The 262,377-nt window shown below is 43.7% G+C and overlaps 15 protein-coding genes across 20 annotated transcripts; 6 read left to right on the top strand and 9 right to left on the bottom strand.

Annotated features, from left to right (window-relative positions):
* Positions 1-9,617: 9,617 nt before the first annotated feature.
* LOC128299513 (general odorant-binding protein 56d-like) lies at positions 9,618-10,238 on the bottom strand. The gene is made up of 3 exons (XM_053035507.1): positions 10,161-10,238; positions 9,953-10,090; positions 9,618-9,878 (listed from the first exon to the last, which is right to left on the bottom strand). Exons 1-3 carry the CDS (start codon positions 10,230-10,232, stop codon positions 9,618-9,620), a joined length of 471 nt encoding a protein of 156 aa, XP_052891467.1. The 5' UTR covers positions 10,233-10,238.
* A 2,902-nt stretch (positions 10,239-13,140) lies between these two features.
* Positions 13,141-13,637, top strand: LOC128297388 (general odorant-binding protein 69a-like). The gene is made up of 2 exons (XM_053033019.1): positions 13,141-13,197; positions 13,296-13,637. The coding sequence occupies exons 1-2, from the start codon at positions 13,141-13,143 to the stop codon at positions 13,635-13,637; spliced, it is 399 nt and encodes a 132-aa protein (XP_052888979.1).
* Positions 13,638-21,480: 7,843 nt separating this feature from the next.
* On the top strand, positions 21,481-23,149 carry LOC128297446 (leucine-rich repeat neuronal protein 3). Its single transcript, XM_053033083.1, has one exon. It carries the CDS (start codon positions 21,500-21,502, stop codon positions 22,925-22,927), a length of 1,428 nt encoding a protein of 475 aa, XP_052889043.1. The 5' UTR covers positions 21,481-21,499; the 3' UTR covers positions 22,928-23,149.
* Positions 23,150-26,943: 3,794 nt separating this feature from the next.
* LOC128298581 (uncharacterized) lies at positions 26,944-40,259 on the top strand. The gene is made up of 3 exons (XM_053034350.1): positions 26,944-27,136; positions 39,656-40,014; positions 40,119-40,259. The coding sequence occupies exons 1-3, from the start codon at positions 27,043-27,045 to the stop codon at positions 40,257-40,259; spliced, it is 594 nt and encodes a 197-aa protein (XP_052890310.1). The 5' UTR covers positions 26,944-27,042.
* Positions 40,260-41,012: 753 nt separating this feature from the next.
* LOC128299523 (chymotrypsin-1-like) lies at positions 41,013-41,896 on the bottom strand. Its single transcript, XM_053035519.1, has 2 exons — positions 41,821-41,896; positions 41,013-41,746 (listed from the first exon to the last, which is right to left on the bottom strand). Exons 1-2 carry the CDS (start codon positions 41,894-41,896, stop codon positions 41,013-41,015), a joined length of 810 nt encoding a protein of 269 aa, XP_052891479.1.
* Positions 41,897-43,063: 1,167 nt separating this feature from the next.
* LOC128299737 (uncharacterized) lies at positions 43,064-111,212 on the bottom strand. Its single transcript, XM_053035782.1, has 7 exons — positions 110,668-111,212; positions 71,824-72,647; positions 69,629-69,821; positions 49,810-50,011; positions 47,618-47,982; positions 46,947-47,547; positions 43,064-46,873 (listed from the first exon to the last, which is right to left on the bottom strand). The coding sequence occupies exons 1-7, from the start codon at positions 110,677-110,679 to the stop codon at positions 43,674-43,676; spliced, it is 5,397 nt and encodes a 1,798-aa protein (XP_052891742.1). The 5' UTR covers positions 110,680-111,212; the 3' UTR covers positions 43,064-43,673.
* LOC128299739 (uncharacterized) lies at positions 48,930-49,816 on the top strand. The gene is made up of 2 exons (XM_053035783.1): positions 48,930-49,302; positions 49,637-49,816. The coding sequence occupies exons 1-2, from the start codon at positions 49,010-49,012 to the stop codon at positions 49,749-49,751; spliced, it is 408 nt and encodes a 135-aa protein (XP_052891743.1). The 5' UTR covers positions 48,930-49,009; the 3' UTR covers positions 49,752-49,816.
* Positions 111,213-114,808: 3,596 nt separating the features above from the next.
* Positions 114,809-125,192, top strand: LOC128309952 (uncharacterized). The gene is made up of 8 exons (XM_053046468.1): positions 114,809-114,949; positions 115,235-115,427; positions 116,078-116,712; positions 117,360-119,714; positions 119,788-120,746; positions 121,526-122,560; positions 123,120-124,899; positions 124,964-125,192. The coding sequence occupies exons 1-8, from the start codon at positions 114,809-114,811 to the stop codon at positions 124,985-124,987; spliced, it is 7,122 nt and encodes a 2,373-aa protein (XP_052902428.1). The 3' UTR covers positions 124,988-125,192.
* A 493-nt stretch (positions 125,193-125,685) lies between these two features.
* Positions 125,686-129,123, bottom strand: LOC128310372 (uncharacterized). 2 transcript variants are annotated; one of them, XM_053046996.1, is made up of 4 exons: positions 127,698-129,123; positions 126,911-127,075; positions 126,233-126,431; positions 125,686-126,163 (listed from the first exon to the last, which is right to left on the bottom strand). In XM_053046996.1, exons 1-4 carry the CDS (start codon positions 128,644-128,646, stop codon positions 126,154-126,156), a joined length of 1,323 nt encoding a protein of 440 aa, XP_052902956.1. In that variant the 5' UTR covers positions 128,647-129,123; the 3' UTR covers positions 125,686-126,153. The 2 variants fall into 2 exon arrangements, with proteins under 2 accessions (XP_052902956.1, XP_052902957.1); XM_053046997.1 differs by lacking the exon at positions 125,686-126,163 and having other exon boundaries at positions 126,253-126,426.
* A 367-nt stretch (positions 129,124-129,490) lies between these two features.
* On the top strand, positions 129,491-134,700 carry LOC128297651 (translation initiation factor IF-3). 2 transcript variants are annotated; one of them, XR_008287246.1, is made up of 3 exons: positions 129,491-129,856; positions 129,923-130,511; positions 134,612-134,700. XR_008287246.1 is itself a non-coding variant. In XM_053033331.1 (2 exons), exons 1-2 carry the CDS (start codon positions 129,528-129,530, stop codon positions 130,368-130,370), a joined length of 777 nt encoding a protein of 258 aa, XP_052889291.1. In that variant the 5' UTR covers positions 129,491-129,527; the 3' UTR covers positions 130,371-130,541. The 2 variants fall into 2 exon arrangements, 1 of the variants encoding a protein (XP_052889291.1); XM_053033331.1 differs by lacking the exon at positions 134,612-134,700 and having other exon boundaries at positions 129,923-130,541.
* Positions 134,701-136,649: 1,949 nt separating this feature from the next.
* LOC128298238 (ornithine decarboxylase 2-like) lies at positions 136,650-138,988 on the bottom strand. The gene is made up of 2 exons (XM_053033985.1): positions 137,751-138,988; positions 136,650-136,773 (listed from the first exon to the last, which is right to left on the bottom strand). The coding sequence occupies exons 1-2, from the start codon at positions 138,986-138,988 to the stop codon at positions 136,662-136,664; spliced, it is 1,350 nt and encodes a 449-aa protein (XP_052889945.1). The 3' UTR covers positions 136,650-136,661.
* Positions 138,989-172,779: 33,791 nt separating this feature from the next.
* On the bottom strand, positions 172,780-180,206 carry LOC128305559 (spondin-1). The gene is made up of 7 exons (XM_053043067.1): positions 179,966-180,206; positions 177,665-178,284; positions 176,042-176,908; positions 175,659-175,980; positions 174,354-174,518; positions 174,113-174,282; positions 172,780-174,024 (listed from the first exon to the last, which is right to left on the bottom strand). Exons 1-7 carry the CDS (start codon positions 180,192-180,194, stop codon positions 173,716-173,718), a joined length of 2,682 nt encoding a protein of 893 aa, XP_052899027.1. The 5' UTR covers positions 180,195-180,206; the 3' UTR covers positions 172,780-173,715.
* Positions 180,207-193,032: 12,826 nt separating this feature from the next.
* On the bottom strand, positions 193,033-196,833 carry LOC128299532 (uncharacterized). The gene has a single exon (XM_053035530.1). It carries the CDS (start codon positions 196,831-196,833, stop codon positions 193,033-193,035), a length of 3,801 nt encoding a protein of 1,266 aa, XP_052891490.1.
* A 37,402-nt stretch (positions 196,834-234,235) lies between these two features.
* Positions 234,236-235,579, bottom strand: LOC128297597 (splicing factor YJU2). Its single transcript, XM_053033272.1, has 3 exons — positions 235,503-235,579; positions 234,869-235,437; positions 234,236-234,744 (listed from the first exon to the last, which is right to left on the bottom strand). Exons 1-3 carry the CDS (start codon positions 235,524-235,526, stop codon positions 234,309-234,311), a joined length of 1,029 nt encoding a protein of 342 aa, XP_052889232.1. The 5' UTR covers positions 235,527-235,579; the 3' UTR covers positions 234,236-234,308.
* Positions 235,580-236,541: 962 nt separating this feature from the next.
* LOC128299535 (muscle LIM protein 1-like) lies at positions 236,542-250,083 on the bottom strand. Of its 4 annotated transcripts, XM_053035529.1 has the most exons (10): positions 249,960-250,083; positions 246,670-246,913; positions 244,910-245,072; positions 240,274-240,385; positions 239,442-239,538; positions 239,238-239,325; positions 238,910-238,993; positions 238,396-238,692; positions 238,013-238,333; positions 236,542-237,940 (listed from the first exon to the last, which is right to left on the bottom strand). In XM_053035529.1, exons 2-10 carry the CDS (start codon positions 246,782-246,784, stop codon positions 237,664-237,666), a joined length of 1,554 nt encoding a protein of 517 aa, XP_052891489.1. In that variant the 5' UTR covers positions 246,785-246,913; positions 249,960-250,083; the 3' UTR covers positions 236,542-237,663. The 4 variants fall into 4 exon arrangements, with proteins under 4 accessions (XP_052891489.1, XP_052891491.1, XP_052891492.1 ...); XM_053035531.1 differs by lacking the exon at positions 238,910-238,993; XM_053035532.1 differs by lacking the exons at positions 236,542-237,940; positions 238,013-238,333; positions 238,396-238,692; positions 239,238-239,325; positions 239,442-239,538 and having other exon boundaries at positions 238,745-239,006.
* Between the last annotated feature and the right edge of the window lie 12,294 nt (positions 250,084-262,377).

A 262,377-nucleotide genomic window follows, 5' to 3' on the forward strand; every position in this document is an offset into this window, starting at 1 on the left:
TCTTTCAATACAAACAAATCCCACCAGCAGCGTCTCGTTCCTTGGTTTGTGTCGTCAAGTTTTATAATAACTTTCCAAGTGACTTTTTTCTTCTTATATTTTCCACACCTTTTAAAGTCCACGACGCCTGCTAGACGCTCCCCACTGTCCGTGAAGATCCACGCTAGTTCATAAATTTGACTCTCGACAGGGAGCTTTCAGCGAGGGTTTGCTTTTACGTGTACACTTTTCCTCCGTGAGTCCATTCCTAAGCAATGGGAAACAGTGAAGCGTTTGCGGTGAGTAAATATTAAAACAGTCCACTGACGAGCAGCAGCGTTGCGACCAACTTCCATTCCGGTCACGTAAGATTTTTCCATTACCGATCCAGAATGTTGGCGCTGCTGCCGGGTGAGTTTATGGCCGTGCGCTGCCAGTAACGTACGAGAGTAGGTTTATATGGATCTCGAAGTAAACGCATGAGGCTGGAGTTTGTTTTTTTGTACAACGCATTTGGTACAGTTTTATTTGTCTCCGTTCCGTAGCGCGTCTTCGATTGGAAGGTGGGAAAAGTGTAAGCGTAAATTCCATCAACCCATCTGACGTTTGCCCATCTGTAGGCAGGGAAGAGTAGGCCATGACGACGGATAGAATAGATTCATGGGGCGCTAGCGTATTGCGTACAAATATTGGAAAATATTTGTGACGTTGAAACAGTTTTTGGAACTGTAAAATTTTGGAAGTAGAACATATCACTTATATAAATTCATTACCAATCGGTAATGATTAATATATAACGAATTAATATGAAATCAATACTTTTGTTAAACGGATTGCATACTTGCAGGAATTATATATAAAAGAAGGGCTTATGCTATGGTCTAATTACTGTTTGAGGTTATTAAAATTAGCACCATATGCTGTACAACTATTTATAATAAATATTCAATTAAAATAATCAGCGAAGTGGTTGAAACATGTATTTTCAACTGAATATCTATTACTTGAATGATTTATTTTAGATTATTTTTTATTGAAATAATGATTATAAGTTATTGATCGAATACCAAAAGCAAGCTCATGAATAATTATTGTTTTACACACAAACAAAATTAGCTTCACAGTTGTAAAAATATCGGAAGGCTTCTGTAGCGGCTGAAACAGCGATTTGATCCTAGCATATTTTATACGCCTACAAGTATGCAACCATGGAACATGCCTAATGTACGTTGTAATTTTCTTACCGCTAAGTGAAAAATGTATAAGCATATGTTATTTTGATTCTAAATTGCTATTTATTATTATACTTTTGCAAAAATAAAAAATAATTAACTCCATCATATACTGTCCTACTTATTCGTACCCTAACGCTCCCGTGCCTGCCCGTTGGCGTTTGATTGAAAATAATGCCCTTTCACCATACACGAAATAGGTGCTACCCACCTTATTGCTGACCATTACAAAGCAACGTCACTTCATCCATATCAATTGTATGTCCATTGCAACTCGTGCAACTTTTTCCCCATTACAAAAGAAAAAAAAATGCAACAACTGCAAGTACCACGGTAGTAGTATCTCTCCCGCCACACATTGCCTACCTTCGGGGGGAGGTCGGTGAAAAAGATCCCAATCCCATGGCAACTCCTCTCCCACCTTATTTATGGCAAAGTTTATGGTCGAAAACACACGAAAACCAATCGCCGAACGTGCAGAACCGGACATGACAATCATCTCGCCAAACGATGCACTAGCCAAAGGTTTTCTCATCCATTCTTGCTGCTGCTTATCGCAGCAGGACGAAACATAATAACGACCGTGATCATGACTACGTTGGCGCCAAAAAGGGTGACGAACGATGCACAGAGACGACGACGATGGTTATGATTTCGATTGCGAATACCAAGCATCTTGCCGCGCTGTGCCCGGAATACGTGAGCAGCGAGGAGTTGGGTTTCGAAACACGAGATTGCCGTACCCGGGCACCCTCGTTATGATGGACAATTTCCATTTTAATCGACTGCAAAAGAATGCGTTTAGAAGTGACCGCCGGAGACAGGGGACTTGTCTATGGGTGAATGCAGAAAGGATAATCAAAATTCTACCAGCATATGTCGCTGGAGTAGTTTAACACCCAGTGCCTAATAGTTGCTGCTTGCAATAGAACTATGTTTATGTGTTCAATAACAGTTCTCGTATTGATGTTGATTGTTTCGACGCTTACATTCAGAAGCACACACATCCTACATCATTCAACCTCAACGAGGCTCTGTTGTTGGATATAATACATTTGTTGCTGCAGTCGGAATAATCCCTTCTCGATACACATACTCCAGTCAACTCCAGATCGACTAAGGAGTATTTAGTTAACTGGGGAAGTTACATCCACGCGCTACTGCAGTCCTTTAAAACCCATGGAAAACATCACATGCCAACAACTCATAGCACTGACGACAAAGGAGATATTACTGATAAACAACAATACTGATAAACTGTAAAAAACGTTATGGACACTTAGGAAAACAATAAAGAAATAGACGAAATTACTCATGGAAAACTTTGAAAACTGTGGGAATTACAAGAAAAATCCGATATCAAAACAGGTGTTGACGTCATCGTTTGATTGTATTATCGATACCGGAGTAAATCTAGAGTCAAATTAGGGAATCCTAAGTCGACCGCGGTATTGGAGTCAGCACCTGAATAATCTGTAGTCGAGTCCGCAGCCATCTTCAGAGTCCAAATCCGTCTTCAAATCCAAAATCAACTCCGGTGTAAGATTGGGAATCAAAGCTGAAAATTCGGAGTTGACTCCAGTGTTGATACCAGTGTTAACACTGGAATATTCTGGAGTAGAAAATGAAGTCAACTCCATAGTCAACATCCGGGGTCAATCCTGAATTCAACTCCCGAATCAGATTTGGAATGAAGTCCGAAGTCACACCTGAAAATCCGGAGTCAACTCCAGTGCTAATATCAGTGTCAATCACGAGGTATTCTGGAGTCAAAAATTAAGTTAACTCCAGAGTCAAGAACCGGGGTCAAACCCGAAGACAACTCCAGAGCAAGATTCGGAGTCAAGTCCGATATCAACTTCGGAATTAAATCTCTATTCAAATACGGCGTCCAAACAGAAGTCATCTCCAGAGTCAACTCCGGAGTTCACTTCAGAATCAATTACAGATTCAACTCCGGAGTAATCCTTTATCAACTCCGTAGTAATCCAGAGTCAAATCCGGTATCGTCTTCGAAGTAATCCGGAGCAGGGACGGATCATATTGAAGATCCTGCCGTTACTGTCAAACCCTAAGGTACTTCTACTAGGCATACGCAAAGGTAGTTATAATAATAGTAGCAATTGAATTTTGAAGAAATAATATCACTTACTAAACCGACTAAACAGCCCACCATGACACCGCCTGTCACGCTTCTGTCAAGGATGAGTATTTAATCGTTTCTTTCTTCTCCCTCCCACTGTCCATCGTTATGTGATGTGGGCTGTAAGGAGCAGTAAATAACCCCACCATGGCAAGCGCAATGAAAACAACATACGTTGGCCCATAAAACTTTCAATGCGCAATTTGAACAAACTCCCGCCTGTGGACCGCCAGCAGCACCGCACACCGTACGACCTACTGCTACGTGACGTTTTGACTCCGCGCGTGTAAGAGCGTGTGGGCATATGGTTTTTTTTTATGTTTCCGTAGCCCTCCCGCTGATCCATTTTGTTATTTTTGGGGAAAATATTTAGAAAAATATACATACACAACCATGGGGGCAAATAAATAAATAGAAAAAACCCGTACAGAGGGAGAGAGAGAGCAGCGTTGATTTCGGGGAGGTTCGTTCGGAAAAAAGCTCCCATACCCCCGTTTTTTTTTGTTGCTTCCACTTGACAGTACTTTGTAGGAGCGAATAGAAGGGGAAGAAAGAAAACATTACCGAAAACAAAACAAAAAAAAGCAGACGAAAAAAACCTCAAAACATCAAAATCAAACCGAAAGAGTAACACGGTGCACGGAGATGGGTAAAGGAAAATAATAATAAAAAAACACATGTACACACACATACACGCCTACATGCCACAGCCGGAAAACTCACAACCGGTCGTGTAGAATGATATACACAAAAGGCCAAAACCAAGCCCAGTGCCCGATCTGGCCCCGCACCACTCTGGGAAAGCCGGCCCGGCAAAAGTAAAACAAGCAGCCCCGAGGAAACACGTCCCAACCGCACCGGGGAAAAACTCGGGAAAGCTAATACGCGGCACAAAAAACATTTGGGATGGGGTGGAAAGGAAAGGGAAGGGGTGAGTGTGGGGGTACGATGCCTTTTTTTCTACTATTATTTTGGCAGTATTTTAAGAAAGAACGAGGGAGGGAATCCTGGTGGCGATGGTGGTACGGTAACCCTGCAGGAAGCAGGGTTGGCAATAAAATTTGAATAAATTGCAGATGTTCATGGCGCTTCCTGTCATCGAGCTTTCCGCTTTTCATTTCAACTTTCATTTCCTGTCTGGACGGATGCTTCTCGTTTCGGGTTTCGTCAGTGCCACCGCCAGTCTCGCGGCGGCTGTCCCTTTCCTTGTAGATGCACACACACACACACATACACACACAGATACATTCACGCGAACAAGCATTTGTTTCGGTGGGGAGGCCATATTGTTTTTTTTTCATTCGTTTTCGAATTTTCGTTGTTTTTTCCTCCTTAGCTTTTTCTTTCCCCCCACTGCAAGGATTGGCGTGGCAAGGATCCGAATAGCCTACCGAATATTGCCCGGCCACCGGCAGCAGCTCTTGGTTCAATTTCCGGAAAAGCTGTTCCATGTTGCCGGAAAACCGGTGCAGGTTTGCTTTGCACCCTTCGGCACTGCTAACAGCAAGCCTTCGGTTGGCAGCAGTCGACGGATTCCTTTCATACTTTCCACACTGCCAAGGTACTTGCCGGCTGCTTGAGTCAAATGGAGGCCCCTTTTTAAACCGACAGGTGTTTTACGGATTAATAGCAGCCTGACATAAACTTTCCCTATCGATATGTGTGTCCTTTCTAATCGATCATTCGCTGGATCTGCTCCAACTTATTTGCCTATGTCGCATTTAACAATAAGTTGTCAAGATTGATACTAGCCTGAAAGTCCATTAGGTGAAGGGCCACGAGAGCTGACAAAATGCTGACAAATTTGTCAAACTTCATTTTGTAGAAAATCCACGACAAAAAGTTAACAAAACCCTGACAAAAAGGCTGACAAAATTTTGCACAGCTTGCTAATTGTTTGCTATTATTTTTTATCGGAAAATTATATTTTATGCAATGCAAACATTTAAAGTACATAAGCTTGATTTTTCAATGAACTATAACTTATATTTCTTCATTTTTCCTCAAATGTCTTCATATTTACACAAAAAATAAAAATATGAAATGAGTTATTTTTTTGGTAGCAACTGTCGAAAGCTGCTTCGATCATGTGGATATTCTTATCAATTTACTTTGTCAAAGAACGCGAAACGAAATAGGAGATAAAACATTAAAATTCATTTAACATATTGTTGTAATGTAAGTATCATGAAAGGATCAAATTCAATTAATTATAAACAATAATGCATTTGTAAAGTATTTTTGATAATTATTCATTTCATTACTCTAATCATAAACAGCAAAACATAACAGTATTCACATTTTTAAAATATTTAGTTAAGTAGCTGTTCATTCCTAAAATAAAAAAAAACTAATTTAGATTACTTGGACCTTGAGGCGCAAAATATTGCACATTTGTTTAATCAATTTTGCATGCGTTACTTTCAGAAATTATTTTAGTTTTAAAACGGTACACAAATAAAACTCTTTCGGTAGGTCATTCTAGTGTCAAAACGCCGCTCAAAGAGCGATTTGATCCTAACATATTTTTCCACCCCTAAAGGTATGCAACCGTCAGGACGGCACGTAATGGACACTTTCAACGGTTTATTCAATAATTAAAAATGATAATGTGAACTTTTATAAACCGCATTTAAACAAACTATTCACCAAAAAATTAAAAGTGTTGCAACTACATTCCTATTTTGTTGCACATACTTCTCCGGGAGCACAAAATCAATAACACATTTCACAATGTACATTGTTTTGACAGCTGTCACTTTGACATCTAGTGCAGCGCACTAAAACGACAAAACTTTTAGTACGGCATGCTTCGCTTGCAGCACGAAATCACTCTACCAGTAAGCGGGTGATCGTGTTCAGGCACGAATGAAGTTTAAATGCAGTTGCTAGTTGCCGCGTCCCTTTTTTTCTTTTTTCTTTTCTGTTATCTTCCACGTTCCCACAGCAGGTCGACAGGAAGTCACGTTTTACCGAAACTATTCATTTTTCTCCCCTTGTTTGATGCTAGACTTCTTGCACAATACGGTTTCCATCGTTTAGTTGTTTTTTTTTTTCTCTCTTTTTACTTCACATGCCTGATGACTGTCATCTTGCACGATGTTTGTCTTGGTTGAAGAAGTTTTTAGCCTCCACACACACGGGAACCGCTTGGCTGATGGAGACGCCTTGCCTGCTTTACTGCCGTCTTGCGTCTTCTGGAGCTCACTCCTTTCGGTAGCCAATTTTCACATCCCGATCGCATTCGTATGCGAAAAATAGACAGTTAGTGTCGTATTGTGACTGCATTTGCATATGCTTTACGTTTCGTTCGTACGGGTGTCACGGACCCGGGGCTGGGGGATAAAAACACGACACAACTGCAAACAATGCAGCATTTCTACGAGGTTGAAATAGTTTCAGTTTTTACTTCTGCTGAGTATCTTTTCCCGAGCCCAATGCTGTGAGTGCTGGTGTGAAGTTGCACACAATGACTCATACCAGCAAATGAGCAAACCTCAACTGCACTGGTTCGAGTGACACACACAGGTCGGGCAAAAAGGTGGTGGTCGGTGGTTGTGTGCATCCCTTTCAGGGCAAATAACAAACCCCTACATATCTGCATCGGGCCCACCGCAAGCACTGCAAACCAATATGGCTAATGTCTCTGGGTTTTTTGTGTGTTATTATCAGTCTATTTTCTCACTTCCCGGTGTTTGTTTGTGCCACCCCGAGAAAAAAGAAGCTTATCGAACCGGCAAGCTGTCCCGTATGATTTCCCACGCCCATCCAAGTAGGTGTGAACATTTGATCAATTTTCCCAAAAACGACCGGAAACGATGCGAAATGCGAGAGAATGAATTTCCCCAAACAAACATACAAAAAAAAAACCACCAGGAGACACCTTTTTGTGCTTTTGATTCCGTATCATGATATTTAATAGTAGAGTGGAAAAAAATAAGCTCCTTTTTCGACGATAGCACACGGCAAACGGATTTAGAATGCAATAGTTGTCATTTCGGTTCAATAGCGCGAACCATCGCCCATTGCATTCGATGCCAATTTTGTTGCACCTCTTCGATTGCACCGGAACAAGCGTGCAACCAGTCAGGTAACACTTCCGGATGATAACTGCCACTGCTTACTACCCTAGCCCGGCAAGCAGGGGACGGGAAAAAAGCTTAAAAGTTCACCGAATTGGATGTTGCAGTGGAAATGAAGTTTTGCTACATTTTTATCGTGCCCATTTCCACCTGAACGCGACGGCCAGTTGCATAATGTTGGTGTCGAAATGCATTCGAACCGATGCTGATGGAACGATTGCTGCCGTATGGATTAGGAATCCATTTTTGCAGAGAAGATTACTGCTTTTTGTTGGTAGCTACGAAGCATTGGCTTGGATTTGATTACGAAACTTCTATCGAGGCCAATCGAAATTGGTGATTCAAAAATCCAACCATCATGCTATTAGAAATAGACACTTTTTGTGGGAGATCGATGGTTATTGCTGGATATTTACTTCGGAACATACTATTGAATAATGTATAATTCAATTTGGCGTTATTAATATGGTGAAATAAGTCTAGCAAGCCATGAAATGGCAGGGGTTGTTACGCCAAGAACAAGAAGACGCCTCTTCCTATCGTAGTTTAAACAACCCTGTAGAGTGCAAATCTTGAGCAGGAAGTTCAAGAGGAAGCTGCTTTGAGAGGTTTTTGGACCCCATATGTGTGGAAGAATAATGCAGAAGCCGCTACAATGGCGACCTCTATGAGCTTTGCGGCGAACTCACTGTCGTGTCTCACTCTGGATTAGAATCGTCAGACTCGTGACGATCATGGTTGATCATGACATGAGAATGACACCGGAAGACCTAGCCGGTAAAGTCCTTTTAGGTCGTCCAGATAGACAGAGGAGGCGAGGTAGACCCAAGTTCGACCGTGAACGGATTAGATGTCATTCGGCCCGATAGAAAAATTTTGAAAGACCTTACAAACAACACATGATCTCTTCACCACGATACAAACATTGTGCACATGTGATTGATCATTAACATCAACTATGTATTTTTTGTCTACATTTTTAAATAAAATTTCTTTGGTCATCTTTTCCTAACCAATTAATTCTTGGTCATTCAGAAAGCTTACTAAAGTTGCTGCAAGTGTTCTAAGTATTTTGAGACAAGTAATATTGAAACGAAATGTCACAAAGGATTACTAAAAAGTATGCAAACAGTAAGTTGTTTCACCTACTTTATATGTCTAAATCTCGTTGGAAATGTCTGGGCCGCAGCTTCTAAGTTGTTTCTACTATCCGGTGTTATTCGTGAAAGGTGTGCCGACCCCTGATTTAAAGGATTCTTTCAGCAGGTCAAGACTGCGAAGTAGTTTATTAATTTACAGACTTACAGACAGACTTTAACAGTAGCTCTCCTATCGAAAAACTGCTGAATGATAACAACACTCAGTATCAATCTAATAACAGGACAATTTGTCGATTGGGATAGCAATTTAATCATGTACAGTAAGTCCCCGAGATACGCTGTTCGAAAATGACCTATTTCGCCGAATAAATTAAGTTCAAAGAAGGAAGTCAACTCCGTACCTTTAAAGTATAAACGAAATTGCACCAGAATTCGACTTACGCGGATTTTTCCCGGGTTATAGCGATCCGCTATAATAGAGTATCTCGGACACTGCCTGTATTTAACTTTTCTATAGAAATCTTCTTAGAAGTCCCTTTTCTGCTAGTTATTTAACCATTTCCTCTGGTTATTCAAAATGCCCGAAACTATCGGTTTTTGCACGTGTCACATGATTACATCATATTTTCTCACAAGGCCTTTTCGATAGTTTCCAAATAATGCAGAAATTGCCAATTACGGAGTCATGCCAGCAATTTCGAAAATGTTCAATCTGGCTGCCTCATGCTCGAAAGGGTAAGCTTTGCCTTAGGAGTGAGCCAACAAATTGAAGGACATATTACTGACATCTTTTAATATCGGACGCTATTTCAGGGAGTCTTTAAAGTATGCAATTACTTTTCCAAGAACCTCTTTTTAACATTGTAAGAGTCATAACGCACTGAGAATTGCATACGTGCAGGAGTAACTTTTCGTAATTCATTTAAGCTTTCAGTATAACACTCCAATGCGTTTTTAGTCGTTTTTTACTTCGTTTTATTTCTCTTACCACTCAATTATAGTATTCTTACTATATTATTCTTATTTATAAGATTACAATCAGTCTTAAACTGCTCTTTAATCTCCCCCTTTCCAACCCTCGTCAATGTTGCATGTTCCTCCGTCCGATGCCCTTACGCATCTGGAACAGTTCCTTCGGCAGCTTGTGATTGCTGAAGAAACACTTGTACATTTGGTAGGCCGTGTCACACTCGTCCGTCCCTTCCACGGTGCACTTCTTGATCAGATCGTTCACCTTGCCCGTTTCCAGACCAACCGCCAGCTTCTCCCGAATCACATCCTGCTGGATCACACCGTCCTCATCGATGAATCCGGCCCTGTCCAGGAAACACTTCACGAAGCACTAAACATGGAGAGTGAAGAATAAATTACCATGCACCCGATGGACGGTGGAAACCCATGCCTCCCCCAACGAACCTTCGCCTTCATGGTGTCGACGGAAAAGTCTCCGCTCAGCACGCGGAATGCGTTCTTGGGCAGAATTCCCGTCTCCTTCACGCACTCGCGTGCATTCTGATGGATGCGCCGAACCTGATCCGCCTCCATCCGGGCACCCTGAGCGGGGTAGGAAAGGAAAAACCATTATCTCGATCACTGATTATTTCAACCCCATCTTCACGCTCACCTTTACGGCGGTCACGGTGCACGCAAGTACCACCAGCAGCGCAAAGGTTACGATCGATTCGTTGCAACTCATTGTGATCGTGGCTGTGTGTATTTCCCACCCGGTGTGGTATATGCTCGCACTTTAACTGAATTTAATTGCCTCCAGTCAGTCCAGGCACTCACTCACAGCGCGCGGTCAACGGTACTTATAGCTCCGCCGTGTAGGTCACACCGTGTCGTCTGAAGATGGAGTGCCCTCGCCGCCCTTCTGGTAGCGGGTGGCGTGGCCGTGGCGCGGCAGGGCGTGGAGGTTTACAGTAAACAATTCAATTTTCATGCTGATTCATTGAGTTCTTCCGCCGGCCCTCGGAGGCGTACCCTTGGCGGTCGAGAACGCGTGCAAGTAGCAAGGTAAGTGAAATGTTCCACCTTTAACCACCCGTGGGATGGTCGCTTCTCCCCGCATCATAATTTTGCATGCCTGGTCGAGGTTATCCCCCGGGGGCTTTTACCTTCTAGTTTTCTTCGATTTAAACCTTTGAGGTAAAAGCGGGAGTTTTTAGTCTAAACGATTATCGGAATTTACTTTTTCACTTGTGTTTTACGATTGGCGAATAAAAATTATGAACTCCGTCAAATAGCATCTTAAAATTGGAATCTATTATTAAGTCTAATGACATTGACATAGTAATATGTAACTGCGTCTGATTACTTTTTATAAATAGTGTTTATTTAAATTAATCCTTAAGCCAAATGAAGGACTCAAAATCTCTGTTATTTGTTCTATTTATTGTTTGAGTGAAGAGGAATCACCTAAAATTCAAATAAAGTACAGAATACACCAAAATCTCCAATGATTCCCCTTAATTTATGTTGAAATTATTCGATTGTTGAACTTTCATTTTGCTGTAATACTTCTAACTGCCCCGGGATAAGGTTTCCTTACACTTATCGCGGAAGAAAATGTCTTCAAACTAATGTTAATTGTACTTTAGATGACCCAAGCCCCCGGATAGCAAGAACTGACTATAGCAATACAGCCTAATTATTCATCGTTCATTCCCATAAAACTCCCCATTACACATTGTACTCAACGTTCGCAATGAATTACTCTTCGTTTGACGGTTTGCAGCTCTGAAAATGATTCCGATCCCTGGTGATTGTGGCGCCCTCTTCCGTTAAAGCGATTGAAGCTTCATTTCTAATAGAGCTGAGGAATGTGTTAACTACTTTGACAGTTATGGTAATGATTTATTTTGTTGTTTTTGCTATATAACTGCTAGAAGAGGAAATTGCAGCTTATATAGTCTATGCAAACAATGGCTAACAATATTGGAGATATTTCATAATTCTAATTGAAGAAATAAAAAAAAATGCGTAAGATCTTCACTACTTAAAGTTTCATGAACCATACACAACTCAATGGAGATTATTAAATAATTGGATTGACTCTTCAGTGAAAATTTGGCTAGGGGCTTGTCTAAAGATGTACTAATCACGACCCTTGATCTGTTTGATTCCTTTTGTAACTCAAATTGCATACTTTTAGGCGAAATCGTAACGAAAGATGACAGCAGCACATTATTGAACGCAAACACACATTAACTGTAATCAAACCCATTGAAGGGTTAAATGAAACCCTCCATAATTTTCACCGCCCGAGAATAACTTCATCGCAAACAAGGGTAAATGGTAAAGTTTTTGCAACCTGTCTCTCTCTCTCTCTTTCTCTTCCTGCCGGTAACACCGCAAGAAAAAGTTCCTCTAATAAGCGTAACGCAACCGTACCCATGCCCTTGGACACAATGAACCACAACAATAATATTATGCCACAAACACACATGGTGAATGTGTTGCAGAAGAGAACCGGGCACACAAAATGGCAAGCATTAGGCAAACTGCACCGGTCCCAAATCGGCAAGCAACCAAACCCCTGCTGCACCTGCTACAGACACACGTTCGATTTTGATCGTTACGTTACGTGCGAAATGTAAACTAGTCACATGTGGCTGTGTCACGTGATGAGCATCCCGACCGGATGGAAATCCTTCACAATCTCCCACACACACACACACACACACGCAAACTAAAGGAAAAACTTTCCTTTCCCCAGCCGGTGAAAACGTGATGGAAAGTTTGCAATAGGAAAACATAACTACGAAAAACGAACTCCCAAATGCAAATAAACATCTTCCAGCTAGTGAAATGCTCTTACAGACAAAGTGAAAAACAAAACTATTGTGATTCATTCGCTGCATACGTGTGCAGTATGTAAACATGATTAAAGCCATAAATTGAAGGGCTAACAGACAGGGTTAGCCCCATCAGGGAACCCATCAGCTCCCGGTTCCGAGTGGTTGTTAAATTTTGAATGCAATTTGCACCACTTCTGCGGGACAAATTATTGAACTGCGGGTTCAAAACTGCATCCATCGTAGGAGGCGAACCTGCAGCCATGATAGTCGTTACACCAATCCATACCACCGTTCAATTATGTATCGCCAGTTTGCTACGCTCACGGCCAGGGCCGGAGCTTTAAAAGGGCTTTCACTTGAACTCTGGTGAAGCTGCATAGGAAATTATTCGTTCGTACCTTTTGGCTGCTAGAAATTTGCTGCATTCACCCGCGCGCGCACGTGTGTGTTTACATTCTTGCTTTGTGCGCTTGAGATCTTGGGGAGCGATGGCAATGCATTTGGACGAGCTGCTCGTAATTAATGATTCCGAGATAGCATGTACGGAATGGAAACGAACCCGGCGAGTAGAAGCAACATGAACTTGAACTGTTAAAAGCTTGCTAAACACATGTACCTGTGTGCTGGATTAAGGTACGAATGTATCACTATCTCAGTGCTGGGTTTTCTGGGGAGATCTCGCACTAGAAAAGGGTGGGATTTACCAGTATATAATGCATTGGATTAGGTCAGTGGGCTATCAGAACATCGCCGAGTTTCAGCACCAATCGTCGAAAGGCCTCTGCAGTACATCCCCTTTCCACAATGAAGCCATCCGTATCCATCCTCACCGTTTCATTCCTGCTCGTGGCATCAGTAAATGTAAGTATACACACTCTTGGTCGAAATATTTCACCACCTCAGTAATCTCGTATCACAAACACTTCAATTAACGAATGTTTTCCCCCCCAAAACCGTAGGCATTCACCCTGCGCCAGCAGAAGATGGTAAGCATTTTCGCGCTCGAATGCATGGCCGAGACGGGCATCGGTGCGGATTCGCTGACCAAGCTGCGCGACGGTGATCTATCCACGAACGATCGGGCGGCGAAATGTTTCATGAAATGTTTCTTCGAGAAGGAAAACTTTATCGATGCACAGGGCCAGCTGCAGCTGGAAGCGATTGCGACGGCACTGGAGAAGGATTACGAGCGGGCCAAGATCGACGAGATGCTTGTGCAGTGTGGCGTGCAAAAGGAGGATGCGTGCGAGACGGCATTCCATGCGTACGAGTGCTATCACAATCACTACCAGAATCTGTAGACATTGGGTCATTTTTGATGGCCTTTGTAGTCGTTCTTGTTTTGAGCTCCTCATAGCAAATAAAATTAACCAATTGAAAAAAAAACTGTATTTGGGCAGAAGATTTTTCTTCAGGAATGACAGGTGACAATACCTGTAGAAAAAAGGTATTCTTCTACTTTACATAATCATAACATTACATAATACAAGTGCCTCAACGAACAACATCATTAGACTGACAGCACTGTGAAGTGCCATGCGTCAAAAAGTTTCATCTCAAAATAAGATGTATTCAGCACCAGTCACCGCATAAAGCTTGCTCGTTCATCAGCTTCACTGCTGCAGCGTGCAAGATTGTCGGAGATGCCGGCGTAATGCACAACTGCTAGAAGTCAACTGCTGCTGGTCGACCGTCTCTGATTATGCGGCAGGGATTATGAGCTGCAGCTGCTATGACTTTTCCCCGTTTTGTGCCGAGCCGTGGTGGAAAAGGTCACTAAGGAAGTATGCAGCCATTGCAGTGAACCATTTATCACCTGCATATGCGAACATTAAACTCTACCGTTTCTCTCTTTCCCTCTCTCTCTCTACATTTACTTTATGGTATGCAGATGTAGATGCTAAGAATTTTTACTACACCAGCAGTAAGGGCTCTGTAGTGTAGTGGTTGCATGCTTTTTTTCTAGAAATGGAATATATTACGCCTAAATTTAGGCAATTAGGTTGTTGTTTGTAAACATTTTTGCAATCATTATTAAATATACTTTCCATATCAAAAAAACATTTCTTCTGCTTTTTTTTAATTCTTAGTGTACTGATGACACATTAAGAAGCTCCCATCCAATGTTCGTCCAATGGATTGCATACATCTAGGCGTATAAATGGTGCTAGAATCATGTCGCTGTTTGATTCGCTCTTATATCGCTCTCTTACGTTTCGTATTTGATATTATTGTAAAAAAAGGATATAATGATAACTTCTTTTTCTAACAAATAATTAAACGGATACAAGACGTTTTCAATATAAAATCCTAACATAACTGGTTACTCTAGTAAATTAACGGTGAAACAGTTTAAGCGCCTGTGTGTATGCAACCATATGTCTTACTTCGCTAGTTATTGTTTTACTGTTCTATATAGTGTTTTATCTACTGTTACTTTCTTTCTCTCTTCCTCTCTCTCTCTCTCTCTCTCTCTCTCGCTCTCTCTCTCTCTCCCTCTCTCTCTCTCGTTTATTTTACTTTCTCAACAATTTAAGGCCTTAAATTCAACTGAAATCGTACTTATCGTCTGCTTAACATTCAGTTTTCCATTCTCTCGCGATGCTTCCGTCTGTCGCTGTATATCTGTTTGTACTAACAAGTGTACTAATTAAATTTTCAAGCACATCCGTTTCACTCGCAAAACGCCAAACTTCTATCTTCTCTTCGTATACCACTCATCCGTCTGTCTGTGTTCACTTTCTTTGCATAATCAACAACATCAGTACCAAACAGTACCAAACAAAAGTGGAAGCAATATTGCCCTCCAAAATGCCCTCGAGCTGCTGCATCTCTATGCATTCCGCGTTTCCTGTACCGCGCAGGGTTTAAAGCTTCCAACTTTCGCCCCTTCACAAATTCGGTAACGAACCATTTTCGACAAACGGGAATGTCCATTGTTCCGGCACGGTGACGGACGGTTTTCCCGATCCCGCTGGAAAAGAAAAGACACGGATTCCACCTCCTTGTTTCCCGTGCGCCTCTCAGCCAATTTTGCGGAACTCGCCTGGTGTTGTGAAGCCGTAGATCCTTTCTCGTGCAGCCCGAGCTGCACTATTTGCATTGTGTTTCGCCTGGCTGCACATCTTCAAAAGGCTGTCAAAATTACCCCCCGCGTCAAAGAAAGGGCATCGTTCGGTCGGGATCTGGGAAGCTGTCTAACACCGACCGACCCCGGTTCGGGCTCATCCCGGCGAAGAAAGCAGATGCTCGGTATTGTCGTAGAAGACCGGAGCATCACGTGAAGACACTCTCGTTTCGGATGTTATTGTTGTTTTCACGGCAGGATGATGGAGCGTTGCAGGAATTTGCAAAAATCCTGCTTCATAGGGTTCTCTCTGGCCGACCATTTTCTCGCCATCGCGCCAGCCAGGAAAAAGGGAATGGAAAGTTTTCCATGACGAAGCATTTGCCATGATGAATAGCCCGGTTGTGAAGTGCTGCAGTGAGCATTACAAATGACATACTTGGAAAAACAAACTGACATCAGCGTTCTTTCGGAAAATGATGAAAGCATGAACAACTCACGAGAAACTTCGAACATCATTACGAACAATTATTAATCGAAACCGAATAACGCAAAATTATCACAATCTCCCATATGTCCCGCTTATGTGAAAATAAGTGAAATCGAACACGAATCAATTAAAGAGCATTTAAACCACTCGGGACTATTCCTCGATATCACCAGTTCTAGTCCAGTCCAAAGAGCTTCATTTCACATCGATTTAAGTTTATCGCAACGATTCCTCTTTGGTCTTCTCGAAACGAGCAAAACGTATTCCCATTACGCATGTACATAATTAATAATTGGATTCTAACCCCAAGATCTGCAACCCCCATCTGGAACCAGGCCAATTCAACCAGGCCCAGATACAATATCATGCCGCTTTGCTGTGGATCCCCCGGCCTTGTCGCAGACAAAAGGCAATTGCAGCACCTGCACGAACATGCCGGCGTGGAAACAATGATGACACCTTTCGGCCAATATGGCCGTAACCAACGTTGATGGAATTTCCATCAATCCATCCCAGGGTTGATTGAGCGGTGGGTGAAGCAAAAAACCGGAACCTCAGCACCGCCCGATCCACATCTTCCATCAACGCAGAAGCTGGGAAACGAAGCAACTTACCACTGGCTGCGTGTCTCATCTTACACGCCAGTGTGTTACAATGTAACCGTAACAAATGACATGTTTTCCCGTGCTCCGTGACCATTTCCATGCCACACAAACCCAACGCCACCCCCAGATAAGACGGTGGTAGAACTCACTCTTCGGTCTTATTTATGTAACCTATTAAAACCCATCTAACACGGAGAACATTTTCCGACGCTCCCTCCTTTTCCGAGGAAAAGGCTCCGAATGGGGCGAAACAAAAGCCGAGAGCTTGAGACTGAATGAATCCATTTTTGCCGGAACAGACAATATTCACATCAATCGCATCAGGATCACACCGGCGACCTCCGATGTGCGACACAACGCACAACGCTGTGATAACATGCGTCACGTTTTTGTGCGCCACAGATTGACAGCTTTTGTCTTCCGGCTTCAATGGCCGGGATGTATATACATTGTACACGTGTCTTCCGTGGCCGTTCCGATTGTTCCTGTCGTAGCGTCAGCAAAAGGATGTGTTGCAATTGTTAGGACAGGAATTAATTATCCCCCGATTGGGTTTTTCGATTGTAGCCAGTTCGTCGAAGCAAGATAATCTTTTCAACGTTTATTGTTATGTAATATGTAACTTTTGCTGAAGAGAATTGAAAATTGTTACGTAATTATGTCGCAATTAGAAAAATAATCGTTACGATGTTTGAGAGTGTGAAACATTTCAATCTCTCGTTCTACTCGGTGAAATTTGCGACTAATATCTTCCAAAACTGCTTGTTACAGATCAGAACTTAGGGTCAAGATAAGATACGAAAAAAAATGATAAAGTGATGATAGTTTTATAAAGTCTGATAAAAGAAATTTTCCCACCATGTCCAATATTTCGTTCAACTATTATTTTGGAAACCCTAACTCAACGAACATTTAAGGGCTAAACATTTTAAGAGATATAATAGAACGTCGCTTATTCATGGTTTGAGTAACCGTCGAGCGGATAATACATTAGCCTAAGTCTAACTAACTTACTCACTGTTCGGATATAGGTGGTCTTGGCCTGCTGCAGGAGTTTAATGGTCTATGACGGTCGCATCAACACCATCACTTGCAGCTTGGGATAAATTTACCTATCACTATTGCATCGCATACTATCAAACCCGTGAGAGCGTTCACTAGTTTAAGGAAGATGGATGATACGGAGAGCATCCTTCATTCCGCTAAAACTTTCCATCGGCTGGTACGAAATTCCATACAAAAACAGCTGTTTTCAGATTTCCGATACCAGGAAAGCATCCACGGAAGAGGTAGCTCCTAGTACAGCAATTTTGCTCGAAAACTACCGGAAAAAACTGCTTTGAAAACTACCAGTTTCCAAATGTATAGTACCAGGAAAGCATCCACGGAAGAGGTGGCACCTTGTACAGCAATTTTGCTCGAAAACCGCCGAAAGGTATGCAATGTTTAAACACAAATTTTCCCGTTGGTCGAGAAAAATTTCTTCGAAAACTACCAGTTTCCGAATGTATAGTACCAGGAGAGCATCCACGGAAGAGGTAGCTCCTGGTACTGCGCCGTAAGGTATGCAATGTTTGTACACTAACTTTGCAACCAACTTGCAATGCAATGCGCCGTAAGGTATGCAATGTTTAAACACAAACTTTCCATACAAACCAGCTGTTTTGAGATTTCCGATACCAGGAGAGCATGTCTCTCAAGAGGTGACCCTCAGACACTCAGGCACTCAGTCACTCATGAGTGCCAGTCACTCATGAGTGCCGGTCACTCATGAGTGCCGGTAACTCATGAGTGCCAGTCACTCATGAGTGCCAGTCACTCATGAGTGCCAGTCACTCATGAGTGCCGGTCACTCATGAGTGCCGGTCACTCATGAGTGCCGGTCACTCATGAGTGCCGGTCACTCATGAGTGACTGAGTGACTGAGTGCCTGAGTGTCTGAGGGTCACCTCTTGAGAGACATGCTCTCCTGGTATCGGAAATCTCAAAACAGCTGGTTTGTATGGAAAAATAGTGTATAAACATTGCATACCTTACGGCGCATTGCATTGCAAGTTGGTTGCATAGTTAGTGTATAAACATTGCATACCTTACGGCGCAGTACCAGGAGCTACCTCTTCCGTGGATGCTCTCCTGGTATTATACATTCGGAAACTTGTAGTTTTCGAAGAAATATTTCACGACCAACGGGAAAGATAGTGTTTAAACATTGCATAACTTTCGGCGGTTTTTGAACAAAATTGCTGCAAAATTTTACTCGACCAACGGGAAAGTTAGTGTTTAAATATTGCATACCTTTCGGCGCTTTTCGACCAAAATTGCTGTACAAGGTGATCTCTTCCGTGGATGCTTTCCTGGTATCGGAAATCGAAAAACAACTGGTTTAGAATGGAATTTCGTACCAACCGACGGAAAGTTTGAGCGAGATGAAGGATGCTTTCTGTTTTATTGATTTTATTGATTTTATTAGCGATCGTTCTCACGTGTTTGATAGTATGCAATAGCAATATTAATGTGAATTTCGATCGTTCGCTTGATTTCGCGTATTTCGCGTATTAAGTTTGATGCTCCAATTTTAGGTCGGTTGTCCGTGCGTCAAGAAATCCAAGAATTTCTGGGCCGATCTCTTCGCTCATTGTGAAGACACTTGCGATCATTTCGTCACATTTACATCAGTATGAAACACACTATGTGCTCCTCAGGCACAATTTGATAGTCAGTAGCCAATTATAGGGATACAACACCACAAAGCACTCACTAATTTTTCTCAAACAAACTGAGTTTTCAATGCAAAAAAAAAAATGATACAATACTAAACACAATACTCCACCACAATACTGTTCCGAAACACGCAGGTAGGACATTTTCACGGTTCAATCGGTGAGAGAAAACAATACCACACCACGAGTATCGCAATGGCAATAGCTGGCGAATATTGCGGAAGCGAAAATTTAATTTCCAATTAATTTCCAAAAATCACACAATCGGCACAAATTGTTTGGGCCCCCAACACGGCGAGGCCCTAGGCCTCCGCCTACTCCGCCTACTGTTTGATCCGCCGCTGGGAATTGGTCGTACAGCACATAGAACTCGTAATTGTAGCGACTTCTCCATAGCTCCCTACCAGACATACGGAACCTAAACTCCTTGTGACATATGGCAAGTTCTATATAACAGCTTCAACTTCGTTATTCACCACTGGGGGCTTAAGTAGAGAAGTTTCCCTAATCTGTAAAGAGACCCGTTGAAATTCAGCGCCTAGCTGAACGTATCTCAACGTCAACGTTGTTGTCGGTGATGACCTTTGATCCAAGATATTTGAAATTTTGGACGACTTCGAAGGTGTGGTCGCTTATCTACGACCAAACTTTGCAAAGGTGTAGTGAAGCCAACTCCTCAACAGAAGTGTGGTGAGGTTAGTGAGCTACCTCAACGTCGAGGGTGATGACTAGAAGCCAATCCATGCTATCACGAAACCCTCCAGAGGTACTTAGGGGCTTGAGCGCAAGGCCAGTTTCAAATATTTCTCCAGACTATAACAGAAAGTAGAAGGAGTTCTTTTACAGATATTTGGTCATCCGAAAGGTGATTGAAAATATTCTTATAAAGCTCAGTTCGTGTCAAACAACACAATTAGTTAAAATTAACTAGATTTTATTTGTAATAGGAATCATAGAGCATGTCCACTGCTGAATCTACCGAAGTGTTCAACCAATGGAAAGTATATTAATTGATAAGAAGGAAACTTCGACAATCAAACCTTGGAGCTACATTGTTCGGGATAATTGTGTTGCATATCCACAAATCCACAACTTACCAATCTGCAACATTTCACAAGTAACAGTAGTTCCAAAAAAAATAACCGTTAGCGTTTGAACTTTATTTTAAAATACACTTTAGACGACGGCAAATCGATCTTCAAACACGTTATACACAATCAATCATCATAAGTTATAACTACCAAACAGAAGCCTGCCTGTATACGTGGTATTAATGCATACAGTACATAATTCAGAGACGTGCAGCTGCTTCCAAAAATCCACAACGGAACGTCCAAAAATATGGCCCCCAACTGCCGATAAGAAACTGCGTCGCGAAAAGGTGAGCGCCTTCCCAAACAAACGATTGCCCTGTGCCACATATCTCGGTGGCCATATTGACCATCGAACTTTACCCAACCGGATTAGACACCGGCGTGCAATGGTTGGGGCACTATCCGTCATCGTGCTCGATTGCCATCTTCTCGGAACGCACCTCCGGATGTCCGCATGAATCAGTTGCATTCTCCAAAATGCCGCACATCGCTTGGGGCATTGTGTGCGTGTTGTGATTGTTGCTACGAACACTACGAAGAGCACTGATAAGAAACCGACCGCTGATAAAACCGCTTCGGACGAAGAAACCCCTTGAATAATCAGTTGCCGATATCACACCCGAGGTCGTTGCAACACACTCGCCAGTTTCGCATAGACATTTTGTGATGTATTATCGTTCGAAAGATAACACGAAACACACAACGGGGCCAGTGTTTCTTCCATCGTGCGCATTATAAGACCCACCAGTTGCGGGTAGAACTGGAAACCGAAACCTTGCCGAAATCGTGCCGGAATCAGTGCGTGGTTGACGTTAGTGAACTTTGGGCTGTGTTTTTATCAGACGTTCATCAGCGTGGTATCGAACTTTTCCCGCCAGATGGACTCACACCAAAGCGTGAAAAATCAATACCTTTGAATGAGTCGGTGGGAAGAAAGTGCCTTCAAAAGGGAACTGGGACAACAAAAAAAAAAACCCTGCGGGTGAATTAATATTTCTGTGTGTACGCTGTGGAAAGTAATTATTCGCCTTGCGCCAAGTGTCGCGGTCACGTAGTGCCAGTGGATGAAGCATCCCCTCCTATTCGGTGGTCAAATATTTGATTTGTGCTGTGATAATTTTTAATGAAAAGCAACCATCGCCCGGCACGATTCCAGACCTAGTGAATCTGAGTGAGTCTTAGTGAAAATGAACCGCTGCGTGTTGGTGGTCGTTCTTGTCGTCTACGTGCAAGTGTTGCGTGCACAGGAGGAAGATTCAGTCGCACCGGAAGTGTCCCGTCTTTGCCACTTTAAAAAACCGCTGCAGGACCCGACCGATGTTGATGGTGATCAGTACTGTGATTGCGATGTCCACAACTCGGATGCGGGTCTTCCGGGGATAAAGATCGACTGCAGGAAGCATCAGCTGGGGGACGTCTTACAGCAGCATTATGAACAGTTGCCCCAGGGTACAACCCATCTGGACCTATCCCGTAACGGTCTAACGCTCGTACCGCACCTTATCGGGAAGGAGCTTATCTATCTAAACATCGGCCACAATCAGATAGCGGCAATCCCCGATAAGGTGTTCACCAATGTGTCACTGCTGGAGGAGCTGGATGCAAGCAGCAATCGCATCGAAACGCTTACCACCGATGCGTTGGCCGGACTGTCCAACCTGAAGAAGCTCGATCTGAGCGGAAATCGGATCGGTTCGATCGAGGTGAACGCCTTCTCGGTCGCACTCCATCTGAACGTGCTGATCCTCTCGAACAACTCGCTCGGTACGTTCTTCAATCGCACCGAGTCGGACCTGTACCTTCGACTCGGGGTCACCAACAGGCTGGCCGTGCTGGAGATGGAACGCTGTAACCTCACCGACATCAACCTCGCCAGTGGGGTTGGTCTCGAACGGGCCCTGCTCGGGTACAACCAGCTGCAGCAGCTCACCAAGCTGCCCAAACAGCTCGCCCACCTGGACCTCAGCGGCACACCGATCCGAAGCATTCCCGCCAAGTTCCTGCCCCATCTGCTCCATCTCGCAACGCTCATCCTGCAGGACATGCCCATCCTCTACACGCTGGACCAGTACGCGCTGTACGGGTTGCCCCGCCTGACCCTGCTAAACCTGCAGGGTTCGCGCAACCTTTCCACCATCCATCCGCACGTCTTCGGCCAGAACGTGGTGCGCAACGAAACGGACACCGTGCTCGAACGGCTCATCCTGAAGGGCACCAACATCCGCACGCTCAACTCCACGCTCCAGTTTGCGTTCGAGAATCTGCGGCTGCTGGACATCCGCGGCGCTCCGTTGCGGTGCGACTGCGAGCTGCGCTGGTTGCGGGAACTTCCGAACCTGGTGACGATCGGGAGCTGTGCCAAACCGAACGCACTGCGCGCGACCGTCTTCGGTAAGGTGCAACCGCACCAGTTCCAGTGCCGTGCGGAACAGTTCTGGATCTACACCGTGTTTAACGTGCTGCTGGCTATTCTGCTGATTGTGCTGGTGTCGATCGGTATCTTCCTGATTGTGAGGGCCATCCGGCCGAAGCCACACGTGCAGTTGCGGATGGTCGGTGCAGCGAGTCCGTATGCGCGCGTTACGATCGAACCGAACCGGGCTGAGGTGTTGTAGAACAGTGCTTGAGGAAGTTCGGCTGCAGGATACTCCCAGTCGATTTGTACATAGTAACGACATAGGTTAATAGTTTCGTGCTAATTGTGTGGAAATGAATGAATGCAACGAATGAATGATTGTGGCAACTGGAATTTACTAAATGTTACGTAAGCATAGAATGTAAATGTAGATTACGTAGCTAGATGGAAGAAATTCGATCCCAATAAAATGTATCTAATTTTTTTAAAATAAAAATCGTTTTCCCTTCTCTAATTTACTTGTGTTGTTTTGGGGTTTTTTCTTCGAATTAAAGTTGTAATAGTTTAAAAATCGCGCGTAATAAATTAAGCAAAACATGTAGCCAATTATTCAAATGATGCATTGAACATGATCGTTAAAATCCCCTAGTAACACTATCCTTATGACTGTTGTTAAACTCCTATATTCATTCTCGAAGACTAGATAAGTTTTGGATGACAATAGTAGCTTGAAGTTCTGGCAGTTATGGCTTCATCGAAGGAATTCTGAGCGAGATTTTTCAGGGCACATCAAACAACTCCTTTTGAACTTTTTTTGAACAACAACTTTTGTAGCGATTCACTTATTTTTTTAGGTTAAGGTGTAGATCCAGGAATCAAATTCAGGTGGGAACTTGATCAATGATCAAAGTAGCTCTTTTCGTTTCAACTGTGTAGCTTACTCTATTCTACTCGTTAAACTCGCTCTAAAGCCTATACCTCTAATGATTTACCGATAAATCTGACTAGTGTGACCTCGGCTAGGTTTTTGGTTAGTGTGAGACTCAGATTGCAATTATGTCCTTCATAGTTTTATTGATGATATGTTCTTTATTCTTCCAGCAAGAAATCTCTTACGCGAAATACTTGAAATTGTTGGTGCCTAATTACAGGCCTTGTTGAAAGGGTAAAGTAGTTGATATAAAGGTAATCATCAGACTTCTTTCTAGGAAAAGTCTTTACAGCTGAATTCATCCCCATCACATAGATAACCTGTGTACGTATGGCTTACCGTCGCATGTATTATCTTATCTTTCTTTCTGATGTCCCCTTTTTTGTATCGATGTATCTTTGAAATATCAGCAGAACTCTTGATTTGATTTGATCAAATATCAAAATCAACAATTGACTATTGATTCTATACTTCCAGCGAATATCTGAGCAGGGGTGGCAGCATCTGAATTCCAGGGTAGGATTTCCATCCGTTCACTGCAATGATGATATAGACATCTTCGGACGAATATCTGCGGAGGTGTGCGAAGCGTCCACCAATCGAATCTAATCGGAGGATTAGATTGGGGATCAAGGCGATGAAGACAAAGAATCTTCTTGCCAGAGGCTCTGACCGTGATAGGACTCACCTATCGCCAGCTAAAAGTGACGATCTCCAAGAAGTAGAGGCGTTCTGCTCGGAACTCTAGATAACAACCTCTGCAAGTAAGAAAGTAAAGTGTAAGTAATCGGGCTATAATATGCCCGAATAGTAATCGTATAATATATATTATATATTATATATAAAGTGTAAGTATCGGGCAGATGTCAACAAGACAGGTAATGCAGCCTACATTGTATCCTAATACTTCCGGTAGTTATCTTTGGCCAGGTGTTCTGGAATGAGCTCGTTTCCAGGATCAAATCGAGCTTAACCTGACGGAGATTGGATGTAGCTGGGAGTGAAGGAAAATAGTCCTCCAGACAGAGATTACTAAAAACAACAGCGAATTGATTACTTGGCCAACTTGAGGAAAAAAAGGAAGACATTCTCAATGTTTGCATTTCCATACCTAAACTAATAACGCTTCCACGACTATACTTATCAGCATCAATGACCTCACAACACGTTCACTGGAAATCAAACTCCTCCAGATAAGGAAGGAGTTCCAACATGCTAAAGATGTTGTAAAGGCATTTGTTAAGACATTAAAAACAATCAATAGTTTCTTATTTCAATCCGTTACTTTGAAACGCAAATGGATGAAGTTTGAACTCCCTCCAACTTCCTTTTGTCGTATTTTATTTTTAATTTTTATGTCTTCTTTTCTTTGAGCTAAATGAAAGTTACGTCCAAAAATCGATGTGACAGTGGGTAACCTTTACTTCCGCCGGTCGTAAAAGCTTCATACTAAAACGAAAGGGAAATAAAATGCCAACCAAAAAACAATTCGCACCGGTCTTTAAACCCCGGCGCGTTACGTGGCACCGGTGGCAGTGACGAGGGGAAAAACAAACTCAAAAAAAATGGTGGGAACTTTATTAGACGCACACAGTGGTGAGCCATTTAATTGGTTGTTAAAAGGAAAGTACATGCAATCATGCACCACCGGCGCCGGTTATCTGTTGCTTTTCCACTGCAATTATAACCTCGGGCAAACGCTTCCAAATCCCACTGTGCCGCCGCTTGGGGGTCTACCGGATCGAAGCTTTCGCGTGGCACCTGCACTAAGCATTCCGAAACGGTGGAGTTTGCTGCTTTTGCTTTCCCAGTCGCCTTGACCCTCGTTGGGCCGGTGGCTAGCCGTAGCGGCTTCGAATTTCGTCTATCAACCCCTTTTTTCACCTACATTGTGAGCTGTGGGGCTTGACCGGGTTGTTTTCTTTTTTTTCTCTTCCACAGCCCACCAGAAAGGGGAACACACCTGTCCCCGAGCCCTTCGGTGGCCCACTTTTGGGGTTTGTTTTTTATTCTGGTTGTGGAATTTGCCCACGTCAACAACTCAACGGTCCCAACCCCTCGGCTCAGAATAGACAAAAACTCACACAAACACACACGCGTAAGCTAAGCTTTCGACGGAACGAGAGCTGCGCGAGAGCTCATTTGCTTGTCAGCTGTTAGATCGTGAAGATCTCGATAGCTTCGCAAGGGATGCTACGCTCACGCTCAGCCCGTCATCTTGCGAGAGACCTCACCCCTAAAGAAGGGTGCGCCAGTCTGCGGAGTGCTGTGTGATGCCAGTACGGTGTCTTCTCGCGACAGCCCGTGATCTTGCGCTCTTGAATGCGCTCGCGAAACCCCGCGCAAGGGCAATTATCTAACGCCACGAGGAGAACTCCGAACTCCCCGAAAGGCGACCGTTGCGCGCTCGAGACTTTCCACAGTTTTGCTCGGTGGCTTGAAACCGTACGATCGCAGTCGTTCCCGTGTCCGGCCGATCGCGGTTTTATTATTATTCGGCGTTGTTTACGCACAAGTACGGTGGTTGTTTACATGGACGTGTGTCCCGGCCCCCGGGAGGGTGCTCAGGCTACTGCAACAGTGGCCCACATTTACACGCCGTTTCGCAGGAGGTCGTGATTGAACGCACAAAACTACCCCTTAACTAGAGACCGCACGCTGGTTGGCTTTTAATTTCGGCCACGAGATCTCATTTCAACCCCGCTCGGAAACAACCGTTACCGAAACCGTCGTCGAGAAGGCGTCAGCTAGCTTTTGGGGGTGTTTTTTTTTTGTTTTCGTCCCATGCCTACGTTCGATCGCACACCAACACACGCGCGCCGCTTGTTTTGCCTTTCTTGCAAGGTTCTGTGTGCGTTTGTGCAACGTTCCTAAATCCAGGCTTTAGAGACCTTCTCTTCGTTGGTCGCGGCACTGCGTTTGGGAAGTCATCATTCGGTTGGGGAAACGATTCCCCAAGTGTGCCGGTTTGTGTGTCACCATGGTGACGGCAATGTGACAGCAATGTCAGTACACCGCCGGCTACTGCGACCCGCACACATCCGAACAGTGACAGACGAGTGATAATTGGTGGACCACCCTGTGTTTGAAGTACCTCCAGGAAGATCTCCCATTTGTGCGTGTTCGGTGTAAACGTGTGCACGCGACTAATTGGTACTTCCCGAATAGTCGATGCGAGTGTGAAGTTTGGAAAGTGATTTCTCCTAGAAGCAAAACGAGACTCAAACCATCGTCACCGAGAATAGTTGGCGGGAACCGGACTCGAATTGCGGGAGACATAATGCGCTTGGCGCATCTAATTGTGAACAGCAGCAGCGCCATCTACCAACAACCACCAAGGGAGCCGTTACGCCACCGGAGCAGAAGATAGATCTCAACGTTCCTACGTCGAGGTTCGTGCCAACAGCGTACCAATTACCAACCGAACGGGAACCATTCACAAAATGCCCTGTCCGGTGTCCTGTTGTTCCTTTGCCGGGCGAGCGGACCACGGAAGCGGAAGTTCCACCGGACCGGACAGCAATACCCACGTAACAGGTAAGAGAATGTCAAATAATCGAACCAGTGTTGGCCGAGTTGTCGCCGAGGCAACCGGGCGTTGGGGACATGTGCACCAAACACAGTGCGATTTGCGAACGCTCATCGATTACTTCGATGAATGAGCCGGTGCGCTTTCGCTGGACGATGGACGACTTGGATGGATGCAAAGATTATCGCTTTCCGCTGGCACAGCAAATTGTTGCACCGCCGTGTTGTCGCAATTCGTTTGGACAGCGTAGTTGATATCTCCGCTTCTTTGTATCCCGTATTGAGGAGAAGGTTTTTTTTCGTTTTGGAGGTTAGTAAAACGTGACGAACGGTGAAAATATTGCCCCCTCCCCACCCATCCAGTTGCAAAAACCTGATCGGAGCACGAAGAATGTGTTACACAACCGTGTCAATTGCTCGACAGGTACGCAAGGCTGAGTGACTCCGGACATTAATTTAACCTTCGCTTTTTTTTGTATTGCTACAACATCTTACCGGCAGCGCCTGTCTTACTGTGCCCAATGACAGCTCCAACTCAATATTAAGCTTTGATGTTAAATAATTCCACGAAATAAAACACTCCCGATGCGCCTTCAGGGTGGATCGTGGAATAGATATCGAATGTTCGAGCGATTCGTGCATCGAGTGTAATGGCCGAGTGTCGGAACTGGCCTCTGGTACCAATAAAAAGCCATCCCACCACGGGATCGGGACTGATTAGAAACTTGTTAAACCTAACCTCACCAAACATCAGTCTACCTAACCGCGGCTAAACCGATACTCGTTATCCAATAAATTCCATCTCGCACCGTACCGACCGTACGGTCCGAGAATTGGGTGAACCACTCAAACAAACACACCCAACTCCCATTAGCGGACATCTCCCTCCGACTGCTCAATATCACCGCACGGTGACACTATTCCGGCGAGTTCATGTTCCCGCATGTACAAGTACCCCGGATGGATGTCCGGAAACTGGGGAGCCTCCGGGCCCGATGTAAGGTCGTGGCAAAACTACTACTACAAGACGACATTTCACTCTCTCATTCGGTACCCCTTCTCCCAACCATCTTTACACCATTACGAACATGTGTTGCCGTGCTGTGCACCGAAATTAATGCCGATGCACCATCAACAAGCGCGGCAAAACGGTTTTGCCTTCTGCCCTCGGTCGTACGTCCAAGTAAGTCGGTCACCTAGCAGCCGGGGGACCCCGAGTGATGGTGACTGTTGCTTTTATGATGACGCTTTTCTCCAAACGCTGCGACGTCTACACGTTTGGGAGCAAAAAGCGATCCGGGAACCCGGCGCGAGGCCGGAACGGTGGGAATGCAAATTCGCGACATTGCACCATTCGTTTGCCTCGGCGGCCCGAGGGCAAGCGAGCGTTAAATCGAAATTTCGCTACCCGACCGGTGGCGTTGTCCGGCGAAACATTCGCTCAGGGATGTTCAGGGATGTTTAGGGACGTTTACAGGACAGGTTGGTTATGTTTCTTAATTAGCCAAACGCCGACTCGCGACCGTTCTCAATCGTGTTTAGAATGGATCGATCGAGTTTAGCATGCATGTTGGCTGGTTGAACAATAGCATTATTATTTGTGAGTTTTTTTTTATACTAAAAATGTTGTAAAATTTTTTAAAATATTTAAAATGTAGCATCTTACAGCAATTGTTACAAAAAGTGTTGAAATCATTATCGTCTCAAAAATTATCGTTACAAATCATCAACTGGACTCTAAATAAGACCACTAAGTAGGTCTCGCCTGTTTGTTTTTGTTTACCATATTTATTTGCTGGGATTTGGAAGAATCAACCACCTTAGAGTTTAAACCAGTGGAGGATCTATCCTTTTGGAGGCCCAGGGCGAAATTTTTAAAGGGGGGCCTATAATTTTGTTACGACATTTTCGGTGTAAGGGAGGTGTACTTCAAACATGATTTAACAACACCAGCAAAGTCTCGGAAAGAAAGCTCCCTACATCTCAGAGTTCTGTTGCGTAGCCCTGTAAACGGGCTAGTAAGCTAGTCTATATATAAACGTTTGTATGCGCTAAGGAGAACCTTAACGCCACTACTTATATCACATTTTCTAGAATTTACGTACATTTACGAATCCTGAGTAGTCCAACGCCTTCTACGATTTTTCGCCCAAGGTACAGTTTTCAATAGGTGCAGGGCCACGAGAGCTGACAAAAATGTGACAAATTTGACAAATGACAAAAACAGCTTGTCAACTGCGCAAAACTACATCTACCGTGGCCGCGCGCACAATTTTACTCGTTGACAAAATAAAGTGACAGAAATATACATATGGTCGAAAGAGCTTTCGACAGTCGCTACCAAAAAAATAAATAAATGTTTTCTCAGTTTTTTTTCTGAAAATGTAAAGAGATTTGAAAAATAATGTTTAGTTGAAAGTTATAATCCGCTTAAAAATGATGGTTATGTAATTTAATTGCAAAATAAAAAATATTTTTCGTTACAAATTACGAAAAACTGCAGAAAAATAATATTAACCTAATGCCTTAATTAGCAAGCGGTGCTACATTTATGTCTTGTATTGTACCTGTTTGTTTACATTTGGTAGCACTTGTCGTTGTGAGCAAACGTCAAAATTTTGTCAACATTTTGTCATGTATTTGTCAACTTTTTTTCGTGGATTTTCTACAAACCAAAATTTGACAAAAGCTCACAAAAAGTGACAAAAGCTCCGTTTTGTCAGATTTGTCACATTTTTGTCAGCTCTCGTGGCCCTGCACCTAATCGGTTTACTTTTACGGTAACAATCAGAGAAATTTCTTAGAAACCTGTTTTGCTCATTTTGATGTTTAAGACCATGAACAACACAATTGTTTTAAGATTTACGAAACCAGGAAAGCATGTTTTTTCAAGAGGTGACACCTGCAGTGTGGAATAAATTTGACCATCACTATTGCATTGCATACTATCAAATCCGTGAGAGCGATCGCTAGTGTAAGGAAGATGGATGAAACGGAAAGCATCCTTCATTTCGCTCAAACTTTCCGTCGGTTGGTACGAAATTCCATTCTAAACCAGCTGTTTTCCGATTTCCGATACCAGGAGAACATCCACGGCGGAGGTAGCATCTAGTACAGCAATTTTGTTCAAAAACCGCCGAAAGGTATGCAATATTTAAACACTAACTTTCCCTTTGGTCGTGAAAAATTTCTTCGAAAACTACCAGTTTTCGAATGTATAGTACCAGGAAAGCATCCACGGAAGAGGTAGCACCTAGTATAGCAATTTTGGTCGGAAACCGCCGAAAAGTATGCAATATTTAAACACTAACTTTCCCGTTTTTCGTGAAAAATTTCTTCGAAAACTACCAGTTTCCGAATTTAAAGTACCAGGAGAGCATGCACGGAAGAGGTAGTTCCTGGTACTGCGCCGTAAGGTATGCAATGTTTATACACTAACTTTGCAACCAACTTGCAACGCAATGCGCCGTAAGGTATGCAATGTTTATACACTAACCTTGCAACCAACTTGCAATGCAAGTTTGGTGCATGCAAGAAACTTGCAAGATGGCGCCCAACTTTCTACTTGCATGCAACACACTTGCATGCAATCTTGCATGCAAGTTTTCGCATGCAATTTCTTGCATGCAAACTTGCATGCAAGTTTGCATGCAAGTTTGTATGCAAGTTTGCATGCAAGTTTGTATGCAAGTTTGCATGCAAGATTGCATGCAAGTTTGTATGCAAGTTTGCATGCAAGTTTGTATGCAAGTTTGCATGCAAGTTTGTATGCAAGTTTGCATGCAAGTTTGCATGCAATTTTGCATGCAAGATTGCATGCAAGTTTGTATGCAAGTTTGCATGCAAGTTTGTATGCAAGTTTGCATGCAAGTTTGTATGCAAGTTTGTATGCAAGTTCTTGCATGCAAGTTTGCATGCAAGTTTGCATGCAAGCTTGCATGCAAGTTTGTATGCAAGTTTGTATGCAAGTTTGCATGCAAGTTTGCATGCAAGTTTGCATGCAAGCTTGCATGCAAGTTTGTATGCAAGTTTGTATGCAAGTTTGCATGCAAGTTGCATGCAAGAAATTGCATGCGAAAACTTGTATACAAGATTGCATGCAAGTTTGTTGCATGCAAGTTTGTTGCATGCAAGTAGAAAGTTGGGCGCCATCTTGCAAGTTTCTTGCATGCACCAAACTTGCATTGCAAGTTGGTTGCAAAGTTAGTGTATAAACATTGCATACCTTACGGCGCATTGCATTGCAAGTTGGTTGCAAAGTTAGTGTATAAACATTGCATACCTTACGGCGTAGTACCAGGAGCTACCTCTTCCGTGGATGCTCTCCTGGTACTATACATTCGAAAACTGGTAATTTTCGAAGAAATTTTTCTCCACCAACGGGAAAGTTAGTGTTTAAATATTGCATACTTTTCGGCGGTTTTGGACCAAAATTGCTATACTAGGTGCTACCTCACCCGTGGATGCTTTCCTGGAACTATACATTCGAAATCTGGTAGTTTTCAAAGAAATTTTTCTCGATTAACGGGAAAATTAGTGCCCCTGTCCTGGTGTAATTTGGTTTATACTTTAAATTCGCAAAGTCGATTTTCTTCTTTGCATTTAATTAATTACATAGAAACAAATGTTTTGTATAACCAAAGAAGATATCTTTTATCAATTTTTTACCTTTTCAATTAATTTTTTTGCTATAAATTAACTCTGCTGTTAAATTCCCAAAACTCGCACAATTGGCACAAATTGTTTGGGGCCCCCAACACAACGAGGCCCTAGGCGACCGCCTACTCCGCCTACCGTTTGATCCGCCGCTGGTTTAAACTGAGCGCTTTTAGTATAAATTAGTGTAGTAAATTAGTATGAATAAATTAGTCTATCATAGCGCTATGTGACTACTTTAAAAATGTGTTCAATTAAAGGGTGCCCCCGAAAGTATAATCACGATTTAAAAATTAGACAATCGGAAATCTCCTTGTATCGGAAATCTGAAAACCGCTGGTTTGAATGGAAAGCTAGTGTTGCATTGCATTCTACATTGCATACCTTTTGGCGGTTTTCGAGCAAATTTGCTGTACAAGGTGCTACCTCTTTCGTGGATGCTTTCCTGGTATCAGCAATCTGAAAATAGCTGGTTTTGTATGGAATTTCGTACCAGCCGACGGAAAGTTTGAGCGAAATGAAGGATGCTCTCCAATTCATCCATCTTCCTTACACTAGCGATCGCTCTCACGGGTTTGATAGTAGGCAATGCAATACAGATGGGCAAATTTATTCCACGCTGCAAGTTATTTCACCTGCAGCGCAAATTAATTCCACCTCTTGAAAAACATGCTCTCCTGGTATCGGAAATCTGAAAACAATTGTGTGCGCGGCAACGGTATAGTGGTTTTTCGCAGTTGATCAGCTGATTTGGTCACTTGAAAAATTTGTCAGCATTTTGTCAACTCTCGTGGCCCTGCACGTAATGGATCAAAGAATGCTATAAAACATTATCAATTGTTGAAAAAGTTTAGTAAGTAGAAGCTCACCACAGAAATCAACCGTTTATTTTTGTTCATCGCCTAAAACATCGACACGGAAAAAAGCATCCTCCTGCATTGGATGCTCTCCTGGTATCAGGAGCTTGACAAACTGGTCATTTTTAGCGCGTTTTCTGGCTCAATCGACACGGAAAAAGCATCCTCCTGCATTGGATGCTCTCCTGGTATCAGAGCTTGACAAACTGGTCATACGCAGTATAAACGCACGATGAATAGGATTTTGACAACCAAACGGCGTTTGGTTTGATCCGAAAAAAATTTTACTGCTTTTATCGACTTCAATATGCATTAATTCATGAAAAATACAGTAAATGCTGCTTTGTGTTTACTTCTCTTTGCTAACTTTAAACCTTCTTAAATAGCTCTCAACCTAATCTAAGTTGTAGATTCGGTGGGATTAGCTAGAGATTGTGTATTATGATCTAACTCTAGATCGCAAACCAACGTACTCTTGTGCCACTTTTGAGCAAACATTTCCTATTTTTCTATGCTAACAACCTTCTATCTTATTGATTTTATTGTGTTTTAGTAACCAGATCGAAATTTTATGAACACCTTTCGTTCCCCGTCACCCAAATGTGGGTGACGCTGAGTGACGCTGTGTCTCAATAGAATCTAGCTGGTTTGTTTGTAAATTATGAACGAGCTTTTGCATGCTGAATAATTCACAATGCGACTGTCTGGATCGGTTTAGTACATTGATATTCTAGTTTTGATGAGAGTTATAATCATCATTTCTACCTTCTGTTTTCAATATTCGTTTTTGCTTCATCTGACAACCAATTTGCTGCATATAAAAACAATCTTTATGTAGTTTTGTGCATTCTAAAAGTTGTTCAATTTCAGTTTACCGTTCTCCCGTTTTGTCACGCTGTTTAACAGCAATCAATGCAATGTTCTCGCCCGTCGACACTAATTAATCCATCCAGTCGGTGGTGGATGATGAGAGCCACACCGTGTGCCATCCGTTTGCAGCAGTGGCAAAAAAAAAAGAATCCACATAACCCTTGTGACATATCTACCAGTTGCCGCCAGTACCAACATTGCTTTTCTTTTGTGGCCATTTGTCCCCCCAAAAAAAAAAAAACATAAAATTGTGTCCCGCTTTGTGAGCCGTATGATAAGTTGTGTACGTTCGCAACGACGCTTGACGAGCCAATTCCATTCCACGGTGGGCAAACCAGACGGGACAAGAAAATTGATGAGAAAATGGACGGAAAAGCGACCAAAGGAAAATGACCAAACCGGTACCGGCAGGCAGATTCGGGACTGGACACTCCTGGTCCTGTGTGTGTGTGGGTGTGTGGGTGTTTTTTTTTGTTCGTCTTCTTCTCGCAAATTAACCTCCCACTTATCCTTTGACTTTGGGACAACGACAGCAGCGCATGTCGTCTTCAAAGTACAGCCACCACCACCAACGAACCCAAAAAGCGTGACACAGACTGGCCGCCGACAATAGCGCTCTGCTTTGCTCGCATCCAAACCATCCGGGGGGGCGTGCCACGTGTCTGCCTATCTGCCAGCTTTTCCGGTGTTCTTTGAATCCTCCTCCTTCCATCGCAGGCAGGATTGTAATTAAAAGTTCGTCCCGTTGTCCACGTGATGTCGTCGTCGGCGGCGGCGCAAAAAAAAAAACCGACCCTTTAAGGTACAACCCGAAATGCCCGATGGCCTCCCAAACTGGCGAACTTTAACCTTCTTCTGGGGGTGGGGCCGGTGGGGGATGTCTTTTTTTTTTTTGCTTTCCATCAACTCAACCAGACCACCGTCCTCGTCGACATCCGCTTTCCATGAACGTGTGGCGCGGAACATTTGTCGAAACATGTTACAAAATCGTTCCGAAATGAATGTCCATCCTCGGTGTCCACCGGAGGAGGTTTGTTGAGGTGTTCCTGTTTTTTTTTTGCTGTCCTGTCCTGATGATATTGAAAAGAATAAATTTCGTGTGCCCGGGGACACCGTGTGCGTCCCTGCACCGGATGTCACCCGGGCGCACGAAGATAACGCCGGAAACTCAATGGCAAGAGAGTGTGGTGGTACAAATTGGAAGCGTGGCGTAGAAGCGACGAGTCCTGTAATTTAGTTCTTCCCCAATCCCAACCCTAAAGTAGAGAAGCTGGTAGCTTTTTATTCTACTGATTACAGGATGGAACGCCACGTTCGGATCGGCTGAATTCGGTCAGCAGAAAATATAGGTTTTAATTAGTCCAGGGTGTGTGTGTGAGTGTGTGACTACCCCCCTCCCCCCTCTCCCTTCCCCGGACTGACCCGGACGACGACTGTTGCTATATGTCCCAGTATAAACGGAACAGGATGCCTTCCGTTAACATTCGAAAGCCGGACCGGAGGCCGAGCGGATGAAAATTGGACGACCATTCGATAAAATGGGCGAGTTTCAGGAACACAAAGACCCATTCAATGCATTGCCATACCGCACAGCGTGAGTGCAGCATTCGGGTTTTAATTAATGTAACGTGCATCTTTTCAATGTGGCCCTATTCGATGTTGCATGATCGAAAGTTAGAACAGTTAGTCTATTATCTAGGCTACCAAGAATCTGTAATCACTCGGTTGGTGAGTACCCAGAATTGAGGAAGAACAAAACAACTTGTCCTTGGTAGGCTCTGAAAGGCTTTATTATTCAAGCAGTAATAGCAGAACGCGGGGAAAACCGAATATACGCGGGTACTCTTCTTGAGGTACTCCACGCGCCAACGAGAAAACGAGTTTTGGTTAAAAAGAAAGGCGTGTACCTCTGCTGAACGTTTAAGAATATTTTGCTAGACAATATTTACCCTGCACAAAATACACCCTCCTGCTGCCGGGTCTGGACATCTTCCAGACAGAGACAGTCCTATACAGATATCGGCCCACCCGGTTCCCATCGGCCACTTAAGTTCGGCGTATAAATGTAGGCTCCTAACTATACATTTGCTTTAGTTCGTTGTCAAGCGTCGTTCACATGATGAAGCTTTTTACCGTCGTGCTCTGGTGCTTGTGTGCCGCATCCAGTGCCAAAGGATACGTCGTGCTGTCGCGCCCGAAACGGGAAGTGCTCATACAACCGATCGATCCCAGTGAGGTTGAGGATGTACGTAGCGCGTGGTACGAAGTGACCTCGGACGATGAAGATGCAGCAAGAACGTTCACGCGAAAACGAGAGGAAAGAAAGGTGCTGCTCGAGCTGTATTACCTCGGGAAGGTTATCCGCGCTTACCGACGTCCGTGGGCTTTCGGAAGTCCCGTGTTTAAGAGTGCCCTCGAGCGAATTACCAACCAGGAACTGCTCGAACAGCTGGAACGGAAGCTGCGCAGAGAGAATGGATTCGAAGAGCTGTCGCGCATCGGAGCGGATGGAACTGTACCGGATCGGATGCATGTCCAGCTGGCGAACGATTATCGACTGCTGGCCCCCATTGTGGTGCGAACGTTACGTAAAATATTGGCCCTAAAGCACCGCACCGGCGGGTTGGACATTAGCGACAAGGAAGACGTGATTGGGGAGCTGCTGCTCGATCAGCAACGGGAGTGGCAGCAATTGCAGCAGGCGGTGAAAAGCTTAAAAGGTGACGGTGTTGTAGCGGTGATCGTGCCGGAAAAGCCCAAAGATCCGGTGGTATATTACGAGAACAACGAGGTTAATCAGGCAGCACCGATTGAACCGGTGGATGCGGGTGAGAATGACGTTGATCAAGGATATCAGTGGGCTGATGTGAAGGAACCGGCATGGGAACCGCACACCATCCAGTGGGGACCTCGCCCGCAAGCGTTCGATTCCGAAACGTACTACGGCTTATTCCCGGGCTATAAACCTTCATCGTCGCTGTGGGCCAGTGTTTATGGTCCCGCGGGTGCAGGCGATGTCACCGAGCCGGAGGACGCTGCGGAGGGCACCGTGCTGGACGAGCATGAGCCGGTAAATTTAATTGATGATCAGGATGAGATACTGCTGGAGGAGCTGGAACCGGAGCATATTCCCGAGGATGTGGTGTTTGAATCGTTGAGTGAAACACACGAAGAACCGGAGTCTGCTTCCGTCCAGGAAGTGGACGTTGATGTTGGTGAGGAAGTCACACTTGATCCGTTAGTCAATTTGGAACTACCGGAGGAATCTGACGCCGATGATGCTGAGGGAGATATGATTCCGGAAGATATGGTTGTGGGACAGTTTGTGAGTGGAGATCTCGAGGAGGAGAATGAAGATCTTTCCTCCATCGATACGGAACTACCGTTGGAGACAGATTCGGAAGACATCCCAGAAGATATGGTGTTTGGAGCACTCATAGACAACAGCGAGGATGGCGTTGACGCTGAAACGGAAACGCCTTGGGACAAGGTGGACGACGAAACGGCATCGGACGTTCCGGAAGACATCCCAGAGGATATGGTGCTTGGAGCGCTTGTCGCCACAACGGAAACACCTTTCTACGACTTCAGCGCCCAACAGTACGCAAATGCTCCCGACGCTGCTGACGACGACGAGGGTCGTCGCAATACCAACCGCAGAAGGCAGCAACAGCACAATCAGCAGCAGCAGCAGCAGCAACCGCAAGTTCCGGTGGTAATTATACAACAAACGACGACGGTGTCCGAGGTGCCACCACCGTCCGCAACGGTACTGAACGAGCAGATCGAACAAGCTGCCCGCGAGCTGATCGCCATCGAGCTGGATAAGTTCCTGCTGCTGGTGGAGGAAGTCTCCGGCTTGGATGGCATCTCGGAGGAGTTCGATCGTGCCGACCGGACGCGTATGATCGGTTGGGTGAACCAGGGCTTCTCGCCCACGATCGGGCTCGATCAGCGGGATCTCGTAAAGGCGATGTTCAAGCTGCTCAACGTCAAGGAACTTAGTCGCGGCCGGTTCGATCTGCTCGCCGCCCTTGAGTTCCTGCAGTCGCAGCTGGAGAGTGAAGCACGAGGGGAGAAGCTAGCGGCACCGCAGGAAGCGACCCCCAACAAGGAGGATGATTATTTCGCACGCCACTACGGTGTGAACGGTGCAGTTCCGGAGGACGCGCTCAGAAGCGGAGTACCACAGGAGGAGGACGTCACGATCGAAGCGGAAGACGTCACACTGCCAGCGGCCGAAGTGAACGAGGATTTAAAAAGCGAAAGTAAAGCCGACTCCGAACGCTAACGATGAGACGACGGTAAGCCGGGTGCCGCGTGTGGACGGTTTTCCGGATGTGAAACGAAATTTCTGGAAGTGGGTTGGGACGCTAGTGGGCAAGGTGTTTGTGTCCTAACGTTCATGAGTCATGTATATAGTCATGTAAGAGAGAAGTTCAATCTTGTAAGCGAAACTAAGGTACCAATAAAGAAACATACAGCAGCAATGTCTCTCTGTAACGACTTTTTAGGTAGAGACAGCAAAGATTTGCAAGGTAAGATCGCGCACAAGGGTAGTTTTCATTTTATGAGCACTTTAACTGCTCTACCTGGGGTGGGTTATGAGTCTGCGGTTAGCCCAAGTCCAGCAGATGCATTAGTTTTCTCAAGATCGTCAAAATGAGAACATCTTACCTCTTGCTGTGCTTCGTTTTTACGCACCCCGTAATAGAAGGATACCTATTTTCACGCCAAAAGCGAGATGTGATCGACGCCAGCGGTGCTGATGTTCAAAACTCGAGGTACGAAGGGACATCACGGGATGAAGCAAGGACACTCACGCGAAAACGAGACGAAAGGAAGGTTCTGCTCGAGCTGTATTACCTCGGGAAGGTTGTCCGCGCTTATCGACGTCCGACGGCTTTCGGGAGTCCCGTGTTTAAGAGTGCCCTCGAGCGAATTACCAACAAGGAGCTCCTTGATCGTTTGGAACGGAAACTTCACAAAGAGAATGGGTTTGAAGAGCTGTCGCACATTGGAACCGATGGAACTATCCCCGACGAACGGCAGGTACAACTTGCGAATGATTATCGATTGCTGGCACCCGTTCTAATTCGCACATTACGCCGGCTCTGGAGGTTAAAGAAGTCTCCTGATGCCGGTGATGAGAGCAACGAATTCATCGAAGATCTCGAACGAGACATGAGGAGAGAGTGGAAAAATAGCCAAGCGATTGAGGTTGAGGTGAAATCTTTTGAGGTACTTCCAGAGAGTGTTTGGAGAACAGGCGAGAAACAGGACGACTCCTCGCAGCCAATTCTGGACGTTTCTGAGCCATCCAAGGAAGATCATACGGCAGTGGACAACAAACATTCTAACAAAATCGAAGAAAGAGCAGAGGATCTCGGTATAGCTCGCACTGAAAATGAACATCTTCAAGCATTAAACATTGCTGATGATGAAGATTCGGCTAGAAGCATTGCATTGCTATCTACCGCTGGTGATCATGTCGACTCGATCAGCACCACTGTAGCCGATGTCGCGATCTTGAACCTGATTGCAAGCGAGTTGGACCAGTTTCTTCTCGTCATCGAAGAGTTGTCCGGTGTGGCCGGCCTCGCCGCTGAATTTGATGCCGCCGATAGATCCCGCATGATCGCCGACGTAAGGCAACGCTACGACCCCGCGGTTGGGCTTGATCAGCGATACTTCATTGAGGCAGTTCGCACGCTGCTGGCGGTGAAACAATTCTACGAAGGGCGGTTCGAGCTGCTCGAGACACTCGATTACATCCAGACGCAGCTAGACATATTGGAGCGGACCGAGAAGCAAGAGTATGATTACCCGTAAAAACGCCCACAATTAGATTAGATTAATGAAGAATAAAGCTTGGAAATAAACGTATTCTTTGTCTGTGTAAGAACCATATTCATTGCTCAATCAAAAATGCACCTTTGGTCACGTTCTTCCACTGCTCTGGTCAAGCTGTTCGTGACAACCGTCAGTTGCAAAGCTGCACAAAGCAATAAAACCATTACACACCACCATCGTGGACCATATCGTCTGCGTTGTGCTAATTCTCACCCGGCACCGAGATCTACTCCTCTTTCCGCCCTTTAATTGTGACCTAATTTTCCACCTTATCCGACCTTATTCTTCGCAGAGAAACGCTACGGTTGCTACAAGGCCGGCATCTTCTTCGCGCTGGCCATTATATTGCTGCTGCTCGTCGGTTGTCTGCCCGTCTTTATGCTCACCACCAACAACAGCCTGATCCTGCTGATCCTGCTCGTGACGCTCCTGTTCATCGGGCTTGCCACCTTCATCTACTTCCGCTGGCAGCGCAATCGGGCACTCGCGATGCGGCGCACGTACGAGCAGCAAAAGTTTGCCCTGACACGCGTCCATCATTCTTCCGGTCCTGCCGCACCACCGGCCACCACCGACCCGATGGCGAAGGATAATGGCGTGGTGGGAAGGTCGAAAAATAACATCCCAACCACAGCGTACGCGTCGCCGCCGGTATGTTTTGCGAGTGGTGTGTGTGGTGATAAATTGTATTCCAAATAATTAACCTAATTAACGTGGACAATTCCGGGGCAATTTCTTGCCTTCCCTCCCAACAGCATACAGCAGCCAAATTAAATGAGCCACCCAGGATGGGAACAATGCAATCGGGGGGAACCGGTATCAAACCCGACCCGACGATAGCGGAAGGGACGGTGCAACGATCCACGAAAAGTCCACCACGATATTCATTCATCTGAATCGCGGAACAGTTGCGTGTGTGGACGTACAAAACAGAGCAACAAAAACAAGAAACGAACGGTGTGCTATAATGTTGATAAATAATGTGCACAACCGTTCTGTGGTTACCAACGACGCTCTCTCTTCCTCTCCTCTATCTGTTTGCATTTCTTTTTTGCATTTCAAACACGGTTGAACATTAATTGTAAACTTTCGCTTGGGGACGAAACATTGTCGCCCCATTGGTCCCTGATCCACAACATGTTATAATACCGCAAACGGTAATCAACCTCAAACAAACATAAATCGGTAATCGAACCATTTAGCGACCTAGTTAGGCGTGTTAATAGAGGGACAACAAAAAAAAAAAACAAACGGGAAACAAATTCCAAAATTCTGTTTGAAGTTGATCAAGCGCCGCTTGATGTTCGTTTTTTTTGTGTTTGTCCTCTCCCAAAACGATGCTGTCGTGCATTGCTTTATTTAATTTATATCCTTGCTCGGTGAAGCGTTCCGCCATTGCGGTTAATTACGTTAGTGGTGTGTGTTTACAACAGGGCCGTGTTCAATGTGTTGCATTCCATTTAAATTCAATTCTGTCGAGAATGGCTTTTTTTTGTTTACAATTAACAACCACAAAAGGCCACAATACCGGTTATTGACGAAACAAATGAACAATCCGCGATTGTTTGTGTAATTTACACACACCTATGAATACAATTGTTACAATAAATTTATATGTAAAAGCTGTTTTTTTTTTTAAAACCACTTCATTATTCTGTGCTTTCACTGACGAAAGTAAAATTGTGTACGGCTTCCCGTATCCATTCGCCATAAAAGTTAACATCCGTACAAACGATTGGTCCCGTGCCGCACACCGGCGTGCCGTGGGAAACCAACCCAACCAACCAATCGACACCGTCGATCGTACCCACGACGGGACCACCGGAATCACCCTGACAGGCGGTCGCACCCGGGCTTCCCACGCAGAACGCACCCACCGCATCGTGCGCATCACGTTCGCATTCGTGCGGCGGATGAAGGCTACACTGCACCACGCGCAACCGATCCGGAAGCGTATCGTCGTGATCGATCTTACCGAAACCCATCACATCCGCACGCTGCGGCTGTTCGTAATACGCTGGTAGCAGTGGAATGATAGCCACACTCAAGCCGTCCACTTGGAACGGTTCCTCTACCATGGCCAGCCCAATATCGTACGGTCCCGTGGTACCATCCTGTACGTAACGGCCGTGTGCCACCATACGCACAACGTTTCTGCGTTGACCTTCCGCAGCATTTGCATTACGCCACACCGTACCGGCTTGAGCCTGCAGCTCTAGGGACACTGTGGCACAGTGGGCTGCCGTAAGAATGTAGCTTGCCGTAAGCAGCGAACCACCGCAATGGTGCACGTAGCTCACAACCATAAACTGTTGCAGCTGCACCATGTAAGGGTACCGATTCACCGGCGCATCTCCACCGATGGCCACTTCCGGATCAAGGTCTGCAAAGAAAAGGAAACGAGAAGAAAGAGATTAATAAACCATTTAAAAATTAAAGTACACTAAATGTATCTACATATACACCTGACCAGGGCGAGATCACTCAACAACGCAAGCGCAAAAACGGCCCCAAACATACTGAAGTGCGACATTCGAAACCGACGAACATCTTTGCTGCTTTATAGAAGAAAAAAACTATGAAAGAATCCAATCTAAAAAAAAGCATCTAATTGAACGTTTGTTGTTCTCAACATTTCTTAATAACCACTTAATTATTAATTAACACTTTTTCTTCGCATGTTTGTTATACGTTTGCTTATTACTGTGTGTGTTTGTTTTTTTGTTGTTCTTCTTTATTTACCCCCGGTTTGGTTCGCGGCTACGCTTGATTTTGGGGAAGGGTTTTTTATCCGCCCCCTTCCCAACATTAGCACAAAACGAGCTTTGCGCTGCCGATTGGCCGGTATTGGTAGTTAGCCGTCGTGTACCGCCGAATCTGTTAACAATATCCGTTATCTATCTTGCATTATCATGTTAGCTTTCTGTTATTGTAACGCCACACACACACCCACACGCACGTACGCACACCGAGTGTTTTTTTTGTTTGTTGTTTGTATTCTGTTTTGTCTCTTATGCGTTTTCTACACACCGAATGAATTCGCATTTGCCCGCTCTACAGGCTCTTTCCCGTACGTACCTTTCTGTGTTATGTTATGGGGGGGGGGACTAAAGAGAAGAGAAAGATTACTATATTGCATTAGTTTATATGGCTTTTGACATATCGTAGTAGCCTGGATATCCCATTCGTACAATGTGACAAACGGATACGCTACAAACGACCCCACCCACCCACCACACACGGGCGCGTCTTTTGGCTCAATTATGCTTTTTCTTTTTTCTCTCTGTCTAGTAGGCTGTGTTTTTTGTTTGTGGGGAGCAGTACAGTTTAAAGCAAGTTCGCATTCAACGTGTCCTTTTTCGTACTACCATAAATACTCGAACACAAAAGGAAAAACTATTTCCGTATCGTTATGGTGTGTTATGGTGGTGGTGAGTGTGGTTTTTTTTCTTGTTCACTAACGTACTTGCTTAATCACCATTTTACAATTTCCATTTCTAGTACTATTTAATTGGCGACCCTAGCAGCAGCTTGTCTCCGGCACGGCGAGCAAGCGTGTATTCATCCTTATCCCCCTTACTTACACGAACGTAATTATTACCGTATTTTTATCAGATTTCACTACTACATTAATGCAATATTGTTCTTCGCTACCAGCTTCATTTGTTACACTGTATACACAAAAACGGGCATTCTGCCATTTCTTCTCCACGTATCAAGAGCAAACGGAATGACGAATCCTCTGTCACCCCATTCCCTTCGCGTATTGCATTTATATTGCAATTGCACCTTTCCTCTATACTATTCAGAAGACGATAATAAAACAAAACCAACTAAATAACCGCTTGCCTTACTAAACTTTTACCTAAATAACAAATAACTCAAACGAACCCTCATGACCTCAGTCTCCCCATTGTGGGGAGAGGAGTGGGGTGGGTGACAAACTTTAAAACATAAACGGAAAAAAAGAAAACAAAATCATTACACACCAATCCCGCGGAACCAGGGGGGGATTAGTGAATCGTGGAGGAACCCACACAAACACACATACACACACAAAACATCTACACATATGAAAACAATCATCACATCCGGGAGAATCGCCCGGGTTTTGTTTTACGCCGGCCACGTTCACCCTTTTTCGTATAAGGAACACAAAATGGTCAGAACAGAAATGAGGACGAATGGATAGCACACAACAGGCTTGTTCCGCCGCCGCTTCCTCTTGCTACAGTTCACACCACCAGCATGAATCGCGGGGGACTCCCCTTCGATCGCTACTGCCCGACGTGGAGGACGCCCGGGGCCGACTAGCTCTTGGTGATTGGAATGCCCTGCGGGAGATTTTTGTACAGCTGCAGCAACTGTTCCGGTGGCAGGCTTTGCAGGTAAAGGCCCGGATTGGCGTACAGCGGCAGGTAGATGGGATCGAACGGGGGTGGAGGAAAAGCGGCCCCCGCACCGGGCGGAAGCCCGGGCAGCACACCGGCCCCGGGTGCCGGAATACGCGGTACCGCCACGGGGGATGGTGGCATGGCGAGGGGCGGTGTGCCCGGCAGCGGTGACCCAGTGCCGACGGTCGAAACCGGTGACACGGGCGAACCCTGGCCCGGGGAGGGCTGCTGTTGCTTCTGCGCGTAATGCTGGTGGTACATTTGCAGCTTCTGCTGCTGCTCTTCGGAGGCCTTCTGCTGGAAGAATTTTTGCTGCTGCTGCAGCTGCACCTGCTGGAGCAGCTTGATCTGCTGGCTGAGCGGATGGTTGGCGGACGTGGGCGAATCGGCCTGCGGTGGATGATGTTGGGGGGATGGCGAGTTGGATTGCAGCATGCCCGGTGGCATTATGCCCAAATTGCCCGGCGACATCGGGAACGGTGGCAGCGCAGGGACGTTCGGGGGTGGAACACCCGCCGTACCGGGCGGTGGAACGTTGGGTGGTGGTGCGCTTGGGACGGAACTGGACGCTGCTGCTGCCGCCTGTGAGTTGGACCGTCTCCGTTGCGTCTTTTTTGCGGTAGGTGGCGCTAGCGGCGATTGATCGGCAAGCGTACCGAGTAGCTGCGTTAGGCCCGGTATGGATGACTTCGAGATGCCGGACGAGGACAGTATGCTGGCCATCAGGACCGGGTTCACCTTCTGCAGGTTGGCAAGCGTTTCGAGCAGATTGTTTGGCGATGCGGCAGCCGCACCCATCAGCCCCAGCTGGCTGGCGGACGGTGGCGGAGGTGGCGGAATGATGGTACCGTTCGTGGAGCTGGACGACGAGGACGACGAGGACGACGGGCCGATCGTTACCTTGGGGCTCGGTTCCTTCATTGGGGTCGTAACACCGCCAACACCGTCTCGTAATGGCACAATTTCATACGCTTTCGATTTCTTGTGTCCCATGGTGGAGGAGGAGGATGACGCTGCCGTCTGCTGGCTTGGCACCGGTACGGGAATATTAAGCGGGGTCATCATTGGCGGTCCAGGAAGACCAGGAACACCGCCGGCGTTGGTGTGATTGTTAGAAGGCCCTGGAACCAACGTAATCTGCAGGCTCGGTGCCGTCCGGGATGCGGGTCCGGTGCGAGCATTCTGACGCCCATTACCGCCGGCGGAGAAATCCATACCACCGGGCAGCGATGGTGGTTGGCTTTTGCTCGATAGGTTGGCAATGCCATCCATGCCCACCATACCCATACCCATGCGCCCGGTCAAATCGAGCAGGTCCGGTGCGGGTACGGGTGCCCGCGGTGGTACCAACTCCTTCGGATCGCCGAATATCTTCTCGGTGCGCGTGTACATACAGTGCGTCTGGAACTCGAGCGGTGTCGGAATGCATTTGCGTGGCTGATCGGTTCGTTTCGCTACCTCCGGCCGGGGTGGGGTCGTGTTCAGCTCAGCAGTGATGTTGATACGCATCGGATTTGGCGGTCCCGTACCTTTGCCGAGACTCGAGAAGATGCTGGCCCCGTTAGAGATCGGCGTTACCTCGAGACCACCCTCGCGCAAAATATCCAGCTTGCGCTTCTTCATCGGCGGCAGCAGCGAGGGTATGGGACGCATCGCCTGGCCTGCCTGCTTACGGTTGGCGGACGATTCCGGTCCTCCCGGCGGTAAACTATCGTTTTCGTTATCACTATCAACCAGATCGATCACTTCCGTTGCGGCCGGAGTTTGCTGCTGCTTGCCCGGATGCTCCAGATCCATCGAAGTGCGGCCACCCGAACCTCCAACAGCGCCATGGCCAAGGAACGCACCGGCCATCATCATGTTAGCCGGAATCGGGGTGATGGTGGTCAGACTCTGGCCACCGAACAAACTCGCCGATCCAACACCACCACCGAGCAGTGGAATGTTTTCCTTCTGACTAGCACCCATAAATCCGCCGGCATCCATGAGCATCCCACCGGAACCGCCCTTGCGATCATTCTTCATTCGCACATGCCGCAGTGAGCTCGTCTTGGAGGGTGTGGTTGGCACGCACGCACTGGACGTGATCGAGAGGGTTCCACTGGTCGGACACACCGAAACTTCCTTTATCGTTAGATCCGGATCAGTGCCCTGTCGGTTCAGTGGGAACAGGCTCAGTGATGATGCACCCTCGGACGGAGATCCCGCTCCGGAAGCGATTGTGGTCGAGCTTGATTTCGGTGTCGTTGCGGCCGGTTCGATGTTCAGCTCCTGACCCGATTTGTCCTGCTTGAAGCTATACTTGAACTGTCCCGCCGATTCATTCGGACTTCCGGCGCCGGCTCCCGTTAAACTTCCAGGCCCATTCTTGTCATTCGACTGTACCGTGATCTGCTGGATCTGGATCTGGTTGGTGATCTGTATCTGGTTCGTGATGTGCTGCGGACTCTGCCCACTCAGCGCACCGTGCTGATGATGATGGTTGCTATTTGGCTGGCCGGTGTGATGATGGTGGTTGGCATTGTGCGGATGGATCGTCGTCTGGTGTACCGTGATCGTCGTGTGCGGTTGCTTGATCTGTATCTGCGATGACTTTTGATCCTTTTCGTCGAGATTTGGACGAACGATCACCGTCAGCGGTACCGATACCGGGGACATTCCCAGATGTACGCCACCATTCGGACTACCACCACCACCGGATCCATTGCTGTCCTCTTTAAGCCCACACTTCCCGTACAGTCCATCCTTCTCCACCAGCTCCCGCTTCACCGTGTAATCCAACCCCGCGTTACCGTTGTTCTCCATCAGCGCCACTGATTTGCTGTCCGGATCACGCTTCTCCAGCTTCACATCGCGCAGCAATCGAAGCTTACTGTCTAACTCGTCCACGTCCAGCAGCAGTAGCGTCGTTTTCCGCTTCAAATCCGAATCCTGATCGGCGATCAGCTCGCGCAAATGTTTCTCGAACGGCAGCACTATCTTCTCGTACTTCCGCCGGCTAAGCACTCCGTTGTCGGCACCCGTTCCCTGCAGCAGCTGGTTCCACACCTCCTTGTCCGTCACCGCACTGTAGCCACCGATCTTTTGCACCTTCGCATACACCGCGTACAGGCTCACTGTGTGTTTGGTGGGGAAGACAGAGAACAAGGTTAGTATAAGCTGTATAAGTATAAGTATAAGTTAACATACCATTCTTCAGCGAAGCGGCCTGGCTGTCCGCATACTGTAACGCCCGTGGATCGAGGAATTCTTGCAACCGCTGCAGGAACTCCCGCTCGGACGAACTCATCCGTTCGTTCACCCGGAACAGATTATCGTCCTCCTCCTCCTCGTCCTCCTCGTAGTCCATCTCTTCCTCGTCTTCGTCCGCCTCATCCTCCCGGTCGCGATCCTTCGATACGCCGCGCGCAGACGACGACCCACCATCCTCACCGTCCTCACCGTCCTCCTCTTCGTCCTCCTCCGATTCGCCAGCACCACCACCAGCAGCGGCCAGCGATGAGTTGGAGGACGAGGAGGACGATTTCTTGCCGCTCCCGGGGCGACCCACCTTGCGTGCCACCTTCGTGGCCGATTTCGATTTCTTCGAGCTTTTCGTCGACTTGGAGGTGGATTTGGACCGATTGCGCTGGGACAGATGGTTTGATCCGGTGCTCGGTTTGACTGTACCGGCGGACGCAGAAATAACCACACTGATCGGTTCCTGCTTCGTCTGGGAGGAACCGCGCGATGGCCGTGGGTTGTAGCGCGGGGTAGGATGGAGATCGATAACCTTCTTGCCGGGAGACACCTAAAACGAAAGGAGAAACATTAGTAAGCATGTTCCTAACCCGGGTGAGAAGAGCTGTCAGAGGCCGTACCTTGCTGTAGGAATAGTCCGAAATGTCCGATTCGTTTGATTCGCTCTCGTCCGTACAGCCTTCCTTCTTCGTGTACTGCGACGAGTCGGACAGTGTTTTCTTTCGCTTGCCGCGTGGCCTTCCCTTTAGCTTTGGCGCTAGATGGTTGCACAGCAGCTCGTGCGTTTCCAGCTCGGGATAGTCGAACGTTTCCTTGCAGAACATAATGCGCATGTTGGGCACTGGCGCAACAAACCCACCAAGCGTTTCCACGAGCGCATTCCGCAGCCACGCATGCTGGACACCTTCCAAGCGTTTCAGCAGTGCCCGGTAACGGCAGTACCTTGAAAAGCTTAACACTGCCACCTTCGAGACGATGTTTTCACCTGTCGGGAATAAAAGAGAATTACACAACCAGATCAAGATTAGCAATCGTCCAAAAGGATGAGATCTTTCCCGCACGCAAATGTTGTCGATAAATTTGTCAGATCTCGACTTCATATCGTCCCTTCTGTACCCGTTGCGGGGTTTACATTTACCAACAGAGCTCAGCTATCTCATCATCATCATCATCATCAACAGCACCACTTCACGCCAGTAGTAAAGTAAAATAAACACCCCGTGTGTCCCGTACACATCCCCTCGAAACCCATTTGCCGGCAGGTTTTTCGCTGATCAAGCATTAGGTCAACCGCATTAGCACACACGCACACAAACCGGCACACGCCCCGCGCGTACGCTTGGAGATCCATTCCAAGGGTTGTTTTTTCGGTATCAGCACAGTTATTGCGCTGATTGCTTTTACGACCGGTCGTGTTTCGCAAAGATGACGCGCGCAATGAAATCATATGCCTGTGTGGATTGTTTGTGAGCTGTGAAAGAGTGAGCTGCAAGGGAAAACGGAATTCCACAAAAAAAACCGCGAATACGCTCCCGGAGACGGTGCTGCGCTGCTGTGTCGATTTCTTCACCAACATAGCTTAAAGTGGTACATACGAGAGTGCTATCGAGTGTGAGATCGAGTGTGTGGGACAGTGTATTCTAGAGCTTGGACGTTTTGTTTGCCACAACATACAACGGTTACAACGGCCTTTCCTCCACAACCATACACAAACCCCCAAAAATCGGTGCAAAACATTACGTAGCACCCCGGCACGTCCGGCACACGTTTTGGCAGAACCTATAACGACCACAGCTACGTTGGCGGTGTTGAGGAATGCGCGAGCAGCGTTAGCGTTGGCGTTTGTTCGGCAAACGCACACACGTCCCATGCATCGCGTGTGTAAAAGGCTGTCGTCGCGCGGTACCGCTGGATACGCAAAAAAACGATCGCGCCAGTAAGGGTGTACGCGTCCAATAAACAGGACCGTTTTCCGGTGTGTTCTCTCGCAAACAAACGTGCATCTGTAGGGGATGGCTTCCATACTTGCCATCCTGGTGGGGTGGTTCTCGATCGTCGTCCTGCTCGGTGGTGACAATCAACCGAACTATCGGGCCGGAGTGGACGCTAGCATGATCTACACCGGCATAAAGCTACCATTCCCGCGGCATCGCACGTTCTACAAATCGGTCGGCGAGCACAAGATCGGCCCGAACCTGTACGAGGTCAGCACGATCATCCAGGAGGACATACTGTTGCGCAAACGGTGCGAATGCATGCCGCGCTACCGGTGTCGCGTACCGCGCAACATCTTCTACCTATCGAAGTGAGTGAGTGTGTATGGAACGCTTCCTGCCCTGTGAATCGCCAAAATGAAATCATCCATGCAAGTGAAACGTGCCACAGTATTTATAGCCACAGGGCCCGTCTTCGTCGTCGTCACAACAACGACAACAAATACTGGTGTGTGCGGGGTGTGCGCGTTTGTTGTCGCCTGGCAGTGAAATTCTTTCGCGATACACGGTTTCGATGCCTCCTATCTTTCCGGCACACACAGACGTGCGCGATCGGCTAATTGATTCGTGCTACAACATTTACGCACTTCTACCTCTCGCGCCCCCCGCTTGATGAATTCTTTTCTGTTTTCGTTTGTTTTGTAGCCGCGATTGCCATCATCGGGAAAAAGTGTGCTGCGAACTGCTGGAGAATGCGTTCGAGTCGAGCAACGATACTGCGTTCGAGCAGTTGGGTTTCGCGAACGATAATGAGATCTAAGCCGTGCGCGTGCGGTGGATGGATTACTGAGCCTGATGCTGTCGATCGATCAACTAACCCGAATGCTTGTCCTTATCCACATCGCCAAAGTCCAGCGACGAGTTCTTGCTGAGATGTCGCGTCATCCCGAGACAATCCTTGGCACTGTGCTCGTCGAACAGCGTTAGTAGACCCCAGCTCCATTCCTGCTCGGTGTCGATCCAGTTGAGGAGGTCCTCTGCCCGCAGTATCACCTTGTCGGAGATCGCAAGTACTTCGTCCTGGAGAAAAGAAAAAAACAATAGAAGGAGATAAAGGATTCATTAGTTTACATTCATGTAAGCACAAGTTGTAACAGTAGATTTAGACATTATAACAACAACAAAAAAAAAGGAAAAACTAGCATTTATTACACGTGACTTAATTTTTTTCCCCCAAAACGATTTTAACATTTTTAATCAGAGATTTTAAAAACAAGTTAATGTAATTTTAAAAGCTAATAAACTTACACTTTAAACGATAAATAGCTTCATTTAATATTCTTTGAATAGATTTCCAAATGAAATTATAAAATTGATGTGAAGAAATGATTAAAAAAATTAATCAAAACCGTGTTTATTCACAAGAGTAGCTCACATTTTGTTCCTATTTCAAAAAATGAACCGAACGCTATGCGCGCCCTCTAGCGGAGAGTAGCGGAACATGGTAGCGCGCTTCACCCAAGACACAGTTTCCATAGTGAGCGCTGTGCTGAGTGAGCTACACCACATATTGGTCGATAAAAAAGCATATTAATTCCACCAATTTTTTAAATTACTCATTTCTTCAAATATGTTTTGAGTTTGTAAACTATTTGAGACACATTTATTAAATAATTAGTATTTTAACGATGCCATCCCATGCAAGTAAATGAGTTATCAATGAGTCGCTAATGATATTTGTTTTGTATTTATATTTACAAAACTATTTTATGCTACCAATGGTAATAGAAGAGGAATAAAAAAAACAACCGAGAGGGGAAAAAACGATAACGATGCTCCAAAAACGGAATTCACTCCAATGAACAATCAAAATTAATTGAGAAAAACTCAACGGGAAAGGGCACCCGGAGCGCAGCAATTGATCGAAACGCGTCCGATTTGCATCGTTACGCTGCATGGACTCTAACAACGGGCTCTCCTCCTATGTGTATATGTGTCCGTCGGGGGAACCATTCTGCTCGCAAGCCGTTCAGTGTGTTAAATAAAAATAAATTTATCTAATTTTAGACATTAGTGCACACTACTAAATGCTTGGCCACCCCAACCGAACGCGCAATCAATGCAAATCGCTAATAGGCAACTTATACAAGATAGGCAACATATTTTGGCCGTATTTTTGGCCAACACGCAAACATGGTGGAAATGGATGCGTTTTGCGTGAAAAGAAAAGAAACTTTGCCGGTGATACACACGCATGCTATAAGGATGTTGAATGGAATATCTTTTAAAGGAATACATGTATGTAAGGAATGTATCCATTAATTCCGAAATGCAATATACAGATGACAATAACACTTTGATGAATCAAATTAATTTTCTATTCGATTACCATCATTCGCGCGTCCTTTACAAAAAACTGTTTCCACTTGGAGCCGACGAAAACGAAGGCATACATAAAAGTAAATAAAAGATGACACAAACTGCGAAAATCCGCATCAATTAGCATACACACGCACACACACACATAAAAACCATGGTACCCTTCTCCCTTCGTTTGAGTTCACTGACTCCTTGCTGTACCGGAATGGAATGGACCAGTTCGACGTGCGCACGCAATATTTCCTTCTCCCCGCCCGCCCCAAGCTGTCAATGGGTTAGGGGCTCTCGGGGTAGCAGCCAGCCGTCGATTCGATCGTTTGCGGTGTGTGTTAAAATGTTAGGCAAACACAGCGCACAACAATTCGAAGAGGGCCCCCCCCCCCTCCGCAGACCAAAAAAGCCAGTTGATTTTGACACACTTTTTGTCCAAAAACAAAATACCATTCGCAGAGTGAGAACAAGAAATTCGGTGGGAATGTAGGAGGGGGACGATTGAGAGAGCACAGGGGGAAAAGGGTGCAAGGAATATAGCAAAAAGACAAAGAACAATGCGTAGGCGGCCGTAGTTGGCGAACGCAATGCCAAAAATGTTGAAGCAAGAACACAAAAAAGGCGAAACGGTCTTCGGCACACTGCAAACGAAACCTCACACATGATAACAAGGGTTGGGAATATAAAACTATTAAAGTGATAAATTGAGTAATAAGTAAGAAAAAATAATAAAAAGTAGAGAAGGATAGGAGTGAAATAGAAAGCCAAATGCAAACAGTAATAAATAATAACTAATAATTAGCAAATCAAGCGTCCAAACAATTTTGTGAAGAAAACTTGAAAGAGGTACTTGAAAAACAAACAAAAAATATTAAAAACAATGAAAACAAACAAAAAAACAAAAAATAAAGAAAAAAATACAAAAAATATGAAAATTGAACAATGAAAAACAACACAATGTAAATATTGTAAACAATATTTGAAACCTTACTTATATTGTTTGCATTAGTTGCTTATTTAACAACAAATAGCATTCGCTTACATTGTACTATTTATTGTACTCTTTATTATGTACTTCTCATGTGCGTTTGTTCACTCTCAGCTATTTTGTTTTATTATTTCACACATCTTCAATCAATCCCTGCGCCGAATATGGAGTTTGGTGTGCCAAACTTTGCTCTCATTAAAATGTTTAATTTGCTTTGTGTTTTTTGCTTGTTTGCCGAAATTCAATAACTCACTACCGGAGAGAGCACGATATCACACAGAAACCATCTGATCCACCTTCCGAAAGAAAGCAAAGAGCGTCATAAACCAGCAAGAAAAACACACACACACACCCCGCGCCGAAAAGCCATAAAATTCTCGCAACCGGTCCTTAATCTACTGCGGGGAGTTTTTACTGGTTTACGCGCGGGATAAGGGATGAAGCCACGCAAGGAAGGCGAGACCAGCTACAGTAGCAACAAACAAACGTCTCGATTTCACGAACTATTCACCTTCAGCTTCTACGGAACTGCAACTCAATTGCAAACCCCTCACACACACACACAAACACGCAGCAGCGGGGGCGCCACACTTTTCCCGACTCTTCTTCAACTGTTTTGCACTTCATTCCGTAGGAAAAATAGACACTAGGGTCAGTCGAAGGGAATGCATGCCCTGGAACAAGCGAGAAGTCTCTCCAATGCGCGAAAGGAAATAATGGCCACACAGTAAACATGCAAAAGGCACGGAAGGTGGGAGGAGAGTGAAATGTACTGAAAATAGAACAAACTGGCCATCATGTTGAGGGGATGATCGGTTCCGCAGTGTGTGTGTGTGTGTGTGGGGGGGGGGGGGGGACATGAAAAAAAAATGCTCCGAAACAAAGTGGGGAAATCGAGATTTTCCTCTGTCGCAGTTGTTCCCAAAAGGCCTCCCCCCGTAGCACTTGAGGAGGGACGAAAAATCGAACCATTCGCAAACAAATTTCGATCGATATTTGAATCCAATCATGAGGGTTACAGGTGACTTGAAGTGCTGTAAGTTATTGTGCTCTATCACGGAAGAGGGGTAGTAAATGCATAATGTTTGAGCTGGAAAACCAGCTTACGAATATTCTAACGTCTCTTATCAAACTCATAAAAGGGTAAATAATAAACTCGAACCCGTTCGCGTACTGTGCCTTTCCATCCAGGCCTGCATTCGTAGCACTTTATTGGCCCCGATGTTTTGACTAAACAACCCGCAGCACCGTGCCTTCTTATCGATGCCCTCTCTTATCGCCACATAGCGGTGGCCTTATCAGTGAGCACGTGATTTAAGATTATGGCAGCGCAACTTTTGTCTTTCCGTTACGCTGTTTTTTTGTTGTTGTTTCAAAAGGTGTGCGCGCCATTGCTGAAGAGACTGATTGCAATTAGGCAAAAACGAAATCATAACACTGATAAGCGATTACTTCATCTAATTATGTTGATAGTAAAGTGAAAGAAAGGAGAAAAAACCGACATCCATCAACTGCACTATCACAACATACAAGAACATCGAACAGCCGCATATCACAAAAAGAGATAAAAGATAAAGGAGATAAAAGAGAAAATAGCAAATCATCACCAGGGTTGGGGCGTAAGGGTAGAAAAAGCACCGGGGCAAACACATTTCGGTCGGGCCTCACCCAACGCACGGTCAGAGAGAGGAGACGGCACCATGGTTGGCAAGCATGGTGGTGGAATGCAGCACGAATGTCTGCATCCGTGGAACCGGTTATCGACCTCCGGGCGGCACCCAACATCTCTCGTGATGCTCCGCGGAGCCCAGCCTTTTAAAGGACGACATCTGTTTCTGCAGGAAGAAGTGATGGAAGGAAGGGGAAAGGGAGAGAGAGAAGAAGGGGGGGCGGTAAAAATGGTAAGAGACAAAAAAAGGCCAAGTTTTTGTCGATCGAAAGTGCAGCAAAAAGTGCACACATCTGCGGCGGTGGTGACGGCGACGAGAGAAAAGCATAAAAAAAGTAAGGTAAAGCAACATTTATATGCAAAATGTCCTTTAAGAGGAACAACTCTCACCGGTGTGTGTGTGTTTCTTTTTCTAAACGTGCGATGTTGTTTTTTTCTATGCAAAAGCAGGTATTTTCTGTTATACAACGTTTTTTATTTTAGTAGAACATAAGAACGTGTTAATTAATACAAAAAAAAGCCATTATAACAGGTGCTCCATTTGATATGACAAATTAAGCAGTAATGTGAGAAAAACAAAGAAGTGAAGCTTTGTGAAACGCATGTGGTTTTTCTTGTTTTTTAATTAGTAGTTTAAAATTATAGCCTTGATAAAATTTAACAGCTGTGCATGCAGCTACCAAAACTTTAGTGCAAACAAGGAATTATAGCACTATAAGCCGAAGATTAAGCTGAAATTTATGTAAATATTTCCTTCTTTCTCTTCTTCTTCTTTTTCTTCTTCACCTTCGTCTACTTCTTCTTCTTCTTCTTCTTCTTCTTCTTCTTCTTCTTCTTCGTTATGCATTATGGCCTACTAGATCATGTTTTTATTTATTTTTATTTAATTTATATTATGACGGCAATGCCGTATTTTAGATCATGTTTTTGTCATTTCAAGTTTTTTTTCACTGAACGACTAACGAAGAGGGAACGCTCCGGGTGGGATTTTATCTCATTTCTGTCGTGCGGGAACGGTCCCTAATTTAGAGTTTTGTTTTAATATCCTTAAATACCATTTAGAATTCAGTACTAATTATGTTTTTGTTTTGTTTTTGTTTAAATTAAATTATTTAAATAAAAGACATAAGGTAACTTCCGATGTTCAAACAACAGCATACAAACAGTGTGTCATTTGATATGACAAACTAAGCAGTAGTTAGGACAAACGAAAAAGTGAGGCATTTTTTCTCATTTACAAAGTTATTCATATAGTTCTATAAAATTGCTCAGCTCAATTTCAATTGAATTACAAAATTTGTATTTTTTGCTTCCACAATATAAACATTAAAGTAAATAATAGAATAATATTTCTATATTTAATAAACATGTATTAAATGCACCTCTGAAACTAGGTGAAGAAGTACATCTGTCACATCATTTTATTATTGCGTCTTGTTATTTGATAACAGAAGCGAATAACTTATGACATCACGCACCTGATAAGATTGCCATATCATCTGCGTCTGTTGGATAAAATACTGGTTACGATCATAACATTCATTAGAACCTTGTGACGTATGCAAAACATATGACATTTAGATATAATTAACAAATATCCTTACTCGTCTATAACTTTAAGCACTAGTCTAGAGCTACCTTCATCAAATTAAAACGCGAATCGAAAACGGGACATGGTGAGAAGAACGACACAAATTATGTGTGCGGGACACACAAAGAAATAGCATTTCGCGTTGCATCCGGGGCGGGGTATCAATTGCAACCGGTGGCGCGCGCGTTTGTGTTGTTTTATTTTTACACCCCGTTTCGGCTCGTTGCCGTGTTGGTGGTTGTTATTGTCCATCGCACACACCACCACCCCAATGCTGCTCCCACATACTGTCCACCGAAAAAAAAGGGAAGAAAGTGACGCTACTGCACACAGCGCAACACACATTGGGGGTGTAGAGACAGATAAATACCGACTCAAAGAAAAAAAAGCAAAAATCTCACGCGCATAAGTCAATCGTGAAAATGTGTGCTGCTGCGTACACTCATGCCGAGCGCGCGTATACAAGTGAGCTACACAGGTGAACTATTTACGGGAGCGCCGCGGGGGTTGGAAAAGCGTTGGAAAAGGGTGAGTAGTGGTAATCATATTTGCAACCACCACCACCACCACACCCGAGCCAGGCCAGCACCGCACCCGGGGAGCTTCGTCACGCTGTAGGGATAATGGGGCAGCAGAATGCGAAGAGCGCGAGATAATGATCAAATCATTCATCAAACATCCGTTTGCTATTTTTACTGTCAGTGGTGCTTGTAGGTTCCCTTCTTCTTTTATTACTTTAAAGCCTTATCGGAGCGTTTAACATCGCAGATCGTCTTATTTTAAGGTCGTATTGTTAAGTAGCACTAATTGAGTATGAAATAAATGTGGACAAGGCGTGCGCAATGAACCCCCGTTGCGCTCGTAAATATAACCGAATGATGCCGAGAAGAAAATAACCAAATATGATGGAAATAAAGTAAATAATTAACAACTATTAAAACAAAGAAACATTAACGAAAAAGTAGCAAAAAAAATAACAAACAAACATGATAATATAAACCAACAAAACAATCTTGATTTTGGTACCGTTTTATCATCCCTTTTTTCCCTTTAATCGACACAAAGTGGGGTACATAAATAACAATGCATCCCCCCCCCAACACACAACACTTGCCTGTCATCGGAAATATCAAACATCAATCAAAATGTCATTGGCCATTTGCTTTTATGCGGATGCAGCCACCCCTCCCCTCCTTTTAATGTTACGCGGAACAAAATGCGAGGGCAAAGGTTAAACAAAATTTAAAGTTAAAGTTGCAAAAATAAAAACAAAAAAGCGCAAATGCATTCCCATCCCCCACAAATGTGTCTATGGGAATAATTATTTGCTACGTGTGAGTGAGCTATTTTCAGCACGTTGCAAAATGTTCTGTAAGATGCCATAGAGTTCTGTGAAGGAATAGCGGGGTAACGCTAGCAACCTTAAAAAAGAATTCGCTTCTATTACAAATCAATCAAACGAAATTAATTATCATAGCGTGCTCTGATCCTGCATCGAGCTTGCACCGGCACTTGACGTTTATCGATGACGCTATAATGGCAGGAGAAAAGTCTCTGCAAACTAGATGTGATGTACGTGCTAAATAAAATTTACTCAAAATCGGACGCGAATCAAATCGAAGAAGGCGTTTCACCATCGAAATAAAACGAAAGATCACAACCAAAAACAAAATAAAAATCGCAAACTACTGTTCGCTTGCTGCTGCTTGCTGCTCTGATTGCACCATACATACAATTAAAAAAAACACACATACACACACACACAAAACCAGTTCCGATGGAAAGCGAAAAGGCTGTACACACACACGACAGATCCGCATATGAGACGAACGGACACAGCAGCAGTTAGCAGAGTGAGAAAAAGTTTTTCTTTTCATTTTCTGGCTTCACCTTGCGACCGTTTGCGACGGAGCGGAGAAGAACAGTGGTTGGGAAAAGGGCACAAACGGGGTGTAGCGCTGCTGCTTGCTTGCGTCTTGGGTTTCAACGCGACAGGCCGACCCGACGGATACGCGGGCACGCAACCCGTAACAAGTGAAACCGTACAAAAGCAATAAAGCCAAAAGGGAAGCGCAGAATGCTGCGTAACACGCGTAACGGTAAGAGTAACGTCTTTGTAACATCACATCATCACAATATGTAACATACTTTTGGGTTTTGGTGCTTAAACTTTCTTCCACTGAAATGCGTTTATAACTATTCTAAAAATAAGTTCCATTATATTTACGCCGTTGTTTACAAAATAAAATAAAACACAAACCGTCTTACGTCTTTTGCGTTACCACTTTAAGCATAATTAATAATGCAAATAAATTGATGAAACGTTCCGCGTACGGTTCGAAGCGCAAGGGAAAACACACACACAGGGGGGAGGGAGGGAAATTTATGCGCCTTGACCTATTTCAATAACCGCCGGGGTGGTGTCGTGGACTTTTCCCCAGCGCTGGAGGAACACGCCACGGCCATTGGCGAAAAAAAAGGGTCACAAACAAACGGACGCGACAACGACGACGATGACGACGTTCAACAAAACCGAGCAAAATATTTCTTCTCCATTTACGTCGTTTTGGTTAATATTTGTGCAGAACCGGGGAGAGGGGAAAAATGAGACCCCTTTTTGGCGTTTTTTATCCAGCTACCCCCCCTTACTATATGGTTTGAGTTTACACTATTTAAGTTCATTTGATGGCATTTAAGCGATGTTAAATTCAGTAAGAATTCAATGTTTAATGTTCCCATTACATTTTAACGATTGATTTGAAAGTGTTTTTCCCATATCATGAATAAGTTATTTCAAGGATCATGGGGTTGAATTGAGAATCATTTTGAATATAAAAACACTTTTCATAACAATAAAATAAATAAGCAGCTCGAACACTTCCTGAACACGTCTGTTCCATTTTTCATAGAAGAGGTATTAACATTAAAGCGATTTAAATATAATTTTAAATGTTTTCTAACTAAGATGATCTTCGTCCCAAACTATAAAACCCATTTCAGACATCCCTGTTCGGCTACTGAACTATGACTTAAATGAATCAGATTAAACCTGATAACATGCAACAGTGTAGAATGAGTGCCCTATGGCATCGTGCTTTAACCTGCGTTGTGATACTCAACGGGGTTGCGGTTCGAGACTCATCTGGACCCTCTCTCTTTGTGTAAGCAACAATCTTTATCAATCAACATCAATGCTTTAGGGCGACATCTACATTTATAATATAGCAGTTTGTATGATCTCATATAAAAAAATCATAAATTGTAGAACATAAACAAACAGGTGGTTGTGGTGAATAAAGCAAATGTTGTAGTATTCCGAAACTCTCAATTATTACAGATATTTACAAATACTCCCAATAATATTTTTCAGTAATCTGTCCACGTCGTCACACATGTTTACAGTCTTTGTTTATCATTGATTTGACGCACATAAGAGCTGTCAAACCGCGATGTCAATTAAGTGGGTTACAGCAAAACAAAAAAGCAACCAAATAAAGCCCACATTTGACATTGAACACTAATTATTAAAAAAAAAAAAACAAAATAATACTTAACAACAAAGGCCATCGATTAGATTTAATTATTCTTAACGTTCTGATTATTGATTACAAATTATTTAGTAATGCAAATATGACGACGGGTTTTCCGCTTTTTAACATTTAAAATAAAATCTATCATCACTTGCTTCGCAGTTATTTCTATCACCCCGTAAAGAAAGGTCCAATCGATCATGCATAGGGGTGTATAAGGCAATAACGAGCAGTGCAGCGAATGGGAGCGGGTTATGTTTTTGTTTGCGTTGTAGCTTTTTTGCGTAGCATTTCCTGTTTTCAATAGTTTCCCCCCTTGCTTCTGCGAATGGTGCAGCACTAGCACAAAGGAATTATTTTTACATATCTGCTGAGCTGAGTTACGTTCCTGGCTCTTAAATAGCCAAAAGAGCAACGAATTATCTGAACAATGGACAATTTTGTGTAACAATTCTATCGCAATTATTTCTACAAATGTGTGTGGGGGTTTACGCAAACAACAAACATATTCATTATTTCGGAACAACTTTCTTCTCTCGCCCGTTACCGTTGGCAATAAAAGTTGATAAAAACCAGATTTCAAACCAAGTGTTCCCATTTTCAACGAACGCAAACCAAACCAAAAAAAAACAACTTAAAATCACGTTCCACGGAAATGGAAATTTTGTATTTACAACACATAAACACACACAAAAAAAACCACATCATCTCCACTGTCACAAGGTTTAATGTCGTCTTATGAAGGGCTTTGCTTTTGGTTTTTTGCTCTCCGATGGAATGCAACACACATTTTGAGCCACGCGGGAAACACAGAGAAACCAGATAGAAAAATGATTCCACTCCAACAAGCGCACCGAGTGACCCAAGTGGCCTGGCCCTGCGAGCGAAGAAGAGGGAAAGAACGCAATAAATTAGTTTTCTTGGCTTCCCCCTTCGTTGCGCCGCACCGCAACTCTACTCCGTGTACTCTACCCCGCTGTCCCTGACCCCGTTTCCCGTCCCACCTCCTTCCCCCCCAACAAACCCGCGGCGAAGAAGACGAGAACACATATTTCGGAACACCCGAACATCCAAACTCCGCCGCACGGTGCAACGATGGGCCCCTTACTGCTGTATACTTGTGGCTCGCTCTCGTACACTGTGGCCCGTGTGGCCTTCAATCGAAACGAAAGACCAGCGGGCCCCTGTGTAGGAAATCAAACGCTAGACCTTCTGGCCGTGGTGCACAAGTGGGCACGGTGCATTTGTGTGTGTGCCTATCTTGTCTATCTCTCGGTCCGTCGGAATACCTCGGCCCATATCTTCCTCCAATGCCTTGCCCATCGAATGTCCGGGGTCTTACGGATCTATGTTGGTTTTTTTTCTTCTTCAGTACTGTTGGTCTCTAGTCGCATGTTTAGCTTCAGTGCCTCCTCTTCGTTACATGCCATGGCCATATCGTTTCTACCATTATACCAAAATACCATTTCCGACTCTGAGTAGAAGAAAAAATAAAATAAAATAAAAAAAACCAGTACAAGCTTTACATTTTATTATTCATCGATGTTGCTTCTCGCTCCATTCTTCTGCGCCTCATCATATCGGTATGCACGCGCGCGCATGGAACGAACGCCGCGCAAAAAAGCAAAAGCCTCACGGAAAAGAAAAAGGTAAAGGAAAAAAACGGAAACCCAACGGAGTGATTAGGAAAAGCGAGATGGGCACCCACCACCAAAACTCAACGAGCATTTCGCTTTTGGCAGTTCAAAACACCGTTCCACCGGGCGGGCGCGGGGTAAAAAAGTAAAATCAAACCCCCCCCCCCCCACCCCCCTACACCGGTCGCCCCAAACGACGACCCCACCGCGGAAGGCAAGTACGTTTATTTTCTAGCCTCGCGCAAGTCAGCGAAAACTTTACCGTCTTATCGCTTCCATTTCCCACCGGAGGGAGGCTTAGGCCAACCGCCGCCCGCTGATGGCAAAAGTGGAACACGAAGCAACACGTACGAAAATGTCTTGCTTGATGGCGGCATAAAGCGCTTATCGTATCAGTTCAGTTTGGAACAGTGATAAACTAGTTGGAACGGTAAAGGAATAATTAAAAACATTACTTGATTTGTGTTTATGCGCGAAAGAAAAAGGGAAAGTTGGTAAACATGTCACCAAATCACAGTCTTCAATCACGTAATATAAACTCAAACTATGTGATCATTCCGATATAGAGTTTTTGCAAAAGATAAGATAAGATAAGATAAGCTTTACTGATTCTGGTTGCACTTGATATGGAATCGCGTGCACAATTTAGTGAATGTCAAAACCGGTCAAGCTGTTTACGTATGGGCGAGTTCAAGAGTTGAGATATAAAATGATATTTTTGAAGATTAAATTTAATGCAAATCAAGTAGTAATTGGTTATTATTATTATTAATGTTTGAGTTGATGAAGAGTTGAAGAGTTGATATATAAAACATACAAAATTTTCAGAAATTTTAAACAAGTGATGTACAGCCTTTTCACGTGTTATCGTGCAAATAGACATGCAGCGATTTTTCTCAGTGCGAAATTTCGCAATGCTATTCGATGAAATGCGATGATAAGTTCATATATAAAAAACGGCTTGTCGATGTAATTATTTGACAGCCTCAGTAGGCGCTAACTTGTCTCCAATGAGAAATGGGTTTTTTGCAAGATTGAGCTACTTTGCAAAACTTCGCACTGAGAAAAATCGCTGCATGTCTATTTGCACGGTTAAGCGACTCTCGAGATACGCGAATCTCAAAATTCTCGCGAATTTGTCAAAATCTCAATTGTTCTCAAAAGACGTAACATTTCAGTATTAAAAACAATATTTTTTTAAAAAATTTACTCTAAGCAAAAATAACAAATATAAATGTACTTAGTAACGTGAAAACAAGTAATCGAATGCTTAATATAAACGATATTGTAAAGGGAATTCGAGTTTCGAAAAATTACTGTACAAAATCATCTGTTTTTTCTTTATTAGCACAAAAAAATCCAAAATGTTCCAATTTCTGGCGCAGGGTAGATCCGGATGGGATTTTGGAGCAGTCCTGCCATAAGAAGACGGACGTCACTACCAAATACACCACCAAGCGCGCCGTATCCTCTTATCTATTGTACAACCCGATATATCCCATAAACAATTCTCGATCGCTCTTGAACAACACACCTGACAAGGGCAAGACCTTCAACGGGGCGCGTTATTTCAATTATGAAAATTTTATCAACTTCCCTTTCTTTTTGCTGACCTCATGCGGACTCACCAAACGACACTCGCTGCGTTCAGTAGACAAATAAGGCAAACACCACCGGACGGACATATTTTTTTTGTGACCGTATGACTGACAACCACCGTCAACTTCATCATCCGGACCCGGTGAGAAAAGCAGGGGTTGAAGAGATGAACGAAATCGCAACCTCATTAATCGCCAGCAGGTGAGAAATTGCCGCGGCCCATTTGAGGGTGCTGCTTCAGGTGGTGGTGAGTTTGTTTTTCCTTTCCTGCCTTCTGGACGTACAGAGGGGAGGGAAAAACAGGAGATTGTGTGCGTGTTTTTTTTTGCTTCTCATTTCTTATTCTGTCTACTTAATGCTTCGGAATGGAAGCATACGGCGGCGTGTGTGCTGTTATGCGTTCGAGAAAGTGGGTTGCAGGGTTGCAGCCCCTATAGTGGCGTGGGTCCGCGTAGTGCGATCTTTATCGAACTCATCAATGAGCGGTTCGGTGTTGAGATGATGATCTGCATCCTGCTTCGCTCTCACTTTCACTCGCTGGCGCGCAATCGCTCTCACTAGAGCGGCGGCTCTCACTAGATGAGAATAAATTAATGTCAGTGCTTAGCAACCCCCGACGGACACACGACGGTGGAATTTGTTTTGCAAACGTTATCGGCGCAGATAAATGTAATAAATGAAACATTTATTTAAAATAAAACACTATTTCCATAAACCACAAATATAAACAATTAAGCGCAGTAAAACCACATCATCTTTCACGACGAGTTGGTGTCCACTGCAACCGTAACTTATCACGTGCGCGGGGCAGATTGTATCGTGGCTGGTTTTAATTGTAACTGGGCGTACGGTAAATTTCAACATTCAATGTTATTGGAAAGCAAACCAAAGCAAGTGAAAACGATCTGTGCGCGCAAAGGAGACATACACGTTAAACGTAAGGTTACAGGGAAAAAAAAACATAACTACGCCACATACCACACATCATGCAAGGTGGCGCGCGTGTAACACCGAGGAGGGCATAGGAAGGGCAAACCGCGCTGATCCATTTTTCATCATTTCTCAGGGTGAGAAACATACGCTTTTATGCCCCGTGCTCTATAAACTATATCTAAATAGAGCGTTGTTGTTTTTTTTATTTCTGTTGCTTGTTTGTTTGGCCGTTTCTTCCATCGGAGACACAAATAAATGCATAAAGTAATATTTATTGCTTTTGGAAGTGGTTTAACGCCGAGTGTTGAGAGAATGAATGAAATAGGTTGTTTTATTTTATTTTTTTTATATTGTAATAAATACGATAAGTTTTTGATTCAACGATCTACTGCCGTGAATAAATGTCCAATTACGAAGGACCAACCCAAATAAGATTACATTCACAACTATTCATCCAGTAGATCGTACAGTAATGCATTAAAAGTCCATAAACTTTACCTTTTTTTGTAGTATAAAAAAAAGGAACTTTGTGTTGTTCATGAACAAAAATAATTTACCAAATTATGATGCCCAAGCCAAGCCACTTCAGGTTAATGCAATAAATGCACCAGAATTTGTGCTTCCACAATCAAAACATAGTTAACGCAACATATTTTCTCCATCACTCTACCAAAGTGAACAATTTTATTAAAGCATGCTTAGCCAATGATCCGATAACTGATTGGAAGTGTGCCACTCCACAGTCCCCCCCCCCCCCCCATTCGTCCGTCCAAGAGATATCACATTCCTTTCGTCGCATCTCTGGCCCTCCCCCAGGCGTCTCCATCTTTGCCACTTCAAACACACCCCTTCCCCCACCCTCCGGGCCAAAGCACTTGTATCAAAAAACGGTTCGCCATTCATCTGCCCACGATATGCGCTCCCTTTACAAATAAAGCACAATTCACAGCATAACATTGCACAGTTGTGTTGTGTCTGTTGCGTGTGCGCAAGAGTGAGAGAAATGTAGAGAGCGAGCGGGAGAGAGAAACCCGATGCGTTTCTTCCGTTCCTTCGCTTCTCACTTCACACTCTCGCACTCCTTTACAACCCCTGGGACGGTTTTATGCTTTATTCGCCGCACTAGGTTAAAGCATTATTCTCTCTCCGGGGTTTTCACTCTCTTCGGATGCGCGCACGCTCTCTCTCTCTCATACTCGATGTAGTAATCATATACAACCCCATGAACAGCCACAGCAGGTTTTACTTTTTTTTCACCGTGAACGAACAACCCCCCGGCGGGTTGCACTTCTCTTCCTGTACAACCCCTCACACCCCAAAAACAACCCCTTTACTGGTGCGTTTATCGAACGATCTGCTCCTCATCCAACATCGACCAATTCAACCGGATGATGTGGCTCCTGACGACAACGACAACGACGACGGGGACACATAGCATAATGTGCGATAGGGTGGTGGTGGTGTAATGGTGACGTGAAGTATGTGTTTTTTTTTCGCTGTTGTATCGTCTAATGCCCACAGTTAAGCAATAACAGCACTGAAAAGAACGTACTGACTTGGCTGGTTGGCTGGCTTGTGAAGGTGGACAAAAACAGAAAAGCAGTTGAGAATAAACAATCAATTTTCAGCTTGCTGAGGTTCAGCTACATTTGCTTCACATGCAACAAAGTAATACAAAATGTTGCACAAAGGCAGATAAGGTTGACATTGTTTGTTTGAAATGGTAATTACAGTTGATTTGAAAAACAGTTTGTAAGAATATATGGTTTTCAAAAGTTACATAAAAACAGCCAAGCATTTTAAGCGTTTTCCGATAATTTATAGAAAATTTCCAACATTTTAAATATGTTTTAATATTTTTAAAAGTACATACTATAGAAAATATATATAAAAGTACACAGACTAGGATATAATTGCATAACCCTAACTATTAATTTGATGAAAATTAAGTGTCCCACCAATGACAGTTGTGTTAAGGTTAAAAATAAAACAATGAATATAACATAACAAAAAAAAATACACAATCAGCATCATTCATGCTGACAATAATTTATATTCTGAGGAAAGCATAAGCAAAGAAATTAATACGGAATAAATAAACAAACTTAAATAAACATTATTATCGAAGTTAGTTGTCGATCCCTGGATGTCACTAAATCCCTGGATGACAACCAAGCAGCAATAAATTTGAACGTAATTACTCTAAGTAATTTGTTCACAAAAAAATCTACTTTCCAAATAATCCTTCAATCGTTATAGAACTTATAAAAGAAAGTGGACTGTGCGTTGGCATTGTAAACGTGTCGGAATTAATGATCTTTCTGTTGATATTCACACCTGCCCATTATTATGGCCCACATTACGGCCACTTTTTGGAGATTTACATACATTTTCGAGCAGATCTTACACAAACTCACAAAGAAAAAACACACGCACTCTTCTACCCTATCGGAACCATTTCACGTGGCTCTTTAGGCGTTAGGATCCGCGCTATCAATTTGTGCCGTCGTTCCACTGATAAGGGGGGGGGGGGGGGGGGGGGGGGGGGGGCGGAGAAAGGAAAGGGAAGGCGTCAGCTTAACAAAAAAAAAGGCATCCATAGAACGGAACGTCACACTCGCGTGGAAACGCTAGAGGAACAGAACAACGAGAGAGATTAGAACGGAATGACATCATTTGCGTCACCAAGCGCCTCCATCACTCAGCAACCCCCAACGAAACCCACCCTTTCTAAGATCTCCAGCTGGCTGGTTGGTGAGGGTTTTGGGACGGGTTCAGTTCTTTGCTATGCGCACGGACGTTTTTGTACGTTTCGTTGCTTCAACAAGCGATATTTCCGCTTCTCGTTTTCGAACGGTCGCGCCGCCCTGTGTGTTCTGGCGCTTCTCGGTCGTCAGTGGCGTTAACTTTGCCTTTCGCTCACGTACCCACCAATAGGGCACGTACCGAGCTATCGGAGCAACTAGAAGAACGATCAGCGCTACAGCAGAAAGCGGTCTGCCAGGGGGGGGAGATGTGCGAATGGCAGCCTCTTTCAATAAAGAAGCAGCAACACAGCAGCGATGGAAAAATATGCACAGCTTTTCTACAAAAAAAAACACTGCCACTGTATTGAACTGAGAGCAAACAAAGAAAAACGTTCCCGGCCCAACAACCTTCGGAGAAGATTAGCAAAATTAGAGCACAATTTTTAGGAATTCTCAGTCGGGAGCTTAAACATGAATTGAAAAATGAAACAAGCAAACCGATTTAATTGAAAAAGATTTGCCCAAACATGTTCCAAATTCATTTAAATTTAAATAATCTTCAATTGAATTCTGTAACTACAGCAAATAACTCTTATAACACTAGAACTCGCAAGCGCTTGGAGAGTTATATTATTGATTATTTAATAAACCATTTCGAAAAGCTGAAATATCTTTTAAATATTCTTTCTTTTTTTTGTTTTAAAATAGAGATATAAAAGTATTTATGCAACCACCACGGTAAAATTGGTTCAGTAAATCATTAAATTAAGCGTTCCAGACAAAATCACAGGTTCAGTAATACTTCAGGCAAAACATGCTTATTATACAGTTCATAACTTAAGTATACGGTCTCTTGTTTTTTTTGAGAATTAAAAAAAAACAAAATCGATGAGACCAATGTTATTATGAATAAAAACTACATGATTTTAAAAAAATGGCAATGATGGCAGCGCTTATTCGAAGTAAGATTTTCTAAAAATATTTTATTCTTTTACACTCTGAAACAGACGATATTTTTACCTTTGGTTTTCGTTTACACATGGCAAGAAATGCACGAAATGAGTATAGGAAAATTATCCTACCATTATATAATATTATTCCAGTTCCGCCTTTTAGGTATAGGAATACCGATTTATTAAAATAGTATAGGAACATTGTTTAAAAGATTCATATAAAACAATAGGAACCAAAATATGAAATCAAAACAAATCCAAAACTCATTATTAAACAAAGGTAACAAACAAAGACAACGAGAATATGTTAATTTAGTGGCAGAAATCAGCAAAATTTGAAAAAAAACTACGTTTAAAATAAAAAAAAGTGTTAAAAAAAGTTAAAAGTGTTTTGTTATTAAAAACACAAACTAAATAAATTAATTATACGTAACGTAAAAAGAGTAAATGATGATCACTTGTGTAAAAAATTTATGGAATATTTAAAAAAACTCTTCACAAAACTATTTATTTGTTTTTAATACAACTTTTTTTTCAATCATTCACATAAAAAAGTACCCTTCTAGTTATGTTACTCACTGTACTATGCAAATTATTTCCATCTTTAAAAAAGATTTCCATGAACTGACAATTTGGAGACACTTTCACAAAATATAAGTGCAATAAATATATACACACACACACACAAAATACAAAACTTTCCAAAATCTCTGCACTGCACCACCACACAACTTTCCCTTCCCTTGCTCATATTGCTCCCTTGCGCAAATCGTGCATCGCATTACACACACAGCGATTATCGTGCGCCTGATGTAATGCTGACAACAAATCAAAACATACCACCATCAACACGATACCCCTCGCGCACGGGTTTCGTGCTGATAATGAAGCAGAAAGCAACAACACTTTCAGCATACTTAATATGCTTATCTGGTTCCTGGCTCCGTGTTTCCTAGTGTCGTTCGCTGTGTATCGCAGCGCGGAACGGAAGACAAATATAATTACTTCGCGGTGTGTATGTTCAATCTTATCTCATACGGTCGCCGTTCGTCGTCGTCAAAACTCGATTCGCAAACGTGTGTGACACACATTCTAAACTGTTAAGGTTTGTTAGAATTTTTATTTTCTTGTCGCGATGATGGTCGGATAAATACATTTCGCTTTTGTTTGTTGTCATTGGCCGCGTGTAATGGTGATGTTTCACGATGGTAGTTGGCCGATGACAGGCAATACTTCAGATGCTTAGCAACCAGCTAATCCCACCATTCGGGGAAAAAGCTCGAGGATACTGTCAGTAACCAATCGTTATCAATCGTACTCTGGAGCTGACTGTTACGAGTCCTCCTACTATTACATCAGCGCCATCGAAACAAATTTCACATACAGAGTGCGCTCTAGGTAAAACAGAACTGAACTGAATTGCACTGCCTAAGGTTAACTGCAATTGACACGACATGCACCAGCGGACCTGCCTCGCCACAGCCCAACTCATTGATAACGGGTGTGATGACGGTAATGAAATAAAAAAAAAAACACTCAAACCAAGTAAAACAGTACACCGGGCTGTGTCGAGTCGTCGTGGAAAGGGAACACCCGAATGAGAGCATAAATTTTCATGCTTCTCCGGTTGCGGGCCTCCCCGCGGCCGAAGTACATTAAACGTGTGGCAGTGAGGTTCATTTCGGTTCACTAATATGGCAATGACGCACTGAAGTACCAGGGAACAAGAAAAAAAATCATCACGACAGACAGGCATGAGCGTAATTTCAGTTCCACTTTATATAACACTTCAAAATTGAGTATAAATTACGAGCTGTTTTTTTTATAAAATATAAATAAGTAAATGCTTATAAGCGATACGTTTTTATAAGTAAATATTTCCATATTCTAACATAATATAATATCATAAAATTAACAAAAAAGTTATTAAAGAATGAAACAAAATGTTCAAAAATTCAAAAAGATAAAAAAGGAATGATGAACAAATCAATTATAACATGAGCAATTGATATTATAATAGTTTAATAATATCTAATATTTCAAGAAGATTAATGTAAAAAACAAAACATTTTCTTAATTCATTCTAAAAAAATGAAAAACCCGAAACAGGAAACAAACAACCACAAACGAGAAATGAAAAGCAAAGAGAGATAATAAAAAACACACACAATGCGCTTGAGTCAGCATTGATTTGGTTGTTAGCATGAGAGATATGGGGCCGAGAATCAGAATGAAATTGGAAACGACAGACACACATACACACACACATACACACAAGCAAACCCAAAACCCTACCCCGTTGTAGGGGCTTGTGTTGGAATTTTTGCGTTCGTTTCTTTTCTGTCTGTTTTAAAATCAGTGACACATCATTTAAATTTGTTGTACATCTGTCACATGTCGAAAGCGATGCGTAAAAGACAAGCTGTCAAATTGTTGCACTATGATAATTGATAGCAATTAGCATGATTCGCGTCATATGCTTTAAAATAAGATAAAAAAAGAAAAGTTTCACATTCACAGCGAGAGCTCAATAAAACAGACGATAAATTTAATAATCCCTGCAAAACGAGCACCTCCCCCCTCCGATGTGGTTTACTTTCACGATTAAGCTAGTTCATGGTCAAGTTCTTGACCATCGAGCGTTCGGTCGGTGAGAAAACGTTACACTCGAGAAACTTACCTCGCCGTGACAGTTGCGGCCCAGCGGCGTATTTTCCGGCAGAAAGTACAGCCGGAGGGCTATCAGCAGGCACTGCTCGTTCCGATCCTTCCAGACCATCCGCAGCTCGGCCAGGCACGCGATCGGCGAGTCGGACCACGGTCGGACCGGTATGCAGTCGCCGAGCGCCAGCACCAGCGGTCGGTAGTGGTGCCTGCAAAGACGTAGGGGACGGAAGAGAGAGAGAGAAAACAAAATCAGAGGCAACTCCGGATTCAAGTGTGCAGTGGCCGCAGCAGGAGGGCAAACGAGTTTTGGGGGCTTTGGGGCTCTTCTACTACATATTCCTTCGATATTTGCATCGGGATTAACGTGAGATTAGCGTTAACGTGGGGAGGTGGGTGGGTCCGGTTGTTTTAATCCGAATGCAAAATCCTAACGGTGGGTTTCGGTTTGCGGTATTGAGGATGATTTTCTTCGCTTTTAAAATCCTGCTTTTTGCCATACTCGCATAGGATAAAACGCATTTGAATGAAGAAATTAATTAATGCCCTTGAAAAGAAATTTAAATTTATCTAATTATTTAACTGTATCAACATTTTTATATCATATTTCTATTTGTCTCTATTATTTATTATTAAAAGCTCAAATAATCCTAAAAATATTTTTCTATTGTGATTCTTGAACTTATGAGGACTCATGGAGATCTATGAGGGTTCCTTCTGAATGTTTGAGGAAATTCACCAAACTTGGAAGCTTTTAAGGAAATTCACGAATCGTGAAAGATTTAATAAACAATAAATCGTTTTGAAAAATTCTTAAAGAGAGCAAAAACAACTCTACACCCCAAAAAAACCTCATCATAATAAAGGAACACATATATACCCAATTCATTAACCTACAAAGAACTTCACCGCCCGTATCGTTTTGCTACATTGTTAGCACAAAGGCGTTTATAGGGCACACGTTTTCCACTCCCTTATTCCAACCCAAGGCGGCAAGCAAAACCCAAGTCGAGGTCTGAACACACACACATGTCATAGTGAATGAGCCTGTGCCGCGTGTGCACACGAAAGCACAAATCAATAAACGCAACCGACGGCCACTAACGAGCAGCGTGCGGATAATATTCAACCAATACCGACCAACCCGCCTCGCGTTGGTCAGCAGAAAATCTAACAAAACAGAGCGTTCGAAGCATTAGCATACCGCGAGCGCGAAGGATATGGCAGAACGCGTAGAGCGGAAGAATCTAACTTCAAAATAGTGACTGTGTTGCTGTGTCTTTTTTTGAAGGGAAGGTTCTAGCACGGCGCACAGCGAAAAAGAAAATGGAAAAAAGGTGTTATTTAAAGCACTGGCCTCCATCCAGCTCCGTTTATTGAGCGGAAACATGCAAAAGTATGCGAGGAAAAGATTAATTAAACACGAATTTTGCACCAACGATCGAACAGATAATCGAGTATATATCACCACATTTATAAGGGTGTAATTAGCATTACTTTTCTATGATCGATAAAAAAAAACATCGTTATAGTAGTGTTTTTAATGGGAATGTGAATAAGTTAACGGAAATTGTACGACCACAAAGCAGAAAGAAAACAACCCAAAACACATCAGAACTGTCGGCTTTTTATGCTATTTATATAAAGCCTTTTACTCTTTAGTTCGAGTTACGCGAAAAATGTGTAATATCGTTTATACTAATATCTTTATAATATCGTTTACATTTAGTATTCGGTGATCAATTTGCTCTTTTCAATTTCAATTTGTTGCAAAGCGCATTAATAATTGATATTTTTATATTTATTTCGGCAATTATGTGAAATTGTTACGAAAATTTATGTTTATAATATTAAAATATAACGTATTTGTGGAAAAAATTTGAAATTTGACAAATAAAATAATCAATTCCACATACAAAAATAAACGATCTGTCAAAATTTTGGTATTCGCGTACAAAGTTAACAAGACGTCAATGAAATATAAAACATTTAAAATTATAATAATTAACTCTTTATACTGTAAGCATACTTTTAAAGACGCTTGATGATTCAAAGTACACAAAAAAAGGTGCAAACAATACTCAAGAAAAGCGTACAAAGGTCAAGATATCAAAACAAGTAGTAAACGAAAGAAATTAACTCGAGATGATAAACGACTCTTCCACACTTAAACAATTAACATGAAAAGGGAGGAGGGTTCCCAATACTTACTCTCGATCAACCGACGTTAATCGGCAAAGGTTGTTGTTGATGCCGGCTCTGGTGCTGGTACCGTTGCTGCTGGCAACACTGCCCCCAACACCACCACCACCACCACCACCAACAACTCCTCCAACGCCACCACCGACGCCATTTTCGCTGACACATTTTCGTTGCGTTTGTTTTGGCTTCGCATGGTTGCTGCCATTTTGACTCTTGCCACCGTTGGCACTGGAGCTACCGTTGTTACCGTTACTATAACTATTGCTATTGCTATTACTAGTACTGCTGTTACCACTATTTCCACTATTACCACCACTACTACTACTACTACTACTAGTACTGCTGCTGCTGCTGCCCCCGGTCGTCGACGCACTACTACTGTTGGCATTGGTTTGATTGCACTGGGCAGTGGATGTGCCACCGTTGCGGTCCTTCAACCGCTCGTCCCGTTCCTCCCCCGATGGTGGCGTTTCACCATCCTCGCCAGCCAATTGCGTCTGGGTGACAGCTGCTGTGGAGGAGGAATCCGGCGAGTCGGTGGTGGTGGAGTTCGTGCCACCCTCGCTGGGAATGTCGACCGATGGACGTCGCCGATCGTGGCCATTGCTGGTAGTACTGCTGCTGCTGCTGTTGGTGGAGGTAGTGTTGCCAGTGCTGTGTGATGGGCCACCAACACTTCCGCTGCCGGCAGCGGACACTGGTAGGCTGGCTACGGACGAAGCGGACGAGCTGGAACCACTGCCCGGTTCGTGCGCTACCTTCTGACCGAACGTTATTTTAACGCCCTTGAAAAACGTGTACGAGCCATGGTAGCCGCAGGGTCCACCAACGACCTGGAAAGATTCGAAGAATAAAAGAAAATGTTTTAGAACACTTGCCACTAAAGAGAGAGAGATTATTGAGCAATATAAAACTAAGAACTAAGAACATTCCACAGGAAGACCTCAAGACCCAGAAATTCAGAGCAACTTTGCAACTTTATTTCTTCTACAAATCCCTTGATATTTCACCTTAGGTATCTAACATTAGTTCACATTATTATTATCCTCAAAGCGCATACCGTCCGAGGAGATCTTCATTTCCATAGAAACACAACCCAAAAATGCCCAATCTCAATGTGCTACATCACCGGCAAAGAGCTCATCATCCGAGAGGCCTCGTCGATCGATGTCCAACTGTGTCTGCAGATAGTCGAGTGCCTCCAACACATCCGGTCGCCCCCTTCGAAGCTGCTTCGTCTTCAGCAATCGTCTTAACGCGCGAAGAAACTCCCGCTGATCCAAACCCACGCGGGGCGAGTAGAACTGCTTCACCCAACCCACCATACGGGCGCGATCGGACCGATCGAACTCTTTCGAAAACCCATCCACACCGGACAGATCCTCCACGCGGAGCAGAAACTTATCGAGCTCCACCGCGATCAGCTCCCTGGTGATGCGGTCCACTTCGGCGGTTAGTTGCGATGCCACCGGTGATACGGGGGGACTAACCAGCACCGGAAATGGACGTACTTTACTGGGCAATGGTTTCACCGGAGCAGGCGGTGGTGATGGTGCTTCGGAGATCTTCGTGGTGGATTGCTGTATTATTACGACCGGCGTCTGTGGTTCTGGCAGTCGAACCGGTGATCTTCGCTCCTCTATCTCCCAGGAAAGATTCTCAACGTCCTGAGATGAGGATCCCCTAGCATCTCCCCACTGATAACCGCTAGCGATGGGATTCTTTGCCCAAACATCCTCGTCTCCTGTTTCCGCATTCTCAGGAACTACTTCATCCGGCGTTTCGTACACTTCCGGCACAGGGTGTACCTTATTGGGATAGAGTTCCAGGGGTTCGACCAGTCCCACACCAGCACCCTGCAAACTTGATGGCACCTCACGCAACGTCAGCCACTCATTTTGCACGTCCCACTGTAGTTCGTGCAGGAAGTTACTCTTCTCGTCGGGTTGCAGAGTGGCCGGTACCTTCTTGAGGCTCTGCACCCGCCGCAGGGTGCGAACGAGGACGGGTGCTAGCACACGGAAATCATTCGCCAGCTGAAACTGTAACGGATCCGGGCCAGTTCCGTTCGTTCCGATGCGGGAGAGCACTTCGAAACCGTTCGTTTTGCGCAGCTTTCGTTCCAGTTGCTCGAGCAGCTCCCGGTCGGTAATGCGATCGATGGCGCTTTGGAACACGCTGCTACCGTACGCGTGCGGAAGTCGATACGCTTGCAGCACTTTCGCTAGATAGTAGAGTTCCTTCAGAACTCGCCGTTCTTCACGCTTTTGGGCAAATATTCGACCGTTGTCTGAGGCTTCCGAATACTCGACGGGATGGTGATCGTTCGTCTCGAACAATTCCGACAATGCTGTCTCCAGGTCGCGATTGTGTCGCGTCGATGAGGATGCTGAGACAGTATAGACCGAGATGCACCAAAGAGTAACCGACAGAAGCGACTTGACGGTCTTCATCTTTGATGGTAGCTTTCACCAGGGTATTCGAATGCAGACTGAACATGAGCACCCGATCGAGTATTGAATTTATAACCCGAAAAACGAATCCGATAGGAAGACCTCTTCTACCAGGTATTACAAGAAGGAGTATAACCTGTACATAAAGCTAACAGGTAAAGATAACGTGGCTCCTTCAAACATTATTATGTTTTGTTGGTACACAAATATGATCAATCACGATCAATTGTTTTCAACTCATTTATTGTTTGCACTTTTGATCTTCAAGAGCGGCTTTAAAGATACCTCATACCATAAGCATACCGGAAAGTGATTATAATACCCCGATCAACCAAGGTTAATAAGATCCATCACTGGTCCATTCTGTACACGGTTGGAAATTCCACCTCGAAGGCGCCCATTGCATCCTTCTCCCTCTCCAAAGCGAACACCCATAACAAACCACAGGTATAGAGAACCGGGCACAACATCATTACCTACATATCCACCGCCGTATCTCCCGAACCCTATATTACACTGTTTTTCGGGTCGGGTCAGTCAAAACTCGCCTCATAATCGGGAACTCCAAAACACAGCAGTTGCGACCCAGATGGTGGGTAGAAATGAGTTTTGTTTTGTTTTTCTCTGACCGCCAGGTTCGGTTATCCTCTGGCGGGACACCATTCCGACCGAAGAAATGATTTCATCTGTCACGAAGAGGCGTCATGCGCAAGGGCTAATGAGCTGGGCCACGATCATGTACCTGTGGTAAACATCTTTTACCAAACGGCGTGCGGCAATCTCCACCAATTGGGGGTAAGAAAATGATTGCCTTCCATCCATTATCCGTCGCGACATCGATGACGGAGACAAATGCGGGAGGTCCTTTGGACAAATTTTCAATCCATCGATCACGGCGGCGATCAATTTATCGAACGAATGTCGCATAGATTAAATGTGTATTAACAGTCTGGCCCCCCCTGGCTAATCGAGGTTTGTCGTCGTGATCGGCGATCGATATTTATGACGATCGTGACAAATATCATCCCTGACCTTGACACAATCTTTTGGGGAAAAATATTTTCTTACAGCTAAGTACAAGATGATGAGAGAGAGAGAGGGAGGAATTATGTCAGTAATATGATGTTCTTGTGGAAAAAAAATCAATAAATCCGTTGCAATCCCACAACAATCCGTATCTACTTTTATCGCACAAAAAACATCGGATCATACGATCTAACAGTCATAATATGTTTATCAAACATGGTCTACCTTTCTGCAGCTTGTATGATTGATGCTCAGCGCAACCCCCCCAACACAAAAGCTCTCGGATGCCTCACGGAACGCCAATTAGCTCTCGTCCCATTAGCCATCAATGGTGTAAGAAGCGTTGCGCTAGCGTCAGCGATTGAGAAGCGTAGCGACAACAGCGAAAACATAAACAAAGAACTCCACACGAACTACGCCACGGAAAAAAATAAATAAACAACGCTCAAGGTGCAATCTGCTCATTGTGTGTGTATTTATATGCTGCTAAAATGTCGTTATAGCATGCACTTTGCTCACTTTGTATAGTTTTTTTTAAATATGACTGCAAGTGTTGAGTTCGCTTTGATTTACGGTCCTCCTGTCAATTAGCAAATATTTAGAGATGACAGCCATAGTTTGACAGCCATAGTAGATGACCAAAAATATTTTAATCACAATAACACTGGGTAATGCGAATTGAATTTTCTTTATTCTATTTCAATTCCGGATACGGATTTCATTCTTCAAATATCTCTATCTCTGGCGTGCTTATATGTTCTAAGCTCATGACAGTATAATAACACTAGTACGACAGCAATCAGCGAAGTGTTACTAACACGAAACCAAACAAAATGGCTGTTTATGCTTTTAAATTTAAATGTCCGATCACCGGATTAATTACACCAGAAAACACTAACCATCTTTTAGAGGCATTTAGACGATAACCTATTGACGATTGTGCAACATTTTGACAAGTGATGACAATTCATGGAACTAATAATGAAAAACCCGCAATAATCGAATGTTAAACACACTCTCTTCCCAGAATACATTCGAAGGCCCTTCAGCATCGTTCGTTTGTTTGTGTTTACAGATTTCACCACCCTAAACTGCGCGCTGCCAGTCAACAAACCTGCTGTTCAATCGATAGAGGCAAGATTCATATTTTTGGACGAAATCTCTGTCGAAACAATTGAGTAAATGGTCGAGGGTTCCAGAACCTTCCAAAACCATTATCAACATCATCATCGAGATGTATATATCACTTTGAGGCAATTGTTTCTAGAAATAGCAATTTCTGAAAGTACTTCCAAGAAGATGCAGAATTCAACAACAATATGGGAAACATAAGTTAACTCTCTTGTGAAACAACTTAGAAATTGGTTTTGAAATTTGAAAATAAAATAATAATAATATTTCTAAATAATTAACAAATTAACTAAATTAATTAATAACAAATAAGCACAAATTACACAAATCACAATAAACAAGTTAATTAACAAATTAACGACGATATCGTTAAATGATAAAATAATAAAATAATAATAAATAATAAAATAATATAATGATTTAATTATAAATCATATTAATAAATAATAATAAATATAATATTATTTAATATACTTTTCTTTTCAGGTTCCCAGAAAAAAACAGCTCGATTTTAGCTATAAATTAGGTAAAATTGGCACCTAATACGACGAAGATATCAAACCCTTTTATCTCCCAATATCAAAACCCACCAATGTAGCGGCAACAAAAAGCGGCAGTGTTACGAACGCGACGCTCGAGATCTATTTAATGTAATCTTCATCCGTTGTGTTACATTATTTTGATAGATAAAGAAAGCAAAAAAAAAACCTTCCACAAAAAAGCGCAGCACACGATCGTCATCGATAAATTCAAACCCACCCCCTCCCCGTCCGACACACACACACACACACAAACGCGCTCCTTTCGCTCTCTTTTCGCTTGCCACGGAAAGTGAACCGCCGCCTCAAGGTGTGTAACCGGAGACTGCGGGCACTCCGCTCAACAGTCCGCGCCGCTCTCATCGCTCTGTTGTTCGGCTGGCGCAGCATCGGAACGCCTCAACGGGAAGGAAACGGAACGGAACGAAACGGTACCAGAAGCGAACCGAAAGAAACCAACCCCCCGGAGGAGGGGGAGGAGGAGGGGGTGAAAGGAAGCAACGAGGGGGGGGGGGGGTACGTAAAGCGCGACCCTGACGCTGTAGCTTCAACATCATCCCTCGCTGCTGCGGCCACCCTTCTCCCCTTCCACCCACCCCAATGCTCAATCAACCCCACACACCTGTACTCACTACCCCCCTCCCACCCCTTTGCCCCCTCAAAAGGGTGGACGGAACGGAGAGAAACAACAAAACAACAATTCCACCCCTTCCCCCAACTCACTCACTCTCACCGAGAGACGACTTAACCCATCATTTACCGGGTGGAACGTGAATAAAGCGTGAAGTGGAAATGAGATGGTGGTGAGCAAACCGAGGGTGACCCGTTTTGGGGGCGCGCGAACGAGCGCGGGAGGCGGGATCGGTTGCGCGCTGCATGTGAATATTCATTTACGAATGAAAATAAGCAACACTCTCCCTCCCCTAACCCACCCCTCCCTTCGTAGTAGCAGCCAACTCCAACCACCCCCCAATCCCCCACCGAGCGCCACGCAGTTTGGCCTTTCCTGGTCAGTGTTAATGGGCCAGAGCGATGTGTGTGTGGTGCATCGCGCAAGTTGTCAAATGAAAAATGATGCACATTCTTATTGGAACAATTGCAGCGGTTTGTGTTAAATGGATTTTTATTTTTGATTTTTTTTTTTTGGTCTTTTCCATTTGTGTGTACCGTGTGTGTGCCAATAATGTACTTTTAATGACATTTCACAGCGGCGGCCGGTAACATTAACGCCGCTGTGTTGTACACGTTCGATGGTTAGTGCACAAATAGCTAGCGTTTGTAGCGTTTCATAAGTTCATAAGGTTTATTATTCCATATTTTGGAATTAACTTTAGTTTTATTTTACGTATTTTAGTTATATTATTATTTTATTATTTATTTTTTGATTTAATTTATATTATGACGGCAATGCCGTATTTTATATTTTATTATTTGTTACTAGAAAATTTAATTTTTACTAGAAAGTCCTAAATCTTACGCATTACAACACTAATTTATTTAAAAATCCCGTCTAATTTTAATATCATTTTTTAGAAAATTATATTCAAACCCCTAAATTCGACAGGAATTCTTGTGCTTATTTTGACACAACAAAATGAATCAATATATTTTTTTTCTATATTTTAAACTGGTAACTACTGTGTCTTTAAAAAAAATACATAATTTTACATAAATCAAAGAAGGCAGGGTTTTTCGATCAATTTTCCCTCTCTAGGCTAATTTTATTCTGACATTTCAGCGGCAAAAAGATTTCTATATGCAAGGTGGCATTTGGCCAAGGTTTATAATTGTTATATATTTATGTATTAATGTTTATTTGATTTTTTTTTGTAAAATGTGTAAAAATTCATCAAATGTTACGGTTTTATGAGATGTAAAAATATTCCGACCAAATCTGAGCAGTTATTTTTAGAAGTCTGTCGGTAAGTTCAAATTCTAATGCAACCAATAAGACTTTTGAGTAGTAAAACGCTTAAAACGATTTTTTAAAAACGAATAGAGAGAAAGCATGAATTTCGAACAAATGGACAAAAGCACGCTACGTAGCAAACTACCCCGCGTAAGCAAGTGGTCAGACATAAAAAATGGAACGCATCACGAATGAATGAAGGTGAATAAAAACGACAAATCGAATGCAGCAAAAAAAAAACTAACTCACTCAGCTTAAAAAGTGAACGTTTCGATTCAAATCGCACATTGAAAAAAAGCAACTCTTGATCGACTCACTTTCCCCGGAGTGCACCACAACCCGGGGGGAGCGGTTTTTGTAAACAGTTTTTTCTTAACCAAAGTTAATTAATGTTTAGCTGTTGTCACGAATAAAATGTTCGGACGGTTTGTAAACTCTACGCGCGTATGCGTGTACCTTTACACCCATGCGTGTGTTCTTCGACGTGTCGGAAGAAGGAAAAAAGCGATGCCAAAGGGGTGTCACGTTTTGTACGTTACGTAAGCACACACAAACAACCCTCCCCACTACCCGGACCGTTGGACGGCACTGATGAAATATACAAACGGTCAAACCGCGCTAAACAGCACTCGGAAGCATTTTATACAAAGAACCCCCAAAAAGAGCCTAGCGAAGAAAAAAAAAACAACGAACAATTTGACACTTTTTGAATAACCGATTTCAACCTTTTTTTTGGGGGGGTCGCAAAGCCATCACCGCAAATTTACACGCTTCTATAAAAATAAAACTAATCGCAACCGATAAATATGTGTGTACACCGTATTCCGTGCACGCAAACCTCTTCTTTTTTTTCCGCCAGAACTACTTTAATCCACACACACAAACACACACATCCACACAGATGGAAAGATCGTAACGAGCGGTAGAGTTGCGATGAAGTGATAATCGTGGCGTGTTGTGTTGAAAGCGTACGCGCGGGCACACGGTACACGCGCCCGCTCGGACCAGAAGCATAATGGCAGAGCATAACGCAATCAACACATACTACTCCCCAAACACCCCCCCCCCCCCCCCCCAAAGATCGCGTCGTACTTTTTCTTCGATCTTGATCTAAAACTAACTGCAACGAAAACCTCCTCCAGCAGCGCCTCGTCGCTGTGCGCGATGTTGGCGGTGTTTTGGGGTGGTATATTCATCGCACAACCTCTGTGTGTAAAGGCGTGACACGTTTGTTCATCCCCTAATGCTACCATCCATACACACACACCAACAACCGACACAACTGTCAAACGGGAAAGTCAAATGGGTCTAAAAGGATGACCCCCCCCCCCCCCCCCCTGCAATACGATCGGTCCAAACACCCCCCACCCCCTTCTTCCAACCCCTCCCATCCCTAACCACTCCCCCAATTCATGTTGTGCACTTGATTTGCACATGCCCCAGGGAGGGGAGGGTGATTTTTACTATTTTTTTTTTGGCTTCAATGCCATACGATGTGGCTTTAGAAGGAATTAAGGGGGCCTCCTCTTAGCCGAGCCTGCTGCTGGCTAGCGGCGTCCGTTATCATGCAACGACGAGAGAACTGACGAATGCGCTTACACATCGTTAAACGGGCCCCTTCTCTTCTCCGACCCCATTGCCGCCATGTGCCTTGCCACGGGGGAAGGGACAACAACAGAAAAAAAGCAACATGTCTGTTATTTTAATCTTCGTTCGTGAATGGGTCAAAAAAAAACAAGGGAACAAAACCTTGGAGTACTGCAATAATGGTTCATAGATGGCAATTTTCTATGTTTTGTGACTATAAACTAAATAAATATAAATATAAACATAAAAAAATAAATCAATGAAATATTTTTTTAATTAACTTTGGAATATTTTTAACACATATTTTTATGTGGAATATAATTAAATTAATAAACTGGGAGGAAATGCCCAAAGTCATGCAATTTTGACAAGATATGTCGACCATACGGCCCTCGGCCGTTATAATGGAAAAATAAATAAAAAATTAATAATTAAATTATTCAATATTTACTTCTTTATCTACACACACACACACACACACAACACTATATTGTGCGAGAAATTGTTCGTTTAGCTCCAAACCCAAAAGCTCCCTTGCGTTTTGCACACCAATCAAATCGTGTTTGCCGCCTCTCACTTCTCTTTATTCGCGCACTTAATTCAACTCGTGCTCTTTATAATGCGTTGCTTCTTTATTCACACTCGCAACTCGCAGAATAATAAGAGAATCTTCATCTTGGTGCTAGATTGTGGGGGATGCTTTTTTTTTTGTTTATTTCGATCTGTTTGTTGCTTGGAGTCGAATTTTCAACCCCTGACGAGATTTTAGGATCTGAAAGATCTGGTGTGTGCGTGTGTGTGTGTGAGAGAGAGAGAGAGAGAGAGAGAGAGAGAGAGAGATAAGACAGCTTCTTACGTTTCCCTCTAAAAAGACAACCCTTACACAACGCTACCCTGCCCGATAGAAGTGGACATTGCCACGTTTGGTAGCGGTTTGGAGGTTAATGTTGTTTTTTTGTCTCCTGCGTCGCTCGTGTGTGGCTTTAGGTGCTGTATTCAAGGTTTTTCAAGGTGCACTATAATATTTAGTTACACTTCGGTGCTGGGAAATTATGAGATTACAATGTAAGCACGTAAAATGAGCTTTTTTTGGTAATAACTTAATTAAAAGAGTAATTAATCAGTTGTATTGTGGACACGTTACTGCCTTACATATTTCGGTAGTAATTCAAACTAAAACAGCAGTGCACATCCCCATTGGAGATTAATTTACATTGTGTTAGGTTGCATTTTTATGATGATGCTCTTTGTCTGCCGTGTGCGGTTTACTTACCCAGCACACTAATATTACCCTTCATGCTGGATATCGTGTACTACACTCTACCTGCCATAATGAATATTTATTAGATAAAACAACAAAGCAATGAGAACACAACGCAATAAAACGGGAGGAGGAAGGAAGAAAAAGGCGATGATTTATTTACTCGAAAATAGGCACACTTGGAAAATAATTTTAAAAAAATTACTCACAAAAGGCAAACCTCAAAACGCTTCACCTAAGAACAATAATGTACTATTATATTGTTTTCCATCGTACAAAAAATAAACAAGGATATTCATTTTCGTTGCGTCCTATTCCCACACAAACGGACAGATATCAGCGGATAAAACCACCAATCCTCAAAGGGAGACCCTCCCCACCCCGTAAGAATTGTTGCCAAAAAGCCGTGAAAACAAGAGAACTGCCCACAAATAGCGACATATCGGGGCAGCACCGAACCGAACGGACCGCAGTTGCGAGTGCTCATGCACGGGAATACAAGACACACATATACAAAATCGATGCGAGGTCGAACATTCCGTCAGCATACGGCAGCAGCAGCAGCAGCAGTAGCAGCAGCACGAAATACGAACGTTGTTTTTCGACGGCGTTGTTGTTAAAGAAGAACAACCGAACAACCATCGAAAGAATGGACGCGTCGAACGAGAAAAAATCCAACAAAAAGCGAACAAGAGCAAAAACGCATTCACACGCGCGTGGTCGTCATCCCCTGCTCTTTATAATGCGTATTCCCAAATTCAAGGGTAATCGCCGCTGTGTCAAAGCACTAAATCCTATATAGTGAATAAATTTCCTCTATGCACATTGCATACATAAAATATGATTCACGAACACACCCTCCACACACGCTTTTCGATGGAAAAGATGGACCAATTTTCCCTTTATCCGCGCACACCATCTGTGCAGGGTTTGTCGGTGCACGAACAATACACATTTTTTTGATTGCGGTACACATTAACTTTTCTTTTTATATCGACCTAACGAGTGGGAAATATACTTAATATCCAATTTGCAACTTATAACATAGTATAAATATTATTTTCTTATTTAAACTTTCGTTTATATTAAATTAACTACGATCGTTGGCGCCTTATTAAAAAATAATAAATATTAAATACATTTATAGAAAAACTCTGTAAGTTCGTTACAAATAACCTGCTATAAATCATTAATATTTTTTTAGAGCTGTTAACATTTGGAACGTGAAAAGGGAGAAGATTACCCCTGTAATAAGCGTAATAGCAGGGTTGTGGTTGCGAGCGAAAGAATTTGTAGGAATCCATTTTCTTTTCCATGTTATTTACAGATAGATTTGCTCTCAATTTTGCTCAAGGTCTATTTGGACCGTCCGGTACGGTCCTCCCCCCCAGTCATCACACATTATCCCCCAAATGACACTTGCCTTACTCCTATTCCTCCTCCAAACCTCTCCTCCACAGCAACCCGCGCACAATTGCAAAAGCACACAAATCAAACAAAAAACAAATTGCAACTGAAGCTGCGAGAGCAAGGTGCAGGTGTGTGTGCACGTCCCCACCGTCCACGCGTTCAATCTCAAGGGCTTCACAAATAAGACGAGGTGGTGGTGGTGGAAACAGATATTAAACAAAAAAAAAAGTTCAAGGTAACAACGTCACGTTTTGATGAAAACAAAAAGAAAAACAATTCATCCAGAGGTGAACGATTAGAACGACAAATTAAATTACCACCGATCGGATGGAGCTCAGGTTGAAAATGCCAACACTTATTCTAATATAATCAACATACCATTGCATCAAAACCACAGCAACCACCCCTAGAACCTCCCCTAGGGAGGGGAGGGAACGGATTATTATCGATGCGAATCGAATTGTTTGAAATGTCAAAAAATTAAGCAATTCCTTCCACTTCGGGCAAAACAATCCGCCCCAAGAGAGAGCTCACTAAAGGGATGTGAGAATCTTGTCTCATTTTCTTATCCATCATTTGAGATGATTATTTCTTCGCTCTAATGATTCGAACTATTCTGCACTGTTCCAACTGTTTGTGTCTGTATGTGTGTATGTGTGGAGCAAAATGTAAGTGTGCCGGCATACATACCGGGCCCCAAACTCGTCGTACATAAAAACCCCGATCAACTACATAGCGGGCTCAAATACATACAAAGAGCTCCATCACTCTCTCGCTCTCTCGCGCTCTTTCTCTCTCTCACTTTCTCACTCAGCATAAACGCCGTCTCGCTCACTTCACTATCGTTCATCTCTTTTTTGGTCGCATCAACTGGCAGGAGAGTAGCACAGCTTACCAATTTCCACCCCTGCGAAAAACCAACCCCCAAAAAACACAGCCTGCCTTGTTTTCCAACATCATTTCTTTTCTGCTTCAATCTTATTTAACCATTTCCTTCCCGTTTTTGCTCACATCGGTCGGTCGGTTGGTGTGTGCCTTCTTCTCGCTTCTCGCTGTAAATCGCACGGCGCGTATCGTTTCGCACCACCGTCGTCGTATCTATCGTGTTTCAACAGTTTATGCTATGGGGCTTTATGTAACGATCTATACTCTTTTGCTTTCCCCGCGCTAACCGACGAAACCCTCCGCCCTCCTCCTTTAAGGCAGTCGAAGGGAAGTTACTTGATACGTGTGAGGAAATGACGAACAAATTATATTACCCCCAAATTAACAAGCTTTCACAAAAAAAATAGACAAATGTTTTATGAAAAATTTAATTAAAATTCAATTATACTCCTACAGGAGTAAAATATTTACTCTTCAATTACATACAAACATTTTACTCATATTATGTTAAAAAAAACATGTTTTAATTTCATTTTACAAAATTTTTTTTTACTTTAAATTATCATTTTAATAAATTTTCACTTCTGCCTCTCTTCCCGGTTAACTTATCAACTAAAACGTATGGAATACCGTACAAACCTAGAAAAGGTTGTTTTTGTTTCGCTCGTCCCTTTCTTGTTTTCTATCTGTCTTCTTTCCCTTTCTATCCCATCTAACCGCGTTAACTGGCAATGGTATGTCTCACCCTTCGCTCAGCCCTCACCGTCGCCTCTCCCTTCAGTAGCAAGCAACTCCACAACCCCAGTTCCCCCCTGTTGTGTCCCTCGGTCTCTAGGGGTGGGTTTCGTTCAGTTCGTTAAATCGATTTCCGGAGCCCGCTCTCTCGATACAACCCCGGGTCCGGGCCGGGTCCGGACGGCTGTCAGTTGTATCTCTACACCGGCCAGGTTCAAGCAGGTTTTTTTATTTGGGGGGCGTAGGGAAGGGGGCGGGCATTGTGTCCAGGCAAATAGTAAATCCCACTCGCCCCGGAACCTACTTCCACCAACTGCACACCACACACCTACCTCGGCTCAAAAAGACCCGGTGCGAAGAGATATGAATAATTGAAGTATGGCGGAAATACGACATCAATAAGATTTTCCACCACCGCACCCAGTTTTTCCGGAAAAAGAGGTGATGGAAAAAAGCACACACACACACATACAAGTGACAGCATGAAAATGTGGCACAAAATTAAAATTGCACGCACGAAAAAGCCTTTCGTTGTGTTTGCTGCTCGTTAAGATAGTGTTGTTTTGGCGATTTGTTGGCGAGGAAATGGAAATGGAACAGAGAATTCTTTAAGACAATCGGCACAAAACCCATCGAAAATGAGGTCCAATTTAGGGTGAGCTATGTTTGAAGATACATATAAAATTATCAACAATCAAACAATTACATCAAGCACTGTAATCTTGGTGCAATTCGTCAAAAATAATATTCGGCTTGTACTCAGCTTAAACTCTACTATTTTTAAATAAACCCATTTCAATAGCAAAAAATGCATTTTTTTTGCTGTAATTAACTTAAATTAAATTAAAACAAACCCGACAGCGAAAATTTGGGCCAAAAAAAAGCAGGTACACATGATTAATTCCACAAACAAGCATCACTTTATAATTGGATGTGATTCATACATTTTTAAAAACCCGTCAACCTGCGCCGTTAAACACCTTAAACCAGCAGCACGCATTTACTTGTCAGCCGATACATCTTTATCGTAAAGTTCGCTTAAATAACCCATAAATACTTATCGGCTTTCGCGTTCCGAACCAACCATCACTCGGTTGAAGCAAACAAAACGATCGAAACGATAAATGCAACGTTCAAAAAACGCAACACTGGCCGTGCCTCCTCTTCTCGCGCCTTCACCTTCCACTCTGCTGTGTTATGCTGGCAATGGACGCGGGGCAGGTTTTCCGATGTTGTGTGCCCCTTCTTTTCTACCTTCTTATGCGCGCCGCCCTGCGAACCATTAATTGCTGCGGGTACCGCGCGCCGTGCGCGCCGTGCGCGCGCGGCGTTGAGAGTTTTATTTTTGGAAGCGCAGAGCAGAGAAGCAAGAAGCCAAGATTTGCTTCTAATGCTCTTTATAAAACGTTTCCACACACACAGGAGTTTGCGAAACGGGCGGTGAACGCAGGTTTAAAAAGCACGTGGTGCGCGCGCCTCTGTACTTCCAAATCGTGGTGTTTGGGTGTTAAATAAAGCGGCCGCAACTTGTCGTGAAAGAACGGCCCCGAAGAGATTTCTTTTCGCATCGAAAGCAACCAATTGACACATGTGTTTATGACAAACAAGTTGAATCGTTGTTGGAAAGCGAGTGTGTCCCCATCCTTCTCGTTGCGCCCTTTCGGTGGTTCACGCCAAGAAACATCCAAAAGGAACCAGCGAGGGAACCGCGTGGCGACGTGGCGTAGCAGTGATGGGAAGCTGTCTTATCTTATCTCAAAAACACACTGGAACACAGCGTGAGAGTGTGCATGCCGGGGCCGCCGTTTGTCTTCGTTTCGTTTAGTAGGTTATTAATACGAAACACGACGAACGAAATGGTAACGAAATTTTTGATAGGATGTGTAAATATTTTCCACCCCCAAACGCGCCCCAACAATGTGTCGGATGTGTGGTTTAATGTGATTCTGGGTCAAACGATGAACCGATATGACGTTTAAAGAAAATATAACATTTAACACCCTTTAACTACCTGTAGGCATTCATATAATCAACTTGACATATTTTGCAAACGTGGTTAGAGAAAACCTCAACCGTGAAAAAAAACCGTGACTCCGAGAACGCCGAGGAGAGCACGCTCTGGCCGTGTTCAAACATTTGCACAAAGGTGAAATTAAAAACTTCTTCAACCAAAAAGTCAAACGAGTTAAATCGAAATGAGATGAGACGAGCAGAGCAACACGGTCCGGGCCACACGTTTCGGAAACAAGTTTAAAAGCAACCCCCCCTCCCCTCTTTGCATCCCCTAAACAGGAACAGGATCGCACCTGCCTTCCTTTTTGTGGAACCGTTTCGTACCGGCCGGGGGTTTCTTGTGTGTGTTCTCTTCTTTCCTCATTTTTTTCGCCTTCTCTCGCACATCTCCGTAAAGACAATACCCCCACATTCCATTCGGATGAAACTTTTGATCGAAAAGTGCCTGTCCGAATGCGAAACACGTAAAGGGTGGACTGGTGTGGACTGTTAATGGAACTCCATGTATAAGTAACGTTATCAAAAAAAGAATGGCCAATGTGAATGAAATAATAACATATTATAAATGTTACTTAAAATATCCCAAACAAGGGCATATAAACAGGGCACCCAGCTCGAATCAGCGAAGTTTCCAACGAGACCAATAATTCAATATCGTATTTATGTACCAAATGCACGAAAGAGACTGAATTGTACATGGACTTGTAAAGTTCTATAACATTAAAATAACAAGAAAAAATAGAAAATTTCCATTAAACGATTAACAAAGATTGGTTGTTTATCACAATATGAAGCCTCCACCACTAGCAACTGCAAAAGATGAGAAATACAACGTACTACATTTCTGACATTTGGGAATTGAAAAAAAAATAAGCAGAAAGTAAGAAAAAAAGCAACCGAATAAACTGTTAAACAAACGAAAACAAACATAAAGGAACAAATTGAAAAAAATTAACAGAAAGTATGAAAAAAGCAATAGAATAAACTGTTGAACAAACTAAAACAAACATAAAGAAACAAATTGATAAAAATTTGTTTTCGACTGTCCATCGAGCTACACAAAAACGTAAAAAATATTATGTTTTATCATAAAATACAATAATAATCTAAAGAAATTTGACGATAATACGGCAAAAAGCCGACCAAATGTAATAAATAAATAAATAATAAAATATAATATATTGAAACATTGAATAAAACTTTGCATAAACTTTATAGAGCAATTTATAATAGAAAAATCAAGCATCACAATGCTGAAGGCTGAAATTGCAATAAATTTGTAGCAAACGATTAGAACGGAAAAACTTCAAAACAAGGAAGGAAACGCCCCAATGATGTTAGCAAAAGAAGCTTTTGATTGTGCAAGATGCTCATCGGAGAGAGAGCGAGAGAGAAACTTTTGCGAGTGAGACAAATGGAACAAATTTTCAATATCACATTTCCTTGGCCAAGGGGTGGGTTCCGCTTTCGTCGGGATTCGGCAGGAAGAAGCAAAACACGGGGACGGTGACGGCAAAAGCTTTGCCGCTACAGTTCAAACTCAACATTCTAGCCACCCTCCCCCCTAAACGTCCATTTCCCCCCCATAATCTACCACCCCCAACTCTCCCCCCCGGTTGGAGGCTAAAGTTTGTGCCGAGGTTCTGACGAGGTGGACGAGATATGAAAAGGAATATTATCTACAACCAACCATGCTACCCCTCGCGCGACGGTTAAACCATCCACCATCCAATACCGACATAACCAACCCCTTTCATCGGGGGGGGGGGGGGGGTGAGTTCCAATTTTCTCTCAAGTTAAACTTTCATCCCTTCCAAACCGGGGGGGCGGGGCGGTGAATGTTTCCTGGCGCACACCGAAAAACAAGTCGTGCAAATAGCACGATGGTGGTGTGTGTGTGTGTCTGTGTGGCCTCATGAAATCGAGCACACGTACAACCAAGGCACACATACACCATCACCATCATCATCTCGCAACAGGAAAATCATGGAAAATACTGGCGAAATCGGGTGTGAGCCAGAGCAGGGAGAATTGAATGGTTGTGTGGGGGGTGGGGGATGGGGGGAGGGAGGGGAGACCGGGGGAGGCATACATACAAAACATGGACACTTTCTGGTTCCGATTTACTATTTCTCTCGCTTTATGCAGCAATGGGCAGCAGCAGCGGATTGATAAGTGTCAGGAATGTCAAACTTATCACCGGCTGTCAATAATTGCCATTAAAATTAAACTACGTTAACTTTGAACCATAATACCGCACATTGCTTATTCTGCTCACGCGTTCTTGCGTAAGGATGAAGATTAGTACAAACCCATTAGTAGCCCCCCCGCACACAAATCTAGACACCTTTCACCGGTTTCACACCAACAAGGCACTGGAGAGTACCTAGGTACTTGATAAAGCATCATCCCCCCCATTTACGGTGCGTTTTGTGTGCCGTGTGCCGCACACAGCTTTCCATCCAATCCATTTACGCTTATGCGTCTCCGGCCAACGATCATGGTGCGCTTATAATGACGGTGGAAAACATTCACCATGAGAGAGCGGCGGGCAACATATTTCCAAGGCTTTCGGAAGGTGTTTTTTTGTTGTCCTTCTGCCCCCAACGCCCGCCACCCTTTTGTATTCGTTCTTTTATTTTTGTTCGCCTTCAACCCTTAGCACATGGCTACATAGATCTCCTTTTTTACTTTTTGTTTTAAATTCAACAACTTTGTTTCATTACAAAATTTTAACAAAATAGACATTGTATACAGCAAAAGTTTTGTAAAATATGATAAATAATCAATTTAATTATATTTCATCTATAATGTTTGATTAATGTTAGTTTTTCAATGGTTAAATAAGATTTCATTCATGCGAAGCGTGTTTTATAACATTGAAATATTTGACATAACTCCAAATAACATGTTTCCTAAATGTATATGCTCTCATATATGATGTAAATCTAATTTTAAAATTATAACAATTCCAAAGCAAATGTATGAAAACTATTACCACACATTTAACAAAACTTGCCATAAGAGTAAGTGTTTTGTTCCACAAATGTACGTAAAAAAAGGAAATCAATATATAAAATGATTATCAAACATTAATGAATTGTTTGCATTTATTTTTGTTGCTTTTTTTAAATTGTTTTCTAATCATTAATGTAGTTTAATTTCATTTGCATTCATTTTGCTAAATAATAGTCAATTACATTCCAATTCTTGAGCAAACAAATTATAATTTTCTTCTAAAATTCAATTCATAAAGTTAATTTTTTTTTTTTATTTATTCAGGGACGGCCAGGCAATTCATAAAATTCATATAATTAAAAGTAAAACAACAGCAATTAAGCGGTACAGTCAGATTATTTTACATAATATATAATATATGGCAATAATATATGACAATAAATCAAAAGAATGATAAAAAGTTTATTATGTCAAAAATACATTCTTTGCTTTATACAAACTTCATCGATTTGTATACTTTCTCTAATTTATGACTCATTGTGATGGAATTATAACATTACGACCGTGCACAAACAGGGGGACCCATTTTTCCTTTTTGCTCCTTTTTACCACCTCTTCGCCCCCCCCGCCATCAAAATTGAATGAATAAAAGTTACACAACATTCAAAGACGGAACGCGGCGCAAGTAATAATACAAGATTTACCGTAATTCATCCAAACGCGAGCAATGCGCTGCACACAAAAAACTACGCCAGAAGAAACGAAAACGAGACACAACAACAACGCATTAAGAAAGACGAGACTGCAGCAGGGAAGCAAACAACCCCTCCTGCACCCGCATCAATGGTGCGGGGGTTACACCGGCGCAAAACCGACCTCTACGCCGGATGTGGAAGAGTGCAATAGGAGAACGCAAGTTAAAAAGCGATCTCGCAGCGTGCATCTTCGCATTCGCACAGAGCATATCACACACACGGGAGGCTTTCCGGTTTTGGCAATGGGCATCGCACACACAAATGCAGCACGAAACCCTAATCGCGCACAGCAGCACATTACCAACCGAGTCAGGGCCGGGACTTCGGTCCTTTGTGTGTGTGTATGTATGTATGTATCCTGCCCATAGATCCTGCGCGTCTTATCGTTTGCTTTTTTTCCTTTTTGCTCTCTTCCCATTCCCTCGATATTTTACCGGTTGTGGTATTATTGATTTTGACAGAAAGCCCTTGCTGACGGCGCAATGTTTACGCTGTGCGTGACATTCCCTTTTCATTCCGTTCTTTCGGTTTTTTTGGTACACCCAACCAACATGGACATAATACAATTGAATACAAGCCGTTCCCGTCTTTCCATGAAAAAATGATGCTATAATTGTACAACAAATAAAGATGTAAATCAAATTAAATAATTAAAGCAACAAAATAAAAATGCATCTTTACTTTCCCTTTAATTTATAACACACAAAACGCAAGCGTATGTAACAATAATAGCATATTATTGCAATTTATATCTCTCCCTTTGCCACATTTGCCACATTAAAAGAATTAAATTTACGATAAGCGATTCGCTTTCGTCGGCCAATCAATCCAATGGGGTTTTATTTATTTACAGGGAGGAAAGTGAAAGCAAGGTAAAAGAGCAACACACATAAAAAAGGCACCTTTCCTTTCCTTTCCGGCCACAGTCGTCAAGTGCTCCTCCCCGTAGCGAAATAATGCTATTTGCATAAATCGGCAAAATAAGCGCGCGCGCGCTATCTATAGTTCATAGCCAAGCCACGAAAACAGAATCCCCATTTTCAGCGCGGTGGGATGAAATAAAATATAAAAATCGGCAAAAACCCCCCCGTTGTTGCCCTTTCCATGTCCCTTCAGCCCTGTCCCTTCAGCCAGCAGCCCTTTTTGGATGTGAGAGCTTGAAGGGTGATAAATGTGGCGTAAACTTTAAGGCATTACGCGTAAAAGTTTAGTCAAAACAATATTTTTTTGTTCAGTTAATTTTAATAGACACCTCTTCCGGACAGCTGTTACCAGAAGATCTCGCCGTGTACGACGCCATTATGAGTACCGCGTATTAATGTGCATGGTGAGGGCAAAGGTGGCCAAAAGAAGCCATATACACGAGTATTGTGCTTAGCGAAACTTTTGATAGTTGTAATAATTTAGTTTGTTTTTATTACTCTCACAGGTCAGGAATCAACTCTCACAAGATACGTTACAAATCTCGTTTTTCAAATTAAATATTTATTTGTTATTTAATTTGCAATTAAGCATTTTTTTTTGCAATGGTGTAAAAATACATATATACACATTTACAATATAATATAATACATACATATAGTATAATATCATAATACTATCACTTGTCATAGGTTTAAAAAATGTATACAGTTGGAGCGTATTATAAACAACGTTCCAACAATATATTATAATATAATAATTATAATATTATTATTTAAAAATGAAATAAATGTATAACTAAATGTAGCTATTAGGGTTTCAATAATCATTTAAACATCACTACAACAAAACGTTGATAATCCGGGGTCTGCTAAAATCGGTGGCCGGATACTCCGTACCATTAAAATGACTCGGTATGCCATTTTCCCCACGCAGAGTATTCCAAGGTTCACGCAGAAGGGGTGCGAGTGAGTGAGGAGCGAACATCACGAAAAACAAGCGGAAAACAGTGCACCGAAAGAAAACTAGCATAGTGTGTGGCTGGAAAGCGATAGCACATGGTGGCCAACACCATATTTGCTACTAAGCCTGTATATACAGTGCTTGAAGTTCCTGTAAGCGCATGGTCTAGTGTTGTGCTTCATGAATCGTTTGAGAAGATCCTTTAGTATGAATCCTTAACGAGGAGTCATTCGAATCACAAAAGATTCATACAGTTCCTCAAAGATTCATGAGTCATTTAAGTTAGGAGTCGCCTCTCAAAATATTTTTGACTTTTCGAGACTTTATGTACCTTATGGATTCAAGAGTGTTGAAGATTGGCGAATCTTAAGCATTCGCAGGATTCGAAGGATTCTTGTATCTTGAGGATTCTTGTATCTTGAAGATTATTGTATCTTGAGGATTCTTGAATCTTGAGGATTCTTGAATCTTGAGGAGCTTAGCATAGAAATGAAGATTCATTTAGAGAATTCATTAATCTCGAGGTTTCTTGTATCTTCAGGATTCTTGAATCTTGAGGAGTGAGAAATTGAGATTCATTAAAAGAATGCATTAATCTCGAAGATTCTTCTATCTTGAGGATTCTTGTACCTTGAGGAGTTTAGTACAAAAATTGAGATTCATTCAGAGAATTCAATATCCTTGATGTTTTTTGTATCTCGAGGAGTTAAGAATAGAAATTGGTAATCATTCAAAGAATTCATGAATCTTGAGTCTGTATATGAGACTGTGTTGGTTTATTAGTATAACAAAAATCTTTAATGTTTGTTTGATTGTATAAGCGTATTGCCTTTGGTTGACAAACAAACAACAATTTAATTTGTGTTTAATATATATCAAATTGTGTTAAAGAATTGTGTCATTTACTAGCAATACGGATAAACCGATGCCCGGGGTTAAAAGGCACCCGGATAATCCACGTTTCCGCCATATCTGCGTCTATTATTGATAGTCCTTATCGAACTCCAATATTCGATGAAAATCAGCTCACCAGTTCAGCGACCAATTAGAGGGATTTGCCATTAAATTTTTCGCAAACTCGAAGCTAAGAATCTATCCATCCGGGGGGCTATTCAACAACAAGAATGGCTCACGGTGAGCAACTATGCACCGAGTGACAAAAGGCAGCGCACATATGCAGCGCACCCCATTTTAGCTATCCCACACCCTACCCTCCTTCCTGTACTCCTGTAATCCCCCTTTCCCTGTTTCCCTGTTCTACCAACCCACAACCCCCGATCGATACAAGACACAACACGATGCCCCCTCTTTTGGACGACCGATGGGGAGAAGAGATGAAAGTAAATGAGCAATAGAGGTTTATGATGGAATCCATCGGGAAAGCCGGTGGTGTGCAAACCGGGTGAGATCAGAGAAGCTTCCCTGTTCCGCCTCAACCCCCTTCCTTCCTCCTCCTCCTCCTCTTTTCCCTTGTCCACGCGCTGCCCGCTAAAGCTGACCGGTTTTCGGTGCACTTGAGCGGTTCTCGTTCGTTGCATATATTTAGAATGTTTCTCAACGATCGACGACACTCACTGCACATTGCATACCCCCCACCCACCTACCCCCTTTGGTCAGCAGAGGTACGCGCTGACCACCTACTCAGCGACACTTCCACACACCGTATTTATATCATTATTTTTGCTGCAGCTTCTCTCGATGAGGCGGCGAACGACTTTCATTGCCGGACCGGAGTTCTGGATAGTGGAACATCTGTCCCCGGTGTATGTCGCTACATACTGCTGCTGCTGCTGTTTTCGAAGATGGGATTTTATTTCCTGCACACAATAGCCTCAAAACCCCCCAATCAAACACCAAGTTGGATGTTGTACCACCATTAAATATGTGTGTTAGAATTTCCGGGAAAGCTTTTCTAGTGCCGAACTGCGTGTTGTTTGCTGCTGATAAAATGTTTCAACTTCAAGTGCTTCTCACAAACATATGGGACAAACCATTTTCCGGGAAACATTCAGCATAGCAAACATTTTCGCGGAATTGTTTGCATATATTATATTTCAAACAAATTGAAGCCTGTTGACCTGTTAAATTTAATTGCATTTCTGAGTACTGAGATACGCTCGCTATTAAAACCCAACACTTCCTCGAATAAACTATATAAACATATCACAATTTAATTAGCTTTTTTTTAAACATATCAAACGCAAATCATCGTAATAAGTTCCCCCGTCCCGCAGTCCGGATTCTGTTCAGTGACGGCAAAAGATAAATAAAACAAAAACTGCACCGAGTTCCAATTCGGCCAAACCATTAAACAACGTCAACGACATGCTCAAACGATCATGCACAACCCCGCATGGAAATATGCTTCGTGCTCAATTCTCACCACCAACCCCCACCCTGCGATGAAACCGAAACGATAACCAAATCAGCTTCACGCATTTGCCCAACTCACCAAGAGAGCTCGCTCGGTGAGGTAATTTTGGGAGGAGGGATGGGAGACAGGATAAGGGTAGGGAGAGAGAGACAGAGAGAGGAAACACTGAGGCTCGAAATCACCATCCACACACACACACACACACACACACATATAGCGTCTGTGCTCTTCTCCTCTTGCTAGGGAAAATCAAGGTTTAACGAGATGTGGAAAAACTGTGCAAACAACAAGCATGAGAAAATGAATTCGCAATACACCACGCACACAGACACACATACACATACAGATACACCACGTGAGCCTAGGATGAGGATAGAGTGAGATCAAACACAAACTGAGCAACCACCAGGATAATCGTAAGCCAGCAGGCAAGTGAGAGTGAGAGACATAGCAACCCTGTCCCAGCGATAAAGGGAAATCGGAAAAGCCATCATGGGGGGGGGGGGGGGGGGGTGGGGGAAGGTGGCAAACCCCCGAAAAGGTGCTTCCTCCGTTTCCCCAACCCCTCCCGAAACTCTAATCGGAATTTATATTCACCGACAAGGCATGGAGGGGGGTGGTAATGGAAAACTTCCGCCCCTTCTCCTCCTTCGCCTCCTTCGTCCTTGTTCATACCGGGGTGGTAGGAAATCCTTTTCTCTTGCTCGTTTGTTAAGTTCATGATAAACATTGACCAGTTCATTCGGATGAAGTTTCATAGTTTCTTCCTACACCAGGTTAAACTTATTAATATTTTCGCATTTAATTAAACCTGCCCATTAATAACTGAGATGTGCCGGCCGGGAAAGAAAATTTACCAAGTGTTGCTGTTTTCATTGAAAATAAAATGTTTTGCATAAAAAAAAAACAATTATATAAGCTAGTATAAAGAATAATATTAGTAGAACATTGATTGAATGTCAAAACATTAATTAAGGCAACCGTCAAATTTGGCTACAAAAATATCCTTTTAGTAAAAATTATTACTTTCTTTAACGAGTTCTTGAACGACTTTTGAACACAACAATTCAAATTGTACAAAAGTGTTCAATAATTGTTTAATTTATTAATATTTGAATAAATATACATAAATTTGCTGCACATTTTAATTCCAACCAAAGTAGTCCTTCAATTATTGCATTATAGAAATATGACGTATATAAAATTGTCGACCCGATTATCCGTGACAGTCGATTTGCCGGCATACGTCCGAATGAATGACGTTTTATTTCGGTATTATTTATATTTAGTTGTTTACATTTTGTTATCACTTTATGAAAGCCCTATCGAAGCGTAATTTTTCCTACTTCTATAATTAACCTTATTACTTTTATCTATTTATTTTAATTACCCACTACAAAGCCTTCACAATCGAAACCTTGTTGCCAGTGCAGATTCGAAAAACCTTCATCAAGCGATTTCGCTTCCTTACATCGCCGTGCCAAACAACCAACAAGCATGGGCGACGAAATCGGATGGAAAATTGTGTGCTGGAAAAATCAGGATGTGGAAAAAGCCCCCGCCTGGAAAATGTACCCCAAGAAAGCAACTTGACTCGGGGAACAGTAGCGCTCACAACAACGTTCGGGGGGGTCCGGGACACAAACACACACACACACGAAGCTCTGCCTGTTTGTTGTGCTGTGTTCGATTCATTTTGCCGAGACGGCAGAACCACAGAAGCACAACCAAACGACGACGACGATGATGACGATGGTAAAAGTTTCAGCAAATGGGAAAAAGCGGAAAAATCGATATCATTTTACGTCAAATCCAGAGCCCACTGGAGCGGCACAATGATGTATTTGTATTTGGCAGTGTGCATGGGTATGTGTGCACCGAAGGAGTTTTGTGCGCGTGTGCACTTGTGTGTATGTGTGCCTGGGAAGGAGCGGGAAGGAGACAGCAGAAAGAAGCCGAAGGACTGTTGCTTCACGCAAAAAAGTTCTTAAATTTGCCGGAAAAAAGGGGCTTAAAGAGTGGCAAGAAAACATTTAACAAATTCATGTTAATTTGTCCACATTTTCGAGGAAGCAGTTTCTGTCTTAATTTTTATATGTTGTCATCGTGGAATTTTGAGGAGTTCCCAAATATTTCAGGAGTTTTTCAAGTTTGTCATATTTATTAAAATTTAAAATTCATTCCATCACAAAAAAAAACAAAATATAATTATAAATATATCTACAATAAGTTACAATATTAAAAAAAAACCCTCTAAACAAATGTATTTAAAGGAAATTATTTCATTGTGCGCACTGTTTAATGGATAAGAAAATCCATTCCTTTTGCCATTTGCCACTTGCGGAATTTCACATTCGCACAAATCAATGTCAACTACTTGAACAATTTTGTCTTCAAACCCCACCCAAATCGAATTGGGGCTGGGGGAATTGTCGTCTTTTTTGGTTTGAAAACTAGGACAGGAAGATCGAATTTTCCTTTGTGTGAGTGTGGACAATTTCCTTCGGATTTATATTCCAGGCGAGGGGAACTGTTCGAAAATTATTCGTGAATAAAATATCCAATATTTTGTCGATCTCGTATGTATTAGTTCTCAAGAAAGCTCATCGTGTATTTCATATGATTTATATAATAATGTATTTATAGTGTAAAAGTATTAAATTTTAAGTTTATGTGATACATAAAACCATTTTCTAATAAATTGTCAATATTTAACGATAAATCTATTTTGCGACTTATGCAATACAGCTGGCCGCGGCAAAAATTGCGAGATATCTTTAATGTACCTAAAACCCCCATTTTCTAAAGGAAACGGCCAAGCGAAAAATGAATAGCTACGTCCATAGAACAAATCGATTGTATTAAAATATTAAAGCAATTTTCGAAAAAACTTTTATCACCAACCCCTTGTGGACCCCGTCCGTGTCCGTGGAAGCCCGTTGAAGGGGGAACGGGTCATCGCCGTCATCACAACTTGGGGCCCTCTTCTCACACATCGCCGCGCCTTTAACGTTTTATGCTTTGACCAACATAAAAACGGGAGGGCGAAAGGGGCAGAGAACCCTCTTCCGCAGGAACGTGCGATAGGGACAGCAAATCTGGGACAGCGCCTGGAAACGAACTTTGGGCAAGGACAACCGGGGAAAAAACCGGGTTCGAATTTTCTTGTGCATCTTCGGGGCACCATGAACGCGAGGAGCGTGTTTTGTTGGTGTGGTGTCCAACAGGCCACCGAACGGGGGGGGCAATCGCGCGCGCACGTTTCGCAAACGATTGCTATGGTAAAACTTTTCCCCTGTTTATCATTTAGCCCGCTGGAAAGAATGTGGAAGTAACAACCAAACCAAACTAAACAACAAAAATTGGGAAGTATTGGGAAACCCAGAGCAAACAACAACGAGATGAAAAGGTAAGAGCCGAAAACAACGCGCGAAACAGAGCCACAAACAATAGGCCGAAGGGTGAGAAGGCCCCCCCCGGAAAAACAGTGGGAAAATGGCGAGGAAAACGCGGAGCATCATCCGTTTGTGAGTGTTGTGCAGCACCCTCAACCCAACCGTAACACAACCGGTTTCCCATCCACTTCGAAACTCCAGGCACGGAACTCCAGGAGCAATAGAGCGCGCGATCCACCTATTCATGACAACGCACACCGACCGGGACAGATATGGATTTATGTATATGAGAGCCCACTTGTACCCCATTTTATCGGCTGTGCGCTTATTTTGTGCTTTTGCATACATTATTGTTGCTTGGCGGGTTTATTGTTCGTCCTGTTAGCCCCAGCTTTAGTGCCAGTCCGCTAACTGGGGTTTTGTTCTGTGGTTGTAATAGGATTTGCTATTAATTCGTATGTGCACACTAATTGGTATGATCGTACCAGTGAGAGGGCTGAGAGAGATGAAAATACAAAAAGCCAAAAAATAAATTGATCATCATATAAAAAGGAATGCTCTGTCTCTTCCTATAAAAGTTAAAACCATTTCCCGAATTACGCGAATAATAATGCGTGACAGAGAGATTCACTTTTTCCCCAATGCCCTTTCTGGCATCGTTTATATGTCGAATTAAGGGATCGAATACTTATTTGCACGTTATGAAGCATATTCAAAATTAAACTTTTTGGGGTTTATTTTCAAAATTGGTTAATTTATTTTCCTAAAGTAATTTTATCATCAATAAAATGTAGCTTGAATATATAATTAATATATGAATATTTTAATTTAGACAAATTAAATATTGATCAACCTCTCCTGGTATAGTTTTATTTGACTCTTCTTGGATGTAAATGCCTCAAAACAGATATCTCAACGTTAATTACCTTGGTAAATTTATTTCAAAATAAATCTCTCACGAAGATTCCAGTCGAGATTTGAACCCAGCCCCGTCCTTAAATGTTGGAGCCATACACTTACCAACAGGGCTATTTCATCAGCCACACCGACCCCATGCAAATTAGCGCATATAAATTATTTACGACACGTTTGTTGCCGAAAACATTCGCAATCACTGTGCAAAAAAACAGCTGAGCTGTCAAAACTTATTTAATATCTCCCTCACCCCGCACCAATATTAATAATCAAGCCGGATATGTCATAATGAATTTTTCGTACGTTTGCGATATTAATTTTTATTGCAAGCTCTTCGGAGCTTTAGATTACAAAACCACGGTGTAGAAAAATCCTAATCGAAAAGTTATTTTTGTTTTCCTTAATTATGCTACTAAATAACAAATCAGTGAACAACAAAAAAAAAAAGCTAATAAGCCAAGGCTAATAACCAGGCATTATAAATTAAGTGCCCGTCAGTTGGCGGTGCTCACTTAACCGTGAAATTTATAATCTTGTCTCAAATTGAGTACATCGTCACACCAATTAGTCAACAGCGATACGCTCAACCGGTGCGCAAATGATATGTGTTTTTTGAGATTCAGAGATGTGTTACAGTATTAGATAAATAGTAAAAGTTTAGCTGCTGTTTGAAACTCCTCCAAACCTCAAAGTTCGGATGTTATTGCCGACTTCACATAACAGCAAGATGACCTTTTTGGCCTCCGCCGCTGCTGTTTTGTTGCAATCCATTAAACAACCTACTTCTGGAGCCGCTCAATAAGCGGCGACAGACATTTAAATAACTATCCCAACATACGCACACAGAAGCGTACGCGTTACGTTACCCATTTCGGGGTGGTTTTTATTATATCCTTAAAGAGGGCAACGACAACAACGAAAAAAATCCTCCCCGTGTAGAAATGTAGCTAGAACACATTTTATTTCCCGTTTCGCTTTTCGTGTTTTTTTTTGCTTTGGTCCTTGCTATGCTTTAATGTTTGCATTATTGATTTCTTTTGCCGAAACCTTTTTTCCCGCTTTAGGGATTCACTTTCCGCTCTAGGGGTATAGAGTAAGAGCAGATGAATAGTGGCCGTCGTCGTCGTCGTCGTCGTCGCCGTAGGGCTTTTCCTTCCGTTTCGGGTTTGAATTCCTTCAAACCGGGACCGATTTGACTAAAACATGAATGTGGGAGAATCGAAGCGTTTTCCTTCCTTTAGACGAGGAATTAGTTTTCGTTCAGCAAAAACCACGCGATCGCTATTGTGGACGAAGCCTGAAAGACCCACGTTCCTCGCTTTCTCGCATCGCTCGCTCGCTCGCTCTCTCGGTTGGGAAAATTGGGATGGAAAACCTGCTCGGTTTTCCACCATATCCACCAAATCGAGAGCAGTGGGAAAAATGTATCAAAATCAAGCTGACTGTATTGGTACAACGAAAGCACTGCTGCTCAACGCCGGGGCGGCTCATCATGCTCTTAGTGTAGTGGGCGAGCGAGAAACGAGAGACAAACATTTAGAGCTGCTCCACACAGCCCTCGAAATGGCAACGGGAAAAAGGGAGGCAGAAAGGGGGGAAGAAAGGGCAGCCGGGCCAGACCCCACCATACCGACGGAATTGTGGGGAGAAGAACATTTCAAAATACACCGGAACCGGGAAACAACACTGCACCGCGCGCACAAAAGAAAAACGAGCGCAGAAGCAAAAGTTTTCCCACCGTCCTTTTCCCACTGGCAACCACCAACATGGTGTGTGTCCTTGTTGCGCCCTGTCTGTGTGTGTGTGTTTGTGTGCGAGTTCTCCTGGGAGCGTCACAAATATCCTCTTGAGGGAGAGAAGGAAAAAAAACACACACGCGCTAAATGACCCTTTTCGGCTGGGTCTACTGACGGCTGATCCCTCCCTTTGTTTGCAAGCTTAAAGTTAAAGTAAAACTATCGTTTGACACTCTAATAGGGAGAGAAAGTAAGTATGCAAAGTACTTCTATTTAGTCAATTATTTCCTTGATAATAACGGGGGCAATCTCGTTCAATTTTTCCAACAAAAAGCTTCTCACAAATTTGAGATTTGATATTTATTAATAAATTATTAATATTTATTGACAAATTAGTCTACCAGGATCCGGCTTAACTAGACATAATTTAAACAGCACAGGGCGCTATGAATACCTCACGAAACATAAATAATGTTTAAGTCACAATATTACAAATATATTAATTTGCTATAAAACGAACCGCTGATGCTATAATTTGCTCTAAAAAATATTTGCAACATAATCGCAAATAATACAAAGTTCTAACATACAATTCCACACCACCACCACCACCTCCCCCCCTCCCCCCCCCCCTTTCAAGAGTGGGGTGGGTGTAAGGGATATGAATGAAATGTTAATGTTCCTCTAATGCAGTGGCCGAGCAGTGGGAAAGGAAACAACTGTCGAAACAAAACGCAAACCCCAACGTTGTTATCACGCAATCGTTTCGATGACTTTGCAAATCAAAAATGCGCATTCATTCGCAACAATGTGTGTGCATATGGCCCCGTGTTTCCCTGTGTCCTGTGAGAAACGATTTGCCGCGAAAAGTGGGAAATAAATCCCGTGCCACGTACTGCACTCCAATTGGGTTTAAATATCGTTTTGGTAGAGGAGAGAGAAGAAAAATAAAACCAAACCTTGAAATGTTCCTTCGCTTAAAGGGAAGGACCGGGGAAAGGGACAATCGAACACAAACACACACCTAATAAAGCCACTAAAGCACACGGAAACCCCCCCGAGAGGGTAGAGCTTCCGATGTGTGACCTTCTTTCTCTCGCATAAAAGCCCATCGCCCATAAAAGAAACCTACCCCCTACCGGCGGATTTCGATTGGAGAGCCATGTTTGTCTCGCGAGATAACGCCGTGTGGCCGGTTTTTGCGTAACTGCCAGAGAGCGAAGTCTTTCCAGTCCACCACTTGCCACACGCTTTGCAGCAAAGAACCATCATCGTCATCGTCACCAGCGCAGAGCGCCGCGCGGTGGCAAATCATTCAAATTGGACAGTCTCTCTACCAGCATCAATTTATGAATTTACTTCTCGTATGACCTCGCCAGATTGTGAAACACTCGGTCACAATTACCACCAAACCACCCCTGGCCCCACATTGTAGCAGCGACGAGACAGAACGCTCAAACATACGGTACGTACGGGCCTCTAACACGCAGAGCGCTGTCCTTCACCCACTACGCACAAGAACGGAGACCTCAAACCGACGCGACTTAGTTGTCATTGGCGCTCGTGTTTTTACGTATTGATTTATTCGTTTGATTTGGACGTTCTTGAAAGGAAGTTGAATTTTCATACAAACCACAGCGGCAAATTGCATTTTGTGTACGTCAAAATGGCAAATGTCATTAATGTCAGTCGAAGCAAACAAGTGGGCACTATAAACAACGCTAAGGAAAGCCGAAAGGGTGTGATTATTATTTACGACAAACAACAAGTGTGGGCCTGTTTTTTAGGAAAATGGTGTCGTATTTAGGAGTACGTCCTTTATAGGACTTAAAAGGGTAGTTTTTGATTAAATAACTCCTTCAGGGATGCCACAAAAAGTCCTTTTGCTAGTAAAGTTAGTCACATAACTCTCAGTGTTGATGTAACTCTGTACACTTTTTGTGAGTAAATTGGGAATTCCTGGAGGATTGGATTTTGAAGTTCAACTGCGAAGTTCGTCTATCAAGTGGAAGTCGAATATCTGGAGGTAATTCTGGAAATTCGTACTTTTACGGAACCAAAAACCAATTCTAGTTCCGGATGAATTTAGACATGATCCAGATATGGGTAGATCTTTCTGACATAGACTCGAACACCTTCAGAAATTGAAAACTCTAAGTTATCTCTCGTTTGAAGCCTCTTTTGAAGCTACATTTGTTCCACATTTCAATATTTCAATTAAATTCTATTAAGTTAAACTCCTGTCAAAGTTTCCTGTGGCACTATGGCCTCCTTTTCAGACATCTTCCTTGTTGGCCTCTTGCTATCTCTGATTGATAAGTTGCACTTAACGTCCTGGCGACCTTTCGTTGTGTTGGGCTCATAAAAATATTTCTGAAATACTAACAACATATTGTAAAACATTTCAACAACACCAATCAAACGAGTAAGACCCTAAAAAAAATCTGTAACGCTTCAATAATCTGCCGGGCTGTCCACCAAACCAGAAAAGAATATATAAAACATTCAATTACCAATTAAGGCACACAACAACATACGGGCGCTCGACTCTCGTTCTGTCAACGAGAAACTTTCTGTCCCCTTACCGTTTTGTGCCTTCTGTTTAGACTTTTCTTTTCGTCCATCTTCCATTCCCATCATCCTTCCCTACAATTTCACCCCCGGGATGCTGCGACTTGGTGGTGGTGGTACCTATACAGACAGTCTCTCTTTTTTGTTCACAATTTTCACACCGATTTTGGTACCACCGTGACCAAATGCACGCACACACACACACACACACACACACACACACACACACACACACACACACACACACACACATACGGCCAGTACGGTTGGCCGATTAGAAGCGGAGAGGATGTTTATTTCCCCCTTTTTTTTAATGTCTTTCCATCGTGCAAGAAGCACAACAAATGCAGCTCTGCTGCTCACCACCGACCAATGCGTTATTTTCAATTCAACAATCAAAAATCGTCGTTGCCGCGCGTTCCACCGCATGCATTGATTTTGGTAGAGAAGAAAGCGCTCGAAACATAAAACACAACCACAGGAGGAATTGGGAGGGAAAGAAATAAAAACTGGACTGGACTTGCAAAAAAAAAAAGGAAGAGCCAAACCTTCTTTTCATCCTCTTCAGTGCGATGGAATGTTTGCCATCCCTTTGCCAGGCTTGAATGAGAAGAAAAGGACGTCTCAATGCTTTGGTGGAATTCCAAACAGTGGATTGCACATTCTTTCCAATTTTTGGGTTCTTTTAGCATTTCATGCGTTTAATCAATAATATAGCAATAAATAGTGGATGATGTTAATTTAAAATTTGTATTATCTTTTTTTAAAACAACAAGAGCATAAAAGCCTGTCACATTAATATAAACAGAAATATTTTAAAACAGCAATCTGATATCAAGGAATTCTGAGGATTTATAGAACGAATTCCCTAACGATCTAAATAAATAGCAACAGTTAAATCATTTTCACAATACACACCAATGCTTGACGCAGAATTATGCTAAAATTTAACGTTCAATTAAACATTCCCATCCTATTTACCAACCATATTTGTTTCCGTAATCTAAAGGCAAATATTACGGCGTACCCAACTTTTTTTTTATACATGTTTCAATCAAATTACACACAAACACACACACACACACACACACAGTGCCAGAGTCACATTGCTCGATGCTTGAAACACATCATAAATGCATATTTTCCACTGCACATCAAAAGCTTTTGCCAATGCCTAATTAAAAGCCATCCGCATCCGAAAATCCATTTCATTTGCGAATGATAATTTTCATAACATCGACCAACCCAACCGACCGGATCGATTGGGCCAAGTGAAGTGTTACAGTGGCATTCAACGGGGTGGGAGGATTGAGTACGCACCCACCCCCACCCTCATCTGATTCTGACACGTGTAATCATTTGCACAATTAGTGGCGCACAAATGCAGAAAGGATGTTAAAACACGGCGCGCGCGAACGACACTCGAGAGGAGCCTGAAGTGTACAAACCGGGCATCGGTTTTGATAAATGTGTTCCGTTCTAGGAAATATTTATTACATTTATTCTAATACGTGTGTTGTTGTTGAGGCTTATGCATTTTATTTCGTTGAAACTTTATTCCAACTCCCAAGCAAATCCTCCTGTCTGTGAATTCATTATCGTTAATAATAACAACAATACGAATAGTTCTTTAATACATTATCTAGTTCATAATTTTAATATAGTTGAACTACTTAATGAGATAATTCCTGGATAGAGTGCTTGAGCTTACTTCAACAGTTTGTGAATCATAAGTGATTTATGTTGGTATTTTAGCGTCGCTTCAATCGGCTTGCTTCATACCCGTATTTGATAGCGCGTGAGTCAATAACACGTCCGCTCTGGGTTCAAATCTCAACTGTGGCACGCGATTAATGGTGTCCTCCTATATTGCATCTTTTATGCCTAATTCTCACGAGAGAAGAACAACTACAGGTAAGTAACTCCCACGAGTAAGAGTTGTTGATAAACGCAAATTAAGTTAGTTAATAAATATTTATTATTGATACCCTCAAAATAGATATTTTCATTAATGTTTATAAATAAAAAAGTCCATTTTCTAATGGTTTTGTAGTTCTACCACAATTAGACATTAGAAATTAGAAAAGTTGAACACTTTTGAACACTTGGATAGATAAAAAAAGGTTGACAATGCCCTCAAAATAGATACTTTTATTGATATATTTAAATAAAATAATTTTCTATTCTTTATGTATACCAGGATAAGACACACATGGAAAGGACAGATATAAGGATAGTCGCTTTCCGACAAATTAGTACCACAGGAAAACTGAAGAAGCAAAGGACACCCAACAAAAGTGTCCGCCATCATCTTGAACTTTCTCAAACAATCAAAGTGCAATAATAGTTAACTACACTGGTACATCATTTATTGCTGTTTTTTTTTTTTGCATATGGCGCAGTGCAAATGCGAAGTAATTCATAAAGCAGCAAAGTAATTTATACAACATGGCGAACTGGTACACTCGCGTACGGTGTGTGTACCAGGGAAAGCCCTTCGTTTGGTCCCTTTTAGGAAAAGACATTAGGCTTGATTGATGGGGCAACGGGCGAGCAGCAGTATAGTCGTATGTCGATTTTAACTGCACGCCAAATGGTACTAAAAATAGGTTTCAATTTATTTTTATTTTTAATGTAAAACTATTGTTACGGGTAACTCACCCCCCGTTGGGGGGAAGTTTCCGGAACATCGCGCTCGTTGTTGTGCAAGCTTTCGTTACAGCCCTTACAGGGGCGCGTTCGAACACGTTCGTATGGATGCAAATAACGAACCACCGCTGGCTGTAAAAGGTGAGCCAGGCGCAATATAGCAACAAATTTTTACAATCCACGACCTTAAAACGAACCTTGTGACGACGATGTGGCCAGAATTTTATGACAAACGGGCAAGATACCACCACGAGGACACGAAGAAATGTCATCTTTTACAATCCTACACGGAGAAGCTGCACAAAAGCGATAATTTAAACCAAAAAGTGCCAATTAAGAGAATTGCACCGTTTCGCTTGCAGAAAAGAGAAAACAAAAAAATAAAGGCGCTCAAATTAAAATAAATTAACTCAAGCGGTGTTTTTCATCCTGGCGGTGAAACATTTGCACCGAAGGGCATCCCCACAGGCAAAGACCTCAAAGGAATTGATCCTCTTGATCCCGAATGCATCCTCCAGATCCACACTTCACAATCACAAAGGCAGAATAAGAACCCCTTCCCCCCGGCGGGCATTATGCAATAAAACGAGCCGAGATATTCTCTTTGGGGTGAGTGGGGTGAGAGGAGGGGGAGAGTGGGGGAGGGGGTTAGTTGAGGCCATAACAAAGGGTTGATGGCTTAAGCGACATGACTGCCATCCAACGGCCAACACAACAAGGAGATTCGCTAGGTGGCCGCACACCGTTGCCGTTGGCAAAACCACATGCACCAGGACTCTCCCAACTCCCCCCCCCCCGAATTCCCCAACCATCACAGGGGGGGGTAGCAAAAAAAAAACGAACGGTTTGGGTGCAAGAATTTCTATCCATCCATAAGACATTTTATGACCGAGAAGAACATGGGCCCAAAAGCCAATGGTCAACACCCAACAACCATCACCGCGGAGTGTTTTCGCATGATGTTTTGCTAGGTCATAAAATTATGACAAAAAATCGGTGTTGGATCGTCGTATGGTGGTGAAAATGGGAATTCAAACTTTCGGTTCAAACCGTTCAAAATACGCCGTTCTGGAAGTTTGTCGATTTATGATTTATGATACTTGCGCCTGGGAGTAAGTTTCACGTTTACTCCAAAAAGCACATTCCTAAATGATTTCGAACATTAAAATCATACCGGCAGCGGAACTCATTTGTGCGGAGAGTTTTTAGAAGCGAATTAATCGGCGGCTCCGCGAGTCGACGGAACCTGTTTTCGGCTCCCCAACACAACCCACCCCAGGTTCGCTTCGAAAAGAAGCTTTGCATAATAGTTTCGGCAAAGCGATGTTTATGGTCAGAACGCTTCGAGAAAATGGTACCACAACCCAAAACCAAAAAGAGCAAAAGAAAAGGAAAGAAACTCATTTACAATTGTGCCCCGCTTCGAGAAACAACTCCAGGCGGAAAAGGATTGTAAAATTTCAAAATTATTCTTTTCGTTGTTCGGGCAGGGACGAAGTGTTATCCTCCATTTTCCAACCAGTCAGCATCCACCGGCAAACTATTGATTAGTGCCAACCATCAAACGGCCGCTTTTGTGCCGCGCTAACGGAGATCCTTTAATTTGCTCTGAAATATTCCAATTTGCAATTTTTATTGCAAGCTCATAAACGGAGACGAAAGGGCCGGAGGAAGGAAGCGGGATATTGTTATTTCACTTTTGAAAGGAGCTTTTATTAAGCTTTTATACTTAAAACTGCATTCAGCAGCGTAATGTTTCTGGTATGACGAAATTGCATCATTAGAGGACTTTTGTTTTCCGCTTTAGTTCTTATATAGTCTCTTTCATTCGTGTAAAGTTGTTTTAAGGTGAAATGTACAGACCAAAAAGCTTAAAATTTTTGGGGAACATTCTGTAAAAATTACAAATCAACACACCGACAACTATCCAAGTTATGGTCTAAAGACTGAATTATACCCAGAAAATTTCTAAAATCTGACAAATTCTTGAGATATTTCGTATTGGAGCTATAGAAAACCCTACAAAGTACCATTCAAAAATGGCTTTTTAAACAATAAACATCCGCCATTTTGCAATAGAGACAAATTTTCTAATTTTGATTTGTTAAATAACAGAATGAGAATATTTAAAGTCCTCTAAAATAGTTATTTACTATCGGTGAATATAAGGTTAAACACCCAAGGTTGGAGTTCAAATCTTTTGGTGAACGACCTTCAGTTAGGTTTATTAAAAAATTGTCTAAATAAGCCATTAATTATCAGTATTTAGCAACTCTTCGTGTTTGTCCTGATCAAGGCAAACAAACAAATTCTTGATGAAGTCATTCTACCTAACTGACACTGAAATCTTAAGGGACAATTTAAAATTTCCTCAAATGTTAAAGAATTGCCTCAAAAACTATAATCAACAATTGTATATTCATAATTCGCAACATGATCTTCAAACGTAGATATAATTATCCACTCATCAGCTGCACCGTGTGGCACCAAAATTGGGTTTTTATTGCCCTAACAACTGAAACCCTTCGGCGTATAATGAAATTTAAACTTTCAACTCCCTGGCCCGTCAACCCGTCAACTTGATAAGCGAACAGAGCGAGGGAAGGAAAAGGCAAGCAGGCGAAAAAAAAACAATAGCAACCCAACCGGACCAGAGCGTCCGTGTGCTAGCCCAACCAACCAACCAAACGGCCACAAGAAATGCAACAAAGCACGCAACGACGTTTTGATAAGAAGCGGTTGATTGTGACTTGTGCGGTGTTGTGCGGGCAAACATTTGCCTTATCAACAATGTATGAGTGTGGTGGTGGCTTTGGGGGGAGGGGGTGGCCTGAAAGGGGATGCAAAGAGAGAGAGAAAAAAACGCCAAGGGTTGTGTGCAGGGTTAACGCAGGAAAGGGAAACAAATTAACATGAACTTATCTTCTCCTAAAACAGTACACACACTTCTCTCTTCCCTGGGTTCGAGACATCAGAGGGTGGAGGGTTGCAAACTGCGCACGAAATCAATGCTGCTGCGTCACATCACGTGCACTATATTTTGCCTTCGAAACCGTATTGTTAAGCGAGTGACGATTGTTTGCATACCGAGAAGAAGAACATGTGAGCGTTGTGGCCCGCGTGTGAAACGGGGCCGTTGAGTTGCATACGGTGCCGTCGCATTCCAGTTAATTGTATCCGATCGATAGACATTTGAAATGCATTTCGCTGTTTATCATAATAACTCTTTTCAAAGATATTACAAGGAAATATTTATATCGAACAATGAATAATCATTTTTTAAAGATAAAATAATGATTAATCGTTACAGTGGTGCCTCAAGATATGAGTTTAATTCGTTTCGTAACCTTGCTCGTATCTCAAAGCATTTTTTTATTAAAATTCCTTTAAATTGCACTTAAATTTTAACTGATTTATCCTTATTTTTAAAACGCAAAAATTGTATTACTTCAGAAGAAAACAATGTGTATTAATAAGTACGTTTGAAAGTAATGGAAACAAATTCTATAAAATAGTACTTTATCAAAGAAGAAGTAAAGAGAGATTACATTACCAAGATCTTTTTTTATATCTTATAGAAATGACCTCATCCACATCCGATTCTTCCTGCTGCTGCTGCGGAAAATTGAATAACGTTCGGAGCTCAACTCCTGAGACTGTGTACCTCTATGAGTTCGCTCGTATCTCCCTTATCCATCGCCAGAACCAGAGAAATTTGCAATTTCCCAGAGAAACAATCTCTTCTTGAACTGATACTTTGGAAACCTTGGTTTCAAATCTTTGAAAACTTCTATTAGCTACACACCCTCATGCCATAGATTCTTCCATGAGAAGATCAAGGCCCTGGTTGTAAGATCCCAGCTAGGACTGTTCAATAATTCTGAGGTGAATCACGAAATGTGATATCGTGTGGAATGCTCTCAAAAGGAATGTGTTTGTGTTTTCCGTCATCTCAAAGCAAAACGAGGGCATCAATCACATAGACCGAAGACTTTCGTAAACTTTCGTACAGAGGACTTACAAAGATGTATGTAGTGTCTCTAATAAGAGATTTGAGAAGAGTTTTTCACATGAATCTTCAGTCAAGGAGTCATTCAAATCGTTACTCAACTACCAAAATACTTCTATTTACTAAAAGATTCTTGAATCCTCAAGGATTTTGGAAATCTTGAGCATTTCTCGACTTCCAAAATACATCTATTTCCTAAAATCATCAAAAAATCATGAACTCTTGAGGATTTATCAATCTTCAGAACATAATTCTGAAGAAGATTCACTTAACTTTAATAAAAATTAGTGTGCAGGACATTGTGTTATAAAAATGAAAACTTCGCAAAACCCTCCAATACGCATTTAATTTCATAATCGAATCAGTGTTGAATATTCCATCGTAAAAAAAAACGTCAATTGCGCGAACAAACGTTTCAGTGCTGTTTTGTTTTTCGATATCATTTTGTGGAAAATGGCCCACCCACCCCCGACCCTAACGCGGGACGAGTGAGCGCCTCTTATCACTGTGCCCGTGCGTAAATATAAAATCCTCTCGAATGCACCACCACCACCCCACGCACTTTTCTCTTTTCCCACTGGGCGCATTTCCCCACAACACACACACACACGAAAACACGGTTCTTAAAAATGTCAAAGCTGTCATTTAAACAACTCACCCTGATATCCATAATCGGGCCGCTTCTGCTGATGCTGGGATTGCCGTTGCTTCCCCCGATGACGATGATGAGTATGCCGCCCCGTGGTGTTTTTTTTTCTCTCGTTGCGTTACGTTCACCGTTTCAAATATTGATGATGTTATTTTCCCACCTGACCCGAAACGTTTCCGCTGGGCCAGCGAGCGCGGCAACACAACTGGACGCTTTGTTGATGGTGATGCGGTTTCGCCTTTCGCCGAGTGGAGAGTCTTTTCTTTTCTTTTTCTTTTCTCTCTCGATAGTATTGCAACAAAAATAAATCAACTCGCGTAATTCGCGTGCTGCGGGGTGGTGAGAGAACCGCGACTCGGGCACCGCTATAGTATGAAATCTCGCTATAGTGAGCGCATTCGCGCTAGCGAGAACGGCGGTCGCTCTGTCGAACGAGAGCCAGTTTCTCCATCGACATTACAATGCGAACGTGGAGGAAAAAAAACCGGCTTTTATTACGCGCGCGACTGTACGAATTAGAAGAGAAAGGGGACCAATTCCTGTTTTTTTCTCTCCTTTTTGTTGTTGTTGTTGATGTTGCTCTGATTAAACGGGACAATTCACGATGAGTATGACGTTTTGACAGCGCCGGCTCCTTCGCGATTCATGGGGTGAGAGATGACAATGCGTGATGCTCACGATGCTGCCGACGATTTTTTTCCCTCCTTCTGTATTAATGTGAAAAGCAATATTGCACTCGTTTGTAAAATGCGGGTACACCCCCTAATGCTACACAACACCACCCCTAACCCACTGGCGGCGCTTAAACCACCTTCACATCCGGACACGGGGGGGGGTGTAAATTCATTAGCGGCCCAGACACTCACTAGTGAGACATTTAATGATAACTTAATTGAACTTTTTTTTCTTCTATTTATCTCATTAGCTTTTCCGACAAACAGGCCACACTCTTCCCACCTTGGGAAGGATACAAACGCATACACACAAACGCACACACTTCCTTTCTCGCACGGCCTAGGAGAACAACTGCACTCACGCACTACTAGCCGTATTCCATTCCCTTTTACGAGCAGCAGCTCGATTGGCTCGATGGATTTTTGCCACACTTGATTGATCTTATATGCACCAAAAACAAAAAAGCGTAATTTTTCACTTCTTTTTTTTAATTACACAAACAAACAAGAAACAACGCGCTTGCCACGTACACAGCACCACACACACGCACGCACGCGTCACACGCCAGAGAAGGTTTCTGTTCTAAAGCGGTAAAGAAAATCATTAATTAGGATCAATGTTCTCTCTCTATATATTCAGTGCGTTAATTGTCATATTTTACAGTGGGTTGTTTATTTATTTTGGGATTTTTAACGGAAAACACTGAGCGTGATAATTTTTATTATATTTAAAAATCACACACACACACACACTCCTGCAAAGATACAAAGTGTACGATGCAACGGTGTTAAGTGGAATGTTATTGTTGTTCATATGGTAACACCTTGTCTTTTACTACTTTTTGGTCTATTTGTCATCATTCACCATGTGAACAACGCACCTTCAAAGTGAGAAAACGCAGCAAACTGGCTGCAAAACACATTGTAAACTGTACACTCGATCACAAAATTTTAACTCATTATTTGTACGTTGTTTTGCTGTGTGTGGTACGTTACCGAGGCAACACAACACCGAGAAGCAAAAGCAACAACAACAACAAAAGGGCACACATGCTCGCCTGTACGCCAGCAGGCAACAGCGAAACGACGTAGGCCATGTGTTTGTGTGCGTTTGCGTGAATCGAAATGAATATTTAAGCAGCCCACATCGGGACAAAAGCGACAGATTCGGGGAGTGATTCGGTCAAGTGGGGAGCATATATACATTGTATGCAATCGTTTATTACTTATTCTCACACACGCACACACACTCAATCGCATAGGCAAATCAAATGTCTGCTTAAACACACAAAAAAAAAACACAATATTTCATCGAACATTGGCTAGAGACAAAAGGCAACGCTAGCTCGTTGTATTTCGTGACAAAACACTCAAGTACACTAACACTTGTGCACGCATAAAGAACACCGTTGACGGAAATAATTCACACTCGAATTAATGCCGAGATTATCGCGTTATATATACATATATATGCGCAACTCACTACGCGGTGAAGTGATACAAAAGAAAGACAATTTTTGCTCACATACGTCACACGTTAAATGCGGTTTCATCTTCGGCCTCACATGTCATAAATATTAAAATGATAAATGCGCACCTATTTTCCCCGCTCGCAAGATGGAAGCGATTAGTGTGATGAAAAATTGCGCACAAAAATCGTAACAGAAAAACGTTAATTGATAAGCAGAAAAACAACAACAACAAGGTTAAGTGTGCAACAACCGGCAGTATAATCACACTTCACTACATTAATCAGAATGCCATCCTCCTTTTACATCTCCTGGAAGCGTACGCAACAAAAAAACATGGAGAGCAAATTGCACCGAATAATAAAAAAAACTACACACAATAACTGCACACTGTACGGCAAACCCTCCACACACCCCACGTATGCATTTATGCGCGTTCAACATAATGCTTTTATTACACATCTTCGCTCCCGTTCGCACCGATAGCAATTGGTACGGGGTGAGTATTCGATTCAACCGTTCGCGCCGTCTCACTCACGCTCACTTTCCCTATTCTCACTTGTTTTGCTCGCTCTCAGCTATGTTAAATGACGTTACACATAGTTCGTACGATGCGGGAGTGGGAAACGAGAGTTGCGGGTGGGATCTTGTTTTTCCCTCTAATTCTTAATGTCCCACCCCTTCTCGCACCTTCACTCCTCCCTCCCAACAAAACACTCCACAAGAACTTCTCTTCAGCTTACACGTGTAGGCCTGTCGGACGTTCTGTGCTTCACTCCAAACCGCGAACGCACTTCTCAAAATCAATCACAAATCGCGACGCGGCACAAACACAAACTTTTGTTTAGTTTAATTATTATTTTGTGACTGCATTTTTTCTTCCTTTTACACAACTGCGTTTACGTAGTGTTTGATACAGAATCACTTTTGATCCCCGAGCGCGGACACACCAGCCAGCACGTCCGTTCGCGTCGACTGTTGCGAGAGAAAAAGCTGCAGAGCTGCTTCCGCAAGACAAAACTAAACCGCGTGAGTAAGCTGAACTCTCACCGCGATTAAGGCGTATCAAGACTGTTCCCAACCGCTCACATTTGCGTCGCTGTTTTGGTAAAAAATAATTTATATTTAAGTATCCGCTTGTGCTTTTTGGTGAGGCTATGAAAAGCTTTCCTATTGTACGCTTTGTAATACACAAATTTCTGTATTTTGAAAACAGAAAAATGCTCAATGTACGTTGTTTTTCATGTTTCCCTTCTGATGCGTGCAGTGTTCTTTACATTAACAGTGCATAGACCATTGCCTAAAAATCATGCTCACTTCTAACTCACAGCATACTTTCGGAGAGATTTTTCGCTCTATCTCGCTCAGTCTCGCTCTAATTCGGGTATTTGATGGGACAGTCTTCATGAGATGAGACATCTCTTTTCTCACCTCACCTCCGTGAGTACACATTTCTGCTCACTATTGTGAAAAAGTTCATCAAATCGCGAATGATGAAAACTCGCGATCGCGATGTATTAAAACATATTGAATTAAGCTAATTTTTACAACATTTCATGGTATGAAAACAATGGATTTTTTGAACAGCTGATTCAAAATATACACCTCAAAATTGCAACCCTTGTGTTTGTATACATCTTGGCCACTAGTGTCAAATTTCTCCGTCTGTCAGTCAAACGTCAACAAAAACCGAAGAAAAAAACACAAAACCTCTGAAGAGTCTGGAGAAAACAAAACGCCTCCCTTGTGATAAAGCGCATTCAATTATCCCTTTTTGCGTCCAAAACCATTGGAACGGATTGTACATTAGTGTATTAATCCCTTCCGGTCCGTTTTGTTTCTGAGTTGTGCATGTTTTCACGCTGAAACACACCCGGAAAGCGTTATCAAGTTCACCTGTCTGGCCGCTCCAAAGATGTCTTCCAGGTGTACATTTCTCGTGTGAAAATTGTTAAGGCAGCATACACAGTTGCGTTTTCCCCCGTTTGTTCACCGCAGCCTCAGAAAATGGCGCCCGGTTCGAGCAACAATCAGAATAATAACCGGCAAACGGGTACCAAACCGAAGTCGAAATCGTCGAAGAAAAATTCCGTTCCACAGGAAATTGTTGCCCCAACCCGGAGGGATCAGCTCCAGCAGCAGCTAAATGTGAGTATCAGATGTTGCTCGAATGTGCGCACCCACACTCACACGCACGGGGGCGTCGTAATGCATCGGGGAAAATCGGCAGGTTAATTATAGAACCGGGAGGGCCACGTTTTCGCGCATCTCGCATCAGATGAGAGCTCGAGAGCGCGTACGGGTACCGATCGTGCACAAACCACCAGTCTGTGGCAAATCGGCAACCGACGAACGTGACTCTGACGGCCAATGATCATCGGAAGCGTGGTTCTCTGTTTGATCGCTTTAGTGACGGTGTTTTTACTTCTAAAGGTACTCGTCGATTGGGCGAACGTTTCCGGTGCAACCTCGGTGGTGCCGAACAACAATTCGCAACAGCAGCAACAGCAACATTTCAGTGGCGCACAACAACCATCGACAAGTGGTCAACAGCAGCAAGGACAAAATATTCTTCTGAAACCCCGCAATAATCGGACACCTGGTGAAGGCACCTGTTACGAAATCGGTGAGTAAAGCGTGTCCAAGGTACGGTGAAATTATCTGGATGGTTCTTTCCGTTCTAGCCGTAAAGTGAGTGTTCGTTCGTTCGACCATGGCGTGCCGTTCTGCGTCATTCTAGGACAAAAATACACCGCATTAAAATTGAATGACAAACACGAGTCAAATCAACGCCATTAAGAGTTACCTGGTTTATCGATTTGGAAGCTGCCAGTCGGGTATTGGAATCATTTGCGCGATAAATAGTCACAAGCAAGAAGAAGAGCAAAACACAAATTTCCATATATCGAAATTTTGGTGCAAACGTGCGATGCAAAACTCCCCGTTTATGATCTAAATTTAGCGTCGTTTTGCTTGCGTCAAGGTGTGTAACGCACACCCGCCCGCCGAAAACATACGCCTGATGGCCTTCGCGCCATCGGTGCTGTTGGTGTGCTTGAGGATGATCTTACATTCAAACGGGTGGTAGAAAAGATTTAGTATCTTTAGCGCGGGACACATTACAGTGTGTGAATCAACCCCCAAATCAGCGGCAATTCACTTATCACCGCTGTTTCATTGTTATCGTTATAGAGAGATATATATTTGAAACAAGAGATAATTTTGTTTTCGAACTTCTGAAATACTGTTTCTATTTTTATCCCACTCTCCTTACAGATAATTTGTCGCTGCAAGATAACAGCCGCTACATACCGGTACGACCGATTGTGCGACGAAATCTGCTGAACGAAGGAACCGGTGGAGAACAGAGCGAACCGCACAACACTGCAGTCGGTGTGGTTATACCTACGACGCCTAACTCTGCCGTGCAGCAGACCTTCCGCCTAAACGACGGTGCTTCAGCGAGTGGTGTTGCCGTCGGATCGACACACAGCATCAACAATTTGCTTCATAGCGGTGCTGGCGGTTCAACCGTCACCGGTGTTGTGCCGAAACAGCAGCAACACATCCTGAACCATCTTCTGCTGCAGCAGCAACAGCAAAACCAAACCGGGCAGCCACGATCGACTTCTTCGCCCTTGAGCTACCGTGTACCGGATGGTGCCTCACAAAATCAGTTGAACTTAAACAAAAACTCGAACCATCAGCAACAGCAGCAGCAGCAGCAACAACAACATCACCACTTACTCACAGCTGCGGCCGTGCCATCGACTTCTTCCGGATCGCGTTACGGGTCCGCTACACTACCGTACAACTCAACAACCAGCGGCACAGTGGAGGATACGCTGAATCAGATACAGGAGTACATCAAACTGACCACTAACCTGATCTCATCGGTGCAGATTGATAACGTGAGTGGTGTTGTACGGCGACAACCGACCGAGGCGAGGAAGTATGGGAGACGAGAATTGTTACTTTGTGCCGATTAATTCCGCCACGCTGGAGGATGTGCGGCACTCCGACACGGAGGTGCGTTTATCTGTTTATCCCGCGTTTATGCCGCAGCTGTTGTTGTGTCTTATATTTCGTGTGGATTTTTGTGCAACTACCTACTTACTGCTTTTCTTTGTGACACACTGCAGCCAGGAATCTTTAAGCCTGCTGTTTCTGGCTTTCCCTTGATTATTATTTACCCGTTAGCGTGGATCAATCGGTTTTGCTCTACGAAAACCGGCGATTCTAACACTACACCATACGGTCATCTCGCCAGGAACTACTTCGAGCTGGTGTTTAGTGTCGCAATTTATTGTAAATGCTAAAAGATGAATGTTTGTTTAACAGCATGTGCTGCTTTTTTAGAATAAGCTGTGCGTTATCATTCACAATTTCAAATCCATCAATGAGTGGCAAGCCTCATTCTAATACCGAACATAACGTAATGTTCGAGTAGCTCACCGTAACAATTCTCCTTCTCACTGTTGCCTTCTTCGATGTTGGTACTGCAGGACTAATTTAAATTGGGCCTAATATTAACGTTTCCGCTCCGCTTCCTTTCCAGCTTAACGGTGGTCCGCGGCCCCAATCGGTGCAAAGCATCAGCACGAACCAATCGACCACACCCGTACCACCGTCTGCCTCCTGTGACGAGTTGCGCTATCGCATGGAATCGCAGTCGAAAAATATGCAAGCCCTGAAAGAGCAGCAAGCGCATCTGCTTCGCCTCCAGCAGGCGGCCCGGCAGCAACTGCAGGAGATGGAATCCATTCGTCAAATGCACACCGCCAGCGTAGCACCACCGATAGAATCATTCCAAACGGTGGAACAGGTGCAGGACGGTATCGGCAGCATCATGGAGCGGATGCGCGTACTTTCCACCTTCATACAGAACCAGCAGGAATTGAGCAACATGCTCGGTCCGGACAATAATACCGATGTGCTGGCCGATCAGGCCATGTTGCAGCAAAAGTTTCAGGAACTGCGCGATAAGAAGAGCCAGATGCACAATCTCGTATCGGAGCTGCAGAATTTGAACCTGGACGCGAATCGGCAGTTTGATGGTGAACCGGCGCCCGAACCACGGAATGTACCGATCGAGCTGACGCACGCACCGGCCACGGCATCGGATGCGAGGAATGCGACAAAAATATTTCTCAACGGTGGTGGCACCACGATGGAGGGTACGAGCAGCGGTGCGGTGAACCCTGTGGCCACCGTCGAAGGTATGTCGGTACCGGCGCACCGGCTGGTGGGTGATGAGCAGCGCAATAATGGTGCACCACAATCGGGCGCGGTCGATGAGGACGAGGATGAGGGACCGCTGAACGACGAGGAAGCATCGGTGCTGACCGGGACGGCCGACATGTTGAGCGAAAAGATCAATGAAATTAATGCGATGAAGTCGCAGTTGCGTCGGCTGAAGGAGATGATGGATACGGTGAAGCTGATCGAGATGAAGACGGGCCAGGAATCGATTGATGAGGAAGATGAGTACGAGGAAGAGGATGCCCCGGAAGACGAAGAGGAGGGTGATGATGAGGATGACGAGGGGGCGGCAGCGATTGCCATGCAGCAGCAACAGCAGCAGCGTTCCAGCCGGAGCCGTTCGCGTTCTATGAGTTCCGCACCGATCACGCTGCTTCCCAACGGTACGACGATCCCGAACGATGCGGACGGTAGCGATCTGTCACACCAGGAGCGGGAGCATCTGAACAAGCGTGTCGAGGCACTGCACGCCATGACGCAGGATTTGCGCGAACAGGCCAAATCGATTGCAGCCGAGCGCGATCGTTTAAAGCACGCCCGGAACGATCTGCACAAGCGGCGCAACAATGTGATGGAGCTGCAGCAACAGGCGCAGAGTCAGGCGAGCGAAAAGCTCACCAATCATGTCGCCTCCTTTGTATCGGTGGCTGCTGGCCCGAGCGGACGCGTTCCTGCGGGACCGAAGGAGCGCCAGCAGATGGAACTGAAGGCCGAACTGGAGCAGAAAAAACGGGAGCTCGAGCGGATTGAGAAGATGACGCAAAGCATCAAGAAAAACACGGAACTATCCCGTGCCGCGGTGGTGGAAGGTGTGAACGAACACGAGCAGCAGGTAACTCCACTCCCGAAAGCAACCGGTCCCTCGTCGGTTGTCTCATCGTCGGTTGAATCGTGCAGTGGCGGTGCTGGATCACATCATCGTGGTACACCGTCGACCCACGCGACCATTCCACCAGCACCGGCCCCATCGGCCATTAGCGGTTCGCTGCAGAACAATACGGCCGGTAGCAATGCGACCAACGATTCGAAGACGAACTCCGCGGACTCGGGTGTTACGTCGGACATATTTGCCCATGCGCAGCTGGAATCGGCCAGCTATCAGTCGAGCAGTACGCGCAGTTTCCCACCCCCGATGCCGGACATTTGCAACCGCAATGCGGCCACTGACCGGTATCGGTTGAAGCGGAGCGATCTCGATGCCGACGGTGCACCGGCTGGTGGTGGTGGTGGTGCTGGGCCGGGTCCAATCGGGCGTGATCATCGTGGATCGTCGCCGTGGCCAGTGTTTGGCACCAGCGGTGGCGCTGGTGGATTGTCCAGCTCGAATACGGGCCCGCACAGTCCACACTACGGGCTGCCGTACGGGCCGGGAATGCATGACCTTTCGCACCATGCGACGGCAGCCGGGTACGGGGGCGGTGGAGGTGTTGGTGCGTACGGAAGCAGCTGGAGCACGGGCGGGGGTCCGTACGGTGTGGCGGCAAATTTGTTGCCACCGCATGCTGCCACCCCGAATACACCGCCCGATCCGATCGTATTCCAGCACATCATGCAAACGCAGCAGATGCTGATGAACTCGATCACGCAGTGCAACCAGCTGCTGTGGATTCAGCAGCGTGAAATCAACAATCTCAACAATGCCGTCTTGTTGGTAAGGAAATTTCAGAACTATATGTCTCCTGTTAATAATTGGTTCCTTACTAATTGTACACATTCCTTTGCAGCTTCAGGAACGGATACTCGGCACGAACAGCAGCTTACTGCTGCACGAAACCCATGGCCCACCGATGGGAGCCACGTTAATGAGGGCGGAATCAACTCCGCCCAATGCCTCGAATGCGGCCACCACGGCCAGCAGCATATACACACGGGCTCGTTCCGAGCAACCGATGATGTCCCATCAGCAGCAGCAGCAATCCTCTCCCTATCATCATCCCCACACCCACCTCCATACGGCATCCCATCCTGCATCATCCGCTGTTTTGCTGCAGCAGCACCAGCAGCAGCAGCAGCAACCAATGCAAACCTTTACCCAACCGCCATACAGTCCGCTTGCCGCCGGGGTACCACAAACTCACCCGCTGGTTTCACCGCAGCAGCAGCAGCTTCCCCCAAACTCACAATGTCTGGCCAATCAACAGGTGCAGCGTAACAATACTAACCCCGGACAGGCCGGACTACCCCCGAGCGGGGCCAATGTCGGCCGGTTACGTTCGAGTGTGCGTCCGCTTAACATTAACACGCTTAACAACGCGCTTTACGACGATCAGTCCGGCACTGGTGGTGGTGGTGGTGGTGTGCTTAATGGCACGGAGGCCGGGCTGGGAAACGAGTACGGTGGTGCCGGTTCGATCGCACCGAACATGATAAACAATCTGTGCAGTAACGGTTCACAGCCGGCCACACCGACACCGACGACCGGTGCAGCATTGCAGCAGCATCACCACCACCACCAGCAGCAGCAGCCGCCGTTGCACACGTCCTCGCTACGCTTCGGGCAAAATTACAACAATCTCAACAACACGGTCACGAACAACCTAGCGAACGCAAACATGCAGAACAATCAGAATCTGCAGTACAACCAGCAGCAAGATTCCTCCACCCAGCAGCAACAAACGCAAGCCCTCAACAACCAGGTGCTGCCGGGTGTGAGGGCCAATAATTATTGGGATAACTTCCGAAGGTAACTACCCAGTTCTAGTGACAACTGTTGTACCATTTTTTATTCAGCAATTTTCATGTTTTTTTTTTAGTTTGTTTAGATCGTTGAGTGTAGGTAGTAGTAGTCACTTTGATAATTAAGTATAACGCTAAGGGGGAAACAGTACTTCTACGTCGCGTTGCCGATTTGCTTCTATGCCCTCCCTCTCTCTCTCTCTCTCACGCACACATTTCATTGTTCCTGAGTCCTTTTGGTTGTATGTGTTTTCATTTGCGCACCCTTTTTATCCGATCTCCTTTAATCCGTTGCTGTTGATAATTATACGTTTTTGTATCCTTTGACGATGCTCTCACACCGTGGTGGCGATTTGGGGGAATGGTTCCAAACGGTTGTTCCAAGCTTTAGATAGGGTAGAGATATTTAGGAAGCGGAAGCTAGTTCCGCTAGCGCGCACTGTTTTGATACGAACCCATGGTAAGTTTGTGTGTGTGCATTTTGTGTTTGTGTGAGTGTAGTTTTCCGAAGTACGACGATAACATGTGTCCTAGATGTTGTAGCGTGAATGGATTTAATATGTTTTATCAATAACTTCAAGTAATGATAACGATAAACTGCTCTTATTTCTTAAAAAGAATCCAAATTCACATTCGTAACTCTCTACCATTTGAAAATATCCATTTCACAATTTGTTGCTAATACAAGTATGTTAGTTTGTATTGTTTTTGGTTTTTGTTTGATGATGTTGTTTTAAAAATGGAAACAAATACTAATGCATTCCATGTTTTGCACTCTCTTTGTAGCTACTCAAGACAAAATCTCCTATCGAGCAATAGCTGCAAAAGCAACGAAGAATCATGTTCGCAAACTGGCAGCGCTGGTGGTGGTAGTGGTAGTGGTGGTGGTGGTGGTACAGCAGGCGGAACAGGAGGATGTGGTGGTTCCGGTGGCACTGGAGTTGGTGGTAGTGGTGGAGGGCCAGGAAATGCTGCTGGAAACGGCGGTGGAAGTGGCTGCAATACGATAAACAATCAATTCCAGCGTAATAACAGCAATGCTTCGAATCAGTACATGAATAACCAGAGCAACAAGTACCAGCAGGCGATCAATATTACGCGCAACAACTCGCTGAGCAATTCGAATCAAGCAAACAGTGCCGGTTTGTGTCAGGATTTGGAAACTTCTGGGCAGATACTGGGCTATCATCCAAACCAGGAACAACCGATCGATGATGGTCAGGTTGTGGATCACCATCGTCAGCAGCATCCGGTACCGGTACAGCAAACCCTTGGCGGACAGTCCGTGCATGGGACGAGACATGCACAGCAACCTTACCCGCCATCCGTCGTAACCGCTCGTCAATCGCACCAGCCACAATCGCAACTAGTCGGCACGGGATCGGTTCAAACGCAAACGGCAAGCCATTCGTACACAACACTACCACACCAACCTTTGCAGCAGTCCACTCCGCAGCAGCAACACCCGGCGTCGTCTTCTAGCATGATCGGAATGCATCCGACACCTGCCGGTCAACATCAGCAGCATTCGCAACAAATTCCACCACAGCAGCAGCAGCAGCAACAACCGCACGCCCATCATGCACCCTTGAATCAGTCCAACTCGCTGGATCTTGGCGAACTGCAGTTCCACACGAACCCGATCAATCTCGGGCTTGCGAACAAAACACACCCGAAGGCGAGCGGACACAAGAAGTATCCACTGTCGCTGCGTTCCTGCCGGGATGCGGGTGCCGGCGGTGAAGGAAGCAGCGGATGCTACGTGTCCAGTGGGGGTGATATGAATCTCGCCTCCACCTGCACGTACCAGCACGATTCCAAGTGAGTGAACGCAAGGGTGGGCTAACTGCAAGGGAAAAATTGGAAATTATGGTAATTTGGAGGACACGGCGACACTGATCGGGTTGGGTTGTCCAGTGTCATTTTAATGACATGACCAGCTCACGGAAACCTTGGAACGTTGCAGAATTCCGTCGTGTGCTAAAATCATTATACTGGAGAGCCTTAATTTAATGAAATTTGCATTAAGCACATGACCCATGACCCAGAATTCTCGGATATAAACATCCAAACAACAACGTTTCTCTGACGGAAATCCTTGATGATGGTAAAGAGCTTGGGAGTCTTCTAATAACGATCACCTCGTATATGACGCAGATGATTGTCATTGTCTTAGCTGGAATTTAAAAAGAGCTCACGATGTCGAATAGTATCACTTTGCCTTAGGATGGTGATTGGTTATCTGATCTGAATCTGATTCGGATTCTTGAATCTATAATGTTTGCCTATGCCAAGCACTTGAAATAATAGTTTTGAAAGTAGATTGTATTTATATAATCTATAGTTGATTCTAATTCCTTGATTTTTACATTCGTTGTAGGTCCACCTCAAAACTATTTGAAGCACTCAAAGAAAACGTCTACCAGGAGGTGAAGAATCTCATCACAGCCAACGAATCTCGGCCCCACTTTCTCATACAGCTGTTCCGTGAGCTGCAACTGATCTCGTCCGATCCACTCCGGCAGCGCACGCTGCAATCGATACAGGAGCTGTACAACCGGTACATCGAGTCGACGCTGCAGGAGGAAAACCACGTGAACAATGTAGGAAGCAACAATTTGCTAGCGTCCACCGGGCTGTCAAACATGCCGGAAGGAACGAACAACGGTGGTGGTGAAGGTATGGTGAACGGTGAATCACGCACCACTCCACCGCGCGATGCAAGAAACGACGAATCGGGCGTTGAGTTTGAAGTTATTCAAAACTACACGAACCTGCGCCAACAGCAGCAGCAGCAGCAGCAGCTGGAGCAACAGCAACAGTATCACTATATTCCTGCGAATGGACCGGAACAGGCAGGGGCGGCGAATCTGCAGACCACCACTGCTGGGGGGGAAGTTTTAACCTCCTCCCTGCCGAACGCTTCTACGTCCGCCAACACACCGCCGGGTCTTTCTGCCGGCCGTCCGCACAACCAGGAACAGCTCGTCCCAATAGCGGTGGCCAATTCGGAAATCATTAACATCATAATGGGCGATATCGTGTCGGTGATAAACTCGGTCGATTACATTAACGACTCGGTGCTGTTCAAGATTGCGGGCGTCATCTGTAACCATGCGGCCGGTGGTGGTGCACCGGTGGATTACGGTCAGCCGGTCGGTGGTGATTCGACCGGGGGACAGCAGCATCACCATCACCATCACCATCAGCACCATTACCACCATCACCATGCGCGGTCGGGCCAGTCACCGGCAGCTTCGTTGCTGGCCGCCGCCTCGTTCCTGTCGGCGCAGGGGGACGAACAGCCGGGAGAGCTCGGATCGGGCGGATCCAGAGCGGATGGTGTCGGTGGGGGAGATGTGTTTAGTCGGGAGGATTTTTTGCGCCATCTCGAGAGCTGGAATCGAACCGATAAGGATGAGTTTATTTCGAACTTGGAAAACTTTCTCAACAACATATTGCTGCGTTCGTCGGCGGTGGAGGGTGAAGAGGGCGAGGAAGAGGAGGACGCTATTACCGGTGGTCCGATCGGAGGTCAGCAAAATCCGGCGTATGTGGATGATGTACAGCCGGCAGCAAACAGTTGCTCCGTACCGATCGGTTATGAAGGAGGTAATGCGACCAATCAGGGCACGGATGGTGGCGTGAATGGAAATGGAATGGCACCGTTTGTGGTGGGAGAGCAGCAACGTCCCTTGGAATCGGCGGTAGTCGTCAGTTCGAGCTCCTCTTCCAATGTGGTGTACTCTTCGACCACGTACGATCTTGCCGAAGCGGATCAAGTGTGCGATATGGAAACTTCCACGGGAAATATGGGTGCGGCTGCAGGTGCCGGGGGAGGAAATTCCACGATGGAGCATCCCACCGGTGGAACCAACTTTGACGACGGCCGTTGGACAGTGGTTGTGCAGAAGAAACCGGCCACCGTGGGGGATGAACAGAGCGGTGCTAACAGTGCGACCACCGATGGACGATCGCAGCCAAGGCTGGGTGGTTTGCAACAGCAGCAAATGCATGGTGGCGGCAGCAACACTAGCGGACCGAGTGCCACTAATGGAACTGTACCGCCGGGAGCATCCGGTGGAGGAAACAATGGTAACAACATCAACAACAATTGGCAATCGGAAGAGGTCGCCGACGAGCATTTGGAGCAGACGGAAGTAAGCTGTTTTTTTGTGTTTTAAAGAACGTTATTTACCAAAGCTTTTTTTCTGCTTATTTTAGGAACATCGTTCATCATACTATTAGAACAAAAGGTTTCGACATGTGCGACCGGAAGGCGGCATAATCCAGACACGCTGCGGCACACGCACGGCTATAGAATATAATCGTGATTTAAAATCAATATACCCACTCCCAAACGCATCATATAACCTCCACAGACGTCAAGCAATGCAGAATTGCAAGTAAATTGAATTAAAATAAAAGCACTACCTATTAGGTGCCACCACTACTAAGTGCTTTGCATTTACTTAATTATTTTTGTCGAGAAACTGGATGGTAGATGTTGCCGCTTTTGATTGTTACTGTGTCAGGAACAAAACAGGAAGATCGCTGCTAGCTCCTATCTGCAATAATTATTGAGGTAAAAACATCCGTTAAATTGAAGAATCAGAAACGAATCTGTAAGTATTTTAATAAAACAAAAAAAAAAAGGAACATGAAACTACGAGAAACGACATAATTGCATTGTTGTTCTTTTGTGCTTTATTTTCTTTACAAACAAAAAATAACACCACCAGTGGAAGCAAATATATAATTGCAAAATCCGACGTTCCTTGTGTTTTCCGGGACACATATCACACAAAACAAACATTAGTTAGGTAAAACCATATTGGGAAGCTATTATTTTTCGTCCTGACAGGGGGGGGAACCTTTGGTTCCACGCCTAAACCGCCAAATGGAGTTTCGATTTTGTTTTGAAAGGAACCGACTAATAAAAACGAACTACAAATGAGCAGAGAAAAAAAACTCTTAACCTATTTCTTCCTACCTTATTGCTCTCTATTCACTCTATTCTAGCACCTTACGACGTGCTAGCTTCCATTATTAGTCGTTAGTAGTTTTATCGAACTTTTATCGAAAAATCGTCAACGTTCGAAGCGATTGTTACACTTCCCTAAGTCTATAGTTAAGTACACTTCCCTGTGCTCATTTACGTACTAAGATTGTTTTTTTGTTCTAAGTAGTCTAGCGTAGTACAGTAATTAAAAAGAAAGGACGTATTCATTCGGGAAGGCTTTCGCCTTCCGTGTTTGTAGGTACATCGTAGAACGTAAAGTGCAGTCAGTTTAGTGGAGACGATGGATGAATGCTACTCGTCAGATACACCGGGGCGGGTGTGTGTACTACCTTTGGGGGAGGTTCTCTATCGTTTAACAAGGCTACATGAAATCTACCCCCTCCTTGCACAATCAGTTACACCTGTAACGGTACACCTTATCAGAAGAACCGAACGAAACGTTTTTAAAGCATTCGTCGCCACTTTCCTACCGGTAACCGCCACCAGTACCGTGCAAGCTGTGGAACAAATCCAGATCCCACCCGTGGCCACCCTTCTTGTCGTGCCCGCGGTACCCCGCGGTACGATCCAAACAACCCGGAAGCCCTGGAACACTGGCTGGACACGGCGACGCGACACGATCGTCCCTAGCACCGATGAAGCTGTCCAACAGTATGTCCCTCCTCTGAACTTAACGAGTTGTTGCGTGTGTATGTGTGTTTTTTGGGGATGATTTTTTTTTGTTGGGTTTGCAATAAAAGAGATAATGTAAAATGAAAGAGAAAGAAAGAGATAAGAAAACGAAACAGAACTAAGTGAAAGAAGACTTTAAAGGGAATGTGTCATTAAATGAGGTTAGCTTAATGTGATTCCTTCAAATTAGTACAATGGGGTGCAACAAAACCGAAATTACATTACGGATGGGGCGCGGCAGGATGGTGAATCAAGTCCACAAGTCTGACCCTAACGGGTGGATATGTGTGTTACGTCAACAAAGGAGGGTGGTTAAAGGTGTCTGGTAAGCGTCATCTGATTAACATGTCCGATCTTTTCAACTTGCTCGATCGTATGAGATCATCCGTCCGTCCGTCCGTCTGTCCGGTCGTGTCGGTCCTTCCTCTACTAGATCATGTGCGACATCATGCAGCGACTAGTGTCGAAATATTTACTCTTGCTTGTCGGCTGTTGTCCGGCGGGATGATGGATGTCCACGGTATGGAATCCATTAGGGTTGGATTGCAACGTCACGGCGGGATGTTGCTGGGTAGCCGGATCCTGACATTCCATCGCGTCAACGGACGGCTCGTGTAGCTCTACCTGATGCTGGTACGATACTAGCGGCGAAGGAAACGACCCAAAAGACGGAAAAGATACATTTTAATTTTCTTTCCATGGTGGAATGTGCACGCCTGGTGGTACGTGTTGGGAGGGTGGTTTTATAAAACCACCCCCACACGCCAAGCGTGGCAAGATATTTAAGGAAACGCCGGGTCAGAAATAGCTTCGAGGCGTCTTTTTGATGGAAAAAGTTTGGCAGTAATATAGCGTGTGTTTTAAAAATAGGGCTATTATCCTTCTATATTAAGTATGTTAAGTAAGCTTCAAAATGAGGTGTTGAGTCAACCTGTAAATTCGATGAATGACTTCAAATCTCTATGGTAAACATTTATGAATCTTTCAAAAATCATTTACATCTTCAATTAATCTCAATTAAACCTATTTGAATGGTATTATTCTTTAGTTTTTGCCATAACGAATGTTATAGATGTGGGAAATCCTTTACTAATAACACACACTCGTGAACGACAACCACATTATTGACACACACTGTACCAACCGTAATTGAAAATGTTTCAATCAGGGTTATTTTGGGATATTATCCATACTTTTTTGGGATAAAATTAGCATAATGACATCACTGCAATTGCATTGCGCGCAAGCGAATCGTTCACCTACCTCCACTATTGCTTCCAGGAAATGGGCCACTCGTCGTTACGGGGAAACCCCCCATTCTGCCGGTCTGGTCCGGGTCGGTTTTTCGTCGTTTCGGATACTGCTGTCCCACTGCTGCTGCCAGCTGTACATTCGTGTCCATTTCCTCGTCTTCGTGCTGTTGCGACTGATTAAACTCCTTGCGCTTCTGTGCGATCCGTTGCACCGGGAACGGTAGTTGCAGTTGGAAGATCCCGGCGTCATCCCCGCTGTTGTTATTGTTATTATTATTGTTTTGTTCGCCGGCATCGTTACAGCTGATATGGTGTTGGTTGCCATGGAAATCGATTGCCGACAGGTGACCGTTGACATTTGCCGCTGTTGCAGCGGGGTGGCGACTGCTGTTGTTGACGGCAGCACCCGGAAGAACGTTGTTATTGCTCGTATGTCCACCAGCTCCACCATCACCATCACCACCACCTGTTGGAGCTAGTGACGGGACAAACCCATAGTAACCGTTGGAGGACCCGTTAAAGTAACCGACGGGTTGGAAATCATCGCACATGGCAACGGTTCCTCCGAAACGATGGTACTGCTGCACCGGCAACTGTTGTTGCTGGTGGGACGACTGGTGTTGTTGCTGCTGCTGCTGTTGGGCGGCTGGTGATTGAACCCGGCCGAAAGGGCAATCACCCGCGGTTATGTTGCCACCGCTAGCGCCACCACCACTGCCACCGACGGCCGGGTGCTGCTGCTGCATCTCGTGATGGTACGCTGCGGTCAGCATGTCGGTAATGCTCATATCGTTGGCGGAGGTGGTACTGTTGTTTCTTCCGGGTGGGGGTGCAACACCACCCGCGGATGGGCCGATGGCAGTTGGGAACAGTCGGTTCTCGTTCCGATAGAACGACACGCTCTGATCATTATCCAGCGGCAGCAAGTACGAGGCACTGTTGTAGCTCGCGAAAACCATTTTGGTTACGTGTGAAAAACAGCTTGGCTTACGGAGCAGGAAAACCCGCCTCGCAACCACTTGTAAATGCGTGTGTGTGTGCGTGTGTGGTGGGGGAGGGCGAATAAATGTTTTCGCGTTCGTTGAACCTGCAATCGATTGCGTGCAATTGCGGGGAATGCACTGCGTAATGTACACACGCGTCTCGACTAATGGTTTAGGGACCGTTTTTCGTTTCTTTTCGTACCGTTTATTCACCGTTTGATTCACAGTTTGCGGAACTAAACGAACAACTTTATCACCTGCACAAGAAATAACGAGAATGCAACACAAAACTGAATGTATGCAAGGTTGGACAACAACGGCGACTTGTCAAGCGATGCAATGCACTAACATGAAATGTTTCCGCACAAAAGCGTATTTTAAAAGCAATAAACAACTGCCTTCGATGTGTGATTATTGTCAATAAGAACCAATTAAGCTTAAAATAACGTTTCCGAACCGTATATCACTCTACAACGTACAATTCGCGAATAAAAACTGTTCATCCGATGCACGCTGCGGGCGCCATGGAAACCGAATGAATTCTCTGTCCGCGCTGCTGTCAAACGTCAAACGATTCGCTGTCAAATTTGAAACGCGATACTCACTTTCAATAATTTTTCGCAATTTATACAATGTATAAAATGCTCAACTACACAATTATCAAACTCGTTTATTTTTATTTTACGTTTATTATATTAAAAACATCTATTTTTTCAACTTTGGATGTTTCTATTTTCTTGGTGAAAACCTACCTGCCGGTATTTTCTTGTACTGCGCATATACAAACAAATCAGCTGTTTTCGTGACAGTGCCAGTAAAATTCTCCTCTACAATCAGTGCAAACAAAACAAATAAAAATGAATTTCATCACACGAATAGTGGGACCGCAATTTCGGCAATTGGTGTTTCATCAACCACCTGTAAGTTGGCAGCAAGTGGCCGTAATTGCCAACAAGAATGTGGTACTGTACTCCACGAAAACATCGAAACCGCAAGAACCCGGCATCGCCAGTGCTGCAGCAAGCAGCAAGAGGGCAAAAACAGCACCAAAAATTACTCTCATTTCGTCCGATGAATCGATATCGATAGTGAATCTGGATGAGGCAGTAAAAATATCCACCCGGCGTAATTTAAAGCTTGTGAAGATCACCGATCTCGACACTAAAACGCAGCGTCCGGTGTACAGGTAAGACACCGTGGGAAGGCCTTACAGCAGTTTCCTTAATATTACAATTTTGTTTTGCATTTGTAGATTAATGACCGGTGCGGAATACCTCAACGAAGACTTGAAGCGACGTGAGGAAAAGAAAAAAATCAAACAGGATGCATCCGTTAAGGGCGACAAACTGTTGACGATTAGTGCTCGCATTGCCGAACACGATCTCGCATCAAAGATACAGAATGTGCTGAAATGGTTAAACAAGTCGTACGAAGTTCGGGTCGTCGTAACGGGCGACGGAGCAGGCAATAGGGCAAAGCAGGAGGACATTGCCCAGCGCTTCGAGACGAGTGTTAAAGACACGGGCAAGATTGTGCAGAAACGCCTGCGGGATAATGATTTACGGTTTAATATTACACCAACCACGGGTAGTGGTGGCGCCGCGGTGGGTAAGAAAGGCCTGTTGGATGTAAAGGATACAACAAACGGGATGGATCAACCGCAAGCTGCACGTGGGCTGCACACCAGTTCGATGGCGTGACAATCACAGCGAGGGGACGGAGATCCGGCAACTGCCACAAAACGATACAAGGTGACCGGTTGTGTTGCCTTCGTTCTGTTCGCAAAGTACGCTTTCTGGACCTATCTGCTCAGGGGTGACAGATGACCATTGTAAAGTAAGGTAAGAACATAAAGCTAGCTCAAATATAGAATAAATGGAAGGGAAAATTTGTTTAACACTTTGCTTACCAGATGTTAATCCGATGATGAAGCGAATTCAATTTCGTGCCAGTGCCTGCTAACAGAAACTTCCTAAGCCACCGCCCAATGTGGCTTATCAGAACACACAGTCAGAAGTCAATTAGTGTGAAACAAAATTAGGATCAAGCTGACATACGTACTCCCGCTGTTGCGCTGATAGCAAGAGTATCGCGTTACCAAACGGAAACGAGAGTGCATCAGTTGCATCGTAATTAAATTATTCAATTCCATTTCAATCGAAACATGGCACAAAGGGATCACACTTTGCGAAGTCATACACCGCTCCATGATCCATACGCTCACCATTCGACAGTTGTCCCCCGGGGGTTATCTGAAAGCACATTTTGTGAGATTTTTTTAATTGCATTATTTATAACCCAAAACAACACGAAGTTGATGAGGTAATGGCGGTTGATGTGGTTCCGAGTGCATTGATGCGGGTTGTTTTTCTAAATCTATTCTCACACCCGTCCCACAGCAATGGGCAGAGGATTATTACGGTTGAGTGAAGCGAATGGTGACATTAACTAAACCGTAAAAAATGTATAAAAATTACCTTCCAGGGCAGTAAATTTTGTCCAACAGAATAATCACAGTTAGCTTGTACCGATTGCAAAAGGCAATAACTCGCCCACAACCGTAAAGTGCATAGGCGCTTGGAATGTTCCGCTTGGTGTGCCGGACAGACAATAGAATTGCACATTCACCACCGTAATGCATTCAAGTCGAGTGTAGTTTTTTTGTTGATTTTGGTTAGCTCCGTATACTGTTCGATGCAGCTTTACTATACCCGATACCGGTGGACTTTCGACTTCACATTTTGAGGCTAACCAAACTCGTATAGTGCAGCGTACTGGAGTGCCGATAGCATAAAAAATGCAAAAGGATTTCCCGTTCCTTTTTTGGTTTGTTTTGTCCCGTTCCCGAATGCCCGGGACGTTCCCCGGGCGCACGTGGTTGCACATTCATTCTCTATGCATTAGAAAATCTATGTTTTATGGGTCAATTAAACAGTACCGAAAAGTACCAGTGTTGGGCACTACAGCAGCATGGCAGGAAAATCTTAGGTTAAGCACAGGAGAAAGCAAAACTAGAGGCCTGCAAAAGCGAACACATCGAATGGGTTTGTGTGCAATAATAAACATTTTATGCTGACTTCCCAATTCCTGCACTCCACCGGCTGTCGGAGGTGGTTACGTGCGGAAGCCTTCCACTGACAAACGTTCGGTTCGAATTAAATTATCCTTCCCTCTAGCAGGCGAGTCAGCAGTTTGAAGTTTTTCCTGGTCGAGTGGTCCCATCGGTTTGTTTGCCAATTCCGGTTACGTTTCTTTCTGCCCACTGTTCGGTTCGGTCATTCGTCTTCGTCCGAAGGTTCGTTTTACCAAACCGTTTTACCAAGTCGTCGTCTTATTGACAGGCATTAAAATTGTCCATTATACGGAGGGGGGCACGGGTTGACTTGCTGATGCTTGTCACGTTTCCACCGAACACCGTTCCGTATACCGGATGGGGTGATTAGGCCACGCTGCGTAAGATTCAGCCGTACGCACCCGTTCAGCTGGAATGATTAATACCGGGGTTTCTTGGCCCATCTTGGACTCTTTTTTTTTTGGTGTGCAGCACTCAGAACTCTAATCGATACTAAGCTCCGCATGGTTGATGAGAAGGCACTCAGCACGTTTGGACAGCACAAAACTGCATAAATTCACATCCAGCTAAACGACTAACTGACTCTCCACTCAAACCCGTAAATCGATCAGTAGCAACTTGGGGAGATACTTGGAAATTAATTTAATTCCTGCCCACCCTGCTGCAACGTGACCGACCCTGGATCTACGCATAATAAACCCGAACTGTGAGGCATATTTGATTAAAGTACCGCTCCGTTCCACCTCCGAGCACCAACTCCGCACGTAGACAATCGTTTATGTGGTAGGTTGGGGTTTTTTTTAGTATCATCTGGGCTTAGACCACTGCTCAGTACGAACGATAAATTTCCCTCTCGGCTTGGCCCAACTGCTGACAACAGTTTTAATAATATTCAATTGCGCAAACCACAAACCGTTTGGTGGTGGAACGAATTACGGGTGTCGCTCCGGAAAAATCTCAAGCAAGTATCAAAGTTTTTTACTCAACCGGAGCAAAAAAAAAATAACTGTTCAAGCCACAGATGGTTGAATGTTGTGGAGGAAACTCCGGGAAATGATGACTGTCTAAAAAGTTGCCAAATTCTAAGGCTTTTCCCCGGGTCGGCTCGCCTTTTCCCGGATGTTTCTCTATCCAGAAATATCCCCCTTCAAATCCTGAGGCCCGTTCCGGCCTGATTCGCCTGCTGATTTTTTCTACTTATGCCCGGTATAGCGTCCTTGAGATGGTTATGCATTCGACAGCTTTGAATGTTTGCCGGGGGGGAGGAACGGCACGGCTAAATGCTAATGTGAATGCTGCTGCTTAGAACAGAGAACGCAAAGCCCGTAACCGGGAAGAATTCATTTGTTGCTTTTACGCCTTATAAACTTTTTCCATTTATCCCAGCATTTCTGTGGCCTTTTTTCATTGCGTTTCTTGCCTCTAGTGCCGCCTCTCGTTGATGTTTAACATTAATTATGAGCGTCAGATCTAGCTGGATTTATTGTGTGCTGTGCCTTGCGAGTAAAGCTTTCATTTTTCCGGTATATTAGGTCTCCCAAGAGAGAAGGCTCTGAAGGAGCGTAGTAAAGTTAATGGTACTTCCATCCTTCAGCCATTCTTCGAAGCTTTCCTTTCAATGGTCAAATGTCTCATCTTTCTGGTGCGTTGATAGGTACCCCGGTATCTCCCCGCGCTGTCTAACGCCCCGAAGACTTCCACCATACACGGTACGCCGGCACCGTTTAGTGACGCCACTTGGGTAGTAATGAACGGCATTATTTTTATATGCCACTCTGCACACTTTACTTTAAGACGCGTAAAACCCATCACGTGTAACGCGTGTTACGGCGTTACGGAATTGGAAATGAAATGGCTTTTCGTCAAACACTTCCCGGGGTCGACAAATCAAACTTTATGTCCCGAGAAGCAGGACGATCTCGTTAACCGGGAGGAAGGCCACATTTGTACTTGTACGTGGCGTGGCACATTTTGACGACGACGGAAACATTCACTTTTATTGAGTTATTCTTTCCCCCCCCCACCCGGGTTGTGGTGAGGAACGCTTTGCTGCGCATTTATTTGAGTAACTGATACATCTGTGAAGTTCGGAATCGAAGATGGCGGCAATCGGGTACCAACATTCCAGCTCATTGCCATATATCTGCTTGTTGCCGAACTCTTTCCGAAAGGCTCGAACCCAAACCTTGGACAGGCGGGTACGGGACAGCAGGAAGTGATGAAAATTAAATGATAACATTCTGACAGTGTCGATAGGGTCGAGTCACGCAACACAAAAAATGCCCTCCAAGTGCCGTATATCGTCAAGTCGTTAACGGACGTACATGGAATCGTAAATGAGGCGAGATGGGAACCCGGAAAATCCGGGTGTTGTCTAAACATGATGAAAGATCCTAACCTCCCCTTACGCAGGCCACATAGTATGGGGGAAGGTTTGTCAGCGCCATTTTTATTGCCCCCTTCTGTTCCCACCCACGAGACTGATGAAGTGGAGGTGTATTGATTGTTTATAGGGTCGTACATGGCCGTACGGCCATCTGGTGTTTCTGGTGACAAGCCCATTAATGCCACGCTATTTGTTTTTATGTGCTTGACATTTTGCCCGCCCGATGAACGATGATGGCGTTGAAATATCGATGTATTGATATGGTTTTCGGTGAGCAAACCATTAGGTTTTCATGGGGGGAATGGCGCGAGGCAGTGCTAATGGAGGCTGCGTCAACCTGTTTCCATTAATCTAGCAATTAAAGTTAAAATGATTGGAATTTATCCGTGCACGGAAAATTCTCATGCTCAGCAAATTTTTGCAAGTCTAATAATACAGAACATTGCTTCACAAAAGCCCTACCTAACCATTGTTCTGCTCAGTTTACAGGTTGATGAAGCACCTGGATTATTGTAACATTTCCACGAAACCCAATGAATGGAAGCCTCCAAATGCAAACAAAAGCGAGCATAATTCAACCAAAACACGGCACCGACAAATGATCCACTACGGATTAACGACATACCAAACCAGCTGCAAACAATGGCGAATAATCTCCCGGTTCGGTCGAAGAAATAAAGACAACGCTCCGTGCGTATCCAATTGCTGTTACTTTCACCGCACTCAAGAGTACAAAGTAAGACAGTACAGTGCAGCCGCCATCTTTACGTTAGTGCGCGAATGAATCACGTTTAATTAGCACATAATTTCAGTCAAGTTGCGTCGTAAATAATGGGCTGCATCCTCCGCCCCGTACTGAGCGTTTCCCCCCGGAAGCGTTACGCGCTCGTAACGGCGCCTAAAGGTAGGCTATCGTTTGCCGCTTGCTCACCACGTGCTCGGAACGATTTGCCGCGTTACCATGGTGACGGAAGGTTGATGGTGCGTGAACCTCCAGGTGTATACAGGTTTAAATTGCGTTAAAATAGATACTGCCGGGGTTTTTGTGGTGATGTGTATCCGGGCCCGGGTGGACTTTTAATTTACGACTGGCAAAGTTCTTGGTTTTAGAATTTTTTTATCGTTCTTTTTTTTCCCCCCCGTTTTCGGCCCCCTTTTTATATTTCCCATCCACGGGATGATCTTGCTTAAACGGTGGCGTGGAAGGATCTCTCTGGTAAAGTTTCCGTAATTAGGATGTCGTCTTGAGGACAAAAAAAAAAGAACGCACCCATCCATTTAAAACATCCGTTTGAGGTTCTTTCTCGTTCTCTTTGTAGCTGGCTGACACCGGTGTGTGTGTGTGTGCGTTCGTTGTCCTGGGGCAACGAATATTTCGCACGCCTGTATCGGGGCGCACACTGGGGTGCAATATTTTTACGACGACACCGGCAAGCACACTTATATTTAGCTTTGATTTACCGGCAACTTTCCACGTAAACACCTTGACGCCTGCATCGCGGCAAACCGTGGTACCGCGCTGCCCGGTGGATTTCATCCCCAGGCAGGGATGATGTGCGAAATGTACTTCGCTGCAGAGGAAGGATTTGCCCGGAGCATGCAACGTTTTCGTTTCGTTGCCGTAGCATCTTAGCTTCCAGCAGGTTCAGCCAGGTTAAAAACCATCCCCGACCGGGTTATCATGGACAACCGGAACACGTGGCGTTGGATTGCGGAGGACCACCCGAGCTAGACCGCAGCAACAGGGTGCGGGGTGTGCAACGTGCCCGGGATCGGGAAATTTCCATCAAATCTAATTTATTTTACCGTCAACAGCTTTTTGTGTTATTGCACCCACAGGGTAATAAAAGTGGATCATCTTTTCGCTCCGTTCCCTTTCCCACCACTGTACCCCAAAACCCGGTACAGTACGGCACCACTGTAGGAAAGGTTTGGTTTTATGTTACGAAGAGAAATTGAAGAAAGCGCTCCCCAAAACCGAAACCCACTCGTTCGCCCAAAGTAAAATGATAAATAAAAATGAAGCAAAACGGAAAGTGTACTTGAAAGTAAATTCGGAGCCACTTTTGACTCGCAGTACACTTGATGCTACTGAATCAAAAAACAAAAAAATGAAATACAACCAAAAAAAAACGCACACAACCCGTGCTGAAATAGCAGATGGGTAAAGCAAGGATTCGCAACCCTCAGGACTGGTGCTGGTGTAAACATAAAAAAGGGAAGTATCGTGGCACGAGTTGTGGACAGGACGGAAATAGATTCGGTCCATGCCGGAGGTACTCTGCCACTTGAAATTTATCTACCAACCACACCATCCACTTGCACCAGCAGCCAATTCACAAAAACAGACAACGGCGACTTTCTCAGGCGAGTAATGGCAAATGGCAAATACTATCCGTGGTTAGTTAGTTTTGAAATTCCCATTTTGGGATTTCGCTATCCTTGAGGGTTGTTTTATTCAAACACACACACACACACACACACACACACACACACACACACACCTATATAAGAAACACAGTGCAACACAATTTAAAGCTGTTCGGTAAGCGTTGTTAGTGAGCTTTTTGCCAGGATGATGCTCTCGAGAAAGGTGAGTGTTTTCCGCTTCCAGTCCGCGCTGGCGATCGAATGGAGCATGGCCCTGTAACGAAAGTAATATTGAAAATGTTGTTATAGCACAACAATGGCATTGTTCCGAATTGCTCCGAGCAATGGCAGTGGATGTTTGGTCAAAATTATGAAACACTTGGGCCATACCGGGAAAGGGTCTAAGGATGGAACAGTTTATAGCTCTTAAAAATTATGCTTCCAGAAGGCAGTTCCGTGTAAGTGAGACATTTAAAATGAAGGGTGTAATACTAGATGAATAATATAGTCTGTCTTTTTTTTTTCTAGCCAAAAAGAGCTAGACGAAGTTGTTAGAATTGTCAACCCAAAATATGGTTTTGATTAGCCTGATAATGCAACACAATCAAAATCACTCAAAAACAGGGTTGAAGAGTGCTGAGCTCTTGAAGTTGAAGATGGTTTTATGGGGCATTCAAATTGGATTCCCTTTGCTTTTGTTGGCCATTCATTGATAAGAGGATGATTTTTGGGACAAAAGTGGACTACAGACATTCACATCGTTCTGTTTCATGACGAATATCATTAAAGGCAGTAGTTCTTCGTAGAATATAGAAACATCGAAATAGAGGGAGAAAAAATGAAGCAAGAAGCAAGTCGTTTAATATAGAGCATTACGAGATTCAATTAAATGTACATTGAGAAGTATTGGGATAAGAAACATCAAATAAATATGCTCTAGAACAGCATTATTCCAATCAGATGTAACTCAAGTCTTGGAACATTGAGTATAGTTCCGTCAAAGGTTCTCAGAAATCATCAAAGTCTGATGAACATCTTTGGAAACATACTCAAGAATTCACCCCAAATCTATAAACAGGCACGACTGGATGAGAAGTAAACGTCACAGTAACTTCACTGAGAAGTAAACTTCACTGAAAGTAAAGTAACTTCACTGAGTACTTGATCACCGAATGATCACACATATAGAGTTCCAAAAATCTTGAAGAATATAGTGTCCGTCCACTTTAAGTAGCTCTCTGCCCCACTTACCACGTGTCCTCCTTAACGTACACCTGCACCGTTGGCTTCGGGAACCCGTTGAAGTTGGTCGCGAATGGCATGCCGTACGCACCGAGATTCTCGAACACGATGTAGTCTCCAATGTGATGCTCCGGATACTCCACATCTTCGCACACGATATCCGTCGAGTCGCAGGTAGGCCCCCAAATGGTGGTTGGGAAGGTACGCTCCTGCAGTCGCTCGCTCCGCACCAACGGTACCGCACGCTTCAGATCGTTAATCGCCCGCAGACTGAGCCAATCGAACAGCGTCCCAAACACACCGTCGTTGATGTAGTACATCATCTGCTGCACATTGCCGTCCGCATCGCGTACCACCTTCTTACCCTGAACGGTGGTGAGAAGCGTTACAGCCGATCCCACATAGAACCGTCCGGGTTCGCCCAGAATGTACACCCGATCCCCATTTTCCGGGAAAAATTCCTCCAGTCCTCGCGACACTGCTGAGGCGTACTCGTCGACGGGTTTGTCGTTGTCGCCGGGAAATCCACCACCAACATCGAGCAACCATAAATGCATTCCAAGCTCATCGCGAGCATAATCGAACACCGAGCGTGCCGATTCGATGGCGTGATAGAAACAATCCGCATCTAAACTTCCACAACCCACATGAAAGCTGACACCAATCACCGTCACGCCGAGTGCCACGGCACGTGCCAACAATCGACGTCCATCACCGCGTGCATCACATCCAAACTTTTTGCCCAGTGCAATCAACACGCGGTCCGAATCATGCCGGATGCGTAGCACAAGTTCCGCTTCCGGGTATTCTCGTGCTACCTTCTCCAGCTCGTGCTCGTTGTCGAACGTCATACGACGGATACCGTGGGTTTTCGCAAATGCCAGCGCTTGTACCGATTTGATCGGATGGGCAAAGATGATGCGATCGGGTGTAACGCCCAGCGCCAGTATGGTGCGCATCTCCGCCTCCGATGCACAATCGAACCCGGTGCCTAGTGCCGCTAGTGATGCCAGCACTGATGGATCATCGTTACACTTGACGGCGTAGAACGGTGTCACACGCGGCATAGACCTTAGCCAGATCAGATGCTTCCTTACCAGATCGTCTAGATCGAGCAGATGAAGCGGGTGTTCTCGCGCACCACCGGCTGTGATACGGTTTATCTCTTCCTCAAGCGAACCAGCCGTTGCCGGGCGTATTGTTACATTTTTCAGCTCGGATAGGTAAATATCTTGACGCGTGTCCATGATAGTAGTACCTGTGGACCACTGCGGAGCGACGCTGTGCACTGACTGGAATCAAAGTGGTCATCACTGCTCTGGTGGACACTTTGGAGAGCTTCCTTGTGTAATCACAGCTTAATCACCAGACAAAACTCGACAGATTGATAAGAGACACTCTTTCCGCGGAACGCGGACAGATTTCTTCTCAAGAGAAATGACCAGCTCCAGCGTATGGTGAAGGGTGTTCTTATGACAGGTCCGAAAAGTAAAGGGTAAACGCAACACAACAATTGCAATCGACGGACAACTGTTTGTTTATGGAAAAAAAACGGTGTCCATGATAAGATAATCTTCATCATCCCGGTGCGGCGTGGTAGAGTCAATAGCTTTATCGGCTATTGACTTATGTTACTGGAAATTGTCACATCTGTTACGTGTAGAACGAGAAATGAATTGAATAGGGTTATCAACTAGAGGTTTTTTGTTTGCACTTAATTACGAGCGGCAAGATAAAAGTGAAACGAACCATTTAAAAGGTGTTGTTGAATTGCATACTTTACGGCGCAATTCATCAATCATGAATTTTTCGATTTTATTGCCTAGATTCAGGCGCCAAAATAAAGAAAACCAATTAACCTGTGTCATATAATTATTTTACAAGCGCTAGAGATGGCCATAAGCAAATCGGAGGGGGACCTTTGGGGACCATCTTCTATAAGTCAATCCAGATCCTGGCATACGCTGAGGACATAGACATCATTGGTTTACGGCTCTCCTTCGAAGTGAATGCTTACCAAATTCAGTCCAGCTAACAAGTTCTAACTTACACAGAGATGACGTACAGATAGGACGTTCGAAGTCGTCCAGAATTTCAGCTATCTTGGGTCAAACGTCAGCACCGACAACAACATTCATGTAAAGTTACGCGCTAGGGTTCCGACTGCCAACTAGTCTTTCTATAGTCTGAGGAAACTTCTCTACTCAAAACACTTGTCACGAGCAACAAAGTTGGGACTATAAAGAATTTATATATTTCCAATACTCACATACGCCACTGGGACATTAGCCGCGTGCGAGTAGAAGATGCTCAGAAAGATTTTTGGCGGAAGGACTATGCGTGGAAGGACAATGGAGGAGTCACTACAATGATGAGCTCCGTGAGCTGTACGGTGAACTCACTGCTCAGGTGGGATGGTCACGTCATGAGAATGACACCAGACGACCCAACCGATAAAGTCCTTTTAGGTCGCCCAAATGGACAGAGGAGGCATGAAAGGCCCAAGTTGAAATGAAATGATGGCGTTGAATGGTTATCCCATAAAGGCCGGGATTAAACCACAATTGGCGCTCAACTGTGAGTGGTGTAGAGGACTCCTGCAGCAGACCGAGACAACGAGAGGTAAGATACAATTATTTTTTCATAATTTCAACAGCATCATTAGGGATTTAATTCTGAGATAGAGTTTACTCATAACTTATCGCTTCCGGAAGACCATAATAATAGTAATTGATATCCAAACAACAGCATGCCGGATAAAAAAGTAATCTTGTATACTCTAGCTCCGTTAAAGTTAAAGAACAGAAAACAATAAATGAAACAAAAAAAAAACATATAAGCCGATTGTTGCGGGTTTTTCTTTTTATCTTCCCGTCACCGCTTCTCACCAGCTGAAGTGCTGTTTAATCTTTGCGGCATCTAAATCTCTTCCGATGCTGGTCTTAAATCTCATTTAAGCACAATCTACTTACTGTCTGCTTCGATGAGATAAGATGATGGTTCCCATCAGAAGGGCTCGGGACTAATCCGCTTTCTGCTGCTGCTGCTGCTGCTGCTACCTCCGTTTTGCTATCGTCATTGTGGTTTTATCCGCTGGTTCTACTACACCGGTATCGTCCACATCATTCCGACGCGGTACATCACTCACCGTGAAAGGTGAGATGGAATCTCTCTACCAGCGGAACCCTTGTCTCGGTTTTGATTTGATAATGGTGTTATTGTTGTTGCGGGGTGGCGTCGAAAACAAATACGATTACGATCGGATGCGGCAGCTTGCAATGGAGTACGTCCGGTTACGACTGACGAGATGGCCACTTTGTCATGCACCGTCATGGGGTGGGTAGCGTTGTAATACAATCTTACAACCCTTTTACCACTTTAAAGGTTGGGTTCCTGAACTCTTTCCTGATTGTATTTAACAGACGACAGGTTGTTTTTTTTTGAGGTTGATTGAATTTTTTCCTCCATTTCCTGTCAAATAAACCGCAAAAAACAAGGAAACAAGAAATGGTTTCACTAAAGGACAAATGACGACACTAAAGTACTGCTGGCTGCAGTACCGGTCAGCTCCGACATTCGATTTATATTGCTACATTACCGTTTCCGGTAAAACACACAAAACACTTTCGTGAGGTTAAACAAATAAACAAATACACACACCCACAAACTCGTTGCGATGCAATATTTCCAACATGCAGGCAACCGATCGGGGGTGTAACTTCCCTTCACGAATATATTTATTTCCGTCATGTTTCATTCGATTTCACTAACCCCGCCAGGACCTCCGTTGGTGCTCGCTGTTCCGGTGCATGCATTTAGACTTCTTGCACGATCAAGTCACCACACACACAGTCCACCACCGAAGGTATGTAACCATCGTAATAGCTGTTGCGAAATGTGTCAGCTTCCTTGCTTCGGTTTGCTTTGCGGACCGCCGACGTCCGAGGTGCTTTTTCCGCTGTGCAACACATCCAATAGTGTAGTGTCGAGTGCATTTGCTGTGTGTGTGCCACTTGTGAAATTGTTAAATTGTAGTCGATATTTCGTATCGTTCGGCGGCGTTTGGCTGCACACAGATCGATTCGAACTTGTCGAGGTTTTACAACCCCCAGGGAAAAAAAGAAATCATGGGAGAACCGCTGTGGAAGAATGGCATATAAAATTGAACACTGGGTAGTTTGAATGGGGGAAAACAGTGTTGAAGTTTCGATTCATTTTGTCACCGTGCAAAGAGACATGTAGCGATTTTTCTTAGTGAGACATTTCGCAATGCTATTCGATGAAATGCGATGATAAGTTCATATATAAAAAAACGGCTTGTCGTTTTCATCGCGTGTATGAAGTAGCTCAATTTAGGCTGTCATTGATTACAAACACATATAAAAAATCGTGGTCGTGCCCGTTGGTCGAGAAATATTTCTTCGAAAACTACCAGTTTCCGATTGTTAAGTACCAGGAGAGCATCCACGGAAGAGGTAGCACCTAGTACAGCAATTTTGATTGAAAACCGCCGAAAGGTATGCAATGTTTAAACACTAGCTTTCCATACAAACCAGCTGTTTTCAGATTGCCGATACCAGGAGAGCATGTTTTTCAAGAGGTAACACCTGGTACCAGCCGAGTACCAGGAGGTTGCAATCCCAAGTTGTTGCATGTAAGATGTTGCATGCCAGATGTTGCGCAACATATGTTGCACCACAAATGTTGCATGCCAGATGCTGTGCAACATATGTTGCGCAACATGTGTTGTGCAACATGTGTCGTGCAACATCCTGGTACTCGGCTGGTACCAGGTGTTACCTCTTGAAAAACATGCTCTCCTGGTATTGGAAATCTGAAAACAGCTGGTTTGTATGGAAAGTTAGTTTTTAAACATTGCATACCTTTAGGCGGGCAAAATTACCAGGAGCTACCTCTTCCGTGGCATGCTCTCCTGGTACTAAACATTCAAAAACTGGTAGTTTTTGAAGCAGTTTTTCGGCGGTTTTTGAGCAAAATTGCTGTACTAGGTGCTACCTCTTCCGTGGTTGCTCTCTTGGTACTATACATTCGGTAATCCTAGTGCAATTTCATTTATAGCTACAAGTCACAGAGTCGACTTCCTTAAAGGCATTCCAATATATGAGAGTCAATCTCTTTTTTCTTAACCCATCATAATGCTGATACATAGTGTTTTATGATAGATTGTACAAAACCTAGAAAAGTATTATGCGAAACTATAAGCAAAATGCAACGTAAAAACAAAGAAATCAAATTGGATTGTTGCAATGGAATGGAATGAACCGAGCGCGTTGAGATGAAGAAAGTAAATCGTTGGCAAAGAACCACCCAGCAATACGGATCACCTTTCACTTGCACCCTGCAGCCAGATGGAAAAGTCAGCGAAACATTTATTCTACTTATTTTACACCGTTCTTCTGCTGGCCCTGCACGTCCGGAGTTCGGTATTTTCTGTGTGTTTTACTTTCCATCTTTCCGCACCTTGGCGCACCGGAGTGCTGGAGTTTTCAGCGACGTTTAACGTTGGCTTATCCTGAAGGAAGAATGCAGCAATAAAATAACACATTGTTGGGGTGAAAGCAGGCGGGATGATGGTGAGTTTAGAATTTAGCATCAATTCGAGCATTCCCAGTTTTCGCTTTCGCCTCGTGGATGAAGCAAGGAAAACTTCATCTCGCAAGAACGATCTCATCGTATCCAATTTTAAAACCGATCCGACGGACTACAGCGAACAGCGGGAACCTAACGGGAGTGGAAGCCGGAAATTGCGTGCATAATGGGAAACGGACCACGGTGCCGTGTGCTTTTTGATTTAACCGGCGGTTAAGGACATGGTTATGATCGGTTGAAAACTCACGGGAATGAAATGAAATTGAATAAAAGAGATGCTAGTGTGCCGCGGGGAAAAGAACTGTCAGACGAAGGAGCCCAAGTGTTCTTCCTTCTTCATTTGCTCGCCTCACCCCCAAAGTAGGCCGCTTTTGCAGCAAGCGATGGCGTCCGGCATCGGTAATGGCAGTGAAGATGCTTTTGACAGGTACAGGTTCATTAACAATGGAGGCGCGTTCAAGAAGGCACTTCAAGCGGGTCTAAGTGAGTGTAAATGAACGTGCAAATAAAGTATGCCGAGTGGCGAGAAAAGTTACCCCACATTAAACGCAAGATAAGGAAAATCATTTCCCTTCTTACAAAAAAAAGTAGTACGAAGCAGGAGAAAAATGGCGACGTCGTGGTGGTGATGGTGTAGAGAAGAGAAGGAAGCTTTTCGTAAGTGGTTGATTGCTTAACGAGCCTACCTACGCGGTATGTAAGTGCGATTCCTCCTACAGCAGCACCGTTTGGTGCTGGATAAGCTTGATATTCAATTTCACAACGACAATAACGCCACCCGAGAAGGGTGGTCCACTTCCGGGTGTAGAATAAATTCACCGGAAAGAGGAGCAATTAGTCTTACAGAGAGGTATTCAAATCGTTGAATCTATGTGCACGTTATGCCAGAATGGGGGCGTTCATTCCGGGAAAGCTTCTAACTAAACTTCACCATGAAGCTGCATGTTTCGGTGTTATTCCATTAGGAACTCATCGCCCTCATGCTTGTCACCTTCATAATCTTCCAGCCGGGATGCTTTTTCATTAGTTCTGCCACCGGTAAAAGTAATTTAAAAGCTCATCAACTGTCGGTGGGTAGTTTCGCTGTGGGTTGGTTATGTTGTGATGATTATTACCATTGCTAATCGTAATCCTGCTCAGTGGGTCACGGTAAATTCTCCCCGGGAGGTGGGTAAATGATTTAATGTAATATTTTCCTATAACGGACAAGCGGTACGCCTCGATGGGAGATAGGACGGAAGGGTTTTGCCCTAGTTTTACACGTTGCACACGCCCATTGCAATTACAGCTTCAATTTAATTACATGCACACGAGCTGGAGATGTGACTGTGAGGGGCAATCATTATTGAATTCTAATTTTGCAGTCGAACGGACTCGAACGAACGGGTGGTTGTTTTTCGATGAAGCTGAATTAGCATTAATTTGTACATAATTCAATCAGACCAATGAAGTACACCGTTTAAATGCGTGTACCCGAAAATGTGTTGGTAAATGACCGAACAGCAGCGTAATATGTTTATCCCTGCTGTAATGTTATGCGGATGTATTCAATTTTCAATGTTAACTCAGGCCATCTATGATAAAAGAGAATAACGAGACATTTTGTTGCACGGATTGCATTACTTTAGGCGCTTTTCTGCGTTGATGGTTTTTGTTATAGTTTGTTTGTATTGTTTGTTCTATGATTTGTCTTGTTTAACTTGACTGAAATATTAAGATAACTGTTACAGTTTTGCATATAAATTGTATTGAAGTGAGTTGTGAGAAGATTATTTGGCGAATTGTGGTCTTATTAGGGGATATTATCGATTATTGCGCCTATAGGTATGCAATTTCAATCTAATACTATTTGGGTATCTATATTTATCTACAATTTGATATATTTTACTAAACTGTGCTATTCAAATAATTTATACTGTTTGGATTGTATATTGGAACGAACAAAGAGAAAAGATATTATCAAGCAAATTCCTGTCTTATTAGGGGACATGATCGATTATTGCGCCTATAGGTATGCAATTTTAGGTTTTATTTGAATAAAATCATTTAACTTATTTGACCTTTCGATTTGACCACTGCATTCGTAGTCAAATGTCGACTGATTGTACCAAACCACATTCGCTGCATTTTCTGCCGCTGCCTCGTGCATATCGGCCCTTTGATCCCCGTGTTCACCCATTTAACTCTTGCCACACACAGCGGTAAACCCAAACACGCGAGGGAGTAAAGTTCATCAGGGACTGTCCGATCAAATAGGTGGGGCATGTTGCGATGCTACATAAAAACGCACCATACTTCCGAAATCCTTTTCATGTTGCTGTGGTTTGGGCATTGTTCGCGGGCTAATTGGAAGTTGATGTAACATTGTGGCCAACTTCAGCGTACGTTACGAAATGTAGCGTATCGAAACACAAAACGTACGCGTGGTGGTCCATAATCGATTGTTCTACCATCGATTATAATCACGATAATGGCTTGTGATCTGAACCGCCACCAAGGGGTTGAAAAGAAGAAAATTAATTGTTAAAATCGTATACAGTAACATTTTTCCACCAACTTTTCCTATTTTTGCATACCTCCCCCATTGTTTGGTTCGAGCATACAACGGAAAACAAATTACAATACCGTGTTCCATAGAAAGTGCTGCAAAATATGACATTAATAATTAATTCTTTATTTAAACGCTATCGCTCACACGCGGGAACGTGCATCGGCCAACCGTACACGCAAGTGGGCAACGGTATGGTAGTCCCTGTATCAGCAACATCATTAACGGTGGCAGCCACAACATGTCAAACTCAGTCCCGCACCGTACAGCACCAAACACCGTTGCTCAAACAAAATTGCAATTAACGAAAACCTCTTTATCGATCATTGAAACATTCACGCTACGTAGAATGGGCCGGCAAACAGTTTTGCAGCGACGTGCAAACGGGCACCAAGCTGCAACCTATTGCCCGCATCAGGCACGGAAATGAGTTTGAATCTCATTAAAATATTTATTCAACGATAGAAAGATAGTAAATACTCTGTAATAAGCACAAGTAATTAAAATGCATTGCATAAAACTACAGCCACGGAATGCATAATGATATCGTCAAGCAAGGTGGCAACTTGTTTTACTATTCAACTGTAATTCTTCAGAAAAATACAGAAATAAACAAACGCTAGAAATACTAAGTAAATTGAAACATCGTTGTGAATACTTTATTGCATACCTTTAGGCGTTTTAATGCGGCAGTAAAGCTCAATTTGTCGAACAAGATTAAAAGTATGCAATCCGCACCACAAATCAATAGCGAATATCGTTCTGGTGGCATTTTTTAACAAGACTAACAATATGTTATTAGGAAATAATTGAATTATAAGAAAAGTTCTTAATTATATTGATTGGAAATTGAATTGAATTGTTACAGAGAAGGGAAGCAATAATGTAATGTCCACGGTTATCAATCAACTCCTCGAAATGGAATTGAAATTTTGGTCCATTTCACGCGAAATGTCCATTTTGCTCAGATCCAAGGTTAAAACCTCGGAATGATTTCCGTGCCGGTGCACAGTGGAAAACTCATCAGTTTTCAATTTCAGCTCAGCTGTAATTAGCTGGCGGAACGTTGCTGTTGCTACCGTTGACAGTAACGCTATCCTTTTCTCGATTGTATCCTTCCCACACCGGTTATCAACCGAGTCTGGAGTTGGACGTAGTGATAGCGTATAATCGATTCCTGGTGTTCGGGATCCGTTAACCGATACCTTAGAATTAAGGCCCTTTTGGGTTGGATTCTGCTTCCGAAAGTAAGCATTCAATTGCGCCCCTGAATCGCTACTTCGCTACAGACCGTGCTGCACACGCCAGCAAACGACTGCTAGCGCGAAATTGCGTTGCGTCCGATCCTGCACGAGCACACGGGCTACAATGGTTGGCACAAATTGAAATCAAAGCGTAATATACATATTATTAGCATCACTGAAATTGGCGCCCGCATGCACACCGGTTGCGAATGATTCGAGTTCGGGCCGCGCATGCCGAAGCGCGACGTGCTTTCGCGTGGGTTCGGCCGCGGTTCATAGCGTCGCATGCGGTTCCACTTGCACCGCGTGTGTGACTCCCGAGAGAACGATTAACATTTATGTAAATCGCGTCGACATCCTCATCGACCGGTGGGTTCCTTTCGCCAGACCCGCACAGGGTGGCCGGGGTGGGCATATTGGGTGCGAACGCAGCGGTGTCACTTCATCGCTTGACAGCTGCCGCCGGAGCCGTTTGCGGGCTGTGGGCAAATTGTGTCAGCATAATTTTGTTGCGCCTTGCCGACGACACATATCCTTGCAGCGGGGAAGGTATGGTACGGTACGCCATGATACAATCAATCCGCGGTTTCGGCGTGTTCGTGTGCTGTAGTCAATTGAATGGGATGTTTCACAATGTGCACGATATTTTGCTGTTTATTCGCAACGCTCCGTAAGCTGCTGTTAGGAATCGTATGCTTATGGAACGGTTTGTAATTTATGCACTGCTTGGAATATGCATCAGTAATGAGATTTTTGTCACAAGAATGAAAGAACACCGATGAAAATACGATGGGGAATTTAGGACGACTGTAATACTCAGTCATAATCATATTCCAAAATTCATGAAGGAAAATCATAAAACTAATCCACAATAGCGGCTAGCTTAGCAGGCTCCACATGCAAGTGACAGACAAATCCACCGGACACGGTCTAACAACCCACTACCGCCATACGGTGCAGGCCCAATAACGTTAAATTTATCCACACCACATGAGGCACCTTAACACGCCAAGACATTAACGTAACACGTCCTTCGCCGTATAAAAGTGAACGACTTCTTGTGCGAATAGTTTTCCACCGGTTACTTCATATATTGCGCCTCTAAACGATATTTGCATCTGCACCCGGTGTGTGTCCCATTCACCACTGGCAACTAAACCCTAAATCCACCATTATGAACCATCAAATGAACTTCCCGATGTATTCTGCCATCCGATTACACTGGCGCGAAGTGCAAACACCTTCCGGGAGCTATTATTTTATCTATCCCGCACCACAACTCGCTGGAATCTTATTTGTGTTCGGTCGCTTTTTTTTTGCTCCTGGCTTTACCACAAAAACACATACGTCGGACCACAAGCACACAAACGCACCCGGATGCATTCCCAGGTGGCAAGTATCGTATGTAAAACTGGTGTAAATTAAGATTAAAAATCATTTTGATGCAGTTTGAAAAAATATAGAAAAAATGCTCAAAATACTGTGGTCGTGCAGGTGGTTGCATACATGCAGGCGAATAAATTGTGCTAGGGTCAAATATTTGTGTTTGTGTCAGTGCTGCAAACGATGAAACGCAAAACTGACGAAAACTTTCTTGCCATGATTTCATAAATCATAAAGTTCGATTAAGCTGTCCGACAATTTCTTAACAATTATTTATATCATTAAACACCTTACGTTAACCATTAGTTATGAAAATTGTTTTCCTCAATTAAGTGTTAAGCTTTAAACGTTTTTCAATTAATTAATTTGTTCTGAAAACCAATAATTGTTTATTATTTCGTTTTTTTCAACAAAATCATCTTAAATTACGAATATTTCAAGCTTATTGAATTAATCACGGTCAGAAAAACGACAATTAAATCCGTTCATTTTACGCCTGTTGGTATGCAACCACTTGTTTTATACACTTTGCTTGCATACAGATTGCAGACATTTAGGCGCTGTATTATGCAAAGAGAGAATTTTTTAAAGCGCTGCCAGCCTTGGAACATTGTTAATGGCTTGTTTTACGTTTCCAACAAGCCGTTGTCCTGGACTTTCCTTCGTTCGCACTCAATAGTACACTTTGATTTGCATGGATGCGTTTTTTTTTTGCTCTTACACTTCCAGTTTATTCATCTTTCTCGGTGCATCCCGGTGAGCCCGTTTCGTCGGTTCGTTTTGGTGGCCGCACCGAAACGTAGTACGTGGTACGGTGCATAGTTTCCGTTGCAGAAATAGAAAGGCAGGACGCATTCACTGGTGTGATGCGTTGTATCCTTTCTTCAGCACTATCTGCCTGATGATCATCATCATCGTTCAACAGTTTTTCCTTGCCACCGTTTTTCATCCTGACCCCGTCGGGGTAGCGTGGTGCTGCTATCGAGCTTATTTTTTCCGTCGTCTGATGGGGACGATAATCACGCCAAAGAGGTGACAGCGGGCGGCAAGGTAGGTGAAGTTATGAAAATTGCTTGCTTCGCACATTTTTCGAGCAGTCGCGACGGGTAATGCGTCCCGGGATGGGTTCGGAGATGGGACGGTTGCTTGCGGCTGTCCTCTTTTCTACGGACGATCGCGGTGCGGGTCTGGTCGGTGTGAGACCGGTCGCTTTTGCAAAAATAACCGACCGAAAGGAACTGTCCACTGGACCGTGTGCTGGGTTTGTTATGAGTATAAATATCCAGAACCTCACGAGTGGTACATCACACGAACAGCGGACGGACCGTTGAAGGTAGTTCGAAAAGTGGGATGTTTTTATAAGATTGCTTGCACTGCAACCGTCGGTGGAAACATCATCAGTTTCCATTTTTTTTTTGTTGCTTACACTCCACTGCTCATTCCACACCAGAGCCACCCATTATCAAACCCGGGGGTAGTAAAACTAGAGCAGATACGAACAAGAGTTTCCGTTTTTCACGTTTCCTTTTCAATCGCATTGATCTGTTATGACTGAATTATACTGTTCGATGATTCTTCCGATGTCTCGTTAAAAGACGCCGAGCAAAAGGAGGCTTTCTTCCTGCTCGGGAAGAAATCAACTCCCGCCACGATCGAGAGATGTGAGCTCGTTCGAGGAATTTGCTCGTGCTAGCAAAGGGAAAGAAGGGTTTTCCCAGTACGATGTAGCGTTAAGTGGTATCCGGAATGTTGCTGGAAGATTTTTGCTTTTGGCGAGACGCAACAACTGGCTGCGGGAGTTGTTTTGCGACGTTGGTATGCAATTTGAGACGGTTGATTTTCGTTTGCTGGAAATGCTTTTGAAGGTACGGATCATTAATGATTACAAAGCGGTGCATATTATCCTTGAGGAATGCTTTTTCGATAAGACACAAGGCAGGATGTCAGGAAGGGAGAAGAAGAAGAAGAATATTGTTGTTGGTTATGTTATTGCAGCGTCTATTATAATAAATTACCTAGTTCCCTTTAATTCATTATAATTTGTGTATAACGATTGCCTAGCTTTAGGCGCAAATAGTGATATTCATTTTTCTCCATTGTGCATAATACATAACAAGGGAACATATTTTTGGAAATACTTTACTACTAGCTCTTTATTCTATTACAATAAAAAAAAAAGATTCATCCTATTGTGAAAGTGACACAAAGTCCCACACAGAGAAGTGTGCACATCCTGTAAGACAGCTTCAAACTTTGCACAAAACCTTCAAACTCCGAAACACCTCTTATAACATGAAGCTTCTTCACACTCGCGCGTGGCTGTCATTTGCAGCCTGGGAAGTGCAAAATGATGGGCTTCGGCTGGGATAAACTGCAAAAAACAGCTCGAAAAGCGAGTGTAGAACTTGCAGTGGAATAGCTAACCGTACGTAAAGCAGAAACACATTGCCCTGTCCCTAATCGAAGGGATGGGAAGAAACAGGACACAGTGTAGAGTGTTTGCTCACTGCCGAAGCCGCCACGCAGATCTGACTGAAAAGTTTTGAGTGCAAAGTTTTTCGGAAGGCTAGTTTGAAGCGGAAGATGAGTTTTCTTTCCCCCGTTGATTTCGTGCTCCAGAGCGAAGAAAAAGGTCGAAGCGGGTTAAAAACAACTCACAAAATATCGAACGAAGTAGAATAAAAATTGCAACAACTCTCGAGTTTGTGGGCCTGAAAATCATCGAAAGAAGGGATATAAAACGTGACTTGTTGATGTTGATAGGTTGAGATATCTCGCGTAACGTTCCGTTGATTTCCTCCGGGCCAAAGGGTAGCTATTGGCCCTGGGAAGCATAACAGCAGTGGAACGCAACTTTTGATTCAATGCAAAATGGTGCAAAATATAAAACTGTAAAGTGTAGCGAGTGTTATCGGATGATTCGGGATAAAGAATTAGGATTATTCTTTTACGATAAAGCGTCTGACGCAGTATTGATTGAGTGCGCCTAAAGGTATGCAATGTGTTTGCGTGTTTTGTGTGTCTGTTTTCAGTAAATCTGTAGGGGATCTTTTGAAGCCACCTATATGTTTTCATGGGTTTGCCAGAACTTCATGAAACATTCACAATGCCGTCCTTTACGGGATAAAACCTCATATTCAATAAAACAGTTATTAGTTGAATATAGCATACATTTAGGCGTTTTCAGTGCAGTAGACGTAAATGACATCTGATGGTAAAGAAGAATTTGTTGCAAGTATTTTATGTTATATTGCAGAACTTTATTCTATTTCTTTGAAACACAAGAGGTTTCTACGGTGAAATAGATACTACAATACTTTTTTGGAAATACCTACACAAGCGATACTATCAATATGCTAATACGTTCTAGCTTTCCAGAAATGAGATCAAAAAAGAACCACAATCATCATTATTTTCACTTCTTTTAACCTGTTTTTCGTACATTTTCCGCCGCTTTCGGTGAAAGAAACACACGTAAACTGCTGACCCTTGCCGGAAATGAAAGTGGCCATCGATCAGGATTTTTCTGAAGCACGTCGTCCAGAACGTAGTCAGCATGTACCATTACTTCCACGGTACCGGATAAAAACTCACCGTCATCTTCTTAATCGTCTTGTATTCCGGTGGCCCGGAAGGTGTCCGGACCAAAAATTGGATCCATACCGTGGTGATGAATATACTGGAGCGTCCTATGAAACACATCTCGATAAATAGACCTGCTGCCGACACCAGCGCTAGAACGGGAAGAAAGTTGTCAGCTGACTGGAGCGAGGGACGACGGTCAGTACAGTGCCTGGGAGAGGTTACAATGATAAATTTAAGCTTGCTAATCTTGACGATAGAGAAACGCCCAGGAAAATGGTCATTCTTCTTCGCAGCGTCAAAGGACTTCCGGCGGCTGGCACTGTGAGGAGGGTGCCTCCGGTGGAAAAGAAAAATGATTCAACAATTAGATTTGGACGCAAAGTTGAATAGGTTTCGAGCAGAGTTTTACCGTTTAGTCTCCTTCTTTTCTTTGTCCATGGATGTAGACAGCTCCGGAGGAAAAAAGGCTGAGTCAGAGACCGTGAATTGAATTGAAGTCTTTCACTGTTGCTATTTTTCGTGGGGACTGTATTCGTCTATAAAGGCTTTCGTTCCCACTCACTCAACCGTTGAAAGCACCAGGTTAAGTTCATTAAAAGGTCAAGTTTTATACAAAAAAGGTAGCATGGGTGTGGAGAGGCACAACCGGCACAAAAAAAGGACCCCATCATCTAAATCATTCTTAGACGACTGTTATGGCAGCTTCGTCGGGGTTGTTTGTTGCTAGGGCAGGTTTATGGGTGGTGTAAAGACACTTTCTCCGTAAGCAGTTCGCTTGCCAAAATGCCGGGTGCGTTCTGGGAATTTTCACTAGACGACAGGCTCTGCCACCGCCTATTGCCGTCCTACACACGGCCGTGCTGCGAGGTGTTCATTTAGAGCAAATCTTCGGTAAAGTTTGCCAGCGAGTGAGTGTATCGTTTTATTTTTCGCCAAATTTCCGCTCAACGCATCTGCTACACGTCGCTTCAATTTGAGATTCCTTTCGTTTTTTTTGTCGCTAGGGTTATTTCCGTTACGTAAACTGTAGGAAGCGGAAGGAAATCTAGCTTTTAAAATAATTGCAATAAGACTGAAAAAAACGGTAACGATAAGGATAACATGGTTCGCTTCACTTAACTTTTTGTCGGAAATGTAACGTTTTTCCTGCGATCTAGAATTTAATTTTTCTTACGGCGTTGGTTTTTGAAAATATAAAAACAAAATATAATTAACGATTAGACAACAGGTGCTTCAAAATGGAGAAGCATATATTTAGTTAAATGTTGGTATATATAGAGAGATAGAGCAGTCTATTTTACGATAAAAAGATGTGTTTGTTTTTAAAAATTTTATTTGTTTATTTTTATTTACATATATTTATTTTTATTTATTTATTTTCATTTCTTGAATAATTGTTAGAAAATGATTATTATTATTTTCATTATTTTATTCAAATGCTAAAATAAAAGCATTTTACCACTAATAAGTCTGATGATATTATAACTACATCAAACAAGGTATTGCATACCTTTAGGCGTATTAAACATTTTGCCACTGGCAAGTAGATGTGTTATTGAAAGTAGTATTACGCAATGCATTGCCTACATTTGGGCGCTTTGCTTATTGTATTTCAACTAATTGTCCCTTTAAAGCAACACATAATAATGGTGCCAGCCACAATCAGAACAATCAAATAATTTAAATCTATGTAAAATAATTACGACCCTTAGGTGATTCTGGCGAAGTACACCGAACAAATTCTTACTCCCAAGTGCCGAGGCAAATGAAGTCATCGAATCAACACTAAGTAAATTAGAGCTGTGAGCGAGTTCAGACGGAAAGACGTGGAAACACGGCTACTCCACAGCTATAGCCGACCAAAATCCTGGATGCCGAATTTTAATTAACGATTATTTCCTGCAACAACCTCGGGACGATCGTTCGCATCAACACGGGAGATCTTGCCCGTCTTTGCGCGCGAGAAGTTGCACTTTTTCCGCCAAAACGTTTGCGCCTGGGAGCGAACGTGGGGAGAAAAAATAGGAGAAACTGAAGGCTGGCCGACATGGCCGGGGCAAAATCTCATTAACGGCAAAGTACCGAAACCGGTGGGCAAAGTGTTTCGCAAACTTGTTGAGCTGCACGCTTTGGCGTCTAGGCCGGCAACACTGGAACACGCTTGGAACGTACAATAAAGACGTGCTATCCGCAAGCGTGGGTCCATTTTTTTGTCGCTTGATTTTTCCTCTTTGTTGATTGTTGGTGGTGGTTTTTTTTCCAGTGTATTCTTTAACAACTCCATCGAGATGTACAGACTGGAGGAAAGTTTTGCTCGAAACAGCGCCAGGGAAAAAGAGGAAAACATTTACATAACTCCCTAAAAGACGACCTAATTGGAATGCACTGTCTGATTATTAGTGGATTGTAAGTTTGCACAGAATGCTAAAAACAATTCTACGATAATTAAGTATAGTTGGTTTGATAATTTGGTAAAGACGCAAATGTGCTAATTAAAGCAATCGGGATCGGCGCCGAAAGTTTGCGGGTACGATAAGAAAGCTTCGAGCAGGATTAATATTTGATTTGTTGACATAATTTAACAACTCCCTACAAGCTCACTTCGAGCGCGTTTTCCGTAAGTTCTCTTCCCGTTTTGAAGGCTTTAGCATGGGTCAATTATTAATTGGAAAAATATCTTCATCCGTTGGTTGACTTTGTGACCGTTTCTGCGGTCCGTAAAGCACCCGAAAACCCGAAAGATTACGGGAAGCAAAACAACAGAAAACAAATCATAATGGATACCCGGAAGGCAAATGGTGATATTCTAAGGTTGGAAGTTATGCTGCTGGTGGAAGAGATTTATTTCACGGACATTTTGCTTTCTTCTCCACTGTTCGATATTTCTTTTACAGCGGTGGCCATTCTTCCTCAATACGGTTATGGGTTTTTTTTGCGCCCAATGTTTTGGCTATCCGCTAATCATGATGCAAATCTTGATGGGTTTTGTGTACTTTTTAGTTTGTTTGTGTTGAGAAAAGATGAAAGTTCGGTTGGCGGAATGTTCGGATTGGCCCGAGGGTGACTAATAACTTCCTATCCGTGCCTTGGATTCTTGCGCATGGGAATGGGATGCAGACCGGGGAAAGGTCTTGTATTGTTTTATGCTGGAATCTAATCACCGATCCGATTTATTAGCATCGATTTCGCCTTTAACAAGGACACTTTGTTTCGGGGTTGCATAAAAACAGGCGCAAGAAGAAAAATTGCGCACCAAAAGTGAACCCAAAGCGATGGAGTTAAGCTTATAGGTTTCTGGTAAGTAAAGTTTTCCATCTGCCACCAGCAAAAACAAAGATGGAAGAAGTGGTTCTTCCACGAGTACGAAAAAAAGGGCAAAATGGTCAAAGTCTCTGCACAATACTTTTCTGCAAAACATATTTCTTTTGAAGCCAAATAGGCTATAATGCAATAAGTCGATCGAATAGGCGAAAATTCCACCAGCAAACCCCGATGCGATAAAATCGACGTGCGAAAAAGTAATCAAATCGCGTTAATGGATGTCATAATTCATTTGGCAAATGTGCACGCCTGATTTATTGTACGACTTTTACCACCGCCCTGTCCACCCTAAACAAAAGTGTGGGCATGTGCGTGTGTGCCCCTTGTGTCTATGATGGAAAGCTTTATGAAAATGAACATTCATTTGTGTTAGAAAAAATAAAGGGAACAAGGAGCTGATTACGTTGGAAGCATGTGGTGGGGTTGTGTTATTTTTAAAATATTTAACACACAGCTTCGTGCGCAGCATCAAATCTGATTCGATTCAGCAGATATTTCCCGCCTTTCAATTATCACATTCCGGAAATTGAATGCATTACAGCGCGGGCTAGTGGAACAATGTATGGCAATGTGCATCGGTTGATCGGAATTGCTCGATGAATTTTCATTTCACTAGCCTGCTATTTCATCCGTTTCGTTCATTTAAATGAAATGGAATATTCGATGTTCTACCATTTTTTATGGGAAAATATTATAAATCACAGGTGTGAATCCAGGTGCGTTATTCATACATCTCTTTTAATTGGGGTGCGAATTGATTACCTTATCAGACGTTAAAGTGTATTCGATTTTTACATAATAGTATTGAAACTTTTGAAGTTTTAGATTTAAAAATGTGTTAAATGTCACGATTTATATAAAAAATAAATAAACGATAGCAAATAATGTATTTTAGTACAATACTGCTCTGAACTTTATAGGTACAGTATGGGCAAAAATATTAAAAAAATCGATTAAATGTATAAACATTAATTAGAGTGATCAATTTACTATACAATATGTTAGGAAAGCTTTCAGAAAGATGATGAATTAAAAAATATGTTTGTGGCATGAACATGTGAGCTTTATTAAAAAAAAATCAAATGCATGAGAAGGATCAAAGAACTAAGAAGTGAAGCGTATTTAACATTGAATTGAAAAAGGAAGTAGATGTATTGAAAAGCCCTGCAATAGTGCTGCTTATTTTACCTTTACAGAGCTGCATTTTAGACTAATAATTATCGCTGCGTAATTCACTGCTATAAGGTGCGGAAAAAGTACTCTACTACCGCTGAATAAAACCGCATTAAGACTTCAATAGTGATTAATTAGTACCGGAAAACGCTTTTAAGCGCTTAATCAGCACTCTTTCAGCGTTCATCAGCAATGCTGAGTGCATCATCGAAATAAGCGCTGCAAAAGTGCTCCATTACGTTCCAATGTGAAACTTTTAATTGTAGTTCATCTAGGTCTACACGGTCATCGAGTTTATTCGATTTGGCATATTAGAAAATACTTACAAGTATCGGGGATAAAACTTAATTACAATTCGAACACTCCAATCTCGGTCCCCAAATCAAAGGATAACATTGTGCTGCATGCCTCGAGCTTTTGGCTAACCCGACACGTTTGCACCATTACCGAAAGGTTTTTGAGATAAATAATGTTTTTTTTCCGTTCTCCTTATCTCTCCCGTTCTCCCTTCGCCAGATCACGACCACTGCAACCAGCACAAATTACACCGCACCGGCCCACCATTTTCCAAGCTTAGAGCTTAGAGTTTACTGTCACAGCAGCGTCACGCGGCGTAAGATAACACCGGTCCGGTACGGTAAACCGAAGACCCTCGACCCAACGGTTGGCGATAAACCAACCCCGGGGAGTCCACAATTTACATGATTGAATTTATTACCGGGACACCTTGCCCGGGTGCGTTCCGTCGCATGCTGTTGTTTTTACACCTGCATCCCTCCCTTCCTCCTGCTGCTGGTTCCAGGTGCTCACAGTGCGCCCGTAAAGGGAGCAAATTAAAATCCAATTTGGATGCATAACACCTTACCCCCGCAAGGTTTGGCCCACCGTCTAGTTCGGTGACGCTTTGTTTTTGTTTGCCGAGGGAAATGGGGCACGGGGCTTGTGACAATATTTTACAACAGTTTGAATTTATTTCGGTGCGTCGTCGTTTCGATTTTTATCGGGTTCGATGAAACGCTGGAAGCTTTAAAGCACTCCGAGCAGGGATAATCGATTCAAGGACGTATAGGCAGGTGTTATCGTATTTGCATGCAGTGTTGGGGGTGTGTTTTTTATTTTGATTGGAAATTTTAATGTTAAACTGTAGGCAAGTTTGTGCAATCAATGGAAATGTGAAAATACCTCGATTTAATGAAAAATGTCTCTAAATTAAACAAGCACAGACAATTAAATGATTGTTTGTGTTAGATTGATCGATAAAAATATAATAAAACATATAAAATTGAAATGTACATTATTATTCACAACAATTGCATACATTGAGGCGTTTTAATCAAGAGCAACAAGCAACGGTTGTAGCAATAAATTCACAAATCAGAAAGTTTATTTTTCGAGTTCATTGTTGCTCTTGATTTGACTAAAAGTTTTAATGTCTGATGCTTTTTTTCAAAGATTTTATCAAATTATCTGAAATTAGATAAGATAACTTTCACATAAAGGAGACAGGAATCCTGACTCTTTGACCACGCAACAGCATCTGTCAACATAATTCCAATGTATCAAGATATAAAAAAAGACGCACCCGCATGTTTACCTGTTTGTCCAACGATGAAAAAGACATGCAGGAAGGTATCCTTGGTTTCCTGCTGGGTCAAAAATCGGATCGTCCTTGTTGCCTGTTGCCCAGCTTGCTGGCAACATATTTTCCCATTTACCACCGTAAATGGACGGATAACCGTTTGCCGTTTTGCTCGCCATCCGAATACACATGACCCAAAAATAGCCCATCCCGTACAAACCCTTGGAAGCATTTAACGTCCCGGTGTGCCCATTTTATTGGTATTTTTGCACCATCTTTTGCCATTCACAAACCGTTGGATGTAAGGTTGGGTAAGGCAAAATGTGTGTTCGAAAGAGAGAGAATTATTTTATTTCGTTTGGAATTTACAGCAAAAACAAACTAGAAAGGTGTATTTATGTAACAATTGCTGAAAATGTTCACAATTACTTGGAAATAAATTCCAAAAGGTTCTTTTTACTTTGCTTATATATTCACATTGCATACTTTTAGGCGTTTACGAAGGTAAAACAGGAGCAAAGCGGTTTAAATACATTTTATCCACATTTCGATCAATTTTGCTATTATTAATACAACACAATGGATGAAATGAGGCAGTTTCCCTTTCATAAACTACTAATTATTTCTTTTTATCCTGTATCGATCCCCAACGCTCCGTTTTCTTCGCTTTGTTCTATCGTACGTTAATTATCCCAGCTAGCATGCGGAAATTTCATCGAACTATTTGCGGAACGAATGGAAACGATTCTATCCGGGCAAAATATTACACGTCGGTATGGGCTACGCTTCATCCTCCCTTTTTTTTTGTTCATGATCCTTTCGCGCATTCTCTGTGGCTGTGTGTTGTGCTAGGTGTCGCTCGGAACTGTAATGGATATGGTTATGGCGGACACCGAAAAGGAAACCAACATCCAAGTGTTGAACAAAAAAATATACACACCATGTGGAGCCTGATTGAAGGTCCATGGAAATATGAATGGCATACGAGGAGCGGGAAGAAAACGAACGCTTTATTGTAATGGAAATCCGCAACCGAACCGAACCCCCGGAAAAATGGCGATAGCGGAAGATAATTGACAATTAAAAGTAATGAGGCTCATCGTCATGCTGGAGATGGCCACTACGGATAGCATGGATGGTGTGAGTGAGGGCATAAAGTCCCAAGTCCCAGTGCCGCTTGACACCATTTGACACCGGAACAAAGCCAAACCGGGGCAACTATTATGCACAACAACAGTGTTGCAGATTGTTGGATCTCCATCGCACTTATCCGTTATCGAGTGGTCAGACGGTTGGCGCATGTTTGTTAGTGGTGCCCATACAAAGTGGGGATAAAGAAGTTAGGATTGAACCCAGCTGGGCCAGCTGGGCAACACTGTTGAGTAGGAAACGTACGCTATAAAAGGCACGCGATAAGGGTACAAATCGCGTCATGTTTCTCAACACTACCTTGAAGCTGGAACTCGGACGAAAGTTATGGTAAGGCATCGCGGTAAGGAGCCGTGAAGATTCGGCAATTTACGCACCTTACAAATTGCTATCCAATCACACATACTGCCGTATGTAGGAACAGCTTACCCATGCAAACTGTTGCCAGGATATGGGGAAAAATAAACAGGCCAACACAGCCAAGCGTACTCCTATAAGGCGATTTTAGTACAACAATTCGACGCAGCAACAATCGTTAATTTAGCACGTTCTGTGGCGCGTGTGAAGATCCTTAGCGGTTGGTTTGCTTTCTGTGGTGCGTGCCTAAGTGGGTTTCAGATGTAGATTTGCCCGCATTTCTTCAAACCGTGTGCATGAGCTGATACACGGAGGGAAACAACATATTGTATTTCAGTACCACGCAAAAAAGTCAAACCGTGTGGAAAAAATATGTAAGAAAAACATTTTAAAGCATTTGCAAAAATGCAATTTCGTTACGCAAAATGCAATTAAAGTATACTTGCATGCTGTAAGTATTTTCAGGCAAGGTTAAGATTGCGTAAACCTCGACGATGTGCAAAAGTTTGCATACCTGCAGGGGTACAAATTTTGTCATGGTCCTTAAAATAAGAGCAAAATATGGAAACATTTTTGGAGTATAATCGCCTTTCCAACCTCAAACGATTGCCATTTTGTAACATTCTAAATTCTAAATTTCTAATTTTTGAGTTCTAAATTTTTTCTTCAATTATTTGTACTTTTAAAATTCTTCTAAAGTTCTAAACCTTTTCTTAAATGTTTAATTCTCAATTTAAGCATTTACTTTAAAAAAAGTGTTTGAGTTTCCGATAAATTTTGACTTGTTTTTGATTTATTTTTTCATTTAATTTCTATTTAATTTTTCATTCATTTTATTTGCTTTATTATTTTAATGTTTGTAGTTGTAGTTCTTAGTTGAAGGCTTTTTTTATTTTCTCTTGTTTGAGTTTACTTTCCTATGGTAATATCGCATTTGTTAATTTTGGTAGTTTTTCTGCTAATAGTTCCCAGGAATGAACGGTTGTTCAAACTTTTAGTCTACATCCTCCTTTGAGTTAATACAGAAAGCTTATTTATAATTTACTCTTTAACTTTTGTATATGTAATTTCAATTGCATAAAAATTAAAACTATTTGAATTTATAACAGTCAGTTAAAGTTGCGGCCCACAAAAAAAGAGCTGTTTGATATACCCCTGTTTGTATGCAATCTATTGTTCGTACTTGTTGCGGGTTCCATTCTATTCTCCGATTTCGCCGCAAAGTATGCTATCCGCACATCAAAAGGTTTAAATCACACAATTAGCATGGGCAAATGATATTTATGTCGCTAACAACGTGCTCACCAGGGCATAATCGAAAAGCCGAACAAACAAATCAATTAAGGATGAAAAGTTTCATGTTTTAATGTGCATTGTTTACCTACGCAACGATGACGTTGATAAACTTTTGCAATCGATAAGTATTACCCTCCCTGCAATGTATCAGTTTGCTGGACGACTGCCGCCGAAACAAACTTGAGATAAAGTATTCCCAGGTCGGTAGTTTAATTTCAAACTTCGCTAGTTTAGCCCACTTGTACACTTGTGGCAGTTCGATCCGTAGCGTCCTTTGCACATTTTCGCAACAGCATTCCTTGCATTAACACATTACACGGTACTAGCTGGAGCAACTTTTCTACGCTCGCTCAAGCCCCATGTTCCCGTGTCTCGGGATAATCTCTCCGTGCCAACGCTGTAAAACTTCCGCACTCAATATTGACCGGAAATTTAATCCGTTCAGCTAATATTTGCTCTTCCTCACTGTACGGTCAAAGCTTCCGGGTGAAGGGAAAGAAAAAAAAAAGACAATAGCCCTTTCGTTACTGGTGCGCTTCCACGAAAACAAAACTCCACCCGGCTCAATATAACCTAGGGACATCAAATCCTTACTGCGTGGTTAGAATTTGTGCTGCGGAGTATGGGGAAAAATCCCCATTCAACGCAACAAAAACACAAATAAACGCCTTTCGGTTTTTTTTTAGACCGTCTGCCTTACTTTATTCGTGCCTGTGTTTGTGTGTGTTTATGTGTTGAAAGGGTGGCTTTCTACCGCCCGTTGGGAACACTTAGCCCTTTTTCTGGGGGGATAATTTGTTGTGCCAGCTGTGCGACATGTGCACGAAGCACTCTCCATTGGGGATGCATCACAATTTATCGTGCATATCGGGCTCATTTGTTTGCCGGATGAGCATTTGTTGCGGTGAAGTGTCTGTGTGTGAGTGTACTTTTTTTTGTAGTTGGTTTGCCTTCTTGCCTACATATCCAATCGGTTAGATAAATTGTTTGCTAAAGCGGCCAAACGTGTACGTGCATACGGAGGAAGGCAAAAAAGGGGACTTTCCTTGGCGTACTGTCAATAGTGGTGGGAGGAGTGCTGTGGCTTTCTTGGAGGGTTTCTTCCAAAAGCCCAATTTTCCTGCTTGTTGCCCTTTTCTTGCACTGTGCATGGCCGAACGGGATGTGCATGGTTGGTGGGATGGAATGACGCGAGAAACATAATCCTCGATCATTAATTTTGACCAGCTGTGCCTTGGCTACGGTGGTTGTCCTTTTCATAGCTTGTCAGTTGACTTTGACAAGCATATCGATTAGGACCCGGTAGCAGAGGAAGTGAAAATTCGCTACCGGCTGGGAAGTCGAAAGGATTAATACGTACGTACGGTGGAACGGTTTCCGTTAAGCTACTAATTTGCCTTTGTGACCTTTAATTAGAACAATCGCTTTGTGCGACAAATGGCTTTGATGCCGACGGTCTGCGTAACGATACGGCGATTCTTCTGTAAATGGCGCTTCCGCATCGAAAGAGCCGGTAAGGAAACCTTTGCACGGATGAAGATTGACAGCCGATCGTTAACCGTTATTCTCCAGGGGATAAGCATTTATGTGATGAGACTGGGAGTGACAGTTACCGAGTGTCATATTTGATAATGAGATATTTTATGGTTGTTATATCAACACGAAAGGTTCTTCGGAGGGCTCGTTTTATCAATAAAGACAGTTGTTGAGTAGAGTAATTTGGAACCATAACTCAAGCAGATGGAAGTTGTGTTCAGTTTAGCTTATTTTTGAACAATTTACTCAGTATTTATTCAAGGTTTTAAAATCGATATCTGTCTCGGTCTATTTTGACTGAAAGTGGACTTTTAGCTGGCTTATTTATAACCTGATTGACAGTTCTTCTCGTGAAAATATGGTCTAGTAGGGATTTGAACCTAGAACGGGATTGATGAAATGAAACCTACCTCACTAACAATGCTATTTCGTTGATTAGAAAAAATCCATAAACAAATAGTATACTTTTAGGCGGTTACATAATGCAATCATTTATAAAAGCTGGAGTAACATACATTGCATTGATTTGATGTAGTGTTTTCGTGTTGTTTGCTCTGTGTGTGTTTAGATTAAGGATTTTCTTTTCAATAAATAATCAAAATTCAAATTTTAATTGCTCAACAACCGCATTCTTCCTTGTAAAACTTTTCACGCCTGAAAGTAGGCAATCAATACAAAGCATTGAGAGTGCATTACTAAGCAGAAAAAAGAGAAGTGTTTTCTAGTTTTTCATATTCAATTTCTATCGTGTCAGCTATGATTCTACAATACCACAGCCCACTTCGGACGATAGGAGATTAAATACATTAAATTTTGCATACCTTCAGGCGTTTCCATTTTCGAGCAAGGCAATCGACTTGGGCCATTATCAATAACTATGTGTTTCGATTAAAATTATGTTTATTACATTGAACTTAAAGTGTCTACTGCTCGAAAACGTGTACCAAAATGTTATCTTTTCACAATGTAACGCACAACTCAACATGTGCCACTCCATCACTTTCAGCAAGGAACGTAATATCCGACACGTCCTAAAGCAAACGCATTCCCTAAGCTACGCAATTAAGGTGAGACTCGATGTGTGTGTGTGTGTGTGTGTGTGTGTTTTTTTTTCCCAATTTTCCCAATAGTACAAAAATCCATCAATTATCTTAGCCTCCTGCTACCAGGTGCCTCAGACGACCAGGTGGCATGGTGGTATGCTTTCATCCGACCGACGCTGGGAACTCTCTTCAGTGATGCGTTTCAATCAGAACCAAGACCACTCACAAGACCCGAGTGCTAACACTGTGTGCTTTTGCGCTACACGTGATTCGACAGGCTTTGTGCTTCTTCCGGACTGCTTCCATTGTGATACTTTTCCGTGTTCCGTGCCCGTATCTTTTGGGGTAAAGTTGGCGTAGTTTTGCGCCCGATGTAACCCCCCCGTTGTATCCGACGTATTGGTGCGTTTGGGGTGTAGTTTTGGTTTCCGCTATTGGGCCGCAAAGCCACCGGGATGGAAGGTAACTTGAATGAGCTTCCGGTAGGTCAAAGCCTATGATGCGTGACTGATACAGTAGAATCTTTTATCCCCCCCTTTTTTCTCTGCACACTCGTCCTAATCCGGCTATTGTTTGGTGCTGGTGGTCTTTTCTTTGTTGTTGCGACTGCATGCGTACATCATGTACTGCTTTAATTGTCTCATCGTTTTCCATGTGGAAGGACACCAGTGAAGAGGTGGTTTCGATTTGCTTCCTTTATGGCACACCAGAGAATGCTGATGATGTTATTGTGTGGTCAAACCAAGCATGTCTAGGTAAGATATGTAGTTACTTTATTATAGGGTAAGTTTACTGCATTAAACGATTGAAGCCTTTCGCATCGATAGAAAAACTGAGCTCGAAAAGCAGAACTCAAGCCCCTTAAATTTGTTGATTCGAAAATGTAAACGCCTGAAGGTAGGCAAAATTTCGTGTATTTTATCTTCCATCGTTCGAAGTAGGCTGTGATAATGTAGAATCATAGCTGATGCGCTAGAAATTGAATAAGAAAAAGATAAAACTCTTTTCACTGCTTAGTAAAGCACTCTCAATGCTTTGTGTTGATTGCCTACTTTCAGGCGTGAAAAGTTTTACAAGGAAGAATGCGGTTGTTGAGCAATTAAAATTTTAATTTTGATTATTTATTGAAAAGAAAATCCTTAATCTAAGCACACACAGAGCAAACAACATGAAAACACTACATCAAAACAATGCAATGTATGTTACTCCAGCTTTTATAAATGGTTGCATTATATAATCGCCTAAAAGTATGCAATTTGTTTATGGATTGACTTCCCGTTTTTCTGTAATAATTCGGTGCAGAAAGTTTAAACATTTTCATTCTATCGATATCCTTCTGCAAACAAAGGGAATTATACTCGGCTGTACCGCTTTTCGCCCAGAACAATCCATTCGGAAGGTTTTCCTTCACCGGTAAAGGTTGCACAATTGGAAAACTTACATTGACATTAGCAAAAGTTGTTGTTTTCTAACGATGAAGTTTATTATCCAACGTTATATAGTGAAAGTTTGCATGGAAAAGTATTCCCAATGGAAGGTACGCGTTGGCCTTTGGGCGCTCGGTGGCTGGCGAACTATTTTGCTTCGTAGAATTCTTCATAAGCATCCTTCACCGTGGTCGGCACAAGAGCTCGTTCGGTAGCAAATGGTAAAGGGCCCTACATGTTTGTGTGAGTGTGTGTGGCTGTGGCTGAATCGGTTATTGGAGGGATTTTTCCGGCGGGTTTCAGCTTTTCGGCTCAATCCCTTCGCATCGGTAAGCGTAACGTCTTGATAAAATTTATGCCGATGGAGGCATCCCCAGCGCTGTGGCCATCAATGTCAATGCTGAGGATGATGCATTGGTGCTGAATGCCGTAGGACGGGTTGATATATAACAATATTTACCCTTACACACACACACACACATACATCCTCTCTGGCTCGCAGCAAAATGGAGCCTCCAACCACAAACCATCGTCCAAGAGAATGTCTTTTTCAATTTCTATCAATGAACGACGAGATCCGGCCAAAGACGGGGGGTGTGGGGTTAAGGCTTTTTGAAAAAGGGCCGGTTTTCAACCACTTTATGATCGTACTGGGGTAGACGACGGAGGGCACCAGCTTTACCCAGAGCATAGAATTCTGAGGCTTGTTGAAGTGGAAGTTTCCAAGTGGGACTAGCACCGATGAGTGAGCGGGTATAGGTAAAAATTGTGGAGAATACTTTTGAGAAGGTTTCGGAAGCCATTCAGCCCAGACAACGGGCGGTTCGGCTCTCGATGGTTTGTGAAGGAAACCACACCGACGGGTATCAGTGCGGAATTATCCAAACTAACCGAAGACACGGAGAAGACGCAAGTATTCAATAGGTTGAATTAAGGATTTATCAGCATTTATTCGTTACATTCCCGAGCATCGTTATGCTATAGGCGGTACCAATTACTTACAGCAGCAAGCAGGCAAGGTAGAGGTAGTTCGTACAATCGAAACCCCCCGGAATACAATGTCTGTGGCTGCCTGCAGGAAAGTTCTGCCGATTCGTCTAAGCCACGTTAAGACGATTTCTGATGAATGGCAATCGTTTGTGCGTTGGTAATGGTAAACTTTGCTCGTTATTCCTTCGTACGGGGGGCCGCTTTCGAACTTGTTACCTTTTGTGTTTCTTGGGTAGAAGGTTTACATTCATGTGGCAAGGAATACAGTTCTCCAAGGGGAAAAAATCATATCTCAATATGATGTGTTTGCACGAACGGGGTGTCAAGCCGGATGAAGAGTTGTGAATTGGTGGTGTGTTTTCCCGTGAGCCATGAAACGAAGGAATTAATTTCTTTATAGATTTGCTTGACAAATATTTAATTTATGAAAGGGAAATTTAAAATAGACAATTTCTTGTATATTGCACCATGATCAAGTATTTCGTGCACAAATTTTTATCGTCAAGCATGCGCCATGTTCCTATTCCGTCTTGATAATGTTGTCAAAATGGAGAAATAATTTTGTATTGATGGAAAAATAATTTTTAAAATGGTGAATAATTTGTCTTTCTATCAGTTGCTTTTTTTCTCGATAGAAGCAACACAAAGAGATTTAGTTTAGCTTAGACTTTCCTTTTTTGTTAGGAGGTCCATAATTCAAGTTTTAGGACAAGCAACTGTTTGTGCTAAATCAGTTATATAAGGTATAAAATAACCCAACGTGAACACAAACATGGAACATGGAACATGGAATTCCTGAATGCAATACGAATACGCCTCGCATTCCTACTAAGTCGTCCGTGATGATTTTTTTTTGTGAAATATAGCAGGATTCCCTTCTAGTTGCCTTCAACCTTCCAAACCTCTTTGGAAACCGCGTAGATGAGTACTTCGTGTACTAGCAGGTTCAAACCTGGTTTTAGGTTTTTTCTTGTAGCTCTTTTCTTGTAATTCTTGTAGCTCCTCGGATTTGAATCCTATTGAATCAGTGTTTGGACCGATGTTAATTCTCAACGAATGCCAGTATATCACTTTGGACCAATTCAAGAAGGTCATACTCAAACACTCGGACAAAACTCTCATGAAAGTCGTGCGTGCCACCTGCTTTTTGCTGGAGCAAAACATACGAAACTCGTGACAACAACTGGTTATCGTTAAAGATAAGTTGTATAATTTCTATTTTAACATAGCTTACAATAGGAGAGGCTAACATTAAAAAAAACTCCTTCAATTTACTCTCGAATTTATTGATCACGTTGCACAGACGGCAGATGATCAAGCTGCTTGGAGGTCTTAAGCGAAATTGCAGTTGGAGTAGGATCTTCATGTATTATTGGTGCTCGAAGAGTTCCTGATTACTGCAGAGTTTAACCCATAGGAATATGGAAGAGATAAGATTGTAAAGCTCAATTCTCATTCACTTTCCTTGGTACCTCTCAACATATTGTTTTGTAGATACATTTTATAAATATACCTGGATAATATTTTCTTATTCTCAGAACAATTATTAACATGTTGTACTTCCCTGGAAGCAAATGCAAGTGGATCGGGTAACAAGGAATTGATTATTACACAATCTGATTCATACATGGCAAGCCTTGTTGCCAAACTTTCTCAGAAATAAGCAAATATATACCCCTAATTGTATGCAAACCTCGTGACATTTCAACCTTTACTAAAGTTAAAAATACAGCTTGTTATCCTCGATTCATAAGAATCGACCAAAAAGAAAACGTTTTCCCTTCAAGTCCTTTTCCCCACGTCACAAAACGACACATCACAAGACTTATCGCTAAAAGGGCGCACCCATTGATCGGCGCACGATCGCACCGCTATTTACGCAAGCGATTATATTTATTTCCCCGAACTGTAGCAACCACATAACTCTCGCAGCGGATTAAATATGGATCACGGGCACGGGGCCCGTTTTCAGCGGGCGCATTTCTATCGACCACGGTAAACCACCCGTACCGTAGTACGGCAAGATGCCGGTACAAAAATCCAATAAATATAGATTGGTCTTGACGGTGCCGGATACCGATTGAGCGCCACCACTCCGGCTACGGATCGGGAACGGATCGGAAACTCGTTAACGAAGGGTGTCTTATCTGGTTTGAAGACGCTTCCTTGACACGGCGGGGCAGGGGTTTTCCCCCCGTATTCGGTACGATGGCATGATATGTTGTTAGTTAACAGGTGAATGAACAGAGCACCGCCGTGAGTGCCTGTCTGCAAGGAATGCTTTTAAAACCCGCTCATTCCAGACGCAGACGCAACACGGCCACCGGGACAGGGGAAGGAAACCCTAAAGGGCAAAGCAAGCACCCCATGCCGCTTTGAGAATGCCTTTTTCCCCGTCACTAAATTTTCTTCCCAATTGCTTCCAATTTAAAACGGGCGGGAAAAACTGCTCGTGAGTTGTGTCGAACAAAAGTTCGACAACGGAGCGTACCAGCGCGTTTAAAATGGAATCTTGTTTTCGATGGTTGGCAGTGGTTCGCGGGGACGACTACCCGGACGATGATGATAAGAAATTATGTTTATTTGGGCCAAGCGTGTGTCGACAGCTTCGCTGGATGGGGGTGTGACGGTGTGCTAGGAAACCCGGGAGGCAAAAAGTTCCACACGGAACTTTCCAAACTTCTACGAGCGCGAGATGGCAAGGGCGCGAGAGAGGGTCGGCAAGTCGATGGCCAAGTTTCCGTTCGACAAGTTGCTTCTTAAATTCTCTTCGACATTGCTATCGAGCTGAATAATGCGAATCGTCTGCATCGTTTCAACGACAATTGGGAAAGTCACTGGCAAAATGGAGGATGGGAAAGATTGGCTCGTGTCGTCCAGGGTGTCAACGCCAAAAGGTTCCGACAACGAGACTGGGTGCCGGAAAACCCAAATGGTGGTGCTTTAACAGCAGGTTACATTGCAAACATCGCAGGCCATCTGGTTCATTAAAAGTTTGACTCGTCACCAAACACGGTGTTGCCATTGATCCGCGGCCTCGCTTTATATATATATATATATCTGTCTGGCGATCCTTTGTTTCCGAGCGTTGAGGGCTATCACCCGCCACGACTTTGTGGGTTTGATATCGTCGAGGTTAAAGTTTGATGTCACCAGTACTGTACGTGCATGAAGAAATAAGCCGTATGGCCTTCCACCTCGTCCCAGTTTCTCAGTTGTCAGCCACCTTTTGAGGTTTACATCTGGAGGATTTACCACAGTCCGGGCAAAAGGAGCATTACCCAACCACGTCAAATGTGAAGGCATGAGAAACACAGAAAAATAAAACCGAGCGACACGATGCACGTTAGTCATTTGTCACCCGTGACATGACAGCTAAATTGTGTCCCCAAGGAGATTTTGCGCGAGGAACGTTGGACGGTTTGTTTTTTTCTTTTTTCCAGAACGTCTGAGTGCGCCGATGTTGGTTTTCATATTTTTATGTCCAACTCCAAGTGGGAGCTCACGTTCCCGGGGTTAACTTAGCAGCCAGACGAGGCATGCTCGTGCACGCTTCGTTAGGAAGGAAACCTGAGCCTGAGAAGGATCCGGAAGGATGGACAAAAATGGGATTGTTTGATATTTGACACTGCTCCAAATGAGTTGAAACGGGTATGACATCTTGCTCCCAAAGGACACTCATTCCACCGGTTTGTGGACCTTCCGGAGCAGAATTAAAGCTTGCCTGGACAGGGCCTGTGCGGCTTCTTCGTCCCAAGTACCTCACGACACAATTGTGGTTTCGTCTGTGAGCACCGCCTGTCTAATCGTCATCTTTATAAAGTACCACCAACTCCTCCGGCCTTCATTGCCGAAGAACCTGCTCCGGCAGACCTCTAATCCGGATGAGAAGCGGTCCAAGAAGATAAGAGCGCGCAATAAGAACGTCGTAATGGGGCCGGTGTCCTTGGCGTGGCACAGGGAAACGAGTGACGACATCCGGGGTCGCTAGTTTCCGGAACGCTGTTACTGGCAACCAAACGACACGTTCCGAGGGCGACACCTTTCCGAGCCGCTGGTGCGTATGGTACGGTTTGTTTGGGATAAATTTTGGCCAGCAGCACTTACCCGTGGAAGCGTTATGATAAAACGCTCGCAACAGTCTAATGCCGTGATAATTGACAATTAAAAGTAATGATATTCGCACCTGAGAGAGCGCACTGGAGAGGTCGTAAAGCGAGCGTAATAAAGAACGGTGGACGCGAATGGACGATGCGGAGGGGAGTTTGACAGTTGCTAGGAGCCCGTACCTTCCTCGGGGAGGCATTGAGACGTATGGATGGATTTACACGGAAATCCAACGGGGCGGTTATCGTGAAGGCTGTAATAATGATGCCGGGGTTTCCAATGTCATTATTTTATAAATACATTTTAACAATGCAAAATGAAGGTAATGAAGGGCGGCATAATGAGATAATTTCACTATTTATTATGCAAAATTAATGAGCATGTTTTTTTCGGTGGCACTTACTTACGGCTAAATAAGTGCTATTGACGCAAACATCACTTCACGAGCGCGAAACGAAGTAAAAGTGTCGGGAAAAGTGACATCCGAAATATCATTAGTGGTCTGGTGTGATGCGTATTGCATACTTTTAGGCGTTTTGTCAAAATTCTACGTACAGTTGGAGCAGCGATTCAGCGATTCGTTTTCACTGTCGCGTTATTGCCTTCTACAATATTTGCAAATCAATTTAACTTCACAATCAATTTCGGCCAATTAGTGTCAGCGCGGTTTGCCAGCGGGCAGGCTGCAAGGTATATAGATAGCAATATTTTTATTGACATTCATCGATTCACTTAACAATCGATGGCTTAGTCCAATGGTACAATCACTCACTGCCGTTTCCTGTCTGTCGCTGCTAAGGCTTTTATTTTGTCACCGTATTTCGCATTGTGCGCCGAGCCGTTGTATTCAGTGCACTTCAACTTTCTGCATGACAATGAAACAAACTCGAGTGCAGCACCCGTTTGATGGGTGAAACGGACCCATTCGGTTATGTCACGTACGATGATAAATCCGGTTAGAATGCATCCAACAATTTGTACATGCGCCACGCCTCGGTTGCCTCGTAAGCTGATTTCGATACGATAGCTTTAAGCACTTTTTATTGGCAGTCTGTTATCCCTACACCGATGTTTATGTGAAAGCAAATATGGTTTTGTTTTTGGGAAAGAAAAACATGGAAAATTCCGGTAACTCTGATGGTTGGGAAATTTGATACGAAAAGTTTCATGTCAAATATGTTTGCAGTTTTGCAAAAAAATGAAACGAAAAGAAAGAATTTTGGTATGCTTTCCATTAAAGTAAACCGTATCCATTGTCGAAAAACCCCGAGCTTGTGATAGCCTAGGATCAGAAAGTAAAAATCATCAACATGAAATCCCGGCGGGTGCCGGATGCCGGTCCCGTTTGTATAACCGTAGGCGGATGTTTAGTTTTGAACGTTTAGAATTTTACTTGCGGAATGCCTTATCTACCTTCCCTGTAAGGGTTGGAATAGGGAACGGTCAGCGGTCTGGGGGGCGGCAATTTATACCAATCTCCAAGACGCATCTCTATTGTTCAACGCTTCCCGAGCTACATCATCCGATGACCGGTGCTGTTAACCGGCGCCCGATACCTTTTGCAAAACTCTATAAAACTATGGCTGCCCGGTTAGATCGAGCTAGTCAATATCGATCTACTACCACAGCGAGCTAGAGCAATTCAATGGAATAAGCTGGTGTTTCGAAATATAGCAATAGGACGAGATTGAGCGGGTGAAGAAAAGGAGCTGCGGATCTAAAACGACATTGTTGTAGGTTATCAGAATTCCCTCGAGGAGTTGCATGTTTATGCTTGAATCCATTAGCTGATTCGCATTGTACACACAGGTTGGGCTCAACGGTATAAAGTCAATCGATATTGGAATGCTTTCTCGTCGGTAACCCCTGCTAGCAAAGGGGTAACAAGGTTATAATAATCACATTATGAAGTTTTATATGCTTGATTTTTAGTGCATAAATGTTGGTGAAGTACACCTCCAAGCATTGCATTGCATTTTGCTATGATTTGCACAAAACAAACGAAACAAGATGTGTAATGACATGACAGCAAAAACGCCTGAAGGTATGCAATTTGCAGATGAAATATTCCCGGAATGGTCTAATCGGATGTTTTTATCTTACTAAGTGCTGATTATTTATTTAAAACAGTAAAATAATGCGCTTAGAAGAGATTATTTATAAACTAATCCACTCAATCGCTTCAATTACACAAAGAACGCCTAAAGGTATGCAATTTGAAAATAAAATTCAGCAAAAAGTTATGTTTATACGTTGCTAAATGTTTAACCTTTTTTTAGGTGAAATGAATGACGCAGATACATAGATAATGATGCTTATTTATAAACAAGTCCATCTAATCGATTAGCTTACAATAAACGCCTAAAGGTATGCAATGTGCAAGAAAAAACATATTTTTCCTGTCATTTATCAAACCATCAATGAAAACAGAGAGGAAAATAAATGTCCATCACAATGTTTTGTTTGGCTTTGATTCTCACTATGATTTTCCTCAGTATGATCCAGTAAAAATGGTTTGTTACATCAAAGGGGTCACCCATTACCAGGAACAGAACCTTTTACCAGACCTTTACCTTTCCCGATAATTAATACTTACATGTTATAACGAAATTATCACACAACCATCAATGGTTTGCATTTCGATTTCAGAGAAAAAAACACAGACACACACACCACACCGCATATTACGTGTACTCCAATTTATTTGAGCTCATTTATTAGAAGGATACATGATGTCTGCATTTATTTATATGTCATTCTCGTTGCACACTTGTCCCATTTGCTTCTCCGGTGGAAACGTACATACAACTCACATTCAGCTCACTGTGCACCTGTGCTTAGCGCTGTTAAAATGCAAACACGGTGCAATCGTCGTCACGGGATCGTGACTTACAATCTCTCTACTAGCTTGAAAGTACTCTGTCAGTGCGTTCGGTTGCGTGGCGATTTTTGCTTGGACTGCTTGGATGTCTAAATTCTGTTTTCGTTCTGCGTTTAATCCTTCACACTCTACAACCTAGTGTCACACCGTACATTCTCCTCACTACCAAAACGCCTGTGGGTTGGATTTATGTTGAGTTTTGTTACCTTGCAACACAGGAAATCGGAGATATCTTCAACTTTCTCATCACGTCCAACAAGAACCACAACGAAACACACACTCACACCCACAACTGGGCTTCATTCATCAATGTCGGATTTGGATCCGACAACGCCAACAAAAAAAAATGGTGCGGAACAAAATGGGGGAAATAAAGGTGCAAAAAAATCGTATATTGGTACACATAAAATATCGATACAATCGATGAGATATAGGTCGGGAAGTACAAAACCCTGCAACAGGAGCAACCATTTTTGTTTGCTTCCTGTCGCATGTGTGTGCACTCCTTTTTTTTTTGTTCTTCTACTTTTCCGACACATTCTAACCGACACGGTACACAAACTCTACACTCTCACACACTCACACACAGTACACACACGGAGTGAACGGAAATAAATCTAACTGGCGGACGACTGTCCACCAAGAGGGCGTGTGTTTTTTTTTTGTTCTTCCTTTTTGCATCATCGCACTGGACACATGGGTCGCGCGCTTTTCACGCACGGCCACTGCTGACCGCCACCCAGATCTATTTGCCCAACAGGCAAGGCATGATATCACATTTCCGCTCCTCGAGCCGGTGCGGACAGAACCGGGCATTCTCGGGATTGAGCACGTACCGGGTGCGCTGCTGTACGGCATAGTCGCCGCAGGTCTTGCTGCACGGTGACCACGCCGACCAGGCCGAGTACTCGCACTCGATCGGTTCCGGCTCGTACCGGGTGCTAGGGCCCCACGAGGGATTCGTGTCGTGGCGCGATGAGTCGCAGTGCACGAAACACCGCTCGACCTTGCGCAGCTTCCGGGGACACCGTTGGCCACCGTTCGAGGGATGCACCTGTACGAGGGACAGCCGGAAGGCAAAGCGAATGAAACAACGTTACCCGGGGAAATGGAAATTCGACGACCAAACGAACCGGACTTACCAGTATGGTGCGGCTCTTAACGCGCGAACCTTCGCCGCAGGTGGCATTGCAGGGCCCACGCTTCCAGTGGGACGTCTTGCAGTCCTGCTTCAGATCCGTACCGTAGTCGGAACCGCTAGCACTGTTCGTGCTGATCTGGTCCCGTATCGGAATGTTGGTAAATTTACGGTCTGCGAAGAGAGAGAGAGAGATCCTTGGAAATTAGTGTGCCGCTGGATATGCGGTGCGGCATCCCTTTTACCTTTACTGCACGTATCGAGACAGTCCTCGCGCGACATAAAGTTGTTATTGTTGCCGCCACATCCGGTGAAGAACAGTATCGAACAGTCGTTCTTATCGCTATCGAAGTACCAGCGGGTCTGCGAGTCGCGGCAATTGCCCGGTTTCGGTTCCAAGAAGCAAAGCTCTAGCGAAATACGAAAGACATCCACGCGTTAGACGGTCCCCGGTTAGGGCTCATTCAATTATTACGTAACGCAAACATTTTAAATTTTGTATTCAAAGTATAGATACATTTTTTGGTAAAGTCGATTTAGTGAATAATTTTTAGTTGAACGAAGCTGCGAGTATATAGAACTAATATAACTCTAGTATTTACAAACACCTGTGAGACATGGACTTTGTCCAAAACTGACGAAAACCTCTTAGCCGTGTTCGAGACGAAGATGCTCAGAAGGTTTTTTGGCCCGTATTTGTGGAAGAACAATGGAGCCGCTACAATGATGAGCTCTATGGGCTCAGGCACTCCGGTGGGCTGGTCACGTCATGAGAATGACACCGGGTGACCCTATCCAAAAAGCCGTTTTAGGTCATCCTCATGAACAGGCCTTGGAAGGCCCAAATTAAGATAGAGGGATGCCGTTGATGGGTCCAACAGACAGTTCGGGATTATGGATTGGCTAACGACGGCGCTCGACCGTAGGAGGTTTAGAGGACCCTTGCAGCAGGCCAAGACCTCGAAGCGCCGGAAAACTCAAAAGTCAAACCCATTGTTGTCATTAAACACCCAATTGAACATTATTAATTTAGAATGTCAATAAAACATACATTTCGTTAGGGAAAAATACGGTTACATTGAATTGATAAGCACCATTAAAATCAACTATTTTAGCAAGTATGTTGACTTCAAACACGGCCATACAAGTACCGATCGTGATACAGCACGTTGTAGTTGTTGAAAGTTGATCATTGTATCGTGAATGTGCGTTCGAGCATTAAATGATATTAAATAGTGAACTGATGTATGATTGTATGAAATTCTTTGAGATAGCGGAAATCATTGATACACCACGTGCCAATATTTTTAAAATCTTTAACATTAATTTGGAAATGTCAGTAGATTTTAAAATTTTCTGAGAATTCTGAGACTATTTGGAGCTTTTCAAGCCCAATGCTTGTTTTACGAGTCGACGATGCTTGTTATGTGACAATGGGTATAAACTGCATCCGCTACTACACACCGGAATTCCCCACACCGCCTCCCCCCATATCAGCGTTACGTAATAATTGAATGAGCCCTTATTAAGATGCTTTCTGCCGTACGTACCTGGCACCCCGTACAGTCCGTCGCACGGTGGCAAATCGTGTCCGCAGGTGACTTCCTCAACCGTTTCCACACCGTAGCACGGGTCGTTCTGGTCCGTAATGTGCAGATCGTTATCCTCACCGCCGTCCTCCTCCTCGCTGTCCTCCTCCTCGTCCAGGGCCGTCATCCGGCGGCGCGTCATGTAGTAGCTCACGAACCGCTTATGATGCACCCGCATGTTCTTGTTGATGGGCATTCGGGTACGCATTTTGCGACCCAACCCACACGTCACACTGCACGGACTCCACTCGGACCACTGCGTCATTTTGCACTTGGGGTTGATCTGAAACACACACACACGTTAATGCTTTCCCCCCATTGATTCACCACCTCCAAATACTCACGTCCGAGCTTAGCACGGGTTGGGATATGTCACCACCGCAGTCCTCATCGCACGATACGGTCTGCTGGAGCATCGGTGGATTGGGCAGCCGTTCACACTTCTTCCGGGCGCCCTTCTTCTTGTACTTGCGCGAACGCGTCTTATTGCCCTTGCCGCACGGTGAGCTACACTCGCTCCACGGCCCCCATTCGGTCACCTCACACTCCGGATCGCTCTGGTACGCCTCCTCTATCTCCTGGCTGTTGTAATCGCAGTCCCGATCCGTCCCGACACACGGCCGTCTGTCGAACAGCTTCTTCTTGCATTCCGCTTGCTTCGCCTTCATCGGATGCTTGTAGATGCGGCGCCGTGTCTGCTTGCCCTTGCCGCACCGCGAGCTACAATCCGTCCAGTCGGACCACGGTTCCGTTTCGCACGCCTGCTTCGTTTCGTTCTCCTCCTCGTTGTCCGCATCGCAGTTCTTCTCGTACAGCCGCTGCCGGGACAGATAGATCCGGGCGAGCGGTTTCATCTCCGTGCCGGACGGATCGTAGAACGGCGAGCGCGGATCGTTCGGGTAGTTGGACTTAATGCGACGGATCACTTCCGGCGGATTTGTCGGTTGATCGGGCGAGATGTAGGTCGGACCGCTGTCCGTGCCGGCATCCCACGGGTAGAGGTTGAGTATTTTGTTCTCGATCCAGGAGCAGTTGGTAAGACACAGCTCCAGCCCGGACACGCCGACGATCCAGTCGGGCGATGGATCGAGCATCGACACAATCGACACGAGATGGTGGTTGGAATCGACGCGGAACACGGCGAACGTTTTCCCGGTCACATTCGGATACGATATGCCGCGTGCTTTAATTATTGTACGGATTTTGTCGCTCTGTGGAAGAGAGTGATTAGGTATATGAATTATACAGCTGAATTTAAAAGCACAGCGTAGCAAAGTTGTCTTCTAATCGTGAATTGGGAATTATTGGAATAGGCATTGAAGAATATATCTCCTTTGAAGACTATTTTTGTGATCTTGGAAAAGATATTCGAACTTATTTCTTTTAAAAAGCATCAAATAAAAACAACAACATAAATAGAAACAAAAACGATTCCAAAATTGTTCAAGATCGTTTGACACGTTCCGAACCACGTCACTCAAAATATGGGTGACGCCAAATGTATCCTGGGGACCGTTTCACCACATAAAAACATCAACAAAAAAAGAAAAAAAAACGCTTCCCAAATTGTCTGTTCAACAAAAATACATTCCAAGAACATTTGACACGTTCCGAACCACGTCACCCAAAATATGGGTGACGTGAAATATAACCTGGGAACTGTGTCACCCCTATGGGTGACGCTATTGCTTGTACATTTAGAATAAAATATTCGTTTCCTGTTTTCAAAATGGAATCAATCAGAGTGAGGTGATATCTTTCCAAGGGTCCGCGTCACCCAAAATATGGATGACGCTCTAGTGCACCTTGAATTAAAAAAAATCGTTAACGTTTTTGGGATGGAATCAATTGACTCTTCAGTGGAAAATTATAGCCTACTTTATGGATTATTCAAATCCTATTAGCTAAACGTCCTTCTCTGTGGCGCAAGATCATTTGACCCTCCCTGTCCCCCCACCACCACTTACCTGATTTTTAAGCTCACTTTCCAGCATCCGTGTGGAACCGTGCTCGGCCACCTGCTTCAATCCCTCGCTGGCCACCTGCCCGTACTCCCAGAACCGATAGTCCACCGTATGGGATGCTCCGATCACATCGCTGAATCGCGTTAGCCACCCATTGGAAGGGAAATCTTTCGGATGCGTATGTCGCGACCAGAGCCCTTCGAACGTCAGCTCGTACTTGGCCTCGTCGCAGGCGCAGCATTCCTTCAGCACCGGCGGCTGCGTGTCCACCGAGTCCGCCTCATCCTCGCAGAAGATCTTACTCAGCGGCCCATCATCCATGTACCAAACGTCCCGATGTTCGACCACCGTCGCCCGTATCGCAATGCAACCGCTGCCGGCCGGTGGCGCTACCCAGTTCACCTGGATCTCGCTCTTCGGCAGCGAGTTCGTCTGTGTGACCGCGTTCGGGCAGCGTTCGCTAAACTTGGTCAGTGCATCACCGGACAGCTGGAACGTACCGACATTATGCACACCGGACGGTGGCGCATCACCGCGCACCAGCGAAAAGTCCTTCTCTGCCGCGAGGAAAAAGCCGGAGAACTTGTGCGGCACCTGCATCGACCGAATGCCAACGAGACTTACTGCGAGAAAACGGGGGAAAAGCGAACGGGAAACGTGCTGTAAAATTAACAATTCAATCTTCCTTGAAGCTGATACCTTGTCCACTGCCCAGCTTGTGTGTGGTTGTGTTTGATTGGAATTGGTAAAGTGCCTGACGGTCGTTTGCGTAGCAGCGAACGACAAAGTTCAATGAATGCGACACTAATGCCGAAGCCGAACCGGACTCCCGGAAGGCATTCAAGCATCAAAACCGCAAGAGAGCAAACTTTGGAACAGAGCAGGAAAAGGAGAAGGAAGAGGATTGTATTAATTTTACGTAATGCAATTTTCCCTTTCATCCCGTCGGATTGGATCCATCGATCCGCAATGTTCAATAATCATTCCCCCGAAATCGGTAGGCGGATCGTGCCGCGGGAAGGTTTAATATTTGCTGCTAATTACATTACCGCATGACATCCAGTGGAAGTAATGAGACGAGACAGCAAAGGTTACAGCTTTCCCCGGAAGGTGCTTGCAAAAAGGGACGACACTGAGAATGAGCTTCGGCAAAGTGACCGCTACTGGGTGGGAAGGGGGCTTACTGATTGCTGATAGCAAACCCTTACGAGCATTCGATATCCTACCCCCTCTCGGAATGGAGCGGTCGAGACCTTCCTTATCGGGTCGAGCTCTTTTTAATGTGCTTCGCTGTTCGATATATTTCTTACGCCGATAGTCGCCTACGGTACGATGCGGTCATGATTTTAAATTGTCAATTAGATCGAACACGGGGTGAATGGGGATGTCCATTGCAAGGCTTTTAATGGGAAATCGTACAACCGACATCGACATCATACAGAGACCGCCTCCGTTTTTGCTGTGCCGTTGGGCTCTGTGGTCTCTTTTTCTTCCTATCCGTTCTTTTCCGGATGTTTACATAAAGCCCTCGTGTGTAGGTGTAAGTTCCCCGTAAAGTCTTCGGCAGTCCGGTGCACAGAATGGAAGTGATGGCTTGATTGTAAGTCGAGATAACGAGCAGAGCTTTTTGGATTTTCCTGCCGCTTTGGAAAGCTGCCGGAACGGAATGTAGAACATGGTCCGTTTATAGTGCCCCGCATTGCATCTTGCTTTCGAAACCATTCAATAACGGATGCAGAATCCAATATTGACACTTGAGTCTCCGTAGTGGTCCGTTCGTTCCCGTTCGCCCGGCTGGGTTCACTCTATTAATTCGGGTTTGGTTTTGAGATTGGGAAAAAAATGGGCAAAAGGGAACTCGTAGAAGATAAATGAAGCCATCGAGCGCACGAGCGCTGGCGTTGGGTTGGATTCGATTTTGGAGATAATCCTTCCACAGCCACCGTACTGGACACCGTGGAACCGGTGGATATGGCGATAATCGAAAAGTAAACGATGTAAAAGCTTCACATTGCCACACTCGAAACTCGAAATGGTCGGCGTAATCCAAAAGGGGCCGTAAAGTGAACGGCCAAGGTCCTTCCACGCTCCCAACAGAAATGATGATGATTACCGAAAATGCTCTCGATCGATAATTGAATTTTACTGATAGGCTAGATAAGGGAGGGTAAAAACCGGGAACTCCGGCTGGTTGGTGAGCTTTGCGATGAGGATTTATGACAGCGTTTGCAGCGGGAAACATGTGACAGTTCGACGGAAATGAATGGCGGAAGTGCTGCGCAAAAGAAATGCAATAATACTCACTGGTGTACGATTCGCCCGGCACGTACTTCTCCGGGTTGCCCGATATGCGCAGCCGGAAGCGTCCATCGGCGGGCGATTTGTTGGCACCGGAACCTTCGGGCGAGCGGTCACAGCGGAGCGCGCGTACGAGATGGTTGGCGTCGAGCAGCAGCAGCAGCAGCAGCAGGGGAAGCAGGACGAAGGCGCTGGTAAACAGCCGATACGGGGATCTCCTTCGTATTGATCTCATTGTATGTGTCTTTTTTTGGTTGTTGTTAATTATGTTTTCGGTAGCTTGAACGAAGTGTCTTGCCTACATTCAGGCGCTCGAAACGGCACTCGGTTTGATGGTTAACGATAGTTTAATGGTGAGTCCTATGGAAGCGGGAAGCATCAACATGAATCAACGATCGTTTACTGCTTATAAAGTGCAGGTGCAGGAAGATTACGAAACACATTTTTATTATTAACGTTTATTATTTGTGCGCTTTTTCAAAACGCCTAAGGGTATGCAATCATGGTTTATGGGACAGTTTTTCGCTGTTCACCGTGTATCAGGAGACAGAAGTAGTACACTTGCCTGCTGCTCATATAAAATCCTGAGATTTGCTCATTGGATTAATAGTTGAAAGATGTAACATATTGCATACCTTCAGGCGCACTCTACTAAGAGTCTTACCTTTTTTAAGAGAGTGCCTTTAAAATCGTTTCTGTTTGCATTTTCTAAAAGTTTATGATTTATTATTTTTAATTTATTTTTAATGAAACATTCTTTATAGCTAACGAATTCAAATATTCAAATATTCGGATGAAATAACTTGAAATTCCAAAAATTTAAAGATTTTTCTTCGAGATCCTTGAAGAATTTTCACGAAAATCACGAAACTTTGCAGTTCCGTTGAACGTTTTGATAATCTACTCTTGTCACGACGGACTCTTCATTGAAGTTTGTATACGTACAACACTGTTAGAAGCCTGATCCTTTCATAGAAAACTTTAATTAAACCGAACATATTGTTATAGAATTAAGCTGATAGAATTCTTGACCAGAACAACGGCGCTCGGATGTTCAGTTGGAAGCTCTCCATTGAATGAAATTATGAACATTTTTCGTAAATGACCAAACCCCAACTAGAGTGCGCTCGAATTTCGGAGAAACAAGAATCATCCTGTCTATTAAACCACCATCACCCCGCAACCATTAGTGCCGCCATCGTGATGCATTTTCCGAAATCCAGAAATTCCGCTTACTACATCATAACTCCGGTACAGCAGAAGTTGCAGCGTGCCCGAAATAGCACACTCACGCCGCGAATTGGAATGATTGGCCCGGTTTTTTTTTGTTTTTGTTTGCGAGCGAAACGAAACCAAAAAAAAACGTTTGGACCGAACCGGGTCGATAGGTTATCGCGGCTGGTTGTTGGCTGACAAGTACATAACGCGGGCACGTTGCACTGTCTGGCAACGGACCAAACAAAACAACCGTCAACAGCCTTGAACGGTGTGTGTGTGTTGTTTGTGTGATTCCAGCGACTGGGTGGTGCTCCTGTCCTAAACATCTAAGCGGAAAGGCACTAATCTCGACGGCATGGGTTTGATGCCCACAACCATCCGCCTCATCTCGTGAGGATCAGTGGCAGAGCACGTTGGTTTTTTTTTTTCGTTGTCCAATAATGTCTGCCTTATTGCTGTAAATTTCCGATTGCCGTAAAGCACACATCAATAAGGTCCAACCTGATCGTGTTATTGGTGATAAACAACACCCATCGCATGGTTCCGGTTCAACTGCTCTGTTCCATAAGCGAAAGTAATGTTGAAAAAGAATGTACGATGAGGGTGTGTTTTTTTTTTTATTTTGGTGCTTTTTATCCAGCCAAATAGTAAAGCAGATGGGATAGCTTTTTTTCACCCGATTTGTGCCTTCGGTTGTCAGTTTGGAACAGCCACCACGAGGTACGTGGTACAATAAGAAAATGTTCCCGAAGCCGCTCCAATGGTAGAACACGTCTGGCAATGAATATTGCTTCCGGTTGCTTGCAGGGATGATCTTGCAGGCTCCGTCGGTGCAGCTGGTAGCCTGTGGCGTTATTCAATAAATATTTCATCGACAGATATTCGCCAAGCTTTTTCGATCCCATTTTGCCCTCCTCTCCCGATGGTGGTTTTTATGCATACGACTGCCAGAATAATGTGATTCCCCGCGTTTTTTGTTACCACACGGTTTATTCCTGTAAACGGACATCAAACCCACCCTTATCTAGCGGTGGGAAAAGTTATTCATAGTATAACCCCAGCGGCGGTGATAGAATTTTATGTCCTGCCCTGTAATAACACAGCCCGCGATATGTACACCTCCGGCTCGCTGTGGAACCAAAACTAAATGCAGAATACCGCAAATTGCTTACAAAGACATTAGCGGATTAGGGAAGCGGCTGCAATATTATGGGAAGGTCCTTTTTGTTGTGGACAAACCATGCGGTTCCTGTGGGCCGGTAAGATATACCGGCGCTAATTAGATAAAGCCTGCGGTGGGTCGAGATTATTCGTGGCCCATGTTTGCCCACCCCACCTGGCACATACGTGCCGAACCCATTCCAGGACCACGGGGTTTTAGCGATAATTAGATAAATTATGCGCCCTCGAATGATTACGTCCGGCGATTGCGTTTGTCCCATCGCAATGCTGTAATGCATGATAGATGACGAGCTTCGGCGAACCGCAAAATATCATCCTTCGGGGGTGCTTCGCTTTGCCCACATCCATATCGTCCTGACCCTTTGCTGCCACCCTGCTCCGAGAATAGTTTCATTGCGTAAAAACTTCACCGGCGAGACTTTGGTCGTTGGCAGATAAGGTAAGCATGAGTTCACCCGAAGTAATCGTTACGCCACTAAGCAGCTTTCCCGGGAGCTTAGTGTGTGAAGTTTTACCCGCCCGTCTTGGACTGATACAGTTCCATTAAGTGCTTCTGCTACGCTTTTCCAAGCATTTTCGATTGAATTGCTTGGCAGATGCAAGAAGAAATATGAGAAAAATGGAGAACCGCTAGGTGTTGCGAACGGTCGACATGGATGGATCGTCGGGTGGCATCCAAATTCAACCACCACGCACGGCTGGACCAAGTTTGATAAGAAGATATTCTCAACCTCCCCAAGGATCAAGCGGGCCATTCTCCTTTTTTTCTGGATATTCTGTTCATGTGAAATGTTATATTGATGAATCGATGTCTCAGTTCGTTCGTTGGTGTGCCCTTGTGTGCATGTTTTATTAACGAAAGGCGAGTGAGGCGCTTCTGCTGGCAGTATATACAGTCCAAAAAAAATGTAGAGCAAGCTTTGTTATGCGTCAGTGGTTTTATTAATTCGAGAAAAAATGTTTAGAACAACAAGTCAAAGTTTTTATTATAGCTTCCAAACTGAACAAGGTAGTGAGATGAAATTAATGAGGTGTTAGAAAACAGTTTTCCACACGAATTTGCACTGCACTTGAGATATGAAAGCTTCAAGGAGCATCAACAATATTGCATAACTTCAGGCGTGCATATCAATGGCACATTTCCGTGAATGGCAAAAGATACAATCTTGCCATGGCAATATACAAATGCCTTTTCTTGAAACTCTCTTGAATCTCGGAGCAATATATGAGAACAAAGTTTCAAAGCATTACAGCAGCAAATAAGAGTCAAATTGCTCAAGACAGAATTTCCAGGAATTTCCTTCGCATTAGGCAGAACATTATGAATGGAAAATCTGTATTTCCACATTAATCGTCCGCCATTTTTTTTATTTCTAATTTATAGAATCATCCTCGTCAAGCAGTAGATTACAGTTTCTACTTTAAACATATTTTTTTCATGACTCTCTGTGTTTTCTCAGGAAAATAAGTCGGTGCAATACTTCTACCGCAAGTATTGTTGGTAGTTACTTTTAAAAATCATGAAAATTACCATTTGTGTACAAATCTCAATTATGCACTTATGTATTATTATTTCTTTTTCTTTAACTTATAATATCGTTAACGATTTTATTTCTATAAAATACATTTTATTTTCATAAAAATCATTGGATCTAGAGTAATTGATCCGGTGTTTTATTCGATAGCGCCACCGGTCTTCACACGACAGGACCGACCCTAAATCGCATCGGAACATGTTCTCGTTGTAGATCATTATGCCAAGAAGTAAAATATTCTGGACGAATCATTTTTCTCTTGGCGGCTCTTCGAAAGGTTTTATTTTGTATCGGACTTAAAGAATCCTTAGTTGCTCAAACTAGGATCGGCATCCAAAAAATTCATGAGTTATCTGAGATTTATTAATTTTCGGAAATTCACGAATCCTCAAACATTCGTCTGAATCAAAATATACCCAAAATGATGTACTTATCAGGAATGATACAGAATCATTCAGATGCAGAATGGTTGAAAACCATAAATCCGAATCTGATCACCGAACCCAATCTACCGAGAACTTCAGCGCCTAAAGGTATGCAATGATTACCTCCATTGCGTTCGATCGATGGGAAACCACTGAAAAAGATCAATCAATTACGAATTTTGTTTAACTTACACCAAAAGAAAAATCCTCCACAATGCACACATAAGAAAAGCACGTAAAACCAACAATGCTTTGTATTTTTCTTGCGGTGTTTTCGTCTTAAACGCTATCACAAACATTGAATTTATAGATTCGTGTCTCCACGACCACGAATAATAATTTTATCAGAGAAGTATTGCAAATAAAAAAAAAATCGTTCCTCATAGCCACAAATCAACAATCATCCTTTCAATGCTTTCCATTTTCCATTGCCACTTCGCTTCGGGAAGACTGCTCCGGATATCAACGTCGGTCGTGAAAGCAAACCACGTCCGGTGTCCTTTAACGGAACCATTTTCCACCCAGCGCGATGGAAAGTTCCGGTCGTCTTTTAAGCGCGCGTACCTGCGCACCTTTCACCCTCCCGCCCGTGTTTGCCACGTGGTGCACGTGCCCGGTTGGGTGTAAACTCACCGTTTCACTATCTCGGCTGCCAACCATTCCAACGTCGACAACAATGCCGTGTGCCGATGGTGTTGACGTTGCGTGTTGTTTTGTGTTTATTTACAAACGGAGCCACACTTTTATGCACACTGCCATCTCAGACAAGGGAGTGTCCTTCCGTGGCTGGCCTTTCCGTTTTCCTCGTTTCCGCCCCAACGCTCCAGGAGCTCCCTTTTGTTTGGACACGCCAAAGGTGGTAATTTACCCGGACCGTGGATTTTCCCCGCAACCAGCTTCCGGCCATTCGCTTCGGGGGGAGGGTTCTTACGTGTTTGCTGTTTGCACTTTTAATTTTCCTCCTTCGATTCCGGGAAAAACAGTGTTGCGTTGCTTAGCGACCGGAATCGGGTGGGAAACCTTCTCTACTTGGGCAGTGTTTACAGCAAAAAGTAAATAAATAAATGCTTTCCCTGTGCTTGTGCTACTCCTGTGTAAGGGCTTTGTTTTTTGTTTTGTTAATTCAATTCAATTGTGGTTGTTTCTACACCATCATGAAAAGTGTCCCTGAACGCTCAGTGCACACGATGAACAAAAGCACATTTCAATTCACTTTCATTTATGCTAAAGTGCCATTGCCACTCTCAAAAGGCTCAATTAGTTTCAGTGTGCCCCCTCCCCCTTTTTAGACAACTTTTATTAGTTTTCATTCTCTTCTTCTTTCCCAGTTCTTTGTTTCCCCCATCAGCCGAACACTAACCGACTGTACGGGCATATAACTACAAGGACTAAACCATTTGACCTAATGCAAAACCATTATTGTTTTTCGTTTTCACTACTCTCTTCTGGGTGGGATCTCGGTGGGAAAGCTTTGCCAAAAGGACGGAGGGATTGTGTGTTTTTATGCTTTTTTTTCTTCTTCTTCTACCACCCGCTACACCTCCTCCGCCAGCCTCACAATTCTTGTTCCGGTTTAGTTTGTGTCGGCCCCAATCGCACCCGCATGGAAAATGATGCTGATAAATGGAAGAATACCGACCCAACGGCAGGCTGTCTCTAATTTTCTCCAAGCAGGGACACCTTTTTTTCGGTGGGCAGGCTGGAAGACACAATGTATCCAGGCCAGACATTGCGCTGTACGAAGCGCTAGCGATAGCAATTAAGCAAATCGCAACAAAGTGGACAATAAAACTGGACCCGACCCGGTCCCGGCGTCTCCATCCATGCATCCGGTGGTGGTGGTGGTGTGCGTCAGGGGCTCGAGAAGAATAATGGCATCTTTTTTATGGCGCTCTGTCACTGCAGAAAAGTTCCGAAATTTTCGAGATGGTACCGAGATGCCTTGCTGTGGGTGCGAGACCAGTCCGGCCTTCGTTCGGGCGCAATGGGTAGGTTTTTCCTACACAAATTTCCTCCTCCATAATGGTGCCGCTGGGTAGCGAAAGAAGAGAAAAAAAACAACGATTGCCCCTTTCGGCAAAGCATGATTGAGGCAATCGTCGTTTAACATTTCCCAGCGGGGTAGCCTTTATCGTACGGCTGAGCGTTGATAAATTGTTTTTAATGCTTTATGTGTGCAGAGAGGGGAGGGGGAGGGGTCTAGGGGGTGCATTAAATCGTTCGCATCGCAAGGATTAAAAACTGCACCACCGATCTCGTTCACGCTTATCCAACGGGTCCAAACCGCATTGCGGAAAAATAATCGTCAAACGGAATGGCTTCCAATAGAAACACCCCGAACATACCGAGTACCGAACAGAAGTATTTATTCGGATCAATGATAAGAAGCGCACATGTACACCGCGATCAATAAGTGGTGACTAGACTTTCAAAATACGACTTAAAAAATATAAAACCATGTATTTAGGCAAGAAATTTTGCCCAAGACTTTGAGAATTCCCGCCAAATCGATGTCCTTGTATTCGCTGAGAATCGATATCATAAAAAGCCAATCAAAGAGACGATTAGATTGAAACTTGAGGAACTAGGAGTCCATAAATGTAAGTCCTAAATTGCTTAGATTGCTCCGGAATCAAGTTTGGACCAAATCGTCGCATTTTCTGTGTGTATTTTCCTGCTAGAACTCGTAGTTTTTATTCTATGGAGGTTTCAAAGGTAGTAGGTAACAGCCTACACCAAAACCTAAGTTTAAAATTGTTGTTAATTTAGTAGAAATTGTCGTTTTGTGATAATGGCCGACAAAAATCATCCAGGATGGATGCATATTGTGGGCATAGGTTGATCATATTGGCTTCAGGAATGTTGTTCCATGTTGAAGTCGACATCTGATCCATCCGGACAGTCTACTCCCTAGACCTGCACCTGATGTAACGGCTGCAGGAAAAGCAGATTCTCGTCCGATACCGTGTATTATTTAACTTCGTACCAAAAGAGAATAATTTAAGCTCAACAGGCAGTTAAACAAACTGTTCAAACTGAACTATCGCACCGCAAACATCAAATAGCCGCACAGAATATGAACGTGGCGCAAAATTAATGATGCATATTAGAAGATGCAAATGTGTATTTAATGTTAATTGATCACGGTGCACCAACCCAACCCAACCCAATTGCACGCGCGCTGTGAAATTTTATCGTGCGGGAGAAATGTTGTTACATCAATCCAGCACCTAGAAAGTATTAATTGCAGCTAATTGCAAGCACCTCACCCAACAAGGTGCTAAACTGTTTTCACCTCCGGGAGGTCAAAGCCATAACCATTAAGCGGGCATGGGATCAATATCATAACCCGGCTATGATGAATTGATCATTTCCTCCACACTAATTAACCAAATGTGTGGCACACGTATCGCGTTACATACCCGGTGTCAAAGCACTCGGGCCGTGCAAATGAGAAGGCAAAAAAAACACGCTGTTGCGCGCGTACCGCGTGTTGCGACGCGTGAAGTTATTGCGCATGACACATCAATCCCTGAGCTGTCAGACTGACCCACAGCGAAACAATTAAAAACCGGGAAAAGGTGGGAAAGGGGTTTTGTGCGAGAGAGAGAGGGAGAAAAAGGGGTGATTTATTTATATATCGTCCCATCCACGCACCCACCCACCCATCCGGTCTAAGCCACACGCCGAATGGCCTCCCGGCACGTTCAGATCAAGGTCGCCAAACGGTGGGTGAGCGTGTTGCGCATCTGTAAACGCATTCTACGCGTTGGAGGTCATGTTCAATGGTATTATTATAAGGGCGAAATAAGAGAAAGTGATAACAAAAAAAAAACAGCATTAAATTGAGCGCATTAATCCTTTTTGTGCGTCTTTCGAGAATCAATCACTACAACAAAACAACACTGTTATCACGCGGGACAAAACCTCACAACCTCGGGGTGGTGCGAAGCAAATCGCACAACGCATTGCACTGCCGAAAACACGACACAAATTTAGCGGTTTTTTGTTTTCTTGTTGTTGCTATTTTAAGTCACCTCTCGTACGGGATGTTTGTCTTATCGGACAAACAAATTTAACAATTGCACACTCACAAGGACCAACCGCACATGTCCGCCAAACCACACACGATGCAGAATGGCTGATTTTTTATTTTTGGTTTGGTTTTGTTTTGCTTGTTATATGTATATAATCTTATTCGGTTTCACATTTCGCGCTAGTTGATAGTGAAACATCGACCGATTTGTGCGGGTTGCCACAGCCCCATAATGCTACACGCCACTATCAGCATTCGCGTCGGGTATCGCTTAATGCGATTTTGCATTCACACACGTCGCGACGATCTTTTCGCTTGTTTCGCCTGTTTCGCCGCCCTTAGACGCGCCTAGACACTCACATTTTGAACCTCCGGGTCCGCAACACACAAACAAACGTTACAGGCACGGATCACGTTCGCCGGGTCCCGTCTTCCGAGATGGAACGGGGCGATAATCTTCAACATACGCGCAATTTGCCCATTACTTGCTGCTCTGTGTGTATGTTTCAACAATGAAAAAAAAAAAACCCCACGACAAACTATTTGCTCACCACAAACACTCACACTACGCCGGCACTGGGTACGGAATGGGGAGAAGTTTTGCCGTAACGACAAAACTGTGCTGCCTTTCCGTTTCTTTTTATTTGTGCCGTACTAATTAAGCACACATTTTTCCATCTTCCACGCTTCTAGCACGCTCCGTGCTCACCAGGATACCCACCAGTTCGAAACTGTCACGTTTCGCCACTCGGCACCTATGGGGGCCGCTCACAGGATATGGCCCCAACCCGTTCACGTTCTGCACAAAACACACGCTTTGTTTATGGTGTTAATAATAATAATATTTCACTCCGGGACACTCCGCCAAACCTACGAGCGATCCGTTTCGCGTTCGGAAATAAACTGTCCACCCGGATCCGTGCGCGTCGGATCGTGGACGCGCGGCCTTGCTTTGCTGGGATGCTGTGAGCTCCCGGCAGAACGAAGCTCGGATGCGTTCGGACGGCTCTCGTGAGATACGTGAGTGCAGAAATCGGATTTCACGCCAAATTTACCACAGTTGTGAGCAGGGAAGCAATGGCTTCGAGCGAGATGGTGACGACGGGGCACTCAGCTTAGCCGAGCGAAACGCACCACGATCGAACGGATGCAGCTTTATTGTGATGCTATTTGGTGTAGCATTTTTTGCTGCTTTCCCACTCCTTTCGGTGTGGACATGTTGTGGTATATTTAAATAAAAGGAAAAAACACTGAAAGAAACACTGTTGTTAGCGCATTTCGGATATAAGCGACCAGGAAGGTAATAAAGGGATGGTTTGAAAAGCGTTCGAAGAAAAACTGAACGAAGATGGCTGAGCGATTGCATTGGATTATATTATAGTTCCGGTAAGTGATAGCATCGTTTGCTTTACGTTCAATCAAACTTAAAAAGTGTTAATTGAGCGTTAATAGAGCACACGCATAGTGTTTGACAGGGTAATAGTATAACTTTAGGCGTTTAGCTCTGCTGCTCATATTCTTCAACCAATTTTTTGTTAGTGTATGCGTTTCATGACGAATATTCAAAACTTTTCCAGCATTTTTCGAAAAATTTCGACAAGTTGTCTCCTGTTTTCCGTATTTTGTTTCATTTCAATTAAAAAAGTAGAAATTTATATGATATTTTCATGGAAATGCTTTAATTAAAACCTGACAAAGTACTGTCCTCTTATATTCGACATCCTACAGTTGACTCTAAGGTTTCATCAAAATAAAACAAATTCTTCATGATGATGCAGTCTCGATATCAACTTAAACAATCACCGACCTTCACAATACAAAAATAGTATATCTTTAGGCGTTTAAATTAAAATTCCATTAAAAGCTTTAATCACTTGCTTTAGGTTAATTTCTTTAATCATTAACTCAACTCTTCATCTGTTAAGAAGGGTTGAAATGGACAATGTTTTGATCATACTCATTCGTAGACTTAGATTTCGGAATTGGGAACGTCAAAATCTAAACAACGCATAAATGTCAAGTAAATAGTATAACTTCAAGCGTGCTTTGTACTGCCAAGGTTTCGGAGAAGATAATTTAGAATTTTTGTTATTGAAACCGCAATAATAGTATTTTATATCAATATCAATCAATTCGAACAGGTAAACAAGGCAACAAAATTCAAACAAGACTCACAAACGATTCTTCGCACGTCTCACATATCACAACTGCTCATGCTCACTTGCAATCACGACTCACGGCTCACACACATTCATCCCTTCTCACTAAGTTCAGCTGGAAGGCACCGTGCGTTCATCATTCGCGAACCCCCACCGTCTCCCAATTCAAGCACGCACACACCCACCCGCCACATACACCCACACACGGAATTGTTTGATACACTTCCTTGTGCCGCCGAAAACTTTGCATTCACCCTGGAGAGTAGCCCCGACAACCGTTATGCTCAATACACGAGGGCAACGGATTGGTATGACGTTTATTAAAATTTCACTAAAAAGCTAAGCTCCATCGGTGCGCCACGGTTTGGGGGGTGATTTCATTCTGATGTTGCCGTGTTTTTTTTTTGCCACCCCTGCGTGAGTGTGTGTTTGGTGTTGCTTCCATACGAGCTTCCTGCTGTTATTGCATATGCATAAGCGTCATGTGTTGCTGGCATGGTGTTGGCCGGCGTGTGAATGTTTCTCCCGCGTTTGTGTGTTTCTTTTATATTTTTCATTGGCAATGGGGTGGAGGGTTGGCCACCCCTGCCTTCATCCCTCCCACCCGTTGGCGTTGTCTAGCGCTTACTTCCATTCATATGTTTATGGTTTCATGCACGTATTCAGCACCCCGGAATACGGTGGCGCTTTTGTGGCCAACGGACCGTGGCAAAACAGCAACAAAAACAGCCCCGTTGGAGCGAGGACGAGATAAATTGAATTGTCATTTCTTTCCTGCTAGAAGTTGTGTCCGGTGTGCAGGAAATTTAGCAAACCGGTAGAATGGCGGTGCATTTGGTTTTTTTTTTTGGCCCATATCGGCACACTTTTCGGTGGGAGGGAACGAATAGTTTTTAATGCAAACAAAAAGGGTGCTTGGATTTAGGATTTGCTGCCGGTCTCCACCAGCCCGCGAAGGGGTGGTGATTGAGCCAGGTTATTAGAGCTTAATCAAAGCCGTTCAGGAGCAATTTGTTTTGGGTGGGTTTATTGTTTTGTGCACACGACATCGAATGGGATACTATTTTATGTTGCTATATGTTGCACATTACCGCTCACTCTCCCTGGTGCTCTCTGCATTCACGGGGGTGCAGTGATCACTGTGAAGAATTACACATCCAACCACAGCAGACTGTTGTCGCCAAGCGTGAACTTTTCCAATCACTTACTAGCATCCCGCATTGCTAGTTGGATGTTATCCTCCACTAACAAATGACGTAGAACAAAGCATAGATTGTGAGCACAAATAGAACAAAAGTGAGAAAAAATGGTGCTCCTGTTCATCTTACCATTCCAGCGTGTGGATGGCGATGAGATAAGTGTATTGATTAAGCCATCAGGACGTACGCAAAAGTTTTCCACATCTTCCCCGAAATCGATCGTTTTTACCAGGATCTCTCTCCATCTTTCATTCGTTTATTCGCTACAGTAGAACCTTTTTTTTTCCTGATACGCCACCAATCCTAGCGAGTGTGATATATTATTGTTCGCAAATCGGGGTAAACGACTAATTTTTCCAAGGCGTAAAGTGAAAGTTTTCCGCTTCGTTCGAACGAAACTTCAGCAAGGCCCCGCGAGTGTGTGATTTATTCACTGTTTTTCAGTGGTTCGATATTTTGCGGAAAGCATTATCGGCACTTTTCGCGCGTGTGGTTTGAGTGCGGAAGCGAAACGGGATTCAACTTTAGGGATGGATGGCACAAATTCTTGCCAAATGTGTAGTGGAAGTGGTGCCGTTTCTTATACGGGACGGTGAAAGACATGTGTGCCACGTGCGAGATTGACAGTTTCCAGACCGTATCATCAACAACAGATTACGGCAGGCTAACGATTGTCGAGCGAGGTTAATATTTAGTTTGCAAAGTAAAGGAAAACATAACCCCGAAAAGACAAACAATTCAATAAGGCGCACGGGTTGCACTGGTGAGGTGAATCATTTTTTTAGTTTTCATAATATGATATTTACTAATGATTTTATGGTATAATGGAAAGTAGAACGTTGTTTGGCCTTGCCCTTATTAATCGGCAGAGACCATCAAATTTACATCTTCACGGTTTGTAACTTGTAATGAATGACCGAATGGTAGAAAAATATTCTTAGTAAACTACTGCACAGTTTACTGAATCTCGGAAACGAATATGATAAACATGGCAGTTGATATAGAATCGTGTGCATAGTTTAGTGAATGTAAAGGCTTCAAACGATATTTGTACGAATTTGCGGATTTCGGATTTATTTTGCTGGCTGTAATATTTACCGGAGTCGAGGCGTTGAGTAGAAAAAAGAGGTCGATTTATATTTTTGCACCAGTATTTATAACCTCCATTGAGTGCCCCTGGCACTCACATTCCGACAGTTGACGAAACTTGACGAAACCGATCGTCAACTGTCAATTCGTCCTGGTGTGTTGTTGTTGTGCGTGAACATCCTCCCCCCCATGACAGAATGTCATAATAAAAAGAAAAACAACTAAAGTTGTTAGCACGTGGTGTTCGGGTCAGCGGCGAGTGGTAAAATACAAATCTTTGTGATCGGACGTGTGAGGATCCCCTTAGCGGTTTTTAGTTTAACCACTCGTGTGAGTTGGTCCTGGCCCGGATGAACGTCGATGATGCGTGCGAGGGGCCATCGGGTTGTTGGTAGGGATTCATCCATCAGGATGACTAATCGTCCAGGTAGTATATCATTGGTTCGGTGATGCCTCATGTTGTCCTTTTGCAATTCTTGTAGATACTCCGATGTCCAATGTTTCCAGAAACGTTGGAACATCAGTTGCCACTTTTGGAGTTCATCAAGTGTACACATCTTCAATCCAGTGTAATCTGGAGTAGGAACCGAATGCATGGATGTGCCGATGAGGAAATGCGCTGGGGTAAGTGCTGCCAAATCGTTCGGGTCGTCTGAGGTGGGCAATAAAGGTCGTGAATTCATTGCGGCCTCTATCTGCTGAAGGATGGTGCTGAATCCCTCGTAGGACAGTCTAGTGCTGCCTAGATGTCGGTAAAGATGTCGCTTGGCCGTTTTTACCGCTGCTTCCCACAATCCGCCGAAGTGGGGAGCCTTGGGAGGGGTAAAATGCCAAGTGATTCCCTTGTTGGCACATTCATTGGCGATGATGTGTTGCTGCTGTTCATCGCGGAACATGTGGAAAAGTTCACGGAGCTCGTGCGCGGCTCCTTCAAAGTTTTTTCCGTTGTCCGAGTGTATGTGTGCAGGTAATCCGCGCCTGGATGTGAAGCGACGTAAGGCCGCTAAGAATCCCGCGGTAGTGAGGTCCCCAACCAGTTCTAAGTGGACTGCCTTCGTTGCGAAGCACACGAAGACGCACAAGTAGCTCTTCGCCGCCGCTGCACGCCGGTGCGCAGGCTTCAAGTAGAAAGGGCCAGCGTAATCTACTCCGGTAACAGAAAAAGGCCGGCTGGGAGTGACGCGCGGTGGTGGGAGTTGGCCGACTTGTTGTTCCTCCAGGCGGGGTTCTTGGCGTATGCAACGGAAGCAGTTCCTTACGATTCTCTTCACTAGGTGTCTTCCATCTAGTGGCCAATACGTTTCACGTATTTGGGAGAGTAGCAGTCGTCCGCCGCCATGCATGAGCTTCTCATGATGGTAGGCCGCGATGAGCTCGCCAAATTTGTGATTCTTGGGAAGCACAATGGGGTGTTGCGATTGGTATGGAAGTTGCGATAGCTTCAATCGTCCTCCCACACGCAATATTCCTTGTTCATCGAGGAATGGGTTTAGTCTTCGTAACGGTGATTGCTTTGCGATTGCTTCACCCTTAGTCAATTGCTTTAGCTCGGTTGTAAATTCGTCTTGCTGTGCTAAGCGACATAGCACAGTTTTAGCAGCTTCGGTATCCTCGGGAGTGATGCTCAATGGTGTAGTGATGCGTAGCGATGTTTGCTGAGTTCGTGCTTTCTCCTTGACGTTACGTGTGAAGCGAATGCAGAGTGCAATAATACGCAACAATCGCGTGTAGCTGGAACACATCGTAAACCAAGGATGATTAGTGACAGAGTTAGTAAAGGCAGCGCTCACCTTACGAATCTCGAGATTTGCGTTCTCGTCCGGTTCAGGGCAGAAGTCGGGCCATTGAGATGAAGATAACGCCAACCATTCAGGGCCGGAACTCCATAGCTTGCTCTTCAGGAAATCCACCGCTGCCATGCCGCGTGATACCAGATCTGCAGGATTTGTTGAACCGGGAACATGCCTCCACTGTCGTGGATGTATGTAGTGTTGCACCTCGGCCACTCGATTAGCTACAAACGTCGCCCAAGTGTTAGGTGAGCCACCGATCCACTTAAGGGTGACAGTCGAATCGGACCAAAAGTATGATTCTGCTGCAGTTAGTCCCATCGCCTTCTTGACTCGATCGTAAAGATGAGCGCCTAATACCGCAGCGCACAGTTCAAGCCGTGGAAGCGTGACACGCTTAAGCGGTGCCACTCGTGACTTGGATGCAAGTAGAGTGATGCGAACCCGTCCTTGCGCACCTTCGCAACGAACATAGATGCAGGCTCCGTAGGCTGCTTCAGATGCATCACAAAAGGTATGTAGCTGCAATCGACTACCAGGTAATAGAGCATAACGATCTATTTTGAAACTGGATAAAAGTGGCCAATCATGTTGAATATCTTTCCATTTCTTGCAGATAGAATCAGGAACGGGATCGTCCCAGCCAGCTTTCTGTAACCATAGCTCCTGCATCATTATTTTTGAGCGAACAACTATTGGAGCCACTAGACCAAGCGGATCGAACATGCGGGCTATGCTAGAAAGAATCGTTCTTTTAGTAGTACATGTTGTGTCGGTGTAAATCGCGGACGGAAATGATAGTACGTCGTGTTCAGGCTCCCACGAAATGCCGAGAGCTTTAATCGTTTCGTCGGGCATGAATTGTAAAGCTGACTGTGTTCCGATCTGATCCGATGCTAGACCGGTAAGTACTTCTAACCGGTTGGAAGTCCACTTTCTTAATTCGAATCCACCTTTCGACAATAATTCACTTAGTTCTAACCGTAGATGACGAGCACTTTCAATGGAATCTGCACCCCCGATGAAATCGTCAACGTAAAAGTTGTTCTTCAGAGCGTCTGCGGCAACCGGATGCGCGGTACCCTCATCGTCGGCAAGCTGTTGCAATGTTCGAGTTGCCAAGAAGGATGAAGGGGATAAACCATACGTTACGGTGTTCAGCTCGTAATACTGGATCGGTGAATGGGGAGTAAATCGGAAGCAAATGCGGACGTAGTTTCTGTCATCGGGATGAAGCAGAATTTGGCGATACATTTTAGCGATATCGCCAACAACAGCCACTTTGTATGTGCGAAATCGAAGGATGATGTCTAGTAATTCATCCTGAACTGCTGGACCCACACATAACATATCGTTCAGGGAGTATCCTGAAGAGGTTTTTGCAGAGCCGTCAAATACCACTCTTGTTTTTGTTGTAGAACTCGACGCCTTAAAAACGGGATGGTGCGGCAGATAGTATGCTGATTCATCGTCATCTGGAGCTCGCAGTAGTGACATATGTCCTAGCTCCAAATACTCTCGCATGAATTCGTGGTATGCTGCCTTAATACGAGGATCGCGTTCTAATCGTCTTTCGAGCATAGTGAAGCGTCGTAGGGCCGATGATTTCGATAATCCGAGCTTTTCTTTAAAGTCTGACTTCTTTGGTAAGCGAACAATATAACGACCTGTATCGTCTCGTTGTGTCGTATCTAGGTATAAATTTTCGCAATACCGTTCTTCAGGTGAAAGGCCATCTCTAACGTGTAGCTCTTCCATTTTCCAGAATCGCTCGAGGGTTTCATCGAGCGTGCTCATGCAAACAACGGAAGAGGCGTAGGATGCATCATTATTAATATTCGGGATAGATGCTGAACCGCTCACGATCCACCCGAACATACTCTCCATAAGGACCGGAAGATGGATAGAAATTCGATATTGAGCCCCGCTTTGGAAGAATTCATGATAATGCCGGGCACCGAGGATGAGATCGAGCGGTGCCGACTTATTGAACTGGGGGTCGGCAAGAATGAAATTCGGCGGTATTTGCCATTCATCGGTGCGCACATCATGCGCTGGCAAATCCCCGATCAAATTGTCAACTATCAAAAAATCAGCATTCAGCTCATACGGGCTCGTTCGGGAAGATATCTTCGCACGCACCGATTTTCGCACAGGGGTGGAAGAATGACCCGCACCGATAAGAGTGATGCTGATAGGATCGTGCTTCAAAGCTAACCTATTAGCAAGCTTGGTGCTCATTAGGTCAGGCTGAGAGGCACTGTCCAATAATGCTCGTGCTGGGTGCACAATACCATGTGCATCAACAATGTGCACTATGGCTGTTTGCAGAAAGACATGATCATATGTCTGCTGGCCTGCGTGTGCAGCCACATAGTGTCTCTGGGTGTTTGTGCTGTGATCGTCTGTGTTGTGTGGTTGGTTCGCCGGAACAGTTCGCGCAGCTGTCATAGTGGTTGCAGTGGGAAGTGCTCCGTGAGCATTGTGTTGTGAGTGTAATAGTGTGTGGTGCGCTGAGTGGCAGTTTCTGCATTTGTATTGCGAAGAGCAATCGCGTGCTCGATGATTGTCCCGCAAACAGTTAATGCATAACTTATGGAACATTACGCTACGGTATCGTTCTTCCGGACTCATAGCTATGAATCGCGGGCATTTAGTGAGGTTGTGCTCCTGGTGGCATATGATGCATTTTCGCGCGTCATGAGAGGTGGACGGGAAACTAGACAGCCGATTGAGATTCGCTTGTTTTGGTGTGAAGTGCGTATTATTACCGGTAGAGGGCGCATCGGGATTGTTTACCATCATGGTTTCTAACACCCGCATTCGTCGCTGCAAAAATGCAACCAAGCTCTGGTAGCTTGGATTTTCATTATTGGAAGCGAACTCTTCCCAATCACGCAGTGTTGTCATCGGTAATTTCGTGCACAACAAATGCTCAAGCAAGCTACTCCAAGCCTCTGTATTTTCACCCAAGTGGCTTAGCGTCGTCTTATGGTGTTCGAACTCATCGACAAGATGGTGAAGCGTGGATGCACTTTCCCGTTTTACAGTGGCCATTCCAAACAATGCATGCAAGTGCTGTTTTTTAAGCAAATATTCGTTCGAGTAGCGTTCTGTTAGCATCTTCCATGCAATTTCATAATTCGCGGCACTAATGGTAATGGATTCTATTACCTTGGCGGCTTCTCCCTTTAAGGATGCTCGCAAATAGTGGAATTTTTGTATGGAAGGCAAATCAGGATTATCATGAATTAATCCTTCAAATGTGTCTCTGAACGTCAGCCACTGCATATAATCACCATTGTATTCTGGAAGTGCAATGGAGGGAAGCTTCATATTGTGCAGTGGATTGAAGCCTGCGTTTGGTTGCGAAATATTGTCCCGAGGAATATGTGCCCTTTTTAGTTTTAACTGGGAGTGAGCCCGTATCAAACGCGGCTCAAAATCATCGCGTAAAGCGGCATTGTGAGCTATTTCTTCTGGAGTGATCGCTGCATCTTCTAACTGCCTTTGAATCTTCTCCAAATCGATGGAAAGTTGCTCGAACTTGGCAATGCGCGTTTCCACCTCTATCTCGTCTCGCTCGGGGAGAAAATCGAGAAGGAACTTCTCGTGACGGTCTAAAGTGACAAGCAAGATTGTCCTTCGCGATGATAGTATTACGGTCGACGCTGGCATGGTCGTGTATGAAACAAATTTTCGACGGTCGCGAAAAAAAAAAAAAAACGGTTGTGATGTGACGCGGTAAATATGTGGCGCGGAAAGAAAAACTCGCGAGAATCGGCAGAATTACAATAACCAAGTTCGTCGGATCCTGGTCACGGCACCATGAACGAATTTGCGGATTTCGGATTTATTTTGCTGGCTGTAATATTTACCGGAGTCGAGGCGTTGAGTAGAAAAAAGAGGTCGATTTATATTTTTGCACCAGTATTTATAACCTCCATTGAGTGCCCCTGGCACTCACATTCCGACAGTTGACGAAACTTGACGAAACCGATCGTCAACTGTCAATTCGTCCTGGTGTGTTGTTGTTGTGCGTGAACAATATTCTTTAGAATTTTAATTTCTTTTTCTTTGGATGAAAGATAAGCGGCGCAAGGTCTTCACACGACAGCATGGAGGTAAAATTCCATCCGGATCAAACCTCCGTAGTAAGGGCAAGCTACGTGATGAACATAAGTCGATACGCGACACGTCGTAAATTTGTAATTGGATTTTTTTATTTGGCAAATTTCAAATATTCCTATAAAATACGTTACATTTTAAGAATATAAACTTTCTTTTGATAAAAATTTGCTTTAATTGTCGACATAAATGTAAAAATATCCATTATTAATGTACCTCTTAACGTAAAAAGAATCAACCGATCTCTGAATACAAAATAAAAAAAGATTTTATAAAAGGAATTCGAGTTACGATAATTTTTTAGGCACGCATTATTCGTGTAACTTGAGAAAAGACTGTATGTATAGATTTTCCTATTATCCGCGCTGTCCGTTCATCCGGTTTTTGTTGAATCCCGTTCAACTTGGATAAATGGCGTTCTACCTATATTTTTATAGTTCACATTCAACTTCGTGTTTTAAACAATGGCATCATTAACGTAACGAATGCACAGGTCCGATTATCCGGGGAATTCGATTCCCCGGCTGACTGCCAATTATTTCCATTATCCGCATAATAGAGCTTTAAGATGTATTTTAACGCAAGCACAATTTAGCACTTCGCAACAGTGAATCATTTAATGCACATTTTTGAAATGTTTAAATGAATAAAATTATAGAGAAAATAAATAAAACTCCCAAAAAAGCAAACGAAACACCATTTGCTGCTAGGCGTTTCCTGCATCCCGAATGAGTTAATTAAACTATCTGCATCGTAATGAAGACTCGCCACAACGTCGTCGTCGTGCAGTAATCAACCGTCCTACCCGTTGCGCTTTTTTTTTGTTGTTGCTTTCCCGACTGTAAGCGAATGTACCGTATGTGCGAGAGTGTGTGCGGTTGCGTTGATGCATAATGCATTTGCTTGCTCTGTTTGTAATTGGAAACACATTCCATGCCAAAAGCGTGTTGTACCACGACCGTGCAGGCATGAAATTATGCTAATGAATTGAAGGAAAGCACCAACCGGAGACGTCTTAGTTCGGCTGTACTTTTTCCATTTTTGTTGTTACGCCATGTGTGTGTGCGTGTGAGGCGGTGGGAAATGTCATTGTCGTGTTTTGCGGAAAGCGCTCCGCGTTGCGTTGCGGTAGAGGAGGGAATGTATGCTGAATCGGTGTAAAAGCTGAGCAGCGTTACTTGCGCGTATGTGAGTTGCGAGTGTTGTGGGAACCGGCACTGGAGAATTATTTTCATCACTTTTCCAACCCACCGGAGCCGAAACTGGGTGGAGAATGGCTAAATTAAAATGCTTATGATTATGCTTTTCCTCGGCGGTTTAATTTATGCAGCGTTAAAATGAACGAAAATCGCTTAGTTTTGCTGAACTCTCTGCTATAATGAAACGGAGAAAATAAGTTAATTAATACAGCGAAACATTCTTAGCTCCGAATGGGGTATGTTTTTTTTTGGAAAAAAATTACATCGGAGTATATTAAACCTAATTATATATGCATGCTGCAATGTTGCTATTTTTCTCCCGAAAAATTTTTAAACGGCAACACTGCAACACGGACGCACGAGAGCAAAGAAAATAAAACTCTGCCCTGCCCCTGGACGTGGTGCACCGAGTGAATTCTGTATACCACGGTACGATTCGCTTGACGCCATAACGCGGTTCAAGCATGGCTATTTATAAATGCTTCCGCCATCTCACCATCCGTATGGAGTGGCTTTTTTCCGGCTATGTTGTTTTCAACCGTCGAGTGTCCTTCCATTGCATTAAGCAGCAACGGTGGGTGCATTAGAAAATGGGCACCCGGGCGGAAACCGACGAACTCGACGCGGTGCCCTGTCGGGTTGACGCACCGACCTAAGCGGATCGCAAGGATGGCAAGTGTTGACTCGGAATACGTTCTTTAAACTGTAGCACCGTAAAAGTGTACGTGAAAGGAGAGCTACAGTGAGAAAGCGAACACATTCACACGAGTGCCAGGAGCGAACAGTTCAAAGAGTGGATTACAAACAGCTCCACGAAATGTTTCCGGTGCCCTTTTCCTTACGCCAACCCATCCGGGCGGAGAAAATGAAGGTGTATGCTACTTAGCATTCACACTGACGATCGCATATTTATTGTGACAGATTGACGGAAACAGGCCACGGTTTGGGTGGACGTCGTTCCGGTAGTCTTGCTGAGCGGTGAAATTCCTGGAAGTAAAGTCACAGGTTGTTTTGGTATTCAAAGCTGGCAGCTGACAGATGACAAACGCGGAACCGACCCTTCTGGCTGGCTGGTCGAATGGATCTCACGTGCGCTAATGCAACCTGCAGGTGGTTCAAAGGATGCAGCTGAGCATGCACACGTAAGCTACCGAATGCATCAATAAACGTAGTGGAAGTGTTGCCATGTGCCAGCAAGGGTTAGGTTTTCCATGAAACTAATCACGAAGTGGTTGTTTCGTTACATAAATAAAAAAGCAGTTATGTGTTTAACCATTTACGATGTTTGCCGGAAAAACACTCGGCAAATGGAAACGTTGTAATTTTGCTGTTAAAATACAGTTTACACTTTTTGAATTTGTTGGCGAATCGGATCTATAGTTCTTGTTAGTAATAAAAACGGCAACAGCGATTCTTATTTTATCAGCTTATTTAACGCGTCTTCAATAATATCATATCAATTCCGTGCATTTTGAATATATTTTTGAATAAAAATCGAAAAAGACAATGACAAAACAAACAAAACAGGATAAAAAGAAAATAGAAATTATGATATAAATATATTATAGCAGCTTATATAAATAAATCGAAATCGACTTTAACAAATTTCTAAATGAATAAATGCCCCTCTCACATATTTTGAAATATCCCAAGATGGACTACACAGTTTTAGGCATTTTGAAAAAATATTTCGTAGAAATTTTGGTAAAATGGATATATTTTGCAAGACTTTTGTTGCGAAGAACTTTGCTGCAAAGATTGTTAATTTGAGACATTTCCATCATCATACCGTAAGACATTAAGGAAAACCAACAATTTTAAAATTTGAAAGAAAATACTTAAATAAAGAACATACTGAAATTTCAATGATTGATAAAATGGCAGAAGGTTTCAGCTTGGAAAAAAATACTTTTCAGAATTTAGTATAAATACTTGATTTGATGTATTTTAAGAATTTAATCAATCATGTCTACCAACTGTCATAGTTTCATTTCGGGGTGTATAACAACTAGGTAATCCGCTTGACACTTAAGAGCCCTTACAGCTAACGTGTTAGAGAAGGTAATTTAGGATTTCCCGAAAAATCTTGCAATATATTTAGTACTCCTTAGATTTCACATTAATCACTAATTATAAGAAGCAAAAAAGCAAATAAACCATGCGTAAAACCAAAATTCTTATTTGTTATTTAGTTTCTTTTAAAGACTGTAAAGACTAACCCGATAACTTTGATTCCCACAAACATCAATTGACATCAATTCCAATAACGCTATCAGCCACAATTTAGCTTATCAATATTCGTTACTAACTTCAATCGATTGGTTTCTCAAACGCATCAAAGAAAGCGTCCCATTGCGTGGAAAATGGAAGTGTACAAGCGAACTATTAGACCGGTCCCGTCCCGCACACCCCTTTTTTAATGCAACAGCATCACCCCGTCACACTTTTCCAGTTCACCCAGCTTGTTTGCTATTTTTCACTTGGGAAATTTTTACAACAAACTTCGATTACATCAGCGGACACGGGTTGTGAAAGTTTCCCAAGCACCGACCAGCATTCCGCATCCGTTTCTTGAAAGTTGCACCGGGAAAAGTTTTCGTTTTTCCACCATTCGAAAACATTCTTTGCCGTTGCACATCGGCATCGGTGCTTGTATGTGTGTTGGTGCGTGTGTGCCGGTCGGTGGCGAGTGTTCTCGAACAGGTTGACCTTCGTTTATCTTCGCCCGACATGGCCACCCCATGATGATGGGTGTATTTGGGATGAGCAACAGTGTGCAGGAACAGGAGACTATCGCAGTAGGTGATGCTGTCGGGGTTTCTGCCGGCTATCCCTTCAAAAACAGAGGACTTTTTGAACCGGAAACCTATTATATTACATGCACACATACACATTCTTGTTCGGCGACACACAATCCACCCTGAAGTGAACGATCCCTAGCTAGCTGTGATAGAGAATGCCAAGACCATCCCGGTAGAATTGTTCTATCGTTTGCGTTACAACGGCACTGTCATTTCCCGATGGAGCCGCCCGGTGCCTCGTGTCCAACCGATGGAGGCGCCCGGTGCCTTGTGTAGAACCGATGGAGGCGCCCGGTGCTTTGTTCCCACACACGTGGCCAGAACTTTGCAGTTCCTCTGAGATTTTTCCCGTTCATAGCTGAAAACAAATTGTCCCGTCCGTGCCGTATAAGAGGAGCTGCGATGGTAGAAAATGGTTCCAATACCGCTGCCGTTGGCACCACACGGCCAGGTGGATTATTGTGGATGCGAGCGAGACAATAAAAGGATGCTCTCAGGATTGTGTTTCGGCTCGTGCAGAGAATGGGTGCCCACACTTTGCATATGCATCAAACTCGAAGCCTGTGTTAGCCGGCTTTGCCCGCGTAGAAGCGCCCGTGCCCGGAAGCTGCCTGCGATGCGGATGCGACAGCGCGATCGCGGATATCGAAGGGAAATAAAATTCGCCAAAAACTTCAGACATGTGCTCCATGCTGATGGAAAACGCGGTAAGGTAATGGTGGGGGCATGCTGTATTTACACAGAAGTGTATATTTCCCCACAAAGGAATGAATGAGCGAATGGATAGAGCGCTACCGAAAACTTCCACCGCCCGGAAGCGTACGGAAGTCGAATGATTTATTCGTTAGCGTGGGAGAAACTTTTTCCGCTGCTTTTATGCGTGAGCATAACCTCGGTGGCTGTGGTTGTTAGATAAGTAGAGCAGCTTTTTATTTGTCCTAAATTTGCAACTTACCAAACCTTTGTCAACAAAGTGCATGGTTGCTGGAAAGAATGATTTTTAAAGGAATTTTTTACGAGAAACCCACCATCTTGAAAAATGCCAGCAAGTCCTTAGTGGATTGAACGAAGACTTGATATACAAATGCATTTTTCTCCGACTGATAAGTGATTTATTTCTAAACTTTTGTATCAAACATTAAAACATTAATCCTATCTAGCATCTAATTAAACGTTAATAAAACCCTATCAAGTACAATCCTAACGCCAAATAATCCGCCTAATCTCACAACAGCCCTGTAGGTTGTTTGGAAACAAAGCTTGAACGTAAAACGCTACAGCCCGCGGTAAGAAGCCTAATTTGAGCCGATTTATCTTGGTCCAGCTGGACAGAACCACTGTCCCAGCAAGTGCCTTTCGCCCCAAAATGTCAGAAACCTCCAAAGGGTTCAAAGTTTTCGAAGGGAAAAGAGAAGGAAAAATCGACAGCAAATAATATTAATAATCTTAAAATCGCTTAAGTACCACCGCTAGTTAAATAGAAAGTTGATTAGCACCGGGAGCGGACAAGACTGTCGGGAATCGAGTGGATTCAATCGGCTGGAAGGGAAGTTCATTCTTTATGCTAAATGTTCTACACAAGGACCGAGGACACGCTTGGGCGAATAGCGGCGACCGGGTAGCTTGGGGTAGAACTTTTGTCGAGAAAACAGATAGAAGGAAAGAGCCGTCGGTGGTTTGCGCATAATTAATATATAATATTGCCTTCGTTCAAGAGAAAAAAACCTTTTTTCCGTTGGAAATGCAAAAACTCCCGTTCCGATCGGCTTACACATTAACTGCTGTTACCAACCGTTGCTGAAGGGAAACTGTCTGGGTTGATGTTTGAAAATGAAGCTATTAATGTTTGAAACCCATTTGGGAGAGTTTTAGAAACAAAACCACCCACTTGCCGTCGTATTTAATTCTTTAGCAAATCTGTCTCAATGCTGGCAAGAAATTTGAACATGTTCGAGAAGGAGAAAAGTCAAAAGTGTGCTTATGGCACTTCCAAGAAAAGTGGAATCCTTCTTTACCGCGCAGAAAGCATTTGCCTATCGCCCAGAGCAACATATACAAACGGTGTTTGTTCTGTCTGTTGCTATAAAAAGGCAGCTTTTATTATGAAACCAAATGGAAACGCTGCGTTTTCAATTATGCAGAGTTTAATTCGACTACAGGCCATGATTTTATGTTTCCCGGTAAGATTGGAATATAATTGCTTGCATGATGCCAATAATAATGTTCATAAAGCTTGTTATGTGTTTCTAGGGAATTTTAATCAAATGTAATGGTATTCTCTATGGCTTTTGTTGGCTTAATTTATTCCCAGAGCTTCTGTCTATTGTTGAAACTTTCCATCCCAAACGGCTGGCATGTGAAATAATTTCACTTCCTGCAACATTTAACAATTTCATACTTCAACCATAATTAACCATATTCGACAGCAACTACTCATACGAGCCCGGCTGTTTTTTTTTTTTTGGGCGTGAGGTTTGCTCGTGATGAGGTTTTGCCCAAATAAAAAAAAACACCCTCACCCGGAACCACTCGTCCTGATCTATTATTATCTGGATTAACCGGAAATAACACAGCACGATAACAGTACGGCCACGAACTCGCAAACGCAAAAGAAGCTGCAAAATTCATGCAAAACCATCCGCTTTCACCGAGCACTCGGTCCCCTCGGCCGCTGAACATAAACATAATGCCCCAGCGCTTGTTTTTCCCGCCACCCATTTCCATCGAGTGCACCACCGGCGGGGCAGATGGGGGCCGGAAGCGACCATGGGCCCGTTTTGTGCGCGGCGGTAGTTTGCTGTTTGCGAGGGTGACGTTGGAAGTTTTTAAATTAAAATCCACATTTGCCATCGACCGGGCTCATCGTGATGCGATCTAGCACCCGTGTCCACATGCCGAAAAGAAACGATAAATTCTATAACCTCGCCAGCGAGCGAGAGGGAAAGTAACGCTTTTTTTCCGCTGCTGGCAGTTTTTTTTTTGTTTTGTTTCGCTTTGACGCACATATGAGGCGAGACAGTTGCTTTGTTGTGTTTCTTTTTGTTTTGTTTTGTTTTTTTTTTTCTCCACTCGGTTTTCACCGTTGGGGCACAAAAATCCAGCATTGTAAATATTAGCCCAGAGAGGATTACGTTGCGCCGGCAAATAAAACCCATACACACATCACACACACACACACCCACACCAAACACACAACGAAGCTTCACTCAGTTTTGGTTGGCAGGAAATGGAAATGAGACTAGCGAAAACAGAGCAAACAAAAAAAAACAACAAAATCAAAATGTTCCCTGTCGATGGCAATGCGTTTGGGTAAGTCCTAGTGGAAGGATTTTTTTCTCTTACACGTTCCCCTTTTCTACTATGCGCCTGAATGTATGCTCGGCGATAGCCTTAGCGCATGGATTGGAGGCTTAACAAAGTTTCCCTTCTTTTATCTACGCCACACGGGCATATTTATATGTTGGACCTTATTTTTCATATAAGCGTGGCCTGTTCGGCTACGTTTAGCGTTGGGTAGGGAAATGATGACGATATGGTCGATTGAAACTAGTCTCGATTAACACACCGTGTGGCAGATGCGTCTTCGAGTTGTGGAGTGTAAAGTTAAACTAAGCAAAAGGCAGCGTTTTGTGAGTAAACTTTGAAGTAAAGGGTAGAAATAGCTTAAATTGAGTCACTGTATCGTTTTGATTTATTGGACAGCGTTAACTTCAGATTTTGTTGTTGTGCGGATTGCCTAATTTAGGGCAAATTTTAAAAGAACTTCAAGTTATGCAATTCGCACGACATTTTTCGTTTTTATGAAGGGAATATTAAGTTTGATCAATTCTTTAGCTACCATGTCTGGTGTTGTTTAAAATGGAACGTTTGAGAATGAATCTTTACTGAGGAGTCATTCAAATTAGGAATCGACTCTCATTCGATTCTGAGGAATGCAACAGATCCCATAAATAAAAAGAGTTCATGCATCTTTGACGTTTCTCTGAGGAAAATCCTCATCAATCTCAAAGGATTCATGATCCTTTGAGGATTCATGAATCTTTCAGGATTCATTTTGACAATCCATGAATCTCTGACGATTCATTATTCTTTAGCATAAACTAAGATCTATACAGTTGGTTTAAAGATTCATTCAAACTCATAAATCTGAATCAGATTTACTCAACGCCAATCATATCTCAAAAGCCAAAAACAGCAACAGTAGGCATCTCATTAAGTCAGACCCATTTGCACATCATCAGACATCACTACATTCTGGCATAAATTTTATCTGCCAATATTCTTGTGTTAGAATCTCTCGCCACTACTCATTGGCAATTCGCAGACGATCTTCATTTAATTCACAACAAACGATTGCTCCACCATCTTTAGTGCAACAGGCAAAGATAAGCAGTGTCAGGGTAAGGCAGAAGCCTACCATAGTCTCGAGCTCAACAGTAAACTCCTTCCTTTTAACGCAACCAGAAGAGAAAGTGTAGCCATCGTCACGCACTGAAGCATTAGTCAAATATCCGTGTGTGCCGTTTATTGATTTATGTATATTGTTTCGCTTCGCCGTGCTCCCTTTTGCCTTGGATACGGCTGTGATGTGTGTGGTATTGTTTATCCTGTAGCATGAATGAAAGCTAAACGCACTGCATATGTATGTATGTTTTTTTTTCATCCGATCGTCTAGCATCGTCTACGTTCTACGTGAGCAACGTGTGAAACGAATGAACCAAGGAATCGACTGTTTTGCTATCGCATCGGAGGCGCATGAATATTGCAATGTGGTGTCGAGTTAGTCAAGAACAAACCAACCAGAAGATGGTTGACTGTATCGTCGAAATTTTCTACACAGTTGGTGCTCCTGCGTTGTGTTAGCAGAACCGCAACAAACCAGCTGCATTATGAAACTTTCAGTGACTTTGAGCACTGCACGGAAAATAGTTTTCCGAGGAAGGAAAAAGTTTTTCCACTCTACCGCAGCTACCTTCACCGTGCCTTTATTATTAAAAGCATTAAATTTTCATTAGCACCTTTTTCATTAAATAAATTAGTTTGTCGAAGCTTCCAGCACACTTCTAGCACACACTGTTCGATAGCAATTTATTGCAGACATTCAAGTACTAAACAATCAAATCGTCACTCACTCACCACAGGATGGATTTAATGAATCGTTTTCTGCTGAGAGACAGAGCAGAGGGACGCATCATAAACAATCCCAAATCGAGATGAAGTTTTGCCACACAACACACGCAAAATTTACATAACTGGATATTATCAGCCCACAGAAGATTGATGCTTTTACGACCAGTTCGTTTACGTCTTTTTGAGGGAATATTTAACGCACCTTAGGTTGGAAACCATCGCAGTTGGGTGGTAAATCGGTGAAGAAAATGATGTCTTTATTTCTCTCACATATAACACGGTATGACTCAACAATCTGAAACAACGAGTTAAGGCACGTGTTGATCAAATTTGCTTTAAACTTGTCATAAAATTGAAATCGAATTGAATGAATTAAAAGTACTAAACTTTACGCTTGAATTGTTTTTAGTTCAGAGCAATATGTGAGTGTATTTGATTGCATACATATAGGCGCTAAATTTGTGTTTGGGTCGTATAGATAATAATTAAAAACAATTCAAAAGTAAAAAATATCTTTAATTTCAAAATTTCATTGAATGAATTTCGTTACCTAAGGAAACATTTTTATAATAATTTTACAAACATTATTAACAATTGCTGATTAATACGAATTGTTAAAAGAATTAGCTTCCGAGGTTCAAACATTATTTTTGTATTGCATGAGTTTTGCATTTAAACCTTAAAAAAGAATATTATTTATTGCTTTCGTTAATTAAATAACTTATCAGTTAATTAACAGCGCTAGTTTAAAACAGCAATTTGTCCAATTTATGCCCCTCGTTGTATGCAATGTCTTGTAGCTTTCAGTATTGCAAACAGTTTCCAAATTAAGAGTTGAATTTTAAACCCCCTCCCCCTCCTTTATTTAAATCGTTTAGCGAAAAAAGAACACATACACACAAAACTAGAAACAATCATGGAGATATTGGTTGAAATCAGTAAAAAATCCTCTCGCGAATAGATAAACGAACCTTCCAAAGCACCATTCATCAACCGACGGATAGGCTCTAAGCTCCGTCCGTACAAAAGCGATCGACGACCTGTCAAACGATGAGGTTGCTGTACTTGGAGAAGTAAAAAGAGACACACACAAACACGGCAGACAAACGGAAAAAGTACTCTCGCGTTTGAATACCGAACGATGGCGGTACCGATTCGTACAGCGTGTGACAAAGCGCTGCTCAATCTGCCGTCGGTTAGGTGGATCGTCGAAACGCGGAAGGAATGCTGCCATCAGACGGTAAGGTAAAGCTGATGATTGACACAACGGCGTGCAGATGCCGAAATCCGCGGACAGCGGGCCGCTCGGTACGTGACGCTGTTGCGTGAATTGTCTCCCGATGCAAATCAAGCGAGATTTTGATGGAATTTCCCATACCGAGGTAGGCTTTCGGAGTGGGGACCGATGTATCCTTGCTTTCGGTAGATTCACCGTATCTTTCGTTTGGCGATTTATAACATGCACACCCGACGGAAAGAGCTGCATTAATCTTCGCCTGACGATAAGGGCGCTGGAGAGAAAGAGACGACCGTCCAACCGAGCGACCGATTTTGACACTGACAGATGGGTTCGTGTGTTTTCCCCGCTGAAATGTCATCCGCCGAAGGTCGATCATGATATTCCATGTTCGCGTGCTACGTTACGATGATCGTAATTTCGTACGTTCCATTTTTTCCTGGCTTGCCTTCACAAAGGCATTATTTTTTGTTGGGATTTTCTTTTCGTTTCGCTTTTTCCGTTCACCCCGTCCACCTCAAACGAAGCGCAAATGTGCATCGAACTGAAAACTTTGTTATCTCACGGTCGCTGATGGAGTGCAGTGCTAGTAAAATCGACGGAACATGAAATGGTTTCGTCGAATGATTGAGTCACGCGAGATTTGCCTGCAGCCGGGTGGGATTTGGTGTTTTTTTTTCCCGCGAGTAGCAAAAAAGGGAAACGTCGTTCAAGGGTTATTCATGGAGGGTTTTTTGTTTGGGGACACTTTATTCGATGCCGTTTTCCTTCATCATGACCGGATGGGTTAAAGTTTGTGTGTCATTTATGGTGATGCTCGGTGTCGTGACAAGTGGGGACATATTCTTTTCTTTTTAATTCATGTTTGAAGTTTTTCTTGCATATTGAGTTTATTTTTTAATGTTTAATCTGACAAATTTTAAGTAAACTGATAATAAACTGAACGTTACTGAATTAAATGGTGACAACTTGGTTATTTGCACTCATGAGACAATTATTGCTTACTTAAACATGAGTACCAAAGCTTCCCATTGTGCGCCTAATACGACAATTTATAGTACGAACCTTGTTTGTCCAACGATTTCCCTAACACCATACGCTCACAACGCGACTGCAAGCATGTGGCAAACAGAAGAAAAACAAAACAAACCCAACAAAAAAAACAGTGAAAGTGTTTTACACCGCTGGTCGCTCGTTAGTTCTGTTCTAACTCTTGTTTGACAGTTTACTCAGTGGCACGACGGCCGCGGCACCAGTGGAAGCCATAAATTACACCATGAAAACGAGGCAAAGAATCATTCCCGCTTCCACCGCTCTGGGGGGAAAAAGGCCTTTCCCCCGAGTGGCGTTTGCTGTTCTGGCGCTTTCAGCACTGCTTTCAACGTCGGTCGGACAGACCGGGTTGGTGAAAGCATCAAGGCGACTATTTACACCAACACCCGCGCGCAGAGAGAGAGAGTAAGAGAAACTGTGGGAATTTTAATTAAAATACTTCATAAAGACACATACGAATGCCAGCGAGTGGATTGCTTCCCTGTGTTGTTTTTTCTTCGCGCTTTCTCCCGACTTTTTAGAACCAAAAACAGTGGATAGTTAAGGCGATACGATAACCGGTTCTGAATTAATGTAAAATTCGCGTTTTACTGAAGATGGCGTTTGCAAAAAAAGGGAAGATGATAACGAGAATTATACCAACACAAAACTATGCCAAAGGTTTTTCTCTGATGGCGATAAATTTATTTCTCATCTAACAAGGCATTGTTAGCAGTGGTGAATATTTTTCGTGACACTGGACGACATAAAAAGCACAATCGTAAAAGTTCAATAATTTTATGTTAAAGAGTCTGAATGAACTGAATATTTAGTCTTTTTTTAGTCTTTAATAAATCATACCAGAAAAAGCTGAAAATATTCAACACATTGTCTACATACTAAGGTGAGCCATTTAATTTATTACAAAACCTTTGCATCATCAAGGCAGGAAAACACGTGCAGCCAATATTTTTCTTGGCGGGGTGTGTACGGGTGAAATAAAGAACACACTGAAGAACGCACGTGAGTCACAGGCCCAGGTTATGAAGCTGTAAGGGAGGAAAAAAAAGCTGGCTACCTTACACACAAACACACACTTCCCTTCCCACGTCACGTCATCGTACGGATAAGGGTTTTAAGGGTGCCTCAGGGTGCTGAAGCTGGGTAAGCTATCGTGCGACTCACGGAAAACCCACAAAGACGCACCGTGTGACGAGCGAGCGATGACGAAGACGAAACGTATCAAGAACACACCCCGGCGGTTCGACGGGCAGAACAGCGTAGCGAGTGCACCCAGCAACCTACGCCCGGGATGGGAATGTCAAACGCCCGACGTGTGGTGGCTCAGCATTCGCAGCATGTAGCAACCATTGAATAAATGATGGTGGCACCTCATGCATAACATATGTGTGTGGCCTTTTTGCCTTTTTGAAAGCGCCGAGGGATGGATCACCCATTGACAACAACAGCAGCACGGCTGTCGATGGGTCGTTGTGTGTCGTTGAGTGCTGCTCAACGCCGAGGTTAGGGTTTCCGTTTTTCGGCTTACCACCCTGCAGACGGTGTGGTTACTAATTTTACTGCCCATTAAGAGGCCCGGGTCCGTTCATCACAGCACTCGAGCGAGACTGGACGGTGCAATGACAGTGTGTGCGTTTCTCTCTCTCTCCCTCCGTGTGTGTTAATGAACATTATGAAGCAATTTAAATGTATTTAGTAACACAGTTACGTTCAACTGCGTATTGTGATGCTGTGTGTAAATTATAGTTGGCTCTGAAAAGGGAAAGGGATTAGTATTCATTATAAGCATTAGTTTTTTTCTTCTTAAACAAACAAGCACTCTCATCTATTGAAGCTCGTCGTGTATCAATCAAAGCACTCGATCGAATTGACACCTACCAGGCGTCTCCATCGGTGACACATGAATGACCGGGCGTCTCCATCCATTTGATATGACCACCCAGGCGTCTCCATCATTTTTCGATCGAGCGAAGAAGTAAAGCTTTATGTTAATTATACACGACAAGTTCACTTATCGATGGATCGTTTCGTTTGATGTTGTGCTGATTGATAGGCCCCTCGGACCAAACAAGACACACTCACACGGATGTCCATCATATCAGGCCATCGTTGCATGTTCCGTCCGGCTGCCCACTGACAAAGCGGGTATGGACCCAAGAATATAATGACACAGTCGGTCATGTGGTTTGTCATGGGTAAGAGAAGAGTTTTTCTTGCTTTGTACATCAATTACTTCATGCCGTGCTCGGTTGTGCACTCATGCGGTGGGACGAGTTGATTAAATTATTCCCAAGAAAGGAATATCCTTTTGTAACAGACCAGCGCTTTAAGGCAACCGTTTGTGGGTGAGTGGGGTGTATCTTACTTCAAGCTAATTTTTCTTTATGCGTTTGACGTTCAACCGGTTTCCATATAACTGATTTTCAAGCACTTTTATTCTAGGAAAATGAGGTTATATTGTTCTTCTAATGAAAATTTAGTTTAGCTGATGGGAAAATGTTAAAACAAAGCTTTTGTTAAGCAGCTGTGATTCTGCTAAATAGCTTTGTTTACAATGTTGTTATTATAAGCTTTCAAATAAGCGTATTTGTTCATAGTTTTGACAGAATTTAATTCAAAGGTAACTTTCTACATTTTAATTAATTTCTCCTCAAATTGTCCTTTAAAACCCCCTTTAAAATGATACAATCAGGTACCTGGATTGTTCAATAGATATCATCTTGAAGCATAAGCTTTTTAACTTTAATTATGATCTCTCCCAGTGATAAACGGAACACACAACGGCTCACGTTTCATGTGGTTGCTTTGATGTGATACAGTATGTACAATATTGTAACGTTATATATTCTACCAAATTGGAGGAATATTTTTTGCAATAAAAAATGGTTACAATAAAAATGATTTTTTTTTCTTTCTTATATATAATCTTTTTCTTGATGCCTACTTAAAACAAAATTATCATATTTCCCGCATGCAGGTTTCAATTTACGCAAACTAAGCAAGATTCCCACAAGTCCTGCTGAGTGCTGATGTGTACCACCCGGAAGTGCTAACGCATACAGTTCCTTACGAGATCAAAGCCAACGCCATCTCTTGTGACGGTATCACACAGTCTAATTAATGCAAACATGTCTTCTTTACATCATGGGCGCATTACTACGCGACCATGCAAACCCACGTGTGGGTTGCACCCCCTTTGAGCACGGCAAACCATTTTTGCCGACGAGAAAATCTCGTTCAACCGCGTGCCGCACAACCGGTGCTAATTGAGCTAATGGAGGTTTCTGCGGGATGTAATTTGGTTCGTGCGTCTTTTCGAAATTTTCCACAAGGCTCCCGGCAGCATGCGCGAATTTGTCGAAGCTCGAAATGCATCGGTTAAAATATGTACCACGTGCGCGTACAAGAAACGGGCAAACAAATTCCATTGCCCTTTACCACAAGTTTTCCGAACTTACGCGCCATGCATCTTCAAGAAAACGACGAACAGTCGAGCCTTCGCCCGAAGGGTGCAAAACTGGTCGCACTAATTGCATCGCCCGGGTTTTTAGGTTTCCTCAATCGGTACACACAAACACACTCCTTCACCGCCGAAAGCGCATCGCACTGAAATGAAATTAAGATTTTTCCGCGTACACGGTGGTGTGCGCCGAGCAAATTAATCGACTGTGTTCGATCGAACGTTGCCATTGCCCAGGGCCTAGGGCAGCATCGCCCGTCTGAGATTGACTCGAGCGGAGATAAATTAGCAATTGCTGGCACGTACTGAAATGAATCCTTGCGCAACTTTCCGGACAAAGTTTCCTTCGCATGGCAGGTATGCCCCGGAACCTATCGGAAGTGCACCGACACACCGTTAAACAGTGGCTATAGCAAAAAAACGGCGTGTGTATCGGAGTAGGTAGTTTTTTCTTTAGTTAAATCTTCCGTACCATTCGGTACGGGCAAGTCTTTCCGTTGTCTAAGCAGAAAACAATTTTAAAGAGCAGACAGAAAGTTTCTGCCTGCTAGCGGATATAGGTGGAGTAAAAGTTTAGCTGTGATTTTGCGATTTTTTTCCATAATGGAAGAAGAAGGAAAAAAAGCTTTTCCAATTTTTTTTTGTTTAAGCTGTGGCTCCCCTTTAAGCACCAAACTAATCCGTTGCTTCTGCATCCGGTGGGATTTTCCTCTCGAATTAAAGCCTTCGCCAGCGGGGGGGATTAAAGCACTTCTTCGCACCGTTGAGTGTCCGGTGCTTTCGGTGAGGACTTATGGTCAAGGCTAATGTTCTCGCACACTTCCAAACGCACTTGCAGCGGATGGTGCTTGTAACCGATCCACGTTTGCGCCACGATAGATCGAAAGCAGCTTCTTCCGGATGGAGGCGCCCAGTACTTCACGTGTTTCACGATGACATATGCAGCACGGTACATGTGGAACGGATTTCAATTAGCATTCACATTCAGGGTGGGACTGAGATTCGTATCCCTACCGGCTGGACGCCCGGTCACGTACGGACGATGATAATGGTAGCTATCTGCGAACCATCAGGATAATGCCGTAATTTCCCCCTTTTTCCTTCCATGTTCGATGTTGGGCAAGTGTAGATGCTGTATCCGATAGTCAATGTATATGCAACACACACAGAGAAAGAGAGAGAGAGAAAAAGAGACCAGAAGAAAGGTTGTGGTCGTGTTGCATCAATCATTTACGAAGCATTCGAAGCTACGTGCCTAACGGGCGGTGGCGCACACCAGTTCAATAGGTGTTGCAGATGACGGGCGCGATTCATATTCAAACCATTTTCCATGCCACACCATATCTCAATGGAACCCCTTGTTTGTCTAGCCTCATTCGTTTCAGTGTGCATGCCAGTGGCTTTAGGCTGTTTCTAAATCCCTGACTGGGGTTGAAATGAGCTACAGCTGAATGCACTTTCCGTGAGCAATTCCTCATAATGGGCGATGGCAAGCGCTTGCGCTGGGAGAAACTCATTAAATCCTAGCCCAACGCCATCAATAATTCGTGATAGTCCTTCGTAAAAGAAAGAAACACACTTTCGCAAGGATGTATGCCCTCTGTTCCCTCTTCCATTCCCATTCTTTTTCACACTATTTTCACGAAGATCCTTCCCACCGGGTAAAGGAAATACGTGCGCTATTCATTTAGCTAGTGAATGTGTTAGAATAAATAAGTCTGCGTCCCGTTTTGCTGCTTTTCGTATTCCGTCCTTTATGAGTCCTTCCGCAACTCCTTCCGCTTTCCAGACCTGCCTTTTTTTTGGAAACAAGTTCCCATTTTGCCTCAACGATGCGCGGAAAAATATTATCCCGAAACCGCTCACCACCGCTGTTTTCCTGCACTCCCCTGTATTTACATCCACCTTATCCTTCTGGAGCAGACTTTTTGACGAGCTTTTTTCCGCCCCACGTTTGTATGAGTGGAACGAAAATGTGAAGAAAATATTAATCAACAGGACGAGTTTGTTTACTCAGCACTCATTTGCCGGAAACGAAGAAAATGCTAAAGCCGACCGTGTGGGAGCAAAAACCCCGGTGCGAAAGAGTTCATTTGCACGGATACACCCGGAACACCCGGGGATGCGTGTACCGGAACGTGATCGCTAACCGGGCGGGAAGAAATTTGAAAGGCGCTGCAAAATAAATACACCCGAAACTCATTAAGATCCGGGGTACCGGGTCGCTAGCGTTATCGGTTTTCGATCACGGTGAAATCGTTTCCGTTTGCCGGAGGGATCAAACGTAATGCTTCGGCGAAGCGAGCTTTTCGCTCATTCGGGCGCTCGTTCGGGTGTCTTTCCACACGCCGCCCGTGTGTGGGAAGCAGTTGGTTCGACATTTAATCATGCATCTTTTAAGGCATGTGGTAAAGACTGCTGACGATCAACGCTCGCATTGACGTTTAATTTGATGAATGTATTTGACGTTCGGTGAAGAAGCAAACACTAAGCGATTCAATATGCTTGTTTTAGATTACGCATTTTTGTAATGATACAAATGCAGATGCTATTGAGATCTGTGTTTAGGGTTAAATTTAAAAGATTACAAAAAAAAAGTTTTATTTTGCCAAACAGTCAAATGCGGACTATTTAATTGTTTCTTGATAAAATTCTATATCTTTACAACATGGGAAACACACACTGGGTTTGCCTAAAAACACTTTTAAAACATTTTTGTATCAACGTTTGCCAATAACAGAATTGGAAGAGATAGAGAAACAGATTCATCGATTCATAGTCTTATACACGTTTGAAATTTACATACATTCAGGCGCTTTTTGTCAGCTGGTGTAAGGAAGATGGATGAAATGGAAAGTATCCTTCTTTTCGCTCAAACTTTCCGTCGGATGCTACGAAATTCCATACAAAACCAGCTGTTTTCTGATTTCCGATACCAGGAGAACATCCACGGCGGATGTAGCACCTAGTACAACAATTTTGCTCGAAAAACGCCGAAAGGTATGCAATGTTTAAACGCTAACTTTCCCGTTGGTCGAAAAAAATTTCTTCGAAAACTACCAGTTTCCGACTGTATAGTACCAGGAGCGCATCCACGGAAGAGGTAGCTCCTGGTACTGCGCCGTAAGGTATGCAATGTTTATACACAGCACAAATCACGCGCTTCCCGGTAGTTGCAATCCCAAGTTGTTGCATGTAAGATGTTGCATGCCAGATGTTGCACAACATGTGTTGCGCAACATATGTTGCACGACATACGTTGCATGCCAGATGCTGTGCAACATATGTTGCGCAACATGTGTTGTGCAACATGTGTCGTGCAACATCCTGGTACCAGGTGTTACCTCTTGAAAAACATGCTCTCCTGGTATCGGAAATCTGAAAACAGCTGGTTTGTATGGAAAGTTAGTGTTTAAACATTGCATACCTTTAGGCGGGCAAAATTACCAGGTGCTACCTCTTCCGTGGATGCTCTCCTGGTACTATACAGCCGGAAACTGGTAGTTTTCAAAGAAATTTTTCACGATCAACGGGTAAGTTAGTGTTTAAACATTGCATACCTTTCGGCGGTTTTCGATCAAAATTGCTGTACTAGGTGCTACCTCTTCCGTGGATGTTCTCCTGGTACTATACATTCGGAAATCCTAGTGCAAATTCGTTTATACTTTCAAATTACAGAATCGATATTCTTCTCTGCATTTGATTTATCCAACCGTGCAAATAGACATGCAGCGATATTTCTTAGAGCGAAATTTTGCAAAGCTGCTCAATGTTGCAAAAAACCCACATCTCATTTCGAGGCAATTCCTACTGAGGCTGGAGCAATTCCTACTGAGCGCCTACTGAGGTTGTCAAATCATTGCATTGCTTTACAAGCCGGCTTGTTATCCGGCTCCTCATGCAAAATTGAACGCATCAGTCGGTTCTGTCTTGCCCAAATGCGTCTCCTCATTCTGCTCATTGTTGAATAGATTCGTTTATAACCTAAAATATACAAAAAATATGATTTTGAACACAACCTACACCGATTTTCTATTAGTGTTTGTAATCAATGACAGCCAATCTTGGGGACTGCCTGCGTTTTATTGACTTTTGGAACATTATTTTCATCTCTCTCCACTAAACTAACAAAAGAAAAAATCTAGTAGCCCTATGATCATGATTCGGACTGTACAGAACATCAAACTATTTACTGTATCGAAAACCCATTCACGATTTCCAATCAAATCCGTAACAATAATCCATTCCACACATGCCAAGCATGTTATGCTTCTTCGTTTATCGTGTGTAGATAAATTGCCATTTTATTTACCAACACCGTGCGCCATTCCATCAGGACCATAATCAACACCATTACCATCCGGGAACGGGAGACTGACGTTCGATGCGACAAAATTGAACGAAATGGCACTGGTCCACCATCCATCCCGATCGCATGAGCACACACTCCCCCCCAACTCCCTAAAGGAGGTGGCTCATTTTTATGGCATACGAAATCGATTCCGAATGTCACCATTCGTCAATCACACACACACAGAAGCAGAAAGACCAAAGTACAAACGCACTCACACTCAAATGGCGAGAAAACTCCCAGTTGTAATACTCCCGCTTCATGCGGTACGTGTTTTCCTTTCATCCCGTTACAAATGGCCAATCTTTTCAACCTCTGGTGAGATGGTGGGGTGGTTGCATGTTGTTTCAATTTGTCTCGCGCCATCCCTCGAACGCTTTGCCCCAGGAGACCGAGGCAAACTTTCATAATCCATCAGCACACCATAAACAGCAGAAACAGCAGCGGGACGTTGCGTCGTATGGAGTGCCCAGCTTGAATTTACTGCGATTTGGGTAGGTGGCGCGCCTTCCATTCTTCGGCTCGGTTCCACTTTTCCCGTCGGTCGATGGGTTCTTAATCGTAATCAATATTGACTTTTCCCACAGACATATTAGCAGTAAGTAAGGTAATTGGAACGAGCTGCCACATTTGTCACCGTGACGGAGCCTGGAGGTCAGTAGGTTCTGTGTTTTCTCGTTCTTCTGTTTCTTTTTGTTTCGCACCCCAGCAACATTCATTCTGCTGATCCTCGTTAAATGAACATTCCATTGAGGTGGGATTGTTTCGCAAGCAAGGAAAGTTTTTCGCTGGGAAGACACAATTTTTTCACCGAATGTTTTATGTCCCGACGAATGTAATATGATTTTTTCACTCATCTTTCTTTTCATCTGCCACGCTACCTTAGTCGTTGCGTTGCTTTTACCCTTCCTGCGCTTCAATCTTTCATCTTCACCATCAAGAAAAATTCATCTTCACCATTTTGTTTTGAAAAATAAATGTTTTCCATGTACGCACAAACGCCCCCCTGGGCAGATGCTTTTCTTTTAGGCTCGGGAAGAACAACTTTTGCACGAGGTAAGCCAGTGCACGCGGTAGGTGAACCCGCTCGAAATGAAACAAAGAACAAACAAAGCGACAGTCGACGCACACGTTGCGGCAAAACAAACGCATGTCGACGCGCTTGACGGCTGTCCGGATGGTATGGCGTGTAAGGTGTTATCAGATTACGTATATTATTCCTACCAACTGTTTAAATGACGCTGTCACTGGCAGCGTGAGGGGGTTAAAATTAAAAACTGCGAAGGTTTTCCCAACCATAGGACCAGCCGACACCGGGCTCCATGTTGGGCTTGCAGTGAGGAAAACGGGGAAAGCACGCGTTAAATGAAATCATTTTAGTCTTGAGCCGAAACGAACTGTGTACTGAACATGCCATTGTTTAAAAATTGGGGTTCCTTCGGGTATTGCTTTAAAAATGTCGTTTTGTACGAATTGACAAACATACAGTGATGTGCAGATAAATAGCACCACCACCGTATATTTTGACATTAGTCACCATAATCAAAGTAGTTTATCGATGAACACAATGGTGAATTTTAAATTGAAGTAGAAGAGAGAGAAAGTTATATTTGCAAGGTTTTTTTCCTTCAAAAATTACAAAATTAACGACCAAGAGTGCAAAATTCGTGTCAGTTTCTGTGTATATTTACACAACTTCCCGACCGAAAACATCGTTGAAACGCACTGATAGAAATAGTTTTGAAATAATTATCACTTCTGCTTAGGATAGGATATGGGGTTTTACAGGGTTTTACAGGGTTTTACAACTTACAGGGTTTTGCAATGTACAGGGTTTTACAATAGATAGGATATGGCGAGCCTAGCTTACTCAATAGCACAAACGAGTAAAATAAACAGAAAGATTGATAATGAAAAATAAAAAACCTTTTTTGATTCGCAAAAATATGATATCGAATCGCGTGTACAATTTAGTGAATGGAATATCGGCCATCGGTCCACGTATCGACGGGCTCAAGAGTTGTGATAAAAAATTCACAGTTTACAGATGCAATGGTCGTACTTTTCTGGTCACCACTGTATACATTGATCAGAATAAATTTAGAATGTGAAAGAAAATTCTTTCATTTCAAACGGTTTTTTCCTCCCATTCGGAGCCACGCAAGAAGCTCCACCAATTCTCGTGGGGTATAAAAAGAATGTCTCAATAGAAATGGAAATGGTTTGCAAACAATGTACGAACAAACAGAAATGCAGTGTTTTTTTTTTCGCGCGAAATAGATCCATTACATCCGATTCCACCGTATGGCAAATGTCAACAGTGAAAGTAGAAAATTAATACCATGGATGTGGGAAAATAAAACATTACTCAGGGGAAGATTGGCAAACATCTTGAATATGTAAAGCATTAGCAGACAAGCACACCGAAATGCACAAGCCCGGAGTGGAATACCGTGGGACAAATCTCGTAACCCACGACGCGAAAACAATATCGTCAACATCTTCAGTCCGGATGATATGTAGATTATGACGATGATGCTAAGAATGGTGCACGATGAGGCATCCCTTTCAAAGGTGCACTTGAAGCACATCAAGCGAATGGAAATCCTCCCACGGGACCCATCGTGTAGCGTGGTTTCAAGCTGTGGCTGCAGGACCGAATGGTATATTCTCGTACGGTGATTTTGCTATTCAATTTGCTGTGTATAAAAAATTTGCCCGAGCACTAACCATAAATGAACCCGGAGCCGGAGAATACAATCGAAACACAACAAGCTGGAATGGATATGACGTTTCCCTGAAGGCTTTCCTCGTCGACAGTCGTTCTTTCAATCAAAACCGAACGGAATTGCAATGGTACGGGGGAAATTATTACCTCTTCTTTCTTCCCTCTCTCTTTCCTCTCGTTCATTTTGTCTCCTTAACATCAGAAGTAAACCGTAGGACCCAAAGCAATGACCTTCACAACACTCCCACAGATGGTTCGCTTCATTCGCGAATTTTTCCAGTTTTGTCTCCGACGATGGTTGTGGCTTTGAACGCATTATCAAGCGTGGTGCGCTTGATTGGAAACTCGATTCTCTGCCATCAAGAACAGAATTGGAAACGGATACTATTATTAGTATCTGCGTTTGATAGGAAAGGTCCTTTTGGCGAAGACGAAAAGAAATTGCTTTGATTTTTCATTCCCTATTTTCATAGCTTCTACTGTCTCGGAGTGAGCTCGGAGCGTAGAAGAATACAGCTTAAGCTTATCAGCTTTTTGTTTTGCTCTTTGTAGTACATTTTGAGCTTTGTAAACAGTGTAACTGTTTGCGGTTGAACGTGAAACCAATACGAAACGTTGCTGTGGTGCTGGTTGCATACTTTCGGGCTAATTTGATTTTATGCGCCTAAACTTATGCAATTCAAGAACAATCCCTACCGGCATACAGAAGAGGGGTTGCAAATGCTTAAAATCATTTATTTATATAAAAATTTAAGAAGTTCGATACAAAAATACCACCTAATCGAATGTTGCGTGTTTGGAATTGAGATAATTTCCATTACGACGATCGAAAAGCTTTTTCGATTAAATGAAATCCCGAAACCACTGCAAAAGGTTCAATCGAATAGTTTGCCATCGCCCAATAATGGTTTTAGAAACCTTTTTTCGACTGCCTACTCGTTATTGTGAGTTGTCAACGAACCGTTCTCTCGTATATGTTCGAGTCAGTGTGCAAAAAAAACATCAACTCCGCTTCTACGTGTGATTTGCCAAACATAAAACCACCCCACGGCGGCTAGTGTGATCGAGGTTTTTTTTTATTAAATTTTGCTCTTTTTCCTAACCCGTTTGTTTTTCCGTGTATGTGTGTTTGTGTGTCTGAATTGTTTGGCATCGGTCGAACCGAACTAAGCTGCGAAAGCTCACTTCCCAGGCATTCGAAATGCCAATTGTCAATTTCTGATTTTATTTCAGATTGTTTGTGCCCTATCATTTTCTTCCACGAGCGCTGTCTGTGTTGCCTGTCTCGGTCTGTCTGGTTGTATGTTTTATCACCTTTTTTTCCTTTTATTTTCTCTTGCTCCGTCTCTTTCGTCAATCTTTCGTTTTTCTCGAAACTTTCCCGCCGATCTAGTGTGCGGTAAAGCTCAACTTTAACGCCGCCAACTTTTGCTTCGCAAAATCGACAAAAACGATGGAGCAGCTCGATCGACTAACAATCCATTGCAATTATCATCAGTCTTTTTCCCCCTTTGGAAGTTGGGATTTTGTGGTACACACACACACACACACACACACCAAAAAAAAAACTACCATTGGTTTCGAAATGTGCCAAACTTGCCGTTGGAATTGGAATCGAATCTATGCCTAGCGGTGTGGTACTGCAAACGGTGCAACGGTGTGGTTAAAGTGAAAATTAGGTTCCGTTCACACCAACCTTCCTCGGGCACTGCCCCATTCCACAATGTGTTGTAAATCCTTCCCGCGAGCGGTAAGTGAAAAGTTAAAGCATTTTTTTTTCTACAGACACGAGAACTCTTTTCTCCATACAGCACTTTTACGGTTGCTTTCTTCGGTGTATTTAGATGTGTGCTAATGTGTGCTTTACCGTTCCAATTTTTGCCGCCTTATTTTAGCTACAATTTTATTGTTTCGAATCACGGTGCAGCCATGAGTGAGGCAACGAAAAAAAAACGAAGGTATAGAAGCTTTCCTTCAAGCATTTTTTTTTCATCTTATTGTTGCCACCAATTTGGGTTTCACTCGGGCATTCCATTTGGCAAGTGCGAGTTTTACACCGGAGTTTTACAGAACCCGTCCGGTGCGGGTGGCAAATTTGAAGCGAAACGTTCAACTTTTTCGCTTTTTGAAATGCAACATTTTCGGGATGTGGAATGCAGCAAAACTTTCCCGTCCGTATCCGTTGCTTTTGGAGGGGGGTTGGTTTGGCGTTTGTTCCTCGATCCAACGTTGCTGAGTAGCCAAATTCGTAAGGACCACGGGCATGGAAAATAATCCATTTTCATGCACACGCTGCGTTACGAATGGGATTCGGGAAGGTGGGATTTTTTTTTTTTTAGTTTTTGCTTTCCTTCCACATTTTTCCCATTTTGTAAAGGTACATCAAACACATTTTCTGCCCCGGGGGGCACTGTATTTGGATGAAATAAATTTATTTAAAATATGAACAACTGTGAGCGAAAAAAACATTTCGAATGAATGAATGGTACCCCGTAGGAGAAAGTTTCGATGGTGTTGCACATGAACCAAAATACTTTCCATCCTTTAATCCACCCCATTTAGTACGGCTGCTGCGTTTAAAGTGAAGCAATTTTGATTTAATCCTGGTCACGGCACCAAACAGATGCTACACGTGCTAGATTAATTTCACCTTGAGGAATAGTGTTGAACTAACGAATTGTAACTAATACTTATTTGCTCACAATAAAGTGGAAATACATTTTCCAAACGAATGCTGATAAGGAGGTACGTTAAATTCGTGATTTTAGTGAAAATTTTCTGTTTCTGAAATTCGAGCTTTTGCAAAATAGTTTCAATCCTTCAATCCACCCGATCTTGACTGCGAAATAACCGTTAAAAGTAAAATAATTCTATTCATTCCTGGCCACGCCATCAAACGAAGTTTAGGAATTATACTGAACAGTACTTAATTTGCTAATCAACGAAAAACAAAACAATACGTTTGCTTTAAGAAGATGGTTTACATAATTTATTTGATTTATTAACTAACTAGCTTGGATGATCTGTCAGTTCATCCTGGTCACGGCACCAAGCAGATGCTACAAACACAACGATGTAGTGCAATCACGGAGCAATAACTTTAATACAATTTACCGTAAAACAATTATTTATTTAAATTAAAGGCAAACGCAATTAAATTAAATATTTTAAGTGATAAGATAATGCATTTGAGACGGGTTGAAGGTCCTCCATAGAAAATGCTCAATTATCTACGCTGCAACCGTTTAAAGTTTCTGTCAACGTTTGCACTTTGCAAGGCAGAACGCTTTATTTTTCATTAAATTTTATTCAGTCCCTCCACCTTTACAACCCCATTGAGTCAACTACCCGACACAAGTGGTGTACGAATCATGCGGCTAGTTTAAATGTTGAAAATGGCAACCAACTTGCTCACTTTCAGATACGGAACCACAGTCACACACACACACACACACACACGTATGCTATCACCCGAATTGCACCACACATTAGTTGCAGTTTCGGAATTGCATTTCCCCAAAGCGAGAGAACCAAATCAAACCGTCGCTCTCGTCTGGTGAATACGACCGAACCATTGTGCTTGCAATGTGCTGCCTGCAAACTGATGCAAAAGCCCGAGTATGGACGGGAAAGGATGAAATTAATTAGGCCCAAATTCCTGCTTACCTTCTGCCTGGTAGCGTGACGGAACAAGGGACACATCCAACGCCCAACCGCCGGTCGGAGACGAAGTGTGGGTAGCTTTAATTAAATTTTACTACCATCAACTGATGGTCATTGGGCGCGGAACGCGGGCAGGGAACCAGAAAGTAAGCAACTTTGTTGCCAAGCAACCGACTCAGCTTCGCAGAAAGCAAGGAATGTCAAATTTCTGCAAATTCAAAATCAAACCATTCTGCCCCTTTTAGGGGTTTTTTTTTGCGTCGGTTGGGGGACGATGAATGTTGCACGATGAGTGCCGTCCCCAGGTGCCAAACAAAACAACACTGCGGAGTTTTAAATTCGTAAAGGAGATGCAGCAGCAGCAAAAATAGCAAAGCGTCAGCAAACAGTGATGATTTAGGGGAGCTTTTTTTTTGCTCCTTCTTTCCATTCCTGTGCACACGGTCGTGTTGCAGCTCTACAACGGTCGCCCTAATGAACGGTTCTACCCCTTGGAGGAAAAAGCCGGAGGGGTAGTTTTCAAATTAAAGCCTAACAGTGTTGCAGCTTAGCAGTACGGTACGGCGCCGTACCGAAATTGAATGTGTGCGAAATCCATTTCGTCTGATTAAAATGACTTTGTTTGACTTTAAGCTTCTTCACATTCGCCGAAAGGGCCGTTTGGGCGTACCGTTTCGATTTGTGCCACCAACCCGAAAGCCGTACGGAAATGAGAAACCGAAAAAGGGGAACAAAAACGGCACCCATTTTGCAATGCCAAAATGGGCAAAATGATGCAACTGCCTGCACGTGAAAGGAACGACTTTTCACTGGTGCATTTGTCATCGTCATGCACGGACGGACGGTGTCTTTGGTGGGCTGGTTTTCGCTTCCCCATTGGGGGAAAGGGGACCATTGCTTAGAAGCTGAAGCCGGAGACAGCCAATTCAGCAGGTGAAGATTTATGGCATCAAAGCCCCTGTGCTGTGGGGGGTACTGTATCCGTACTGTGTCATGTAGGAAGGCACTTTTTCCCACACGTTCATATATCACAAACACACTTAAACATGCGCTGAAATGCTCAGTTGCATCGGTATGCAGAAATTTCTTGCCGTGCTTTTACGTGCAGGAATCCGCTAACCGGATTTACAGTGACAATTTGTGAGCTTTCCATGCAAGATTAAAAGACGGGGGGAAAAAAACTAATGCTCACACACTTCACGCCTTAATGATGAATGGGTTGTACGCTTTGCGTCCGCAGTGCCCTGCGCATTAATCCCAAACCTCCTTTGGTTGCCGAGTGGGGTTGATAATTAAAAACGAACGCGAGATGCGTCGGTCGCGTTCGTGCTTCGCTGCACGCCGATTCAAGCTGACGGTCGCGTCCGTGTGTGGTAAGTGGAGACTACGCTTTACCACGATCCACCCGGTACGATGTGGATTAATTCATCCGGAAAAGTCGCTCGCACGGAAACCAACGCAAAAGTCGAATACGGAGTCGTACGCACCGACGGTACGCGATGAGTCGAGAAAACTTTGAAGGAGGAACAGTGGGATTTCTTTGTGGTTAAAAACTGGCTATGAAATGTTTCATATTAATGTAATTTATTTATTGCTATTGTGATTTTTTACAAAAATTAGTTATTGTTAGTCCCTAGTTTGCAAATAATTTACTTATATTCAACATTTTAGAATAATAGCTTCCGATTGCCTACATTGCGGCGTAACACATATTTCATCCTGAAAGTATGCAACCCGCGCGTCACTATATTTATGGATTTCAATTAGTAATCCTACACACATTTTAGCGACACGTTCGGTTTTCCCCACTATGCCACATCGTTCGTAAATCCACAGATAATTCGACATGAACCTTCTGCCGAATTTATCCCTCCAGTTGCTCCAGACCAGACCTCCACGGAAGCTGTCGTCATCATCATTACGATTCTCAGCTCCCAAGTGAGCGTTTTAGAACACCCTTTTTTGGTACGAGTGCTTTTTGCACCGTACCGGTTTTCGTACCGGATCAACGCTGACAACAGCAAAGCGACGCAGCAATTTATTTCAATTTTCCGGTGACTAATGTTAACGCCCACCCTGCTCTGTCCATCGTTGTACGCTCAACGAGCATGGGTGCGAAAAGCTCAAGCATTTGTGCGAGAAAGTACGGGTGGCGCGCGTGATGTCGTTTGGGGGTTTTGTAGTAGGCAAAATATTGAAGCACCATTATGATTCTCAACGGAACGTGCCTGCAACTGATATCGATGGATGATGGTGCCCGACGGAGAAGCGTCCGGGTCCTTACACCGGTCGGTGGATCGTATCGTGCATTTGCTTCGAAACTAGTTCCGCTTCCTGATTTAGTGAGCCCGGGCGCAATTTGACTGGACCCGGTCGGCAACAGGCTGGAAAATTCATCGCACGTTAAGCGGATGGTTGGTCGGTGTTCAGTGCATAATACTTCGAAAGCTGTAGCTTCGAAGGTAGCTTATGTGACAGTCATACCGGCAAATACAGTGTGCGGGATGCAGTTCCATCTGCATTCAATTACAGGTGGATGAATGTGTTTGTTTTGGAGGTACTTATGCATATGGTTATATGAAACTGTAAATATGCAGTAGATGCTGTTTGTTTGTGAATATCACACCCTCTATTATGTGTTGTGGTTTACTGTTGAGTTTCGCTAGCAATTTTATTCTCCTGAAAGTATGCAATACAATTACAAAACGGCAGCATTTACACGAGTTTTAAAGTACATTACTATTGATCCACCTGCGACCTAACAGTGTGGCGGCTTGGTGGTATATTGGTAGTGGAGCCGGTCTTCACACGACAGGACCGGTCCAATCGGACCCCAATCGGACCAAACCTCCGTACGCAGGACTTGACTACTTCGACTACTTGAAGTTGTTGTGTCGATAAGGAAGGATATTGATCAATTCTTTTCAATCAAGCAAGCACTTTCCCACACCATTCTAAACGTTAATCACTTTCATCAATCTTATCGTGCGATGATCAATAAATACACACCGTCATGTAGTTGTTCATTCATGCAGAGAAAAAATTAACACCTCAATCGATACAAGTTCCGATACAGCAAAAAGATACGCTCCATTGAATCAAGTTGGACAAATTAGGATCAAATTATTATCATTTCATGTGCGTATTCGATGGTACTCCTCTTTGTAAGCTCTAGCATTCTCACACAGCTATTAATCTTGACAGTGCACTTACATCTACTCATAAGGATTCCATCGCTTCGTTGTACGTATTTCAAGTTTTATCTCCCAGCCAACAACAGCGTGATGGATGGATGGACGGCAAGTGTTTTATATGAAATGACAAGATTTACCATTTAATGTCAGACGGCAACCATTAATCAACCACTTCCGATGCGCAACCTGTGGAACTGCTTCCTGTTGCGTTTGGTCGGACCCTGAGCAGGGTGAAAAATGTGGTTTATTTATTTTCCCCACCTAGTATTTTCGGTGAAGAAAGAATCTCTGTCTCACGGCGGTACAGTCGATCGAAATCAAAAGATAACAAGGAATGTTTTCTTATACTTCCCTTCGGAAGAACATACTGTGATGTGAAATAAAACCTAGAGATTGCATACTTTGAGGCGTATTCGACATCTTATCAATAAGACCATATGATAAAACGCCCAAAGCTATGCTATCTGTGTGACAAAATAATCGAAAAGTATCTGTGGGATGAGCAGCAAAACAATTTAACAGCGCATTTCAACTGCTATTCTATGAACATTATAAAACAATTCGAAAATTTTGTGCAGCATTGTAAAGCATAAAAAGCAACATAAAAAATAGTTTGCATACATTGAGGCGTATCGGATATTATTGCAATGCGAGCAAATGATAAAACGCCTAAGACTATGCTATCTGCATGACAAAAAATGCTTCAAATAGTGGTGGGTTTTCCAACTTCCATAAGTAAAAAAAATATCAAATCAAGCACATCGATATTGTATAAAAACCTACTCCAGCATAAAACCAACATTTTCTTTCAACATTTTCTTAAAATTGCAAAATAAAAGATGATGAAATATTTCTTTTTTGTGACAAATTATGTTAGTTTAGTTATTTAAACTGCACTGCAAACGAATGTTTTTAAAATGCGCCTGGTTTCTATTAGACAACCAATGCAGAAGAGTTCTATGAAAATAACAAAATCAAATATTTATAATAAACAATGTCGATCTCTTTAACACAATCATCACAAATCCCGAACGATTTGCATACGAATTCTTATATTGGATTCCTCGGATTCCCATCATGACCAATCCTCCGAATCCGTACTCTTGTTTTGGATTTCAATCAATCAATGGATTTATGACAATCCCGAATCGAAAAGAATTGTTTGGGATTGCAAATCCAAAGGATTCTGGATTAACGATTGGATCCAGATTGAATCTATGAAGGATCAAATGGTCGAATTCAATCCGATTCGATCCGCCCAACACTAGTTCTGGTCGCTCCGCACGTTACTACCTTCAAATGGCTGTGCGATGAATGACAAAACAGTTGGCCGCTGATTTCTATTGCAATTCGATGAATATTATATCACAATTCGAAAATTTGTTCTACTCATCCCTGTTAGCTTTTATGTTCCCCTATTTGTACAGGATTGAGGCACATAATCCTCTCCAGTGCTGTGTCCGCTTCGCCGTGGTTTCACTCCACTAATCCTGCCACAAATAAAATTACGTGATAAATGCGCCACCAAGAAATCCTAACACTGCAATCCGGAACGTTGTTAGGCAACCGTCCCACGCAAGCCACACTCGCGCCAATACTGACGTCCGGCTGACTGAAGCCGATAAATTTTAGGCCCGCATATTAAAAAAAAAACCACCCGTTCCGGCCACGCACATTAGATTCTACCATAACCCTTGTGGCCTCGAATGGCATGCTCCATACTAATACTTCGGGCACTTAGCCACCTTAGCCGCCGCACAATCATTCGGAAATATTAAAATCGTTGACAGGTGCTTTCATTATTTTGCGCACAAAGTGCATTTTCCACCCGCGGGAAAATCGCTCCCACCCCGGTGTGTATGATGATGACGCTCGAGGGTTTTGCGGTACACCGTGCAGCTTAAAATAGTGTGCTGAGTGGGCCGAGTGTGGACGCAAAACCCGGCCCCGGGTCAGCCCGTGGTGTCGAATAGCATTAAAATAATTGCAAACCACAGGCGCGGAAACCGAATGCTTCCTGCTTCGGCCATGGGTAATGCTGGAATTCGGACCCGCAAAAGCCAATGTGATGGAAAATAATCTTTCCGGTTCGATGGGAAAATGCTCATTTGCGTGTTTCAACAACAAATGTACTGGCAGGGCGCACGGGAAGCCGTTCAGGAAGCATTTAGCGGTGTTTGGCATTTTGGCAGCATGGTCGAAAACGGCAAACCGCAGCGGAGTTTTTTTTGTGTGTCCGACAGTGGTTAAATAATGAACTTCCCAAAAAAGGGCAGCGATGATGCAAACGAATGTAATCTGTGGCTGAGCGCATCCTAGGGCTTTGGCATTACCGTATTACTATTATGAAATAATCTCTTTTCAACTGAAGAAGCCCACGCACAGTAAAGGTTTACCAGGAATGGAAATTCACGCGTTCTGAATTCCACCCGAATCGACCTACATTCTCTTTACAATACACAAAGCATTTAATTGACTATTAATGGTCGCTTGTGACAATGAAATGCATACCATCGCGGATGGAAGCAGTTAAAATCAGCAAATTTCTCTGATTGGTTAAATGGCACGGAAATATCTATCGCCCAGTGAGCCGACACAGTTTGTACACTCGATTGAGGTTGGTCCGTGATACGTGTAATTAATGTGATATTTCAATGCGTTCGATACTGCCGGGAATGGTCACTAAGTAAGGTAATTTGTGGCTGAAAATAAACATCGTATTGTAATGGTTGGAATAGATGCATCGCACAGGCAGTATTCTTTTCACAAACTCAATCTCTGATGGTAGAATTTGATGGCTTTGGCCAATATCCCAAAAACTCTCCTTATAACTCTGATTTCCTGGGCTTTTGTAGAGCCTTTATCAGTTCATCAATGTGTAATCATGGTTGAGATCGCATGGGCCACGTAAATACATAACATTGACCATCTTCTACGCTCAGAATAGGAGTAAACTTCAGCGCACTACGCAAAGAAATTGGACATTGTGAGGCTCTTTAACGAATAAACCTTATCTGGTAATTAAAATATACTTCCCCCTGTGACAACAATTCCTCAGCGAACAAGAGAAACTTAAGATAAAAGCCTTATGCAAGATGATCTCCATAAGCTGTCAGGAGTGTAAAATAAAAAAAACTGTGATGAAAGCTCAAAGTAAGCAAATAGGTATATTTTAGTGTGATAGCATTATTTCAGGTCGACTGATTGAAAATACCTTTCTTTGTCATATATACCATTAGTTTTTAACTTACTTTAACGCATTATTACCAAAAATCGCCTAATTCGCTGATTAAATAAAGTGCAAAGAAGGAAATCGACTCCTTTCCGACTTCTGAAGTATAAACGAAATTGCACCAGTGTTCGACTTACGCGGAAGTTGGAGATACGCGGATTTTCCGAAGAGCGTATCTCGGGGACTGCCTGTATAGTATCAACTTCGTTTTCAATGAGATGTAGCAACTGGGAAGAATTCCACAACTACATAATTTTGATTTCGGTTTCAGCACGAAAGCAAACTCTGCATCATACAAAAACATCAATACATTTTAAATCATTTGAAATCGGTATCCTTCAACTAGAAATTATTCATTCGAATCGAGGGTTCAGATTCATTCATTCGTGTTCATGAAGATTCATCCAGATTCACCCAACAACCTATAATTTTGTGTTCTTGTACTAAAACATTTTCTACGGCATCATGCTTCGAGATTTTCCAGCGATTGACAGCTTTAATTTACAGTGCGATGACAGTGTGCGGTTTCACAGATACTATTTGGGAAATTTCAATATAGCTGACCCAAATGGTGTTTTCTATAAAGCACCATTTATCCTCTGTCGACATAATTCTTCAAACTAAACGCACGAGGATACCATTTTCCTAGTATGATCCCCCTTCAAGGGAGGGGAAAACCATATCCATACGCAGGAAAATGTAACAACTTAATGAATCATTTTTCATTCTTCCTTCGTCTTGTTTTTGTTTTCCCCCCAAGAAATTCCTTCATCCTACCAACCCAAATGCAGCACAGCACTGGATGGCTTCCGCCATTCATCGAGTCTAAAATTAATCATTGCGGTTTCTTCGCGATCTATCTCAACACATACTTGCGCAACCCACGCTCCAGAGGAGAAAAACCACAAAAATTGGCGAAAAATCACTTAATCACCGGTTTCACCATACCGGGAAAACGGGCTCGGAATCGGGCACCGGGGCCTAAAGTGTAGCCACCCCGTCGGTTTTGTGCGCTTCGTATGCGCGACGTGGCCAGAATAGCCGGAGGCATTCGAAAGTATTGGTTTAATTTTAATAGAATCCTCCCCCGCAAACCGTACACAATAACAGTGGAAAACATCGACACCTGCAGTTTATTGCTCGCGGGAGTGCTCCGGGTGTCGGTGTCCGGAAACCGGAACACCGCTTCCGAATGGTTCGTTCTTTCCGGTTAAGTTGTCACTAGCGATCGATTGGTCGCAAATGCAAACACCAAAAAAAAAAACGATCCTCCGGTGAAGCTTTTTTACCAGCGAACCGCTGAGAATTGCCCAGCGAAACCAAACCGAAGCGGGTGAATTGAAAAACTATTTTTCTCCTCTTCTGTACAATTGGTCACGTTGTACGGGAAAGAGGCCTTTTTTGCTGGGGGGGGGGGGGGGGGGAAATAACAAAATAAAAACAAACTCCGGCACAGAAAAACCCATACAGGCGTGATTAAGCTATGAATAAGGTATTGGAGGGGGGAAGTCGTTCCTTTTTAATCATTTCGCACGTAAAACCATTCTCTACCCAACGGCAAGCGAGAATTCTCATGAATCACGCATAGCACACATGGGAAACTGTTGTTGTGGGATGTTTTTTTTTACTCTGACCATTTTAACCATTTCAACGGGTGCACAGCTTGCATTAAGGGCGATATCGCGCATTAGCGCACAAAAAAAAAATGGCGATAAAATTAATCACGCCCTAGTAGCAAAAAGCACCAGCTCTGTTCGGTGTTTGGAGCACGTTTTAGTGTGTATAATGTTAGTTTAATCAATTGCTTTTTTTCCCGTGCGTAGACCATTTGTACAACATTAATAAACATGGCGTATCTCGGCAACGTCATCGGTAAACGTTTTTCTTGTGTACGTCAATCACTGTTAGCTTCGGGGGTGATCATATTTTTCCACCGTTCCATTCTGACATTAATCTGATGATGAGCTGCTGTACCGCTGTACGGTACAGGGAAAAGCCAATTTCGCTTTACGCTTTCAACTTGCCACATTTTTTTCCCTCCGCTGCAGCCCTGCATTATGCAGACAATTTTGCACCAAAAACCGACCGGACCACATAAATCATGCATATAAACATCGGCCTCGACACTGGTTGGCCGGATAGCGGATAGAATCGGTGGAAATACCGTCACCGTGTGTGTGTGCGGTAACTTGTTGTTGCTCTACCCATTTTCGTCTTCGATTCGACACCCGAACCGGGGGCGGCATGCAATCATGCAGCAGAAATTAATTATTTAATTCCGCTTCCCTTGCAGCACCAAGTGTGCAACGTGCTTGACTGATGTATCAATCGGAAAACATGCGGTGCAAGAAACTGCAATGTGTATTTGCTATCGTATGCTGTGTAATAAGCGATAACTAACATTGTTGCACCACGGTATATAAAGCGCCGCTATACGCGTGCTGCGTTCTCAGAGCGGTAAGATAAGTAGATTTGTGCGGGCTTTAAATTTGCTTATAATTGCTAGGTTAGTTAGTGTTGATGATGAATATGGAGGACTATTACGCTTTGCACGACATCGATCCTGAAATAATACATCAAACGGTATGTATTGTTTTATATTTACTTTCCATTGTGACGGCCAAAGGCTTTATGTTCTATTCGAAGGGTAAATCATTATCGGGACTTTCTAATGATTATTAACTCTCCAATGCTTCCCTTTTTTGTTTTCACAGATCCTCCAACTGCAATCAGATTTTACAACGGTGCGCGAATCGATTAGTTTGTCCGTGCCATTTAATATGCGTTGCATGAACTGCAGCGTGCTATATGCGAAAGGATCGAAAGCAAAGGTGCGAATGGAGATAGACGATTTTTACCGCATTACAACAGTGCTGTTTAAGTGCAAGAAATGCCAAAATGAAATCAAGATAAAAAAAACACGCCGACCATTCGAAATTAAGATCGAAAAGGGTGCTGTGCGTGTCTAAACCAATCAACATTTAAATACCTTCCGCTAGTTCCGATCACGGATGAGCAAGTCACCAATCCGTTTATAAGATACTTGGTCTTGGGGGGTTTGCTCTACTCCATCCCGGGTATATCTCATCTTCGACGGCTTCAGCTTTACTTAATCGATCCAACGGGGCTCGCTATGTTTTTTCTACGTCTCGTATCGATCACCGCCCGCTATGTCCAGTAATCGAAGCCAAAATGGACTACGGGACGTATCATAGTGATCGAACAAAAATCTTGTGGAGTTTCTGAACATTCTACATTACATTAAGTCGTTGCACTTGTTTTAAAATGCATATGAATCAGTGTGATAGTGTTAAAGTTAACATAATCAGGCAAAATAACCGAATTGCTTTACTTGTGCAGAAGATATCTAGCCAGCGTCATCATAAAAACCATTTCGAGCGACCCTAAAACGATGATTTAAAAATTAATGTAAAGTGTAAAATTAATTCTCTTACCCGAAATTCGATTTATGCATAAATCTCGTCAGACGATCAACTTGTCTGTGTTCATTTTATTCCAACAGTTTTTGTTTGCTGTGCATCAATTCTCATCCGATCCTTCGTCACTGTCCGAATAGGCACCGAGCAGTCCTAAGCTTCCGATGCCCCCAACACCACCGGCACCGGCAGTTTGTGTGACATGGGTCGATGGAGTCGAAGCCACCGGCGTTACAGGCACCGGTGGCGGTGCTTTCGGTGGTGGCATTTCCTTCTTTTTCACGACCAAATTGCTCAGGGCTGTCTTTTTCACACCAATGCTTATGTTGTCCAGCTTACGGGCTTTGCTGGTTGCAAACGATGGAACGCTCTTGCTGGCAGTCGTTGATGGAGCGGTGGCAGTAGCTGTGGAGCAACTTGGTTTGTTGCTTTCTGCTGCTGTGGACGATGATTTTTCTGGGACTTCTTCCTTTACCTCTTCCACAATTATTTCTGTCGCAACCCGTTTCACACCGGATTTGCTTTGGAACTTTACTGACCTGGAAAATGTTAAAAAATGTTTAGTGTTAAATTTATGTTGTTGGATAACATTCAGTTCACATTTATGTTATGGATAAGATCATATTTATGTTTTTTTTTTCTTGTTAAATGTCAGCCGCTTACTTAATAAACTCCTCGTCCTGTCGCTCTTGTCGTTCCTCACGCTCCCGAATACTCTCGGTACGATCGAACTGCTGCAGCATACTGTCATAGTCGATGTCCTGCTGGCGACGGTTCAAATCACGCAATTCCTCCAGCGATTCCAGCAGCTCGATTTCATTCCTCGACTGTTGCGTACGATTCTCGAGCAGCTTCATCGGATTGGTAGCTTCCTCTTCGCGAGCCTCTTCCTCTGCCCGTCGGGCTTGTTCTTCAGCCAACTTTAACGCCATAAAGTTACGGGTCGCTCCCGCTTCAATCTCGTAGTCTGTGTTGCGCGGATCAGTTTTGAACGAAATTTCTTGCAGGCAACGCGTGCACTTGATGTAGAACCGATATATCCGTATGCCGAGGTAGTCTTCATTTTCTACATCCTCTTTGCGGGCGTTAAACTTCTTTCCCTTGTAAATATACTCCCCGCAGGTAACACAGCGCATATTGAACGGAGCCATCAAACGTACCGTGTACTGTCGATTCTTCGGTAGCTTCACCCGCGGGATTTTCGACGGATCAAAATCCGGCGGATAGTATTTCTACAAGAAAGCAAGAAACTTAGAATGTGGAGCCCGGAACTATGAAAGAGTAATATTCTACTTACGTTTAAAACTTTACGTTCCGACATTTTTTAAAGTAAAACTTGCAGCAATATATCGACTGTGTGTTTGTTTACGTTTCTTTTTACAATGTAAACTGTCAGTCTGTACAACAATGCCATGTTGACAGCGGTCATGTGTCATTTCACGTTCTGCGCCAAACAATCAACGAGGTAAGAAAATGTGAAATTTTAGACGCTTTTTGCAGTACATTCAATCAACAATGTTATAAAACAATTAACAGTCAAGGTAATTGCTTAATTATTCTTTAGTTCATGCCCCCAGTGGGCCCCGTTAAAGATTTATTGCAGCTACATCGTAGTTTCATTGAAATAATTCAATCATTTCATAGATGGCTGCGTTCGTGAAATATTTCATTCATTTCAAGCAGTACGGACGCAGCCATCACATTTCAACTGTTTTAGGAGTACAATGCTATTTGCGCCTAAATGCATACTCTATGTACATAATGATTACTACGGTAAAGCTTTGTAGTGTAAATTTAAAATTTGCGAAAGGACGAAATGAGGATTGAATTATGTTGAACAGATTACTGACTATTGTGATATATTAATTGACAATCGTACAAAGGACATTCGTAAGGCCTCTTTTCGAACTTTAACAGATAGCTTAAAGATTCAATATTTATAGCGAGTAGATCAGCCAGAAACGAGCAGTGCACCTAAATAGATTGGTCACAGTTAAACATCACGTGACAGTTTACCAACATTTTCTGAAGTAAATTCAACACACAGCAAAACCCATGATTAGGCTGTTTCCGTTCCTTTATTGATAAAATATCGTTTTCTTATAAAGTTCCACGTTAAGTTATCGGTTGCGCGTAGTCCCTTTGTTTTGATTTTTTATTGTAGTATTTGTTTTAATTACTTCTGTTTCACAAAAAGTAATAGTAGAAGTTAGCGATTACAATGGTAATATATAATGTGATATAATTAGGTTTACGATACAAAAAAAGAATCATCATCATTTCCTTCCGAATTTTAGTAGGTAGCTCATGCTTCTAATACATCGAGGGAAGAAGCATTTGCGTTCACAAAGAGGCGCTCAAGGAATCGTTTGTTTTGTTTTTTTTGTTTCCCTCCACATCCAAACAACCGATTGTCCCTGGCACCGCTTTCAACACTTTTTGGTTTGGCTTGGCGTAGCTTTGTTTGGCGCAATTTGTAAACAAATTTTGCACTACACATCAACACGGTTAGCAAAACACAACTCGTCTAGCAAGATTTTTTTTTTTTTTGGCACAGCATCTCTAGATATGTGAGTTGGGCGTGTTTTTTTGTTTGCAAAAAAGCGAATTTATCTAGCTAGCCCAATAATGTTTTGCTTCCGCTTTGTACCGCGTCTATAAATACCTCTAGACCGCGGGAGTCCCACTAATCGTCCCGCAGGTTCGATCGTTTCGATGTGATCATCCCTTCCCTAACGTGTGGCTGCGTAATGTAGATATGATCGGTGCACTTATGTATGGTTTTTCTAACCCTCAAATGATCGCAGGTCTGCCCGGACCCGGTCGTTCGTCTTTCCGTTAAATCCACAAAAGTAACAATAAAGTAACCGTAAGCTTCACCGCATCCGAATGGAAATTGTAATCAATTTCAAACACATCGCCGTTATTGTGTTTGTATGCTTGTGTGTGTGTGTGTTTTCTCTGTGTCTGCCTGTTTTATGTTGGTGTGCAATTTTGGCGCCGGTTTTCAATATTTGTACGAGCAGCAAAGCTTACATCTAGTGAGAAGGAAAACAAAACGGATCATCTTACATCGCTAAGTTACGTTTTAATTTTTCGAAAGAGCTGAGGCTACAAGGCTCGCAAAACTGGTTTCAGGGTTAGACGGGGTGGGACAAAAAAAGGGGATGCAATGTGGTGTGGTGGGACTGCACCAATCGGAACAGTGAAAGCGACTGTACGCTCGCAAAACGATCATTCGGAATGCTACACTAATGCGATCGTGCTCGTTGCAGGTGGCGCCCTCTATCGGCTGGAAAATCCGCACACTGCTTATTACTGTGTCCCGTCACCTTCCCGGTGCGATTGGTGTTAGTGTTGGTGATTGTGATCTCGTTAACCAATGTATTAGGTAAGAAAGAGCATTAAGAAAAGGGGGATAATTTATAAAACAAAACCCAACAAACAATAATGGGGTCTTAGGCCATCGTTAGCGTGCCGGCACCCATGCCGAAACCGACACCCCGTGGACCGTAGTTGCGACCGTAGCAGCCCCGGCAGTAGATTTCACCGTTCGGGCCATCGTTCAGGTTCGTCGAGTCGAGCGATTTGTGGCATTCGAAGCAGCTGAAGCACCGCTTGTGCCAGATGCGGTTTTTGCTCAGCATCTTTTCGGCTTCGTACACGGCATAACCGCACCGGGTGCATCCCTTGCCATCCTTGGCCTTCGGTCCATCCGCTGGCTTTGCGTCGGTGCTGTCGATGGGAGAGAAGAGTTTGCTTAGTTCTGGTTGTGGCATTCGAGGCACTTCTGACCGCGGAACTTACTGTACTGGAGCAGACTGAGCATCGGTGGAGACGAGCGTTGGCGTGTGTCCGAAACCGAAACCCTTCGGGCCGAATAGCTTGCCGTAGCATGCGCGGCAATGGATCTCACGATCCGGACCATCACAGGCAATCATGGAATCGAGCGGTCGGTGACATTCGTTACAGTTGAAGCACTTCTTGTGCCACATCGTTCCCTTGGCCAGCTGCTGCTCAGCCGCAAACACCATGCCACCGCACCGTGGACATCCCTGTCCCTGCGGTGCCTTGATCACGGTAGTGTCGATCGTGACTATAGGTTTCTGGGACGCCATCTGATCCTCACTGAAGTGATAGGAAATGTTTTAGTACTTCCCGAGTGTCTCCCTCAATGTCAGAATACGTACGTCATGCAATCAGTCTGCAGGAAGCCAGATCCACAGGCAAAACCGTATCCGTGCGGACCCCACTTCTTGCCGTAGCAGGTCTTGCAGTACACGTCCCGATCCGGACCATCACAAGCGATGATGGAATCGAGCGTTTTGCTGCAGTCGCGACACTTGTAGCACTTGCGATGCCACTCACGTCCCTTCGAAAGGACCTGCTCGGCCGCGAACACTACACCGCCGCAACGTGGACAACCCTGTCCGGGCGTTGCCTTAATGGCCGTCGTATCCACAGCGGACGGTTTCGGTGCAAACTCACTGGTGAGGAAGAGAGTCAGAGTTAGACAAATACGACCCGCCAGTCACAACTATCCGACATTATACACAAAGAAACATGTCACTAACTGGTGTACGAAAGAGTACCAACAATTGTACGAAGTGGCGAAAGTTCCGGAGAAGCATTGGCACAAAAAAATAGAGACACAAATCTACAGTGAACAGTTACGGGACAATGCTACATTGTACTATGTACTACCTCTTGTAGTCCAAGTCGCGCGCATCACTCATTAACCCCAGCGAAGAGATACCCGAGTGGCCGTAACCACGGGAACCAAACCGACTGGCGTAGCAGCCTATGAAGCGTAAGGAGAGGGAGAGAAATGGAATGCGTCATTATTAAGTGGCAACTACCTAACATATACCCTCCACTGCTTCCAACTATATCCACTACAAACGAAGAACAGAGCTTGAAACATTGAAACTGACAACACTACTTTACGAACACACAGTTAGTGACAGGTTTAGTGTGTATAGTCCGGCGATTGACAGCTGCTGTCAAATGGATTCTGACAAAACAAATTTACCCCTCGATAGTAGTGCTATCGCTCTGCAGCGCTCCACCACCTTGACCGTATCCGTAGCCCTTCGGGCCGAACTTCTTGCCATAGCAAACTGCACAGCAGACCGGAGATGTGGACATGAAGATACGACGAAAAAGATACACAGAACAGACATATAACATTACAACGCGATCCATTGCATTTTTCCGGGATCGACATTTCCATTACCTTTGCAGTAGATGTTACGATCTGGACCCTCGCAGCAGTTTACAGAATCGAGACCCTTCTTACACTCACCGCATTTGAAGCATCCCTTATGGTAGGCCTGTAAGGTTATGGGAAATGGACGACAGATATTTAACGCACACCGTAGTAGTTGCAGTAGTAGCAGTAGTAGTAGTAATAATGGTAGTAGCAGTAGTAGTAGTAGTTGCATCACTGAATGTACAGCGGCACAAACAACTTCTTCCGAGATGAAGAACGAGAGTGTCTGCATAGTGTGGATGTGTTACGAAGCAATGCTTCGTAAAATTGGAAGAGACTTCAAGCATCGCATTTTTGATATTATTTACACGACCACTGAGGTTAGCATACTGCGGCCTATCTCATCTAAAGCCCGCCCATCTAATAGCCATGTGGGGCAGGTACGCATGCATTACCTCTACAGTAAATCTCTTTATCCGGTCCATCACAGTGGATCGTGGAGTCAAGCGTACGGTTGCACACTAAGCATTTGAAGCAGCGCCGATGGTAACCCTGGATGTCAGATAGGGAATTGGAAGCGGCGCGTAGTCGAGTGACAGGTTGGTCAGAGCATTCGAGAGAGAAAAAGAGAGAGAGAGAGAAAAGCAATGGGAGATAGAAAACATAAGAGTAGTAAAGTAAAGCTTCCGACAAGAATTTGAGGTTAGCTTTGGCAAGAGGCTATTCTCGTGAACTGAATCGCAAGCGAACAGAGTTAGTGGACCGATATTTGATCGCTCCCAGTCAGTTCCAGTGTTAGTACTCTGCTGGTGGACATGCACTAAAATAGTAGTAGTAGTAGTAGTAGTCAACTCACTCTTCCACGTGCCAACATTTGCTCGGCCATGTAAACATATCCGCCGCAGCGAGGGCAACCCTCTCCTTCAGGTGCCTTTGACATTGGTTTCGGTTCAAAGTGTCCGTTCGTGCTATGGAGTGGGGACGGACAAAAACGAGTGGTTTTTTGGTTGGTTGTTTGATCGGATTTGCGGCGGGTTAAGAATTGGATTTGCATGTGTGTTTGTGTGGCGCAGTAAAATAGTTTTGTGTGTACAATTAACAATCCCAAAGTAATGTAAGCATTTGATCGAACCAACAGCATACACATACAAAAACACACACGCGCGCGCGCAAGGTCATGTAATAAGTAGTAGTACGATCGTAAGGATTTTTGTTTGTTGTGCAAAAAGGCAACCATATGCACGGGACAGGGATGATGTATGAAAAAGAGAGAAAGAGAAAAGAGAAAGAAGAAAGAAGATAGAGAGATCATGTAAGAGAAAACATATAAATCATTCAATGTGTCTAATAAGGAGTTCAGAGCATCCATCCAGCAACTGAGGAACTCTGGTAAGAATTTTTCATGTTCTCTGGACTCTCGGGACTCTAAGTCTCTGTGTATGTCTAAGTGGGAACTCCACGAATAGACAAGAACATGCTTTATACTCGACAGTGATAAGTTTCACAACTCCACACTCTTCCTGCCCGTATCGGGATGGTACTGTTAATTTAGAAAGGTTAACACAATATGTTCTTGCTAGACGGAGTTCCTTGGCCGACATTCTACTACCCTGGGACAAGGCAAAGTCCCCTGTGACAGTTACTAAGGGTTTGATGGTTTTTTTTTGCTCGCACCATATTTCAATGAATCTCTTTTCGCTTTTAGTTGTCAAATTTGTACAACAATTTTCACCAGTGTGTGCGTACTACCTTCTATATCGCTTTTTTATGCATTCGTTTTTGCTCCAGGGCACTTTCCTTATCCCATTAACACAGTGTTAGACATTAGAGGATGGGGGGAGGTGAAAGGTGTTTTTTTTTTTGGTTGAGAAAGTACAGAAGGAAAAATTACGAAAAGCAGCTACTTTCATCAAACAGGACAGATTCAGTACACATATAAGTGATGAGTGTGAGATAATGAAGGCGTCGTACAGCGAGCGTAGCACTGCGTAGTCATGAAGCGTTCGTTGTTAAGTCTAGCTGTGGGAGCGCCGGGAAACAACAAGAAACGTTATACGCACAGCACATACCAAAGTAAACAATTAGAACAGGAGGTGAATAAATGGTGTTATCACAAGTGATAGCAAACAGTGACAACTACAGTCACGGAACAAAACAAACAATAGGAGAAAGAAAAATTCTTGAGGAGTAAAACACTCAACAGAAATAGTGGGGAATAGACACAAAACAAAGAAGTAAGAATATACAACAACAAAAGAAACAACAACCAACAACAAAACAACACCAAATAACAACAACAGATAAAAAAAACAAAGAAAGAAAACATCAACAACAAACGTCAAACAACAAGAACATGAATATCTCACCGATCATGGGCCAGATCAATTGGACACACCGGGAACATTTATGACAGTAACACGTCGAAGTAAAGGGAAATACACACACACACGCGTGCCATATTTGTTCATGATTGGTTTTACAATTGATGAAACACATTGACCTCCAGGCCCCAGGGGTGTGTGTGTGTGTGTGGCTGAGTGTGTGATGTGAAGATTACCACCGACACCGAGAGCTGTCACGTGGAGCTCGTTGGCTGTGCCTCATTTGCCGCCCGTTCGCTAGTGGTTCCGATGTCGGTCGGACTGCTTCTGATGAAGTTACACACACACACATACGCGCCGTACCAGTAGTTCATCCCAGAGCACGCATACACAAATTTGCACACACGCAACACGCGCACACAGACGGACACAGACGGACGACAAGACGCCACAAAAGGGGTTTTAGGTGGGGGAGGTAATAGTTTGTATATTGACGAGATATTGAGAACGTGAGACGTGAGATGTGAGACGTGAGACGTGGGACAAGACAAACATTGCTATCTGGGGAGTGATCATTCAGTGGCTCCTTTGTTCCTGTTCCTGGGGTGTGCTCTCGCTCTCGCAGTCATCGTTGCGTGACAGCAATCATAACGCTACCGTGTGTATGTGTGTGTGTGTGTGTGGTGTATCTGTCACGCTGCGTAGTGTCAATAGCGTAGTAGCTCGTAAGTTACTTAGCCGAACGTACAGCTGTCAGTTTGTAGTGCACTGGCGCGTATAATTTATCCTTTTGGGTGTTACTGTGTGCAGGTGTACGTGTATACGGGCGTGCGTGTGTTTATGCATAAAGGGAGCAACAGTTTCTCGGACCCCTCAGACAGCTGTCACAGTAATTCGAAGCGTTTTCTTTTTTGTTTGTTTTGTTGGGGAAGGGATGCAACGTCACAGCCAGGTAGGCACAATAGGGCAAATAATGGTGGTGGTGATATTTATGATACAGTCCTCATGCACATTCTTGCCGGTATTGTTGTTTTGCGAACACCAGTACCCAAAAAGACGTACGACAACAGTGTCATCTTGCCAGTGGGAGTCATAATGGAACTGTGTGAAACAGCTCTCAATTAGTCACAGATAATGTACGTTTTATTTGCCAAATAACTCATCCAATAAATGATTCCGATACAAAACAAAACCTGACCGCTCGAAACGGCAAACTCGCCAGCTCGACGTGCACCTGGGTGCGAACCCACGTGCAGGGAGCTGGTTTGGGAACAGCCCAGGGATACTAACGACTGACCAGCGTGAGGGTGAAACCTGATCTACCTGATAAAGCTTACGGGTGATACTGCGTCTGTGCTATCTTTACGCCCGCCTTAGCAAACTATCGAACACAATTCGAAGGATAATGTAGGGTAACGAAAGTAAAGCACACACTTTGCCTTAGGTTGCTTAAAAATCACAAAGCCATTTCCGTTTCTCTTTTGCTTTCGATAAGAAGAACAAAAATACAATCGGCAACACATGAACACGTCGGATCGTCCGGAAGGGTTCGCCGTTCGGGTTCTGATGGAAGCGAACCTTCCCGAGACACAACGAACCAAACGGTACGCATTTCTCGTATGGATTTTTTGGACAGAAACGAGCGTCTCGTATTATTCTAACACAATAAAACCGGACAAATACAAAACAGTGTTTCCGAGCGGGACCTTGTACACCTGTCATATGCGGTAGTATCCAATAGTGATTAGGGTGTGATTGTGTGTTTCTTTTTGCTGACTTTCCTGAATTGAATTGTCTTGTGTTTTTGATGTGGGTGTTTTTTGTTCCTTTTACTCTTACTTTGTGTAATCTCCTACCTGCCCTAACAATACTTTCCTGACATTATCATCATTTACTCAAATACTTATATGGTGGTGTTGGTTGGTTTCTGGTGGTGACAAGATAGATTTTCAAAATGTCGCACCATCCAATCTACTGGTTCCCTCTCTCCCGCCAACCGGAACCTGGCGTCATTTTCAAAATCAAAAGCGGAGCTGTTTCTGGTTCATTGATGTGCTTGGCTGTTTCATGCTCCTGCGCTACCTTCCGGGTCACTTACTTAAACGAACGGGATTTTTGTTTCTTATTTGTTTGCTTGTAGTGTTCTAGTACACGGCGCAACATTTACTTGCTGCATCGTACGGCAGACAAAAAAGGGACAACATAGTCGTGGTGACAATCGTGACAAGACAATTGGCAGTTTGGTGGCGCGCAGTTTTGGTGGATATGGTGAAGGTAGTAGCGGTGGTGGTAGTAGTAATATAGTAGTGGTAGTTGTTGTTGGTGTGTTCAGATATTTTGTGTTTTTTTTGTGGCATGAAAATGTAAGAAAAAAAATAACAGAAAAAAGTGGAAATCAGCATGCATGTTCTTCTCATTCGTCGCAGGTGGTTTTGTTTTGCTTATTATGTAAGGGTATATAAAAATATATAGTATTTGCAATTAACTCATTGGGACGGAGAGATGAGAGATGGATGACAAAACACTTAAGTGATTGACACTAGATGGCGCTAGTTGACAGTAGTATAACAAAGTTCAATATTTTACAGAACAGAGACGTCGTATGTTTCAATCATGCTGCACTGATGGGACATTAGTTTCGCAACAAATTCATGATGCAATAATTGACATTTAATACATGTAGTATTAATATACATAACTGTGTCTGAGGTATCTTCTGTTCATTAGCGCCTCTGTGGTCAACTAAGGGGATCGATGCAAGAAATTGGTGTTTTGCTATACATTTCTATTAGGGAAACTGATTTACTTCTTCATAAGACAGAAAAGTATCAGCATACTCAGAACTTTAGTCAATAAATCTTCCCCTCCTGCAACAGGTCTAAGGAAAGGCCCAACGAGAGCTAAACGAAGCGAATTGAATCAGGTGACTGATGGTGGTAGGATTACGATAATATAATACACTCCGACAATTACAATCATACAAACAGTATCCTAGCGCAAAACAAGGGTAAAAGCTAAAATGTCCGCGAAAATATCGGAGAAGGACTAACGGCCTAGTAGGCTAATCGCGTACTGTATGGATCAATCGATTTCAATTTTGGTTTCTTTTTTGTTCCTTTTTGTACATAGCACAGTGTTTTAAAGTGGTCGTTCTATCGTAGTGAAACTTACCTTTCGCCCTGAAACTGGGCGCCAGTGTCCATCGAGAGGCAGCCGGCGCCTCCACCGAAACCGTAACCCTTCGGTCCGTACTTGCGACCGTGGCAGTTCTTGCAGTAAAGCTCGCTTTCGTGCTCTGCACAGTTTGTGGAGTCGAGCATCTTGCCGCACATTCCTGTTTGCGATTGACCGGTTGACGGTGGGTGAGCCGGTTGTGAAACGGTGAAAAGAAAGAAAGTGAGGCATTGAAGAAGAAAACACGCGTACTTGTTATTTCGTCCGAATAGTGTATAAAGTGAGTGACTGTTAAAAATAAACCGTTCGACACATCGACGACATTGCAATTGCGCCAGTAAAAAATTTATTGATTGACATCGCCACTAAGCGCATAGTCGGGCAGTCGCCGACTCCCACCCGACCCGACAGCGGGACCAGGAGGTCGGACAAAGAAGAAGGTGCAAAAAACGCTTTTACACTACGTGCAAAACACACCGAATAGTTTTCGGCCACGAATGGGGTCACATCTAACTGCTTCGCGCAATCTAACTGCAGGTGCCCCGATGAGGGTAGAGGGTTTGGCAGAAATACCGACATCTACCCTTACGCTGCGATACACATCGCGAAGCGGCTACACCCAGCGGTCGGGGCAATGGTCGTGATGGGCATTCTGCCAAATGTTGGCCGTGTAATGAACCGTCGGTAACGTGAAGACAGCTAGAGCAAAAACGTTACAGTTGCCAGAGCACGATCTTCACGAAATAATGGAATACATCAGTTCAAAGTTAACTGGAGAATGGGAAAACGGTCATATCAATTATTATAGCAGGATCTCTAATTTGTATCTCGTGGTAGTAACACAGTTGTACTAATTAAGATCTCGAAGACTGGTCTATATTTCCTACAATACCTCAGAGACCTGTTTCTATGTTTTTGCCTTTAAGTGTAAAGGAATTATGGATATAAAAATAAAACTCTATAAATTTCTAATTCTTCGATAATTTGATAATATATCTTCACAATACTTTTTAGAGATTAAAAAGGAAGGAACATGAAGGTCTGTATTACTAATACTAACTTTATTGCTGAGCTCCACCTTTCATGGAATACAAAGTACTGGACTTTTATTAACAGGAGACACCTATGTTCCAGAAATTTTCAATAATTATATCCTTACAGGTAAAAATTGCCTTAATTTTAGTTTTTATCTTCCCGAATCGATAATTCAGCTGTCAAATTTACTTAGTACATGACACAAACATGTCATACTCAGAGATTTCTGGGAGCGCTTGAAAAGTTTCAGAAACTTTTCATTTGAAATTCATCAACAACATCTTCTATCCATAACGTTCCACCGTTGGTCGTTACGATTTATGTCGCTTCTGCTAGACATAAAACAAAACTTAAATAGATCATCCCCTTCTGGGAGGAACGCCGCAACGTTACGCAGCAATGAAAGAAGGAAAGAAAGAAAAAAAAAAACAACATAAAACAACATCCAAACCGGCTGCTCTAAACAACCGCCCGCTCCACGCTGCTGCACGGCAAATCTATGTCCTCGATGTTCTATTTTCGTTGCAACCGCCATTCGGCACGTCAACGACACTTGGCCGTCTGCCGGGGCTGTCCCGCAGCCCAGCAACCGATGTTGTCAACAAAAACTGGCAGCGAACGCAGGGCGGATGCGTTTCAGTACCCGCACCCTTGCAGACTGCTGCAACATTGCAATGTACGTGTCGGTGTGTATCGTCTGTAAGGGTATCGTGGACACTTACCGCACTTGAAGCACTGCTTGTGAAATTTGTGTCCTCCGGCGACACGCTCCTCGGCGGCGTACACCGATTTGCCGCACTTGGGGCACTTGGGGTTTTCCGCTGGCTTGAAAGGCATGGTTCTGGTAGTGGGTTTTGCGCTGGAAACGTTCGTAAAAACGAAGCTGTACGGGTACGGGTGCCGAGCCGAGTTTCGGGATGACCAGTTGCACTAGCGCGTGGCGCGACTTGTTGCTGCTTCGATGACCTTTACAGACGGGCACACGAACAGAATCGAAACGAATATTGCTTATGTAAAAGGATGCAGTGTAACACTCGCGTTGTTGTTATAACAGGCAACAGCCTCGCAAGTAGCAGCCCTAATATGAGTACACTTTTGCGCTAGCGAAGCACTTTTGCAGCTTGCGCTCGTTCGTTTAACGTCTTTATGCCACCGACTGTTGCGTATCAAACTGGAGGTAGGTTTAGAAGCGATCGACGAAATATTATTTCCAAACACACACAGAGACGCTGAGGAGGATTCACTGCAATGCTTCTTGCTTTTACACTTTACTATCTTCCCTTGCAATAGCCCAATGATCGCTCTGGTACCTTTACTCGATTCTAGGACACTCTCAAACTGGGTGAAAGAAAAGGATCAACGACCGTTTGACTGCGCTTCGAAATGTGTTCGCTCTTCACATTGCAACCGACAGTGGACCGTGCGTATGAACGACTGAAAATTTAGTGCCTGTTCCGATACCGATCGATCACTGCAAGCCGCAACACCGATCGGTAGTGCATTCGCGTCGGCTTACTTCGGGATTAGATAACGCTGTAATCGTCGTGTAGTACGATCGTGTAACTAGATCGGACATGTTGCGTGAGTGTATCTAAACGTTGGACAATTAAGTAATCTTTTTTTGTAGTTATCAATCCTGCTTGAATGTTTCAATAACGTCGCTGAAGTTACATCGTCCAATGTCTTATTTATGAAGAGATTTTAATTGATTTAATCCATCACATTTACTATGTCTGATTGTCTAAGTACAACAGTACAGGAAAATCCACACCTGTACGTCACACAAAAGACGTCACGCGACATTATGAACCGTCCGTTGCGTTGCGTATGAGAAGAAGAAAAAAAAACGCAAGATAAAAATACTACCCCGCACGAGAGAAGAGACACGATCACGAGAGTACCATCATGCGTGCTTTTCCTACACCCTTTGCTTAGCACCCTGTTCCCTTTGCGTACCACACACACACATGGTAACAGCATAAATGTAAACAAAAAATAACCTTTCAACGCTCGGTGCTACGCAACAGGGCAACAGCAACGAAAATGCTTCTTGACCGAGTCGCAACCAACTGCACACGGCCGCAAACGAGCCAAGAAACACCTGCTGCGATGTGTCAGTGTGTGTGTGTGTGTATTAATAAATTCTGCGTGGGGTTCAGTTGGATGGTGTATTCTTTCTCAAACCCCCGCCCCAGCTCCCAAAAGGAGACTTTTAATACTGGCGCTAGGCCAGCGATCGCAACACACTGCACTCAACCACCCTGCATGTCCCTCATGGAAAATTGACGGTACGGCGCGAAGAATGTGTTTCGGTTTTTCTTAAACCTCTCTTTCACATCTTGTCATGTTCGGTTCGTCAAGACATGCCAAAGATCCATTAGAAATTTTTCTCCCTCTCACTCTCTCTATCTCTCTCTTTCTTTATGTCGCCTTGCGCTCAGTTTTGCCCACTGCACCAACAAATTCCAACAACCTGTTCTGCGTGGGTGACTGACTTCAAGCTTGCCGTCGACAACGTACAACATTGGGCAACAGTGATCGACAAAGTCCTCGCAAGCGGCTTTGCGATGTTGCTACGGATGCAATAAAAATCAAAAAGGTAGGAAAGTGTGGATCCACCAGCGTTGATGATCGTTGATGACAGTAAATGATAATCTAGCTCGCCGTGCGTTGAAAAACCTTCGGCGTTGATCGTCGTCTGTCACAATTAATTGAGTGTCATCCAAAAAGGGATGACTGTCCATCGTCGTCCGCAGGAGAAAGATTCGTAATTAACATTCCGCTGCAGACTTGTTGGGTGCAGTGCCCGATTGGGAAGGAATATGAGGATGAGGGATGGACATTTTCAACAGTGCTCTAATTATGTGAAGGCACCAAGCCGGCATCGAGAATTGTGAGGAATCCGGTGGATACGCTGTCCACAAAGGAGAGTGACAGATCAGTGCAGTTGTCACAGTGCCAGAAGCACCGGCAATGGAACGCGTATGCATGGGATTCGCAATTGCAGTTGGATGCAGCAGATTCTTCATTGCCGTCCTTTGCAAATGTCAACGCATCTTCGTTGGAAGGTTACTTACGAAGCAATCCAGCTTATCCGCAGCAAAGATCTCACGAGCATGCGAGATCTTAATTCACCAATTTCGAAAAGATCCTTCACTAAATCTTTCCTAGAACTCTCCTCCTCCCATCCCACGGCATCGGGTGACCTTAACAGCTCGTGCGTTTACTGATGCCTTCATCAACACCCAAATGCCATCACGCACAAATCATGTTCATCAGCATATTTTCACACCAAATTTTCACAACACTCCCCCAAAAGCAGAGAAGATGCTGGCTCCTGTAGATGTTTCCAACCTTTCACACGTTTAAAAATAGACACACAGACACCGATCGCGGTGTGAGCAACACAACCCCAACCACGAGCAAATAGCGCTTGGATGGAAAAAAGCGGGTCAGGAAGGGAAGAGAATATTTGGAGCTAGCGGATTCTACGATCGACGATGAAAAATTAGAGCAACAGCATATTGCAAAACGGAGATCGTTGCATCACTACCGTTCCACACGACACTGTTCGAGCATTCGCTCAAGTTTATTCCTCCTCGCCGTTGCACTACTAATTCGACTACTTTGCCACATTCGAATATGTTAAAGGCTCATGCACAGTTCACAAAACCAAATTTGAACGCAACATTTCGGTGGCTCTGCACTTCTTCAACTTGTCAAGCTCATCTTCACAGAGAGTTCACTATTCCACTTTTATTACAGTGGATCACTGTCCTTCACGACTTTTGAATTTTATAAACCTCTTGATCACTTATTTAGCACTTAATTTTGCCGTACTTATTGAGGAAATCGATTCAATGTCCAATCTTCAAGGCTCTCTATGCTTGTGTCTCTTAAATGTCTTATTAAGCTCCTCAAAAAAGCAAGCCTGGACAAACGCAAGCGAAACGGAAACGAACAGGTGAACACAACACTCCGGTGAGCTTGAGAGTACTCGCCAACTACTAACCGTGTATTCGAATGATTGACTATGGTGCCGTGCACTCGGTAGTCTATGTATCAGGATGCACACGGCACGCTACTGCTTTATTCGGTAGCAAAACTCGCCAGGCGCACCAACACCACGCGGACGCGGCGTGCGAACAGCGCAGCTATGTGCATCGGTAGGTAGTGTACCGTACCGTCCACACTATGGCAGTCCCTTTCTGACCGATTGCTATCCGCACGGAAGGGAGATAGCCCAATTTAAGGCGGGGAACGGGACAGCAGGTACGCGGACTGTCAGGAGTCGACTGTTCCACGCTTCCCGTACGGTGCATAGCTCACTGTAGCGGAAAAACCGAAATGGAAAATGGTCCAACAAAACTGAACGTCGACATGTAGAGGTTTCGTTCGTACGAGTGCGTCTTGTCGAAAAACAAAAAAAAAACCACACGTCACTCCATCTCGCTTTCCTACCACTGACTCCACCGGTCCGATCTACTACCTTTCCGCCTTTAGTGGCCAAAGCTCCATCCAACCATTGCGGTACCTGTTGCTGTAGCGGTCCGCGTTCGTGTCGATGACTCAACCCCGGGGGCCAAAGATGCCGATGACGAAGATGACAACTGTTTGATCTCATCCCAGATCTCATCCGCGCGACTGCTGCCGGTGATGAACGGCATAAATCACATATTTTTAACAGGCTACTCGGGTACCGAAATTGGACGATGTTTGTGTGTTTTCTCTGCCGAAAAACAGACGGCGAAAGATGTTTTACTACTTCCTATCGGTTCAAGAGTGAGGTTTTTTTTTTGTTGCCATAATTCAATTGCGCGATGAATCATACGTATTGGTGAGGAAGGAGTGAGCGACTCTTAGGTTTGTGATAAATAGTATATAATAGTTACACTCAAGTAGTGATGAGTAGATAAGCAGAGCGCATTAACTGAGCATTATTTATTATCTCTTCTGCTTCCTTTTGCTTGTCCTATATACAAAACAGGTTCATTCTTCTAGCCTTATTAGCCTTTCAATACTGTCCTCTTTGTTTACTTTGACGCGTATACTAAACCCATCGGAACTGTCAAAGCTGACACTTATTGCATCATGTAAACAGAACTTGTTAATTTTTGCATTATATTTTCTATACACTTAACAGAACTTTCTAAAGGAAAATATCGCTTAAATGCTCCCACATCTACCGCTCCATGTGCAAATTGATTCAACCAAGAAAAAAACACATCCTCCTCCTCTGCTGCATCACTTGACATTTGCCTCGAGCGCATCAGTTGGAATGTTAATTATGATGCTTTTTCGCTCCGTTATTTTTGCTCCTTGTTTGCTCATCCCAAGCAGTGTGGCCAATCTGTGGGCCCGGTCAACAAAGTAACATAATCGATATTCCATCGCGGGGTTCCCGTTTTTGGCAACGCGATATCTTCATCCACTGTCAACGGCCGGGTGAAGTAATTACTCTTCTGCCCAGCGAACCGACGCCGATCCTCATCAATTATCTTCGCAAGGATGGGTTTTTGGTTTGTGCAAGAGCAGCAAGACGAGAGGCACACGCACAGTGCAGACGGCTTCGGGCGAGGTCAAAGATGACAGTGGCGTCGTTGATGTTTTGCGATCGGCAAAAGAATACGGCTTGCTTTAACCAGGGATAAGGAAGGTGGCAAATGTCACACGTGAGCGTAAGAAATTTTGCTCGTTCGTAGGTGTTTGAAGAACGGTTCGCCTTACACACTGGGCATTCCATGTGCATTTCATGTTGTAAAGGTTGCCTTCCTAAGCTGCATCCTAAGCTGAAAACCCGCTGCATACCTAAAATACCTGTTTCTCTTTCATGCCCCCGTTCTGGCTGAACGGGAAAAGTGGTTTACCGAGCGAGAAAATTATGACCCGTACCACCACTCATCATAACCATAGAGTCGCATGAATCACACTTATAAAAATGAGGAATGTTTTCTGCCAACCTCCTGGCTGCCGCTCAAACACCTTGCCCGCCTGCGCACCTAGGCGTAAGTGAACCGTTTTGTGAACCGCGCTTTAGATCAAGCGAAGTACAAGCCGAAGGCAGTGGGCGGGTGGGTGGAAAAAACACCTCTAAGGAAGCACGACCGCTCCGCGGAGGGAAATCCACGGAATAGAAGAATTTGGTACACCTTTAGAGCAAAAATTTTTCGTGTGCAGTGCTATTTTTAGTGCGGGCCACACTACTTTCGCCGCCGCACGAGAGTTGATGCGAGGCAGCGAAACGGCACGCATACGGAAGGAAAGAAATGGCATAAGAGAAAAATAAAGGTACAAAAAACCACCTAAACTGCTTCGAAACGTGGTAAACATTGTCGGGTTTGCTTAAAACCGGAGATGTGGCCACACTGTGGCCGAACGATGCACCACGTAACTTTTTCCAAACTTCAACTTTCATTTGAACAAGAAATCCCGCTCGAAGCATCACTCCGGCATTGGGGGTGGGTTTTTTTTTTAGCGCTTCGCCCCCAAAAACACAGATTTTTGTAAGCAATTAAGCCTGGGCTTTGTTTTACTCGTTTTTTGCTGGAGAATGTTCTATTTTAGATCAGTTACTGAGCAAAGACCTCGGGCAACGATGTGGACGATGAGATAATTTGACGATCATTAGAATCGATAAAAGGTGATCAAAATTCAAATTTAAGGAATTTTTGGTCGGAATTTCCTTGTTTACAGTGCCGGACGGGAAGAAGAAATTTGGGTGAGAGAAATATTTTTTGTGGAAAATTGTCTCACTGCTCCTAAAGGTATGCAAAACAGAGCATTGGTGCGTTTTTACAATATTTATAGGAATATTTTGTGATATTCTGGAATTTTTCTGTCCTAGAAATTTGCTTTTATACTTACAATAATTTAATTAAATAGTTCCTAATTAAAATTGTACATCAAAGATTGTTAATAAAAAATTGAATTAACTTAAACGACATTATTTAAAAAAAGTCATTAGTTACCCTTTGGCATCTAAGATTAGATGTTTTATCTAAAAAAACAGTCTTGGACTTAAACACTTTACAGCTTGAACTAGGCTATTAAAAATACCGGTGAATCGATCCAGCTATACCGTCTCCACATCCACACTGAGTACAGGTGAATGCAGACCCATCGGTCAACTGTTCGTCAGCTCCCTTCCCAACAAAACATCCGCAACCCTCGTCGCGTTCGTGCCAAACCATCGCCAAACCGATCGTTTCGTACGCGTACGAAACCAACCGTCGTAGCCGCCGGTGGGTTCTCGAAAAAATTGGAGCTCCACTAAAAATACATCTCCGGTCTCATCTGCCAAAAATAGTTCCGCAGGAGAAAATTCCTCGCCAGCGTTCGAACCAATCCACCGGTGTAGCACTTCTGGTACCGGGTCCTGCTTTGCTCGGTTCCTGTCACTTGCGAGTAACTCATCGCGCAATGCTTCCTCCCACTTGTGACCCAACTAATGGAACGGAGCACCGAAAACGGGGTGGAAGAAAAATTACCACACATTAATATGTGTATTTTTCACATTTCGCTGATCAATCCCGATCGCCCGAAACGTGATGATCGTGCCAGGCACGGGGGAAAAACGCGCGAGCAAGCACGCCAAACGCTAAACAATTTAACTGTCCGGAAAGGATGATTATCCATTACATTTGCCAGATACGGCTGAGTGGCTTTTTTTCTCTGACCGCCGGTGGCCATAATCATTGCACCTCCGCATTATTTTGTGCCACATTTTACACCGCCATAATCGTTTGAGACCTTTTGACATTTGGTTAAGCGCAACGGTCATATTTTTTGTCCACTTTAAGTGTAATTTCCACTGCTTATTTTCATTTTCACTGCAACTACTGATCGTGTTCATAAACATTTCCACCCATGCGTTCCCAATTAAACCTATCCCCAGGGCTGTATGTCATTCCTGTTCACACGTTTTCTGTCGAGCAACATTTTATCTCTCCCTTTCCTTATCCCTTCACCCTCTTTCTCTCTCTCTCTCTCTCTTAAAAAAGCAAACACGGATATCTTTCTGTTCTGGTTTGTAAAATTATCATAAATCATATGCCCATCATCGTCCCAATCACTCACGTTTCATAATGGAGCGAGACTTTCCTTCGTGGAAAAACACTTTTCCACACGCTGCGTGATTCACCAACCGAGGTAGAAAAACAAAATCATCCATTGTGATGCAGCCAACGTCCGCAGCTGACAAATAACAACAGATGACCAAGGAGCGATGAGTAAGGGGTCGAACGAAAATATTTAACGCTATCAACGGTGCATGTAGGCTAAATCTGAGCTGAGTCTCATGAACCAGAATGAATCTTTGCGCGGTATGAATGATTCTGAATCTCTATTTCAAAGATTTATGAATTCTTAACGATTCTTCCGGCCTGCTTCAGGAATTGCTAAACCCAAGGATTCAATCATCTCTGATGATTCACGACACTTTCCGGGAGTCGATTTTTCATTCGAATGACTCTTCCCAAAAAGTTCAGTAAGCACAACACTAAAATTGACGTTTTATTTTCTTCATTAATTTAAATAAAATCGCTTTGTTTTAGTTTAGCATTTGCTTTATTTAACTTGTGTATTATTTATTTAATTTTGTTTTCCAATTTTCTTTCTTAAGAATTTATAGCTTTGTTTGCTTATGTTTTATTTTAGTTGTTTTTAGTTTTTGCTGTTCATGAGTTGTTTTGATTATTCCATATCTTTTTTTTTTATTTTAATTTTTTAGTTTTCTTGTTACTTTTTAACCTTCTTTAGTATTGTTTGGTATTATTGTTTATTTAATTATTTTCTTTGATATCTTTATACTACACTTGTAACTTCAATTTTCGATCTTCTATTCAATTCTACTAACTTTTACATATCCTAACTGTTTGTTTATCTTCCTTCGGTGCTTCTGTGTCTGTATCTCATACAGAAGGGTTGATACATTCCCTTTACAGCAAGTGCTCTAAGAAAACATACGAAAATAAACCTCCCTCGGCTGGTTCCCCATCTCCCAACAAACCCCCTTTTTCCCTCGTGGACTGTACGTTGGCAAGTGAATAATCATAGCCGGATGATTCATAACCGACAGACTAGAATGTTTTCCGTTGTTTCGCTTTTCCTTTTTTTTTTTTTGGTGTGTGTCACGGTACCACACGAGGCAATCCCACGCGTGCCATTGTAAGCAACGACCCGTGTGTGGGTATGTGTGCCCCCTCTATGCGCACATTCTGTGACGCGATTTTCTTCACGACGGTATGAAAATGACACCCGATGTGAAATAAAATGGCACGAATAAATGTCAGCCGGGCGCGTGGTGGACATCGGCCAGTTCGTTGGGGATACCGTGATTACCGTGGCGCGATTGGGAGCGTGGAAAACGGGAAGGGTAAGGAAAACACACCGACAGTAAGTCTGATTGTGCTCGAGGTGTGGCACAGAGTCGTTCGAGAAAAAGGGAAAGTTTTGGGTGGGAAATCGTTTTTTCCCCAGCGTTTTTCCATCGCACACCCGAACGGTTTGGAAGATTTGATTTTGTTACCATTTTTCAGAACCGATCCGGCTGGTAAGCATTTTCAATTGCCACCATCTTGAGACCACCCAAGAATGTTTCCCAACTACTTTGGGGGTTTAACTTTGTCTTCAATATGGGCCCCAAAACGGTGAACCGGATTATGGAGGCAGAAGCGCGAACGGTAAGGACGACACCGTTTGGGGGCCGCGGTTCCGCGGTTGTACTTGGTGGTGGAGTGAAATCTATTTTCGGCCGATGTAGAAAAATGACGATATGCTGCTTAAAATAACTGCGCCGTGTTTTCTCATTTTATAATACTTCTTTTTCACCTGCTAAAATTATATTTGCCCTTTCTTGTCGACTCTACGTCCGCGCGTCCTGCCCTGTCCCATAGTATTGTGGTAGGCATCATTAGGTCTTCTCAGTTTAAATCTGTGCTTGTTTACTTCACCAAACAAATCGTTCGTTTGCGTTCGAAATGATCTTACTGACCGGTTAGCCATTTAGCCTCTACTTATCCATTTCATCCGCGCGAGAAAGAGAGAGAGAGAGAGAGAGAGAGAGAGAGAGAGAGAGAGAGAGAGAGAGAGAGAGAGAGAGATAGCAAAAGCAAACAAATTGTGGACTTGTGGTGCATTTCAACGGTACGATTACCTTGACGTGTATATACATGCGGAGAGATGATTTCAGTGATGCTGATATTACGTAAAATCTGCAGGTGAAATAATGCAGCATGCAACAGAAATAGAACCGGACACTTGTGTTGGTGACCAACCAGGAAAATAAGAACAACCGCTTGTACGAAGCAAATGTGGGGAGAGGGTTGGTTTTATTGAAGAATCCGTACCGAAAGAAACATGTGCTAGCCAGTTTATTACAGACAAGCAATTAAATTCACAAGCGTACACCACTAACGTGCACTAGATGCTCGTCTGAATGAGTCACAATTGGTTGTTTGACCAATTGAAACTGGAAATAAATTGAGAAACCAATAAATCACAAGCAGACTTTATCAGACATTTATAGTTGCTTCCCTCATCTACATCCCTTGCGATGGACCCATTGTCTCGAACTCATCTGAAACTCATCGGTCTCTTCCTATCAGCGTTTGACCTATCGCATTGAGATCGTGCATCATCTAGAGGAGCTAGAGCTATCCATAGCAATGTACAATAATTTTTCGACTGGTTAGAAATATATATATAATTATATATATATATATAATTTTTTAAGTAGCACTAATACAAGTTAGTTAACAGGGTAGTCACAAGAGCTTATTTTCGAGCACGTCATACCGACATGGTCAGGTCACCAATGCTTCCCTCCACCTTCTTAATCCAACCAACGAGGTCGTTGTGCTCCTTTACGTTTCGTGCTGGACAGGTTGCTGACGAGCTTCTTCCGGGCAGGGCATGAGCTTGGAATCGTCATTAAGTGGAACAAATTCTTTGGAGACGCTGACCGGAATGGTAGTTGGAGCCTCACAATTGCCACATTTCAAAATGGTAGATCGCAATCTGGGACAAAGTCATCGATTGCGTTGGTGGTGGACTCGTCTGGATCATAGGAGTTTGTCCAATAGTCAGTTCGAATTCCCACAGCAATTTCGGATATTGTTGATGAAGTTATTGTCGTAGAAGTTACGATCGTAGAAGTCATCTACAGAAGAACTCCTCTACTACCTCGACACCACCACTGTTAATGATTACTCTGTTCCCCAGGCGTGCCTTATCGACTCGTCGATTTGTTTGAGAGTCGTTGGGTGATGTCGACGTTATCCGCGAGGCCAAGGAATTAGAGAGCGGATCTTCCAGAGCTACAAAGACATCCCTAATTTAGTGAAATATTCAAGACTTGATTGTAAAAGACAATCAACCAGTGGCGGATCAATCTCCTTGGAGGCCTTGGGCGGAATGATGGTAGGACCCTCTTATTTAAAAAAGGGTTCAAGTTTCGCTTTACGAGCCCTTTCCTGTCATAATTCAAACACCTTTTGCTGCTAAACAGCATTTTTAGGGCCACCTACACGACGAGACTCTAGGCAGTCGCTTACTCCGCTCACCGTTAGATCCGCCACTGTTGGTTCTAAATCACTTCCTTGCTTCCACATCTAATAAAGAGAGGTATTGTCCAATGTTAATTCCGTTAGTTCATCTAGCCAAATACAATTTCCAATCCAATTTATCTATCACCTCAGCGGCGGATAAAACGGTAGGCGGAGTAGGCGGTCGCCTAGGGCCTCGCCGTGTTGGGGGCTCCAAAAATGCTGTTTAGCAGCAAAAGGTGTTTGAATTTTGACAGGAAAGGGCTCGTAAAGCGAAACTTGAACCCTTTTTTAAATAAGAGGATTGTGCCATTTTTGGAAATTTAGCAGCATAGTTAATTTATAGCACAAAATCTAATTAAAAAGGTACTAAATTGATCGAAAATATCCTTGGATTTTATATATCCTTGGTTATATAAAACATTTGTTTCTATTTGACTAGCTATATCGGCCCGGTTACACGGCTACGCAAGAGAAGTATGCGGTGTATTCAAACTCCTTCTTCTTTATCGGCACGATGTTCGATCTTTAGGATGTTTAAGCCTACCATTTCTATTTTTATTTTTACTTTATTTATCCGTAGGATAGTCAGTGCTGCGTACGGAGGTTTGGTGGTCCAAATGAATTTTTTCCGTGGTCCTATCTTGTACAGACCGACTGCGCTACCAATACACCATCTGGCCGCCCCGTGAACCCTTATATGCCCTTTTACTTCAACCTATTCATGTATTCTATTTCTTGAACGGGCTTTTGTCATCTGTTCGTAAATGATCCTACCGTTAGATGCTAGAATAGAAACCATGCTTGTTTTCACTTCCGCAATATTCGCCAGCTATTGCCATTGCGATACTCGTGGTGTGGTATTGTTTTCTCTCCCCGATTGAACCGTCAAAATGTCCAGCCTACGTGTTTCGAAACAGTATTGTGGTGGAGTATTGTGTTTAGTATTTCGATTGTCACAATTTCTGCAAGTTTGCAAGCCGGTAATGAAGTTATAACCGACACAATCTGTCAGTGTACTACGACATAGCTAACATTGTCATAGAATATGAATAAAATCATATTGCAATCATAACAACTTTCTTTTCCGTTCGGTATTCGATACTTTATGGTTCTTGGAATACCATTTCTGTCTTTCTTGATTATTACTCATTCGAAGCTGGATTGTAGGTCCAGCTTATGTCCACCCACTTTCCAAACACTTCATCATATCCCCTTGTAGAATACTGTTCAAACTACATTGCTGTAATCTCGGTAACATTTTCATCGTTGTTAGACTGAAATTGTTCTAAAATTTCCAATTCTAAATCCATACGGTTTTAGATCATCGCCGCGAAATCGTTAATCTAAATTAAAAAAAGAACACGAAAAAAGATACTTGAAGAAATCAAGTATGCATTGATATAAAAACGATGTATTCAGTAAAGAACCTATCACAGTAGTCTTGCTAAAACATTGTCGTGCGTGCTGAAAGTGGTCTCGTTTATTGCATTGAAAACTCAGTTTGTTTGAGAAAAATTAGTGAGTGCTTTGTGGTGTTGTATCCCTATAATTTATAATATAACATAATTATAACATAGTGTGTTTTATACTGATGTAAATGTGCAAGTGTAAATGTGACGAAATGATCGCAAGTGTCTTCTCAATGAGCGAAGAACTCGGCCCAGAAATTCTTGTATTTTATGACGCACGGACAACCGACCTAAAATTGGAGCATCAAATTTAATACGCGAAATCAAGCGAACGATCGAAATTCACATTAATATTGCTATTGCATACTATCAAACACGTGAGAACGATCGCTAATAAGTAAGATCAATAAAACAGAAAGCATCCTTCATCTCGCTCAAACTTTCCGTCGGTTGGTACGAAATTCCATTCTAAACCAGTTGTTTTCCGATTTCCGATACCAGGAAAGCATCCACGGAAGAGGTAGCACCTTGTACAGCAATTTTGGTCCAAAACCGCCGAAAGGTATGCAATATTTAAACACTAACTTTCCCGTTGGTCGAGTAAAATTTTACAGCAATTTTACTCAAAAACCGCCGAAAGTTATGCAATGTTTAAACACTAACTTTCCCGTTGGTCGTGAAAAATTTCTTCGAAAACTACCAGTTTTCGAATTTATAGTACCAGGAGAGCATCCACGGAAGAGGTAGCTCCTGGTACTACGCCGGAAGGTATGCAATCAACTTGCAATGCAATGCGCCGTAATGTATGCAATGTTTAAACACTAAATTTCCATACAAACCAGCTGTTTTGAGATTTCCGATACCAGGAGAGCATGTCTCTCAAGAGGTGACATCTTCTTTCCCCCTCCCCCCTTTCCCCTCCAAGATGGCGGACAAGATGGCGGACAAGATGGCGGACAAGATGGCGGACACAAGATGGCGGCCTAGATGGCGGACAAGATGGCGGCCAAGATGGCGGACAAGATGGCGGACAAGATGGCGGCCAAGATGGCGAACAAGATGGCGGACAAGATGGCGGACAAGATGGCGGACAAGATGGCGGACAAGATGGCGGCCAAGATGGCGGACAAGATGGCGGACATAAGATGGCGGCCAAGATGGCGGACAAGATGGCGGACAAGATGGCGGACAAGATGGCGGACAAGATGGCGGACACAAGATGGCGGACAAGATGGCGGACCAAGATGGCGGCCAAGATGGCGGACAAGATGGCGGACAAGATGGCGGCCAAGATGGCGGACAAGATGGCGGCAAAGATGGCGGACACAAGATGGCGGACAAGATGGCGGACCAAGATGGCGGCCAAGATGGCGGCCAAGATGGTGGACAAGATGGCGGACACAAGATGGCGGACACAAGATGGCGGACACAAGATGGCGGCCAAGATGGCGGACAAGATGGCGGACACAAGATGGCGGACACAAGATGGCGGCCAAGATGGCGGCAAAGATGGCGGACAAGATGGCGGACAAAATGGCGGCCAAGATGGCGGACACAAGATGGCGGACAAGATGGCGGACACAAGATGGCGGACACAAGATTGCGGACAAGATGGCGGCCAAAATGGCGGACAAGATGGCGGACAAGATGGCGGACACAAGATGGCGGACAAGATGGCGGACAAGATGGCGGACCAAGATGGCGGCCAAGATGGCGGACAAGATGGCGTCCAACATGGCGGACAAGATGGCGAACAAGATGGCGGACACAAGATGGCGGCCAAGATGGCGGACAAGATGGCGGACAAGATGGCGGACAAGATGGCGGACAAGATGGCGACCAAGATGGCGGCCAAGATGGTGGCCAAGATGGCGGACAAGATGGCGGACCAAGATGGCGGACAAGATGGCGGACAAGATGGCGGACCAGATGGCGGCCAAGATGGCGGACAAGATGGCGGACCAGATGGCGGACAAGATGGCGGACAAGATGACGGACACAAGATGGCGGACAAGATGGTGGACAAGATGGCGGACAAGATGGCGGACCAAGATGGCGGACAAGATGGCGGACAAGATGGCGGACACAAGATGGCGGCCAAGATGGCGGACAAGATGGTGGACAAGATGGCGGCCAAGATGGCGGACCAAGATGGCGGACACAAGATGGCGGCCAAGATGGCGGCCAAGATGGCGGCCAAGATGGCGGCCAAGATGGCGGCCAAGATGGCGGCCAAGATGGCGGACAAGATGGCGGACAAGATGGCGGACAAGATGGCGGACAAGATGGCGGACAAGATGGCGGACAAGATGGCGGACACAAGATGGCGGACAAAATGGCGGACAAAATGGCGGACAAGATGGCGGACCAAGATGGCGGACCAAGATGGCGGACCAAGATGGCGGCCAAGATGGCGGCAAAGATGGCGGACAAGATGGCGGACAAGATGGCGGACAAGATGGCGGACAAGATGGCGGACAAGATGGCGGACAAGATGGCGGACACAAGATGGCGGCCAAGATGGCGGACAAGACGGCGGACAAGATGGCGGACAAGATGGCGGCCAAGATGGCGGCCAAGATGGCGGACACAAGATGGCGGACAAGATGGCGGACAAGATGGCGGCCAAGATGGCGGACAAGATGGCGGACACAAGATGGCGGCCAGGATGGCGGCCAAGATGGCGGACAAGATGGCGGCCAAGATGGCGGACAAGATGGCGGACACAAGATGGCGGACAAGATGGCGGACAAGATGGCGGACAAGATGGCGGACAAGATGGCGGACAAGATGGCGGACACAAGATGGCGGACACAAGATGGCGGCCAAGATGGTGGCCAAGATGGCGGACAAGATGGCGGACAAGATGGCGGCCAAGATGGCGGACAAGATGGCGGCCAAGATGGCGGACAAGATGGCGGCCAAGATGGCGGACAAGATGGCGGACAAGATGGCGGACAAGATGGCGGCCAAGATGGCGGACAAGATGGCGGACAAGATGGCGGACCAAGATGGCGGACACAAGATGGCGGCCAAGATGGCGGACAAGATGGCGGACAAGATGGCGGACAAGATGGCGGACACAAGATGGCGGACACAAGATGGCGGCCAAGATGGCGGCCAAGATGGCGGACAAAATGGCGGCCAAGATGGCGGACACAAGATGGCGGACAAGATGGCGGACAAGATGGCGGACAAGATGGCGGACACAAGATGGCGGACACAAGATTGCGGACAAGATGGCGGACCAAGATGGCGGACAAGATGGCGGACAAGATGGTGGACACAAGATGGCGGACAAGATGGCGGACAAGATGGCAGACACAAGATGGCGGACACAAGATGGCGGCCAAGATGGCGGCCAAGATGGCGGCCAAAATGGCGGACAAGATGGCGGACAAGATGGCGGACCAAGATGGCGGACAAGATGGCGGACAAGATGGCGGACAAGATGGCGGACCAAGATGGCGGCCAA

Source organism: Anopheles moucheti, chromosome 2 (genome assembly GCF_943734755.1).
Source record: "Anopheles moucheti chromosome 2, idAnoMoucSN_F20_07, whole genome shotgun sequence".
Lineage (NCBI taxonomy): Eukaryota > Metazoa > Arthropoda > Insecta > Diptera > Culicidae > Anopheles > Anopheles moucheti.

Bases quoted from the DNA above. Each gene is read 5' to 3' on its own strand.
- LOC128299513 (XM_053035507.1), bottom strand. From the start codon at position 10,232: ATGAGTTGCAACGAATCGATCGTAACCTTTGCGCTGCTGGTGGTACTT. The intron at 10,091-10,160 runs GTGAGCGTGAAG...TACCCCGCTCAG, and splicing joins GCACCGTGACCGCCGTAAAG to GGTGCCCGGATGGAGGCGGA. The intron at 9,879-9,952 runs GTTCGTTGGGGG...CTCCATGTTTAG, and splicing joins TCGACACCATGAAGGCGAAG to TGCTTCGTGAAGTGTTTCCT.
- LOC128297388 (XM_053033019.1), top strand. From the start codon at position 13,141: ATGAAGCCATCCGTATCCATCCTCACCGTTTCATTCCTGCTCGTGGCA. The intron at 13,198-13,295 runs GTAAGTATACAC...CCAAAACCGTAG, and splicing joins TGCTCGTGGCATCAGTAAAT to GCATTCACCCTGCGCCAGCA.
- LOC128297446 (XM_053033083.1), top strand. From the start codon at position 21,500: ATGAACCGCTGCGTGTTGGTGGTCGTTCTTGTCGTCTACGTGCAAGTG.
- LOC128298581 (XM_053034350.1), top strand. From the start codon at position 27,043: ATGCCCTGTCCGGTGTCCTGTTGTTCCTTTGCCGGGCGAGCGGACCAC. The intron at 27,137-39,655 runs GTAAGAGAATGT...TATTCTTCGCAG, and splicing joins CAGCAATACCCACGTAACAG to AGAAACGCTACGGTTGCTAC. The intron at 40,015-40,118 runs GTATGTTTTGCG...CCCTCCCAACAG, and splicing joins CAGCGTACGCGTCGCCGCCG to CATACAGCAGCCAAATTAAA.
- LOC128299523 (XM_053035519.1), bottom strand. From the start codon at position 41,896: ATGTCGCACTTCAGTATGTTTGGGGCCGTTTTTGCGCTTGCGTTGTTG. The intron at 41,747-41,820 runs GTAGATACATTT...TTTTCTTTGCAG, and splicing joins CGCCCTGGTCAGGTGTATAT to ACCTTGATCCGGAAGTGGCC.
- LOC128299739 (XM_053035783.1), top strand. From the start codon at position 49,010: ATGGCTTCCATACTTGCCATCCTGGTGGGGTGGTTCTCGATCGTCGTC. The intron at 49,303-49,636 runs GTGAGTGAGTGT...TTTGTTTTGTAG, and splicing joins AACATCTTCTACCTATCGAA to CCGCGATTGCCATCATCGGG.
- LOC128299737 (XM_053035782.1), bottom strand. The intron at 69,822-71,823 runs GTAAGTATTGGG...ACGTCTTTGCAG, and splicing joins TTAACGTCGGTTGATCGAGA to GCACCACTACCGACCGCTGG. The intron at 47,548-47,617 runs GTACGGCCTCTG...CTTTCGTTTTAG, and splicing joins CGGACTATTCCTACAGCAAG to GTGTCTCCCGGCAAGAAGGT.
- LOC128309952 (XM_053046468.1), top strand. From the start codon at position 114,809: ATGGCGCCCGGTTCGAGCAACAATCAGAATAATAACCGGCAAACGGGT. The intron at 115,428-116,077 runs GTGAGTAAAGCG...CTCTCCTTACAG, and splicing joins AGGCACCTGTTACGAAATCG to ATAATTTGTCGCTGCAAGAT. The intron at 122,561-123,119 runs GTGAGTGAACGC...CATTCGTTGTAG, and splicing joins ACGTACCAGCACGATTCCAA to GTCCACCTCAAAACTATTTG.
- LOC128310372 (XM_053046996.1), bottom strand. From the start codon at position 128,646: ATGGTTTTCGCGAGCTACAACAGTGCCTCGTACTTGCTGCCGCTGGAT. The intron at 127,076-127,697 runs GTAGGTGAACGA...CTTCGCCGCTAG, and splicing joins TCCTGGAAGCAATAGTGGAG to TATCGTACCAGCATCAGGTA. The intron at 126,432-126,910 runs GTAAATATTTCG...CAACTCGTTAAG, and splicing joins ACAACAGCCGACAAGCAAGA to TTCAGAGGAGGGACATACTG.
- LOC128297651 (XM_053033331.1), top strand. From the start codon at position 129,528: ATGAATTTCATCACACGAATAGTGGGACCGCAATTTCGGCAATTGGTG. The intron at 129,857-129,922 runs GTAAGACACCGT...TTGCATTTGTAG, and splicing joins ACGCAGCGTCCGGTGTACAG to ATTAATGACCGGTGCGGAAT.
- LOC128298238 (XM_053033985.1), bottom strand. From the start codon at position 138,988: ATGGACACGCGTCAAGATATTTACCTATCCGAGCTGAAAAATGTAACA. The intron at 136,774-137,750 runs GTAAGTGGGGCA...CTTTCGTTACAG, and splicing joins TACGTTAAGGAGGACACGTG to GGCCATGCTCCATTCGATCG.
- LOC128305559 (XM_053043067.1), bottom strand. From the start codon at position 180,194: ATGAGATCAATACGAAGGAGATCCCCGTATCGGCTGTTTACCAGCGCC. The intron at 174,519-175,658 runs GTACGTACGGCA...GTATTTCGCTAG, and splicing joins CGGACTGTACGGGGTGCCAG to AGCTTTGCTTCTTGGAACCG. The intron at 174,025-174,112 runs GTAAGTCCGGTT...TCCCTCGTACAG, and splicing joins TTAAGAGCCGCACCATACTG to GTGCATCCCTCGAACGGTGG.
- LOC128299532 (XM_053035530.1), bottom strand. From the start codon at position 196,833: ATGAGCACCAAGCTTGCTAATAGGTTAGCTTTGAAGCACGATCCTATC.
- LOC128297597 (XM_053033272.1), bottom strand. From the start codon at position 235,526: ATGTCGGAACGTAAAGTTTTAAAC. The intron at 235,438-235,502 runs GTAAGTAGAATA...GCTTTCTTGTAG, and splicing joins CGGAACGTAAAGTTTTAAAC to AAATACTATCCGCCGGATTT. The intron at 234,745-234,868 runs GTAAGCGGCTGA...AACATTTTCCAG, and splicing joins CAGGACGAGGAGTTTATTAA to GTCAGTAAAGTTCCAAAGCA.
- LOC128299535 (XM_053035529.1), bottom strand. From the start codon at position 246,784: ATGCCTTTCAAGCCAGCGGAAAACCCCAAGTGCCCCAAGTGCGGCAAA. The intron at 240,386-244,909 runs GTAAGTTTCACT...CCCACTCCATAG, and splicing joins GCCCAGTTTCAGGGCGAAAG to CACGAACGGACACTTTGAAC. The intron at 239,326-239,441 runs GTAATGGAAATG...TCTGCTGTGCAG, and splicing joins TCGTAACATCTACTGCAAAG to TTTGCTATGGCAAGAAGTTC.